The sequence below is a fragment of the Eschrichtius robustus genome, chromosome 1, assembly GCF_028021215.1.
Source record: "Eschrichtius robustus isolate mEscRob2 chromosome 1, mEscRob2.pri, whole genome shotgun sequence".
NCBI classification, from domain to species: Eukaryota; Metazoa; Chordata; class Mammalia; order Artiodactyla; family Eschrichtiidae; genus Eschrichtius; species Eschrichtius robustus.
In genome coordinates, this window is record NC_090824.1 from 131,051,506 (window position 1) to 131,338,020 (window position 286,515).

General features: G+C 51.1%; 1 protein-coding gene and 1 pseudogene across 8 annotated transcripts; one reads left to right on the forward strand and one right to left on the reverse strand.

Moving 5' to 3' along the window:
- Positions 1-17,934: 17,934 nt before the first annotated feature.
- Positions 17,935-66,195, reverse strand: TLE3 (TLE family member 3, transcriptional corepressor). 8 transcript variants are annotated; one of them, XM_068554759.1, is made up of 20 exons: positions 65,103-66,195; positions 64,460-64,560; positions 63,880-63,943; positions 62,841-62,885; positions 44,900-44,962; positions 43,267-43,341; positions 35,396-35,600; positions 33,814-33,830; positions 30,057-30,176; positions 29,082-29,132; positions 28,281-28,433; positions 27,734-27,866; positions 26,984-27,168; positions 26,047-26,123; positions 25,007-25,256; positions 24,369-24,616; positions 23,362-23,509; positions 22,389-22,539; positions 21,205-21,281; positions 17,935-20,117 (listed from the first exon to the last, which is right to left on the reverse strand). In XM_068554759.1, exons 1-20 carry the CDS (start codon positions 65,124-65,126, stop codon positions 20,010-20,012), a joined length of 2,295 nt encoding a protein of 764 aa, XP_068410860.1. In that variant the 5' UTR covers positions 65,127-66,195; the 3' UTR covers positions 17,935-20,009. The 8 variants fall into 8 exon arrangements, with proteins under 8 accessions (XP_068410860.1, XP_068410843.1, XP_068410852.1 ...); XM_068554742.1 differs by having other exon boundaries at positions 26,969-27,168; XM_068554751.1 differs by having other exon boundaries at positions 27,725-27,866.
- Positions 66,196-69,511: 3,316 nt separating this feature from the next.
- On the forward strand, positions 69,512-182,313 carry LOC137763033 (ras-related C3 botulinum toxin substrate 1 pseudogene; annotated as a pseudogene).
- Positions 182,314-286,515: the final 104,202 nt, after the last annotated feature.

Below are 286,515 nucleotides of genomic sequence, written 5' to 3' on the forward strand. Positions count from 1 at the left end.
GGGGCAATGCTTGGCTGTTCACAAAGCACATTTTTACGTACTCTCTTCTGAAACTTCGCAACCTGGAGAGGTAGGTCTATTTAGACCCATGTCACAGATGAGGAAGCCAAGGACCGGAGATATGGACTCCTCCAATATCACCAGCATATCAGGGGCAGATCCAGGGTAGACGCAGTTCTGGCTCCAAGCCCAGCGCTCTGCCCACTGCACTGCCACCTGAAGCACCAGCAAGAAGCCGTGGTCAGCAGCCCAACCCTAGCGCCCCTGCATCCCCCATGGGGAAAGCTTAAGGCGGTTCAAAGACTCTAGGCCAGCAAGCATTTGGCTAAGTCACAGTACTTAGGATTCTGACAGGTCCCGGTAAAAGCCCTCATCCCTGGGGGAAGTCTTTGGTGCCAAAAGGGAAGGAGGAAAGTCCCCGGGGTGGGGGGACTAAGGGAGGACAGGCTGGGCCCTCACAGAGCAGAACCCACCCACAGCACTGGAGCAAGCAGCAGAGCCTCCAGAGGGTAGGTCCCAGGCTGGGGTGGCAGGTGGCCCGTCAAGCACTTTGACTGCAGAGGGAGGTCTGTGCAGGCCCTGCTTAGATGCAGCTTCAGAGCAGCTGCCGGCTGAGCAGCAGTGGCTCCTATGAGTCGCCTGCATTATGGGGGTGTCTTAGTCTCCAGGAGCCCCATAGCTCAGGGATCTACATGGTCTTCCTAATGAGACAGGAGAATCCCTTCCCTTCATCTCGGAGGGATCGCCAGCGAGGTCCAGGTCAGCAAGCCCAGCACCAGACAGTGGGCATGGAGAGGGGGCCGCCACGCTGCAGGGTCAGGGGTGTACTCACTTGTGTGTGCGCGTGCGAGGGTGTATGTCTGCGGGGGTGATGAGTGGAGAGAGTGCAGCTGTCAGTGGGAGCCCTGAGGTGTGTCAAGGGTCCGGGCCTGTGGCTGTTTCTGAAAGACAGAAACGGTGCGTGCGTCTTGCTCACCCCACCCACCACTCCCTCCATGCCTATCACAGGGCACCATCACCCAGCTGTGTGGCCCCAGGCAAGGTACTTAACCTCTCTGTGCTTCAGCTTCCTCTTCTGTAAAATGGAGCTGGCACTGGGCTTGTGGGAAGGAGTTGATGCGACAGCGAAAGGACCTGGTGTGCTCTCTGTGCTTGGCGTCCCTTGTGCCCCCAGAGCATCCGAAAACATGAAGCCTGGCACCTGAGGTCCTCCTGGCTCACCGGCCATTGGGAGAAGGAACTTTTGATCCTAGAAACCGGAACCATCGTCAAAAGACGTGAAAGGAGCTGGAAAACGTGACCCCCGGGGAATGTTGTTTACGGAGCACACTTCACGAAAGTAATCATTGTTTTCTCTGAGAAGCAGTTCTCTAAAGGGCCCTTGAAATACCTTACCAGGAAATACTCCAAGAAGAACAATCCCTGTGACCTGCTTTGAGGGATGCCTCCGACATGGGGACTCACAAACCTCGTTCATCCAGATCCAAAGGGGAAGGTGGATCCAAGGCCAAGGACTGGGCGGGCTCCTTTTGTAGAGCTCAGCTTTAAAGCACAGGGTTTAAGGCACCTAAGCAGCTCTTTGTGAATGAATTTTATTATCTTGGTGTAGAAATGTGCCCTACTCAGTCACAAAAGAAAAAAAAAACTGAGCACAGAAGCACAGTGCTGAGCACATACCAAGTCTCCACAAATGGCAGCTAGAGTCATTTTTATTATTATGTATGTACTATAAATATTATTTATAGTATACATAGATACTATAAATACATAGATATTAAATACATAGATATAAATAATATGTTTATTTTAATATTATTATTAATATGTATTATCATGCAGGCAAAAAATGATGTTACCTGGAAGAGTGGAAGAAGCAATCAGGTGACCCCCAAATTCATCACTTTGGACAAGAGAACAGGGGCTCAGAGGGGAAATTTGTCAAGGTCAGACCGGCCAAAGTCATGCAGAAAGTCAGGGACGGGGCTGGGATAAGCTCCCTACCTCCTGACTTCCAGGGGCCTGTCACACTCTAGCCCTGCCCCCCTCCCCACTGCGGGTCAGAGCCCTCTGTGGCCCAGCAGGGGGACCAGTACCCCCCCTCCCCTGACCTACTCGGTCTTTGGGCTGGTGACTCCTGGCAGTCTCACCCTGGCTCAGGGAGGTCCACTCGTATCAGCTCAGCGCTGGGAGCCAGGAGACCCCAGGGCCACATCAGCTGCCCACCCACCCTGCTGCGAGGGACCCTGAGGCCACCCAGCAGAATCAGAACACCCTGGGAAGTCTCCCTTCACCCCTCACTCTCACTTACACACGGGGGTCTTGACTCACCTACGGCCTCGGCCTCCAACTCAGAAGGGGCAGTAGCCCACAGGGCCATGTGAGCCTGGGAGGTCACAGGTCCCCACAGACCCCACCAGGGTCTTGGTGGCTGCTTTCCCAGAAGAGGCCTGGTCCCAGCACTCACTTTCCCTGGCTGAACACTACCATGTTGGGATGAGAAAAAACTTTGAAGTTCTGGAGCCAGTTTTGCTTTTCTCTTGGGCACCAGGGGCTAGGGCAAGTGTAGAGGGATATTTAGAATCTATCCATTTTATTTGCATACTTAGCAGGGGGGCCAACAGACTCAGACACACCTGGGTTTGAAACAAGGCGACCCACTTACTAGCTGCCTGAGCTCGGGAGGTTCTTCAAGTTCTCGGAGCCTCAGTTGCCCCCTCTGTGCAATGGGGTAATAAGGCGCTATCTCCTGGAGTTGCTGGTAGAGGCGAGCGAGACCAGGCTTGTAACAAAACACCACAGACGTCAACGCACTGTGATGGGGGAGTGGGGCCCGAAGCTGTAACTATTTGCCCGTAAGAGTCTGAAAGAATCTTCACCAAAATTTAAGCGGGGGTGGGAGTGGGAGTGGGTATCACTGAGGGGCAGGATCTCAGCTATTCCAATTCCTTTTCTTCTTTTCCTTTTCTTTTGACCTGAGTTTTCCAAATATTCCACAATGCTCCTGAATTCGTCATTTGAAAACGATAACAGAGTGAAAAATCAACCCGGCCGCCCGCTGCGATGCGTGGCCGCTCCCGTACTGGGGGTGGGGGCGGGGATGGGGGTGGGGAGGGAGCCCGGGGGGCGGGGGGCAGGGCTAGGTACCCTCCCCCGGCGGGCGGGCCCAGCGCGCCTGCTCGCTGGGGTGGCGTCTGGCTCAGACAATGCGAACACACATTCATTATAACTCAATTACAGTGATTAAAGCTGGTGGCATGCAGAGGCAGGAGGGAGTGTTGCCAACAAAATTTACACTCCGTGTCATCAGCGAGAGATAACAGCAGCTGACGCGGCCGCTCGCCTCCCCTGCCATCTGCTCGGCGCGGGGGTCGCCCGAGGGGCGAGGTGCTGCGCGAGGACCACGCAGCGGCGGAGAGCTGCTGACTCGGGCTGCCCCCCGGCCGGGCTGGGGCCGGGACAGGGCAGCGATCGCTGGGGAAGCTGCCCCTCCCTGCGGACAGGGCGGCCCAGAAACCCGATGTCTGGAACGCGGGTTTGGGGGGGCAATGGCGCCGGCTCTTCTGGGTTTGTGCCCACCGTGGCGGAGGGTGGGACGGGAAGATCTGGGTTTTGCCCCCATGCTGCAGATGAGGAAACTGAGGCACAGACCCATGAGAGACGGCGCACAGTAAGCATAAACTCACACCTGCTCTAGCTCTCCTAGGGACGATGCAGAGAGGGAGGCTGGGAGGTTGGGGGCCACTCTGGACTGCGGGGAGTTGGAGGGGCCAGGCGGAGGCCTGAGACCCAGAATGAGTCAGAATGAGTCAACGGTGGTGACAGGAGGGCCTATGGGGGCAATGTGGGGGACACCAGCCACAGGGCAGGGCTGCTGGGGGAGTGAGGTGGGGCGTGAGATGGCCATCAATCAGCAGGCAGCGGATCAGACACCCGTGGGCTCTGGGCAGGGTGACTCAGAGGGGCTAGGGGGATGAGACAGGCAGAAGACCATGACCTGGGTCTGTGACACCATGAGGCAGAGGGACGAGGAGGACGCAGCTGCCTTTCAAGGGGCAGCAATGTCACCCCAGAACACCAGGCCTCCAGCTTTGTCAGCCACAGGGAATAGGAACCTGTCTATTGGACCAGCAGATGAGTTGGTCCCCTATCTGGAAAAGTCTCCATTCTGAGACCCTGTTGACTTGGGGTGGGGTGGGGGAAAGGAGGTGCTTCGGGCTCTCTTCTCCTGGTTATTCTGTTACTTGTTTACCCAGAGCATTTTTCCAGCGGTGCCAGCCTCTAAGGCCACAGTCACCATGGTAGCATAATGCTACAGCTAGAGCTCGTTTCCTAGTGCCCAAATCCCACCACAAGTCTCATTTGCTAAACTGTCAGCGGCCCCTTGGTTCCCCCAGGATACATCTGAGCCCCCAAGGTGTTCTCCTTTGAGCCTCATCTTTCCCCTTTGCCCCAGGGCCTTTGTACATGCCTGTCCACAGACTGAAGCTCTGCCCCTCCTCCTTTGGCCCTCCTCATCCCGCTTGTCCTTCAGAGCCCAGCTTAGGCATTTCCTCCTCTAGGAAGCCATCCTGACCTCAAGGCCAGCTGGGTGCCCCTCCTCTGGGCTCTCATACCTGCATGATAGTCCCCTTGAAGCACTGACCAAAGAATACAGGGGTCATCTGGGGACAGGTCTGTCCCCAGATGGTAGCAACTTGGGGGCAATGGCTAGGTCCTGCGCATCACTGAAGTCTCAGCGCTGACTGGACAGATGCGTGAATGTGGGTGGGTGGCCCAGACAGAAGCCGACAAAATGGCTACCTCACGCAGACTGGCTCAGGAGAGCATGGAACCCAGCCCACAGGTCAGGGCAGAGATCAGTGTTAGAGTGAAGAGCGAGGGAGGGGAAGTGAAGGGATAGGAACCATCCCCCTTCCCCAGCCTCTCCCACATCCACCAGGGCCCCTCGGTCCATGCCTGACAAGCCCACTCTGTGCTCCACCTTTGGCTCCCGGGCAGGTCAGACCAGGCAGGGCTGATGGCGTAGGGTGGGGCTCGGAGCTGCGGACTGCTGAGGCCTTCTCTCTCCTGCACATCCCACGTCAGGCCACCTAGACACTGGACTGTCAGCAGCTGGGGACACTTGGAGACATGGTACAAGAGTGAGGTCCAGGCAGGACCACACCACCCAGCCCGAGAAGCACAGTCCCTGGAATTCCCCAAGTAGAACCGAAAGAGGAAGCTGAGGAGAGGTGTTGAAGTCCGGGGACGAGGTGGGAGAGTCTGCAGTGCAAAAGGCACTCAAGAGTCAAGAAACCTGGGTTTTTGTTTCAGTCTTGACTCAGGGCTGCGTGAGGTTATTCATTCGTTCATTATGCAAGCCGAGCTACGGACACAGTGCAATGCTAACGGTGGTCCTGCCTCCATGGAACTTCCATTCCAAGTCACTTGTGCTCTCTGGGCCTCAGTTTTCCCATCTGTCATGAGGGTAATGGCCTTGACCTGGTCTCCCGAAGTGTGGTATGGGGGAGGATTTTTTTTAAGGAAGATGAAGACTCATTGAAAATCATTGCCATCTATATCCAATCTTCTGGGATAAACCATAATGGAAAAGAATATTAAAAAGAATGCATCTATGTATATAACTGGCTCACTTTGCTGTGCAGCAGAAATTAGCACAACTTTGTAAATCAACTATACTTCGATTAAAAAAAAAAAAGAAGAAGAAGAAAGAAAAAGAAAATCACTGCCCACAGAGCAGGAAAGTTTTTCCCTTTCCAATTCTCAGTGATTCTGATTAGGTCAAGGAGCAAACTCCATCTGGATGCTGATGGGTCCTCAACGCCTCTCAGTCAGGAGGATTTGAGGCCTAGTTAGATGTGTTAAAATTGCATTTACTAGTGTGAAGAATTTTTTAAAAGATGAGTGATAACCCATTGAGGATAATGATACACAGTTTCCCTTTTAAATGCTTATATTTAAGCTTAAAAAGTGAATTTATTTAAAGAAAAACTATTAAGTAACTCGGAGGCTGGTGGGTTTTAGTAAACCAGGGCACATATCACCAGATGATAATTTACAAATGACCACAATTCCTTGATCCTTGGGTCCAGGGGCTGCTGAATCACCAGGGTAGCTCTGCTCATGTTGGGGGCAGGGCTCAGGGGCCTGACAGCTGTAGCTCCTAGAACTGGGCCAGCAGGGTCAGAGGAGGGTACTGCACCCTGATAAAAAGGTGTTGGTGAGCCAGTTGGTAACATCGGTCCTTGGGGCTTCCCAGGGACTAGGGAGTATGTCCCTAAACAAGCTTGAATGCAAATTACTTTCATTGACAGACAAGCTGATCTACAGCGCATGCACAGCACTTGGCATTAGTTTCCAAACAGTGCTCTGCAGAGAGGGGCAGCGTCTCTGTGCAGTGCTTTACAAAGTGACTCAGGCCTGGGGGCTCCCTCCCTTCTCCCTTCCTCCCTCACTCTTTGTGCCTGCCCTCCTACAGCCCCCCCGGGGGAGGGGTCCTCCTAGGGGTAGCCTCCAGCCCCAGCACAAGGGATCTGTAAAACCTTTAGCCACCCAGGAGCAAAGTAGCTCAGCACTACAGAGGGGCAGGCAAATCAGGGACCAGTGTGTCTAAAATGCCTTTCCTTCTCTCAACCCATATGTCCTATTCACCCTTAAATACCTAGGAGAAATGTGATCTCCTTTGAAAAGGCTTCATGTATTCCTCCCCTTCTGACCCTCCTAAGAGTTGCATGATCCTCCTGACCCCCATAATATGCTGTCCATACCACTATTTATTAGTAACACTGTTTTATAATTGTTCTAATCGTTCAAGTTTGTTTTCCCCACTAATGTGTACACTGCTTGAAGCATGGACCATTCATTTCTATACCCCGTGTCCCTAGCTTCTGACACTGGGTAGCATAGATATAGAGCATCTGTCTATATCTATTGAATCAGTGGGTGGGTGGATGGGTGCATTGGCTTGGCTTAAAGTTCTGAGCTAGTTTTCCATTCACTCTACTTCTCTGTTTAAGGAGAGGAAAATTTTTGTTGAAGGCATCGTTCTTTCAGGCATTCAGTAACTATTTACTAAGCACCTATCATGTGACAGTTACTTTGTTAGGGGCCAGGAGTACAGAGTGAACCAAATTTGATCTGTGCTCTCAGGAAGTTCACAGGCTGGAGAGTGAGGCAAGCAGCAAATGGGAAACAAGGGAAGGATTTCAACGTCATCATCACTTATATGTAAAACCACTCAGAATTTAATCAATTTTGAAAGGAAATTCAGATAGAAGATCAATGAGGTTAAGTAAAAACCTGCAACCCTGAATTTGAATTAGAAGTATCAGCAGATGTATAGCACAGGGAACTATACTCAATATCCTGTAATAACCTATAATGGAAAAGAATCTGAAAAAGAATATACATAATATATATATATAGCTGAATCACTTTGCTGTACACTTGAAACTGGCACAACTTCAATAAAAAAAGAGGTATCAGTAGACTTCATGATGTATTTTATCTTTAACAACTATATAAAAACACGTACCTCCTAGCTCTGCTACTGAAAGGATCTAAAAGCAATGACCAATCCATTAGCATCAAGCACCCTAGCCCCCAGATTATGGCCTCTTAAATACTACTTCCCACTAAAAGGAACTAGGGGTCCTTGGGGAAATGGCTGACTCCAGATTTAGGACAGAAAATGTACAAGATGAGAACATTGTCTTGTACCAGAAAGCAATGAAGCTATCAAAGACTACCAGAGTCGTATCAAAAAGACTCAGAAGGCATCTTCAAGAAGTTTCCTAAAATAGGATGATTTGAGAAGCAATAAGAATAACTCCACTTGACTGAAACATATCAAATATATATAAACCCACATGGTTAGACTGATACTTTAAAAGAAGAAAATCTTTGAGGTTGCTAAGGAACTAACTTATTACTTTGAAAACTGAAAAATAAAGCAAATAAGTATTTATCCTGCATTTAAACTCTACCTCAAGATAACCAAATGGTTCATGAGGGGCAGTTTCTCTTTATAGAAGTACCCAAGCAAATAGATGAAAAAGGAGTGATAGAATTTAAGTATCACCATTTTGCAGCCTCCTAATGAATTCATGCATCTAAGACAGTGATCAACCATGACTGCTAACATACAAAAGGAGAAACATATAGATAGTTATGTGCTTCCGAATGGATCAATGAAATAGTTTTGCCCGCCCCCCCCCCCCCGTCTCCCCGCCCCAAATCAAGCCGGGATCTAATCAAGCTCCAAGATCTAACTACAATTTAGCAATCAGCAAAATTCAGACTGTGAGAAGCTGTGAGGACAAATAATTTTGTTTCTTCAATAAATGTGTGTGTGTGTGTGTGTGTGTGTGTGTCAGAGAGAGAGAGGGAGACTGAGATATGAAGAAGGAACCTAAAAGACATTTATCAATTATAGTCGCTTTGTACTTTATTTGGGATCCTAATTCAAATATACAAATTTTTTTTCAAAATCACGAGACAATTGAGGAAATTCAAATACGAAGTGGGTATTTTATGACTTTGAACATTGCTGTTAATTTTTGGGGTGGGTTACTAGTATTATGGTTATATTTTTAAAATAGATTTCACTTTTTGGAGATATTGAAATATTTGCTAATTAAATGATGAGATGTCTGGGGTTTGCTGCATAATACTCCAGTGGTGGTAGCCAGGTGGAAATAGGAGGGGTGTAGATAAAACAAGGTTAACCCTGAGCTGACAACTGTTGAAACTGGATGGTGAGTACATGGAGAGTCACGATACTGTTCTCTCTACTTTTGTTTGTTTCCCATGTTTCTTAATAAAAAGCTAAACAAATTTAATCCATGATGTCTATGCATGAGATAGTTGCCCATGAAATCTACAGAATCATTAGAATCACAAAATATCTAGGCTGGAGAGGGCCCAGGGATTGCTCACCCAGCCTTCAAGCATGACTCCATAGATAAGACCAAGACCTGGAGAGGTCCGGTGACATAGATAAGATGACATGGTGAGCTTTGCTCCTCTGCCACTGGGCATGTGCACCTGTCCCCCCCTTCCCCCCGCCATGCCCAAAGCTCCTCTCTTAGTCACCAGAAATTATGATGATTCCTTATCAAGTCCTGATTTTTCTAGCTTTTCTTTATTTAATTTTCAATTATGAAATATTTCAACCATACAGAAGATAATATGATACTACTAAGGCTACCACACAGATTTTAAAAATGTGAACATTTTAAGATTTTCTTCAGTTTTTTTTAAAGGTAACAAAACGTGATAGGTAGAACTAACTGAACTCCCACATTCTTCTCCCTTCCCTCCTCACAGATACAATTATCCTGGTGGCATGCTGTGTTCTTTCCACTTGTGTTTTTATTGTTTGTTGTGTATACTCAAATTTATAATTGTTTTGTGTGGATTTATATTTGCCATAAATAGTATCATATCGTATATTTCCTTTTGCAACTTGCTCTTTTCACACAACATTGTGTTTTTGAGATTTATCCAAGTTGATACATGAAGATCTAGCTCATGCATTTTAAAGCCTCTATACAATTTCATTATACAAAAATGTATAGATTTTTCTTTATGTGTTCCTCCAATAATGCATTATTGCATTATTGGTTATTTACAGTTATTTTTTGCTGCTTCAAACAGTGCGGCAATGAAAAATCTCTGTATGTATCTCTTCGTGTGTTTGTGTAGGAGTTTCTCTAGTGTATATACTTGGAAGTAGAATTACCAGGTCATAGGGTTGTGTTGCTTCTACTTTACTATTGCCAAATGCTCAACAAAGTGGATGGGTGACCCAATCATGCTCCAGCAAAGCAGGGTTTGATGATACTAGTCATTCCCCATCCTCCTGGAAGCTGCATGTTATTAAACTCAAAAAGTTGCCAATCCAATGGGAATGAGTTGTTCTGTTTTGCTTTTGTTTTTTGAATTTGCATTTTCCTGATGACTAGTGAGAATGGGGCATTTTCACCTGTTTCCTGGCCATTTGTGCTTCCTCTCCTGTGAATCACCTGTTTCTACATTCTGCCCATTTTTCTGTGTTGCTTACTTCCACATACTGACTTGGAAGAATTCATTACATGTTCCAGATACCACTTCTGCGTCCGTTATAGGTGATGTGTTTATTTTTTTCATGCTTTTTTATGGCATCTCTTGTCGTACAGGTGTTTTAAATTTTAATGTAGTCAAATTGACCTCTTCTATTTTTTTCATTATAGCTCTCCCTTTCTGTGTCTTGTTCAATGATCCTTTCCCTACTCAAAGTCCTAAGGTTGCTCCCTAATATTTTATCCTAAAAGTTTAAGGATTTTAGTCCGGCTGGAATTATTTTTGTATGTTGTGTGAGGTAGAGATCCATTTTCCCCTCCATAAAGATGGTCTGTTGCTCCAGAACTATTGCTAATAATGCTTTTCTTCAATGATACATAATGGCACTAGGTCATAGAGTTCATCTCTATGGAGATTTATTTATGGACTCTGTTCTGGTCCACTTGTCTATACACGCACCAAGAGCACACTTTCCTGCTGACTGTGGCTTTACAATAAGTCTTGATATCTGGAGGACAAATTCTCCTTTCTTACTCCTCTTCAAAATTATATTTGCTGTTATCGGTCCTTTATTCTTCAGATAAATGTGAGTATTAGCTTTTAAAATTACATAGAAAGCATCCTTTTTGGGTTTTGTTTAACACTGCATTACTGTATAGATTGCTGGGAAAGACAGCTTTTAAAATGAAACCGAATTTTCTCATCAGTGAATATGGTATAGCTTAATGAGACAGGCTGGGTGGGACCAGGGCCCCTTTGCTGCAAGTGCTGCAGTGCTTGCACCTAGACACCTCTCCTCAAGCAACAGAATACAAAGAAACTGTACGGGACTAAAAATAACTGTGTGCATGGTGCAGTTGGGGCAAATTCTGGACCCAAATGATACAAAGAGACCAAAAAAACCCAACTGCCACTTTTGAAGAACCTGGAGCAAAAACAGGGCGTAGGGAGCAAAAGCAGGGCACTCGGCATGCCCCCTGCACACACCACCACCTAAGGGGTGGGCAAAACACCTAAGCCGCCCCTCTGACCTGACCCCTGGACACGCCCCTACCCTCACACCATATAAGAAGCAAGGTTGCCCACCCCCCTTGGGGAGCGAGCAAGCAAGGGAACCTGTTGTTTGTTCTCGCTGACCCCTGCTGCAGCAGGGGCCCCAATAAAGCCTTGCCTGAATTTCTTGTCTGGCCTCTAGTCAATCTCTATCGATGGGGGAAGGCCAAGAATCCTGGTCGGTAACATTATGATCTGCATATACGTCTTTTTTTTTTTTTTTTTGGCTGCATTGGGTCTTAGTTGTGGCATGCGGGATCTTCACTGAGGCATGTGGGATCTTTCGTTGAGGCACACGGGCTTTCTCTAGTTGTGGCTCTCGGGCTCCAGAGCGCGTGGCCTCTGTAGTTTGTGGCACATGGGCTCAGTAGTTGTGGCATGAGGGCTTAGCTGCCCCGTGGCATGTGGGATCTTAGTTCCCCGAACAGGGATCGAACCCGTGTCCCCTGCATTGGAAGGCAGATTTTTACCACTGGACCACCAGGGAAGTCCCCTGCATAAGTCTTTTTAAAAATTATTTCCTTCTATAACGCTTAATATTTTTCTTCATAAAAGTCTTATGTAGCTTTACTTAGATTTCTTCATAGGTCATTTTTGTTGCTATTGTAAATGGGTTTTATTTCTTTAAATTACATTTTGTAATTGATTGCTGCTTGTGAATAGGAATGCTATTGATTAATAAATATTGATTTCAGATCTAGCAACTTGATTAAACTCTCTTACTTGTTTTAATTGTTTGTATATTTTCTAAGTATATAGTCATATTATTTGCAAATAATCATGATGTTCTTTCATTTCAATCATCATATTTGTTATTTTTTATTCTTTTATTTTGTCCTATTGCATTGGCTAGAGCCTTCAGCACTATGTTGAACAGAAGCAGTAATAATGAGCATTCTTGTTTTGTTGCTGACTTTGAAATCATGCTTCTAAAACTTAACCTTTACCTATTATTGGGTTGCTGCTGGTCTGATTTAGCTATCTATTGTCAGATTAAAGATATTTTCTTTTATTCCTACTTTGGTACTTTAAGGAAAGTCATGAATGGGTGTTGAATTTTACAAAATGCCTTATCTGTTTCTTTTGATTGATAAAACTAAGACTTCCAGCTGTGCTGAAAAATAAGCTGTGTTCTTCAATAATTGGTTGTAGGGTTCTATGTCTCAATTATGTTGTTCAAATCTTCTATATCCTTATCAATTTCTCTCAGCTTGATCTACCAATTTGTTAGTGGATATGTTAAAATCTCCCATTCCTCCTTATAAAATTCTGTCCATTTTTGATTTATGTAGTTTTTATGTAGTTTTCTTAGCTTGGGAGCTCCCACTCTACATTTAAAGTCTTTTATCTATGACATTAAAGGATTCCCCTTTCTTTCAAGGTAGGCTATCAAAATTGTTTTACTTTTTTTTTTTTTTTTTTGGCTGTGATGCATGGCATGCAGGATCTTACTTCCCCAACCAGGGACTGAACCCAGGCCCTGGCAGTGAAAGCACCGAGTGCTAACCACTGGACCGCCAGGGAATTCCTTGTTTTACTTTAATTTTATCCAACATGTCTGTCCACACGGCTAAAGGGAACCCTAATTAGCTTGCTGTTAGATTTGCCAGAATTGGACATGCCAGACGTGCTTTTTTTTCAAGTCTTGTCACCTATTGTCAGCAAACACTTGCATCTGTGATATTCACAAGAGACAAGACCACAGCTCCATCTCACTCTCGCTTCTGGCCTCAGCAGAGCGGGAGGCCCCAAGGGCCCGCTTCTGAGCCATCAGCCCTGCGCTGTCTGATCTGCCTGGGAGGGGAGTTCAGAGTCAGGGTCAGGGTGAGCACACTGTGGAGTTTTCTGGGCATTGACAGATGTGCCCTAAGAGATGTGAGGCAGGCCTAAGCTGGGCAGTGGACACTTCTGTCCTCCTTTGCCTTACCTTCCTATGGTCTTCATCTTGAGATCGCTGATCTCCTCTTCTATCTGTGGGATCGATTCTTTCCAAGCTTCTGAGCCAATCCTAACGATGCAGCTGGTGCACCACCCACCCACTCATTCATCCATCTACTCATTCATCTATCCAGCCAGCCAGCCAGCAGCAACATCGTACAAACACTACAAATTTTGTGATCTTGGAACTTCAGTTACATCGTCTATAAAATGAATATAATAATAGCATTGACTTTATAGGACACTTACGAGTTTAGAATTAGACAATGCTTATGAAGCACTGGCAGACACATACTAAGTACTCTATTAATAATGGTTATTATCTTCATCACACACTCACTGATTCATTCAACTAACATTTCCTGATCACGCACTGCGCATTAAGTACCAGAGGTACGAGACACAGTCCCTGCTCTCGGAGCTCACTGCCTGGTGGGAGGGCCAGGTGGACATCAGGAGAGAGGAGGATATCATTAAACTAAGAGCCACAATACACCATGCATAGCATGTGCCACAGAGAGCTGGCAGAGGTTGCTCCAACAGCACAAAGGAGACACAGCCAGTTTAGAGTAGAGAAGCTGGGGCTCAGGGAAGGGCTTCCTAGAAGAAGTGAAACTGAAACTGAGTCCTAAGGAATGAGCAGGGGTTCGAAGAAGGATGTAGGGCATTCCTGGCTGGAAGAGAAACACATACGAAACTTAAAATCAGAGCATGGCTTCTCAGGGCATTGGAGGCATGTGTGACTAGTGTGCAAGGTCAAACAGGAGAAAAGGTGAGACATGACTCTAGAGATGCATGGCTGGGCCTGGGGACAAGTTAAAAGTTCAGACACTGCGCTTGCCCAGGGCCACCGAGGGGCTCCGAACAGGGGAGTGGCGAGGACAGGTGTGCAGTTTATAAAGGTCCCGCGTGAGTGTATCAGCCAGGCAAGGGACCCGGATCACGTCCAGTGATCCGGTGCACGGAACCCCAAGTCTTTGGATGTTAATTGAGGTGGAGACCTAGAGCCTGGGGCCCATCACGGGCCGTCTTGAACTGCAGCTCACCCCCTTTATTTCCTCCTCGTCCCCCTGCCCCTCCTGGCTCAGGCCGGAACTCTGGCCTCTGCAGCTCCCTCCTCCTGAGTTTCACCAGCCTGCTTGACCCGAATCTGAGCCTGGCTTCTGCGCGGGAGGAGACTGGCCAGGGAGAGGCAGCAGGAACTGGGACGTCAACAAGCTGGCATGGAGCTAGAACAAGGCAGAGGGGAGAACTAGGTGGGGCGGGGGAGGGGCATGGGGCAGGACATGCCCTCTTACCCCAGGCCTTAGCACATGCTGTTCCTTCTGCCTGGAACACTCTCCCCCCCACCTCCCTTGGGCATGGTACCTCTGCATTCTTCCAGCCTCAGTTCAGCTCACTCCTTCCAAGACCCCCTTGCTCTGACTCCACGCCCTGGGTAATGTCTCAGCTATGTGAAGTGACATCTTCTGGTTTGTGCCTTCACATAGCTCATGGAGTGGCAGTTGTCAGCTTATGTGACTGTTTCTCCCAGCTGGCTGAGAGCTCTGTGGGGAGGGCAGGTATTGTGTCTTACTGATCTTTGCATCCCAGCACCCAGAACCATGCCCGGCACACGTTAGGTTCTCACTATAGAAATGTTGGTTGGATGGATGGGTGGATAGAAGGATGGCTGAAGAAATGAGTAGATGAGTGAGTGGGTGGGTGATGGATGGATGGATGGAAGCATGGGCAAGATGGGTGGGTGAGTTCTAGAATGTTCTCAAGGCAGGATGACTTGACTTCCATGACTACTGTGGGCCATCTCCCTTCCATGAGGAATTTCCTCACCAGTCCTCTTGAAGAGGAGGCAGGGGGCCTCATCCCCTGGATACTAATCCTCCAAACAGTATCATTCAGTCCTGCCCACCAGGCAGCTCCTTCACTAAGGGTGGGCTACTGAGTTTAGGGGAGGGGGAGGTATGAGTCACAATCTCAGCTCAGGCTGTGTGACTCATGGTGGGTTACTTACCCTTTCTGGGCCTTAACTGTCCCATCTATCAAACCAAGGTCTCAGGATAGATGTCTCTTCAAATACAAAAGGCTCAATTTTGGTGTAATGTTTAAAAATACTTGATGAGTACGGTACATTTTATAGAGTACGGTACATTTTATAGAGTACATTTTCTATTGTTGTCACAAAAGAATCAAATGATGCCTAACCGTGTAAATAAAAAAAGGTTCATCAGGTTTGTTTGCTATACTTTATATAAAAAATAGCTCATTCTCAAACACTGCGTTCTCGAAAAAAAAATTTACACTCCAGCATCGCGGGAGAGTCCGTGGCCAGTTCATAACATTTAAGAGTCTTGCCGATAACACTTCCAGCTCCAGCATCCAGATCTCTGTATCTGTTCTTTCCCGTAGACCCTGTTAAGTTAGGACACTCACTGCCCCTGCTGGGGTCTGGGCTGCCTAGGGGTGGGGAACAGGGATGGCAGTGACTCAGAGAGAGGCCTGAGGGTGACTTGGTCTTAGGAGAGTCACTGCCCCTGCTTGGTCTGGCCTGGACCCTTGTACATAACCTGATGTGACCTAAAACCGTGAAAGCTGGCTTCTGATGACCACGCCCTCTCCATGTGTTTCAAACAGATCTCCTTGCTTTGAGCAAAGGCAGCACAACAGAACTTGAAGAACTGCAGAAGCCAGTCCCTTCTCTGGGCTTCAGTGGTGAGCACTGGGACAGCCCACTTGCCCTGAGAAACAGGATAATCTCAAGCCAGTGAAAGCTCATCCTTTATTCACTAGTACTGCCCTGGGCCTATGAAGTCCTGGGCGCTGCCCTCCAGGGAAACTAGTCTAGCTGTGCAAACAGGTGTGAGAAACGCTGCAGTTAGTATGAGCCTGGATTTTTGCAGCAATAGTTAGGGGGTGACTTTGAAAAGGGCTAAAAAAATGATATCAGGGCTTCCCTGGTGGCGCACTGGTTGAGAGTCTGCCTGCTAAGGCAGGGGACATGGGTTCGAGCACTGGTCTGGGAAGATCCCACATGCCGCGGAGCGGCTGGGCCCGTGAGCCACAACTACTGAGCCTGCGCGTCTGGAGCCTGGGCTCCGCAACAAGAGAGGCCGCGATAGTGAGAGGCCCGCGCACCGCGATGAAGAGTGGCCCCCGCTTGCCGCAACTAGAGAAAGCCCTCGCACAGAAACGAAGACCCAACACAGCCATAAATAAATAAATAAAATTAAAAAAAAAAATGATATCAAGGTTTTCTACCATCCTGTGGAGGAGAAGGCGTGGGCAAGCTCGGGGGATTAAGGATGGAAGTCAGATTGTTTACAATACTTGGGTCTCTCCCCGAAGACTCCAAGAGGCCTCACAAACCTCAGAGTGCAGATGAATCACCTGCAGAGCAGTAAGACGCAGCTTTGGGCTTCAGTAGGAGGGGGAGATGCGGTTCTGCAAGGTGGGAAGCGTGGGAGGGCAGCGGTGGGTGGGGGAGAGAGGAAGAGAGGAAGCAGGTGCAGCGTGAGGCTCGGCGTGGAGAGGCTTGGTGAGCTCCTTGTAGGACAGCGGCCGTGATGACAGGAAGGGGTCAAGGCACCAGCAGCCGATGCCCAAGGATGTGTCCCCAACCGCACTTTCACAGGTCAAATGTCTCTCCCCACCCTCGACTGTGAGCTTCTAGCGCTCGGCCTGAAACTTGGTCATCTCTCCATCCTCGACCGTGCCCAGGAAATCTTGGTAGGACAGCCTTTCGGAGGTAGGTCGCTTCCCCTTCTCAGAAATGGACCTGGTATTGGCCTTCACTCCCAGCAGCACAAGACTGGAGGTGAGCATTATGAGAGACGCTTTTCTACCTGCTGGGGCATGCAAGCCTCAACTCCAACCCTATCTCGGCACCGATGGGCAACCCACTGGGCAAACACAGAACTTTCTGGCCAGGGCCTGCCATCTGGCCCCTCTGGCCCTCTGCTGTGACGATCAGACCTGGACAAACAAGGAAACTGTGGTTCAAAGGGGTGACGCTTTCACTCAAGTTTGTGCAACCAGTACAAGACAGAGCTGTCAGCCAAACTGTAGCCCCAGATGGGCATTCTTGCTACCTGCTGGAAGCTTCTCCGCTGTAAGCCTGAGAGGACAACCGGCTCCAGATAAATGACCCATGTGTGCAGTCCAGCTGTCCATTCTAGGCTTAGAATAGACTGCTTTATCCTGATCGTCACTCCTTTTTTCAAATGTTCAACTCCCTTTCTTGTATGAAATAACAGTAGGCAATTGTTTGTGCTGATTTACAATGACTGACAAAATAAGGAGTTGGAAACCGCGTTAGTCCCTAGTTCTAGAGAGATTTTGCCCATGGCTGCATGACAGCCAGGAGCCTGGGAACCATCCCAGGCCAGCCCTGCCTCCCTGAGGGCACTGCCCTACATTTCCTATCCTGCCCCTTCTGTAAATAAATCCCTCCTCCTTCAGAAACGCACCCTTAGTGAGCTAGAGAGCGGGATCAGCCCACAACATCTGAATTTAAGCTTAAAAAAGACGGTGGAGGTTTTCAGGGTCCAGAAGTGACGTCACAGACACTTTGCAATCTCACTGGAAGTTCATCACACTTCATTTTTTCCCCAAAAAGTTTTGCAGTGACGGCTGTATTAGGACTTCGGTGTTAACCTGTGGGCTTCCCCTCAGGGGAAGTTAAGCACTCCCCTTAACTGTCCTGCGCGATCACTTTTTAGGGGCGGGGGCAGCATGGCAGTGCTCTGAAGAGAGAAGAGCTCACGTTTATGGATGACAAAGGAAGCTGCCCAGGACCCAGGACATGGGGGTGACAGCGCCCCGCTCTCTTCTTGGGGGGAGTGGGGTGGGGAGGGGGGGAGGCAATTAAAACGCAACAATCAAACCAACCTTTAAATAGTAACTTTTAAAAATATAAAAACAGCTCATTACAATGACTTTTCATTTTCTCTTTTCTTCAGGAATCAACTTGTCTTCCACCCTCGCCCTCCCTTGTGGGGAGAGCCTTAACAAGAGGTGGCAGCTGAGCATCTGAGACCCAGAGAGAGAGGAGGGAGAGAGGGAGGCGGGGGGTGGGGGGGGGGGGAGAGAGAGAGAGAGAGAGAGAGAGAGAGACAGACTCTGGATACGCCTCCCCAGCCTTAGAAAGGGAAGGGCGCCTTGCCCGTCTCTGCAGCCATGCCAGGTTGGGGGAGGGGCTCACCCAGGAACAAGAGTGGGGTAGGGGGGTGGTTCACCAGAGCCCCTCCCTCCTTCTCACCAGACAGAATCACGCATTATAAAATAATCCATAAAAATGCAGTATAAAAATTATCTTCCATATGCTACATCCATGGAGAGCCCACCACCAGGACTCACGACGGCCTTTAGCTTTTCCTTAGAAGAAGAAAAAATAAGACCAAAAGGAAAAAAAAAAACCCAAAAGACCAAAAACCCACCAAAATCCTAATACCTCAGAACATTTTGGTACCAAAAAGTGGCACCTGCAGGAGACGATATTCTACCTGTAAGCTGTCTGGGCTCCTAAGAGAGACGGGAAACTACAAGAAGTCAGCCCCGTGTGCCCCCAGCCCAACCCCAAGTCCCCTCTCCCCAGGCAGGGGGGAGATAAACCTCAGACTCACAGCTCTGCAGGTTAAATACACACTTTCCCTCTAAGGAGAGAGGAGGAGGTCAGAGGCAGGAAAGGGGAGAGAAGGCATTTTATGAAAGGACATCACTTCTAATTCCTTTTATTCAAATTTAAAAAAAAAAAAAAAAAAAGCACCCACATCAGTTACTATTTTTCCTCTGGTAGCTCCCTGAGCTGAGTTGCTATGCTTTCCTCTAACTTTGTGTCCTTTTTAGGTTGTGTCCGAAGATTAAGAAGGGCTGGAGACAGAGTGGCTTCGAGTTTCCATTTCTCATCAGGATAACCAAGTGTGCACCAAAGAGAGATGGAGGCAGGAGGGGGAGGGAGGGGGGGGGGAGAGAGGGGGAGGGAGTGGGAGGGAGAAAGAGAGGAGAGAGAGAGAGAGAGAGAGAGAGAGAGGAGAGAGGGAGAGAGAGAGAGGGACAGGGGGTCAGACACCTGAAAGGGGAGCATGGAGCTCAGGAGACTACAGAAAAACCCACCATTGCTGCTGCAGTCAGCCCGGGCTGTCACCCATCTCAGGCTCTGTCAGTCCGTCAGTCTGTCTGGAGCTTGGTCCTGACACGTCTCAAACGATTCCCAGGTCCACATGGAGATACACTTGTCCAGGGGGGTACCTGAGAGCCAACCTGGCTGCCAGCCGTAGTGCCTCTCCTCCACCCCAGGAGTTTTCTCCCCGTTCTACTCCCTCTCCATTCTGCACCCCGCTCCCTGCCTCCCCTTCCCAGATGGGAACTTTCGTTGTTTTTTTTTTTTAAAAAAAAAAAGAAAAAAAAGAAAAAAGCCACCACCACGAGTGGATTACAAATACAGCAGGCGAAATACACGGCTGGCGCTGCCGGTGGGAAGGGGCCTCCTCCCCCCGCTGACCAGTCCGAGATAGGAGTCTGTTATTTACACTTTTCACAAACCTTGTGCGCTGCACAGTCAGGGACGTGAAACCCCCCCTCCCCTGGCACAAACATGTGGTCCACGCTCCAGTGTCCCCGAGCCAGGGCAGGGGAACACATCAAAAAAAAAAGGGGAAGGAAAGATTCATGAGGGTGTCTGTGGGGAGCCGGAGCCACGAGCCTCCGAATCAATCTATGTGTAGCATCTGCCAGGATCGTTAAGGGGAGGAGGAGAGGAGAAATCCATCAGAGTCCGTGAGTCCCATCAATCCACGCCTGGGAGTCCCGACTGTGACGGGGGCACCTTCTCAGCCGCGGGAGCACAGCGCTGGCCCGCTCGCTGCCCATCCTCCACGGTGCACAGAGCCCCTCGCCGGGGTCTCCCTGGCACAGCTGTGTCTGTTTCTCCCAGAGTTTGACAGCCCTGTTACAGTCCTTGTTTAGTAGATGACCTCATAAACCGTGGCCTTCTTGTCACCAGAGCCTGTTACAATATATTTGTCATCCGCCGAAATGTCACAACTCAAGACAGACGAGGATTCCTTAGACTGGAGGAGGAGAGGAAAGAGAGGGCGGCGAGAGAAAGGACAGAAATTCACTTTGTGGGTACTGGACGCCCTTTCAGTGCTCTCCGAATTCAACCGCCCTCTGCCTGCCCTGGAGCCTACACTGCAAGGCCTTCAAACACAGCCCTTCCCGTTAGAGGGGCCCCTTCCACCTGCTGCCCCACAAGGAAAAGCTCGTTAACAGGGCCCAACGTGATCTTTACAGTCAGCTCTGAGAAGCAAAACAGAACACTTGAGCGTGAGCTTTGATCCTGAGTTTACAAACAGGAAGAAGCTTTTCTGAGCTGGGAGCAGGTGTCAACAGGCCAGACTCTCAGCCTGGCGAGCTAAGAAAAAGGATTTGCACCTGAGTTTTGAAGCATCCAGTGTAACTGGAGACTTGAAAGTTACGTGTATGACACACTAGGTGCCAGACTTCTAGCCTGAATCCAGAAAGTGGCTTGTTGGCTCTGAGAGCAAAAGTGTGACTCTGTGTGTGTGTGTGTGTGTGTGTGGCATGTCTCTGTATGTGTGCGTGTCTGTGTGTGTGGCAGCGTGTGAGTGACCAAGTGAGAGGGTGCAGCATCAGGCCCCAGGTCCTGAAAACTCACAGAAAGCCTCTTCCTTCTCTCCCATTTCCTTCTGGATCCTTCTCCTGCCCCACCTCTCTCCCTACTTTGAAGTATTGAGATGAAATACGAACTTACTTGAATATCAGACAACACTGCTCAGAAAAAAAGCTGCCCAGTTTGCTCAAATGCCCAGCACACCTCCTGCGAGGGCTCAGCGTGCAGGCCAAAGCCAAGAGCATGTTTTCACTTCTCCTTGCTCTAGAAATCCTACAAGAGCCCCTGCTTAAAAGCCCTCACCCTGAGGGGTCAGATGCCATTAGCAGCAGAGTGTGCGGCCCACTGATGTGCCCAAGTCCAAGCCCTTGCCTCTGGAGAACCCATCCTGGACCCCTGGCAGGTAGGGGCTGGAAGAGGCCGGGGCAAGTTCTGCTTTACCTCCCCCACCCCTGCCCCCATCGCCGCGGACAGGCCCTGACTCTGGGCAGAATCAGGAGGGGTGCTCGGATGGCGGGTGGTACCTGGAATATGCTGGCTCCATACGGTGTCCTCCAGGCGTTGAGAAGGTTATCTTTCCCAGTGCTCACAAACCACTTGCCTGCAGGCGGGAGGCAAAGGGAACATCAGGTTGTGGGCTGCTGCCCTCTAAAGTGAGACCCGCCCCATGCGTGGCCGGCTGCCATGGAAACACAGTGTGAACCGCTAACCAGTGCTGGGCCAACTCTTCACTTGTGAGAGGCATCTTGTAACTGAGACACAGTAACACAAACATCGACACCCAGAGAATGCCTTTCTGTGCAATCAAGGGGAGGGGAGGGCAGGCTGGGACGGAGAAAGGGAGGATCTGCAGTTAATCACAGGGATTACACTGCCCAAAAGATCCTTTTTAAAGCCTCTAAGGTCGACTGATCCATCTCGATTCTACTACTGGAGATGGCAGGAAGTACTAGGAATGACAAAGCTCTGAGTGGCTGGAGACCCAGCTGAAGGCGGCGGATCTCTGCAGGTGCGCTGCCAGGGCTCTGCCTGCGTTAATGTCCCAGAGCTCCCAAAGCCACGTGGGGCGCCTGCAATTCCTGGTCCACAGAAAGACCCGTTGGGGTTTAGAGAGGACGGGACGCATCAGAGCCGCACAGCCACAACTACAGAGTCCGCGTGCCACAACTACTGAAGCCCGCGCGCCTAGAGCCCGTGCTCCGCAACAAGAGAAGCCACCGCAATGAGAAGCCCGCCCACTGCAACAAAAAGTAGCCCCCACTCGCTGCAACTAGAGAAAGCCTGCACGCAGCAACGAAGACCCAACGGCAGCCAAAAGGAAATGACTAAATTTAAAAAAAAGAAATAAATTTATATATATACAAAAAAAGTGGGCCGGCAGATATTCCAATCCAGGGCTATGGCCACCAAAGCCTGGGGTCTGAACCACCTGGAAGCACTGCTGGCAGGGCTGTGAGTACTGTTCCTCTGCCCCAAGCCAGCAAGGTCTGGCTCTGGCCTGGTCTCACAAGTGCTTGGTACCCTGTGGCAGTATCTGCATCCGAGGATGCAGAGGGGGATGCCAGATGGGGGGTACTGGTCAGGGTCAGGGGGCCTGGTTCTGGGACCGTGCTCACTTTGGGGCTCTGGCCCTTCTCTAAGCTTTGGGCCGCATCTATGCACAGAGGGCAGGCCAGGCCTCCCGGGGCTCCCACTCCCCCGGGCTCACCGCAGTAGGCAAATTTGAGGGACAGCACGCAGCTCTCGTGCAGGTGCAGCTGATACTTGTCGGGCTTGGTGTGGTGCAGCACCTCCACGTTGCTGCTCTCCATGCCCACGGCCAGCCACTCCCCGGTGGGGCAGTAACCCAGCGAGAAGATCTGCGGGGGAGGGGCATAAAGAGATCAGCAGCCTCCAGAGCCACAGGGGTGGGGGTTCCTCGAAGGCCCTGCTCTGGGACCCTGAAGACTCAGCGTCCCACCACTCCTTCCCCCAGCACCTCCCCACCTGCCATTTGCAAAGCCAAGCCCACCCCCCACCCCCAGCCCGATAACCCGGGGGAATGGGATCTCATGTTTCATCCCCATTTGATGGGTGAGGAAGTTGAGGCCCAGAGAGGTTGCTGACTCTAGAAAGTGGCAGAGCAAACTCAGAGATGGCACAGATATTTCACTTTCACAGTTATTCTCTCTGCCTCCGTGACTTCTGCCTTTCCTTAAGAAAAATGTGAGTAAATAAAACACTAACGTATTGAATAGCAAGATTAAAATATTAAAACGAGTAATAAAATAACAACAAAAAATAGCAATACGTGGCACTTATAGAATGCTTTCTATGAGCGAGGCTTACAGCTAAGGCTTTTCGAGGGACCATTTCAGGTGCTCACACCAGACCCGTGAGGTAGCTATGACTATTCCCATCCCATGTGAGAAAACCAAGGCCAAAGTGCTCAACGGTAGAGGAGCTGGGAATCAAATCCAAGCCGTTGGGTCAAGTGTGTCCAACTCCAAAGCCTTGTCGATTCTGTTTCATTGCCACTTCCTCCAGGAAGCCTTCCCAGATGGCTCAGGTTGGTCTCAGGTCCATTTGCAACGACCAGGTGTGAGGGCCCCTTTGACCCCTGACCCAGCCACTGGGACCTGGGGAGGGAAGGCCCCACGCTGCTCCAATGGAGGGAAGGGGGGTGGGTCTCGGGGGCACACCTGGGAGGTGAAGTCGTGCTGCTGCAGCTGCCGGCCCTCCCGCAGGTCCCAGGAGCGCACGGTGTTGTCCAGGCCTCCGGTCCACAGCTTGGTGCCGTCGTGGGAGATGTCTATGCAGCTGGCCCCATCCGTGTGGCCCTGGAACTGCCTAGGAAGGCCACGCAGGGATGGCGGTGAGCTCCGGGGAAGAACCGATGCCAAGCGGACAGCCATCCCAGGGGGCAGGCCAGCTCCGCCTGAGCAGAACAGGAAACTGAGGTCCATCATCCCCCGGGGAGCTTGCAGCAGAGCCAGGCCTGGGCCCCTCTCCTACTCTGCTCAAGGGTCTTGGGCAGGGGCAGTTCTGGGGGAGCAGGTACGTGACAGGGGAACCCCCCTTAGCCCGACACCCCATGCCTCCTCAGTCTGCATTCTTGATCCATCCTTGTCACCCCGCATGAACCACGTGGCTGAGGCCATAAACCAGCTGCATGGTGCTATGACTAACGCAGACGGCCACACTGCACTGAGGGCCGATGCTGGGCCCGGCGCTGGGGTTCGACTCTAAGGAAGGGGCTTCACTCTGCCCGTTGCATGCAGGGGAAACCGAGGCACGGAGGTTAAGTGACTTGCACAAGGTCACACGGCGGCAAGACTGAAACCCTGCAGCTTTGCTCCTGAGGCCCCACACTTAACCACCAAGAGGTACTGCTCCTCTACTCTGGTCTCAGCGCCTCTCCTTCTCCTGCCCCGTCTGTGTGTCTCCACTCATCCGAGTCCCACACTCCCAGGCCTGCTCCAGCTCCCCTTCTCCCCAGAGCCTTGTGCAAGCTCCTGGGCCAAGGAGTCCTCCATCCTCTACCTATGCCGGGCATCTGGCACAAGCTGTTTTCTCACCTGGGTGCCCTCGCCTGCGCTGTTCCGGCCGGCCCACAGCACCTCGGACAGGCCAGTCGCAGCAAAGATACCAGGCACGGCCAGCGAGGACTTCCCAAGGACGAGGACCCCCGCTCCCTCCCGTGCCTAACCTGACCAGCGTCTGGTTGTGCAGGTCCCACACGGCAATGTTCCCGTCGCTACAGCAGGAGAAGCAGACTTTGGCGTCTGGGCTGATGGCCAGGGCGTAGCAGGCCGGAGCCGAGGATGTCAGCTCGGCCTTGATGCGGGGCGTGGGTGAGGCCAGGTCCCAGATGGTAAGCGTGCTGGCCTCGCCGCCCACGATCAGCGTGCGCCCGTCGGGGAGCAGCTTGCAGGAGCGGATGTAGTTGTCCCTGTTCTGGAGGGGGAAGGGGCAGTGTTCAGCACCACCCACCTCCCCGCCTGGGGACCAGGAGGGTCCACAGCACTGAGCACCCTGGCCGCTTCTGCTCACTTCCTACCCTTACTGAAGGCAGCTGCCAGTCCGACCCCGCTCCTCACTCACCCCACTCCTCATTCACCCCACTTTCAAACTTTCACTCCCTTCATCACAAACCCCTGGAGGTCAGCATCATCTCCCCTTACAGACGATGAAAGTGGGGCTCAGGGAGGTTTGCCAGCTTGCCCAAAGTCGCCCAGCCAATACAGGGCTGCACCTGGCCGGGGGGATGGGGCTCTCCCCCTGACCCAGGCTGCCTCGCTCTCCTAGACCGGGTGGAAGGGATGCCCGCAGCCCTGGGGTCCTCACCAGGCAGTCCAGCTGGGAGATGGGGCTCTTGCTGCCCGGCTGGCTGATGTCCCAGATCTTCACGCAGCCCTTGCCACCTGTGTAGACGTGCCGCGTGGGGTTGCTGATGGTCACCGCACACACCACCTCCCCGTGGCTGAGTGTGTTGATCTGCCGGGCGTGCCTGGGGATGCCGGGGCCTGCCAGGGCATCGTGGGGGAAGGGCACGGGCTGCATCTGCCCGTCAGCACTCACGTGGAAAGAGTAGGCTCTGGGAGGGGAGAACCACACTTCTGCCATCTCCAATCCTCTAACAGTTTGCACAACTCCTGCCCAGTTTGACCGGCACCCGCCCCTGCCTGGCCTCCCTGCCTCCAGGTGTCCCCTCTCCCCAGATCTGAGGGCAGCTGGTAACCCCAACCTCCTTGGCCTGGCTGCACCGGGCCGGAAGCTGCTGCAGAGTCCAACCTTGGCTTCTGCCCCCGCTTACAGATCCTTGCTCCAAACCAGGTTGCTGACCCCAAACTGGCCGTGGAACACCCTTCCCCACCATCTACAGAATCCCGAACACGCTGACTCCAGAAAGGACCCAGCTTGAATGCCACCCCTCCTCTAGGAGCCAGTGGCATTAGGGAGGAAAGCCTGTTTGCGACCCTCCAAATGAATCAACAGGGTGCACATGAGAGCCAGGGGTGAGCCAGCGTGGTCGGCCTGCTGTTTTAGGTGCCAGCTGTGGGCAGAACCCACAGGAGCCCCCAAGGCCAGGGCAGCTCCACGGCATTTGGTTGGGAGACCGCAGTGTCCGAAGTGTTCCTTCCCTCTCAGAGCCTAGGGACCACATCCTCAACCCCAGCCCTGTCTCGTTTGCCTTTCAGAGGGAGCCTGGGGGCCGTTCAGGAGTGTGGCCAGGCAGCTTTGCTGGGGTTGCAACCTGGCCTATGGGTACCCCAAGAGGGGCAGACACCTTTCCTCAGGGGAGGTCCACCAGGGCAGGGGATGGGTGGGTGGGTGGTGTGCTCTCCCCTGCCCTCCCCAAGAAGCAGAAAATAGCCAAAGCTTACGGTTTTCCACCAGGAATGGAGGCGAGGCTGGAGGGCAGGCCCGTGGCCCGCATCGGGGGGTGAGGGTCAAACCCAACCTGCAAGGCAAGGCCAGGCCAGCCCTTAGTGAGGGGTGCCGCCATACGTCCCCCCACTATACATCCTCCCCCCACCGGCTTCCTCCTCCCACCACCTCCTGTCCCACCCGCACGGCGCTGCCTCTTCAGAACCCGAGACAGCTGGGCAGAGCACAGCCCCTTGTTCCAGAGAGCACACGGGCCCAGGAGGGCCAAGTGCCTTGTCCAGGACAATGGCAGGAAAAGGATGATGGTCCAGACCCCGAACTCTGAACCGGTTCTCTTCCACTCCCACCCCCAGCTCATTCTCCCTGCTCTGCAAGGCCGAGCAGGCCCCTCCTCACTTTGTCCCCTCCCCTGGTGTCCCAGAGGGCTTGTCATGTGGAGAGGAGGCCAACCTGGGTTCAGGAGATCAAGAGAAAAACCGTCTCCTGGAAGAGGACCCCCCCTCTCCAGTCTGAACTGCTCTCAATAAACGGCAGACAAATCTTGGTATAACGGGCTGCCCCATTTGCCAAGCCCCTGCCTCGTGGAAATCGCCCGACTCACCGTGGGATTCCCACCCCTCCAGAGCCCAGAAAGAGAGGTGTCAGCCCCGCTTCCCAGATGGAAAGGGGCAGCCCAGGGAGGCTGTGTTGTGTGAGGTCACATGGCGACTGACGGGCAGGCGGGGTGGGACCCAAGTCTGCTGACCCCCAGGTGTGTTCCACTCTCATTCCTAATAAACACTCTGCCCCAAAGGCAGCTGCCTGGTCGCCGGGCCCGGAAGGTCCCCTTTGGTGTGCAGGAAGGGCCACCCTCACCCTCTCCAACTCCCCCATTCCTTACCCAGTCCCCCCAAAAAAGGAGCCAAAAGGTCTACGTACAGCTCCAAAGCTCACCATTGGCGATCGGCCATAGGCGGCGGCAGCGGCGGCGGCAGCCGCGCTCATCTGGGGTGGGATGTTGTGGAGGCCGGCATAGGCGCTGGGGCTGGTGAGGGAGCCGTTCATCTCATGGTGGCTCATCATGGCAAAGGGCGCAGCGTAGGAGCTGGTGATGGAGATGGGCGTGCGCAGGGCCGAGGCTGCAAGGAGGCAGGCGTCAGCCGGGAGAGGCCACCAAGGGGAGTGGGCCCCCCACGCCTCCATCAAGGGCAAAGCTCAGGCCACCAGGCTGCCTCCCCGCCCAGCAGCAATCCTTCCTGTGTTCTAAAGCTGCCTACTCCAGGCAGTCCTCCTGGACTGAACCCACCGACCAGAGAACCCCATCTTCACAGCCTGAGAAGGTTCGAGCTGAGAGATGTGCCCACCACTTTTTATAGAGCAGGACTCGGAGGCCCAGAGGAGGGGGTTGTTCAGGGCCTCACAGAACAGCAAAGGCAGACAGATCACTGGTGTCCTGACCGGTCTGAAGCTCCTTCCACACACCTAGTGCACAGTGGCTCCAGTAAGCCCTGACATCGGTGTTGAAGCACCAGGCACTCACCTCCTTCTCAAACCTGACCAAGTCCCCCAGAGACGGGCCCTGGGAGAGCCCTGACTCTGACCCCCCTCCCTGGCCCCCATCTGTGAGGCTCCAGCCCTGGCCTGGGGCAGACCCCCTCCCCTCAAACATGGTCAGCCCAGCCCCATCGTGCCTACCCATTATACCTATCGGGTCCATGCCTGGAGGTTTGCCCGGCATCGACCGGAGTCCCGGGGTCGTGCTGGTGCCCGGAGTTGGGGCATCGTTCCTTGGGGTTGGTGTGTTGGACTTGAGCCCAGGGGTGGAGGATTTGTCATTCTGAAAAGGGCAGATGCAGAGACCAAGGGAAGCCATGAAGATTCCTTTCTCCCAAGAGCTGGGCACCACATGAAGCCCAGTGCTGGACCCAGCTCTGAATCTTCTGCCCCACAGCTCCTCAATTCTTGCCCAATCTTGTTTGGCAGGGACTGTGGTAATTGTTCCCATTTAATAGACGCAGCAACCAAGGCTTAGAAACGTTAACTAATAATAAGCACAGGGCTCAGCCTGTAAGTGGTAAAGCCAGGATTTGAACCCGGGCCAAGCCCCAATCCGTGTGCTTTCTACTCCAGCCCTCTGCCTTCCACTTAGCACCACTCCAGATCCAGACCCTTTTCCAGAACCTTTTCCCTCTGCCCCCACGTTCCCCACCCTCTCCTAGCCTCTGCGGCGCCAGGGGCAGACCCCACATACATGACCAAGGTCTTTGGTCTTGGAGGAGGGCGTGCTGCTGGAGGAGGCCACCGAGGCAGGGCTGGTGGGGGCGTCCTTCTTCAGGCCACGGGCCTTGTCCAGCCCATTTTCAGGAGGGGAGTGTGCGGGGCTGGCCCGGGGCGTCGCTGGGTCCTAAAAACACAAGCGATGTGGGGATGTGCTGAGCAGTGACGAGCCTGGAGTCTTCTCTGCTCTGGGGATGGGAAGGGAGTGGGCACGGGGCACGGGAAAAGAACCTGGTCCCAAGTGGGGACAACCGGTTTTTCATGACCTAGTCTGACCCCTTCATCCCACAGATGGGGAGACTGAGGCCTGGGTGGGTGGAGGTGAGCTGCCCAAGATCAAAGCCAAGTTCAGGACTCCAAGCTGGGCAGCTGGGCCTTGGCCCTGGGTAGATCCTTTCCAGCTCCCCCTCCCTCGCTAAGGCTGACCCAGGGGGCTCACAACCCTAAGATCCCAGGGGTGGTGGGGAGAACAGAGCTGACCTGGAGGACCATGGGGACTGGGAGCCGGCTCTCCCCTGGGATCTTCAGGGGCCTCTCTCTGGAGACCCATCCTAGGAACCCAGCAGCGTGCACGAACGCCCAGCCACCAGGCAGCCAAGCCCTGCCCTCCTCCTCCTGACCAGCTGGATGCCCCAACCCCAAAGGCCTCGTCACCCAGCTGGGGCTGCTGGTAACGGTGCAACAGCCGAGACACGACAGCTCCCACCCAGGACAGGAGCAATCGCCAACCACCCTGCACAGGGACAGCCGTCCTGCGACCTGGGCCGGCCCTTACCTCATTGGAAACGTCCACCACCAGATCGTCACTCTTGTCCCCGTCACTGTCCTGCACGGAGAGGGAAGCCAGTGAGAGGCCACGCCCACCCCAGACTGAGCCCAAACCACGCCCCTGCTTCCACCAGCCAGGATCTGAACCCCGGCCAAACCCCGAAGTCCACACTCTCCCCACTCAGCCCCACCAAAGCTGACCTCTTCTCCTTGCTGTTTGCTAGCCCAGACCCCAGCCCTAGGGTCACTCTGCTCCCACGCCCACAGGCAGCCTCACCAACACCTGCCCAGTTATAATATTTCTAAGCCTGCTTTAACGTGTCACTCTGGAGCCAGACACCTCTCTCCAGCTGGCCTGATATCCACCACCATTTGCAAGTGAGTGCGCTGGTCTCGTTCCATCATTCCCGTCACTGTGTGGGAGGGGTGATTAGCCTCGTCTCCCAGAAACGCAGCTGAGGCTTTGGCTGTGCAACGTGTCCAAAGCCCCAGAACAGCCAAGTGGCTGAACACGGAGGGCCGGGCCCAAGGGCACCGGGTCCCACACCGCATCGCCCCCTGCCCTCTGCCCCAGCTCTCAACCCTGCTCGGCCTGGCACAGAGCAGACACCATGACCACCTGTAGGGTCGAAGTGTGGGGATGCCAGGGACGGCCCCCAGAGCAGACCGGAGGTTCTGAGGGGGCCGTGATGGCAGCAGTGGGTTGTTGGCCCATCGGGGGAGGTGCCTCTAGCTCTCCCCAGGCCCCGTGGAGGCCGGGATGACTTCCCTGTCCACTGCCTCCTGGCCGTGGTCCGCAGGCTCACAGGACATCGGTCTGTGGACGCTTCCCCTGCCCGGGCCACCTGCCCTCCTCGGTGGGGCAGCGTTTCCTGCCCCCACGTCTTCCTGACGCTCCCACGACTCAGGCCCCGTGGGGTCTCCCCCAGCCCAGCCCACCCAATCCAAACCCCGGCGGAACCCGCCGCGCTCTCAGACGTACGTATCGGCTCAAACTGTCCTTCTCCTCCGCTTTCCGCTTCTTGGCTTCCATGCTGTAGTCCGCGGAGCCCCGGTGCTTCTCACTGGCCCGTAGGCTTTCCGAGGGCGACACCGAGTTATTCTGCAAGCAAGAAGGAGAGTTAGTATGAACATTTCATGCACATATTGACATAGCTAAGTGACTCAGAAGGTGAGCTGAGGTGTCATGTGTGTCCTGCAGGTCTCAGCTCCATCGGAGGTTCCCCAGGGACGCCTTCCCAACTCCCCAGACTCGGTTCCCCTGGGAGCGACCCCGGGAGCACGTCAATTCTCTTCTGTAGCTGCTGTTAGATAATTAACCCAGCACGGGCCATTTGCCTCTGGCCTATGAGACCGTATGCCTCATGAGGGCGGGGGTCACGCCTGTGTCCTCCACCGCCCATCTGTGCCTGCCACACATATTTGCTCAAAGAATGGAGAAGCTGAATCTGCTCTGGGTCTCGAAAGATGGATCTGAGCCGACAAACTGGAGCCAAGCGCAATACCTCATCAGCTGAACCCGACAGGAGCGCGGAGACTGATGGGGACGGGGATCGCCGGGGTGCCAACAGGCCTCCTAAGTGTAGGAGGGCAATGGGGCATTTTGTGTGAACACCTTACAACTACAGCATGGCCTCCTACAACTTTAGAGAAATGCCAGGGTTATAAAGAAACAGAAGATGCAATGTCATGAAGCCTTTCCCCTCTTAAGACAGGAAAAGGTATAGAGGACAGGGAGACTCCCCCCCTTTGTAATGACGGGAAAGGAGGGGCCCCAAGACAATGGGCAACGTGCCCAAGGTCCCCCAGCAGCAGGCAACATGAAGGAAACCCAAGTTTTTTAGGCCTGGAAGAGACTTAACGAGTTCTCCCTTCAACTACAAAGCAAGTGAGGACGAGAAGAGTTTGGAATTTCGGGCCTGAGAAGAGGGAAGGTGGGCCAACAGGCGAGGCAGGAGAAGCACCCGCCAGCGGGCCCGGGGACGGAGTGGTGCTGGAAGGGGAGAGCTGCCCACAGAGGAGGACCCTGGCTGGTGGTGTGATGGGTAACCAGGAACGGCAGGCATCATGTGGCCACCGGCACCGGGCTGGGAGCAGGGAGGAAGGAGCTGGGTACCTGCCAGCCAACCTCTGTGCCAAGAGAAAAATATCACAACCCCCTCTAGGGGGCTGCTGAGGTTTGCCCCTTCCTAAGAGACCACGCGACACCGTCCCTGCTTCGCTCAGCACCCTCTTCAGGGCACCTGCCCTGGATCAGGCCTGGGGCTGGATGCCAGGTGTGGAGGAAAGAACAAGACACATTCCCTGCCCTCCAGGAGCTTCAATCCAGCTGGAGGGAAGGCCAAGTCCACTTCATCCCCATCCCCATCCCCAGGGGTGTGTGACGAGGCCACGTGGGGACCCAGAGGGACGTCTGCTCAGAGGAGAAGGGCGTCAAGAGGCAGGTGGAAGGTCTCCCCACTTCCCCAGAGGCTGGGGACGGCATTCTGGGTCGGGGGCGGGTGGGAGTGGTGCGGGAACCAGCCGCAGAACTTTATTTCCTCCCCGAAGCCGGTTTCTGGGCAGCCCTTCCCTGCCAAGCTTCTGCCTGAAGCAAATTAAAATGGCAGAGTTATCAAGCCTTGAAGAAAATATGGAGGTTATAATGGAAGCGCAGCTCAACCTTCCCCGCAGCCGGGCAGGCGCGGCGGCGATACACGCACAGGCGTGATTCAATTAGCCGCGGCGAGCGCCGGCAGAAAAATCGCCGTCATTTCATTTCAGTTCCTCTGACGGTGGCCGCCCCGTGCTAAGCAGCGGCGCTCCCAGCCCCTCTGCTCTCGGGTGGGGCAGGCGGGGAGGAAAGGGGGGCGCGCGGCTGCTCGCGTTTCTCCCCGCGACCAGGGCCACGGCTCAGAGAACAGCGGGCTCTTTCTTCTCCTGCAGTCAGGCTGAAAACCCTCGCTGCTACCGGAGGAGAGTCCTGTCAGGCGTTTAGCGGCATCAATCCAGCCCGCCTCTGGCTGGCAGGCGGCCAAAAAACTAAGTATTTTTTATTGCTTCGGCTAGGCAAGGAAATATGAATGAAGCTACCTCTAATTGGACTCCAGACTAACCCCTCTGGGACAGCTTCCAGCCCATTCCACTCCGACACGGCCCTGTCTTTCCTGCCGGGGCCTCATCTGTTGACAACCTGGTTTCCAAAGGGCTGATTACGTTTGTCTACGCTCCCTCCAACACCATGGCCGCGTGCACACATGTGAGCCCCTACTGCCTCTCCCCGGGACGCCCCACACCCCCTCCCGGCCCAGGACGGCATCCCGATTCGTTTCCACGGAATTCTCCAGTGGCCCAAGGATGGCCCCTCTGCCCTGAGTCTGGATGTCGGCGAGCACTGCGGAGCGAAGAGCCCAGCTCTTAGGGGTTCCCCGTGGGTTCCTTTTAGCAGAAAGCGTTCACAGACGGGGGCACAAAGCCAGAGCCAAGAGCGACGAGGATGAGCATGAGAATGTGTGAAGGCAGGGAAGGGGCCGAGCACCCACTTTTCTCAGCGGCAGGTCCCTGTTCAGCAGGTAAGCTCCGGGATCCTGGGTCCTGTTCTGAGCAGGGGGTCTTCCTAGCTAAGCGGGGAGGCTGACTGGGCAGGAATATTGCCATGTTACAGACAGAGAAACTGAGGCTCAGCGAGGCCAAGAGGACTACCCAACGTCCCACGAATCTGGGACCAGACTGAGCCTTGAGGTGTCCAGCCCAGCCCTCCAACAAGGCCACCTACTGGGATCAACACTGAAGCAATCAAAATGGATTTACAGTTTCAGCTGTTCCTTTCTTATGCACCTAGCCATTCCTGGGCCCAAATGACCTGGATTTCTGAGCACACAGGCAAGTCGAGAGGGGACGTGAGCACTGCTGCTAATGGGAGGTTTAAAGTCAGCCCGGGTAGGGGGCTGGCCAGGGGAGGTGGGTCGGGATGGAGGAGCCGCCCAAGGAAGCTGCTGTCTAGATGGTTAGTTAACTGCCTGACCTTCCAAGTCCTACTTAACACGAGGTAATAACCAAAGCCATCCTAACAGATTAGATGGCCCCAGATACAAGGACGGCGATGAGGAATAAAATAGCTGTGTTAATCGCTGGAGGATTTTTTTTATCCAGACTCCACTGTGCTTATTCAGAAGGCTTATTCACTTGAAACAGAACCTCTGAGCCTCAGTGTGATCAGAAAGATTTACAACAAATCTCAGAGCTGACAGACACGCAGGCAGCCTGCCCTTAACGCTCTCTTGCTAGCACTTTCCCAAACCGAGTTAAAGCCTAGAACAGGGAGAAACCTCAGGTGCTGGGAGGAAATGAGGAGGATATAGGATCACACAGGGGTCAGCCAATCTGGGGGGCAGGGAGGCACTCTGGCCCCAAACGAGGCAGGGACCAGGGTCCCGAGCTCTGGGTTCAGCCCTGTGACTCCACAGCCCCCCTTGGAGGGCCCAGGGCTGGCTGGCTGACCTCTCCAGTAATCACCTCTCGTATAAAAGGCGGTTGGTTAGTAGAGCCCACTTAGGCCAGCTCTTCATTTAACAAATGATGGCCCTGAAGCCTGGAGAGATGAAGGCTTCCCCAAGTGCAGGTCACTCAACAGGGGACAGCAGCGCCTCTTTCACATGACACCCTTCTCCCAGGAGCCCACACAGGGTTAGGGCTGACCCTCCCCCAGCACCCACATCCCGCCCCCACCCCCCCACAGGTTCCAGAGTGCTGGCACTTACCGTGCTGGATTCTCTCTCTTTGGGGACAGAAGGCCAGGACAGGAGGAGGGGCAGGTCCCCCAAGACAGAGAAACAAAAAAGAAAGCAAGGTCAGTCTCGTCCAGTTGGCTTTTCTGCTTTGCTAGTTCACGGGTTCTAAAACGGGCAGCGGCCTGGCTCTCTGAGTCACCACGGGTCAGCCAAGGTAGGGCCATTAGGTGACGTCTCTCAGTTTGGAAATTAACCGCCCCAATTCCAATGCTTCACCCGGCCACCAGGCCCCGGTGGGGCAGCGGGGGGGATCTGTGGCCTAGCTCTCCCTGACATGCCGAGAAGGGCACCAAGATTACTGGTCAGCAGTTTTTAAAGCCATAAACTTGGGAAGGATCGTGCTATGCAAAATATCCATAGGACCTGGGAGTTGAGAACATTATTGTTATTTAAAAAAAAAAAAAAGGAATTATGGGAGTGGTATTTTGGTGGTGGTGTTTTTTAATTAACACTCTTCTCTGTTTCTTTACCAAGACGCCCCTGGAAGCTGAGGCCTCTGATTATTTGCCCGGCCAAGCACTAGCTCCCTGATCCTCCTGTCTGTTGTGGGGAGGCCCTCTTCCTCTGCCAGGAGGACCATCCTACTGCAGGGGCAAAAAAACTTAGTCTCTGGTTCCCATGACCTGCTACTACCGCCCCATGGCCCCGGTCCCGGGCAGGATGGTAACACTCCAAGCCCCCTGTGCCCAGGGTCAGCTCATAAGGCATTGGCCATGTGCCCCAGTAAATATGTAAGGGCAAATCAAACCATCATGTGGTGCACCTTAAACAGTATGTGTCGATTATCTCTCAATAAAGCTAGAAAAATAATATCTAAGGGCAGACCACACAAGGTGGCAATCTTTGCAAAGGGTCTGCTAGGAAGCCAGGCCCTCTCCTTTCCCGATCAAACTAGGCCCTCCCAAGGCCCTTCTCGGGCCCTTCAAGGGTCTTCACGGGACAGGCTGGGTTAAGGGTAGAGGACGTTCTCATTCCCAGTCTTCCCAATCATCTCCCTGCAGCAGTGTCACCACCACCTCTACTTAAAGACAGTCCCCTAACGAGTCTTTACTTGAGCGCCAACTGGGTATCTTTTCCAAAGAACTCGGTCTCTGTCCAAGGACTAATGATCCTGGTGAGGATAAAACTCTTTCCAGGGTAGGAAACAACGGCAACAAAGGGCTCCGTCTTGGGACCCCCAACTCTTGAACTCTTATGGGAATTTGAAAAGAGACCCTCAGTTTGGCCAGGAGGGCATCCTGAAGGAGTGGGACTGGGGCTGGCCCTTGGAGGGTGCACAGGGTGTGGCTAGGAAGATGGGAAGGTACTCCAGGAAGAAAGGACAACATGTCTTCCAGGGCAAAGAGGAGCAGGTACGCATCAGGGATTGGGGGGTGGCCTGGGGGATGGGGGTCCGGTTTCCGTGTACCAGGAACTTAATAGATGGCGCCAAGCCTTTTGCTAACTCCTGGTCCTCGGGTGACAGCATTTGCTGTGTCTGTTCACAGAGGGGCCTCCAAAACCTCTGCCCCCCGCCCTGCACTCTGCCCCCCACCCCCGCCCCGGGCCGCACCTCTGTGGTCCAGCTCATGGTGGTTCTTCTCGTCCTTCACCGACAGGTGGGCCTGGCTGCCCAGGGCACCAAGCGCCAGCAGCCCTGAGCTGCTCCCCGTCACTGGGGGGATCCCTGGAGGCTGGAGGCCTGACGGGTGGGGTGGCAGCTGCACCGGGGGGCCGTGTGTGGCGTGGGAGAGGTGCTGCGCCTGGAGCTGCTGTTGCTGCAATGAAGTTGGTGGTGAGTGCGGCTGAGTGGGGAGGGCCGGGATGCCCGGGCCAGCCCCCTTGCTCCTCCAGGAAGTGCCGGGGGAACATGCCCCCCAAACCTCTGCCCCCAGCTCAGGCCACACATGCTGTCATGCTGGAGGAAGTCTGGTAATGGACCACAATTGAGACACAAGATTTATGATGGCAAACACTCCATCTCCTCTCCAACCCCAGTCTCAAGACAGAACTTCTCAACGCATGTTTCCAAGCCCAAGATAAATACAGCATGCATTTAAAAGCCAGTCATCGGGGTTCCCTCTCCATTGAGGGCGATCCACTTTTAAGCTCCTCGCGGTCACAGTTTTGCTCATGCTTACATGCCTGCAAACGTCAGCAGCCAGCAGCCAGCGTTTCCCACCCTGAGCCCGTACCCTGGGGCAGACTCCTTAATTCTGAGGAACTCCACGCCTGTCTTACAGAGCGGGGGCAGGACACAGCAGAGGAGTCCCGAGATCAAGAGGAGTTTGGGGCCAGTGGAATGAGAGCCAACGTCACTGGACATCAGAGTAGAGAACAGGGTAACAGGAAGAGTGGGGGCTTTGGAATCAAGACAGACCAGGATTCAAATCCCAGCTCTGGCACGTACTAGCTGGGTGACCTCAGGCAGGTTACTCACTAAGTGATCTCATAACAATAGCTAAACGTTTCCCAGAGGCCTTTCCATGGCTCCCTCCCCTTCCAAAATCTAGTCGTGCATTAAGTCACTTATTATCAATAGCAAGGATTAACAATCCCTAATCAAGGATTCCGCTCAGCACTAGCCTCAGAGCCTTCTTTTCCCCCTTCCCCTTGTGCTCCCCCAGCAGCCAAGACAAAGCGCCCTTTATCATTCCCAAGATTGCGTCAAGAACCACGGGCACTGTGGCGCAAGCTACACCACAGCTGAATATTTCATAGGGACTGAAATATTTCTTAGGAATGGCTGGGCCCTTGGGTACACATACATCTTTCTTCTCAACGAGCACAAAAGGAGGGAACAGAAATTTACTGAATGCCTGCATGAATGCCTGGGCCCTTTCCAAATATTTTCTCTGACCCTTCCAACTACCTGGCAGAAGGGTTCTGCCCATTTTACAGATGGCAAACTGGCACTTAGGGGCTGGAGTGGGCAGCCAGTAACTAAGCCAAGCCTCACCACTAGTGTGGTATCTGGACTCAAATCTGTCAACCACCGACGTCATCCAAAGAATGTTCCTAAAGAGACCCTCCTCCCCAAAGCAAGAAGAGTTGGTGGGGGTGACAAAGAGCCAAGACGTGACAAGCTCGCCTGTCAGTGTGAACTGTGGCTCTCAGGCCACTGATGACAGACAACAAAACACAATGAAGGCCCACAGTTCTGGACAGACGTGAGGCTCCAAGAGGCAGTTGAGCGTGTTTGAGGTCAGGGATTAAGAGCCCCGCTCTTCCCCAACTCAGCTGCCAACCGCCAACCTGGTGCACCCCCAAATTTAACGGCACCCCCAGTCACACCACACCCCTGGCCTCAGAGAGCTCATTTCTCAGTTTGGGGAGAAAGGCTGGGACCCACGGCCATTGCTCCAGACCTAGGACATCTCTTGGTGGGCAGTTTACGGAAGCTGCCGGTGGGCACTGGTCCAGGTTGCAGCCTGACCCCAGATCTGCCTCGAGACGCCAGAGCAGAAACGAAGCCGAAGGGCCCCCTGGAAGCCCTCCCCATCCTCCGGGTCACAACAGGTTCCTCCTTTCTGAGAGTGATGACAGCTCAGACTCTGGAGCCAGAAAGACTAAGGAAGATGTCCCGCTCTATCTTTTATCAGTTATAAGAACTTAGACAACAGTGGACCTCTCTCAGCCTCAGTTTCCTCATCTGCAAAGTGGGGATCAGAGTGCAGCCCACCTCTTCAGGTTGTACAAGGATCACGTGCGTTACTACACGTGAAGGCAAAGTAGGCATTCAACAAACATTAGCAAAAACTATGAGTGGACCACAAAGAGAACTGCATCTTTCATCTTTCTCTGATCTTGGCAACTCGTGAGCTCCAGAAAGAAGGGACCTTGTTTTATCCATCCCAGCACCTCGAGTGGGGCCTGGCATGTTTGCCCAATACACATTTGCTGGGTGAAGAGATGAAAATGTTGGAAAAGGGTTTACACAGAGAGGCTGGGAAGTAAGTCAGCAGAGTGGCTCTGTCCAAAAGCCATCCACCTTCCCAGATCCAAGCCTCCTCTTGGTTGGGACGACGAGCATCAGTGATGCATCCTGCTTCCCAAAACATGAACCAGTGAACTAGCATCAGAAGCTTGGAACAAAGGCTGTGGTTGCAGTGGCTGTTTGGAAGACAGTGGCTTTCGAAGCTGCTGAGCTTCCCAGACGGAGAGGGTGGTTTTCAGCCGTGGCCCGTCAAGCAGGAGTGTGTCTCCTTTGCAACAGAAGAAAGGCAGCTTCCGTGTACTTCTCATCTTCAAATACAAGAGCACCCCCTGCACAGCCAGAAATTCCCCTGAGGTCTGCTCTGGGTGGTTGGAAGGCATAGTCGGGAGCGGCCCAGCAGGCTCCAGGAAGCAGGGACTGAGAGCCGACCTCCTCCCAGGCTGCTCTCCTGGGGCGAGGACAGATGCCAGGCCTTGTCGGGCCAAGGGTCTGCTAACAACAGTCCTGGTTGCGATAAAAGAGTGAGATAAAGCCTTTGCCGCAGCGGGGCAGGGGGAGCTGGCTGGCAGTGATTCACCCGTCTCTCCGTCCCCGTGTCGCAGGCAGGGCACAGCCATCCTCAGGCTGCATTTCTATCCCTGTGACATATCTCTGACTTCAGAGGACGATGTGCAGAAACACAGTGACATCCGAGTGGGAGGGTGACAGCGTTTTCAACTGGGGACAAATGGGGTCGAGTCCACCGTCCGAGGAGGGCACTGGGCTCACCACTCTGCAGCAGCCTGTCCCTGGCTTCCACCATTCCCTCCAAGACCACGATTTCTCCGTCCACCATAGGAAAGGACGTCAACAACCCACCCCCCAACCCCAAAAGAGGGGTGAGGCGTGTGGAAGCAAGCCCCCTCGTGAGCACGCCCTCCTCCCACCTTTAACATTTCATGCTGGAGCAGCAACCTGTCAAGAGAACATGTCCCGTGGGGCAGACGTGTGTCCCTGTCCTCACGTGCGCCGAATGCCCAGGTCCCGGGCTCCGAAGGTATGGCCACTTACATGGGAGGCTGCCGGGGAGGCCCGCGCTGGCCGAGTCTGTGTAACTGGATTATGCACGTCGCGCTTCATGCCTCTGCTACCTGATTTAATGCTTCGCTTCTCAGGTTCATGATCTGGGTTAAACCTAGTGAAGTTGTCTAAGCATTTCCAGGGCTGAGACCCACCAAAGACACCCAGACAGAGTCCTAACTGCATAAGATGCAGACGCCCTGCCCTCCCAGGAGAGGGAGAGCAGCCCCGGCCTCTACTTCCTGCCCACGGAGGTGGCCCCCCAGCTCCAGGCTGAATTGTGCCTTCATGCTCTGTTATAGTTTGGAGAGCTCACAACAACCCCGTTATCCCCATTTCAGAGAGGGGAACAGGCTCAGGGGGAGGCGAAGGAACCCTGCTAAGCCAAAGTAACCAGAGCCAGGACGCAAACCCAGCATGACTTCTCTCTACCACGGCCCCCGGCTGAGAGAAACAGATGCGTTCATTCTAAGGCACGCTCTCTGCACCATCCTTCTCCCGGTCAACTGAACCCAGCTCATCAGCAACCTGGAGGGAATGCGAGAACCTCAGGACTGGCTTCAAAATACCCAGTGTAGTTTGTAACAAGCTAAAACCTCCCCCGTCCTCACCCCGCTCACCCAATTTAAAAAAAAAGAAGAAGCACCAACAAGGACCTACTGTACAGCACAGGGAACTCTGCTCAATATTCTGTAATAACCTAAATGGGAAAAGAATTTGAAAAAGAATGGATACATGTGTATGTACAACTGAATCACTTTGCTGTATGCCTGAAATTAACACAACATTGTTAATCAACTATACTCCAATATAAAATAAAAAATGAAAAAAAAAGTAATCAAGCCAACACCTACATCTTCCACTAATAATTTCCAAGGGAATGCAGGCCAAATTGTCAGTGGGGCCAGTGAGGTACGTGCCCCTCCTCCTGCCGGGTTCAGTGACCTTGGACCAGCACGGAGCAAAGTAAAACGTGAGTTCTGAAAACGGTGGGTAGCATCAGTTCACAGGTCTTTAATCTGCTTGGGGAGGCCTTGTGCAAGCTGCTGACCAAGGGACAGTATTTCACCCCTCATGCTCAGGAATCTTTTGACCCTCGAATGATCCCCCAATAACTTGGATCCAAGAAAAAAGGGTGTGTAACAGGTCTGCAGTAATTGGGTCCTGGCAGGCCCCGGCGAACAGACACACACCTTCAGGCCTGCCTTCCCCAGACAGTCACTTGAGTTCCCAGTGGCCCTGTGTGGGGTGGGCAGGCTGGGCCAGCAAGCCTGGGCTTCCGTCAGCCCCTCTGTCCCCTCTCCCCTCACACCAAGCTGACGCTGGATTCTGGCCTCTCTCACCTGGAGGGGAGGCCCTGGAAATACTCTAACTCATGTGATAAATACACACCACTAGCTGCAGGTATGCCCACGCCAGATGTGTCTACCTGACCTCTCATCTCTCTCTGAAATGAGCCAAGATGTGAACCCAGAATCCTTCCACCCCACGCCCAAGAGAGCCCCAGATGACTGACTGAAGAGGGCACGTCAAAGGAAACTTGCCCAGCCCTTCTCCATCTTTTCGCAAATGGGGAAAACAGGCCAGAGGAATGAAGTGACTTGCCCAAAGCCCCCCTAACTCCCAGACCAGGGGGCTGGGCTACTTCTCCCCCAAGAGGGGCAAATCGGACAGTACCACGTGGGTAGCCACAAGGCTTTTGGGCCCTTCCCTTCACCGCCCTTCCCTGCTGGGGCAGGACTCCTGCCCTTTGGCCACCAGCGCCCCCGGCCCCCTGCCACCCTCCTCCCATCACTCTCTCGAGTCAGCCCGGCCGCAAGCCCGCTGTCCCTCTCCTTCCTCCTTCACAGGATGCCCCGGCTCAGCGAGCCATCCTCAGCCCATCCTCAGCCATCCGTAATTCCTGCCTTGTGAGGCTCTGTCAGGCGCAGTGATTAGATGGCTGCCTTCTTAATGACAGGGAGACGGCCGCATTCACTCAGAGCCGGAGAAGCAATTACCTCGAAAATGGGGGTCACAGGCCCCACTCGTTGGCTTTAATTGAATTCCAATATCTGCCTCGAGCTGCCTTGACCTAACGTGTAGCTTCCTAAATACTCCTTGAAGGAAGTGGGGCTAATCCAAGCAGCGCTTCTTCCCCCAATTCCACTCTTTTCTTAGAACTTAAAAAAAAATTTTTTTTCATAAGAGGATTTTAATTCCAAAGGGGTGGGGGGGGAGACAGTGGGGGAGAAGGGACTCCACTGTGGCCATGGCAGGGATGGGAAGGCGGGGCCTGGAAAGCGGATAGGGACGAGGAGCTGAGAGAGGAGAAGTATCAGAGAACCCCGATGTGCCACTCATGTGCCACTCTCAGCAAAGCCACCACGCTGTGAATTAGCCACTGAAGAGGACACCGGTGCCACACCAGGGCTGGACGGGAGGTAGGGGGGGAAGAGCCCTAAGCCGAAAGCCAGCCTGGGGCCTCTGGCCTGGCATTGCTCCTGAACCGTGTGTGACCGTCTGTGAATCACTCCCCGTCTCTGTAAAGCAAGGGCATCGGCTGGATCAGTGGTTCTCTACCACGGGCCATTTCATGCACTGCCCCTGCCGGGACATCTGGCAATGTCTGGAGACGTTTTGGGGTGTCACACCTGTGTGGGGGAGGGTGCCACTGGCAGCCAGTGGGGGGAGGCCAGGGCTGCTGCTGAACACCCTACCGTGCCTCCTCACAAAGCATCTGGCCTCAAAGTCCACGAGTCTTGAGGCTGAAGAACCCTGGGCTAAGATGGTTTCCAAGGAGACTTCAAACTTTACCGTATTATGATTTCCCTGCTGGGGGCTCTGCCTCCCAAGCTCACTGGCTAAAAGCAGTGACCAGTCACTCTTGTTGCCCTTTCTGGCCTCCTCTCTGCTCCTGCCACACAGTAGGTGAGCGTCTGCTCCTCCCGCCTCAACATTGTCAGGACTCAGTCGAGGCTAACGCTCCCCTGGCCAGCCCCCAGCAGCACTCAGCAGCTGCCAGGGGACTCAGACCAGCAGGACAGAACCCCGTAACCATCACGGGTCCCAGTAATGTGTTGGAGGATCAAGATCCACCAGCATCACTCTGTCACTCCAAGCCCACCCCTCCCGGCATGCCTGGCCCAAAGAGATGAACTGGTCCACCCCCTCCTGTCACAGATGCAGAAACTAAGGCCTGAGGAAGAGATGGGACTGCCTGAGGTCACAGGGGGAAGAGGCTTCACTAGAACACAGGTCTCCAGGTTTCTGCCCCAGAATGAAGAGCCCAGAGTCATCATTCATCCCACCAAGCAGAACATTCTAGGCCTTCAGTTCCACCTTGAAATAATGACCGTACTTAAGAACAAGAGGAGGAATGAAGACCAATCAGAGGGCAAGAGGGACCTCAGCCAACCAGTCTACTGCTTCCCAAGCCTGACTACCCTTCCAAATGATCTAGAAAACTTCAAAACCACAGATTTCCGGTTCCACCCCAAACCTATGGAAAAGAACTCTGGGGTGAGTGCCCTAGAATTTATTGTTCAGAAGCTCCGCTGGGGACCTGGACTTAGCCATCTGTGGATGGGAAGCAGTGATCTCACCCACCCTGTTCATTTTAGGGACCAAAGGAGGACAGGTGCATCCTGAGGCTAAGAGCCTTGCCCAAAGTCCCCTTGAAAAACCTGTTTCTCCTCAGATGCTTGTCTTAAATATCCTTTAGCAGCCTCATGCCAAAGCAGCAAGCAGGAGAAAGATGCTGTGTCAATCCCAGAAATGCACTAAAGATGTAAGCCCGGTAGGAGCACTAAAGGGGAGAGATCTGGCTTCCTCCTTTCACTGAGGGGCCAGACCAGAAGTGGGCCTCACGAAGCGCTCTGCATTATCTTTTCCTGTTCCCGGGTGAGATGGGACTCCTAGAACATCAGGGAGACCTAGCCAGGGGCCCTGGCTGGACTTGACATGGGCCCATGATGAAGACTTCGCCAGGCAGCTCAGCGCATGGGACAGCAAGGCCCAGACCCAAATGCCACAGCACGTTTCACATCACAGTACAGCAGAGACAGTTCTGATCCCAGGTGGCCAAAGAAGGGCAGACCTTTGCCAGTGAGGGGACAGGCCCCTGGGGAGGTGGGAGAAATCAGGTTGGCCTCCAAGGTGATCCCAGAGTCCACGCCCCCCTGCAATGTTGGAGACACCGAAAGCCGGGAAAGGATGGGGCTGATGAATTTCGAGGTGGCTCAGGGCGTGTTGGGCACCCCTTTAACTTGGGGACTGAGAGGCAACCGGGGAGCCACAGGGGGAGACCTCCAGGTGGGTCCAAGCCCATGAGATGCTGGGAGAGGCCGGAGCCCTGGGGCTGCCATTCTTTGGGGCCAGCTAAGGTCAGGGTCCATCTCTGTTATGGTAAATGAGAGGAATAAAAGGGCTATACACACGGTGAGAGGCAGATTGGGGAGTCCACGTACCCCGATGATGGCGTTCAGCTCCGTCATGGTGACCTGCTTGGCTCGCTCCACTGCCTGCGCCACTTGCTGCTGGTGCTGGAGGGACCGGGTGTGGGTTAGAGGCGGCCGCCGTCCCCGACCGACCACGGAGGCGCGGGGGTAGGGGACAGGCGGTGACACAGGAGGCAGAGGAGGTCCACTGACCAAAGCAGGACACAGGGAGGACGGGGGACCCTTTAAACCCTTCTCAACGTGTGCCTATTACTTCTGTAATCCACACTTCCCAGAGTTTTAAGTTAAAACATAAAAGAGCCAAAAGAGGGCTGTTTGTCGACCGTCTCCCTCCCTCCGCCACGCAGACAAAAAAACTGCCTTCCAGGCATTTGAGAATGGGCTGGATGTTAGAAGATGCTACTGAATGATTATTCGTTTTCTAAATGTGGTGACAATAGTGCAGGCACGTAGGAGGGTGTCCTGTTTTTAGGAGAGGCAGCTGGAGCAGTGAGTGCTGTGAGTTGACAGGATGTTTGCAACTTACACCCAAAGGGTTCAGAGGAAAAGTACGTGTATCTACAGATACTCGACCTTTATCTATCTAAATAGAAAACGAACAACAACAACAAAAAAATGGCACAACGTTATAAGCTAGGAATTGGGTGATAACGTGTCGATGTAGGTTCATCAGTTACTCTGGTGTGGGATGTTGATGGTGGGGAAGGCTAGGGGACATCTCTGTACCTTCCACTCAGTTTTGCTGTGAACCTCAAACTATAAAAAATAGTCTATTTAAAAAAAAAATTTTTTTTTTGGTGCATTCATTCCCTTCAGCCTTGAGGTGAAACCCGCTTCATAGGCAGCTGTCTCCCCTAGTGGGTTGCAAGCTCCTAGGACATCACTATATCCTGTTTTTACATGAATTCAATCATGTATGGGTCACTACTGCGACTCAGAGACCCAGGAATCCCGGAGGGAGCGAGGGTGGTCTCAGCCACTGAGGGGGGCCTGGAGGGCAGGCGTGCCCCAGGCTGGAGTGAGCTCTGCTGGATGGAAAGGGGCCCCTCTCGGGCAGCCCACCCATCTGTCCTGCACCACGGGGCCTCCTTGGAGATGCTTTTCTCCTACTGCCCACTGGTCCAGCCCTGCCTCAGGCGGGGGTCTCTTGCAAAAGTGTGCTTCGAAGATGATGTGACTGACTTGGTCATGCCTCTGATGAGGACACTCTGTCCTGGGGGCCGGGGTCCCCTTTGGGTAGTGCTTCTCCTCGCAGGGTCTAGCCCTTGGTGCTAACTGGCCAGGCTTCCTTGCTCTTAGATGTCTCCAGGTGTGGAAGCTGGGGCACGGGGAAGCAGAGGCTGGGAATGCTGGTTGGGATGGGGTAGGGGCGGGGCGGGGAGGGGAGGCAAAGAGGTACCCACTGCCCACTGTTAGCCCCGCCGCAGGCCAGGACCCTCCTCTCAGGGCTCAGGCAGGGGCAGAGAACAGGTTCCGCTGAAGGAGCAAGTGGCCCCTCTGATGTGCCAGAGGAGCTTCTGTAAAGCCCCAGGTGGTCAACTTCAGTCCACATGAACGGACAGGGGCCGGGGCTCCGGTGAGACCTAGGCAGCCACTGGGCTGCTCTGCAAGAAACGGAGGGCACAGTAAAAGAAGGGCTTACCTCTTGTGACAGGAAAGGCATGATCTGTGCTAAAATGGTGTTCAGTCTCTTCGCAATCTCTGTCTGCAAAGGAAAAGAGACCGCGTGAGGCTCAGGCCAATAAATCAAGTCGCCAAAATGTCAGACCGTGGAAGGACAAGCTCCCCCCAAAACCGCAGACCCCCGACGGGCTCCATCCTTCCTCCCTCGGTGGGCCTCCTGCCAGGAGGCCTCGCTAAATCCACAGCGTGAAGCAATCTCTTCCAACTCCCTCCAACCAGGCTGCCTACATTTCAGGGAGCTCCAATTTCCTATCAGAGGTGGTCTCTGTGTTTGGTTCAGAGTATCCAGTTCGCCTCCTCTGGATGGAAGCCCTAATCAAAACAACGCAAAACTAAACAAGAACAAGCTCCACACCGCCCACTGCGGTGAAACCCATCACAAACAAGAGTGAAACGCAGTGTGGTGAGAAGAAATTGTTATGCCCAGCGGCCCCAAGGGCAACAGCAAGTCAGGCTCTCAGGCTCCCAGACAAATCAGGAGGTGATGGAAGACGCCCGGCTGCATGTGCCAAAGTGCTCCCTGGGGCCAGCCTCACACCCGGCGGTATCTGCCTTAAAGGGTCTCCCTCGCCCTCCACTTTTCACTGCCGCCTCTCCCCCACCAGACCGATCCCTCACCCTTCTATGTGCTGCCCAGCCTGAAATCCCACCGTTGACGCTTCCTTTTGGGGGGCATAAAGCACTGCCTTCTCTAAGATGATGCTTGGGATGTAACTGATTGGATCCCTAGCCCTTCATCTAAGTTGACCACAGAAAGGCAGATCAGTTCTGTGCCCCACCGCTAACCCTCCAGAAAAGATCACATTCAGAAAAACGTCAACTGATTTTGCCACCCGTGTTCCATGTGAAACCATCTCCGATGAAGAATGGTTTAAAAAAAAAAAGAAAAAGAAAAAAGAAAAAAACAGTGGGGCTAAATGGTTAACTGAATCCAGACAGGAAGGCCGAGGACCACTGACAGACAAGTCTCAGAATTGCTTCTCTTATCTCCTTCTGAATCCCGAGGCCACCAGGACTGAGGTCCCAGAGCTGGCTTCAAGGCTCTCATCAGCACATAGCAATCTTTCAGAGACAAAACCATGACAACAGCCTTTAAAAATCTGTGATCATCTGCATGTCAAATGACTCTGGATGAGAAATCCTTGTGCACTTAAAATAAAAGCAACGTTGTCTGAAGGCTTACAAACAGACCCTGGCCCTCAGGAGAATTCCTGGGGCCAGCACCCCCTCCTCCCCCCAGCCCCCAGCCACTGATGAGGATACCCCTGGCTTGTGAAGAGACAGGCCACGGACCAGGAATCTGATGGGCTTTGGTGGTCCCACGTCCTGGGGCTGCTGGCTGCAGTGCAGGCTCCAACTCAGACCGCCTGTCCAGGGCATCAGGGGCTCCTGGGTGGGGATCAGAGATCACCACTCTCTCCTGGAACACTCTAGATTCTCAGGAACAGGCCCAGTCTTGCCCACTGTGGGCATCTGGGATAAAACAAGTCTTTGGTGCGAAAGACAGTCCCCCATATCCTAGACCAACTGAGTGCCAATAATGGTCCCCACATTTCTAAACTTCCAGGGTGGAGAGGGTATATCATCCCGGCTAAGCCCCATGGGACTCACAGCCACATCTGCACATTCGGGGTATATTCCAGCAAGGGCACTGTACAACAGTGTGTCATACAAACTGGGTTTGTGAGCAGCAGTGCTATTGACATTTGGGGCCAGATAATTCTTTGTTTCATGCAGCTGCTCTGGGCATTGTAGTGTTTTTAGCAGCAAGCATCCCTGGCCTCCGCCCACTGGATGCCCGTCATTCACACTGTAAGGAACCTGGGACGATTACTAATTATTGTATAAATTATTAATCTAGGTAAGTGGGAAGAGTTCTACTCCAAAACAAGGTCCTTTCTCCCTTATGTTCACTTCTCTTTCCCCAAATTGATTGATAGTGGGCAAGTGGGGATAAAATATAAGAGTCAGGGTTGTACAGGTCAGGAGTTCTAGAAACAATCAACTCAGTCCAAACCTGTAAGAGCAACATACTCACTCAACTGTCACATGTTTATGTGCCAAATAAGAATACAAAGTGTTATTTAAAACAAAAAGCAAAGAGAAATAAACAAAATAAACCATCCTCACTGCTAGGGAGCTCATTGGTCCAAGGCTTCTTACCTCAAATGACTGGCATAGCAGAGGCTGGTACATAATAGGCGCTCAGTAAATGTTGAGCCAAAAGAATCTCGCTGGCCTCCCCGCATTTATTTTTCGAGACTTCAGATTGCGGTGGCCCCTGGCCAGGGATCTGGGCCTGCCCCACTGCGGGGGGCATCTGGGGCAGGGGCAGTGGTGGACGGAGTGCTGACCTACAACCAGGAGGTAGGGTGGACAGCAGCACAAGTCCTTCATCGACAGGGTGAGGCAGTGGTCAAGCCAGACCAGCCACAAGCCGCCCGTTGGGCTCTGGCTGCTGCCCCCTCCCCAGCCAGGAAGGCAGGCGCAGGCTCTGAACCTTCCCCATCACTTTGGCCTGCTCAGCAACTACAGCTCTCACCGTTTTTGGGGTGGGTGGTTATAAAGGAGTCCCAGCTGTTGCTTACTTCCTCTAGCAAACAGGTCAAGTGTCAAGATCTTGGTAGGTGAAGGAACAAAACAAAAAGTAGCTGACCTTCCCTCTCCCCGCATCTTTTTGCAAATGTGCGGCCACAGGCTGCCCCCAGGTGGGATCTTCCCCTGCAGGGCCTGGTCCAGAGCCCAGCATCCTCTGGTTATGAGGAAAAATCTGCCGGGATTTCATGTAGCTCTGCCTGGTTCAAGACTTGGCATCCAGGCTACTAGGTGACCACGGCTGGGTCGCTCAGAAGCCCTGAGGGTGGCTCAGACCAGGTCCCCTCTTATCTCACCCTTCCACCCACAGGGAGCAGTTCTTGCCTCCCAACCCCACACATCAACCAAGGGCCAGCAGAACAGCTCCACACAGATATGGAATATTCCAGAGGCCTGGGCTATCAGCCTTCAGGCTCTCTCCCGGGGCCCAGACTTAATGAAAATCGGCCTCCCCGAGTGGCAGGAAGGACTCTGGCCCGCCATGAGTTAGGACTGTACAGTGCTGGGGGAGGGCAGAGGGAAGGGGGTGGTGTCACACTTGGTCCCTGTCCTCGTGTCTGGGTTTTTTTTTTTCTGGGAGGAAGCGGGGGTGGAGAAAGCATGCAATCCCATCCCTCCCAGCTGGGACCGTCCCCTGCCGGGGAGCAGCTCTCCCCTCCTGGTCTCCCCACCACGTGGAAGCAGGAATTGAGCCTCGGTCTTCTCTACGTAGACCATCCAACCCTGAGAATGGGCTCAGCGCACGCTGGTGCGTCAAAGAATGAACAGGAAAACTGTTCCCTAAACGATTTTTTTTCATGTTTATTTTTTTGAGGGTGGTGACGGCAGGAGCGGAAGCTCCTGCAAATAGAAAGTTGACCGGACAGAACCACTCTTAACAACAACGATAATAATAATGGCTAACATCCGCCGACCCAGCTGTTCCAAGCATTTTGCATGTGTGAGCTCACAAGAACCCTACAGGGAAGGCATTTCTTATAAATCTCCAGTTTTCAGATGGGGAAACTGACGCTTGGCAATTAAGCGACGTCTCTAAACGTCTTCCTACCAAGCAGCCAAATTTTGACATTTTGAGAGAGCTCAGAGAAGTATTTTTGAAAGAAAAACTACTGTCAGGGTTAATAATTGACAGCATTTCCGATTAGGGCAGCTGTTAAAACAGCATTTGATCCAACTCAAACAAGCTCTAAACATCACTTCCAAGAAAGGAAAGAAAAAAAATCAAGACGTGTGACTTTAACAATTGGGACAGGTCACAAATCACAAATCGGAACTAGATCCTACGCTGGAAAGCTCCTTTTGGCCTTCAGGGCACCCTGTTATCAATAAGGCAGCTGGGGCTCACGGGGTGGACCTTCATCCTTCCTCCATCCTGGTCCCAAAAGGCCACTGCCTTTGAGTCAGAGCCTCGGAGGAGAACCTGGGAGGCGGCGGGTGCCAGGCAGCGGGAGGACGGCTTCCTTTGGAAAAAGGTGTTTGGGGAGTCTGGTGCTGCCTTTGAAAGTTTCTTTTCAAGTGTGGTTCAAAGAAGGCCGCTTTGCTGGTGGAAAAACATGGGTCCTCAGAAGGAACTAATCTACTCAACGCAGACAGAGAAGCCGCTCAGAGAGAAAAGCATGCACAGAGATCCTGCGAAATCCGGAATCTGCGCTCTCAACTAGGCGCAGGAGGTACACCTGCCCTGTGTCTCCGTCCAGGCTGTTAGGCAATAAATGACGGAACACAAGATGGGGTGGGGGGGTGGGGGGGCGAGTGTAGTCTCCCAAAGAGTAGTCTGCTCCACGCGCCTTAGTGACTCCCATTCACGCGATCATCTCATTAGAGCAGAACCTCTAACCAACCTGCTGTAAATGGAGGGCACCAGAGCTTCTCAAAGTACACTGCTCCAGCCACACCCTTGCATTCACATTTGCTGCTGTTCCCATCCGTTGGGCCTTTGACCCACGACACTGAATGAAGGGAGATGGAATCTGCCCTTGGTCCACACCCCGAGCAACCTCTTGCTCCTGATCGGCAGCACCCAGCCTGTCTTCGGTTTTTGTTTTTTTTTTTAATTTAACGGCCTGCTCAAGCCGACAGCCACTTCCAGGAGACCGCCTCTCCGGTATTTAAACTGCCAGGTCGTCTGGACCGATCAGCTCTTGAAAATGCACACTTCATTCTAACCTCAGTGCAATAAAAACAAGGAGAGGGAGGAAACTGGCCGCTTTAAAGAACATGTTCTGACCCCGGAGCCACACCGAAATGACCTGGCATTGCCTCCCAGATCGGCCTCCAATCTAGCTGCATGGCTTTGGGCAAATCCCTTCCCTCCTCTGGGCTTCAATTCTGTTGTCTGCAAAACAGAGGGATGAACTGAATAACTTATAAGATCCAGGAGCCATCATTCAGAGTTTGAGAATGCTAAACATTCCTGAGTTGCTCTGTGACACGATTCCTCCAGAAAGCTCAGTAAAACAGAGCAGAACGTGAGTTTAAAGGATGAGCAGAGAAGAGGCAAGCCAACTCGAGACACGGATGGATGCCAGGTAGTGGGCTAGGCTGGGGCTGGCTGGGCTTGGTCCCCAGGACCAGTCTTCATGGCACAAACCATTCGAATGTGTCCATCAGCCATACTGCACACAACAGTCACAGAGCAGACAAGGAGCAGTGACGTCCTGTCTGTAAGTGTCAAGCAGCTCCTGTCCTGGTTCTTTCCGTGATTCACAAGGAGCTGAAGACAGCCAGCCAAGGGCTCTTCAAGGTGTCTCATTTAGTGGGAAGTAACAGCAATTAGGCAGCCAAAGGGCCGCTCCTATGTTCCCGGTTTCACTTCTAAAACAAGGATTGCTTCACGGGACAACCAGCGTCTTGGGAAGAACAGCATGCTGTGATTCTGGAGCCCCGTTTGTGGACGTGTGCGAGAAAAATGAGCTAAGGAAAAGATACCTATGTGAGACGTGAGTTACACCCCAAGTCACGTGGAAATGGTGCTTTCCCCCCCCCCAGCTCTGTGTCTGACAGGCCATGTGACCTCTGGACTGGTGGCTGGGCCTTGGGTTACTCCTCTTGAAGCATGTGTGTCTGGGGTGGACACTTGGTCTGCTCTGGGGTTCTTGAATTTGGATCGGGTTTTACCTGGTTCTCTGACTCAAGTCCTGGGGTGTTCAAAGTGAGTCTGCCTCGTCTTGAATTAACATCACAGGGGCACAGGGAGAGGCTGGGGGCCACACAGAAGCAGGAAGCTGCAGCAGCCAGGTGTCACAGTCACCCCGCAATCAAATACTGGGAGATTCCAGAACAATGCATCTGAGCAATTTTACCTTAAAGTATCCCACTGCATTTCCTAGGCAATTCTAAATTGATAGGCCCTCAATTATTGGACTACGAGATGAAATTCCTTGCCAAGCAGTTTCTCCTCGGACCAAGCTCAGAGAGCTCTGAAATAAAGCAAGTGGGTGTTTTATCACCAGAGAGAAGGAAGTCCAGGGACAGGGAGGTGTGAGGCCTCCAGCAAAAGCCAGTGCGGGGTTCCCAGGCCCTGCTCCATCCCTGCCAGGCACTGGCTCTAGGGGAGGGCAGCTCCACGATGTCTTTAAGAAGGGGGGAATAAATGACCCACTTAGCAGCCCGGGAGATAATGACCCCTGCTCCTGCAGGGGCTGGGGAGGTTTACATCACAGATCACTCAATGATAGGTGAACCTCCTTAAAAGCCCTTTTAGCACTGACACATTGATCAAATTATATATAACTACAACGCCATTAAATATTTATGCTTCCGAGGAAGCCTGCTGAATTCTTTATGTCGGGAGGGCTCGGAACAAAAAAAGGCCCAGCCCTGGTGTGACCCTGAGGATCTGTCTCCCGGGGGAAGGAAGGGGACGCTGGCTGGGGCCAGCCTGTGACACTGGTCCCCGTGCCCTTCACACAGAGTAAAGACGGCAGAGAGGATTTAACACACTTGCCCTTACCCAGCGAGGACAGATGAAAAGCAAGGGAGTCTGGGGGCCCCGAGTTGTGACATGACCTTCCCACGTGCTCCCCTGAAAGGAATCCCACCTTCCTTTTCTGCGCCCACCAGACATCTTGGACATTTTCTGCCAAGAGTCTAGGGAGTAAGGGAATTGGGAATGGTGACGCTGAGTGAGGAAGCGGGGGAGTGGCGTGGGTGGGAGAACAGAGGAAGCATCTAGGCCACTGACCCTGGAAAGAGTTGGCAACGCAAAGTCTGGAGACCTGCATTTCCGCCCCAGGTGTGTCCTGCGCTAGGACCTCAGCTTCCATTGCATGAAGGAGGCAGATTTGGGTCCAAGTTAAGAATCAGAGCTCTCAAAAACGAATTAGGTGCTCTGTGCAAGTGAGTACCCCGTCCTGGGGAGCATTCAATGGCAACCCTACAGGGACACGGGCGTGGACACCACTCCATGGGAGGGACTTGGAAAGATGACAGCCAAGTCCCTCCCTGGCTCTAAGACTCGAGACTTTCATTTCTCAGACTCTCAGTTTCCATCCACCGGGCTTCCTGTTAACAAGATCCAATAATCTTTAAATATTTGTTCACTTTAATTTCTTGGCTCCCAAACACATTAAACTCTGCTTGCCTCCCACCCCCACTCCAGGGAATGGCCCTCAAAGAGCTTGCTTGTGTAGATGGAACAGGGAAAGCCTTTTCAGATTACAGCTTCTCCCAACACTGCCCATTCATCCCAGGCACGGCAGACCCCACCAACCCCCCCATCCCTCCCTCCCTCCCCTCAGATAACCCCCTGGTCCCCTCCCCCACCTTCCCAGACTCCACTGGCCAACTCCCGCCAGGAGGGAAAATTCTCAATTCATCCCTGAGGCATTGCCATGGCAACCCCCAGCCACCTAATCCCCCTTGGAACATTATGCAAATCTCCCTTTGCCCCTCAACAGGCTGTAAAAGTCACATTACCCTTGCAGAGGCGGCTCGTTAAATTTGGGGAGTCTCCCTGTAAGGTCAGCGCTATGACTTTTTAAGGACAGGGGCTCTCTGGGAAACCTGGGTGGTGGGAAGGGGAAAATGAGGTGTCGGGGAAGGAACAGACTGACTGTGGGCAGAAACAGTCCCCTTTTACCCACCCCACCACTGAGTTCACAACCCAAGAGCATGGCCCTTCTTTAGATTAAAAGGGTCAGAGAGGCCTCTCTTCCCCAGACAAGGATGGCAGGAATGGTGGCATTTCATAAGCCATAAAAATCAAGATCGGTTATTTAGAAACTTGCTTAAAGGATCGGCTCCCTCTCAGACTGGCCTCCTCCCAAACCACCAGCACGTTCAACATCTCATTTCACAGATGGAGAAAATGAGGCCCAGAGAAGGCCCAGCTGCCCTAGGTCACACAGCAAGACAATGGCTCTGGAGCCAGAATTCCTCCCCCTAATCAAGGGTTCTAAACCAGGTCAGATTTTGCTCCCCCAGGGACGCTGGCAGTGTCTGGAGACATTTTTGGGTGTCACAACTGAAGCGGTGCTACTGGAAATTAGGAGGTAAAGGCGAGGGACGCTGCTCAATATCCCGGGACAGCCCCACCACAGAGAATTATCTGGCCCCCAAATGCCAACGGTGCCCAGGTTGAGAAACCCCAGTCTACACATCGCTGACACTCATGTTTCACTGAATTCTTAAAAAGCTTTGTCTGAGGACTTCCCAACACTGGAATCAAAGCCTTGATGTACAGGTGGGTCTGAGGGTGGGCCAGCGTGGAGACCACAGAAGACCACGCCTTGATGTGGCCTCTGGATAAAGATCACTGGTCCAAATGAAACAAGCCGAGTCTCCAGTTCTGAACCCGCCCCTGGTCCACCGTGAGACCGCAATTGGGTCACTTAACCTCTTGAAACATCAGTGTTCCTACTGTTAGGTGGGGCTCTTGGTGTCCACACTGTAGGGCTGGCATGTGGAGCCAACAAGTCACAAAGGAGAAAGGGCTCTGGGAAGTCTCACAACATGTGCAACACCAAGGAGCTGGGTCCTCGCTCTCTGAGGCCTTGGCAACTTTGGGGACTGTCCCGTTGTGAGAATCCCCTGTTGAGGTCTCCCCACACACAAGGGAGGTACTGTGCTAAGCGGTTAATATGCGTCATTTCACATTATCCTCAAAACACTCTCTATAACTGCACAGTCCAATATATGAAGCCACCGGCCATGCGCGGCTAGCTAACGTTAATTAAAGTTCAATTTGAAACTCAGTTCCTCGGTCACAATAGCCACATTCCAAGGCTCAACAGCCCCACGTGGCTGGTGGCTACCATACTGGACAATAAGATAGACACTTCCACGACTGCAGGAAGTTCTACCAGGCAGCACCACTCTAATAGGTAGGCATCCTCATCATTCCCATGACAAAGTCAGGTTCGCAGAGAGCAGATGGCCTGTCCCAAGTCACACAGCCAGTAGATCCTAACCTAGGACTCAAAACTAAGTTTGTATGACTTCAAAGCCTAGCCACCAGGACAGGCCGTCTCCCAGCCCCTGGTGCTCTGCACCTAACTTCCCAGGATACCCCTTCGAGAACCAACTGACTTCTGATAGACAAACTCTGATTCCACTGGCACCTTCATGAAAAAGGGTTTATCAAAGACCCACCACCTGGAGGCCTGGGAAATGCCCAATGTTCCTACAGCACCAGGGGGGGATTAAGACAGGGGCCTGGTCAGGGGGATAGCGAGGGAGAGCCAGGTGGAGATCCCTTGAGAAGTGGGGTGAGAACCAGGTTAAAAGATTAGAGAGAAACCGGAAGAGGCTAAGAGAGAAGACCATCCACGCACACACCCCACCACCACCACCACCTTAAGGAGTTCCTGCAGGCTAGGCTCCCCGGTGCCACACACAAGTGCCAGGTGACACAGAGACCAGCGTCAAGCCAACAGTGGGAGGACTGTGGCAGGGGGAGGGCAGCTCTTTGGGGGGCTCTAATGCTTCTCCTCGTTTCGGGCTGGCTTTATGGGGATACCGTTTCTCTGGGATAAAGTGTGAGGTCCTAGGAGATGGGGCCATCAACCTCAACTCTTCCGGAGTCTTGCCCTAGGACTTCTGCTCTTAGGCAGAGCAAGATGAGCACTGGACGGCAGCACTCTCCACGGGTAAGGGGTCTCTGAGGAAGGGCCCCCTTCTCTTCTCGGAGTAAGTAAGGGTTTAAGGAGAGGCTAAAGCACCCACTGACTGATCAGCCCTGGCCCGCTCACCACCTCCATCTGCCCGATCTCATGGGTACTCTTTTCCCACCAGGCCATTTAGCCCCTCATTCCACACCATTTGGTATCACCTGCAGCTTCTCCCAGGCCCATGAGCCTGCCTGACCTCTTCCTGGGCGGGAAGTCTGATAGTCTCCGTACCCCGCTCGCACCTCAGCTGGAGGACTGCCTCCCACCCCTTGCCCCCCAGACACACTAAACTGCCCCGCTCGGCCCCAGCAGAGATCACCACTGGTTCACAAAGCACGTCCCTGCCAGGGTGCTCAGTTTCAGACCAGGAGCAGGACGGACCTATTGAGGGCTCTCCCTTGAGAAGTGTTTGGGGACCGGGTAGGGGCCCTTCCTCCTCCAGCCCTTTGTCACATAGTCCTCACCTATCGGCTGGGTGGTGTAGGAGTCTAAAAGCAAAACCTCCCCAGCCAACCAGGCAGGAAGAGTCCCCTGCCCTGCCCCCAGGTTGCAGGACTGGTGGAAAGAACTCTTTCTGCCTTTGAGAGAAGATTTAGCCTCCCAGGACAAACTAAAAAGTTCTCATTCGGAATTAAAAAAAAAAAAGCCGAAGAGCTGTGAACAATGGTTATCAAGGATTTAAAAGGGCAATGAGATAAGGCCCCAACACTTGGAACTCCAGGCCCAAATAGATAGCTAAGGCATGACAAGCATCGTTTACTAATTTACCTCCAAGCCATTAACCCTTGCTTCCTTGCTACTCAGGTCCTCCTGTAATCCAAATTCAGCATGCTTTCCCTGGTTCTTCCCCATTCCTTATCCCCCCCCCCCCATATCTCTGCTTTATCATCTTTCCCCAACTATCTCGTTCCTCACCCCCCTCCCTTTCTTCCCCTCTCACACTTAAACTGTCCTGTCATGTGAGACGGGGGAAAAAAAAAATGGTTAAGCCTATCAGAGACATGTTATAATACAGGTTTATGACACATATTTCTTCCTACCAGCACGACTTTCGCAACCACAGGCCTCTCTCAGAAACCTGAGAAAGCCTGGTATCCTTCCCAGAAGGTCCGTGACGCTATACAGGGTCAGGGAGACCCCCAAACTGGAACATAACAGTCCCGGAGTCCCCCACAAAATGCACACTGTGCACTCGGTATGGGCTCAGGGGCCCCTGTGAATACAGAATGGTCTCGTCCCTCAGGGCGCTCAGAGCCTCCACACCGCCCTCCTCCCCTCCCACACCCAGCCCCGGTTTAAGAACACAGCCCTGTGGCACCCTGAAGTATACAGGTCATCTTCACACGCCAGGCCTTTCGTGCCAGGCTCTGCTGCTTTCCTCCTGGTGTGTGTGTGTCCTGGACCCAAATGCCTGTGAGTTTAGGCTTCTAAGATGAAAATGTCTAATCTGCTCTGCAAACAATCAAGTGCTACAGAAATACGAAAGGCTATATTATTATAATCTACAATATTTGGTAGATCAAATTTTCACTCTATCCTTGACAAAGGCTTTCTCTTGGGATTACCTGGAGATGGCGGCAGCTGCCCCAGCACCCCGCCTGTGTCACTCATGTGGCGGGTGAATGAAACGGGGCGCCTCTGAGAGGACAGGGCAATGGCCACAGCCAGACTCAACCCCAAAGGGGCTCCCCTGGAATCTCAGCCCCACTCCTGGGAACTTGGTTCTTCCTTCACCCTTCAAAGGACGCAATTGGTCAGGGGAAGTTCTGGTGATAGCAAGTGAAGGGAGCCTCTTCCTAAAAGGTTGTTGAACCTTCAAAGTCGTGACATCACTGGGGTGAAGGGGACGGAGGTCTTTGTTCTCAGGCAGAATCTTCAGGGCTGAGTAAATGGGTCCCCTGGCTCATCCCAAGCTGGGATGAACCTCCCCTGAAGAAGGCAAGTCCCTGACCTCCCCATCTTCACGATTCCCAGAGGGGCCTCTGCAGAAGAACGACCTCCTGGAATCTGATTTGAGGGACTTCGAGGTCCCTGATCTGACTCCCCAGAGGCTGACCCCTCCCCCATCAGATGGCCTCTGCCTGCACATCCACGGTGACAAGGTGACAGTCTGGAAGCCTGCTCGCTCCACCCACATGCTCACCGTGCAACATCCCTAGCAAACAAAAAGAACTCAACATCACTGCTGGGGAGAATTGCAACTCCCCCATTATCTCCTCCGGAAGACCCTCGGGGGCGGCACCAAACCTTACTTCTGTGGCAGCAGGAAATTCCCCCCCTTCCCTAAGTTTCTCCTTAGCCTCAACCTGAGAAGGAACATTTATTTTGAAAGGCAAGAGAAAAGCAAAAGCCAAGGGAGAAAAGCAAAGAGAGAAGGGGAGAGAAAGCATCTTGGCTGTGATCTTGAAAACAAGATATTGTCCCTTTAAGCATATAAAAACAAGGCCCTTGAGTGCGCAGTTCTCACTCTGGTACACAATTATGGGTGCTTTCAGCTGTCTAGCACTACTTCAAGTGCTCTCTTAAACCAGACTGTCAATGGCATGTTGAAAGCTATTTTGCTGGCTGCTATCATTAATAGCAAAGTGGAGAGCTGGGCTGATGAGAATTAAATATGGGGGAGGGGGCAGGTCATAACCAGTCATTACAGAATTACCAATATGAGCAAGAAGACAATGCCACTTTGGGGAGTAAAGTTCAAACCAGCAGATGACGGTGGGGAAGCAGGCCACAGACTGCAGGAAGCGCCCCCCCAACCCCCACCCCGCCGGCCCGGCAGATGGACTTGGGCCAGCCCTGGAGAGCCATCTGGGGACCAAAGAGCCACAGAGCGGCGAGTGTGAGAGCAGAGAGGCCTTGGAGATCACTTTGCTGCAACACGTCACCACCTCACCTCCTGCCCCAAGTGGAGTCCCCCCTCCCCGTCCCGTTCCCAAGACTTGTGGACTTTTGGCTTCCGGGACACACCTGGCTGCCTTTCCAAGCACTGCTGCTGCCACCCCCGGAGAAGCCTCCACTGGCAGCTCCTGCCTAACGAATGCGGCCCTCCCTTTAAGACGCGGCTCAAGTAACAGCCCTTCGGTGTAGTCTTCTCTGACCCGACTCCCCTTTCCCAGGAAGGATGAGCCCTTCTGTCCCCGGGGGCTCCTCCTGTGACACTGGCCCTGTTAGCACTTACTTCACTGCATTGCAATGACTTATTTAGATGCCCGACTCCCCCGTGGAGGGAAGGGTGTCTGTGGAACAAGCCCCAGACCACACCCGGCACATTCCCAGGCTCCTAATAATCGTTTTGGGAATCAGTCCAACCCCCTCATTTGACTGATGGAGAAACTGGATGGTGAGCGGTAGGAAGAAGCAGGAGGAAGCCTGCAGAGCCGGCGGCCAGCCCGCAACGAACAACCCCCATCTCCGACTCACACCCTCCGACAGCCCAGTAATCCTGAGCAAAGAAAAAGCAACGTGTTTACTGAGCACCCATTATGTGCTAAGTGCACGTAGGTGTCCAGAGCAGAGGGGCTTGCCCCCCAGCTATGGGGGTGTAGGAGGACCTCCTGCATGCAGATCGCAGCAGGGCACACCACTGAGGTCTAGCCTGGATCACCTTTTTGCCCCTGGCATCCCAGGATTTTGTACAAACGGGATGGAAAAACATTTTCCCCCTGAGCAGGAAGGAAAAGGGAATTCATCCCTTGGCTGACTCACTCCTACAACAAAAAAGAAAACAAAGGGCCTCTGACCTAGGCTAGACCCTTCCTGTCCGAGCTGGGGAAGGAGGAAGCCACAGACAGAAAGAAGAACTCCGTGCCCTCCAGGAGCTCCTGGTCCAGCAGGATTCATGGAGAGTCTTAAATAAGGAGCAAGGCAGGCACCCCAGGCCAGCATGACGAGAGGAGAGACTGTTCCGGAGAAAAGCGACAAGGCAAGAAAGTCAGAAGGAAATCAGTGGGTAGAGCGGTTCCTGGATGCCAGCATTCTGACCAAAATAAATGACACTCAAAGGTTTTGTTCTTAGCTCGACTCAGATGCCACACAAATAGGCACTGCCCTAGTATGAAGACCCAGGTCCCTTTCAATTTGAGTGTTCCACCTTCTCCTCACCAAGACAGACTTGATTCCGGGACAGGGTTTTGGTAACCTCACCACGTGCTGGCCCCCTCTGGCCACCCACACATTCACAGCGGCCACAAAACTTCAAGATGTTATCCCTAGAGGTCTTCCAGCCCAAGCCCCTTGTTATGTAGGTGTGAGGACCCAGAGAAGGGCAATGACGAATGAAGATGTCCCATCTCCCTCTTCAGCCATGTTCATGGCCACCCCCATCCTTAGGTGAAAGAGTCACAGGTTTTATCACTTTACCTTACCTGTGACCCTTACCTCCGGGATTGCTAGTTATGCATTGTGTTTATCACTAGGCGCGTTGAATCATTAGTTGTGCAAAAAGCTAGCGGTTCAGAAGAGGACCCTGGGCGGGCAAAGATGATTCATCCGATATGGTTATACAACCAGAAATGGGGGACTTTGGTGTTGCCAGGTTTGGGGCCTTAGCCTCCTGAGATAACGCAGAAAGAAGCAACAATAATTAAAGACACAGAGTGCTATTAGTTAGTACATAAGCGCTCTTCACTTCTTGAGTTTTGCTAAGAGACCTGGGGTCAGGAGGAAAAGTGGCAGCGGCAGTTCCTCTGCTAACATGGGACTGGATACCTTGGCTCCCCTGCCTGGGCCTCAGTTTCCTCATCTGTGACTTGAAAGGTCTGCAGGAGATGCCAAAGGGCTCTCCCAGTTAGAACAGAAAGTTAGAAGAAGTGTTGCTCGGTGACAGGAAAGTGGGGGCGCGACACTGTCCCCAAATCAAAAGGCCTCTGGTGCTCTTCCAAAACCTTAGCGCTCACCAGCAGGGGGGTGAAAAGACGGCCTGCCCCAGCTTCTCAGAGCATCAGTGCCTCAAACCCAATGCACTACGACTGCTCTGGAGTGCTTGTTTCTACGCTGGTGATTTGTGGCTGACAGTGGAGAGCGCCAGCCTCTGCGGGAACAAGAAGGGAACTGACGAGCTGGCCAGCCATCATCGCCTCCCTGGCCTTGCTGAATCACCCTTGACATCCTGCCTGGAAGTAGAGGCTTGGAGGAGGTGGGTGACCTCTTGAAATCTCGGGCCAGGCCCATGATGCTGTAACCTCTGCTTTGCCACAATTAGGGAGGGAGGGGAGGAGAAACCATTTACTGCCTCTCTGGGATCTGACAGCTTGGAAAAAGAACGGAGAGGGAGACAGAGAAACAGCCAGGAAAGGAGCCAGCCACAGTTGAGTTTAACCTCTCGGTAAAATAAAAACGGGCTGGACGCACCTCATCAGCTGCCCTCTGTCAATACTCAGGCCCATCTGGCAGAACCTGAGGTTCCCAACTAATAGGCATTTCCCATAGAGCCAGCAAAGGGCTTTTGAAAAAAATATGTGGCGGTGCTGGTAAGAGGTGTGTGTGTGTGTGTGTGAGAGAGAGAGAGAGAGAGAAAGAGAGAGACAGAAAGAGAGAGAGAGCGTGAGCGCGCAGGCTGAGGACTGCCACACTCCCCAAGGTGCTAGTTCTGGAGAGCGTCCATTATATAAAAGTACAGACAGTCCCCGCCCCCCCGCCCCCCCCCCCCCCAGCTTCAAGATGAAGAATCCAGCCTGTTTGTTCCAGGCAGATGTAATCACACGAACAGTCAAGTCTAGAGGGCAGGACACTGCATGAATAATTCAAGCACTCCAGTCACTTGATTGTGTGTGCAGATAAAACACCAGTCAACCGCTAAACAGGTCAGCTGATAAACTTGTTTGCTCAGGCCTAACCACCATCCGCCAAATGCACCCAAGACCCACACTACAATTAGTGGCTGGTTTTCTTCTGCAGAACCCTTGCACGCCTAGGGAGTGGCCAGCCCCAGGAGGTCAGGGCTGCATTTCTCAGTGCAGGGTTTCTTCACCTCCTTGCCTCTTTGTTCCTACACAGCCATCGGGCGATTTCACCCAACTCAGAGATTGCCATAAAACCGGCAAAGGCACTGAACTCAGAGCACGGAACACTCCTGCTGGGAAGCAAGTGGGAGCTGAGGCTGGAAGGCAAAGGTGAGTGGCAAACAGGGTAAAGTACTGTTTAGAAGCCAGAGGCCCAGATTTGAGTCCTAGCTCTGCCCTCCTCGCCTCCCTGAAGCCTCAGTTTCCTCGCCCACAAAAAGGGGGCAAAGAATACATCTATCTGCCTCTGGCAGCTGACAGGATTAAATGAGACCATGTCACCAAACCTCAGGCATTCTCCCCCTAAGAACCTGGTTTGGGGACTGGCCAGAAGTCCCAGATGCACACAGCTGCTCCTTATGCAAACCCCACCACTGAATGTGCTAGGAAGGCGAATAACTCTTCCTGGGTTCAGAGTGTCCCCAGGACTGCAGGAACAGCTTCGCTCCACCAGCCAAGGTGGATTCTTTGTGCCAAAGAACCATCCACTCACAGACACGGGGAGCGCCACCCACGCAGACCTCAACATGCAACGACATATTACACCTTAATTACGAAGCTCTTAGAAGAACGGCTGCTATAACTTTTAAACCTGGGTGCAATTACCCTGTTTAAACACACCCAAGATACCAAGCGCTGAGGACAAAAAAAAGAGGGAGTGGAGAAAGGGATGAGGTGGCATCCTGCATAACAGCCCAAGGTCCTTGTACACCTGGGACCCCGGCTGCACTTCACACACTCTTACTGGACCAGTCAGACCCAGTCAGTTCCACCTAAAGTTGGGCAGTCTCTAGCCCAGACTCCCGAGGAGGAGAAACATCTTTACTTACAAAGTGGTGTCTGTTTACAATTCCTGTGAGTCAAGAAGTAAAAACCTGGTAGCCTTCATGTGCCTCCCCAGATTCCTCAACAAACTCAGCTCCCTTTCGGGCTGCCCTTCACCCAACACTGGGGGGGGGTTCCCTCCAGGAGGGGAAAGGAAACTAGATTCCAAAGACTCTCTGCGAAGCCACTGGAGTGGGCAGACAGGAATCTACAAGCATTCCAGAGGTCACCTGCCCTTCTCACCTGCCCTGGGTCCTGCCCCCTTAAAGAGCGAAATTTAAACCTTGTAAACCACTGTTCATTTAGAGCAGAAAATCCATTCAAGGCACAGTCACCAAAGGCTAGAATGAGTCAACAGTCTTCTGAGATTTCAAGAACACCAATTGTTAAAGAGAACAACCGGCCTGCGCCATTTCTCCTTGCCAAGTCAATGCTAATCGCTGGCCAAGCCAAATTATAGGCGGCCTCTCCTCGGAACACAAATACACAAACAGGCCTCTCCCACAGCCCAGCCCAGCACCCAGGATGAATTACTGATATGCACCAAGATAAAGGTGTTTGTATTTGCCCAGTTTGAGGTATACTGTTATTAGAAGAGTGACAATACGGGGTAGTTTACATATCCATCACACACTACCACACTAGCTAAACTGGTTGGACTTCAGGCTTTCAAAGCTGAGCTCAACCCCCAGCCATCTCAAAAGTCCTGGCTAGGCTGCCCCAGGCTTGTTACTTCACCTCTCGGCTTCATCTTCCTTCTCTGAAAAATGGGAAAGACTGTGGCTGCCTTCACATTAAGATGGAGATGAAAAAGTCGCCTCATATACATAAGGCATTGGGTTGTATTTCATTCTGGCTTTATATTTTTAAGCGGTTGGTGGCTTGTTCCCTTAAATTTTGACAGCTCAGCCTGGCTTTTAAGACTCTTGAAGTTTAATCTCATCAAGGCAGAACATCGTATTTTTGTACACACACACACACACACACACACACACACACACACACAAACCCTCTTGCCTTTCCTCTTGAAAATTTTACATTAAAACAGGTAGCAGCCAGCCACCTCTGGGTTTCAGGAGGTTGTAAAGCAGATCCTGAAGGGACAACTTTTCTTTTGCTCCTTCCTCCTCCACCAAGATCCAACACCAGGACAAACTTCACAAGCTCGGACGCTAGAAGCTCAACATGTCCAAGAAATCAGCCAAGCCTCAAACCCTGCATGTCAAGGGCTGGATCCGTTCACTCTTCAAGGAGGAGGAGGAGGAGGAGGAAGAGAAGAATGAGGCTCATTTTCAAACAGGAGGGACCATTTAAAAAAATCTGTGTATTAGGTAAAGTTTTTAAAACTAGACATATATGTTAAAGCACTTACCTGCTTGTGCATTTCAATGTTCAAGCCATAGGACATCTCGTAGTACTATAAGTAAAAAGAACCGCCGTTAATGCACAACACCGATGTCTGTTTGTGTTCCACAATCAGCTTTGGGGAAGGTTTTGGCAAAATGGTACTTTTATGATACATTTGCTAAAGAAGTTTAAGTCAAAGCCCAAAGCCAGCTATAAAGGGGTTGCAGAGCTGAAGACCGGCTCATGAGTGTTGTTCTCATTGCAACAGAACATCCTATGTGCAACAGTATTATGAAGAGCGGGGCCCTCCCTCCCACCAGCCCTGCCTGTGCCATATATCCTGTTTATACAAGGTTCTGGTTCAACAGGGAATCATGTGTACACTGGGACCCTCTCGTCCTCTGAGAGTTATTTAGCAATGTGTCCAAGGCCTCTTATGTGGAAAGCAGTGCAGGGAGCCTCGCTTAAGGACCTCCGGTGCCTTCCTCACCAACAGATTTAAACTTGCTGGAACAGACACTGGGAAAAGGGCGGACGTCTACACACTGTCCCAGGGCCGATGAGATTCTCAGTTGGGGGATCCCTGAGCGTACAGTGGAGGCAAAAGCCTCTAAAAGGCTCCTCCACTGCCAGAAACCCCTGGGAAGAAAGGGGGTAGGCGGAGGGGCCTTATGTCCCACTCTGGCTAGATCCCAGGGCTGCAGAGCAGTGAAGTTTTCAAACACTCCCAGGAGATCTCTAAGAGAGATTTTTATCCAACCCTGACATAGGCTGATCCAACCGTATCTTACTAGCCAAGATAAGACAACCAGCCCTCTGGGAAACCTTCAAAACACAAATTAATGGGGCACAAAGGAAGTGCACAAGTGCCTGGCCTGGGGTTTGGGTTTCTCTTTCTGCCCCTCCTCTCACCCACCCTCCTCCAAGTGGCCGGGCTGAGGGAGGCTGGTGAAGGGTCAGAGGGCACACTCGGATTACACGCGCTCCGGGGCTGCCCAGCGGAGGCCGGGGAAGGGACCCGGCTCCAGGCTCCCCAGGCCCACGCCGCCCCGGCCACCTCTCACCATCACATAATGGCGCTGCATCTCCGTCTTCTCGTTCGCCAGCTTGTCGTATTCCACTTTGAGGCTGCGAGGGCAGAAGGAGCCGGCTCAGACTTGGCGCCTGCACAGCCTCCTCCGAGGCCCCAACCCAAGGGCCTCTGGGAGCCACTTTGTCACTTTCCTGACACCCTCCCCCCGGGGGGGATCCCCTTATCCCGCAGCCTCGGGCGGAGGGGGACTTGGGTACCCGACACGCGGAGATGGAGCGAAACAACTTGAAACTTCCCGCGGCCGACAGAGTGGACTTATCCGGGCCGCGGGGGGGGGCGGGACCCCGACGCTAGCTCGGGACCCCCAGAACCCGGAGCGAGCCGGCTCGCGCCCCGACCCCTCACCCTGGGGGCGGCGCAGGGAGCCGGGAGGCTGCCGGCAGCAAAGGGTTAAGGCGCCGCGCTCGGAAAGGGGAAACAAAAGGAGGAGGCCCGGACTGCCCCGCCGCCCCGGGGTCGGGAGCCCGCTCGGTCCCCTAGGGGTGGTGGCAGGAGCTGCGGCGGAGATGCCCCCGCCCCGCCAGCCCCGGGGCGGCCCCCACTGGCCTTACCTGTGATATTGAGCTTGCAGGAACTGGAATTCGTCTTTGATCCTGTCACAAGACTCAGCCACCGTGAATTTAAATCCCGGCTGCCCGGGTTGATGGGGAGCCTGAAGCCGGCGAGGACAAGACAGCGGAGGGGCGGGGGCGTCAGACCCGGCTCCAAGCTGCCCAGACCCCTCACTGGCTTTCCCCTTTCTCCCCCCGCACCTCCCCCCCCCCACCATAGGGGCCGCCCTCACAGCCCAGAACCTTTCCAGCAAGTTTCTCAGCTCCCCAACGGGGGAGGGGAGGGGGGGGCTAATCTCTCCCTATTGGCCGCGGGGCTCCCATTCCTTTCACGAAGGGGCTCCCATTCCCTTCTGGGGCGGGGGAGACACAACGAGTGAGTTGGGAGACTTAGGCGAGGGGGCGGGGGACAGCGTGAAAACAGTTCCCCAGGACCACTGGCAGCCCCCCAAGCCATTAGGGAGGAATTAACCTCCTCTCGTAACGGCGTCCCCCCATCCCCATCCCCTTTGTGTGTGCGCGCGCGCGCACACACACGCACACACTATAAAGGTAGCAACAAGCAAAATGGAGGTGCCAGATAAACTGCCTCGTTTACCCTGCCATGATAGATGCTTAAATAAACCGAGTTGCAATTACTCACCGGATGTCTGCCTTGCGGATACATGGCAGGGAGGGGTCGTGATTCCGAGAGCGTGGAAGCGCCGAGAGCCCGGGCAGGGGAGGTGCGGGGGAGGGGGGAGCCAAGCCCGAGCGGGGGGCGGCCGGGAAACCGAGAGCTCGCCCCCGGCCCCCCCAGCCCGCTCTCACACCGAAATCCCAGAGTCGGGCGCCCGCCCCAAGCGGAGACAAAGAGCCGCGGAGCAGGCGGCAAAGTCGTCGGCGGGCGCCGAGGCCGGGCGGCGGGCGCGGGCTTTGTGCACCTAGGGCTTGGCGGGCTGTGGCCGGCCGCCTTCCCCCCGCTGCGTGGAGCGCGTCAGAGCCGGGGGCTGAGCGGACATCGTCGTCTACCCGGCGGGTCCAGAGCGGGGTCCCGAGGTTAGGGGGCCCCTCCTGGGGCAAGCGCGGGCGCCCTCCGGTTCACTCAGCGCGTCGCGCCAGTAGGGAGGCGCGCCGGGGCAGCCCCAGCATCCGGGGCGCGCGGGTCCGATCCCAGCGGCGGCTCTCGGCGAGAAGAGGAAGGAGGCAGGCACCGGGGTGGCGGCTTGGGGCCGCAGGAGCGCCGGAGGGTGAGGGCGGGAGCCCGGCGCGGGCGCTTCGACGCCCCCCCTCGGAGAGGAGAGCCTGCTGTTCTGTCTGCTACTGCCGCCGCCGCTGCAAGCCCTTCCCAGGGCCGAGGAGGAAACTCCGGGCTCAGTAGGTGGGAATCAACCGCCCTGGCATCCTAACTCCAGCAGGCACAGGAAGCCGCAGCAAAGGGGTCCTCGCTGCTCGCAGCTCGAGCGCCGAGTCCCCAGCGAGGAGCGCTCGGTGCCGCCACCGCTGCCTCGGAGCGCGCAGGCAGGAGAGCGCTGGAGGGGAGAAGCAGCCCGAGACCGGGGAGCTCTGTGGCTTCCTTCCTTCCCCTCGGATCGGCTCTCCTCTCGCGCCCCGACAATCCCCCCAAACACACACACACACACACACACACACACACACACACACACACACTCGCACCAAAAAAAGTGCCCCGGACCTGCGGATACCACACACAGACAGGCGAGGGAGACGAGCACGAGGTCTGAACTGCCGCGAGAGCAGTTCCAAATAGGGACTGAAAAGTAACAAAATAATGTGGCAGCTTCGCCCGGCGCTGGCCAATGGGAGCGCGGGGCCCCCACGTGGGGCTGCCGGACTCGGCCTGCGACTGGGCGCCGCCGGGCGCGACGTCACAATGCCCTCTTGTGTCTAAAACTATGCATGAAAAGTAGCAATCAGGCCCTACCCGCTGGTGACTTTCGCATGGGAGTGAAAAACAGCGCTCCTCAGATCAGGAATTAACCGAAAGACATATAATAAATAGATATATATTATAGTCCTGTGCTGCTAGGGGTTTTTTCCCCTCCTCTCTTTTTTTTTTCCCACGATCTACTAGCAAATAATTATTTGGCGGGAGGGGGAAGGAGGGAAGACAGAGGAATAATAACAAAAGAAAAAAAGACAAGCTGTACAGTCCTCAAAACCTGTGGCTGGTAGTAATGTATCAGTTTATTCTGCAGTGGCGGAAAACGATTCCTCCCTCTAATCCCATTAGGTCTGCAAAGCAGCCCAATTAGATACTATAAAACAAACAAAATCACTTTGTCACTTTAATGTTTTCACAAGATTTAGGACTGATAAAATGGTGGCTCCCAAAGTTGCCTCCCACCTTAAAAAATTTGCTCGGAACTGAGGGTGTCCCTTTCTTTACCCCTTCTCCGGCCCACCCCCGACCCCACGGCCCCCAGCTTTTCTTCTTTGTTCATTTGTCCTTCTTTTCAGAAAGCCAAATAAACAGCATCTTTGATGTGCGGCGGCTGCCCCCGAGAAGTCGGAGGAACTCTTGCTTGGCGGGCACCGCAGACGGAAGAGCCCGACTCCCGCGGACACCCTGCTCAGTCCACGCTGTCCCCACCCGGGGCTCCTTCCCGGTGGAGACGGCTACGCCCTCGCCGCAGCTGCTCACTGAGAGCCGGGGCCAGGGAAGCGAAGTCGGGAATGCGGTGGCGGCCTGGCCTCACCGCGGCCCGGGAGCTCCGAGTTCCGACCCGGTTTCCTCAGCCCGCCCTCGGCAGTGTCACCGCGTCGGCGGAAACCTGCGGAGCGGCGCGTGTGCGAGCCTGTGGGCGTCTCGGCCGCCAGCCTCGACGCCCCGCGAGGCGCAGACGCTCATCCGCCCCCGCGCACTCCTCTCCCACCCCCGCCCCCGCGCCTCCGGGACTCCCCGCGCGGTCAAACAGGCCGCTCGACAACGGGGGCCAGTTTGCCCGCACACCGATAGCCTCCATCTCTGGTGCTCGGGGTTACGTCAGGGCAGACGGGCCTGGGGGACGCGGCCCTCGAGAGGCTGGGAAGCTGGAGAGGCAGCGTCCCAGAGCCCACGGGCACCGCCGGGTGGGCGGGCCCAGGTGGGCCCCCGGACCCTCCCCTCCAGCATCTCCGCGAACCCGCACGCACCCCGGGGCCGTCGGCGGGCCCCGGATCTATATTTTCTCCTCATTAGGAGCTGGAGTTTGCTTTTGCATCTTAATGAGGAGCTGAGAGCGAGCGGGCGCTCGGAGGCCGGTGCGATGGGAGTTACACGTGAACACCCGCCTCGGAGTTGAACCTCCCCGCGTCCGTTCCGGCCGCCAGCCCCGAACCGTGCTCCTCTCTTCATTTATTTATTTTCCTAAATAAAAACATAAATCGTGTGCGGCACGCACCGAAGGGCGGTGGGGGGGGGGAGAAGCCCGGCTCGACAGATGCGAGCATCTGGCCGCAGCATTCATTAGACACAAAATGGCTCCTCTTTGGAGCTTCCTTTCCCCCTCCCCCTTCTCTGCCCTCCCCCCTACGTCACGGGTGGGCGCACCCGCTTCCCACCCGCCCCGCCCCTTTCTCGCCCCTGCCCCCACGTGGGGGCCGCAGACCCCGCCCCCGATCAAGGCCCGGAAGGCCAATCAGAGACGGCTGATGGGACTCTCTGTTACCGATTGGTGAAGCTGCCGAGCGCTGTCAGTTCGAGACCAAGGCTGTCAGTCAAAACCACGCGGGGTGGGGGAGCGCTGACAAATGCCGAGGCTTCTGAGCCTCCCGCTTGCAAATAGTGCTTGGAATGGCTGCTTAATTAGCTTTGAATGGCTTTTCCTTCCAGCTCAAACAATCTGTCACTACCATGTGGTATAAAGGAGCCATGCATAAAAAAGTAAGCAGAGGCTAAATATCAATTTGATTTTGTGTATCAAAGGAATATTTTATTTTTCTCCCTAGTAATGAAACGTATCAATTTAAATAATAAAAGGTAAAAACACACACACACAAAAAGAAAGAAAAGAAAAAAAGAAAAAGGAAAAAAAGCCAAACTCCACGGTTCTCCGACTCCTGTGCAAGCCTGAAACAGGTAATTTCTACGGCCCACGTTCAGGAGGAAGCCTGAAGCCTTCCCCCCACTCTCCCCCCACTTTTAAACTTGCATTAAGTGTTCTGTTGTCGTCCAGAAGTCTAGAAGGAGTGATGGGGGAGGGGTGGCAATGTAAAAGGAGGTGGGGACGGGGAAGGGGGCAAACTTTAAAGGGAGCTCTTTGAAGCTGCTAATCAAAGTGGAGGGGGGGTTTAAGACCCCATAAACTGGGGCTCCCGCAGCAGGTCTCGATTTGGGAGCTGAGAGGAGGGGGGGAGAGCGAGTGTGCGTCTCGCCCGGATTTATTAAACACAATGCCTTCAAGATGCCCGGGACGCGGCCCCTGTTCCGGCTTTCTCCCTCTCCGCTCTCACTCGAGACTGGCTCCGACGGCGCCCGCCCGCAGTCGGCCGGGCCCTAGATCAGGTCTACGCAGACCGTGGCCAGAAGAGACGTCTCGGGTTTGGCGTCGCTCCTGCCCCGACGTCCACTCTCCTGGGGACCCCATGAGCAGAGCAGACTCACGGCGAGTTCACCTGTGAGCCCCAGCCCTACGGCCAGCGCCAGGCCTGCAAGCTTGGAGGAGCCCGCGGGGCGTGTCATCGACCTCGTTTTGCAGGGAGCCGCCTCCTCTGCAGGGCCCGACTGGACTGCTCCGCCACCCAGTCCGAAATGATAACGGCGCCCAAGCACTTTCTGTGTACAAGGCAGGACACTGCTACCCAGGCGAGAACTCTCTTCATCCTCACCTCACTCCTGAAGGAAGCGGCCTGGCTGGTAGTCCATTTTATAGAGTCAAAAAGAGAAGCCGACAAAGTTCAGTAACTTGCCCCAAGCTGGGCAGAGGTGTCAGGATTAATAGTCCAGGGCAGCGGTCTCAACAGCCAACTTCAGCGCCCCCTGTGCTAGCGCGAGCTGGACCGGCGCGAGCTTTTGCAAAAGGAAAGGCATTCATTCATTCATATTCACTCATTCATTCTGAGGGTCAGGCGATGAGGTCAGAGGCCCAGCTCCCCAGCCCCTGGCTTCCACTCGCTCTGCACCCAGCATCACTCCCAGCTCTGCTGGGCTGTCTGGGCCTCCTGCCGGAAGAGGAGCGGAAAGGTAAGCAACCAGGCCAGCTCCCCTTTCAGCTCGCCACCGCTCTACCCCCCACCTTGCCACCCCACAAATTAGGAAAAACAAGGAGAAAAATCATTTTTTTTATGCTCAAGAGAGAAAAGAAAAAACATGTATACAACACCCTGTCCAAAGCGCTTGACAATTATTTTTAAAGAAGGAGGGGAGTGGAGAGAGAGAGTTCAAACGTCTCTGTCTCCAGTTCTAATTGGAAACGTTTCAACTGTTTATGTTACAAGAAGTGTCAGGGTCATTTGCTACCGGAGAGCTGACTTTTCATTGGCTGCTTAATTGAGTACCTCGGAGTCCACCCCACGTGGGAGAGGAATTCCTGGCATAAAAAAAAAAAAAAAAAAAGTCACCCGGTGAGACAGAAAGTCCGGCCTGGATTTGCAGAGCGGAGGTTCCCCAGCCCCTCATTTGGGGTACAGGGTGGTTGGTGGGCAGCTGTTTGCCAGCTCCAAGAGCTGCTTTTCTGGTTTTTAAAAAATAATTGTCAAACACTTTAGATAAAGTGTTAGTATATGTTTTCTCCCTTTCCCAGCAATCAAAGGGTCTGACTCAGGTCAGCCACTGGGCTGTGACCTTCTATTTGAGGAAGAGCTCAGTAGTACTTTGGGTGGGTTTCAGATCTCTCCCTATCATCCCTCCTCCCCGCCCCCCCAGCCTCCACTGGCTTTGATTTTCTAAAGGTCTGTTGTTGGGACTGCCCAAAGGGAAGAGAAATCTTTCTCTCCCCTCTCCCCTTTGGTTGATTCTGTAAGGCTCCTCTGATGATTGGCCCTTGACTTGCTAGGGCAGTTCTGTCCCCCCACCTTCAACACCCCTACCCGCCCCCCCCCCAGTCATCCCCAGCCTTCTTCCACAAGTGAGCACCTCACCACAGAGTGAAAGGAAAGGGAATTTTTATTTATTTAACATACTCTTACATAGTGCTTAACTCTGTCCCAGACACTGTTCTAAGCACTTGACAAATATTAACACACTTAATCCTCTCACAGTGAATGAAGTGGGTACTATCAGTATCACCCCTATTTTACAGAGGGGGCAATTGACACGCAGTGGTACAATGACTTGCCCAGAGTCACTTCAGTGGCTGATGGACTTGAACCCAGGCAATCTGGCTCCGGAGTCTTCACCCCCCCCACACTCCACTGTGCAAGCTTGGCTTTCCTGGGAATAGAGATCAGGGCTGCAGGACAGATCACAGGAAACTGGAGGGCCCCAGGAAGTCCCAGAGGGAGCTCTTCCTGCAACCACCTCATTTCAGGGAAGGGAACTGAGTTCTGAGAGGCTGGGGAACTTCCCAGGGTCTCCCTACCCCTCTTCCAGTTCTCTGGCTGGTCCCAGCTATGTGACCTTGGGGGACTTATTTAATCTTGCTAAACCTCCATTTCCTCGTCTGTAAAGTGGAGATAACAATCCTGTCCACCTCAGAGGATTGTTTTGAGGACTGATGGAGCTAATGCATGCAATGTACTTAGTACAGAACCTGGCACATTAGGTGATCAATAACAGTTAGCCATGTTGGCCATGATGATGATGATGATGCAGAACCATCAGATGATTCAACTCCTTGCACATTTTGTGGGTGCCTGCAGAGATGAGGAAGGTCTAATGTCCCAGCCCTTGCAGGGAATAATCCAGGCAGTAGCCAAGCCCCGGTGGGAACACCCAGCTCGCTGAAGCCCCTCCTGAGGTCATCAGGCCTTCCCCTCCTTCTCTGGAATTCCCATTCTTTATCGTGGTCCTCAGATGACCTTGGACATCCATACTGCCCAAAGACCCTTGAGGTGTGTGTGGGAGGGGGAGGGCAGAAGGGAGGGGGCAATTCAAAGCTAAGTCTTGGAGGGCTTGGAGGGGTGAGGGGTTCTGGGGGCAGAGAAGTCCGACTAAACAGCAGTGGAGTCCATAGCATTTCTGAGAAGACAAGCCACAACAATGAAGTATATGAGTATGAAGTGGTCTGGCTCTGAGGGAGAACAGGAATTGTGACGGGGACGTTCTCTGAGGGCTCCCTGGAAGGGTGGAGCTTGAGCTCAGCCAAGAAGGATGGACAGAAGTGCCAGTGGGTAAAGGGGACCAGGCTGAACAAAGACTTCTAACAGAAACCTTTCCCCCTCAGCCTGCGCCAGGGTGCTTTCTGCTTCCTTGGGTCCTTTCTGTGTTTTGCCACCTGACAACGTGCTTTGGCTCCCTTCCTTAAGACCCCTGCCCTCATCCCAACTTCTATTTCAGACTCCAGTGAAATCTGTCTCTAAAGTCTCCTAAGGTCAGGAGAGAGGAATCCACTCATTAGTACTGTGTGGCAGCCCCAGCCTGGGCATCAGGTGGCCTGAGGATCTGCAAGATCCTGGGGAAGACCCTGAAACTCTCAGGGTCTCGGTTTCCAGATCTGTAGAATGGGAACAGTGACACTTGATTGCTTACCTGGCAAGAATTTACAGAAAGCCTACTCTGTGTAAGACCTCTTTGGAGGTACCAAAATCTAAGGGAAGCCTTTGCCTTTGGAACATACACAAGGCAGGACAACCCCTAATTCCAGGCTGTATGTAGGCCCTAAGAACCAAATAGAGTCTATGCAGGGAAGCAGTATTGGGTAGAAGGGTGGAGGTTGACAGTCAGGGAAGCTGCCTATAGAGGGTGGCCCTCGGTGTGGCTAAGTGGAGAGGAAGGGGAGGGTTCCAGACAGGGGCAAAGGTGCCCAGCCGGGACGTTCTAGAGAATGCTGGGGATGGTTTGCTTGCCTGGTGGCCCAACTGGCAGAGGAGGCCACCACCTCTCTCCGGAAAGCTAAGGAAGCCGGGCAGTAATTTAATGAGCCCCTTCTGTCCACCTGGGACTCTGTGCTGAGTAGGCATGGAATGTGTTTGTTCACCTGTCTTTAGCAGAAGCTTAAGTCTGGAAACATTCTCCCAGCATTCCATCCAAAGCCGAGCTCCACCACATCCCGCTGTTCCCAAGGCGCACTTTGCTGACCTCCACTGACTAAGGGCGCAGGGTTTCTATGCCTCATGCCGGAACCCGGTAAATATTTATCGAAGTGATCGGGCGTCCTAATTAAGAGATTTGTGCCATTTCTTTCTTTCCTTTTTAAGGATTCAAAGAGGAGGCTTAGGAGATTAAGAAATATTTTGCTGGTATTAATGCATCCAACTTCACAAGGGTGAGGCCCATGCCGCAAGAATTATCCAGGCCAGCAAGCAGAGGGGAGTGCTCTGGGTCAGGCTGGATGATTAAGGGGGGGACTGTCACCAAGCACACTTGGTCTTTGATGGTGGTTGCGGGTTCGGCGAGGAGAGAGGAGAGGATCTGTATTTGCCTCACAGCTTTGATTTTCACTTCCAAATCTGCTCTCAGCTTTATATCCTTTTAGTAAATGAATTGATAAAAGTCTGTTTGTCGCATACAGGCAATAACAGTGAAGAGTTTGTTTATCCAGTGTGCTTACGTATACTAGTGGTTCTCAGCCAGGAGGGATTTTGTTCCTAAGGGGATGTTGGCACTATCTGGGGACATTTTTGGTTGTCACAATTGTGGGTTGTGGTGCTGCTGGCATCTAGTGAGTACAGGCCAAGGATGCCTCTAAACATCCTACTGTGCACAGAACAACCCCACAGCAAAGAATGATCCAGTCCCAGATGTGCATAGCACTGAGGTCCAGGAGCCCTGACAAACCTGTCTCACCTAACCTTAACAAGCAGGGGATCTCTCTCTGTTCCTATTTTGCAGATGAGCAAACTGAGATACAGAAAGGTATCACTTGTCTAGGATGTGAAGAAGTGGTTGTTGAACTCAGACCCTCTATCTTCAAACACAGGATCAGGGTCTTTAGACCCGTTTTCTTCTCTTTTCTCTATTCTCAGAGAATAGAGCTCTACCAGAAGGTAATTAGAACCACCTAGCCCTGGCATCCTCCCTTGTGTAGACTTTAAGCCATTTTAAAGGTTGCCCTACAAATTAGCAATTATGTAGTTGTTCAAATAAAGTCTCTCTATGAAGGGCTGGCTCTAGACAAGGTCCTGGGATTTCCTGGTAGCTCCTCCAAGTGAGGACATTAAGCCTGGCCCCTCTGGGCATCTGTATTACACTGGGAAATAGTCAGGAAAGTAGCTGTTGGCCCAGCTCTGAAAGACATCCAGGTGGAAGGCTAAGTAGGATGAGGTAGTGTGGAGTTCGGTGGGGGAGGTGTGGCCCAGGAATGGCATATGTACACTTTGCCTTCTTTGGAGGTGCCTTTGCTGGAATGAAGGTCCTGCAGGAGGGAGCCTGGGGCAACTTGAGAAGGGTGGGCTGGGGCAAGGCTGGGGGTACAGAGGGAAGAGAGTGACGGAGACTGTGAAGGTCCAGGCTGCAGGTGGACCTGGAATTCTGGGAACATGGAGAGATGGGGGCAGTAGAAGAGGGAGGGGCTTCTGATGTAAGAAAGAAGGAAATAAGGCTGATAGACCATTTCAGATTTTCATGCTGGAGTAGAATTGCAAAAAAGACTCATTTTGAAAGTCTGGAGGACCAACGTGTTGTTTGACCGCTGACCCACTGCAGAACATCTGCAGAAGGAGGCAAGGTACAAACGAAACGAAAGCCGTGTGTTCAGCTTACGGCACTATCATATCTATGGACTGGTAAGCAAGACACAACATGTAGAGCAGGGAAATATCTCCATCTGATAGATGAAAAAACTGACGATCAAGGAGAGAAGGTGGTTTGTACACCACCGCACAAGTTGATAATGGTGAGTTTGACCAGAATTAGGCCTTCTGGCGTTGGAATAACCCAGTCAGGTTTTTAAACTGTGCTCTAAGGCGGTCCTGGGATCTGCAGAAGTTGATGGGGTGGGAAGAAGATGGGGAAGTGGAGAGGGTGGAGACAGGGATCCCCTCCCCCACTTCCGTTGGAAGCTCTCCAATTTTTATCTGTTTAATACATTAGGTTCTACAAAATACTTTGGGGAAATAAAGAGGAGGTTCCGGAGCTAAATAAGAAGTTTTAGAATCACTAAACTACATGATATCTGTCCAGACATTCTCAGCTGTGACTACAGAATTTTCTCCCGCTTAGTGAGAAGGGCTGTAGAAGCCCCACTCGCTGGGAGGGGCACTGCCGATGCCTCATTAGTAGAAGACCTTGCATTGTCTTCACACCTAGGGAGTCCTTAGTGCTAATCTGGCTTCCCATTTGCGCTTGTGAAATGGCCTAAGCGGAAAGGGAGACTCTGGGAGGCTGAGGGCCACTCTTACACCCTCAGAGCGGGCTGGATGGCTCAAAGCGGAGAGCTGTAGATAATTCTGGGCCATCTCCCTCCCTCCCCACCACCCACACCTGCCCTTTTATAGAGGACAGAAGGGAAACCCAGGGAGACCCAGTGATCTGCTCAAGTCACTCAGCTCAGGAGTGGGAGACCTGGGGTTCCACCCCAGCCCTGTCCAGCTGCAGAGTCAGTGCTCATGAGCATTGAACTGCTCTACCCAGTACCACCCTGCCTCATCAACCCACCATTCCTTTGTGCTTGGAAAGTCACAGTGAACTAATGCTCCACTGTCTGCTAAGCAAGGCCCTGGCACTTTCTGATACATCATCTTATGTGTTACCTTGGCCCCCAGCACTCATCATGCATTCCAACTTCCTTACTAGGCACCTTCCTATACTGCAGAGGCTGACAGCTAAGCATCACACTTCTAGACTCCTTCCTTGCAAGGGTCCTGAACAAAAATACAGTTCAACAATTAGATGCTCTCAAGCAAGATAGGAAAGCAGCAGTACGGCAGAGACCATCTCTGGCTACCCCAATCGTTTCTGAATGGTGATGTGTTTGTAAGGATGGTGGTTTTTTCTGCACCCCTGTTCCGGTATCTAATCACTAGTTTCATAAGTGTCAAGGGTAAGTTGTGATGGGTAGTGCAGCTTTCTAAGCTCTGACTCTTGGTAACACCAGGTATTCGTCAAGTCAGAGATGCTAGAGGTGGCCATCTATCCCCCCATCCTCCTGACTGTGCCAGGCAGCCCTCCCGCCAAGGGTCCTAGAGGAAAGCATGGGGCAAAAACCTTCATGACATTGGATTTGGCAGTGATTTATTGGACGCGACACCAAAAGCACAGGCAATAAACACAAAAATAGGCAAATGGGACTATATCAAACTTAAAACTTCTGTGTGTCAAAGGAAGCAACCAACAGAGTGAAAGGCTACAGAGTGGCAGAAAATATTTGCAAATCATATACCTGATGAGGGGCTAATATCCAGATTATATAAAGAACTCCCACAGGTAAACAACAAAAAAATAGATAACTGGATTTAAAAACGGGCAAAGGACTTGAATAGGAGTTCCTCCAAAGAGGATATACAGATGGCCCACAAGCACAGGACAAGATGTTCAACATCACTAGTCATTAGAGAAATGCAAACCAAAACCACAATGATATATCACCTCAACCTCATTAGGATGACCATTATATTAAAAAAAGGAAATAACAAGTGTTAGGGATGATGTGGTAAAATTCGAACCCTTGTGCACTGACTGTTGGGAGTGTTAAATAGTATGGAGGCTCTTCAAAAAGTTAAAAATAGGCTTCCCTGGTGGCGCAGTGGTTGAGAATCCGCCTGCCAATGCAGGGGACACGGGTTCGCGCCCTGGTCTGGGAAGATCCCACATGCCGCGGACCGACTAGGCCCGTGAGCCGCAATTACTGAGCCTGCGCGTCTGGAGCCTGTGCTCCGCGACAAGAGAGGCCGCGATCGTGAGAGGGCCGCGCACCGCGATGAAGAGTGGCCCCCGCTCGCCGCAACTACAGAAAGCCCTAGCACAGAAACGAAGACCCAACATAGCAATCAATCAATCAATCAATCAATCAATCAATCTTAAAAAAAAAAAAAAAAGTTAAAAATAGAATTACCATAGGATCCAGCAGTTCCACTTCTGGGTATACACCTAAAAACCACTGAAAGCAGGATCTTGAAGAGGTATTTGCACACCTGTGTTCATTGCAGCATTATTCACAATAGCCAAGAGGTGCATGCAACCCAAGTGTCTATCTATGGATGAATGGATAAACAGAATGTGATATATACATACAATGGAATATTACTCAATTTTAAGAAAGAAGGAAATTCTGTCATGTGCTACAATATGGGTAAAACTTGAGGACATTATGCTGAACGGAACAAGCCAGTCACGAAAAGACAAACACTGTATGATCCCACTTACTTCATGTATGTAAAGTAGTCAAATTCATAGAAACAGAAAGTAAAATGGTGGTTGCCAGGAGCTGGGGGGAGGGGAAATGGGTACTGAGTTTCAGTTTTGCAAGATGAAAAAAATTCTAGAGATCTGTTGCACAACAATGAGCTAATTTAGTTAACACTGTTGAACTGTACACTTAAAAATGATTAAGATGGTAAATTTTATGTTATGTGCTTTTTACCGTAATTGAAAGAAAAAAAACAGAGGCAGCCCCTCTGGCAGACAAGTTCTGTGGAGTTCTAGGTATGATTCCCAGAGGCCCAGCCCCAGCCCTCTGCTCTAGCCCTTCCAGTGGTATCTCAGATACCAATTCCTTCCACTGAACGCTGTCTGTGTCACATCGCTAAAGTGGCTTCTGTTTCCCGCACCCGACTCCTGGCTGGTACCCTCCTACTTCTTCCGGCCAACCTCCTGACTGTGCCAATCTCAGCCTGACTTGGGCTTTTGGGGTGTTCTGTCTTTCCTTGCTGTTTAACTGTTTCACAAGAATAATGATATTGAAAATAACAATGACTCAGGGCCATCAAGCCTGAGCATAAACAGATGAATTCATGCAACCTAGTGCAGGGTACATTCTTCTATTCAGAGCCCAAGTGCTCTTGGAAGACAGATGTGGGTTGATATTCTGATTCTTCTGCTTTTCTTTTTTTTTTTTTTTGCTGTGGAACCTTGGGCAAAACACTTGTTTTTGCTAAGCCTCAGTTTCCTCATCGGTAGAATGGGGATATTAATGGTGCCTTCCTGACAGGGTGGTTGTGAGAATTAAGTGGGATAACGTGGGCTGGCAGCAAGCTTTCAATGACTGTTAGTGATTCTGAATGAATGAGGACATGTCAACTGCTTTGTCTCAATGTGTTCAGACCCCTTAACCTCTTTATCTAAATCCAAACTTAGATGCTTTTCTCCTAGAGCTAGATCCTCTGCTTCCGGAACTTAAATATGTCTCACATTAGTGGGAGACATGAAAAGAGGGGAAGCTGGGGACTCAGAGCCCCAAATGCTGGAGGTCAATGTTAATCAGAGGGCCCCTGGAGTCCTTGCAATGGGAAAATGCAAGTGAGGGTGGGTTTTCAGTGGGTAACAGATGTGTGTGTGTGGGTGGGTGAGATGGGATTGGGGACTTGCTCATCTGGAGCTAGCGAGAGCCTGACGTGGATGCAGCCCCTGCCCACCTGCCTGCAGCCTCCCACCCTACAAAGGCCAAATCCAGACAGACACTGGGAACCAGAGCCAGGCGGCCTCCACAGTTGGCAGTGCAGGGAGCCCCTTTTAGCCAATGAGGAGCATGCCCTCTCCAACCCAATTAACTGCAGCCTCATAACGCCTAACTAAGACGAGAACGAGGCCAGACCAAGGCAGAGGAAGACCAAAGCCTCCACAACTGTGACTAGGGGATCTGGGCTGGAGAGAGTCTTTAGAAGCCCCGCGTTATGCTGTTGGTTGGGACCTGCAGAATTGAAGGCTAGAGCAGATTTGGCCGTCAACACAGAGGGGGAGCTGTGAACAGAATCCCCCTCCCAGATGGTAAATCAACAGGACTGACTTTGGAAAGGGCTCTCAAAAAGGAGCCGAAGGGGCTTCCCTGGTGGCGCAGTGGTTGAGAATCCGCCTGCCAACGCAGGGGACACGGGTTGGAGCCCCGGTCTGGGAAGATCCCACATGCCGCGGAGCAACTGGGCCCGTGAGCCACGATTACTGAGCCTGCGCGTCTGGAGCCTGTGCCACAACTAGAGAAAGCCCTCGCACAGAAACGAAGACCCAACACAGCCATAAATAAATCAAAATAAATAAATTAAAAAAAAAAAAAAAAAAAGGAGCCAAGGGAGATTGGAAGAGCAGGTAACTCGGAGCTGGATGGTTGATGGCCTTGGAGGCCAGGCTAAGTGACCCGGCCTTTGTATGGGGGATGCTAAAATCATCGACTACTAGGTGTCAGGCCCACACTAAGCTGTTCACACAATCGTCTCCTCAAACTGTACAACCATCGGGTCACGCACGGTTGCAGGGGTGGGCTACGGCCCAGACTCCCCCGAGGACGGAGGCCCCAGGCCCCAGCTGCGGGGAGTATTGGGAGCTCCCAGAACTGCCCTCAGCAGAGGAAAGCCCCCTTGCCCAAGGTCACACTCCTGCACCACCTGGGAAAGCCAGAATCCAATGACGGGTGGGCTGTGGGAGTGTAGAAGCCCAGGGCCCCAGCCTCAGGTTGGGTAGCTCTGAAAGGCCACCCAGCTCCAGAGCATTCCTGCAGGTTGCCTGAGACCTCTGTGTGACAGTGTCGCAGCCCTCTGCCTTCTCCCTCTGCCCCTTCCTGCTGCCCTCGCTGCTCGTATCGACCCCGAGAACTCCCCTCAGTAAAACCCCTGCATTCGAACACTCCACTTTACAGTTGTCGGACGTAGCAAGTAAAAATGCAAGATACCCACTGAAATCTGAATTTTGGTTAAACGCATTTTTTTTTTTTTTTTTTTTTTTTTTTAGTATAAGTATATCCCCAGTATTACACAGGACATACGCTAAACAAAAACCCTTCGTTTATCTGAAATTCACATTTAACTGGGCATCCTGTGTTTGATCTGGCAAGCCTGCTCCATCTCAGAGTCCCTTCTTGGGCGAATCTGACCTATAACAAAGGCCCATGAAGTGGTACTCTCATTGCCCCTTTGTAGAAACAACACGAAGCCTGAAAGGAATTACAGTCACACACTGTAACCCTGGTTATTGCCCTAGGGTGACCACAAAAGCAGTGCACCTGGGAGCTGGAGCCAGCCGCTGGATTGGGTGGGGGGGGGGGGGGGGGGGGGGGGGGGTGCAGAAACTCCTCGGCCCTTTTCAAAGCACCACCTCTACCTGGGCCTGCAGCTCTGGAGGAGATGGTTCCTCCCCGGCTTTTCCAGCGAGCCTTCCCAGGGCAGAGCTGAACAACCCGGGGAAGAACATTTTAATCAGCCACCCTGTCTCAGCCTCTCTTGGCCTTTGCTTTCATTGTCAGAATCTGTGTCGATAGCTGGAAATCCAGGCAGCAGCACAAGTGGGCTCTGCTCTGCTCTTTCCTAAGCAGAAATCTCACAAAGGGCAGGGCTCCCCTCTTTACAAGGAAAACAAACAGGTCTCCAGGCTCCCAGGGGGTGGGGGTGGGCTTGGGGGAGGGGCTGTGGGCAGGCAGCTGGCTCAGCCCGGCCCCCGTGCTCCCACCCTCTTAGCTTCCCACTTCCATCTGGCAGATCCTGCGGCCTGGCCTGCGGCGGGGGGGGGGGGGGGGGGGGGGGGGGGGGGGGGGTGGGGGGGGGGGTGGGGGGAGCCTCGGCAGGCTTCCCCTCTCCTCTAGAGAGTGCGGCTGGCTCAAGCCTCTGAATCGCTCAGCTGGGCCACTGGGCTCGGCAGTTCCACTCCATCCCTCCCTAGGAGCCAGTGTAACCTCAAAACCCTCCCATGGCTCCCTTAGGTGGTGTAGATCACACCTCTAGCCTTTGCTCTTGGGTTCCTTCTACCTGAATGCCCTTTCTTCTCTGTTTGAGCTCGTGGAATCCCACCCACTCTTTAAGGCCTTTTCTTTACTGTTTCCCCCCCCCCTTGCCGAACCCCCTTGGTCAGAACGAGTCACTCCCCCTGCCCTGTGGTTAGTTGGGCAAGTGTGGGTCTCTGCACTTAGGCTGTGAGCATCACCTGACCTTTGTACGGTGATGTCCAGCGTATAAGGTCATTTTCACATTCTTGCTCCCTTGCAGCTCTCTTGGATAGAGATCACCGTCCCCGTTCTAAAGATGATGCAATAGAAGCCTGGAAGGTTTCCTGGTGTGCCCATGGCCAGGGAGCTAATAATTGCAGAGCAGGACTCAACTACCCAGATCTTCTTGGTCACATGCCAGTGCTATTTACATTAAAGGCTGGACTTATGAACTTACGTGCCAACAACGCTTAGCTCCGTGGGGAGGCACATAGCAGGAGCTCATTAAATGCTGAATTAAATGCCACGAATCAGAGAGTTTGCAAAAATATCCGGGGTCGGGGGGGTCATTTGGAGATGTCTAACGGCTTTCAATAATGCTGAGAAAAATCCCTTCCTCTGCTATCTCTCCCCATCCCCATGCCTGCCAGGCTCCCAGTAGAGTGTGGGGTTGCTAGGGCAGGAGTCCCACTTCCTGTTCTGCCCCCTTCCTCTTTAACTGGAATGCTGGGGCCGGTGACGGGGAGGTCAGCCTCCGGGGCGTACAGTAGGAAGCTACCATCGTTGTGCCACTGATGGTAACACCAAGAGGAACTGGGATTGGGGCCCCTGCAGGCCGGGGAAGGGGGGGTGTGGAGGTACTTTCCACTCCTGGGGTGGCCCCAGCATCACCAGCCTACCTGGGAAAAAGCAGGTCTGGAATCTCCCACCCCACCTCCCATGGACCACTCGCACGGCGGCCCCTGAGGACAGGGTCTGGGGAAGGGCTTCCGCCCTGAATCTTTCCTGTGAACAGCTCCCTCAGGGAATCACGACGGTGCCACCTCCCAAGTACATCCTCCGCTGCCATCTCTGCCTCTTCCGGGCTTAGGTGGAGTCAGGGGCAAAGGAGGAGAGAAGGTGTACCAGGCAGAAGAGCAGGACTTGTGTAGCAAGTCCTGGAGGCTCGAGAAAGAGTAGATGCAGGTGGTCTGGCTCAGCTGAGAAGGCCGCGGGCAAGGGTACAGAGGCAGGAGAGAGAGGATGCTGGCAGCCTGGGGTGCCGTGCCACGGAGTTTGGGAATCCTCCTGAGGATGGAAGGAAGCCACAGGATGACCATTACCGGGGAGGGCCATGATTAGGTTGGCAGTTTAGAAGGATCCCTCTAGAAGTCACACAGGGATGGGTGGGGGGAGGGAGGAAAGCAAGATAGGCAGTGACGGCAACAGTCTAGCCCCGGGGTGATTTTTCTGGGGCCACTCCAAGTAGTGGGAAGAGTTGAACTGCGGGGTCTGGCGGCACAGGGTGTGAATCCTCGGGAAGTGGCTCATCCGAGCTCGCACACCAGCTGGCTGTGTGACTTTGGGCAAGTCACTTAACCTCTCAGAGTCTCAGTTTGTTCTTCTGTGAGGACGCCTATCTCCCAGGGAGATCCTAAAGTTGAAAAAAAAAGGCGATAAAAATTAAGAGGGTCTGGGGGCAGGAGAGGCATGAACTGTACTTAAGCTTCCAACTAGGGGAGGTTCCAGATGAAAATGGCACAGTCTGAAATTGCCCGGTTCAGAACAAGGACTCTGGCACTGACGGTGCTGGATTTGAATACTGGCTCCATTACTTAGTAGTATGCAGTTGGGGTCTAGCCGCTTCATTTCTCTGAGCTTCTTCTTTAGCACCTGTAAAATGGGCGTAATAATATCTGCCTGACAAGGTTCTGGGGCAGGATCATGTGAGATGATTCCCAGCACCCAGAACACTGCGAGTGTTCCAAAGATGGGAATGGTTGTCACTATCATCATTATTATTATCATCCTTAGAGGAATAGAATCAAAAATATTTTTTCTTTTGATTTTCGTTATCGGCATGCTGTATATGCAGTAATTATTTTAATAGTGAAGAAAATTAACTCATCAAGAAAATGAGAAGACAAGCCACAGACTAGGAGAAATCGTTTGCAAGAGACATATCTGATAATGGAATGTTATCCAAAATATACAAAGAATTCTTAAAACTCAACAATAAGAAAATAAACAACCCAAGTTAAAAAATAGACAAAAGGTCTGAACAGACATTTCACCAAAGAAGATACTCAAATGGCAAGTAAGCATATAAAAAGATCCTCCACATTATATGTCACTAGGGAAATGCAAATTAAAACAATAAGACCACTATATACCTATTAAGAATGGCCAAATTACAAACAACACTGACAACACCAAATGCTGGTGAGGATGAGAAGGATTAGGAACTCTCATTCGTTGCTGGCGGGAATGCAAAATGGTACAGCCACTATGGAAAACAGTTTAGTTTGGAAAACTGAACATATTCTTACCGTACAATCCAGCAGTTGCACTCCATGTTATTTACCCAACGGAGACGAAAACTTATGTCCGTACAAAAACCTTCACGTGGATGTTTGTAGCAGCCTTATTCATAATTGCCAAAACTTGGAAGCAACCAAGACGTCCTTCAGCAAGTGAAAGGATAAAGAAACTGTGGTACATCCAGACAATGGGATATTTTTCAGCACTAAAAAGAAATGAGCTATCAAGCCAGGAAAAGGCATGGAGGAACCTTACATGCTTACTACTAAGTGAAGGAAGCCAATCTGAAAAGGCTACGTACTATATGATTCCAACTACATGACATTCTAGGAAAGGCAAAAAAGGACACAGCAAAAAGATCACTGGTTGCCAGGGGGAAGGAAGGATGAATAGGTGGTGCACAGAGGATTTCTAGGGCAGATTCAGACTGGGAAAATTAGGATGGCCTAGATGCAGGGTGCCTGGTGCAGGGTGATGGGTGGAGTGGGAAGTGAAGGTCCCCTGTCCTCAAGGCCCCATCACTCAGTCCTACCCTTTCCAAGCCTCCTCCCCCTGCTTCCTGTGAGTGGCTGATCCTCCTGGGTGCCTGAAGCTGGGGAGGCTCTCTACCTACATGTCAGCACTTGGTCCCCCTCTGCCCTGCTCTAGCCTTCTCTAAAATGGGAATGGAGAGACGCCCCATAATCCAACAGCTCTTGAGGCCAGGCCTTTCGAGGGGCACAAGTTGGGTCTCTACCTTACCTTTCCGCCCTGCCCCCCAGCCTGGCTGCCCAGCTGGATCTCCTCATGCAGAAGGGATGCTGAACCCACAGCTTGTATGTGATCTGGGTCCTGTCAGTGACACGAAGACAGGGGCACTTCCAGGGGCATCCCATCCACGGCTGCAGAGAGCCTGCCCCTCTTACCAGACGAAAAGCTCCTGTGAGGAGCTAATTAATTACCTCTCCCTTTGTTACTTAACATCAGGGACTCTGGGCCCAGGGAGAGCGCTGAGGGGCACGGGAACATGATACAGAGACCTGTGGTCACAATCTACACATGCCACTTGATGGCTAAAGGCCACACCCCCTCCAAGGCCAGCAACCTCCTTGGGTCCCACGGCTGGGCTCCCCTTCTTTAACCAGCCGAGTACCTGCCCGCCTGCCTGAGGACACCCACGCCAGTCATGGGCTAGAGCCAGCTCCCCCTGGCTTGTGATTGCCCACATCTTGCCGTGAGAAGAGTATTTACACCGTGGAAATCGGCAAACGCTGCCAGTCAACTGCACCCTCCAGTTGTTATTATTATTACTAGCCAGTTGTTAGAAATTCACCAGCACACACCACACATAACTGCTCCTTTTGCCAGATACAAGCTCCCCTCCTCGTTCGTACCTCAGTGCAAATGGGGCTTCCCCAGAGAGGCCTTCTCAGCTCCCCAACTAGAGTGTGGGTCGCATAGTAGGGACTCTTTAAGGATGTGGGGCGGAGCATGGGACCAGCTAAGTCAGGACAGCTGTGAGAAGGGAAGGACCTGCCCTGTAGGCTCTCTCTGTCCACTCGGGTTAGGAATGATGTCTTCGTTCTGCACCCCGCCTCCCAGGAACAGATGATTTTCGTTTTTCTGCCTTGAGAGCCTTAAATTGCCACCTGTCTCTGGGAGGGCTCAGGCATGCATCCTTCCTTCTCACTGATGAGAGTTTCTCCCCAAGCCTCCAAGCCTGCCTTTCTGTTTAGCAAAGCCCTCGAAAGTTGCAACTCACATCCTTACCTTTGCAAGGCCCCTCGGCTTCTCCAAACCCTCTCCTTCTCTACGCCATCCTTCCTCTCCTCTCCCAGGGCCTCCACACTGCCCTCGGATTCCCTCTGCCCTTCCACTTACACATCTCGCTTCCAGGCTCAGTCCTATAGTTAATCAAGTACACTTTAGCGAGAATTAGAGGTAAGGCAGCTGGGAGCAACGGAAAGGCACTGGCTTCCTTTCACTTGTCATCTTCCAGGGCTCAGCCCAGACCTCAGAGGAGTCTTCTCTGAACGAATTCCTCTTTAGTCTTGATCATAGCACCCTGCTTATTATCTTTATAGCCCTGATCACAGGCTGTGATCTTTATTCATTTACTCACCTTTCTCTGGCTCGTTGTCTAAGAAGTGTTACCTCTAGGAGAGCAGGGACCGAGTTTGTCGTCCGTCTGTCTCTCTCTCTCGCATCCCTGGGGCCTGGCCCACCCGTGCTCAGTACACATTTCTTGACTGCACAAATGATTTCTCATTCATATTCAAATCTATGCTCTGCCCTGCCCAGCTGGGTCACCTAGACGACTCCCTTGTTCTTTGTGACTCAGTGTTCTCATCTGTAAGTGGGGAGAACAGTACTCGCCTTTCTGGATTTTGGGTTTGTTGTAAGGATCAAATGCGATGCTGATTGGGAGTTCTGAACACCTGCAATGCGCTGTTGAGCTGCAAGGGCTTATTATTAAGTCACAATGGCCGTCCAAATTCGTCTGCCTTCCCAGTCTCACCTCCCTTGTGTGGTGAAAGGGTTAAAGGAATTCCAGGAGGCAGCAAACAGGTGAAGAGAAAAATAACTATCTAACTAATGATAATAGTAATTAATAACTAATTAATAATAATAAACGTAATAATAAATGACTAAATACTATATGTCAGATGCTGTCCTCAGCTGTTTATAGGAATTAACTCATATAACTTAAGAACAACCTTATGGGGTAAATCCTTTCACTATCCCTATTTTACAGATGAGGAAACTGAGTCAGTAATTGGTTTTGAATTGGAGAGGTTCAGTAATTGGTCCAGATAGTGGAGATGGGTGAGACTTTTAATTTTTGGTGAGACTTCTCTAAAATCTCTTCGATCTAATAAGTTGACGGTTTCAATTTCATGACAGTTTACTGGATCGCCAACACCAAGAGTTTGTGTTTGAGCATGGCTTTGCCCCTGTGGCAGACACTGGGGTTCCAGAGCTGAATGGGGCCAACCGCTGCCTTCATGGAACCCACTAGAAAGGAGCTGGCAGAGAGTGCAGGTCCTGCTTCTGAGGGGGCTTCCTTCAGAGCTCCAGCTGCCCCCAGGGCATTGCCAGTCAGGGAATGACTGCAGGGTACAGCCGTGGTAACTTGGGACCGACGGAACACCTCAAGTTTGAGAACCGCAGAAAATCAGCACCAGAAGGGCCCGCAGAGTCAGCAGTTACTGATGACTTGCCCTGCGCCGGGCTCGGGGCTCCACGTTGCGGGCTGTGCGGTGCCACCCTCAAGGGCCACGTATGTGGGGTGGGGTAGGGATCGTGCAGGTCACTTCGTAAGGCACACCTTAGGGCAGGACCCACCTGGGTCAGGAACCCCAGGCGGTGCAGAGCCAGGCCCAGGGACCGGGACTGCTCACTCCCACCCTGACCCCCTCAACGCTACTGTTGGCCTCAGGATCCTCAGATCCTGGCCAGGGGCCCCTCAGGGGAGGCCTGGCTCTCCCTTCCTCCAGAGTCTCAGGTTGCTGGCAGGGACAGCTGCCTGCGGTGATGAAAAAGGCCTCCCAGCCTGAGGCTGACCCAGGTCACACACTTAGTTTAAGGCGGCTGGGGTCTGCTGGGGTCTGCACGTTGGAAATTCGAGGGACCCGCCCCGTGTCCTGCACCCCCGCCTCCCTTTATCGCCTTGTTAAAAGATTTTTACCCTCCATTTGGAACCTGGAATTTCGTTATTCCGCCTCTGAAGCTTAGGGGTAATAGGCTGCCCCTGGAAGGCAGCCTTTCAACTTCAAAGCCCCTGGCAGACTGTTAATTAGTCCTCTCTGGCCTGCCTGCCCCGGTGATGGAGGTTAAGTGTTCTTGGGCCAGGAGGGAAACCCAGAGAAGGCTGAGGGACTTCCCTGAGGGGTGTGGGGCTGAGCAAAAGTCTGAGAAGGAAAAGGAGGAGCCCTGACTTCCAGAATCTTCTGCCAGTGGATTCCAAGTTCTTGGGCTCCTCCTGCCCTGTTAGAACAGCAGCATAACTGAGGGCAGAGCCCCCCGCTGGAATGTGGCACCAAGAGGCTTCAGAGCCAGACAGCCCTGAGTTGGAATCCCAGCCCCATCAACAGCAGACCTTGGGTCATTAATGCCTCTAAGCCTCTGGTTTCTTCTCTGTGAAATGGGGATAATAATAAAGCCCTAGTTGGGACTGAGTGAGTTATCTGTCTGAGTGAGGGGTGCTGCTCATTATGGGAGTGAATGAGTGAGTGAATGTGGATCTTGGTGGGTTGGGGTGGGGGAAGATTAGAGGTCCAGAGAGACGGGTTGGGGGGTCTAGATGGGAGGGAGGGGCTCTTTTCCTTCCTTTGCCCCTCCTTTTCCTTACTCCATGGCCGAGGGCTCTGCCCAGAGGGCAATTGCTATCCCTGGCCTCGCATGGCTGGTCAAAGAGGAAGTCAATTTCGTCCACCTTTGTGGGGACCCTTGCCATTCACAGCAATGGCGAGCTCCACCTAGGAGCTGCCAGGTGGGGATGCTCCCACCCGCTTGGCCTCCCCAACCTGGCTGCTATGAGGGCCAGACCAGGCAACTGGTACCACAGCCCCGGCTTTAGGGTTTCCCGGACCTGAGCTCAAATAGCCGTTCCACTCTGCTGGACAAAGATTCCAGCTAAAGTGGGGAAATCATCCCCACCTCTCAGGACAGTTGAGTGAAGGTCAGCAGGCTGTACGTGAGTGCCAAGCAGCTCAGTGCTGGATAAGTGATAGCCAGAGTCATCACTCACATTGTGGGACCGGGGGTGTGAAGCATGAATGCACCGACAGGTGGTGGCCTCATGGGACAGGGAGTGGGGCTGCCCCAGCCAACTGGTCACCTGCTCCATCCTCTCCATGGTTGGGCACAGGGCGAGACAGGAGGGCTGAGAGATGTGTGCAGTCTGGAAAAACCATTCCTTAGCATTTTGGTGCCAGGGACCCCTGTGCACCCCTTGCTCACCCTACTTAGGGCTGCTATGGAAGTTACTTACTGATGGTTTTATCCTTCCTGCCCTCTCTCCAAAGCCATCAAAAGCAGGGACTATGTTTGGGGTGTGTCTGGGCCCCCAGAGTTGTTGTTGGTGACAATGTTAAGAGATGGGGTTTGGCATGTGAGGGATCAGAAGGACATCATCTCACGAGGACTCAGAAGCACTGATCCTGCTTCCTGCCTGGGGTCAGAGGGTGAAAGCGTATTGAAAGAGGACCAGGAAAGACACCCACGGGAGAAGCTGGTACAACCTGGCTGATGCTGCCACCGCTTGCTCAGCCCTCTTGACGTGGAGGAGGGGGTGCGGGGGAGGAGGAGCACAGAGGGGCTGCCAAACAGATCACAACTGTGGCTGGAAAAGGCCTGCCCCTCCCTTGGTCAAAATCCCCACTGGCTCCCCAGTGCCTGTGCCAGGAGCCCCTGGTCTGGTAGCTGTGGGGGTGTTTATGTGGGTAATCTGTAGGTTCTTTCCATTCCTTCAAAATGCTTGATGGGGGTGAATGGTCCCTTTTCCTGTGACATGGCTCTATGGGTTAACCTGAAATGACGCATCTGATTCACTCTCTCACCCGCTGGCTTGCTCAGCACTCAACCTCTAATGAACACTACCGTCTTCCACGGTGCTGACCACCGGGGGGTTGGATATGAAATCCCTGTCCCCAGGGGTTCGCAGCCTTCCCGGGGAGATAGACAAGCAAACAGACATGCCCACGCAGTGTGATCCGAGCTCAGCACCTAACCTAGATGTGGGGTCAGGCAACTCTGCTTGGAGGAAGCATTAAGGTTTGAGAAACCAGAAAATAGGAAGGTGGGAAAGAGTGAGAGGTTTCCACGTAGACGAGCAGCATACTCAGAAGTCCGAGGGGGAAATATGCAGGTCTGAAGAACCACAAGTCATTTGGCAAAGCCCCGCCGAGAGGTGAGGGGCCAGGAGGTCAGCGACTTTGCCTGCTGGACTTTGTCCTGAGGGCAATGGGGAGCCATGGAAGAGTCTAGAGCACCAGAGCGAGATGTTCAGAAACATTTTCTTTTTCCTTTTGCGAGAGTAATCTCAACTGAGCCAACATTGGTTATACTGTGGGAAAACACATGGGTTATTTGTTAACAGGTGGGGTGTACTCAGTAGAGCAGGCCTGCTGAAGGTGGGATCCTTTGAGAAAACTGAACAAAAGGTCTTTGGTGGTGACTTTGGTGACTTCAGGCCAGCAGGGTCAAGTCTAACCTCACCCCACCACCCTGCCTTTGCTTCCACTGCTTCAGACAGACCCTCGCTCGAGCTGCGACACGTGTGTGTGTGTGTTGTCGTGCCTGTGACTTGGCTCTTTGGTCACCCTGGCTATTTGTGGTCACCCTCCCTATCCTCCTCCCTACCACTCCATCTCTCCAAAACGCAGTCCTGCCACCTCCTCCAGGAAGCCTGCCCGGGCATCTGCCAGTCCCTGGGACTATTTTGCTCTTTCCACTTTGGAAGGATTGTAGTAGGGTTTTCTAAGGCAATGTGAATCCTCCTGTTGGGCTGGGTGGTAGAGTCACCTGCACCAAAGCTGAATCTCCACAGCTGGAGCATAAGCAATCCGAGGGCAGGGATGATGCCTCGTTCCTCTCTGGATTCCCCCAATCATCTAGCTCTGTGCCTGGCAAGCAGCCCATCCATGTTAAAATGTCTGTTCAGTGGAATCATGTTGAATTGTGTGCATCCCAGACTTGTCCAGAAATGTTGGGGGGTAAGTGTAGGACCCCCGCCAAGTTTCTGCAGGTCCTGGTAGTTGTGGTTTCCCCTTTCGGAGCCTTCTTGCCTTGTCCAGGTACAATTAGCCACCCCTTTGCTGGGCTCCCATAGTCCTTTGCGCCTACCTCTATTATGCTCCTTATTATAGTATTGAGTCAAAGTCATTTTTCAAAGTGTCCACTCTCCCCACCTTCCTGTCCCCACACCCAGCCCAGTGCCGAATGCGCAGCAGGAGATCAATAAGTGTTTGTCGAATGAAAAAAAAAAAAATGCCCTGGCAAGAGTACAAGATCACTCCTTAGGCATATTAATGGGAACACAATCACCAATTGAATTTGTTTCCTTCAAAAGAGCCATATATCCTGGAAGCTCCATTCCAGACACCCAGATGGCAAGGCTTGGGAGAATTCAGAGTTATTCCTATTGAAACTGTTTCCTCCAGAAGGTCCAGAGTTCAAAAGGGAGGCATTTGCCATGAACAATTGGGCCAGTGTGAGAGGATGTGGGTGGCACATTTCCAAGGCCTCGGTGGGACTTTGAGCAGTTACCAATGCAAATATAAGAGAGAGACTTTCCCCCGGGGGCAAATGTGATCACCCAGAAATGGAGCCCTTGGCAACAAGGAGAAGGAGAAAAAACCAGGTCAGCCACTGCGTGGGGCTGTGGAGAGGCCGATGGACTTGGAGCCAGGAGGCCTAGGTTCTCAGTTGGGATCTGGGTTTCAGATCGAGGTTTCTGATAATCTAGCCCCAACCTCATTCCCCCGGGACAGTTTCCAAGCCAAGAATGAGATGCAGGACACATCAAAGGAATTTTTCTGATTTGTGAAGTGTTCCTGTTAACTCAGGCTTTGGAATGAGGCCCCCTTTCTTATTCTTTGAGGACGTGCCCCTGTTGAATGTGGGACTATCTCTGCAAAACTCTGCTCCCGTGAAGTTCACCTCAGCCTTCTCCATGTACCTCTTACTTTCCAGCCTCGCTGCGTCTGTTCATGCCTCTCCTCCTCTCAGGGTGTCATCTCTTCACATTGCAGCATCCCCCACACTGGGTTTGATTGTTGCCTTTTATTTGACGGCTTTCTCTGATCACCACAACTTACAGGGATCCAGAGAGAGAACTGGTTCTAAGAGACTACAGAGGGTTCTGCTGGAATGTCCCTCCAATTAGCATGTATTGACAACCTATTTCGTAGTTAACATCGGCTGACCACTGACCACGAGCCAGGCACTGTGCTAAGCTCTCTACAAGCACGATCGCTCTTAGCTCTCCCAACAACCCTAGGAGGGAGATCATTCTTGTACCATGTTTTAAATCTACCTTTGTGGTAGTCATTAGTGTCGTTATCATACATTTCTGGCTCTCCTCCTTCTGAGTACCAAGAAGAATTTCACTTCCTGAGCCCCTCGTGGTAGGGTGAGGCCATGTGAACAGTCTGAGCAATGCCATGTGAGAGGAAGGGACCCCTCATTCCAGGTTGGAGAACATTTCATTTTCCCTCCTGTCTGGTGATAGGTCAGCAACATCTGAGAAGGTGATGGTTTCCTCAACTTGCTTTTTGTTGAGTGAGGACAGTGGGCAGACACTCAGGCTGACCCAGGATGGCATGTAGCATGAGTAAAAACTAAATGTGGATTGTTTTAAGCCACTGAGATTTTGGACTTGCTTGCTACTGCTGCATAACCTAGCCCATGCTGACCAAGACACTGTTCTACAGATGGAGCAATCAAGCTTGCATGGATGGGGAGGCCTGGAAGAGCCTGGAGAAGAAGTAGCTGGAGCCCTCACTGTGCCCAGTGCCCTGACTGATTGATTGTGAAAGGCCTGGAGGGCCAGGCAAACAGCTGGACTTTACAGTGTTATCTTTGGAGTGCGAGGGAAGGGTTTGAAAGACAGAGGAACAACACAGCTGTCATACTTGGGCTTCAGAAGGATCATGTGGCAGCTGCTCCTGGCTGAGAGGTCACTCTTTATTTATCCACCTGGGGAGATCAGTCCTGAGTCCCATCGAAAGCCAAACTCCCAGCATCTATAAAGACACCCAGGGCAAGTCTGTGGAGTGCCTGCGATCCCCCCAGCACCCAGAGTGGAACGTTCATGCCTCTCCATAAAGAGCCAGCCTGGGTGGAGGAGAGAAGTCCCAGGAGGGCCTTCTTCCCACTGAGGGAGGCCTGTCGACTCCGCTGTCTTTTTAAATGACCATAAAACAGCACGGAAATGAATGCCAACTAACAAGTTTAAAGGATCCTTAAAAAACAAATGACGCCATTTTTTTTTTCCCCCAACTCACTGCTGAGTAAAAATTTGTCACTTCAGTAAGCATTTTATTGGTAATTACAGAGTTACTTTATTTGCATATTACAGAGCTGCTAGCGGCCTTGGCGAAAATGCTTAATGTCATTGAGCATCTTGGAAGGAATTACTCAACCCAGGGAGGGAGAATTCAGTAATTATTTCCTTAAAACTGGAATTTGCTAATAACTTTGCAGTCGATCAATTTGTGCTCCCCAATACAGCAATTAAATAATAAGCAATTAAGTGCCAAAGTGACTCAGGCGTAGGACCTACCCGCCCCACAGGGCCTCTGCTTCATTTCCTTTGAAAGGGGAATCGAGTTAAAGTTGACCCTTTGACTCCAGAACCACAAGGGAACACTGAGTCCTCTTGGAGCCAGTTAGAGAGGGCTGGGGCCCAGTCGCCTCCTCATCCTCCGAGTGATATCTGGGAATCCAAAGAGAGGGCTGGGGCCCCAGTCTGCAGCAAGGGGAGGCTGGCTCTCTCGCCCAGAAGCTGGGATGGGGTGGGGGGGGCAGATGTGAAGCGTGGGGATGCCGGAATCAAACGGGCTGGGTTTGTACATCGGGCCCAGCACTTACCATCCGGGTGTCTTGGACAGATTACTCACCCTCCCTCCGTCTCAGTTTCTCATCAATAAAGGGGTTCATAATGGTATCTACTTGATTGGAGGTTGTGACAGTTGAATGATACGTGCAGCAGAACAATGTAAACTCAGAACACGGTCAACACGCAGTGCGTGTGAGCTGCCTTGGCTTTGCCCCAGAGCCCAGGGCTCTGTCAGCTCTGTCAGGGAATGGGATTTGAAAGTAAGGTCAAATGTGGTGGCAGACCTGGTCTCCCTAAATCCCTCTGCCTGCACTTGTGAGGTGCAATAATGGGGGTGGGGTCGGCACTCATCATCTAGATGATATCCTGGTCCCCCATGGGCACACTCAGTAGCCGCGTGACCTCAGGGCACGGGCACAGCCTCTGAGAGCCCCGGGCTCCTGCCTGTAAACCAAGGAGAGCGATACCCATCGGAGTGGCGAGGGCACCAGGTGTCCCATGTTTAACCACATGCTTTAGTCATTTAGCTTCCTGCCAGGCACATTGAGAAAAAAAAAAAAAAAATCAAGTGGACATGGCCTGTCCTTAAAAAGGATCATTACAATTTCAGACTTGCTCTGTCTTAATTCCTGATTGATACTTAATCAGCAGTAGCTTGGAACACTTTGGCTTTTAGTCTCTCCCTCTGTTAAGTATTTAATGATCTGAAAACAAACACTGGAGGAGATGCTACCTACAGAGGCTCTTGATCTTTCTGCAACGCAAGGGATCCTTCAAGATGGGGCTGAGTTTACTCTCTATTTCATCTGTCTGCAAGGTCTGCTCAGGTGTGGTTTTCTATTGAATAATGTAAAATGCTATTCCGTGGAGGGGAGAGGGCAGAAATGTATATTTTTAAAGATTCACCTCTGCACTTCCATATCAGGCCTGTCTCTGCTACCAGGTAGGTTTACAGGAAATATCTAGTGACCTCCTGAGAAGGAAGATTAAATGAGCTAGCAAAGTCCAGGTCCCAGCACAGGACCTGGCACTGAGATCTGTAATTTCTAGCTCCCATGTCCAGCTTGGCAGTGCCTGACATTACACCTTGTAAGTTTTCTCTTTAGCTTCAGCCATTGGTCCATGTTAACACCCCTTCCCAGCCCAAGATGCTGAGAGGGTCTCACTGCTATTGGTCATTTACATCTCAGCCAGCCTTTTTTGAGACCATGCTTCAGAGATGTCTTGCATCTCAGGGCTGGGAGGAAGAAGCATGGCCAGGTTCTAACATCAGAGGAGGTAAACACATGGGAAGTGCCACCTTTTGACTCCTTCCTGGAGCCTTTAGCCCCTGTGGAGGTAGAGTGGTGTGTGGTATGGGAGGCTCTGCCCCATGTGTTGGCAGTGGTTATTTTATTTTATTTTATTTTATTTTATTTTATTTTATTTTATTTTATTCTATTCTATTCTATTCTATTCTATTCTATTCTATTCTATTCTATTCTATTCTATTCTATTCTATTCTATTCTATTCTATTCTATTCTAATCTATTCTATTCTATTCTATTCCATTCCATTCCATTTCATTTCATTTGCCTCGCCACGCGGCTTGTAGGATCTTAGTTCCCTGATCAGGGATTCCCTGGCAGTGGTAATTTTAAAACATGGCTCTCTTTGACCAGTCTGACCCTTGCTTTTGCCAACTTCAGAGGCTTGTACCAGCAGTAGTCTGGGCAGCTCTGAAAGCCAGAGCACCTTGCAAAAATAAGTTGTGTCTGCCTTGTGGATACTCCTGCTCTGGCCAAGGTCTGCCCTCCCTTGCCACGTAGAAGATGAATTCCATGTCCACGTAGTGACTCTGTCAACTTCCAGAGTACACTCTTGGGGTCAGAACCTCACCAGACCTAAGGATACCCAGTCCCCAGGCCTCCACCCTCCGTCTTGTGACCCGGCTTTGGTGTGTAGCTGGTTCACTGCTCTTGGACCCACTCCAGTTGATTAACGCTTCCCCTGAAGATTGGACCAAGCTTATTTTCTCCTGTGTAAGAGCTTCAGATGCACGCAAGTGGAAGCTGGCTGGAGCCAACCAGGTGAGCTCATCCACCGCTGCCTGGACTGGGGTTTGCAAGGAGAGAGGCTCGCTGGTCAGAGGGGTGGGAGAGAGAGAGGGGAGGTCTGGGTAGGGCTCTTCGAGGAGGATGGCTCTCTGCTCGGTCTCTCTCACAACCATGTCCCCGAGGGTCCAGCAGGGGCTTCTGGCCAGGGATCCAGGGAAACGCAAAAAAGGCCCAGAGGATAAGAAGTACAGGTCCACGTAGAAATGTCTTTAGGGCCATAAAATAATGTGGAGACCAGTCCTCCCCTTGCGAGATGACCGTGGGTGACAGGCAGCTGACACCTTGCTACCCGCCTGCCAACACTACACTGCCCTCAGCGGAGCCCAATGTGTACAGTGTGTGTTGTTGACACACCCATAGCACAACCTGGGCTCTGAGGTTCCCTCATTTCTGTTCACCTGTCACCCCCGTCTTTCGTGGTCATCTAGCTCTCTGCCCTTGGCTTCTCTCCAGCGAGCTGTGGTCCTCCGGGGCTGACACCTGCTTTTATAGCCTCTGTGATCCCTCCAGGGCCCCAGAGAGCAGGGGCTGGCCAGGGTGGGCTGCTCTGGGCTGCTGTGGGTGGCAGGTGATGGAGGCAGGAAAGCCGCTCGGATGGACGGAGAGCCAAGGCCTGGGGTGAAGCGTACAGAGAGCACCTCTCCAGCGTGGGAGCTAGGAGCCCTCAGGGTGGAGCCTGTCCTGGAAGGGAAGATACATGGATGAAAACTCTGACCTCAGATGGCAGCCAAACCTGAAGACGGTGGTGTGCTGGTGAACGTCAAACAGCTGGCTCTGGTGGGGGTGAGGGAACTGATTTATATCTTTTTCTTTTAATAAATTTATTTTATTTATTTATTTATTTTTGGATGCGTTGGGTCTTTGTTGCTGCATGCAGCGTGCGGGGGCTACTCTTGGTTGCGGTGCACGGGTTTCTCATTGCGGTGGCTTCTGTTGTTGAGGAGCACGGGCTCTAGGCATGCGGGCTTCAGTAGTTGTGGCACATGGGCTCAGTAGTTGTGGCTCGCAGGCTCTAGAGCACAGGCACCAGTGCTGGTTCCCACTCCAGCCCAGTCAAATCAGGCTCGTCCAGAAGGGGCCTTGGCTCATTTTTGTGACATCCAAGCTCTTCAGACGAAGCCCATGTGTTGCTGTCACAGAGGACCCGGGCACAGGGCACAGCTTCTTCCTCATAGCCCTCAGAAGGAACCAACCCCGCCAACACCTTGATTTCAAGACTTCTAGATAAAACTGTGAGACAATAAATTTCTGCTGTTTAGAACCAATCAGTTTGTGGTACAGTAAGTCCCCCGCATACGAATGAGTTCCCTTCTGAGAGCGTGTTCGTTAAGTCCAATTTGTTTGTAAGTCCAACGAAGTTAGCCTAGGTACCCCACTAACACAACTGGCTATATAGTACTGTACTGTAATAGGTTTATAATACTTTTCACACAAATAATACATAAAAGACAAACACAAAAAATAAAGAAAACACTTTCAATCTTACAGTACAGTACCTTGCAAAGTACAGTAGTACAGTACAGCAGCTGGCATACGGGGGCTGGCATCGAGTGAACAGGCAAGAAGCGTTACTGACTGGAGGAGGGAGAGGAGGTGGGAGATGGTAGAGCTGAAGGATCGTCAGCAATAGGAGACGGAGGGCAAGCTGCAATGTCACTCACGCCTGACGTTGATGGCACACGTTCTGGTTCCTTGCTGGATTCAATTCTATCTACCCTCTTGAAAAAAATGATTCAGTGATGTCTAGGTAGTAGCTCTTCTTTTCTCGTCATAGATGACACGGTGGCACTGGATTGCATTCTGAACGGCTACTGCAACCTTCGTGTACCGTTCTGTGTTCGGGTCCTGTGCCTCAGAAACTAACAGTCCCTCCTCAAATAAAGAAAATCCCCTTACATTTCCTGCGTCGTGAAACTCTTCAGTTCTTCAGTTACTCCTTCTTCCTCTTGTCTCTCTTTGTCCGTTCTCTGGGCCTCCAATTCCTGGCACTTCTTAGCAGTACCAGCTACATCACTGCTGCTTTTACGCCTGCTTCTGGACATCCTGGGCTTGAAATAAAGATACTGTACTACTGTACTCTATACAGTACTGTACAGTAAAGTACACAAAAGCACAACCACTTGTAGAGGATGCACGCACATGACAATGTACACCAGATAATGTGAACTAACTTACGCGATTGGACATGCAAACGCACGTTCACGTCTTTGAAAGTTTGCAACTGGAACGTTCATATGTAGGGGACCTACTGTACTTGGTTACAGGAGCTAGGGCCAACTAATACAGCAGGTAACTAGTGTATCCTAGTGGGATTCATCTTCCCACCCTGCTCTCCTTGAGCTTCTTTTCCAGTGGGGGAGACAGGCACTAAATAAACAAAGAAGTTAATATCTAATGACAAAAAACCGCAAAGGGTCCTGGGACGTGGACCCTTCTTTCCATCCTCTTCTCCTTATTTGGGTTGTGAAAACTCGTTGATAAATGTTCCATCTCTGGGTTTTGCTTGCATGGAGTCCTTAAGAACAAAATGAGATTTTAATAATCAAAGAATCTTTTGTTTTCTTCTCTGCCCTCTGGTTAAAAATGGGCTAATAAAACAAATGAAACAAATCCTTTCTTTTTATCCTTTGTAAAAGAAACCATTCAAAATGTTCATGTGGAGCCATGCGTTCTGCAGGATGTGTGGTGAGAGCGATTCTCCCAGCATATCAGGATGTGGTTATTGGATGTGGGAGAAGACAGTGCTCGCTGTCTCATGCGGAAATGGGCTAAATGGCCTCGGGAGCGAAGACAAATTGGCGCGGGCATGTCACTCTGGCTGGCTGGGGCTTGAAGCGAAAACCTTCCCACGAGGCCAGGGAGCCCTTCCCTCCCAGAAACAAGGTTTCAGCAGGGCCCAGCTGCCTAAGGAACCCGGGCAGCGAGGGTGTGCTTCAAATCCAAGCCTCCGGATAATTTTTTTTCTGGGTGAAGAATCACAGAGACTCTAATTTGAGAATCTATAGAATTGTAACACATCATTTAGCCAGTGCCATTAGGGAGTGGGGAGTTCCACATAAGTGAGTTTTCCAGATAATTGAACTTTACTCCCCTAAGAGCCAAAGCTTAAAAGAAATTAACCATTTTGACAGAAAGCTTTCTAAAATACGTTCCTCTGCTTTAAGACCCCGGGTACCCAGATATTTAGCCCCTTCTTGGCAACTCTGATGATGAGGACCCTCAGTGCCTATTTCTGGGTGGGGTTGGGTTATAGTTGCCTCCAGGGCAGGGGCTCTCAGCCCTGGCTCCGTGTTAGAATCATCTGGAGAGCTTAAGAAATCCTGCCACCCAGGTCCAACCTCAGGCCATTTAATTCAGAGTCTCTGTGAGGTGGAGCCAGGCGTGAGTGTCTATTAAAGCTCCCTGAATGATTCCAGTGTGTAGACAAGTTCGAGAACTACTGCTCTAGGATGGGTTGAGTTTCCCCCAGGAATAAAAAATGACATCAAGTACAGCAATCATGAAACAAGTGAGTCAGACACTCAGCTGGTGACCCACATACCTTGTGTCCTTTCATTCCTGTCGGTGGCCTTAGGCCTGCTTTTCCATGGGGAAACTGAGTCTCCGGGCAGCAGGAAGTTTTCCACCCTCACTTAGCTAAACAGCAGAGTCCAGAGGCCCAGGTCTCTCTCGTCCAAAGCCCTCCTCTGTGAGATGGCTCTCGCCAGCTCCGCGGCTGGAGCACTTTTGTCCCCTTTCTTTAGTGGTTCTGTACCCTTCTTCACAGTTGGTTTCAGCAACCCCTTCTCCTGTTGCCCGTGCTTGCCTCTAACCCATGCCACATCTGAGCCAGAGCTTCTAGTCTGCCTGGGGCTGGGAATCCAGATCACTCAGGGTCAACTGGCTCCGAGTGGAGGCCTGACAAGAGGACCCTTTCTGTGCGAAATGTATGTGAACTCTAGGACATCAGCTTTGAACTCTGTTTGCATTATGGAGGACCCAGGAGATGGCTGTAGAAATAAATCAGTTCCCTTCTCTGCCTTTCATCTGCTCCTTGGGGGATCCGCAGGCACTGGGCACACGCGAGGTGCTCGGACATTATTTGCTACCGTCTGCTCTGCAGACGGGGGCCCCTGGCAGGAGGGTTGGAGGCCCTTCTTCGGTCAGCTCCTGTCTCTGTTCTGTCCTCATCTCCCCCGTCTCCTTTCTCTCCTGCCGAACTGGGCTTCTCACAGCCTCTGAACTTGTCCCAAACATCTCGCCTTGATGCTCTTGGGCCGGCTTCTTCCATGTTCCCTTTTCTGTGAGCCCTGCCCCTACTTCCTTCCAGCGCATTCTTCCCAGAGCCTCTGCCTATAAGAGAGGTCACTGACCCCTGTCCTAGGAGCTTCCACCAGGGTCCTGGCCCTTAGACAAGGAAGGAGCCCAATCTGTTCTAGCATCAGTTTCTTCGCGTGTGAAATGGGATGGCACCACCCATCTCACTCACGAAGTTTAAAATAAACAAGGCGTGTAAAACATTTGGCCCAAATGACCACCCAGGACATGGCGGCTTGTCCCCCTAGAGGACCAGCTCCAACCCACGGGGTCCCCAGCAACTCAGCCCTGCCTCTCTCTCTGGCTCCTTCTAGCTCTGCTGCTGGGCTACATGATCATGGTTCCTTCTTAGAGCCCTGTGGCTCAAGTAAACGTCCAGTCTCCTCATACTGGCTCTTGGCAGGCCTAGAAGTTTATGTATTTGTGTGGGTCTGGAAGTAGGGGGGTGATGGAGGAGGGGAGGGGCTGGAGGAAGTAGGGGCGGGAGACCCGGCGGGCGTTTCTGCAGATAGGACTACAGGAGGCTCAGTTTTCGCTCCAACTCTTGGTCTGAACCTAAGCCTTAGTCTGTCCTTGCACTTGGCTCACCTCACATACTGCCTTGGTCTCCGTGTGCCTTTGTCTGCTCTCCCCACGCAGGATGTGGACTCCTGGAGGCTGGGGGTCCCCTGTTCCACCTCCAGCAGGCCCATTCCAGGGAGCTGGGGGCTGCTGCCTTTCCCCCACTGTGTCCCCTGATTCTGTAACCGCACAGAGCCTCCGGCCTCTTGAGAGACCCGAGCGTGTACGGGCTTCCAAAGGCAAACAAGCAGTGAAGTATTTCAAAACCTGGTATTTCACCAGAAACGGCCCTTCAGAGGGGCCCAAAATACACAGCTCAGTGTTTGCACTTAAAAGAGTGGGAGGCCCAGCCCTAGGCTCCGTGGCCAGGTCTTCCCCGTGTCAACAAGGGAAAGGAAAACAGCTTGGCTGTGTCTGGGGCGACCTGACAAAGGGGTTTTCCGACTGGGGCTGGAGGAGAAGGGAGGGCAGGGGATGCGGCTACCAACTCCCCTGGGCTCTTCCTGCAAATAGTGTAGAGACCCTGGGGCTTTCTTGTGAGCTCAGGGGAGAACCTCCCAGGGAATTCCCTAATAATAATAATAATAATGATAGTTCCCAGTTCCTGTGGTGTGCTAAGCACTTTCCATGGTTTATCCCCTGTAATCCTGATGAGGTCTGTCATATCATCTTCCCCATTTTGTAGATTAGAAAACTGAGGCTTGGAGAGGCTCACGTGTTGGTGAATGGTGGAGCTGATTGCAGTGAAGGTGAGCCTGGCATCCAGACCTGTGCTCCTAGCAGTTTGTAAAGTTTGCCCTCCCTCCCTCCAAGGTCACTGAGCCCCGCCATGGTCCAGGCACTGAAAATACCGAGAGGAATAAAATACAGCCTCAGGGAGCTGCCAGTTAAAAGGACAGCCCTGTAGACAGGGGATGGCCATGTGAGAGCATGAGGGGTCACCGAGGTTTATTCAAAGTGTCATGGGAATGTGCGAAGGGAGTGTTCGCCTCTGCAGGGCCATGTCTGGAACTGGGGCCAGCTGACTAAGGGCTAAGAAGAGAGTCAGTATTGCCAGGCCGACAGGAGGCAGCAGGGGCTGCAGGCCGGTGGCCGGGGGACGCTGCAGGCTGTGCCTGTCTGTTTAGCAGGGTAGGTGTGGGGTGGAGATGGAGAGAACCACTTCCCACTGGGTCTGGAAGAGGATGAGTAGGGTGGGGCTGGGCCTTGGCAGAAATCGGAGGACTTGGACGAGCCCAGAGGATGAGCCGGGCTGCTGCGGTCCTGGACGGCCAGGGAGACGTTGAGGGTGACAGGGCACTGACCATCCTGTCATGAGCTCTCTTAACACATCAGCCCCCAAGAAGAGGCCAGTGACAGTTTCTCAAGGCCCCATGCAGACAGTGTGGGTAGTGATGACACAGTGGTGTGGCCCAAATGTGCCCAGAACTCAACAGTGTCACCTTTTGACAGACCCATCCTTAGCACAGGCCTGGGATGCAGGTGTTCTCACCCCTGTGGTACCCATGAGGAGAAGAGTTGGGTGGGATGGCCCTGGGTTAGGTGTCAGGAGACGGGGGCACTCTGCGGTGTGATCTTGGGAAGGTCCTTTCACTTACCCCTGTGGGTCTCAGTTTTTCCAACGGAAAATTAAGTGGATGGGATGACCCCTGAATTCTGGCTTGAATGGAAGCTCCTGTGTGGCGATGAAGGGGGAGGGTGGTTTGCATCACAGAGTCCGCCGTGTCTGCACCAGGAGGTGGGACAAGTCTGGACCAGGAGACCAAACATGAAGGAGGCTCGGCTCCGTCCCACGCAGGATGCGTAACCCGGGGCAAGTCATTTCCCGGGTATAACATGGAGATAATAATCCCTCTCCCGGCTCACTCATGGGATTCTTGTGAACTTCAAATGAGGTAACAAGCATGAAAGTGTTTAAGCTGTAAGGTATGATATAAAGTTGAGTCACCTTCTGGTTTGGGAACCTTAGGGACCATTTAACCCAATTCTCCTATATTCCAGAAGAGGAAACAGAAGTTCAGAGTGGCTGTGACTTGTCCAAGTTTCTCTGGGCAGAACTGAGACCAGCTCCTAGATACAGTCTCTTCCCTTTAACCACTGCTGTTGCTGCTATGATTCACTTTGTCATAGAAAAAAGTTTAACCACCACCCAGCTGACCCTTGGCGTGGAGCATTTCTTTGCCTTCAAAAGAGAAGAAGGAAAAAAAAATTCCAAAGCCCAGCAACCACAGAGCAGTTGCTTCTCAGGACAAGCCTCTGTCCACTGCCACTAGGTATGTGACACAGCCGAAACTGGCCTCACTGCCTGCCACCAAACAGACGTGCCCTGTTCTGATGGCTCTGTGGCCGATGTCTTGCTGTCACCAAGCTCCTCCACATCGCTGGGGGAGGTTGTTTGGATATTTGATTAGCCACAGAGAGTAACTTGTGAGTGCTTGAGTGAGCCAACTCCAAAGCCATCACAGCGTTGAGTGCTTTAGGCTGTTAGCGATACCATCGTATCAGGGAAAGTAATGGTGGGCAGGGCTCCAAGAGGAAAGATAAGTGGGCTGCTGGGAGAAATTAATATGAAGAAAGGAAGTGGTGAATGAAGTCAAATGAAAACAGGGTCCTGTGATATCCATGACTCATAAATTTCACTGATACCCGGGATGTGAATTCCCCGCTCTCCCTTGAGTTAGCAAACTGCTTGTCCTCAGGGCGACCCTTCGGGAAGATTCACGGTGGGGACGGACTGGGAGGTGGGAAGGGGTGGGCCCTGAAAAACCTGTGTAACTTCGAGGCAGAACTCCCATAAAGTTCCTCTGCTCCCACAGGGGAGATCCCACCTGGGAAGGTCAGCCCTACGTAGGAAGGTAGGTCAGCCCAGGACAGGATTCAGGGGGGAGGAAGTGATGGTAAGAGATGAAGGGAGGTGATGATGGGGGGCGGTGAGAAGGGAGGTGGGAGAAAGCACAGCCGAATCCTAATTTCTTAGCGAGTTTGTTCAGACCAACCTACTGCAAGCTGTTCATTGCAAAGAGCCCCTTTTATTATTTTGAGCTACCATGAACCCCTGAATGTGAAAGATTGTGTCTGCCCAATGAATTCATTTTCCCATCTTTTTTTTTTTTTCAGTCAGCAATCTCTCTAAGCCCCTGCTCACAGAATCGGACCAGGTCCCAGAGTGCTCGGTTGCCTGTGGAACTGAGATGGTTTCAGCCAAGGTTCAGTCCCTGGAGTTCAGTGAGCATTACTGTCATGTTTAGGTCAATGTGGGATTCCCATTAGGGGTTTTGAAATGTTGGAAATCACTTGGGGACTCCATAGCTTTCTGCAAGGCTTAAGTCAGATTGGCAGCTATGGATCCTGTGCCATCATCTCCACTCCTACAGCCCAATATCACGTGCCTCTGGAGCCATGCTGGAGAGGGCCTGGCTCCAGGATGGAGGAAGGACCATGAAGTAGATGGGAAAAGGTGAGGCCTGGCCTTGGAGACTGGGAGAGGTCCCAGGACATAAGGGTGGGAGGAGTGGCCTGGGTGTGTCACATCAGGGGGCTTCCTGGAACCCCGGATTTGCTAATGCTGTCCTGTGGTCCTCTGAGGCCAGGTCTGCGGCATATTGTGACCTCCCTATGTTAGTCAGGCTCTTGTGTACAGAAAGCCTGTTCCCCTGCAGCCAAGGAAAACCCCTGTTTCAGCGTGTAGGCACCCACGTCAGAGTTCCCAGGCATGTAGCCCCAATAAGGCCAATGAAGGAACCAGGACCAGATTGGGAGATCCAAGGGATTCTGGAAAATGAGGCCTTTCATGTACCTCAGAGGCAGGAGCTACCGTTGCATTGCTCAAGCCCAGCTTCAAACCACAACTCGGCAGGGCGACACCTCCCATCTCTCCACCTCAGAGCTGGACTTCCAGGAATGTCTGAGCTGGGAGTCTTAGCTCCAGTTTAGAGCTGAGGAAACTGAGGTTCCCAGAGGTGAAGTCATTTGTCCAGCATTACACTCGGGGCCTGAGTCCAGGCTTGTCCGACTCCAAGCCAGGCTTGTCACTGCCGCCCCACGTGCTGTATGGGGTTTTAGCGCCCTTCAGGCTGTCTTCCCAGTGAGACGGTGAGCACTTAGAAGGCAGAGCAATATCTTATTTATGATTTGGTTTGCTTCATTTTGACACACATTGATCGAGGGCTCACTTCCTGTAGGTGCCGTGTTAGGCAGGACCTGCTACATCAGACGTGGGGCCAGTGCTCAAGAATGTCAAGACGGTGACAGCAGAGCCTTACCCCAAGTGCAGGCCTTCCTGAGGGCAGCCCATGAAGCGGGGCCAGACACTGGGAGAGCAGAGAGGAAACAACAAAACCAGAAGCCACCGCAGCGCCCTCGGAGAACGGGGACAGCCGTGGGCACGCGGCTGAGGGAGAGCAAGGGAGGGCGCTGAGCCCATCGGGGCACCTGGCTCAGGGCCTATACTGCATATTTGTAGATTCTCCACAAAGGTTGGGAGAAAAGCCCCTCAGTGCACATTATCCCACAGTGATGCCATGAGGCAGACATTATTTACGTAACAGACCATCATGCGTGTAGTGTGTGCAGACGTCTTCCTAAGCACTTTGCTCTTTTTTAAAAATTTAATTTAATTTAATTTATTTATGGCTGTGTTGGGTCTTCGTTTCCATGTGAGGGCTTTTTTCTCTAGTTGCAGCAAGCAGGGGCCACTCTTCATCGTGGTGCGCGGGCCTCTCACTATCGCGGCCTCTCTTGTTGCGGAGCACAGGCTCCAGACGCACAGGCTCAGTAGTTGTGGCTCACGGGCCCAGTTGCTCCGCGGCATGTGGGATCTTCCCAGACCAGGGATCGAACCCGTGTCCCCTGCATTGGCAGGCGGATTCTTAACCACTGCACCACCAGGGAAGCCCAGCACTTTGCTCTTAACAACCTTGTAGGGACTTCCCTGGAGGTCCAGTGGTTAAGACTCCACCCTTCCACTGCAGGGGGCACAGGTTCGATCCCTGGCTGGGGAGCTAAGATCCTGCCTGCCTGCCCCATGACGTGGCCAAAAACCAAAACAAAAGAATCTTGTGATGCAGTTGCTTTGTTCTCCCCATTTTACAGATAAGGAAGCCAAGGTTCAGAGATGTTAAGTGACTTGGCAAAGCTCAGCTAGGAAATAGGAGTCAAGCCCAGATCCGTCTGCTTCTAAAATTAGAAGTTTCCCCCAGGGCACCATATGCTTTCCATGCGGGTAACCTTGATGACGTGCGGACCTGTGTTCAGGTCCTGGAGGGTCCCCAGCTTTCTGGAATGGGATGACAGGTCCATGAAGGGTCGGAGCAGCTGGGAAGGGCTGAACAGTGAGCCCCAGGGCCTGAAGGCTGCCGAGAATCTGTACCTGAGGATCAGCGCAGGTGGGCCTGGGACTGAGGCTGGTTAAAATAGATGTATTGCAACTTTCCTCTTTTTAAAGGAGAAGACATTGGGAAATAAATTAGGAGAAAAGCGAGAAAAACACCCAAGGTCCCAAGGTCCAAATACTACCCTTATTAATATTTTGAAATACTCCCTGCCAGTCTTGGAGAAATATGAGAAAGATGTACCCTCCTAGGTTTTAGGGGAAAGGTGAAGTGGTATAACCTTTGTGGAAAGCAATCTGGTGACATCTATTAAAATAAAAAAAAAATGCATACACCCTTCAACCCAGCAGTCTCACTCCTGGGAATCTAGCCCACAGAAATAAAAGCTCCATTAGGTAAAAATGTAAGTGCAAAGATGTTTATTGCAGCATTATTTGAATGACGTGTACGCGCGCACACACACACGGAGCGCAGCGGATGCCCATCAGCCAGGAGAATGACAGAATAAAAATGGTAAAGACACTGTGGATACAGCCAGTAAAAAGAATGAATCAGCACAGGACTCACCAGACTGGAGGTGGTGAGGGGGGCTATTAAGAGGGAAAAGCAAGATGCAGAAAGCAAGATGATCCACCCTTTGTAAATTAGTGACAAATAGTACCCGCCTGTGTATTTGTATGTATGTGTGTGTGTGTGTGTGTGTGTGTGTGTGTGTAGACACAGGTCTGTATCGGATTAGACCAGCATGCATCTGAACACAGAAGGGGACACATACTGAGTTACGGGCATAGCTCACCTGAGTACAGGGAGAGGAGACAGGGGAGGTGGTCACTGAGATGGCAGTACAGGCTAGGAAAGGGAGAGGGGAATTCTTAGAAGCAAAAGGAGAACAACAAAGACTGCTCATTTCTCCCCAGCCTTTTTTCACTGTATAATCTTCTTCCAGCCAACTCCCTCGCTGTGTAATCCCTGCTTTGCAGGCCACACCAGCCTGGCGGTGAAAACCGGATCATGATCACATAGTATACAGTAAACCTCCAATGCCAGCCCCCGCCAGAGCTCAGCCTGGGAGTCAGCCTGTCAGTCATTCTCTTCCTCTGCTTCTAAAACCTCCGCTGCCTGCCCAGCCAAAGAGTCCCTCGTGCCACCACTGCTGAAACGGAGGGCACCGACTCCAGTCGTCCCCAAAGAGGAGGGAGCCTGCTGGAGCTGTCAGGGTCCACACCCAGCCGTCCAGTCTCAACTTGGTCTCCCCTCCCTGCATAGGTCATGCAACGGAAGGCAAATTGGGCTACCTTAAATAAAAGAGGGGGTTTGATGGAAGAATGTTGGGGAGGCCACAGGATAGAAAGAAGGATGAAAATAGCCCAGAGCTAACTGATGGAAGCAGGGGGGCCCCAGAATACCTCAGGAGCAGAAACTCCTGCCCATCTCCCTGGCTGGCCATTGCTGATGGGCTGAATGAATGCGTGCCAACCTGGCCTCATTCTTTGCCTCTGCTCGGGGTTCAGAGACCCAGGAGAAAGTCTCATTGGTCAGCTGTCCATCGTCGGGCTGAGCCAGGGCACTGGGAGGAAGGTTCCAGCAAAGGAGCCTCCGGGGTCCCATCCCCCCTCCACCCCAGAGAAACACAGCCCTCCTGTGTTTCCTATAAACTGAGGCCACGTGCTGTGACCTAGAGTGGGGAGGTGGGGGAGGGAAACGTCCCCTAAAGTAAATTGGGGACGGTTGAGGGAGGGGAATAGATGCTGGAGTCTGAAAAAAATCAAATGTCTTCTTCTCACCTGCCCTCCCCATTCAGAATTTAGTGAGACGGGTTGGTTTTACTTAAGATTCTTTTGGTTGTAAGTGACAGAAACCAACTTAAGCTAGCCTCATCAGAAAAGGAGGCTTTCTCCTAAGGAAACCAAGGAGCGGGAAGAATTCAAGGCTTTAGGGAGGACCATTCGAGGATCCAGCCTCTCTCTTGGCCTATCTTTCTACCTGAGGATATGTGCTCTCTTGAGTTGGCTTCTTCCTGCTTGTCTGGGCTTTTCTCTCTCTTTCTCACTCCAGACTGACTGTCTGCCCTTCATGCCCATGGAGTTGGAAGTCTTCCGGCCCACAGCTCCTACGTTTACATTTCCGTGATTCAAGAAATCATCCAGCTGTCTGGCTCTCAGCCTCAATTACGAATTTCCCAGGGAGAACTGGATTGGCTCTGCTTGGGTCAGGTGGTCACCCTTGCTCCAATCAGCTGGGGCCAGTGAGCCGGGTTGCATGGTGTAGATACAATGCTGGGAGCCTCACCCAGGCGATGGAAACCAAGGGAAGACATGGAAGGAAAAACCTTAATAGAAGCACTGAATCCAGCAAACCAAGAGCATCTCTAAATCCACAGAAAGTCAGAGTCAAAAACACAAAACAAAACCCAGCAAACAGCCGTCCTATGTGGAGCTGGGGGTCTGGGGTGAGGGACAAAAAGTGGGAGAATCAGGTTGGGAGCAAAAAGGGAGCCACAGTCTTGGAAATGGCCTGAAATTACCCATGGTCTTTGCCACTTGCTTTGAGGAGTCATAGTGAGCATGATTTGGGATTGGGTCAGCTTGGCTTCAAGAACTGACAGTTGCGATCTAGTTGGGGATAAGTTTTTGAAAAAAATAGTTTTTACTTTTTCCAAACTAATATATGCACATAGCTCTAAAAAAACCAAATAACTAAAAGGCTTCATGTGCAAAGCAGCTGTCTCCCCGCGTGCTCCTCACCCCTCCCCCACTCCCGAGAGGAAGTGCTTCTATTATATGTCTCCATATACTTCTAAATAATTTGTTACGCTGCTGCTTCCCCCCCCTCCCCCGATTATCTATTGACTTCTTGTTCTGGCAATTGAGGATTTAGCTACTTTACAAGCCCTACCCTCCCACCCCCATTTCTTCTTCTCTCTTTACCCTGCTATGTTATATCACAGTTTTGGTCAGTGCTGACATTATCACGGCTGCGAAAATACTGTTCCCCATGACTCAAGTCAGGCACTATGATTACATTCCCCTTTTTGTACATCATTTTGTTTTTCTTGGTATTAATTTCTTTGCTTTTCATTGGCTCAGTTCTCTACGCTCCAAGAGAGCTATCAAATGTCTATCGTTATTGTTTTCTAAAAGTTTGAAACAACCATTTCATCTCCACGCCCCTCCCACTCTCACCCCTCATTTGGACTGGCTGCGGTCTGGGGCCCTCTGGGGGCTCTGGGCCCCGTGCAAGGTAGTTACCGGAAATTGTGCCAGTTTCTTGGGTGGGATCTCCTGTTTCCTATCTCCCACGTGTTCCCATTTCTTGGTTTATTCTCTTGTTTGACTGAAGCACGTGCTATAGTAACTTCCAAAGAAAAGATTAGGTTAAAGGGAGGTTAATTTTTTCATGTCTGAAATGTATTTATTGCATCGTCACACATGAATTATGATCAGGTTGCGTATAGAATTGTGTCAGAAATAGCGTCCCTTTCTGCATTCTGGGGACACGTGTTTCCATTGCTTTCTACTTTCTCGAGTTCTGGTTGAGGTCTGACACCATGTGGATGCCTTGGAGAGTGGGGAGGGGTCTGGGAGCGCAACTGCCCCAGACTCACCACGGCCTTTTACAGACTTGGACCGGCAAGCGCGGAGCCTCTCAGGAATTCGAGACAAATCAGTTTGCTTCTCATTGGTCTCCTTCTGCAAGTGCTTCATTTTGTAGCTTTCTCCACTCTGCCAAGTCATCACCACTCAGAACGACTTTCCAGAGTCAGGACATTTGTTGAAATCTCTTACCTTCTGATGTCTCAGACCACTTTGGACTTGGGATTTTATACACTTCCCCCGTTATGTCAGTTTAATGAGATGCTGAATATGAGAGAGGGCCAAGGTGCGTTTAATCCACCATGTTCAATCAGACTCAAATCCTGATTTTTTTTTTTCCTACACCTAGAACATACATAGTTTTCCATGTTACTGTAAGGGTTACGGACTTGTTTTGTAATTGCTGTATAATATTTTGTATCCCATCAAGAAGATGTGAGATGGTTTATTTAACCTATCCCTTATTGCTGGATGTTTAATTTGCTTTACATTCACGTCATGAATATGCTTATGGCTCTTTCTGTACTTGGGGTTATTTCCTTAGGATATATTCCAAAAGGTACAGATCTTTAAAAAAATCCAGATCAATTTTGCCAAAACTTCCAGAATGTTTGTTGCCGTTTCGCCTGCGGTCAAGAGTGAGGGGCAGGCTGGTAACCGCCTGGCTGGTCTTCTACAGCTGTGAGGATCTTATTGAAGCTCAGGTCTCTGCAGGTTTCCCCAACACCACGTTCTGGTGAATCTGTGGAAGCTGACAAAGGCATTCGTTCTTGCTAAGAAATGTCCACATGCTTGTCTCAACCAGTTTAAAAAAGAAAAACAATGCTGGTGAGGGAAGAAAGGAATGTAGATTCCTTTATTTTCTTCCTTCGTCTTTCCTCTAAGGAAGGGAGGGAAAGTACAGGAAAAGAAAAAATAAATGTTCGAAAAGCTATTTGAAAAAATAGCGTGAGTTGAAATCAGCCAGGATGGTCAGTAACTGTAAATCGAGAATCTTACTGCTTCACCTCATTCCTTCTGGAACAAAGGTGTTTCAGTATTCCAGTAGGGTCACCTTCTGAAATCTGCTAATAGAGACCTGTGGACCTTCCACGATGGAGGAACTGGCAAGGCCCTTAATTCAGGGCCCCGTTTTACAGATGAGGAGACAGAGCCCAGAGAGGGAAAGGGGCTGGTTCATGACCACAGAGCAAGCCAGTGGCAAAGGCCTCAGAAAGAGCTGGGGCTACCCAGACTAAGATGTCTCCTCTGAACTGGGCATGCCTGAATCATGGCTGGTGTTGTCAGTATCATGTCTGTGACAAATAAGATCTCGGTGGTGGCACAAGGCGGTCCGGGGGCTTTCCCTCAGAGCAGCTCTGGAGGAACCATGGCATTAGCAGTCAAATCAATATCACACTTTGCAGGGGCTGTTGGTGGCTGGATGTGCAGTGAATTGTGACTCTTGGCTCATGGCTGTCTGGGGCCTTCCAGTGGAGAGGGCAGCCATCTGAGGGGCTGGCTAAGCATCAGAGTGTGAACTTTGAGTCCTGGGGTCCCCAAGGAGCCAAGCAACCCTCCGGACTTGCTGTGCAGAGTCCTGAATGCCCCCCTGGGCCCTCCCCCCACACAGAGCCTCGCTTTGACCCTTACACTGGGTCTTTCCAGATCTCTAACTGGGTGTGACCAAGTGTTTCTAGTGCCATTAGGCTTGAATTAAGGATCATCCTGTGAAAGCAAGACTGGTGGCCGTTGTCCTCTATTCCCAGGGCCGGGCTAAGCTGATGGGCTCCGGTGTCGACTGCCAGGAGCCCATCTCGGCTCCACCACTGGTCGATGTGCCTGATCTGACTGCATCGACATCCCTGAGCCCAGCTGTCTCATCGATAGAATGGAAGATGTTAGGCTGAGCAGATGATATTGCTGATCTTCAACCATTTTTGACCTACGAAACCAGCAAATTTCATATGGCTCAATCTACTAATAGTATCTAACTTACAACATTTTGAGGATGAAAATGAGATCATTCATATCCAATGCTTGGCACGCATCTGAAATGTAATAACTACCAAGGTTGGTACTTATTTTCTAGACTCAGGGCCTGGGCAAGGAAGAAGTGAGCTAACGTGGGTTAAGCATGTACTATATGCTAGGTACTCTGTGTGTCATACCATTTCATCCTCTCAACGGTCCTAGGGAGGGTTGGCATGGCTGTCTCCATCTTATAGATGAGGAATCTGAGACACAGGGAGGTTAAACAAATTGCCAAAATCACAAGGCTAGTTAGTGGCTAAGGTGGCATTGGAGCCCAGAGGCGTCTCACTGGAGACCACATGCCTTCCCTGCGGCACTCTGCCACTTTCCGAGTCTTACTGAAGAAACCTTGAGTGTCTTAACGGTCTTTGCCTAATTTGAAATTTGGAAAAGAGAGAGGTTATTATGAGTTATCTCCAATGAATTAATAAGTCTCATGTGTATAATGTTTTGTTTGAGTTCATGAAACATCATTCACTCCATGAAAGAACTCTTGTTTCCATTTACAGATAAGAAAACAGGCTCAGAGAGGTTATAGGATTTGCCTAAAGTCACACAGCAGGAAGAATAGCCGAGATCCACCTCCAAGTCCGCTGGACTCCCAAACCTTTGCTTTCTCTACACTTGGGCGAGAACCACAGCTTCCGATGTCCTGAAGAAAGGGCCACAGCCTGGTCGGTTGCTGGAATCTTCTCATCCAGCGGCTGAGGCGGTTCCTTCTCCCCGCTCTCCCTGTGCTGTCTGTACTTCACTCGCCTGCAATGGTGCGGGACCCAGATGCGTGGGAAACGATCACTTCACTGAGATCACTGTGAACTGCAGCCTCACACCCCCCCCCCCCAACACCACACACACATCAGAGCTCTGGGGGGAGGGGGCAGAGGGCTCTGCACGCTCGAAATAGCTCTGTGTTATTAGCTGCATTTAATTGAAGGTGTTTCGAGGGCAGCCTCCACCAGGCCCAAACCAAATGGAAAATGACACACTGTCAAATTAATGTCCCCAGACCATGATAAATGCCCGGGGTGGTGAGTAATGCTTCCATTTCTTGTCTTAAAGGAGAAGGATGCAGCCCGGCTCCGTGCGTCTGTCCCTGTTGTGTGGGGGAAAGGTCAGGGGCATCCTCGGATTAAACAGCCTTCCTCACTAGCCCGCCCATGGGGATGGGCTTCTCCGGCTTCTGCGGAGCTGTGCTTTCCCTCCCTTCCTGTCTCTGGAGGCTGGCGAGGTTGCGGAAGAGCTTGTGAGTCTCCAGGCCAATGTCCAGGGAGGAAGGAGCAGGAGATAAAACTAATCTGTCACCGTCCGCCTGTACTTTATACCTTCCAAAGCAGCCACCTTGGTTATCTCATTGATTAGCTGGCATTCGAAGCCTGCTCCTGACCTCCAGCTGCACCCCCCCAACCCCGCCATGCCCTTGGTTTCAGCCACGCTAATTCCTCAAACCCGCCCTGTACACCTACCCTCTCGTATGATGTAGGACACAGTTGCTGAGTGCCAGGCCCTGGGCTCGGTGCTGGAGAGGCAGGAAGGGGGCAGAGAGCCCCTGACAGCCGGAGCTGGCCTGGCACCCCAGCCGGGCTGCTGTGCTCCCCGGTGGAACATAAACAATTCCCCAGCATATAAACATCAGACAAGGCCACAAGCAAGACAAAAACAAGACCACTCCGTAATCGTGTCTGAACGCAGACAAAAACAGGAACGTTGTCCAAGCCATAAAAATCACCAAACATCCCCCTACTCTGGCTAATATCAGGGACTACAGCTTTTTAAGCAATTACAGTCTTCGCTTTGCTCTCCTCTTTCCTCCTCGATAAGATTCATTAAGTTACTCAGGCGTAGAGTTACTCCCCCTCCTCACTTCCTGACAGCATTCACACCAGAACAAGACTCTGCTTCCTTGAATTCCTCCAAATCGCCTATCACCAGCCCAAGTCCTAGAACTCATTTCTCGTACCCTCTCGCTGATGTCCCGCTGTCCCCCATGGTTCAACCTTGTTGCAACAGGTAATACATTCACTTTTGTTCAAATACAGGTGTGTTCTTCGTGGTCTTTGGCTGGATGGCAATGGCACCATCTACCTTGGGCACAGGGCAGGCAGAATTGTGGAAGAGCTAAATTGTCCCACAAATGATCTGTCACAGGAGCCAGGATGCTGGGAGCATTCATTCTGGATGGGGAGGCTTCATGGAGGAAGTGGCATAGCTGGTTGTCGGAGGAGGAGAAACGTGAGCAAGTGGGGCACAGGACCCTCCAGGCGACAGGACCCTGAGCAGAGCCCCAGAAGTGGGAACTGGCCTGGGGCGATGTAGCTATTCCTTCCTCCTCTCATTGCCTGTCAACCGACACGGGAAATTCTGCGTATCCTTCAAGGCTCAGTGCACGTCACCTCCTCTGAGGAGCCCTCCTAGGCTGCCTTGGAGTCCCTTCACTACTCTGGGTTTCAGTTTCCCTGCTAGTAAAATGAGAGGATTGGACTGAATCAGTGCTTTTCAAACTTTTCTTTTTAAAGGAAGGCAGCCTTTTGCTCAAAGGTGACCTTACACAGAAGCCCAACAAATAAAAGGCATAAAAGATGTAAGTGGAGCTATAATGGTTGAACTGGGGGCTCGGGGCCTGCTCCTCAGTTTGGCAACTCCTGGGCAAGGCAAGGGGGCACTCCTGGAGACTCCTAGGGCTCCTCAGCACCAACTGGAAAGGCACGAGAGGGGAGGGCATCTGTGGTCCCCTCCGACCTTTTAACTTGGCCTCCCCCACTCTCCCGGAGCTCCCCAAGGACTGGAGCCATGTCCTAAATGGCTCCCTTTCTCCATGCCTTGCGCATGCAGGACACTGAGCAGATGCCACTTGAGTCCATGTGGGCCTCACAGCAGCCCTGCCAGGTTCTTGCTCTCCCATTCTTCCGAAGTGGCTGGTGAGGACCCTGAGGACCCTAGGTTAGGCAGAGGCAGTGCCAGCCAGAGATTACCTGATCTCTCCTCTGCATCCAGCACTTCCCCCACTGTGCAGGATCTGAGACTCAAGGCACGCTCTGTCCATCTGTCTGTCCATCTGCCTCTGTGGGCCCAGGCTCCTTTCCTTCCCCGTGACAGCCTGAGACAGTATTGAGGGCACACCATGGCTCTCCCGGCTCCATTATCACCAACTCCCCTGCTGCACGAATGGACCATCAGTCCCTGAGGATACATCGCAGAAAATTGGTTGTCAGGCCAATAAATGTATCCGATTGGATTTTTGACATCCGGGCGAACCCATTCGTAAGGCATTTGATTACAGTGCTAAAAGGCAGTGCAGCGAAATCTGGGCAGAGCTGCCCTCCGTCTGGCCTAAATAGGGTGCTGTCTTTCCTCTGGGCAAGATGCTATCTCCTTCCCCGTCTGCTCCTTCTCCTCCTTTCCCATTTTCATCCTTCACTGCTCTGAAAGTGCCGCACTCAATCAGGGCTCCCGGGGGTGGGAGGGACAGCCTGGCCAAGTGGGAGAGGGATTGCCTTCCCTTGGCTGCCCGTTTGGGAGGCTCAGGCCTCCAGGAGCTGGCTGATGTGCCGGCTGGAGCCCTGCGTGCACCTGCCCTTCCTCCTGGGCTGTCAGCGGGTATCAGTCACTGAGTCATCACAGCCGTTCCCCTTCCTGGGATTTAGGGAGGGAGTGGAAATAGCTCTCGCTGGACAGACCGGGTTCACATCGTTGTGAACCCTGGTAAGTGAGTTCATATCCACGAGTCCGTGTCCCCATCTGTAAAATGGGGGTGATAAACACAGACATTGTTCCATGTGCACATTCCCATAGCTTGAGGTGAAAATGGCATGGCTGGCCTATCAGGGGACACGATGCCTGTTACTGGGCAGCTATTGGTGATGATGAAATCCCAGTGGGACACTGTGCCCCACATGTGGGACACATGCTGTTCATTACTTTTAGCTCGCAATCACAAACTACAGGTTTGGCTATAGGGCGTTGTAATTATTGGAATCATTGCAGAGAAAATAACTTTGTGAGTCCATTTTATTCATTCTGCAATCTCTCTTTTTCCTATCGACCACATGATGTTTCTTAGGAAGCCGGTCGTCCCGTGGTGTCGGCAGATGAGACGGGATGGAGAATGAGATGTAGTGTGCCTGGTGTCTGGCCCAGAATGGATGTTCAGTGAGTCTTTATCCGTTTCTCCATCTCTCCCTCTTATGTTCTTTTCTTTCCAGTCCCAGAGCCACCACCCTTGTTCAAGCTCTCGTTATCCTTCCAGGGTCTGGACAATGGCCTCCCGACTAGTCACTTTGTCCTGTTCTCTCTTGCTCCCAAATCTGTTTTACTAGTGGCCCCTAAATTGATATTCCTGAAATCCAGCCCAATATTGTCACTCCCAAGCTCCAAGACTGGGTGGTTCCTGGGCCCCATAATACCCAATTCCATCCTTATCCTCCAAAGCCAATCTCCCTTCGCAAACCTTTTTCCAGTTGTCCCCAAGCCGCCAGAATGCTTTCTTGCCCACACCATTGTCCCCTGATTGTCACCCTCCAGGCCACACTCTGTACTTCCCTTTGCGTGCACAATTTCTACTCAGTTTGTAGCCCCCTGACCACTGGGACAACGCCCCGTGCCTTTCTTCCCCCACGCTGTTTCTTTCAGAGCTGGGCCACAGCACTCAGTAAACTAGCTGCCTCGCTGAGAGCTCACCTCCAATGGTCTGGAGCGAGAATGGCCTTATGTATTCACTGAAGAATTTCCAAGACCCCAGATCCAAAGGCATGCTTGGCAAGGACTCTGATGACATAACAGGCGCCCAACTGGGACAGATCTGCCGAACCTGGGCCTGTGCTTGGGCTGGGAAGAAAAGATGGTGCCCCTGGACTGTGTTTGAGCTGCGCTGGGAGGCTCTGCCACGTGTCCTGCTGCTGCGCCCGAATCCCACTAGCAGGCCTCCACCTGCTCCCTGCCCTCCCTGCCCTTGGGTTCAGAAGGAAGTAGTTCGATGGCCTTCAGTCCCTTTCAGACTTGGTCGTTCCAGTCAATGGAGTTGTATTAGCTGGCTCATTTGTCTCCGAGCTGGAAGACAGGCTTGCAGGAGCTGCTGCTGCCCCAGAGTTGCAGCCACCTTTGCAGAAAAGCCTCCTTCCCTCCCGGGACTGTCTCTGCTCTCAGCCTTTCTGCCTCGGGCTGGGCCAAGCAGGTGGGCAGGAAGCAGGCTGCACCTCACTTGGGACTCCCCACCCGGCTGGGCTGAGCTGCCAGAAGCCTTTCAGACACCAAGAGCCAGCAAGTGTGGGGCCAAGATCCTGCTACAGCGGGTTGAATGGTGCGCCACCCCACCCCCATCCCCACCCCCACCCCATCCCCACCCGCATCCCCACCCCCACCCCCACCCCCGTCCTCACCCCATCCCCACCCCCATCCCCACCCCCACCCCCACCCCCATCCGCATCCCCACCCCCACCCCCATCCTCATCCCCACCCCTACCCCCATCCCCACCCCCACCCCCATGCCGATCCCCATCCCCACCCCCATCCCCACACCTACCCCCATCCCCAACCCCATCCCCACCCCCACCCCCACACCCATCCCCACCCCCAACCCCACCCCCATCCACACCCCCATCCCCATCCCCCGGCGGAAGACATGTCCACGTTCTAATTCCCAGAAACTGGGAACGTTTCCTTATGTGGAAATAAGGTCTTTGCAGATGTTATTAAGTTAAGGATTTTGAGACGAAGAGATCCTCCTGGATTATTCAGCTGGGCCCTAAATTCAATGACAAGGGTCCTTAGAAGAGACACACAGCGGGGATTTGACAGGCAGAGAGGAGACAGCCATTGAAGGCAGAGGCAGAGATTGGAGTGAGGCAGCCACAAGTCAAGGAACATTTGGAGCCGCCAGAAGCTGGAAGAGTCAGGAACAGAACCTCTCCTAGAGTCCCCAGAGGCAGGGCCTGCTGGCAACTTGACCTAGGACTCTGGCCTCCAGAACTGTGAGAGAATCCATTTCTTTGCTTTAAGCCACCCAGTTTGTGGTAATGGGTTACAGCGATCACAGGACGCTCATACACCTGCCCTCTGGCACCCGCCTCGCTCCAGTACCCTCTCCACTGCAGCCGTCTCTGCAGGAGGGTTGAAAGGCTGTTTGCCTCACAACTGTCAGGGCTCCTGCTTTTTTCCACCAGCAGCCTTCCAGGGGGAGTTAAGAGGGTACTTTTTTCTTCAGGCACCCTTCCTGGCAGAAGCAGCCTCTCACTCTCACCCCTGCTCCCTGCCTGAGCCCAGAGTTCTCTTAACTGCTCCCCACAACCTGTGGATGCTACAGACCTTTGGCCATTTTCCTGTGGGTTCCCACATGGGCCCTTGTCACTGGTGTCCCTTTGTCCCGCTAACAGGATGGCAGGCCTTATCTACCACTTTACAGAGCTAAGTAGAAACTCGAGAGACCCCTTGGTCATCTTCCCCCTCTCTACAGATGGGAAGGAGGCCCAGAGAGGTCAAGGACCCCAGCCCCTGCCACCAAGGCCCTATAGGGACTCAGAGGTTCAGGGCCTGGTCTTCTGGCTGCCAATCCCAGCTCTTCTTTTGCACCACACTCTCTACCCTGGCCCCAGCAGGGCTTTCCACTGACCTTGCTTCCTGATGAAAAGCTTGAGTTCTGTGTGTTCCAAAATCTACATCCCTTCCTGATGCTGGAGTTTTTTAACCTCTCCATGAGCTGGAACCCTACCCAGGGTTTCTGGCTTCCTGTGAGATCAAATATACAGGGCTATAAGGACACCCCCACCTTGTGACTGTGTCCTGGACCACTCAGGCTCAAGGCCAAGGGCTTCTGTCTAAAGCTGAGGGCAAATGGGGTGTAGGTGGAAGCAGGCACAGTCCTGTCTGTCACTGTGCAACGTGCAGAAAGTTCTGTCCCCTCTCTGGGCTTTGCCTTTCCCATCGGCAAAAGGGACAGAGTTAAATGACTGTAACCTGCCTCAAGGTCAATATAAAATGAGGGATTAGGGGACAAAACCAGAGGGGGTCCCTAAGATCCCTCAGGCCCTCAGCATTCCATGTAGTTACAAGTCACCTGATGGGAACAAGGCAGGAAACGTTTAAACAGCTAATGCACGTGTAATAGGGTCCCTAAACCACGAGATCTCAAAGCCCTGGGCAAATGAGAGTTAATCTCTCCAGCCCTTATTTTCCTTATCTGCAAAATGGAGATAATAGCGCTGCAGCCCAGGGTCACCATGAGGATTAAATAGAAGAATAGAGGTAAAGCTCAGAGCACAGAGGTCTGAGTGGATTAAGTGCCCCAGTGATTAATCCCAAAGGGATTCACAGAGCCTAGTGCCTAGTATATAGTAGATACTTAATAAATGCTTAAATTCCCCAGTGAGAGCCATATGCCAGGGCTGACTCATCCTGAGGTCCCCAAGGTTCAGTGGAAGGTCAGGCCTGAAGGTCACACGGAGGAATGAAGATGTGGCCAGAGTCTCATCCAGAAATCAGGAAGAGGACATGCTTCCAAGAGCCACCATGGAGTGGAAAGAGGGCAGGGTTTGACATCATGCATTCCTGGGTTTAAATACTAGCTTGGCCATTCACGAGTTGTGTGACCCCCATGGAAGTTACTTAGCCTCTCTGAGTGCCAGTTTTTTCCTCTGTAAAATGAGAATGAGTAATGCCCACCTCTCAGGAGGCCTGAGAGAATTAAATAAGGGGATGTGCTGAAGGCACCTGGCACAGAGGGGGCATTTGACATGCAATAGTAACTCCCTTGCCCTCCCCTGCGTCCCTGTCTACAAAATTGAGAATAAAGGGTCATTGGCAGATTGCAAGAACCAGGGAAGTCTCCCTGGAGGAGGTGGGCTTGCCCAGGCTCTGAGGAGGACAGGAGAAGCTGAGTGTTGGATGGCAAAGCTCCTGTCCTTCTCCAGAGGGCACCTCCATGTCATCGTGCAGTGGGACAGACGGCTGCCCCAACAGGCTGCCTCTAAAAATAACCTCCCATCTTGCTCTCCGCGTTAGCACATGCTCAGGGCTTCCTCCTGGCACTGGCCGTGCCCTGGCCAGGTTCTGCTTATGGCTCCGTCTCCGTGCAGGGCTTCTGCACAGCGAGACCAGCAGAACAAGAGACCTGGGGGAGGCAGGGGTGCTTCTCAGAGCAGCAAGCCCCTGGGCATTGAGGGCACAGGTTGAGGTGGGATCTGGACCCAGCCCGAGGGTCCTCTGCTGATTTAATTTCAATCTTATACCTGAGTGTCAGGGAGGATTGAAGGAGGAGATCCTGAGTGGTCTCGTAGGGGTCGGCCAGCCACCTCTGGCCTCTCTGCCCACCCAGGCCTCTCTGACTGGCTGAGCAGAGGCAGGTCTGCAGGGGATGATAGGTTGGTGCTTTCCCACCCACCATCTCCTCTGGCCCTTGACACCTGCCCAGTCACTTGGGAGAGCAGGGCTGTGCCTTAAAATGTCTTGCTAAGGTGCCTGACACACAGTAGGTACTCAGGGAAGACACATGCTGAGTGAGAGGATGAACACGGGTTTTGTCCTTGGATGGAGCTCGTTCAAATTCAAACCCAAATTCTTACTAGCTTTGGAGCATTTAGGCAAGCGACTTCATCTCTCTGAACCTTATTTTCCTCATTTAAAAAACGGACATAGGGACTTTCCTGGAGGTCCAGTGGTTAAGATTCTGCTCTTCCACTGCAGGGGGCAAGGGTTCGATCCCTGGTCGGGGAACTAAGGTCCCGTATGCTGCAAGACACAGCCCTGCCCACCACCAAAAAAAAAAAAAAGGGGGGGGGTACATAGTCCAGGTCCCTACTTCTAGGTGGACCCCTTTCCAGCCCATGTGGGAGGCTGCAAGGGGGGAAGTAGGCAGAGCGACCCCTAAGGAGCCCCAGGCACAGAGTAGGCACCCCCAAATGTTTGCTGGCCCCTTCCTCCCGTAGCCCCGAGGCCCTACCTGGCTTGTTAACTTCATTCTGAGGATAAGTGATTTGTCCAAGGTCACCCAGCCATGGGTGAGTGGGAATTGACATTGGGCCTTGAGCCTCCAGAGCCTGAGAGCTGTACCCTTTCCCTTTCTGGGTGAGGAGGAGGAAAGCTGAGAGAGAGGGGGAGGGAGCAGAGGGGGTGGCATGGTGGGGAAGGGTGTGGAGGCAGCAGGAAGGGAGGGAGAAGCGCCTGAGAGAGTGAGCTGGCTGCAAGGGCCCCAGCTGCAGGCTTGACCAGAGAGGAGCGGGTTTCGCTGACAGCACTCGAAGGTCAAGATGTAACTGGACCCTCGCCCTCATGCCACACGCCTCAGATGGGCAATGGGTGGCCGTGAAGTGGGGAGCACTAGATGGGCCAGTGTGGTGTGTCAGCAGCTTAGGGGAGGGCGGGTCGGGAGGCAGGGAGGAGCAGCTACAAGCACAGCCTGGGTCTGGAAGGGAATCAGCCCCAGTGGGGTCCCGGTCGGGTGAGAGCCACACTCAGAAGCACTGAAGCCCCGGGCCAGCTCCTGTCTCTGGTGAGTGAGATGTCGCACCCACCCTCTGCTGGCTCAGGGGTCAAAGGACCTGGGCGTGGCTCCAGACACAGCCACCTACTAACTGGGAGGGGTCACTTAGCTCCTCTGGGAGCTAAGCGTGAGGTTGGGACAACACGGGGGTGGGGGTGGGGGACCCCAGAGGGCTCTCTCAGGGGTGTCACATGAACAGGAAGTGAGACCACACTTGGAAGGCGTTCAACACAGTCAGGGCACATAGTGAGGATTACTGATGACGTTGATTGTGTGAACGCCGCAAGGATGCTATGAGATACAGCCGTGAACATCAGAGCACAGAGACCAGCACCTAGGGCTGCTCAGTTTATTAATCCAACAAATCCTTATTGAGGAGCATGGATTCAGCCACACGTGAAGCCAGTGGGAGCCCCTGCCTTCCTGGAGCGGGCCCTGTAGCCTCGTTCTCGGCACCCCCGCCTCCCTCACCAGCTCTGAGGCGCAGCCCTGCTTTGCAGGCTGAGTTTGCATCACTTGATGAGGGTATCAGAAACATCCAAGGAGGGAAAGGAAAAAGTGAAGCCAGTAATTAGCTGCTGAGGATGCTGGGAGCATCTCTCCCCAGATCCTCCCGGGGCTCAGGCTGATGAGGAACCAACCCTGGGGGCCTGGCCTGGCTCACTCTCTCCTTTCGTTAACGCAGTTTCCACTCGCTGTTTCCATAGTGGAATTTCTGTGCCGGGCTCCCAGCCTCCCCTGGGAGAGGACAGGTGGTGTGATGGAAATGGCGTGGCTCTGAGGGCAGAGGGTCTGGATTCAAATCCCAGCTCTGACATCTACTAAAGGTGTCTTCTTGGGCAAGTCACTTAGCCCCTCGGGGCCCCTGTTCCCTCATTTGTGACAGTGGGGTAACCATGCCTCCCTTGTGGGGCTGTTGTGTCAATTAAAAGGGGGATGTTTATACTGTACCAGGCACATGTTGGGTATTCAGAAAGTCTTAGGTTTTGTTTCCTGCGTGCTTGGTGCTCAGCCCATTGGAAAAGTAAAAGGGAGGGTTATCCTCGTAGAGATCGAAGGAGAGGGGATGCTGGCTGAACAGGAACAGAGGACCAAGGAAAAAGAAATACGGAGAAAAAGAGAGAAACTAAAAGATGGCAGAAGAGCTCCCTTATAAGATGAGCTTTGGGGCTCTGTTGTCTTGTTGCCTCTGGCCCACCCTCCTTCCTGTGTGTTTCTGGTTACAGGAGGCCTGGGAGGGGGGCTGGCCCTGCCACGAGCATCCCCCCACCTCATCCCAAAGAGGGCTGGATAACTGAACCCCGGAGAGTCTGCCTCTGCCCCACTCTTGAGGCTGGGGAACGGCTCCGTGGGGGACCCCCATCACTGCATCAGCACCAGGACGAAAAGGCCAGGTGGGCTGGAGGGATAAGCCCTGGACTAGGAATTAGGATACTGGCTAAGGGCTAGTTCTTTCTCTGGGTCTTGGTTTTGCCATCTGGGAAAAGTAGGACTAATAGCATCTATTTGCAGGGCCACCATGTAAGCGTACATTTTATATAATTCTTGAGGGGTCATTCACCTGGATGTTCCTTCTGGGACTTCTTGTTCTACCTCTCTCTCTCTCTCTCTCTGAGGGACTGAGGATGTAAGAGGCAGCAGATGGGCAGGATTACTGCCACAGTCCCCAGGAGCCCTGAATGTCCGTGAGCCTGAGAATTTCCTTTCTTTAGGAAGAAAAAAAGTGAACACTCTGTGCCAGACACTATTCTGGGCACTTTACATATATTTATAGTAACTCAATCATCACATAACCTAATAAAGTAGCTATGCTGTTATTGTCACCCCCATTTCACAGAGGGAGAAATGGAGGCACAAAAAGCTGAAGTGACTTGCCTGAGATTGCACAGCTAGTAAAAGGCAGAGCTGGGATTTTGAAGCCAGCCTGTCTTCCTCCAGAGACACACTCTTACCCACTACTCTGGATTGCCTCTTGTGAGGTATACCAGCAACACTCAAGAGTGTGGCTCTGGGGTAAGATTGTGTATCAGTCAGCTATTGCTCCATAACAAGCACCTTTTGCCTGGGTTTGACCGTTGGGACACTTACTAGTTGTACACGTGGGCTTATTTACTTCATCTGTCTGAACCTCAATTTCCTCCCCCATAAAATGGAACAATAGTAATCCCTTCTTATCAGGTATTACAATGATTATGTGAGAAAATGCCCTAAAGTGTTTGCATGGTGCCTGATGCATGAATGGCCACTGCTATTATAATTAAAAGACTCTGCTCTTACTGATCCATGAACTCGGAGCAGGAAAGGACTTTGAGGAAACTCCGAGAGGCCTGGTGTCCTACCCAAGGGAGCTGACAGCAGAGCCATGACAGCCGGGTCTCCTGACTCCCAGCCCAGAGCTCTTTCCATCACACAAGCTGCCACTCTTAGACTAAAGCAGAGAAGACAAAGATTCCAGTTCGAGGACGGCAAATCGCGTTTCTCACACTTGCTGGCTGGGAGTGAGTGGTGGCGGCTGCCTTGAATCCTGCACCGAGAAAGCCTGTGAGGCTTGTCCCCGCTCCTGGCCAGGAAAGCCAGGATCCACCAGCGAGGTTGGCCCTGGGCGAGGGATGGGGAGTGGCCACTCGTGCGGATTACTTGTCACCCCTCTCTGGCCTTAGCTTTGACCTCATCTGCCCTGGTACAGAGAACTGAGTGAATCATGTGCTCTGGGTCTTTCATTTCACAGAGGCGGACACAAGGTCCAGAGTGGTCAGGTGACTGGCCCAAGGTCACACAGCAGGACCATTCCCTTGTCAGTGACTTTCCCGTGTTTCCCTTCCTCCCACATCCTTGGGGAGTCTGGACAGGTTTGTGTCCGGCTCCTGCTGCCTGAGTTTCCAATCTCCAACCAAGAGAGGATGTGGTCCAGAGCTTCCTGCTTAGGCCTCAGGGGTCCCGCCAGATGCAAGGCAGGCAGCGTCAGGGAGAAGGCTTCTCGGCTCTTTGTTTGGATTCAGATAAGGGCATTTTCAAGTTTCTTGAGATCACCTCGGAGGCCAGCCAATTCTATTTTCACCCAAGGATCCATCATCTCTTTCTCTGGTCTTATGTACACGTCAGCTGGAGTGAGCTCAGACGGGGCAAGCGCACAATTAAGAGTGGGGGAGGAGTGGTTCTTTAGGTGCTGGGGGCCAGCAGGTTTAGAGCTCCCTTTCTGAGGCAAAGACGTGACACAAATCTTCCCACCACCCAGCCAACCCCTCCTCGTGTATCTGCCGGGGGTGACACTCAGACAATGTCTGCACACAGGGCCCAACCATTAAGGAATTCATTAATCAGAATCCTGTTTACAGCTCTCTGGCAAGCGACCATAATTTACTGGCTCACGCCAGACCCTGGGCCTTCCTGCAAACTGCTGTGACATTTGGTAAAAATATCAGCTGGGGACGGGGCCAGGCCAGGAGGTGTGTGTGCAATCCAGGCTGACTTGTGAAATGCAGGCGCAGTGTGGGTCACAGGCATCGGGGAAGGCTGGAAGACAGCCTGTCACTGGCTCAAGGTGTCACCTTGGACCAGTCACTTCTCTGTCATCTCACATCTGTTTCCTGAGGGGTTTGGAGTAGTCGAATGGCAAAATCTTTTGGCCCACTGACTTGTCGGTGTGGTCTGCACAGAATCAGCCTCCATTGTATTGTTTTTTTTTTTTTAAAGGAATTCCTTGCCAACATTTAGAAACTACAGATCTCCAGAATCCAGATTTCCAGTATGACACTGCGCATGCACTCCTCCCTGGCAATGATGACCTGTGAGTTGAGTTGTCCCTGACATCTCCACATGGGTCTGTGATCTGGGGTTTGCCAAGCTTAACACCAATCCCTGCTACTAGGCATGGGCCCAGGACCTCCATGTAAGGCTGTGCATGTTGTCCACTGCACAAGGCACCCAGCTGTGAGGCCAAATGGGGTCTGCATTCCTAGAATCTGCTTGCAGTGCCATGGGTGCTGGTGTGGGGCTCTGTTTGGCTGGAGGAAAGGATACTTTTTTAATAATTCTTACCAAGAATTATATTGTTTGGGCCAGTACTGCATTACATAGAGATTGAAGGTGGGGCTTCCTCAGAGGCAGAGACACAGGCAGGGCACAGGCTGTCAGGCAGGACAGCTATCTGTGATCTTGGGGAAATCCCTTTCTGTCTCTGGGCCACAGTTTCCTCATTTGAAAAACGAGGGGGTTAACTAGGTGATCTTGAAGGCCCTTCTGGCTATGGGAGAATATGACGCATAAAAGCGAAAGAAGCTGCAGATGCAGTCAAGGGTATAGGAGGGGTGAACTGGATTGCGTGCCTTAGCTCTGGGGAAGAGGCTGGGGAGGCCAGGAGGAAGGAGGGAGGGATGGGGGCACAGCACAGAGTTGGCACAGATCTGTCCCCAGTTGCATCTTGTGATGCCTCACAAGGCAAATTCTGGCTTGTAGGGGAGGTCCCTACAGCTGCCTCTCTGTCCCCACACATAAGGTCACACAACAAGTTCATGGCAGAGATGGGCCTAGAACCCAACCCCCTCCAGGCCCTGGGACTGTGCTTCTACCCACACTTCCCATCCAGGCAGCTTACCCTGGTCCCTACCCTCGTCAAGGGTGTGGATGAAATGGGAGAGACCCCCAGGAGTTGGAATGTGGAAACTGGACTGGGAAAAGGGGAGGCATTCTAGGCCAGGAGATGACCAGCGCTCAGGCCACCAGCATGGTAGAGGGGGAGCCCACCAGTTCTTTGTGCCCCCTCCATCATCCTTCCCTGTGCTCAGAACCTTTTCCGTTATCCCCTTCTGTTGACCTGGTTCTGTCTGTTCTCACTGTTGCTTCCCTTATTCTGCTCTGACATTCTCTAGACCAGGGGTTGGCAATCTACAGTTTCTGGGCCAATGACTGCCTGTTTTTGTAAAGTTTTATTAGAACAAAGTCACACTTGTTTGTGTACATGTTGGCCATGGCTGCTTTTGTGCTATGAGAGCAGAATCAAGTAGGTGTGACAGAAACTGTAGGTATGGCCCCCAATGCTGAAAAAATTTACTATCTGGCCTTTTACAGAAAAAGTTTGCCAGCCCCTGCCCTAGACCCATCAGTACCCGTGAAACTGGAGTCCTGATAAAATGATCAGCCCGTTTTCCTTATTTTACAAATGAGGGAAATGAGGTACAGAGAGTTTAAGCAACTGGCCCAAGGTTACACAGCTAATGAGAAACAGAGCCAACCTCTGAACCCAGAGAGGCTGACCCAGGAGCCGGTGCTCCCTTCCTGAGGAAGGTCACTCTGCCAAGGTGATAAACACAAACCAGTGCCCAGAGTACAGGTCAGAAAGTGGACATGTTATGGCCTCTGCATTGACCATTTTCTTCCAAATCCACTCCTCTTCCCAGAATATAATGGACTACATATTTTTGGTTGAACATTGGAAGAAGGCTTATACAGGAGCGCCTGTGTATAATTAATCTCTTTCTTTACACCTTAAAAGTCAAACCATGAGACAGTACTTGTCTGTTCGGCTTATTTGGAATGTGGTCATTTGCACATGGCAGCTCTGATGTTTGCTGTTGCTCTAGCCAAGGAGAGAAGGGTTTGCTAAGCGACTGCCCAGGGTGTGATATCGCAGGAGGAATATTTAAGCAACTTAGGAGAATGAATGGGACACAAGCATTTCTGAAACCTTTGTTTGTACAATTTCCCCACAGTGCACGTCCTTATAAAATATTGTTTGTTTCATGTTGACTGAGACTTCGTTACTATCAAATAGCAAGATGAATATATAAGTCAAGGCATGGATTGGAAATATAAAGACAAACTTGTAACTTATAAATAATCTTGGGGCATTCTGGAATCTTCTGGAAAAATCTGGCTCTCTGCACAATTGTTTGTGTTCTGGTTTAGCCAGAATTTACTCATATGTTATGTCATAATGCACGAACCAAGTGTGGTGGGCACGACTATGCCCACTTCACTGCTGAAGACACTGAGGTCCAGAGAGTCGGGGGGCTTCACACAGCAGAGCTGCCCTCAACCAGCTTGCCTAACTCCTCAAGTCTGCTCTTTGGATTGTGCCATCTCTTTGCTTGAACTTAACAATCATTGTACTTTTTGTTTTGTCTCCAGTTGTTCATTCTGAGGGCTTCTTCCAATAGATCCAAAAGAATGCACAGCCCATGGGCCGTATACCACATGGGCTCTTTTTAGGGGATGGGCCAGGGGGCAGGAAGGGCCCTCCTCAGGAAGGCATCAGAGAGGATCAGGAAAGATGCTTGGTTTGGGAGCCAGGGTGAGAAGCTTATTCCAAATCCTAGCTCTGCCACTGGCCAATCAGGTAACCTTGGGGGTTATCGAATTTCTCTGTGCCTATATTATGGATATACCTATCCCATCACCATACTGGGAACTGGTGGCTATTGGAAGGTTGAAATGACAAAACATACATAAGGCTCCTGCCACTTAAGCCACTCAGGGACGGCGATTGCCATGAGCTAGGCCAGTTCATTTGCTCCTCTGCCTCCAGATCAGAATCACACACCTTTCCTTTGTTTAATGACTAGAATTTGTTCCTGAAAACTTTGCTGCTAAATGAAAAGCCGTTAAATGAAAAACCACTTCCATAAATTTTAATGGGAAAAATTATGATACCTTTCATCCCAATGCACTGTTTCAGGGCTGCCCCTTCGAGCAGCCTCTCCAAGGATACAGTCAGGATTTATGCCTCTAAGGGGCTCCACACACATGCCCAGGCCTGAGAACTCCTTCTCACCCTTTCCTTTCCCCGTGGAAAAGCCTGAGTCTCCCCCTCTGCCCCCCACTTCTGGGAATGTGCTCCGGTTGGGGGGTTACACTGACATGGCACTTTACCATCACACGCATTAGCTCCCTGGGCCCAGTTTTACAGATGGAGAAACTGAGCAGGAGACCCACTCAGGGCCACCCAGGGAGTGAACAGCAGTGCTCTCAGCTGAGTCCCAGGCCCGTCCTTTCTGAGGCTCCGAGCTCTCTGGCCTGATTTGGAAGAGAGTGGCCTTGCTAGTCCAGGCTTTCCTGAAGTTAGACCCAGGGTCTCAGATAATCATCTGCCAAGGATTAGAGGCTCCTGGCGGGGCTAGACCTCACTTCATCTCCGACTTACACAGCCCGGTGCCCCAAGCACGTTGACTTGGGGTCCAGCTCATGGTTTCCCATGAGTTCTCCCAGTTAGTGAGTCCCAGGCCTTCTTGGTGTAAATGCGGAGGCAGCAGTGCCCCAGGAGCACTGGCATGGTGGCAGGGGGGTGGGGGTGATTCAGGGCATCTGGGTAGAAGTGGGGTCTCTCCTTCCCAGCCAGCCAGGCCTCTGCCAGGACATCAAAGGCAATGAGAGCTTATAACACGGCTGGAGGGGTGGGGTTGGGGAGGGCTGGGTTTCTGCTCTGAGGGGCTGTGCCGGTCTTGTGTATCAAAGAGGTGAGAGACACCCCTGTCCCTACAGGGTCCGCAATCTCCCTGGGGAGACTAGAACGTGTGCTGGAAAGGGGGTGGAGGACGGTTGTGCGTATGGGTGCAGAAAGTGTCTGTATGCATCCAGCTGTGAGCCAGGAGGGGAAAGACTAGGGAGAAGGAGAGAAACGAATGGAGGGGGAGGGGAGGAGGGGGAGGAGATAGAAGAGGGGAGGGAGGAGGGGGAGAGAGGAGGAAGAGGAGGCAGAAGGTGCAGGGAGCAGGAGCCTGGCGGCGTCTCCTGCCTTTATTCTCCAGCTTGCCCTGTGGCTGGACACAGGGTCAGGAATATTCCCCCAGGCCAGGGGTCATAGGGGCAGCAGGGCCTGGAGGGGCCCAGCAGGTGTGCAGGAGCCAGGTGGCGAGTTGGAGAGGAACCTGGCTCACTAGAGAGGCTTCTCCAAAGGTCTGGGCGTCTACGCAGCTCTGGCACATCACTGCCACGTGGAACGAGAGCTCTGTGTGGCCAGATTTCCCAATTTTCCAATCCAGAAGCCGGATTTCTGCTAACATTTCCAATTTTTAAAGCCAAATGACGTGTATCCCTGGGCCAGATTCAGCCTGGTCAGTCTCTGACCTGGTCAGTTTGCTCAGAAAAGAGCATGGCCTTTGGGGTCAGATGAACTGAGTTTGCATCTCATCTGTGGATTTCTGCCTGGGGTGTCCAGGACAAGTGATTTAATCTCTGAGTTTGTTTTCTTATCTTCAAGACGTGGGTAACATGGCTGTCTTTTAGCGTTGTGGTGGGATTAAAGATAGCACTTGCCAGAATCTTCCTACAGGGAACTAGCACATAATAAGTGATCAACGATTATCAGGCCCTTTTATCTGCAGCCTGCTCTCCCCAGGCCAGATTTCTTAGAAACGTCCTCTTTGACATCTTTCCTCTTAGAAACCATCTCCCTGGGTTTAGGATGAAGACATGGACAGTCTGCTACTTTGGCTCTGAGACTGACTGGACCGTAGTTTACTGGCCTGATGTGTGAGGACCTGACTTTCTTCCCCAAAGGGGAGAGCAAAAAGTATTAGACGCGTGCATACAAGTATCCCACCTCCCCACTCTGTCCGAAACTGAAGCTCAGAGGAAGGGAAGGGTTTGCCAAGGCCAACTAGCAAGTTAGTGGCAGAGCTAAGGTTAGAACTGCAGTTTCATGGCTCCATACCCCTTCTCTCAGCTGTGGATGGTTCTCTAGATTAGGGAGGAGTTCAGGGAAGGTCCAGTTTCTCTCCCAGAGGGGGGCTGTCAGGCAGCATCTTGGTGAGCTGGAGGCTGGGAAGCGAAGCCCTTTGGATGTGGATTTGGGAGACTCTCATGCAAGCCGGAGCTAAGCAGGAGAGCCTATGAGCAGAGTCCGGCCTAAGCCACGGCTGGCCTCTGCGCTCCCAGCCTTGCCTGTTCCCATCCTGACATTTCGCATCGTCACCCTCCCCAGGCACATTCTTTCCCTCCAGCTGCTCAGCTGGCGTGCACACCAGTTCAGAGCGAGGACCCTGCCTTAATTAACCAGCTCAGTACTTCCCGGGACAAACCAAGCGCCTGAGACCTACCTAGTGGGTGTGCTTTGAAAGCTGGCTGAACGGAATCAAGTTGGAGGAAGAGGAAGTGACTTCCTGTCTACCAAACTAGCTAAAACAATTTTAAAACAATACCACCGAATGCTGGCAAGATAGCAGTCAGGCTGGTATACTCAACCACGGTGGGTAGCATTACAATTGCATATTTTTAGGAAGCAATTGCACAATATATACTTTACAGACACTTATGCCTTTTGACCTAGTAATTCTACTTCTGGGAATATGCAAACGACGTCTGTTTCCTTTCTTCTCCCTGGCTCTACCTCTTTGAAGAACCTTTTCCTTTTTTCTCCCTTCTCGAATAAGAGACTTCTTGAAGCACTTCTGCTGTTCTTGTCCAAGCTTCTTTTAAAGGAACATTCACTCATGAGCGCATTAACATTGGAAGCACATGGCTGCAGCCCTGGCTGTCCTGGAAGCCACGCCGGGCCAGCAGGGCTGGTTTTTCCCTTTTGTTCCGGGGACGCCCCTGAACTCATAGAGAAATCAGCCATGTTTGCCTGTGTGGCACCCCCTGCCACCCCCTCTCTGCCCTCTCTCCCTTCTGCCTTCTGACATCTCGTCCCTCTCCCAGCAGGTGGGAGCCTTGAAGGTCTCAGCTGAGGGGGGTCCCCCCGAGGTGTTCGCTCCTTAGGGAACTGGTCTCCGGGGATGGCTCTCTGGGGTGGAGAGGGGAAGGCATGCCGTGTAAGTATCAGGGATCATGCAGGAGGCAGGTGTAACCGGAAGGACAAGAGGTACATTTACAAGCAGTTCCAAAAGGAGCGCAGAACAAAGTCGGCCCTGAAACAGACGAGCCCAGCCAGATAAGAACCCAGTGTGAGAGTCACAGAGTAGTTCAAAAGATTTCTGTCCAGTATCGTGTTGTCACCTCAGATTCTCATGTGGAACCCAGAACAGCTTCTGACCAGATTTGTGTCTTGCAAACAAACAAACACGTTTCTTAGACCCAAAGGAGTGCTTCTGTGGGGCCGGATTTTACAGTGAGGCAGTCTGGGGACTCTCCAGTTCCACGCCCTGTGCATCACGAAAGCGTCAGCCTTCTTTCTCCACACAGACACTGCTCAGGTGCATTTACATACGCGGCTATTGATTTCATTCTCTTTCTTACTTTTCATAAAATGCTGTTTCTTTTTCTGTGTACATCTAGCCTTTGCTTCCAATTGCTACACAGTCTTCTAAAATAGGCAACGGGCTTCCCTGGTGGCGCAGTGGTTGAGAGTCTGCCTGCTAATGCAGGGGACACGGGTTCGAGCCCTGGTCTGGGAAGATCCCACATGCCGCGGAGTGACTGGGCCCGTGAGCCACAACTACTGAGCCTGCGCGTCTGGAGCCTGTGCTCCGCAACAAAAGAGGCTGCGATAGTGAGAGGCCCGCGCACCGCGATGAAGAGTGGCCCCCGCTCGCCGCAACTAGAGAAAGCCCTCGCACAGAAACGAAGACCCAACACCGACAAAAATAAATAAAAATAAATAAATAAATAAATAAATAAATAAACCAAAAAAAACCCCACCTTGCTTAAAATATGCACCTACCACATTCTCCTTTTCTCAAATGAGGGATGTTAAGGTCACCTACACACCCCGTACCACAGCCATCACTGTGATGGACGTCCTTGGACATGTACCTTTGTGAATCCCTTGTTCAGCTACCAAGGAGATCCAGAATCTCTGTCCTCCCCTGAGAAATTTACCCATCTGCATGTAGGTGTTGGAGAGAGCCTCAGAGATGGTTTCCTCCTACTAGCCCATTTTCCAGATGAGAATTCTGAGGGTCTGAGAGGGGAAGTGACTTGCCTCTAGTTATCCACCAAATTGAAAGCAGAACCAGAGCTATTGATACAATCTTGGTGTACCTGGTCCTCCTTCCAAATTTGGAAAATTTTAGAGGTGGCAGCCAGGTGAAGGGGGAGTAAAGGCGGGGATGCACGGATTCCAGGGCCGGGCAGGAGCTCAGCTGGATAGCAGGAGGGGGCACAGATGAAGGTCATTTTCCATCCAGGTTCCTCTGTCTTATTAAGGAAATGGGAATCTGGCTGGTGTTGCTCGTTCATTGAAGGCAAAGAAGTGTGTGTGTGTGTGTGTGCGTGTGTGTGTGTGTGTGTGTCCTCTGTATTTCTTCTTGAAAAGACAGTGATGTTGCCTCTACAAAGAAGAGCAAAAAGTGTGGAGCAGGGCAGAAGGCAGACAGCGAGGAACAGCCAAGTAAAGCCAGGTGTCCCCCGAGCAGCGAACGCGGTTTCCGATCCCTGTGCTGCGGCCTGATCTTGAAGCCAGAATTGATTGGGTGTGAGTGACAACTCAGAAGGGTCTCTCGTAGACACTTGTTATGTCACCAGGAGATCTGTAGTAAAAATAACCACGCAAACCATAGAGGACTCTGGACTTGTCCAAGGGCCTTCTTATCTCTTATCACCTGATTTCAGGCTAGGGTGTCATCTTATACACTTAAAAAAAATCATAAAGAGATTATGTGCTTATAGTTCAAAATCTGAAAAACAGACAGGAACAATGATAAAAATAAAAATCCATAATCCTTAAAGTATTTGTTTTGCACTAAATATTAGAATATTTGAATCCTACTATATTATAATCCTACTATACATACAAATGTAATTTTTCACCAAATACTTTATTGTCACATTTCCTCGTTACGATTTTTGTGGCTTTCCTTTTTTGTTTCTCTCTGTAGGTGAAGATCTGAATTCATTTAATTTTCTAAGTAGTTAACCAATTGCCCCAGCACCGGTGAGTAATTTTTCCTTCCCCTGCTGATATGAATTATCACTGGATCATCTACTGACTTTATGTACCTAGCACGTTTATATCCTAAGGTCTGCTTTTAAGGATATTTTTTTTTCTTCCACTGGCCTATCTAGTGCTATTCTTAGGTGATGACAATATTGTTTCATAATAATTATAAATATGTATTACATTGCAATTTTTGTAGGGAAAGTCTCCCTTCATTATACCTAATTCCCAAAATCTTTTTGACTAGCCTTGCCTTTTCATTTTCCTAGATGAAACTGAAAATAATTTAGAAATTTAGATAACTTGATTCAGGCATAGATGCCATAGTTTTTTAAAAATTGCATTAAACAGGTATCAATTTGGGGAAAACAAACATCATTATAGAAGTTGTCTTCTTTTTTTTTTTATATTTTATTTTTGGCTGCTTTGGGTCTTCATTGCTGCGCGTGGGCTTTCTCTAGTTGCGGCGAGCGGGGGCTACCCTTCGTTGCGGTGTGCGGGATTCTCATTGCAGTGGCTTCTCTTGTTGTGGAGCACGGGCTCTAGGCACACGGGCTACAGTAGTTGTGGTGCATGGGCTCAGTAGCTGTGGCTCGCAGGCTCTAGAGCGCAGGCTCAGTAGTTGTGGCGCACGGGCTTAGTTGCTCCGCAGCATGTGGGATCTTCCCGGATCAGGGCTCAAACCCTTGCCCCCTGCATTGGCAGGCGGATTCTTAACCACTGCGCCACCAGGGAAGTCCTATAGTAGTTGTCTTCTACACTGGGAATATGCTGTATCTCTCATTTAGTCAAATTTTTATATCTCTGAAATGTTTTCTCTATTTCTTCATGTTGTCGTGCACATTTATGGTTAAGGTAATTCACATTTACGATATTTTTGGCTATTGTGAATGGGATCTTGTTTTCCAAATGTAATAGTCTTGCTAGTTCTTGTTGGTACATATAAAAACTGATTTTAAAATATACATTTATCTTGCATTAGTTATTTGAGTATTACTAGTTCTAACAGATTTTTAGTTTTTTTTTTTTTAGAAGTTTTTTAGGTAGGCAATTACACCATTTAATAATTGCATCTCCTCCCTTCCAATAGCTACACCTCATATCTTTTCCTGTCTTACTGTATCTGTGAAAGCTCACAGACAGTGGTAAACAATGGGAGTGTTTCAGGAATCATTGCCTTTTTCCTAATTTTGATGGAATCCTTTTAGTTTTTCACACAGTTATCATGTTGGCTGTTTGATTTGAGAAAGCTTTAAAAAAATCAAGGTAGGACAATGTCTTATTTCTAGTTTACTTAAAATTTATTTTTAAATGAGATCTTTATGTGGCATTTTATTGTCCCCTTTCTACTTCTTTTAAAATAATCCTGTGGCTATATACAATGGAATATTACTCAGCCATAGAAAGAAATGAAATTGAGTTATTTGTAGTGTGAGGTGGATGGACCTAGAGACTGTCATACAGAGTGATGTAAGTCAGAAAGAGAAAAACAAATACCGTATGCTAACACATATATATGGAATCTAAAAAAAAAAAAAAAAAAGGTTCTGAAGAACCTAGGGGCAGGACAGGTATAAAAGACACAGACGTAGAGACTGGACTTGAGGACACGGGGAGGGGGAAGGGTAAGCTGGGATGAAGTGAGAGAGTGGCATGGACATATATACACTACGAAATGTAAAATAGATAGCTAGTGGGAAGCAGCCGCATAGCACAGGGAGATCAGCTGGGTGCTTTGTGACCACCTAGAGGGGTGGGATAGGGAGGATGGGAGGGAGACGCAAGAGGGAGGGGATATGGGGATATATGTATATGTATAGCTGATTCACTTTGTTATAAAGCAGAAACTAACACACCATTGTAAAGCAATTATACTCCAATAAAGATGTTTAAAAAAATAAATAAAAATAAAATATTAAAGAGCTAGAAAAAAAAAATCCTGTGGCTTTTCTCCTTTAACCTATTGATACAATGTCTTATATTAACAGATTTCCTAGTATTGAATCATATTCACATTCCTAGAATAAAAATTACTTCCTCATGGCCCATTAATATTTTCATTCAAAGCTGGTTTCGGTTTGCTAATATTTTATTTAGGATTTTTGTGTCAATATAACAGGTTGTTAAGAAGGCAATATCTGCAATGAGGCTGGCTGTATGTCCTTGGGCAATTTCCTTCCTTCTCTGATCCTTCGCAAAAATGGGAGAGTGCCGGCATCCAGCTCAGCTCACAAGCTTGTAAGGATTAAGTGAGAACAATGTATGTAAATTTCTCCCTCATTTATCTCATCTAAACCTAACAACCCTCTAAGTTAGGCATTATTGGCTTCATTTAACAGAATAGGAGACTGAGGCTCAGAAAGGTTATGTAACTTGCTCAAAGTCACGCACAGTTGTGGCCCTGTCTCTTGGTAACTGAGACGCATTTGCAGTTCCTCCAAGTGGTCAGTAGTTTGACATCTGCCTGCCTTATATATGCAACTCCCCTTGTTCTGAAGAACCTTCTTTTCTTTATCTGGAAAACTACGTATTCTTCAAAACCCAGGTCAAGTACCTCCTCCTCTGTGAGGCCTTATGGTACTTCCTCCTTTAAGTTACCACGGCATCTAATACTCATATTATTGTATTCTCATTCCATTTTGCAGTGGCATCATTTCCCCCATCCTCTGAGTCCCAGCACCCAGCACACGCTGCCTCCCAGTGAGGGTTCACCCCAGTCTGTTGGTGGACACCAAGTAAGAAGCAGTGTGCCCCGGCAGAAAGGGCCATGCTTTGGAGATGGACCGGAGCCTAAATCTTAGCTCCGCCAATACTGGCAACTTGTTTTTCTTCCCTGAGCCTCGCCTTCCTCTTCTGTAAATAGGAATAACATCCCCACGCTCACAAGGCTGTTGGGAAAATTACATGAGAGTAAAGCCCTTAGCCTAGGGCTCAACACATAGTAAGTGCTCAATAAACACTCTTTCCCCCCCCCCTCCTCTCCTCTCTTCTGACACCCCCTTCCCTGTACATGGACAGAACAGGGGGGATTTCTCATACCTGTCTCTCCCCACTAGCACCTAGCACTAGCCAGACAAGCCTGAGTCTCCCCACAACCCTGTAAGAGAGGCAGGGATTTGTGTGTACCCATTTTACAGATGCAGAACCAAGGCCATGGGGAAGAAATGACCTGCCCGAGATCTGAGAGCTCAGAAGCCACAGAACTAGCCCCAGAACTCAAATTCCTTGACCTGATTTCAATTCTATGACGTTGTTTCTCTGGCCTCACAGCAGATACACTGCCAGAACAGCATTCCTCAACTTGCACCCTCTGGAAACGTATCGATCTGGAGAATTTGAAAGAAAGTTCTGAGGTTAAAAAAGAATGGGCCGAATAAACTCTTCCATCATTTGGTGTTTAATTATGTTACCCTTAACATAGCATGGGGGGTTCTTGTGTCAGCCAGCCCTGGCATTGAACCCCAGTTCTGCCACTAGCTGGGGGATGAATATACAGGAATAAGTGACAGAGTTGGGAGTTTTCCAAACTTAGCAACGTAATCAGCAAGAACAAGAACAGCCATGGCGGCACCAACAGTGGTACTAGTCTAAGAGCTTAGTGGGAAGCACTTTTACTCTCATTTTACAGGTGACGAAACCGAGGCACAAAGACGACAGGGAAACTGTCCAGATTTACAGTTGTGGCAAACGCAGGCTGCCCGGCTGCAGAAGCTGCTTTGATTTTTTTGAGGGGAGGACTAGAGTTCCGAGGAAGAATCAAACCCTCGCTGGATGAATAGGGCCCCTCCTTAGTCCAGAGTTATCACCGGACTCTTCGGAGGTACAAGAATCAAAGAGCAGTGGGGCCTCATGGAGCCGGCAGCCTGGAGGCTCTGTCCCCAGGGGTGGCCCGAAAACAACAGGCTCTGGCCTGCAGGCCTGGGCTTTGATCCCAGGTCTTGGACTGGCTCTGAGGCCTGGATATTTCACTCTCAGACCTCAGTCTCTCCATCAATGAAATGGGGATGATCAGAAGGTGCTGGAGCTAGGCTGGGCCTCCCTCTCTCATTGAGGCCCCACAGCCCATCATGACTCCGGTCTTGGCAATTTTGCTTTAGGAGGTGATCTCCTCTCCCCGCACCCCTTCCTTTTCAAGCCCTCTGTCACCGCTTTGCTCTTGCGGGCTTCCCAGTGCTCCTTCCTCCTCTGTCTGATCTCTGGGCTGCCCGCCTCCTCTCCCAGGGCCTCCTCCTCCACCAGTGCCATTCCAGGCCCTGGAAGTCAGCATCCCCACCCCATCCTGGCCCTGACACCATGTGAGTGCTCGTGTGCACATGCGTGTGCCATCTTGGCTCCCCCAGAAGGAGAGCCAAGGGCTCTAGTGGCAGTGCTTCATTTGGGCTGTGTCCCAGAGAACACCAGTAGGAGTGGAGAAGTCAGACTTGGAGGGAAGGCGCCCCACACAGGCAGGGGCTGTTACCGAAGTGACCGCCGTGACCGCCGTGACCGCTGTGGGATGGAGTGTGAAACCCCATCTCAGCCACACCATCTGAGGGGCCACGGAGCCGGGGATACTGCACCAACTCCTGTCAACCATTGGGTGACAGCTGCTCCCCTGGGACACTAATTCCTGGCACTCCCAGTCTTTTCGTGCCTGGGCAGGGCAGGATTCAGTGGCTGTAGAAAGCCCATCTTCAGAGGGATGCTGATGGTGGTGGATGGAAGCTGGCAGGGCTGGGTGCTGGCAGGGCTGGGTGCTGGCAGGGCTGGGTGCTGACAGCACCCGCTGCATCAGAGGGTCTCCCACTTGAGGGAGCTTTAGCATCCTCTGGAGGGCTTGATAAAACCCAGATTCCTGGCCCACCCCCGAGTTTCTCCTTCAGGAGGCCTGGGGTGAGGCCTGAAAACGTGCATTTCTAACACGTTCCCGAGCGCATGCACACGCAACTCTACCAAATAAAGTCCAAATGCGTCTGCCTAGTGTTCAAGGCACTCTGTCACCTCCCCAGATGATACACTTACAATGTTATCTCCCAAGGACCCCCTACAAATATCGATGGCGCTTTGTACTGTCTCTGCAAACTGCTCTATTATTTCTAGCCTCTATACCTTTGCTTACCCTGTTCTCTGCTGGGATATCCTTTGTCTGCCTTTTCTGCCTGTTGGGATTATACTCATCCTTTAACTTTTCAATGCCTTCCCTCTTTTCTTTAGCCTTCTCCATCTCCCAGCTGCCCCCCACCCTTCTCTCATAACCCCTTATCTACACCTCCCTAACTGCATTTATGACTGTCTACCTTGTATCCCAAGGAACTAAGACCTTATTTTATCTTCTTAATAACAACCTGCCACCCACTTTGTCAACAAAGGTCTCTTTTGATTTTCGAAACCACTAGGAGATAGGGAAGTGGAGGGGTATTATTAGCTCTGTTTAGAAAATGAGGTTCAGAGAGGCCAAGTAACCAGCCCGAGGCCAGTTGGGCTCGATTTCAGGTCTTCTAGGTGGAAAGTCTGCATTCTGCTCTCCCTGCTGTCTCCTCCCTCCTCTTGAGGACAAGCATGGGGAGTATCTTCAGCCAGTATTTGTTGGATGAGCGGATGGGATGGGTTGGGAGGGACTGGACTCCTCCGTGAGTTGTTCCTAGAGCGGGCTCTTGTAGAAGAGATTGGCCCCTGGCTGACAAAATACCATAAGTCCTTGGTGTCAGAGAACAATCACCGCTTTTTCCCTTTAGAAACCAGAAATCACCAAGAATCTAAACTCTCTTTGGGGCTTCCCTGGTGGCGCAGTGCTTAAGAATCTGCCTGCCAATGCAGGGGACACGGGTTCGAGCCCTGGTCTGGGAAGATCCCACATGCCGCGGAGCAACTGGGCCCGTGAGCCACAACTACTGAGCCTGCGCGTCTGGAGTCTGTGCTCCGCAACAAGAGAGGCCGCGATAGTGAGAGGCCCGCGCACCGCGATGAAGAGTGGCCCCCGCTTGCTGCAACTAGAGAAAGCCCTCACACAGAAACGAAGACCCAACACAGCCAAAATAAATAAATAAATAAATAAATAAATAAATAAATAAATAAATAAATAAAACTCCTCTTTGGGCCGGGACCACCCTTACCCAGGCTGTGCTTGATCTTGGACCAACATCTCCAATTCTGACACCAATTCTGATGTGTGGGTTTTTCCCCCACAATAAGCAATTCTGATACCAGCTGGGTGCCCTACAAGTCAACTCAATTTTGACACTATCTGCCTGGAGTTAGGGTCAGATCCTACAGGTTAAGTTCTCAGTCCTACAAAACTGCCCCCCTCCCCAAGTTCATATACCAATCACAAGTCCAGGTTGTCAGCTGGACTCCTGACCTACTGGCTATAAATCAGAGGTTTCTGTAACTCCCTCACTGGGTTCAATTAATTGCTAGAGCGGCTCACAGAATTCAGAGAAATACTTTACTTACTAGATTACTGGTTTATAATAAAAGGATAGAACTCAGGAGCAGCCAGATGGAAGCAAATATACAGGGCAAGGTATGGGGAAAGGACGTGGAGCTCTCCCCAAATCTCCACGTGTTCACCAACCTAGAAGCTCTCCGAAACCCCTCCTGTTGGGTTTTTATGGAGGCTTCGTTACCTAGGCACGTTTGATGAAAATATTGACCACTGGTGATTGACTGAACCTCCAGCCCCTCTCCCCTCCCCAGAGGTCTGGGGGTAGGACCAAAAGTTCTAACCCACTAATCTTTGGTTTTCCGGGCAACCAGTCCTCAGACTGAGCTTACCTAGGTCCAAAAAAAGTCACCTCATTAACATAACAAAAGACACCTTGATCGCACAACGTTTGGGAAATTCCAAGGATTTTGGAAGCTGTGAGCCCAGAACCATGGACTAAGACCGAACGTATATGAGATGACCAAATATACATTTTTCTTATAAACTATCATATTGTAAAGTTGCAACGTGGGTTGGGTAGCCCTCTTCGCCTTGTTATGCACCAACCAAAATACAGATCATCCAAGATCACCAGGACAGGGGAAGAGAGAGATGGAGAAAGGATGTTTATTCTTCACTTGACCTGGAAGCCACAGTCCAAGGGCCAGAACTAGTCACATGGCCCCCACCCTTTCATAAGGGAGGCTGGGACACGCAGGGCAGCATAAAGATCATCAGTGAGCATTTAACTACCCCTGCCAAAGGTACTGACCTACACGTGCCAGGGGAGACCAAAACCATTTGGAGAAAATACCTCTCCTCTCAAAAGGTCAACACACCCAGGCAAGGCCAGATCTGCAGTGGGGTTTGACTAAGAAAGGGGCCACTCCAGGGAGGTGGCGGAGGGGGAGTTTCTGAGGGAACCCTTCCTGAGAAGCCTGGGGCCACAGCTGGTAGCCAGGGCCGTGGAGAGCCCGCTGCAGAGGTAGCAAAGCAGCGGCGGGGAGGTGATGGGGAGGAGTGGAGAAGGAAGGAGAGCTTCCTTGGAGACTTGGCCTAACTAGGCCACTTCAAACCCCATAGGCCTGTCACAGTGGGATGGGCTGGGGGTGGGTGGCGCTGGAAGGCAGGCCCCACCCCCGCCCCAAGCTCTGCAGGAGGCCTCTGGGCTCTGTGGTATCTCAAGGGCTGGGCCTGGGAGGCAGAAACTGATGGGCCTGTTAGATGCATTACAGGCCCAGTGCGGGAAGCTGTTTTGATTAAATTTGGGAGCATAATTGCAGGGTTTGTGCTGTGGTCTCATTATGGCTTTTTTAATCTTGTTAACCTCTCCTCCCCATCTCCCAGCACCCCCCTCCACTTCCTTCCACAATCGTAGGCTGTGGCCTTAGAACAATACCAGGAATATTTTCCATCTCTCTGTCATGGCTTTCTCTTACTCCCCCCGAACGGGATCTCAGAGGGAGGACGGAGTGGGGAAGGAAGGGAAGCCCGGGATGGGGGATGTTGTGTGTGGCTCAGGCGCCTGCAGTGCCTCTCAGTTCAGTTCCCACACGTGCAGCACGGTATTGGGTTCTCTGAGGGACACAAAGGGCACTCAGGCCTGCGTTTCGCTCTCAGGGGCCCACAGTTCAGCTGGGGAGGTGGAAAGGTCAGGGGACATGACAGTGTGAGGGAGTGTAGGGAGGGCTGCTGGAGTTTGGGGCAGTAGAGGAGAGGGCAGCTTGGAAAGGTTGGGGTAGGGAGGAGGGGGTGATGGTCCCCACTGTCCAGGCTGGGGGAAGCAGAGAATAAGTGGCTTGCTTGGCATGGTGCCACCACAGCACAGGGATTGTATTAGTCAGGATAGGCTGGGCGATGGTGCAGTAACAAATAAGGCTCAACACCTCAGTGACCTAACACGAGAATGGGGGGGGTGGGTTCTTGTTTGTGTGAGGTCTGCCCTGGGTTGGACACAGAGGGATGGCTGAGGGTGGTTGTTGGGGAGAAGGGACAGATTAGGGAGATGTTTGTTGGTGCCCAGGGAGAGCATGCTGGCACAGGAGGCCAGCAGGGTGGGATGAGGTGAGCTGGTGAGCCTCCTGGTCTCGGCCATGGCTGCAGTGGCCTGGCCAGCCACTGGGCTTCGGGCTCCCCTGCGGGATTGGACAACCACCCCACCCAACCCCGGCTGAGGGGGAGGGGTGTTGCCATGGGAACAGGGTTGGGGGTGGGGTGCATTCATAAATAAGCAGACAGTTTCTGAGAGGCAGAGGCCTGAGCTGAAGGGAGTGAGACAGGCTGGCACCTGGGCCCCTTTGCTGCAGTGCTTGCAATGCTTGCACCTGGGGAGGTGTGTACCTCTCCTCAAGCAACAAAATACAAAGAAACTGTACGGGACTAAAAATAACTGTATGCATGCAGTTGGGGCAAATTCTGGACCCCAAAGATACAAAGAGACCAAAAAAACCCAACCGCCACTTCTGAAGAGTCTGGAGCAAAGACAGGGTGTGGGGAGCAAAAACAGGGTATTGCACATGCCCCCTGCACACACCACCACCAGAGGGGTGGGCAAAAGACCTAAGCCACCCCTCTGACCCAACCCTGGACACACCCCTACCCTCACCCCATATAGGGAACAAGCTTGCCCCCACCTCAGGGAGCGAGCAAGCAAGGGAAACCGTTCTCGCTCCCCTCTGCTGCAGCAGGGGCCCCAATAAAGTCTTGCCTGAATTTCTTATCTGGACTCTGGTCAATTTCTATTGATGAAGGAGGCCAAGAACCCTGGTCGGTAGCAGGAGTAGAGAGAAGGCTGGGGTTGGGCGTGGGGAGGCTGGGTCCGTCATACGCAGGTCCCGCCCCTTCTGCTGTCATTCCCCCGGCCACCACTCTAGGCCCCTCATCTTCTCTCTGGGTCTCCTTCTGTCTCATGACTCCCAGTCACCATCTCCAGAGCCGACCTCCCTCCTGAGCTCCCCAGCCTGCTTCTCTCCCTGTTGCCCCCCTCCAGGGTCACACACTTCCAGCCAGCCAGACACCCCAGCAAGAAAGGTAGGCCCGACAGCACTCCTACCTTTGTAATCTTGCCCTTTCCTGCCCCCAACCCCGCCCTCCTGTCACTGATTTTGTCACTCCCACCCACCTTCTACCTACCCCCGGTCTCTGCTTCCTTCCCTGTACCCTTCTAACCATCGCCTGGGCCCTCTCTCTCTACCCTGGGCCCTTGCAGTCCCCTCCTCACTGGTCTCCAGGCAGCTGCCCTTTACCCACCCCCCTGTCCCCACCTCCACCCCTCAATTCTTGACCCTGTAGCCATAGTGGTTTATTTCCCCAAATCTGGTGGTATGACTTCCCTGCCTCTTGCCCCTCTCCGGCTCCCCACCAGGCCACCCGAGGTCCTTCATCCCCGGTTTCACTTCTCTCATCTCCAGGCCCCTCAGACAGATTTCTTGCACAGCCAAGACCTTCCGAATATATCATGCTCTCACGTGGTGCTGAGCCCCGTGCATGTGTCTCTAGGACACATGTGCCACTTCTTTCAGGAAGCCGAGCTGGGGGTCACCTCGGAAAGCCATCTCCCCCATCCCTTAGCACTTTGCGGGAGCGCCCGCTTTCTAGCATACGTTGCAGTGAGTTACATCCACGTTTTCCCTGCTCCATCGACTGCCGGCTCCTTAAGAGCGGGACCTGTCTCATTCGTGGTCAGCGTCCCTGCCCAGGCTCCGCAGGGCTTACTGAAGGAGGGAGTGATGGAAGCAGGGCTGGGCTGGGCTTTCTGAAGTTGCTGGGGGGGAAGGCATCTGGGCAATGCAGCGAACGCGTGCTCTGCGGACATGGCGATCTTTCCATCAGAGGGTGGAGAAGGCCCACGCAGAGGAGGAGAGCCAGGTGATGGCGTGCAAACGGAAGCGCACCTCCCCGAGGCCTGGCTCCCAGAGTGGGAGGAGACTGAGCTCCTCAGGTCAGGCGAGGTGGGGTCAGGTGGGGTCTGGGAAAAGTGCTCTCTCCCAGGGCTGTCCTGGCGGGGTGGGGCAGTGTCTCAACAGCCATCTTGGGAAACACTGGCTTGGATTGCCACCAGAGCACCGGGGACATCCCCCGGAGCACAGGGACAAGGGGCAGCCAAGCCTCTGTAGCCCCCATCCTGTGGCAGAGTGTTCGGAGCACCCCTGGGGTCCTCTCTGTCCTTTGAGCTCCCTGAGCCCTACCGCTCGGCCTGTCTCTCTCCTCAGCCTGGAAAGCCCTCTTCCTTCCTGGCTTCAGCCAACGTCTCTGGAGGCCTGTGTGATGAGCCAGCCCTTACCCGCCTCACGGCCTTTCCTCCAGGAAAATTTACTGCACTCACCAACCTCCCCCTGCAGCGCTCCCGGCCAGTGCCTGGGGGCCAAGCTGCTCTGTCCCTGTGCCGCGTGCTCCCCTGCAGAGTGGATCTTCCTGAAGGAAGCGGAGAGGGAGCCAGGCTTCTCTCTGTGTGGCCCCAGAGCACCCAGTTCTGCTGTCCTCTCTGCACGTTTGTGAAACTGAGCTGGGAGTGGCAGGACGAGCCCTGAACTGGGCTGATATCAGGGCACCTGGTCCCAGGCCCTGCTTTGCTGGAGTCCTGAGCAAGCCGCCTCCCTCCCTTGGTTTCAGTTTCCCCACCAGTAGAGTGAAGGGGTGGTGCCGGTGATATCGCTGAACAGAGAAGCCCGCTGCGGCAGCAGCCATTTGCACCCAGGTGATGACCACGCATGGGACTGGTTACCCCAGGCAGGGTCACAAGCTCCGTGGGCCTCAGGCCTGGCGGTTGGCAGTGCCTGTGCCCCCACCAGTGTCCCAGATAACAGGGTGGCCTGGGCCTCCCCAGGAGTGCAGATATCCAGCTCTAGCCCCAAGGGACTGGCCAGGAAGGAAGGACCAAAGGCCACCAGGGCTCCAGAGGCCAACAGCAGAGCACTGGGTTGAGCCAACTGGACAGCATTTGCCAACCCAGGCCAGAGGGAGAGGGCACAGAACTCTGAGCAACTGGGCCAACCAGAGGGGCCTTAAACTCTGGAGGCAGGCAGGTCTGGTGTAGGCTGGGTCCCACCACTCTGTAGCTGTATAACCTTGGGTTGGTTGTTTAAGCTCCCCCAGGCTCAGATCCCCACCGTAAAATGGAGAAGAACAACATCTCCTTTACAAGGCTGTCATGAGCATGAAATGACAGCATGGGCTTGGAAGGCCTTACTACTAGCATCTGTGCCCGGCACCTAGTGGCTGCTCAAGGCACTCTTGTTCCGTCTCACCCCTACATTCTCCAGGCTCCACTGAACACATTTGCTGACCTGGCACCAGCGAGTCGCGTGAAGATGTACATCAGGTCATCCAATCAATCCCCCAACGTGCTGGCTTGGCATGCCACGGCCCCAGCACTGTGCTGTGCTTGGTGCTCTCGGGGGTCTGGTGTGGTCCTCTCCTTCAAGGTGCTTACAGTCTGCTAGAGAAATAGGACCACACTCACACCTACTCAGACCATTGAGAGATACAAATTGTGACCAATGGAGAATTCCGAGCTTGGTGGTCTCACGTGAACCGTAAGCATCAGGGAGGTGAGGGTTTGCAGGGAACAGGGCTCCGTCTGGATGGAAGCAATCAGAGCTGGGAAGAGGCTAGGCTGCTCGCAGCCAGCTGGAGTGAAGGTAGCAGGACTGGAGGGGACTGGGATGGGATAGACGGACCGAGGCTGAAGCCTGAGGATCTCCAGAACACAGTGAGTGAGGCAGGCTGTGTGGGGTGTCAGGGCGAGCCTTGGTGGGTGAGCCCTGGGGTGATGGGTTCTAGAGTCCAGTTCTCGTGGTTGAGTCTCCTGAATTCAGGCCGGTGAAGGGTGATCACCTTCTTCCAGTTAGCGGGTGGAAGATACCTTTCAACTTCTGTAAGGATTGGCTGGGATAGGATGGAGCCGCTGGGAGCAACTGTGGCGACCGTGTACTGAGAGAGGCTAGGAGGACAGGGCAGGGACGCAAGGTGGGGACTGCACACTGGACAGAAATCCAGCTCCACCTCCATCCAGCACGGATCCACCCCTGGCCCCTGGGATCACGAAGGCAAAGAAAAACGCGAGTGACAGTCACTGGAACACCTGTATTGTGCCCAGCACTTTGCAGCCAGAGGCTCCTTTTCACCGTGCTGGCCCTGTTAACATCAGTTCCCAGATGGGGAAACTGAGGCTCGGAGGGTCAAGGCCTAAAGTCTCCCAGGGGGTGGGTGTACTGGAGCCCTGTTCTCTTTCTTCTGCCCCAGCCGCCTCTCCGGGACTGGAGACTGTACACTGTGGTTTAGGATGGGCTCAAGTCCTCTGCCATTTACTTCCAACATTTGAACTCAGCCTGTTCAAGTTGAAAGACTAGACCAGGTCCTTGGGTAGGTCCTCATTTCATCACCTGCTGCCTGGAGGGTCATGCATGGGGACTCCTGTTACACAAGCAGGGCTTGGTTCCTCAGCCCCATGGTCACCTCCTTGAGGGCAGAGGCTGGGTCTCACTCCTGGCCCAGCACAGCCCTCGGGCCCCTCACTTCCCAGAATGATGCTGACGATTAGGGTGAGTGGTGGGCGGAGCCACCGCACCCAGACTGTGTTCCTGGGATCCACTGATGGGGTGGATGCTGACAAAGCCTCCTCTTCGAGGCTGCCTGCCTCCCTAAACCGGAATTGCTCCTCACGGACCCGGTTCTCAGCGGATGAGAGAGATGTTCTCCAGGAACCTGACAAGAGAAGGCTGTAGATGCAGCACTGGGTGAGTAATTAGACGCTAATTAATTTGCATTTCACAAGAGAGTCAGGGATGTTGCAGGAAAAAAAGCTGCCAAGATTAAAGGCCTCGTGGAGAAGGGAGATCTGGGGGGAAGGAGAGATGATGGTGCAGACAGAGCCGAGAAGAGAATGCCAGAAGCCGTGGGCATTCGTGGAGCAGGTGTGGACGTGGCAGGACTGAGGATAGAAAGGCCTGGGGGTTGCCTGCAGCGCCCACAACTGCTCCAAACAGCAGCCCAAGCTGATTACCCCGGGTGCGGCGTGAGGATGCTTCTTTTGATCTGTAGCTGGAGTGTGGGGGAGGGATGCAGGGCGAGACAGACAGAGATGCGCAGACACAAAGCCGGTCTCAGAGATGAGAGCAAGAGAGAGTTTCAGACACACACGTTCCAACAGGGAGAGACTCACACGCACGCCCCAGAGAGAGAAAGAGAAGCGAGGGGTCAGGAGGGGAGACGAGGAAATCAAAGAAGAAAGTGGGGTAAAGAGAAGAGAAGGAGGCGGGCAAAGAAGGAGACAAGTCAGGATGCAGGAGGAAGGGGCGGAGGGCTGGCCGCAAACACTAGGAGGGCTCCGGGGAAAGATCTCAGCCCCCTGGGTCTCCCCTGCTGGATGGCCTTTCTGGAGCAGAGGTTGGGGACAGTTTTCTGCAAAAGGCCACGTCATAAATAAACAGGCTTTGGGGGCCACACAGTTTCTGTTACCTGTTCGTCCTCATAAAAGAGGCAAAAATCATCTCTACCTCGAAGGCCCTACGAAAACAGACAGCTACTGGATTTGGTCCCTGGAGTCATCCAACCCCTGGGGTAGAGCATGCATCTCAGATGGACCATGGGGCCCAAAACGGAGTCTGCATTTCTCACAATTTCCCAGGTGGTGTCGGGGCTCCTGGTCCACACATCCCACTTTGAGTGGGGAGGGTCTTGGTCACTGTGTAGGGTGGCGCTGCTGTTTGGCAAGCCGTCCAGGCCCCGCTGAGACGCAGCTCTTGTTTGCAGAGTGCGTGGTAGCACTGGGCTGTGGTCCGCCTGTGCCCGGCCCTCCTTCGAGGAAGGTTTTACTGCCCAGCTGCAGGGAGTGCGGTCAGCAGGTGACCTCCAGCTGTCAGCCCCGTCAGGGTCGGCCTCACTGCAGAAACCCACCTCGCCGGAGGCCAGGCCCTCCCCAGGGCAGCCGGCACCTGGTGACTGAGCCAGATGCGGGTATGAGGTCCTGGCTGCCTCAGCTGGACTCGGGACACCTCCCTGTGGGGTCGGCTGGGGCTTTGTCAGGCCGGCATGGCAATTCGACTTCAATCTCCTTCCTCCCGATCCAACTTCCTCCCCCTTCCTTCACTGGTGTAGATCCTTAATAAAGCTCTGGCACCCCAAACTCCCTCTCCAAAGAACCCAACCTGTGACACAGGCGACAGGTGGACATTCAGGCTGGGGGCAGTCGTGACCACAGGGACAGCATTTGGTATGGTACTAGCTGGGCTCACCTTGGGGCAGTGGGTGAGTAAAGATAAAATAACTATGGCAACCAAGGATTTCCCAGGGCAGGGGTCTAAGGTCTCCCGGGGAAGAAAGCTGGGCGGAGGCAAGAGGGAGCACAGTGGTGCAGGGATCTGGAGACCTTGGTCTGGTCCTGGCCTTGAGGCTAACATGCTGTGTGGCTTTGGGTGAGTTACTACTGCTCTCTGAGTCTATGTTTCCTCAGCCTAGAATCTATGATCCTGGATGTATTAGCTTCCTAGGGCTGCTGTAACAAATCACCGCACACTTGGTGGCTTAAAACAACAGAAATCTTTTCTCTCGTAGTTCTGGAGACCAGAAGTCTGAAATCAGCATCAACTGGGCCCAAATTAAGGAGTCAGCAGGGCCACACTCCCTCTGGAGGCTCTAGGGGAGAATCTGTTCCCTGCTTCTTCCAGCTTTTGGTGGCTGCTGGCATTCCTTGGCTTATGGTCCCATCACTCCAATCTTCAAGGTCAGCATCTTCAAATCTCTCTGTTCTGTCTTCATATCACCTTCCCCTCTGTGTCTGTGTATCAAATCTCCTCCTGCCTGTCTCTTAAAAACACACTTCTGATTGCATTAAGACCTATCTGATAATCCATGGTAATCTCCTCATCTCCAAGTCCTTAATTTAATCACATCTCCAGCTATGCTTTTTCCAAAGAAGGTCACATTGACAGGCTCCAGGGATTAGGACCTGATCTCTTTGGGGACCATTATTCAGCCCACTGCACCTGCCACTTGCCCCCATAGGCTTTGGCTCTATTGAGTTCTCCCTTCCTGAGCTGCAGTTCTAGGTGGGTGGCCTATACCATTTGTTTCCATAGCCCAAGATGGTCTCATTCTGCCAAAAATTATTTTCAACAGGTATTGATATAGCTCTTCTGCTCACGTTGGTGGTTTCATTGGCAATCACCACCACCACAAGGACTGTTTACTGAGCACATCCTCTGTGCTTAATTTGCATGATATCATTTACTCCCACCCAAGGAGGTAAGTACATTATGATCCCCACCGTGTCCCGAGGACACCCGGGATGGTGAAATTCAGCAGTTAGCCCAGGTCCACAGAGGTAGCTGTGGGAGTCCCCCTCACCCTGTCTGACTTAAAGGCTGTCTCATCTCCTATGGTATATCTCCTCCCCAGCATAAATAGGGCTTCTCTTTGAAACTATTTACAAAGCGTGGTCCCTTTTGAACTTTTAAGCAAGTCTCTTATCAGATCCTACAAACTGCAGACATAACACAAGAAGTGTTGTTCTAGAAAGTTGAAAGTCCAGTTATGAGAGCCCAGGAATGAGGCTCGTTTGGGCTGTGTTTTTGTGAGGTCTGCCATCAGGCTCAGCCCAGGCAGGGCCTGGGGAAGGGGGGCGGTGTCCCAAGCTCCCATCTCAGCTGCGCTTTTATTATTCTTCCAACTGAACTGTCTGGGACTTTGAATATCAGCCCTTGTTCCTGTTGAATTCATGGGCTGAACTTCTTGATTACGCTATTTATTCATCAGCCAATGGGTCACTGCACACTGCTAGACACTGATGCTCATAATGACCCTTTCTCTTGACTTTCATTTCAATCCCCAGAAATACCCCTAACATAAAAAAAAAGTTGTGCTAGCCTATGGAAGGAAACCGCCATGGAAGGATGTTTACAAATGATTCTCTTGTGTGTGAGGGTTTTCCAAAGTCCTGAAGCGGGAAAGTGGATTGGGCCCTTTGAGAACATTTCTGTCAAAAGGGAACTGAATTTAAAAACCAAGCATGCGAGCCAACCTTGAGGTCAAAGGGTATTCAGCTGGCCCAAGCACATCTTATTCCTCTGGACAGAAAGATCAGTGGTAACAAATGGTCTAGAGGCAACTGGGAGCCTTTGCCCAGCCGCGGCCTAGGTGGGAGTGGGCGTGAGGCAGGAGGGGACAGATGCGGCCGGCCACAGGGGGCTCTGCAGACCATACCGAGAGATTGCACTTAACTTTCAAGGCCACTGGGTAGCTCTGCAAGATTTTAAGCAGAAAAGTCACCTGTTTGTGTGCTTTAGAAATATTTTTCTGGCGGTGGTAATAGCCCCAGCAGGAGATGAGGAGGGCCTGGACCCTTGGCGATAAAGAGAGAAGACTGGATTGGAGTGAGAGTCAAATCCAGACAGCGGTGGCTGTGGAGGATGAGCGGGGGGAGGAGGGGAAGAGGATGCCTGCGTACAGCCTGGGTCATTGGGTGGACGGCGGGACCTGCCGCAGGGATGCAGCAAACCGGCAGGGCTGTGCACGGGGGGACCCGAGAGAGAAGTTTTCACTAAGAGAGGAGTCTCGGGCTGGAAGCAGGCTTTTCCTGGGAGTGCTGGAAAGTGCATGCGCCCCTCCATCATGAGATAGAACCCTGAGGACTGCAGCTGGGCAGGGACACATATTTAGAAAGCGACAGCAGCCGGGTGCCCGTGGGAGAACCCTCGCACAGAAGCCAGGAGTGTAGGCCCGGTTCTGCCCTGACTCATGTGGACCTTTGGCAAGTCACATTTTTTCTCTGTTTCAGTTTCCTCATCTGCGGAACGCAGGAGTTGGATATATCGGGGCTTCCTTGATGGTGGGGGGGGATATCTGTGAGTCCCTGGAAACAGTGTGCAAAACTGTGTACGTGCGTGTGCTTGCCGAGGGCTCGGCAGGGTCACCCGAGGAGTGAAGTGACCGCAGACGTCTTGGGCCACACCCACAGTTGGAGGCCTGCTGGCCAGCGCTGCTCTCGAAATATACCAGGGGCGAGCCTCGTCTCGCCCAACCAGCTCCTGGAGGGCCTAGGCCGGGTCACAGGTTGCTCACCTGTCCCTCGGTGGGTGTGTCTTGATGTCCCCCAGGGGTCTCCCCACACCTGCAAAGTCACCCGAGAGAAGCAGCGAGGTCCCTCCCTGCCCCTGAAGGCTCTGGAAGAGCCTCCTAACCCTCTGGTCAGCCCAGGTACGGGGACTCCATGCCCTTTCTCTCACTTCTCCACCCTGCAAATGCTTGCTCTTCCTTCAGAAGCCCAAAGGCCATTCTCCAGGAAGCCCGAGCCGCGCTGATTTCTCAACGAAACAGGAGCCTGTAGGTGAGGTGTCCACACCTCTTTACAGCCTGTTTTCCGCTTGTCTGGGAGGTAGGCGCATCCCCACCTCTGCCCCTTGGGACTTTTCCGCAGGTACTGTGTCCTCTGCATCTCAGTGTCCTCAAGTGCCGCCCCCAGTGGTTGGCACTCACTTAGTGCTCAACAAAGTTAGTTTCTTTAGCCGTCCTAACTTGTGGACCGATCGTCAGCAAGGTATTTCCTGTTTGTGATCTCCAGCTCCTCGCTGCGTCAAGTGTGTGTATTGGCGGGGAGATACGGGGGGTGGGGTAAGGCCTGCCTGCTCCCCTGGGAGTTGCTGGGAGGACAGTAGCACAGCCAACGCCGGCGGTGCCCGTCACTGTTTGCGAAGTGCCTCGTACATCCCTTCCCACAGGCTCCCAGGATGATGAACGTGAAACGAGGCCCATAAAAGATTGCACAAAGCCCGCTGGGCTCACACACGGAATGGAAAGAAATATCCGTGTCTGGAGCATTTTGGAGCGGGCCTCCTGCCAGCCAGACCCTTTATGAACAGGGTTGTATGTGTTGCGTCGTACAGCCCTGGCCAGCAGGCGTTGTCTTGCCCATTTTACAGATGTGGGAAGAGGATGTGAGCCTAACCAGCCTCGCTCAAGGCCACAGTGCAGCTCGCTCCAGCACGCCGCCTCCTGGGGTGGGAGCCGCAGCGTGTGGTGTGGCGTTTCCCTTGGGCCCAGCAGGTGGTCCTGTGCCCTACCTGCACAAGCTAACTGTATCTTGCCCTCCCACACATCCCGTTTGAAAGTGCAGCCAAGATCCACTTCCCTCCCTGGCTTCCATGCCCCGGTTGGGCTCCGATCCCTCTTTTCGCAGGGCACAGGACTGGCTCTAAACCAGCGGGGGGTTGGGGGGGCCCGGGGCCTGGCAAGCAAGCTGTTTGCTCTGGGAGCTGAGCTCCTCTAGGGGGCAGGACGGGGGCTCTGGGATGGGAGCCAAGGAAATCACCACAGCCTGGCCGACGGGAGGGCTGAGGTGGCCAGAGGAATTTAGAAGTGGCCTCTGATCTCAGGGGAGAGGCCAGCGGGCTGAGAAAAGAGGGCAAACCCTGTGATTGAGCTGTGGGAAGGCTGGCCTGAGCCCCAGGGCCGTGCTGATGGGGGGAGGGGGGGCTGGCTGCCGGGGCACCCCCAGACGGGCCGATGGAGCCAAACCGACAGCCGTGGGAGGGCGCTCACCCGCCCGTCTTGTGGGAATGAGGGCTGCTGAGTCACCTGCCGGCTGGACACCATCACCGCCACCACCGAGGGCCAGAGGGTGTTCCCAGCCAGGGCCTCAGGATGCCCTGAGTGATCTGGGCTGTCAACCCCCCTGTTCTAGACTTGGCTGCCCCTTGCATCACTGAGCTGAGGCATATTTGTCAAACATTTGTCATATTTAAGGCTGTCAGCTCTTTTTTTAAAAAAAGTTAATTAATTAATTAATTTTTGGCTGAGTTGGGTCTTCGTTGCTGCGTGCGGGCTTTCTCTAGTTGTGGCACGCGGGCTCAGTAGTTGTGGTTTGCGGGCTCTAGAGCGCAGGCTCAGTAGTTGTGGCACACGGGCTTAGTTGCTCTGTGGCATGTGGGAATCTTCCCGGACCAGGGCTTGAACCCGTGTCCCCTGCATTGGCAGGCAGATTCTTAAGCACTGCACCACCAGGGAAGCCCCAAGGCTGTCAGCTCTTGAGGGAGTTCGGGCCAGGCACGTGCCCCTGTGGACGGGACGTTGTACCAGAGGTCGGAGCCCTGGACGTTGGCAAAAGACAGGCATGGTTCTAATGTAGGGCGAGTCACTTCATTTTACCTTTCCTCTCAGTTACATGGTGGGGATGAAAGGGAATATGGGAAAACTCTTCACATACTGCCCAACACACAGTAGGGCCCCAGGTAGGAGCTGCCCTGCTCCAGGCCTTCCCCCGAGGAAGGGACGACAGCCTGGTCTGGGTCCGTGTCATCCTTGGCCAGGGCCCCTCCGCAGAGGGTCAGGGGAGGGGCCCAGATCACATCACAACCTCCTAGGGCCCACCAGGGATCCTCCTGCCTTCACCTCGGGCGGTGGGCAGGGGGCAGGCGAAGGCCTGGACCTGCGGGCACGGAGGCCTCCCCTCCCCGTGGGCACTAGGAGCTCCTGAAGAGTCAACCTGCCCAGGTGTTGTATAACCTGAGAACCGAAACTGGGACCCTCTCACCAGGACAAGTGTCAACAAGAAATCTCCCGGCTCATCTCGTTCACATTCCAGGGCTGCAGCGACCAGCTCCGAGACTCGAGACTCGGTAACAAGACACCGTTCCGGCTGGGCCTGCCAGAGAAGCCAGCAGGTCTTTTATCTGCCATCGAAGCCTCCTGATTTGCACCCTAGTGACGCACCTTCTCCTGCAGGGGCTCTCCAAACCATCTAAGGAGGACGGTCCTCCCAAGCTCTTTGCACACTTGGCTAATCATCGTTAGCCATTGGCCAATCAGGGGAGGAACCTCTTTGTGGGAAATTGGACTCAGCAGAGGACCCAACACCCGGTGGGTGCCTGGGGAAGACTCGAGGTGGTTCATTGAGCAGGTCACATCTCCGGGGATTAAAGAGAAGAACGTGAAGCAGAATCTGGTTAGATGGGCCTGATATGCGCTTGGGGGAATCACACACATGTGCACACACAGCCCACCAAGTTAGTTCCCATGACTGGAGGAGAGTGCTGCAGCAGTAGAAAACCCAAGCCTTTTATCTGACAGGCCCGGACTGGGCAAGGGACTCATGCAAAGGCACACATCTGGTTAATGGCAGGGCCTGATTTTTGTTGTCTTTTATTTTCCCATGCCATTTCACTGGACAGGTGTCCTGCATTCCCCATCCCACTCCCGGCCAACTCCCTGCATCTGCTACTCCAGCCCCTAGCTCCCGGTGTTGTGCTTGAAATGCTTCAGGGGGAAGGAGGATCACGTCAGAGGGAAGAGCACATGGGAGGGCCCTGAGGCACAGGGAGCTGATGACGTGAGTGCCACCTGGGTGAATGGAGTTCCGGAGAGGGAAGCGTTCCCGCAGGCGGGGGTGGGGAGGCAGGGCTGCTGCGGGGGTTGGAATGGGATTCCAGCTTTATGACATTTTTTTCAGGATGTGGAACTGGCCAGGCCATCTGGGGCAACTTGCTAGTCCTCAGGCAGGTAAGTCTCAATCCCATGTGACTCTGAGGTCCTGAAGCACCAAGAATAGGAGCTTGCTGGGGTGTGGGAAGGGGACACATGAGAGAACACACCTCTCCTGCCTCCTAGGTCAGGTCACCAAGGAAGGCTTCCTGGAGGAGGTGGACCTAGTTTGGGGCCTGGAGGTGACCAGGCTTCCCGGGGCACGGCAGGCCCCCCTTTCCCAAACTGCTTGGTCACTTCTCGCAGAGGGGAGGAGCCCTTCCCCTCCCCCAGAGAGCTGGCTTGTGAGCCCTGGACGAGCTCTCCCAATCTAGGTCAGGAGTAATGTAGAAGGTCGCCACAGGCATTTTCCTAGGCTGAGCTAAGCCGCCACCAGGCATGACTAATATGTTAGGCCCAAGCCTGATATGTCTCAACAGGGTGGTCTTGGCCAGAGGCAGGCGTAGGTGGGCACTGCGGGAAGCAGCGGAGGAGAGGTGAGCTCCCCTGTGTGACCTGAGAGATCACCTTGGGGCCAGCCCTCAGAAGCCCCAGGGAAAAAGTGTGAAGAAAGCCTCGCTGGCTGTAAAATGATGCAGTCTCCTTGTGGGTCTAGAACAACCATGTAATTTGCCACAGAGCCGGCTCCTTGGGGACCCAGTGGTCAGTGCAGTTAGACTTCAGTCCACACACACGCACACATGCAGTGCATACCTACTGTGTGCCGGGCATAACGGGGAGCCGCAGAGCCTGCAGGTGAGCCAGCAACTCAGGGTCCAGCAGGGGAGACAACAGAACAGAAGGCAGCAGGTTTTGCACTTGAAGAGCATTATTCTTAAAATGCTACAGAAGACGTGAGGTGGGGAAAAGTAATTCTGTTGAGGACGGTAAGGAAAAGCTGTGGCTAGGTGTGAATGTCTGAGTTGGGCCTGAACCATCACCGTGCGGGTGAACCGCAAGGACTCTCCATCTGGGAAGGATCTCCAGGGATGGGCTGATCTGGACCCACCATTCTCAAACTTACACTGAAACACAATGGGCCTGTTGAAACACAGTACCCACCCCACCCGGCAACTCCGAGATTCTGATTCAGTAGGGCTGGCTGGGGCCTGGGGATCTGTACTTCAAACAAGTTTCCAGGGGCTGCTGCTGAGGTCTGTGGACCACACTCCGAAGGTAGTGATCCGGTTCACTCCCGTGCCGTGCCCTGGGCGGTGGCCTGCTCAGAGCTCAGCCTGCTCAGCCCTTTCGTTTCTGGGACTGTCTTTGGTGCCCAGAGCCCCTGTGCGGGGGCAGTGAAGGAGTATGGAGTCCTCATCTCCACCAGCTGGGCCCGGCTCTGATGCCCAGAGATAGAGGGGAGGCTCAGGGTAGATCACCCATGGGTCAGGGGCCATGATGGAGCCTCCTGAAAACTAAGTTTTCTAACTCCTTGGGGCCTGGGGACACTATAGGGACAGGGCTGGGAAGGCTAAGCCTGGTCCCCAATTTATTGCCTAAAATGCTGGCAGGGAGTGCTTCTTCAGAATGGGATAAAGGAGCTCGGAGACCCAGTTAATAAATGGAGAGATGGGAGTGAGGGGGGATGTGTAGCATGTGTGTGTGTGTGTGTGTGTGTGTGTGTGTGCGTGTGTGTGCGTGTGTGTGTGTGCATGCACGCAGCTCAACAGGCAACACAAAAAAGAACTTGGGATGTACTTATACCTTGGGTCTCTTCCCCTTTCTGAGTGTCAGTTTCCTCATCTGGAAAAATTAAACAGGTTGGATTAGATGGTTCCTTTTGAGAGAAAGAGGGTCGGGGGAGAGAGGGAGGGAGACCTGAAGGAGCGTCCTGGTAACAAGGCCATCATCTGATTAGCGCCCAATTCAAAGCAGCTAATAGACATCTGAAACTTAGCAAGGCTGTGCAATTACTGGGCACAGCCGGAGCGGCGCTCGGCCTGTGGGGAGCAGCCCATCTATCAGGGTGTCATCAGCCTACTCACTACACTCTGGAGACCTTGAGCTTGAATAACATTGCCCAGAGGAAGCTGGTAACACAAAACAAAAGAAGCCCTTTTCCCAGCGCTCCTTGGGGGTCTTCAGAGGCAATTTCCTTGAGCCTCCACCAGGCTTGGGAGAGAGTTGTCCCCAGGGAATCTGCGGAGGCTGGCAGAAGGCTGGCCCCTCTTCTCTCCACCTGCCCCCAGGGCTCTGCCTGCTGACACCAGCCCAATTACAGCATCCTTCTGAGAGGCTGGCAAAGAAAACAAAGCCTCTCAAAGAGGAAGGAAAGACCTGGGCTGTGGAGGCTTCGGAAAGAACACACACGGGTGTGGGACCCGGCCTGGCTTTGAATCCCAGTTCTACCTTCACCAGCTGTGTGACTCTGGACAGTGTACTTAACCTTTCAGAGTCTCAGTTTTGTTATCTATAAAGACCTCTTCGGTTGGTCCTGGAGATTAGCTAAAATGACAGAAATGAAAGCATCCTAGAGGAACAAAAAATAGAATCCACTGAAGCCTTCAACTGTGCCGTGTCATAGATGAAAGCTGCTTAACTGAGAGCACCGTATGGAATTTCAGACATGCATTTGAGTCTCAGCTATTTACTGTGTGACCCTTGGATACTCACTTAACCTCTCTGAGCCTTGGTATCATCTGTAAAATGGGAGTATTTATGGTATTTCCCCTAGAAGTTTAATGGAATGAAAATTAAAAGAGCGCATGTGCGAAGTGCCAGGCTCATAATAGGCCTCAAAAAGTTGTGCTTCTCATATTCCCCAGGCGTCCTCATTCCAGAGCCAGGGTGGCACTGCCATTATCCACAGGTGTGTGTGTCGCTACGCCACCCTGGGCAGGACGGGCCAGGCTGCAGGGCATGACCAAGCCCTTGATGACCCACAGCAGCCTACCCGCCCAGTGGTTAGCTCAGGAAAGCCTCAAATTATACAATTTATGAAACCCAATCCAGTTTTCCGACTGGAACGTGTGATTAGAGAGATTACACATTCACTGTTGCAATTATGGTAATGTTGATGTGTGGACAGATAACTGGCAGCCGGGCTGTTCTGAACCATCTATTTATAGGCTGAAGATTCTTGCTATCTCAAGGCAGACATATGGGCCATAAAGGCAGGCGACAAAAACAGGAGGGGAGAGCAAACCTCCCTCGAAATGAAAAGACACGAAAGGAAGCGGTAATTAGGGCTGGGACCAGCTTATGTAAATCAGGTAATACTTTCAAAACAGAGATGAGATCTGGTTTTAATAAAGCGCATTGGAACAAATGGTGGAATAATGACTTAATAAATCTAAATACAAATATTTTGTTCCGTCTCCAAAATGAACAGCCCTGGCATCTGCTGAGCCCGGGCCGGGCGAGGGGGTGGTGCCGTAGTGTTACTGTATTCTTTCACTCCCTCAGCAGGCTCGAAGATTTTAATTTTTAGCCTTCTGCTAAATTACATGGGCTGTCAGTCAACTGTGGGAGATATTTTGAGTAGGGAGATTTATACAAACACACAGAGCATACTCGGAAGGCTCAGCACAATATCTTTTACACCGGCCGGGATGTAAATCATAGGTTGTTCAGAGCCCGAATTATAGCTCTTTCGGAAATAGACTGCAGAGAAATTATTCACCCGGAGGAATCCGGTGGCTTTTTTTTGGTGCCCCTCCTCGACCCTCCTATTAATCAGAGAAGCTCTTTGGTTGTCCTTTTTGGTGCTTTTTTCCATCACCACCCACCCCAACTCCGGTATCTAAACCAGAGGTTGCAAATCCATGGCCCACGGGCCAAACTGGATCCCCACAGGTGTGTGTGTGCGTTTTGATTGGCTCAAGGGTGATGACCCCAAAACAGATCTAGTTTTAAAAATTAGTTGCAAATACTTTTAAATCAAGAGATTCATCATAAAAGTCATATGTCCAGCTTCTCTCAGTAGGTCAGAAAATCTAGCTGGCCGCATTGGGTTTGCCTTCCTGCGTGGTGACGGTCAGCTGGGGCTGAGGCTGCCTTGCCTCACACTCAGAGACGAGTGTGGCTTCTCCAGGCTTTCACTGTCCCATCCCCACAGTCCGCACTGCACCCGCTTCAACCTGCCTGGTCTCAAAGGCAATGAATTTTTGACCCTTTGACCCTTTTCAGGGTCCTTAGAGTCTGTGGCTCAGGAAATGTAGTTGAAAATAATGTGGCTATTAAATAAGAAAAATATGGACAATATAATATCTAAAAATACTAGTGTAAAATGAGTGTCATACCAGCACACACATATATGTGTGTGTGTGAGAGAGAGAGAGAGAGAGAGAAGAAGAGAGAGATGATCAATGATCCCTACTTGGGAAGGACTGCTCTTTATTTCATTCTGTTTCATCTGTTCCAATAGATGGTAGTTATTATACTGATGTTCTTAACGTGACAAAATGAGAAGCTGGTAACTTTATGTCAATCCCCTGTATTGTATTGGTCTGTGAAATCCCAAGGACTAGGTAACCCTTGCCCAAATTACCATGTAACTGTAAAACCTCGGAAGATATCCATCTATCACCCATACATCCTTATATATATCCATTTGTATGTCTTTCCCTCCATCCATCCTTTCATACATGTTTATCCATCCTACCACACATTTGTTCAATTCTCCAAATATACATACATACATCTGCTTGTCTATCCATCCATCATCCATCCATCCATCCATCCAACTACCCAATCCACAGAGCCCTCACTTCTGCTAGTCCACACTCTCCAAGTGGAGAGTGCAGCAAGACCTCCTGTTCTTTGGTCAGGTCTGCCTGACAGAGAGTGCTTCCTGTAAAAATCTGTGTCCTTATGAAAGCACGTGTCTCTGTGATTTCTACCCATTGGTGTATATGACGGCTCTGCAAATATTTGAACCTCACTCTCTTGTCAACTCATTTACAAAACTCTCTCCTCCCTCCCCAAGCTTCGTCCCTCCCCAAAGACCAGCGGTCTTGTCTTCTCCTGGAAAAATTCCCTGGATTCCTTCCATGAATCCTCCTGAAGTAGGTATTGCAGACCTTCTTTTTGGTCAGGCTCCCTGTTTCTCCTCAATACGGTGTTCCATTGTAGGTCCTGAGCAGCTCAGAGTTAGGTGGGGCTCTCATTCACAGTGGATGCTATTCTATTACTGTGGCCTCATTTGGGGTCTGATGGCCTCATCTCACTGGTCATATAATGGGTGGCCAGGTCTCCCAAACCTACAAATTATTTTCACATGTGCCACTAATTCCCCATGTGAACCTTAACAGTGACCATGGATCCAGCTGAAAAAGTGCTTTTTGAGGTTTTCTTTTCCTGCTAGAAAAGATTAAAAGTGTCTTCTTCTGCTAAGCATTACTTCCAATCACTCACCAGTGTTAAGTGGTTGATTTTCCTACTTGGAGGGATTTCTCGGGTCTAAGAAGGCTTCCCTCCATCCTCTCTTGTCTGCAAGATGATGCCTGATATCTCTCCATTGGGACGTCATTGATTTTGTAAAGCTTTAATCCTGGTTAGAACATTCATGACCCTAGGAATGGAGGAGGGAGGATGTCACACTATGTCACACTGTTCCTGGTCATTTATGCCACATATGGAGAAATTGAGGTTTTTAAGATCAAGGTTCAGTAGGAGGTAAAAGGGAGGCTCCGGTCCTGAGCTGGGGTGGGGAAATGGACAAAATAGAGGGCACAAAGTTAGACTTCACTCTTTTGCCTTAAATGAGCTCCAGTGTGGCTCCCTCAGTGTTCAGTAAATCTTATGCCTTTAGGTGCCTACTGTACAACCCAATGGCTTCCTGTAGGTTTTGCTTTCCTTATAGTATTCTAAGTTCCGTAGCTTCTCCTGCGTTCCTCTCTGTGCCTCACCCAGGCCTGGACACATAGGTGCTTCTCTCTCAAGTAGTCCCTGTCTGGGTGCAGATGTTCCACAGAGCTTGTAAAACAGACGTAGCCCTTGTCCTACTAGAGGCTACACTCTGAGATGGGATGACATTTGGCAACAATGGTGGGAAGGCCTTTTGTGCAATGGGAGAGGCAAGTGGGAGTCGGCAGAAGGGCCAGGGCGTATGTGCCTGGGCCAAAAACACTGAAAGGTTGGTAGAGGAGCCAAGATGTCACTGAGGAGGAAGCGACAGGGGCTGTTCCAGGCACAGGCATGGCTATGACCTGTGAGCTGATTGAAAGTCAGTGACGGGAGTGAGGGAGATGGTCAGACGGAAGAGGGAGATGGGAGGGAGGGCTTTGTGGTGGCAGCAGTGGGATAAGTCTTCATGAAAAAGCAGGTTTACAAAAACAACAACACTAATGGCTCTCATATTTCCAGCACTTCCTACATGTCAGGTGCTGAACTGACTGCTTAATACAAATAATCTAATTTCAGCCTTCCCACAGCCACTTATGAATGACAGAACAAAACTTACTTATGTATTTCCTTGGGAATATTCACAGCCCCCACTGACCCCACCTGCTCCCGATGAAGAGAACTCTGTCTGTGCTCTCTGAGTTTTCTTCCTCCAGTCCTCTCCTAAAAAGGATGGATTCTTATGGGAAGGAAGATGGGGGTGGCCAAGAGGAGGGAAAAAACCCTGTGTAGCTGAGGCTGGTGGGAGTATCTCATGGTTGTGCTCTGTAAGATGCTCCAGAGCAACTAGGGAGATGACAAGAGGTTTGGGGAGTGGAAACGGGGTGGGGATTTGAAAAAATATTACTGTGAACTATTTGAGAGTTTCTAGTGCAAATGGAATTCCTTGTAAATTATTTTTGACTGCTAAATAGGACATGGGCCTTTGGATTTATAAAGCTTGTATGGGGATTATTTTCCTTTGCAGGTGAAGTGAATAGAGCTAAGAACAGTTAAATAATTTGCTCGAAGCCACGCTGCCAGAAGTGGTTGGTACCAAGCTTTGTTGCCTGCCTCTGATGACACTCTTGTTTGCCATGCTGTGTATTCCCTGGGCCTGACTCATAGACATTTAGAAGTGGAAGGGACAAGGGACCATCTCAGTCAGTTGTTTGGTTAGTATAGAAACTGAGGACCAGAGAAGGGGGGCAGTGGCCCAAAGAGAGACGTGGAGGAGCCAACAGATGGGAACCTCAGCTTCCCACCTCCAACAAACCTTATCCTCTCTCTTTACTGAGTGCTCACTGTGAGATAGACCGTGCTTAGAGCTTTACGACTGACATCCTTTTAATCCCTAACAATCCCCAGAGGCAAGCATTATTATCCCCATTTTACAGAGGAAGAAACAGAGTGACTTTCTGGTATTCATACACTTTAGAAAGAGTGAGACTGGAATTTGAAACCAGGCCTGTTTGATTTAAACTCATGCCCTCAACAGCTCTTTCCTCACAATTTGGTTTCATGCTTAGGTTACTAAGATACTAGAATGCTTTGGTTCTCTAATTTTGACTTCTTAAACAAAATTATATTCTATTTATAGTTGGGTCAAACATCTAGGTACAAGAGAAGCATTTTTCATGCAAAATTTGACAGTGTTTACAATTGATGTCGGAGAGGAAAGATGGGGGGGAGGTTCGGGTGTAGACACGACAGGGAATCACCTGTTGGGTGAGGTTTCTGAACCAACGGTGCAGAACTGAACAGAGAGAGGCCTCTGGGGGTTTATTTGTTCCTTCTTCTCCCACTGGAATGAAGCTGACAGAAATATTCCACCTCTGAGGTGGGGTTATTTACAGCTGCTTTACTCTGGGGACACTGGACACCAATCCTCACCCACGTGTGTGCACATTGTGCACACACACACACATTTTATTTATTAAACAGTAAGTATTATGTGCAAAATACCCCACAGGCCTGTACCTACCACACATAAACAATTCATTGCCTCATCTCTGAAAGATGTTACAATCCAGCAGAACAGATGGGATGAGCTCACTAGGAACTTCAAGGTAATGTGTGAACAGTATGTGCCTCCACAGAGGGATAGATGGGTGGGGGTGGGGAGGGAGGGCTCAGAGGACCAAGTCATCCGGTCTGGCTTAGAAATCTGGAGAGCTTCCTGGAGGAGGTGAGGTTTCAGCAGGGCTTTAGAAGAATGGGAATTTCTTGCCCGTCAGAGATGCAAGGAAGTGATTCTATGTTTACGTGTATATTTCTTCCTACAAAATATTCCCTTTTCTATCTTCTAGTTAAAAACCCATCAACCGAATTCCTTCAAGTGCTTTTGTTATCCTAAGTTCTCTGATTTTTTTCCCCCTCTGCCTAACTTTATTGTTGATTCCTTGTGAAATAAATCATAATTGCCTACTGTCACAACATGAGAACCACTTGACAGGCCTCTATCCTGAGATACTGTCACCGCCCGTCAGCCGGCTGGCTCTGGGGTTGGGAGAGGGGAGGGAAAGAGCCCAGCAGCCAGACTCAGGGTCCCAAGGCCCCAGATCATCTCCCATAATCAGGCAGGATTGTCCCTTTCCACACATGCCCAGCAGCAGGAGAAGGTACATGTGCTACAATGGGGGCATTTAAGAACTCCCACTCCTTAAAAAAAAAGATATTTGAACAGCCCCAATTTTCATCCTCCTTCTGGCCAATTGGCAGTTTGTAAGTCACCACCACCAGATGACAAATTGTTACAGGGAATGATCAATATATTTTTCAGTGGAGCTGGCATTTGGGAAAAACAGACTGACATACAAAGAGACAGTCTTGGAAGCGTTAATGCTCAGAGGCTACCAATTAATCAATAAGTAAATATTTCTTGAGTGCTTCTATAGATAAAAGACAGCATAGTGCAGCGATTAGCAGGGCCAGCTATGGAGTCAGATGGATCTGGGTTTGAATCTTTGATCCACTGCTCGCAAGATGTGATATTGGGCAGGTTCCTTAACTACCGTGCACCTCGGTTTCCTTGTCTCTAACATGTGGGCTGGCGGCCAGGATTAAACAAGACAATACGCTTAACACTTAACATGCTTCTGACAGTTCCTAGTATGTGATGTGTGCTCAAGAAATGCTGTTGCTGAGACTGATGTCATGGTACCTAGGCTCCGAGAGGAGTTTAAGAGATGACAAGGTTCCTGGTTTGCAAAAGTCTAAAACTGAGCTGAAGAGACCAGACACCAGCATCACAGAAAATGGGCAAAAGCTTCAGGTTGGAGGTGGCTGATTCTGATTGTGGGAGCAACAGAAGGTTTGAAAGCAATTGCTCATTCCACGTGGCTGGATTGATCAGGGAAGATTCCAGAGAAAATGGAGACTCACCAAATGGACCTTAAAAGAAAACGTCATCTGAGCATCTGCTACAGGTTGGGTGTTTCCAGGATACCTTCAAGGGAGGTGTGTTTTATCTCCACATTACCCACAAGGGATCTGAGACTTAGAAAAGTCAAGCCAGACAGTTAAAAAAATAGTGGGGTGCTGGTCAGCAAGTTTATGGGGTTTGCAGGATACACGTGGCTATGTGTGCAGTGTGGGGCTACAAGGTGCTCTGGAAGCCAGAGGGCAAAGGAGCACTCATGATACAGTCAAAGGCCACCTTAGGACAATGCTAAGGAAGCTTGAGCCCTGAGGGCTGGCTCTCACTTGCGTGGGCCCCTTCCCAGGTCACATGTTTATAACTTTGTGTCATTTTTCTTGAACAAGACTCCCCGGTTGTTTAAGCTTCAGTCCCCACAAAATCTGGATCTGTCTCTGCATAACCATCAGCCTTGTGGGACTCAAAGCAAGGTGGAGAGGTCTGAGCGGTCAATGGAGAATTTCCAGTACAGGCATTCATTGAAAAAACTGAGTCATAGCTTGTTGGTTCTCTGCCTAAAACCGTCTATTCATTACTCAGCAAAGGCCAAGGACCTTACTGTTCCTACCGGGCCCTACGCTGGGTGGCCGTACTGCCCCAGCCTCCACTTCCTCCTGCTCACCTCCTTCTCAGATGGCCCCAGCTGCAGCGGCCTCCTTGCTGGTCCCTGAGTGACCCGGACACACTCCTTGGCCCTTGCTCTCCACGGGCCTGGAACTCTCATCCCCGGCGGTGCCCATGGCTCCTTCAAGTCCTGGTTCCAGTGTCATCTCCCCAGGTGCGCTTCCCTGACCTTCGTATTTCAATTGCCCTTTGCTTGCTTTATTTTTCTCCAGAGCACTCATGATCTTCTAACTATTCTCTAGTTTACTTATTTACTTGATTTCGTATCTCTCTCCCCTCACTGCACTGTCACCTCCATGACGGTGGGGATTTGTCCATTTGGCTCACAGCTGCATCCCCGGGGCCTGGAAAAATACCTGGCACATGGGTAGAGGAACTAGTAGGTGCTCAATAAATGTGAGTTGAGTAAATGGGGGCTGGATGAAGGAAGGGCAACCAGACAAAGTTCTGAGTGTGACGAGCAAGGCAGATGCACAGAAGTAAAATTCCGACTCAGGAGGGTCCGTGCCGTTCAAGGGAACGCCTCAGAGCGTGCAGGTGGGATATCAGGGCTGGAGCCCAGGATTTTCAACACCAAAGCCCAGTTCTTTCTATCACACCCATGTTTTCCAGACTCCCTCGCTTTTCAGGGATAGTACTTCAGGGATAAAGAGCGTGTCCATTTGCTCCAGGCAGAGTGGATCTGCTGGATTTGTTTTACACATAAGGTTTCTGAGGACTGTTTTATTTGAAGAATGAGACCTTGGTTTGAAAAAGATGGAACCTTCTACCACACCTCGCCATTTTTTGAAGACGGCACCTCACGGTGGGGACTTGGCATGAATGAAAGCCCGAGGGTCAGGAGGGGGAGGCAAGTAAAGCTGCCAGGTGTGGAAAGGCCCTGGGAGAACCCAGCGGGATGGGGATGCAGGCTGTGCAAGGACCTCGGGTGCTGAAGAGTCTGGACCAGGTGCAGAAGGCACCAAGGAGTCGGGGCATCTCGAGGAGAGACAGGTGATGAGAGCAGCTGTTGGGAGAATGTGGCTTGGTCTGGATATCCAGGAGGGACTGGGGCAGAGAGGGCAGGGAAGGGAGCCCAGAGGCAGTGAGGGATGTGGAGGTGGCCAAGGTGATGGAGAAGAAAGGGCCCCGGTCAACATTTCCCAGGACTCCAGTAAGTGGACTTCAAGCCCGCAGTGCCAGCCTGTGCTGGGACCACATCTTCTGGCGTCTGCTCTCCGCTTGGCTCTCACCTGGCTTCTCCCAGCTCCTGGGTCTCAAGCCAAACAGAGGTAAGAGCGGGGCTGGGACTTGGGTGAGAAGAGTCAGGCACTCACCCCAGCAGAACATTGAAAGGGCACCCAAAACTCAGTAATCAAGATAAATACAATTTTAATGAAGTATTTTTTTTAAAAAGTCAAAATTAATGCAAAAATTCTGTAATGAAGAGAATATTGAAATTTCAAATACAGACAGGGATTGGAGGCATTCACTAAGTGAATGGATAAAGAAACTGTGGTACATCCAGGCAATGGAATATTATTCAGGGCTAAAAAGAAATGGCTCTCAAGCCAGGAAAAGACATGGAGGAACCTTAAATTCATATCACCAACTGAAAAAGTGAGCCTGAAAAGGCTACGTACTGTATGATTCCAAATATATGACTTCTAGAAAAGGCAAAACTATGGAGACAGTAAAAAAATCAGTGGTTGCCGGGGGGTCGGGGGAGAATGAACGGATGAACACGTGGAACACAGAGGATTTTTAGGGCAGTGAAACTACACTTATATGACACTACAAGGGTGGATACATGTCGTTATTCCTTTGTCAAAACCCACAGAAGGTAAAACATCAAGAGTGAACGGTATGGTAAACTAGGGACTTTAATGCTAAAGTTTCAGTACCGATTCATGAGTTGTAACATACACACCACATTAATGTAAGATTAATATACTGGGGAAACTGCAGAGGAAGAGGGGAGTACATGGGAATTCTATACTTTCCACTGAATTTTTCTGTAAATCTGAAACTGTTCTAAAAAATGAAGTCTATTAATTGAACAAAATCAAAATCGAAGCAAAAACAATCTATAATGAACAAAATTTCAAATACAGACAGGACCTTTAGGCAGGGATTAGGGTGAGGTGAGTGAGGCATCATTTTCAGGGCTGTGCAAGTTCAGGGTCAGATTCTGCACTCTCTGAGCTGGAAGAGTCTTTAGAAGTCACCTAGTGCGATCCTTGTGGCATTCTGATGGGGGAACTAAGAATCATTCTGGGAGGTTGCGGTGGTCGTTTGGGGGTGGGGTGTACAGTGTTGAGCCTGCAAGCAGAGCGCTGGGCACACTCTCAGCCCAGCGCTCTTTCAGGGAGCTGCACTCCTTGCTGCAGGCGGGGTGACTCACTGTCCCATGCGTGCCATGTGGCCGGGAAAAGGAAGGAGGTGACTGGAGCCTAAAGGATTCCCTGGTCACGTGTGAGCTGACCTTTGGATCTCACCGAGGGCTGGGAGTTTGTTTTATGAGAAGGCCGTCTTTGCGTCTCTCTAGGATTATCACATCATTAACCAAGAAATGGGATCAGTTCCCATGTAAAGCACATGTGGTGGGTGGTTCCTGACTTCTTCCTGGGCTCTGCCCAAGCCAGACGTTCCACGCTCCCGGGAAAAGCACCAAAAATACTGCTTCTTTCCCTCAGACTCCCCGAAATCCCTGTCCCTTCCCCGTGGGGAGCGCTCCTACTCTCAGATGGGCCGGACGTGCAGAGGACACGCTCCTCCTCTTGAAGCTCACTTAGGGCGCTCTTAGAGCAGCTGCCTCACCTCAAGTGGGCCTCCGGACTTTCCCTGGACTCGTGTGGGTTTCCTTTCCCCTCCCCTGGCCTGTCCGAGCTGGCCTCCAGTGCCAGGACTCTCTCCACTCTTCACACGCAGCTGCGGAAGTGGGTGGGACTAGGGGAGGGGGACACCTCCCTAGGTCTGAACTTGACCTCTGAGGGTCAGGAAGCCGAGACAGGAGGGCATGTGTGATTGGGGGCACATCAGCCTGCCCCTCGACCAGAGTCCCCCGGGAGCTGGTGAAGTTGGGCCTGGGGCTGAGGGCTGGTTCAGCATGACGGTCTGCAAGCATTCAGGCCTCTGCTCCCTCCTCCGAGGTGAAGGTTAGCTTGCAGGGCATCACAGGGAGAGCTCAGCCAACGGCCACAGCTGCTGAGGTGGGGGGCGGCAGGAGGGCAAGAAAGCTCAGGGACAGTGCTGCAGCTAGACTCCGATAGCATGGTTGGGACAGGAGAAGTCCAATCTGGGGCGGAATGACGCTAAATCTGCAAAGCCTGTGTGGATTCACAGAGATGTCCGAGGAGGGGAGGGCCCAGAGCCAGGGGGAGGGGGAGGGAGTGGATCGGGGCCTCCCCTTGAGAGAGGACGATGGATGCTCTCTGGCTTTGGAGATAACTGATGATTCTGGAGGTAAAGAGCCAAATATGAAAACGAGTGTAAAACAGGAGGTGGGAGGGGCAGAGGAAGAAGGATGTCTGTAAGGCGTTGAAGGACGGAGCAGGATTCTTGCTCGAGACCAAGCTCTGCGCCACCCAGTTTCCCAGCTGTGAGGCGTCAGCTGCTCGGGTATTGCTGCCTCCCTGAAGCCCCCTCTCTTATATTTGCTCAAGTCTACCTTCTTGCTGACTCAGGGGGGTAAGGGGTGGCCCAGCCCTCGGAGGAGGTGTGATTCCAGCACCGTTTGCTCAACAGCTCCCAGTGTGGGTACCACTGCAATGGCCAGTGAGTGGGATGGCTCAGAATCTGTAGGAGGCGGGATTGTCCCCATCGTTAGGACAGAGAAGTAGAGGCAGTGGGGTGTGCTGAGAGGGGGGGCTTGAGGTCAGAGACATCTGGGTCAAGTGCCAGATTGCCCCTGCGTGATCTAAGCCCCGTCCCCACCCTATCTGGGTTTCCAGGAAGGGGTTGAAGCAGATCCTGTTTTACAATATAAAATCTATGGAGAATAAGATTACTGGGGACGTCACAAACAGCTAGGCCCTACCACACTGGACCATATCTGGTCCAGCGCTTTCTCCTTTCTCCCTCCCCTTCCAGATGGGGTTGAGGGTCCCCGTGCAAACACCACCCCGCCCCGCCCCCGCCCCCGCCCCAGTTAAAGTCCCTACATGCCTCCTTGCAGATGGCTATTAGGTTGATGTTGTGTGAACCCCCCTCGGCTCTGACAGCAAAAGATCCTCTGAAGATTGACATCTTATCAACACCCTTTTAGAGGCCCTGGGGGCTCCCGTGGGAAGCCTCCAGCCCAGAAGTTCTTCCATCATTCCTGGGCTTCCCCCTGAGGACGGAGACCGCATCCCCTGGGTCTTGTATCCCCAACCCTGCTCCACTGAGGCCTAGCGAGTGCATAGACTGCACCTCATGGCTTGTGGCTGAATGATTTTGGCTGACAACCCCTCCTCCCTCCCACTCCCCAGAGCCTGGCCCTGGGCTGGACGCAGAGGGGAAAACAACTAATAAATCAGCCTCAGTGCCATCAGGTAGCAGCTCCTAAATGCCAGCGGCTCCTCTCAGACCTACCTCAGGACTCCCAGGTGACTGATGACAGAGGTGCCACCCTCCAGGTTTATCTCCCCTCCTTCCCAGAGGGGGTGTGGCTTTACTCCCCTAGAGCCCTTGCGTGTCTTAATACAGTGTGTGACTTGTAAAATTCACACAACCAGTGATCTCACACACTTGGAACCTGGCTCTCAACCCAGCTGTGATCCGGGGTGGAAGTGCCCATGGGTGATGTGGGCTGGGAGAGCCTGACGGGACCAGAGGCAGGGCAACTGAGAAGGACCCAGGGTTATTGTCAAGAAGAGCCGAGTCCCAGGCAAAGATCTCCAGTACTCCTGGATGCCTCCTTAGGTGGGACGCTGATCCATTTTACAGAAGGGGAAAGTGACGTTCAGAGAGGCTGTACTCTCTGCTCATGGCTTTGCTTAGATAGTAAGTCAAGGACTGATTTCCCTCCCTAAACCATCTATCTCCCTGGTCACCTTTCTCCCTTCCCATTCCTTGTCCTTGGGTCATGAGGACAGGAGTCGCTGAGGCAGGAAGGCTGGGGTCTGAGGCCCGACTGTGCCAAGTGGCTGTGATACTGAGGGCGATGGCCAAGCCTCCCTTTCTGTGGTGCAAGGGGACAATGACCCTTGTCCTGTCTTGTCCCACCCGGGGTGGTCAGGAGGCTCACGGGAGATGAGGTGTGTCACCCTAGAGGTGCTGTCTAGGCTGGAGGGGATGAGGACTATTGCCACCAGGCTGGCAGGGCGACAGATGCCTGGGCAAGAATGATGTGAGCCCAAAGGGCACAGTGAGCAGACCAGCCTGGCCAGAGCAGTGAGGCCTGGGAGCCGTGCTGGACAGCGGCTTCCTGGGTACCACCCAGGGAAGGCCTGTGGGCTGGGAGCTGAGCAGGGTCTACATTGCCCAGGTTTCCAGGGATCAGTCAGAAGCCACGATGGGCCACTCTGGGAGGACCGGGCTCTCGAAGCCTGGGCTGGCCCGGTCCAGCAGCCGACCTAGACTACCCTTGGAGGGCTGGGAACCGCTGGGCAGAAAACCTCTGGTGAGAGCTTGCTCATGGGGGGTCCTTAGAACGTTACGGGACTTCTTGGGATGACTGACTGCTCTGGCTTGCCTGGGATGTAGGACTTCTCGTGCTAAAACTGAGACAGTCCTGGGCAAATTGGAATGGTCGGTCTTTCTAGGACCACCGTTGTCTGGCCATTGTTTCCTTGGAGAGTGAGCACATGCCAGATTGGGGAGTTGCAGAGTTTGGAAGGGAAATGTACATCCCCGGCTGGCCCCTTCCGGCCCTGGCTTCCAGCCCGGCCTGTCTGTGGGGAGGGGCCTGTGATCTGATCTCCTTAGTTGGGCTGGGGCTGTCTCTGCAGCAGGGCACAGGGGCTGAAGTTTTTTAGGGGGTTCATTCAGAAGGAAGTATTAGGGAACACTGTGGCCACCCCTCTAAGCCACAACCAGCTTTGCCATTTGAGACATTTTGGTCTCCATCACTTGCCTCCTGGGCCCTCTCTGATGGATTCCGGACTTGAAAGGGGATGGGGGAGTGTTATTTATTAGCCTCCTTGACCCCCCAAATGAACACTGAGTGGTAGGGGTGTGGAACAAAGCACTAAGGCCTTAAAAAGTGGTTAGTGACAGCGGACAACAGTGACAGAGTCACAGTGACAGAGTCACACTTCAGAGGCACGCAGGGCAGCCTGGGCCAGGCGCACAGCAAAGACGTGCAAGTCACTGTTATTGTTCTTGCTTTGCCATTAGACCCCATGACTTTTAACTTTAATATTTCCTTCCTTCTGCTGCCTTTAGGTTTTGTTTGTTCTTCTTTTTCTAATTCTTTCAGGTGGTAGGTTAGGTTGTTTAGATGCCATGGCTTTTAAAGTGCTGCCACGCCCACTACCCCCATGGCCCTCAGACAACCCCAGGGAGTAGGTGGGATGGGGTTGCCTGCATTTAGCAGGTGAAGAAACAGGTTCAGAGAAGGCAGAATAGTGCCTGGAGGGCATGTGCACAATTAGTGGTGGCCCTGGGTCCCGGCTTGGGTCTCCTGACTCCTAGGCCATGACACGCTGTACCCTGTCTGGGTTCTCACTGGCTGGGGGATGTCAGGGTGGAGTGTGTGTGTGTGTGTGTGTGTGTGTGTGTGTGTGTGTGTGTGTGCGTGTGCGCGCGCACACATGCACTGGGAGGAGAAGGGAGACCGGAGGGAGGGAGCTGTTCTTTGAGTCCACAATTAGCATCATAGGGAATTCGGAAGAAGCCACACCCTCGCTTGGAAGGGGCGTGGCTAACCCCTGAGCTGGCTGGGTACCTGAGGAAGAGGCTGTGTATTGATCTGTGCAAGGAGCAGTCCCTCTCCCCAAGGGAGCCTATGCGGAACAGAAGACTGAGCATGGCCTTTGGTGTCAGAGGGACCTGGGTTGGAACCCTAGATTCTGTCACTGAGTAGCTCTGTGACCTTGGGGAAGAGACTCCATCCTGTAGGGCCTGTTTCCTTACCTGTAAACTAGGGATAATCACATCTACCTCCTGGCGCTGTTGTGAATATTAAAGTATCCGGCACATAGTAGGTGCTCAACACAATGGCTCCTTTTCACCTGCTTCCGGTGTTGCCTCGTGGGCTGCAACAATCCCTGCTGGTTCTGGGGAGGTAACAGGATCCCACCCCTGGACGGTGGGAGGAAGGCAGTTCATCACAAGTGCTCACTCTTCCGTTGGGCTTTAATTTTCAGTAGAGTCCCCGTGAATGTTCTGGTCTATCACTTAGCTTAGCCAAGGAGACTTGAGGGAGGGGATATGGAGGCTCTTTGAGTTGGAACCTCAAAAACAAAAGTTGCTATAGCCTATTCCTGGGGCTGGGCTGGGGTGTCCTCAGCAGGAAGATAGTCGGTATCCCTTGGTCCAGAGTCCCTCCTTCCTGCAAGGCTCTGGGTTTATCAGCTGAAGGGATGTAGAGTCTCCCTTTCCACTGTCTGCTCCCTGTACTTGATACACGACCCCTCTGCCCAAAGGAGAGAAGCTTGGATTTTGAAGCAGGGAAGTCCAACTGGAGGAACGATCCATTAGGCAGATGAAAAGACATTTTTCTTCACTGCCGTTACACTGCCCACCCCAGACAACACACTCACTACAGTTCTATCTCATTCAGCTCACCTAGAGAATAAAATTAGAAATCAAGTCAACTCCCTAGAGTCTTGTTATATCAATCTGACTTACACAAAACAGGCCAGACAGAGTGCGAGGTTTCCATAAAATTAGGCTGTGTCCCCAGGGGCTGCCTTGAAGCTACCCAACATTTCAGAAAACTGCCAGGTGCCCTTTTGCATAATTTATCAGTTACATACAATTCAATTCATTGCAGGCAGGAGGCGATGGCTAGGGACAGAAGGGGCACCCTGGAAGTAGCATGTGTTGGAGAGAGGAAACCCCGATTCTAACCTCCTCCCCACTGCTGACTGGATGAACGAGCTAAGACAAGTCCTTCACCCTCATGGGGCCCCACTTTCCCCAAACATTTAGACGAAGGCAACTAACTGTCCTTCAGGCAATTCTCGAATTGGTTTGAATGCTGAAATTCTACATTGGTGGTATCTGAACACTGGGGTGGGCGGAGAAAGAGGTGTTCAGAGCTTGGGACCTGCTTGGCAGTGTCGGAACAATGAGAGGCCAAGGTTGGCACAAGGGCTGTGGGTGCCCAGATGGCCAGAAGGAGGTCTGCTTCTCAAATTTGCCTAGTGACTTTCTCGCTTGTAACACCGGTGGCCCCTTGTTAACTTCACCTCTACTCTATTTCAGTGGATACTGGCAACACCCTAGGGGAGAAGGAGGGGCTGCCGTGAGCAATCCTGCTTTCCTGACGGCTGCCCAGGGAGTGGGAGTGATGGTGCCCAGGGCCGCTGAGATCAAGTGTCATGGATCCAGTGCCCTCTCCCCACCCCCGGTGCCTAATCCCTCCCTCTCTCCCCTCTGCTCCCAGTGCCCCCTCTGCCCCCGGAGCGTGTTTTTTTTTTTATGGTATTACTTATATGGCATTTGTTATACTTGTCTACCTGCCTCCCCGAAAGCAGACAACGGGGCTATTTCTCTCGATTTCCCAGGCACTCGATCAAAGGCCTACCCCCACCATGGATGCTCAGGTCAAGTTGTTGAATGAAGGAATAAAGGAGTATTGAAGACCAGAGAGAGACGGCTCAGTAATGCCGTTTCCTTACTCCTGTCCAGTGCTCCTTGCTCTGGGGTCTGACAAGCCATTTACTAGTCCCTGATGACTACGCCATGACTGAAGGCCACTCTGCAGGGTCAGCTGGACCCCACTGCTGAGCCATCACAGAAGGGACAGGATGTCTTTTTCCAGCCTCAGCCCCAATGCCATCTCCAATGCCTGCACCTGGCCACGACGTATGTAGTAACAGGACTGTCGCCCGCGCGGGGCATCCTGCCTTGAAGAAACTGATCGAAACCCCCTGATGGGGCAGGTACACTTACCCTCAGTTTAAGGAGAGGGGGTCAGGTAGGCCACACACCTAGTCTCAGGTTCCCAGCTGAGGTGGAGGAGCCCCGGGATTTGAACCTACTCCTGGCTGATGCCACAGTCTACATTCATTCTATGAAGCCATGATTTCACTACATTGTCTTATATATTTACAAAGTGCTATCTTACCCCCAATCTCTCTTTCATCCTTGTAGGACTGTAGGTATAAAGGTAGGTAGGGCAGGGGTCGTCAGCCCACTTTAAGGAGGAGGGGTTTTACGCTCAGAGAAGCAGAGTGACTGACATGAGACCACGCAGGCTGTGGCAGAGCTGGGATCCAACCGCACTCCAGACGAGGGACAGAGGTTCAGACAGGCTCAGGTACTTGCCCACGGCTCAGAACTAGCGAGACACTCTTTTTTTGTTTGTTTCCTTTTGTTTTTGTTTTTGTAAAAGGGCCGAAAAGAATATGCAAGTATCCCCCCTTAGAGTGGCGTTCCCCACTGCAGAGAGATCACCAGAAGGAGATTTCCTAATGGAGCAGGGGGCTGCCGGGCCACTGAGGCTGACCCGAAGGCAGTTTGGCCCTGCTGAAATATCAATACTAAATTATCTGCCTGACGAACATCGTCTCAAATGTGGGGGAAAGGATGAGGTCACAGGGGTCTATCTGTGGTCCCCAAACAGGAGCGTCAGAAAGGGCAGGAGTGAGTTCTGGGAGGAGGGGAGCTGGGGAAGCCCCCAGCCTTTTGCTGAGATGTCTTCCTGAGAAGACTCTGGAATCACCCGCAGAGCTGCTTTTGTTCCCAAGTCTCTGGAGCTTGCTGGCCGGTTTCCGGGGCAGTGTGTGCAGCCCTCACTCAGCCCGGCCCCTTAAGCGGGCGTGTGCAGGAGCCGTAAGCCTGGACCATGTGGGGCAGTGCCAGCCCTGCTTCGAGATGTCTGTGGGGTAAATGTTTGCTGCTTTTGTCTGGAAGCAAAACCCTTAGCCACTGTTTCTCCAGCCTCCATGGAAATTAAAGCCAGGAAGCTAAGCAGTGGGTGATTATGGGGTTCAACTTGCTTATTAACAGCCCACAAAGGATTATCATGGGGCTTCTAGGAGAAGCCCACAGAGGTTTGGAAGAGGGTTGCTTCCTGGCTCCGGGCACTGCTCTCTGAAAACTCAATCTTCTCCAGGCCGAACGGCTCTGCCTGGCCAGCTGGGGGGGTCCCGGGGGCGCCCCCCCACTGCCACCAACACACAGGATGTTCAAAGGAGCCAACGGGAGGGGTTGGTGGTGAGTATGGGGTAGGAGGGGGCCCAGCCCTTTGTGATCTGTGCCTGCAGGGGGGCCTGGAATGAGTAGGGTGAGAAAATTGCCTACCCCTTTAGTACAGAGTTCAGGTATTTACAACTGTCTCCTTGGAGAGGGAGACCATTTAGGTAAGTTGTAAGAACAGTGTTGGGCAGGGGTCAGCAAACCTGCCTGTTGCCCATTTTTATAAATAAAGTTTTATCGGACACAGTCACACCTATTCCTTTGCAGATTGCCTGGGGCTGCTTTCAAGCTACGACAGCAGAGTTGAGTAGTTGAGCAGAGACTCTCTGGCCCACAAAGCCTAAAATATTTTCTGTCTAGCCCCTCACAAAGTTTGCTCACCCCTAGGTAGGGGAAAGGGTATGAATTTCAGAGTTGACTAGATGTGGGTTGAAATGCCACTTTTACTTTTGTTCTGTATAACTTTGGACATGTTGCTTCCCCTCTGAACCTCGTGCTTTCCATTTGTAAAATAGGGATGACCATCTATTTAACACATGCTTACAATATCGTGTTTACTGTGCATCCGGCACTGTTCTAAGCGCTTTGCGAGCATTAACTCATTTAATGTTCACAACAACCCTGTGATGTTGGTGCTCTTATGACTGTACCACTCTACAGAAAGGGAAGTGGAGAGCTGGAGGGGTTAAGTAACTAACCCAGGACCCCACAATGCTGGGATTTTGAACACAGGCGATATGGCCCCAGAAGCTGTGTTCTCAAATGGCCATTGTGAAGACCAAGAAGTCGTGGATGAGCAGAACTGAGCCACAGGAGCTGGGATGCAGTAGGGACTCAATATCTGTTGGTTCACTCTTCCCCTCGTCCTCTTTGCCAGATTGTTTGGCTTCCCACCTCTGTCCAGGATAAGGGTCCCGGCCCCTTTGGATTGCAGTTTCTGAGGTCATCACATCCCTCGTGCCTTTGCCAAAGCCCAGCATCACAAACGCTGCTCTGGTTTCCTCGACACGCTCCCCCTCTCCCTTCCTGCCGCTGTCTCCCTCCCACTGTTTAGTTAATAATAACATATCATGTTCTGTCTCAGATGCATATCAGTTGCATGTAATTATTTATGGAGAAATAGACAGATGATTCCCTGCTTGGACCGTTTTCACAGGCAGCCATACCTATCGCTTAGCATTCCTCTCTCCCCTCGACTAATAACACTGTCCACTTTAGATCCTGGGGTCTTGATTTATTAGGTAATTTGTTTCTTCTCTGTGGCTTGGGCCTGCCTGTCATCAATATAATAGAATGATGGAAGTGCAAGCTATAGACACCAGACATTAAAAACTAGGCAAATATCACCCATTTCAGCTCCTTGTCCAGAGCCAGAGCCAATCCTCTGCCCGCTGGGGGAGAGGAAAAAGATTACAGGGGGACACCTGGAGCCTGATTCTCACAAAATGACTCTTTGAAAATTGGGCTGGTGGCGCTGCTGTTATGTGCTTTGGGGAAAATGTCCAGGAAAACACATCCACACACACACGTATACGTGTGCACCCACGCATGCGTGCATACACCCACACGGTAGAGGAATCTAAGCTCCCTTCCAAAGAGACTGAATATGCCGGGGTGGGGGAAAAGGACTGAACTGGCTGCCAGGAGGCCTGGCTTCCCACCCCAGCTTTGCCACACTATCCAGCTGGGGGAGCAAGGGCAAGTCACCTCATCTCTCTGGGCCTGAATTGCCTCATTTGTCAGATGAGGAGGTGGCCTTCCAGCCTTAACCTGCTGAGATGCAGCCAAGGTTACATGGAATGTCAGAGGCGGAGTTGGAAACTGAACCTTTGCTGTTTGATTCCAAGATCGGTGCTTTGAACACTTCACCATGCCGTTCCCATCAATCATAATTGTAATCCCAAACGATCAGTCTCTTCACCATCAATAGCCTTATCACAAATCACTGAAATAATATCACCAATAAATGATCTTTAATTGCACCATCAAGAGACTCATCAACGCCATTATGTCCAGGAGCTTCTCACCACCACCGTCCTCATCATCATGCTCATTTCACTGACGGTTTTCTATATGCCACATTTCATATGCAGGATGTGAGTTCATCCTCACAGCAATCCTAGAAAATAGGCACCGTTATAATTATCCTCATTTAATAGATGAGGCAACTGAGGCCCAAAGCGGCACACAGTAGTAAATGCCAGACTTTGGATTTGAACTAGGGTAGGTTTGGCTCCAAAATAAGCTTTCAGCCACCATTCTGTGAATCAACAGCATCGTTATCACAAGTATTCTCGTCACTGTCAGCATGACCATTATCTTCTACATCAGCATCACTGAGCCACCCGGCATCATCTTTCTAATCACTCCCAATATCATCACCAGAGTCAACATTATTGCTAATGTTGATATCACCAATATCAGCATCGATATTGCCAACCTCACTATTGCCAATGTTGTTTTAATATAGACGCCGTCATCAATCATTAGCAATACTGTCACCGTCACCGTCAATATAGTCCATACTGCTGTCATAAATGATACGTATCAGTACCGTCAAAATTGTCTTTTAGGAGTCATTGCTAATACAGACGTCACTGCTAACCTCATTATGGTCACTAGTAATATTATGGTCACTGTCACCAAGCCAGTCCACATCCACATCATAATCAATATTGTAAAAAGCAGAATTATCTGAGCCATCGCTAACCTCACCATCCACAGAGAATTACTGATACTGCCAACATTTTCAATAGCATCATCACGATCGTCACCATCCTCAGTTCACCCTCACTGTCTCAATACAACTAAAATAAAAAGTACACGTCTCCAATTAAGTGGACATCACGGATGTCAATCTACTTACCGTTGTGTTCACCATCATCTACTGAGTTCCGACTTGTGAGTTGAACTGTGTTAGGTCTTCTCTCCCCTGGAACTCTTCAGCTATCCTGTGAGAGATGTGGAATGCATAAATATTTGACTCGCTGTCACACTGCCCATGCAGATGTTGCCAGGGTCATCAGGAATGTGAAACTTCTGCGTCTCTGGAGTGAGGTGATTGCTGTTTCAGAAGTTTTAGGCCATTGAGTATCCTTAAATTCCACCCATCCTTCCCAGCCAAGTTACTTCCCAGTTCCCCAGTGGGTTTCCATCTCCTGCTTCCTTGCGCCTCAACTGACCATCGTTTTAATCTCAGTTATAACATTCATAGCCCACCTCTTGTCCCAGTTGTTTGTATGTCTGTCGCCTTCCCTAGCATATAAGTTCCTGGAGGTGGGGCCCGGTTTTCTTCATATCCCTTACAGGGTTTACACCAAACGTTTGGGGATTTAAAGGGGAATGTTGACTGGTCCACAAGAATCACGTGATGAGGGGTAAAGAACATCAGACTGAAAACCAAGATATCTGGAATTCAGCCTGGATTATCCCTAACTAACTGTGCAACCTTGGATTATCCATTTCCCCTCCCTCCCTCTCTACCTTTCTCCATCTCCAAACCTAAGGGTCATCCCTTTTCCACATCCAAGTTCTGCGGCTCTGCCTTCCAAACCGCCCATTTCTCACCCCTCCTCTGCTGCCCCTCTAATGCAGGCCCACATCTCCAGCTTGAACCACTGCGGTTATCTCTTAACTGGTCTTTCTGCTTCCACTCTATCCCATGTGGGACAAGAGTGCTCTTTTAAAATTAGTTCATATTAGTCCCTTACTCCACCCCATGGCTTCGTCCTTCACTTACAGTAACATGCACACTGCTTCTGTGGTCTGCAGTGGACACGGTCTGGCCCCTGCCCCCCTCTCCTCCCTCACCTCATGCGTCATTACCTCCCCCCCACCATTCCTAGACACATCGTTCTTCTCGTGGCATCCTGAAAACCCTGACCTTGTTTCTGATGCGAGGCCTTCACACTGGCTGGCTCCTCTGCCTGGAAAGTGCTTTCCCTGGACCCCTACATGGCTGGCCCCATCACCTCATTCAGTTCTCCAACCAGTTCTCCTCTGCATCTCAGAGGGGCTTCCCATGAGCACCCCCTGTGAAACAGATCCCCTCTAGCAGGTATTCTCTTCTCACTGAAGCCTCCCACCCAACATATATTTATTGATTGTCTGCTACAGGGTTTCTCAGCTTCAGCATTATCGGCGCTTTGGACGGGGGTGTTCTGTGTTGTGGAGTGGGAGGGACTGCCTTGTACAGTGGGAGGTGTTGAGCAACACCCCTGGCCCCTGTTCACCCGATGCCAGTAGCACCCCTTCCCAATTGTGACAACTAAAATTGCCTGCAGACACTGTCAAGTGTCCCCTGGGGGCAAACTTACCCCCCGTTGGGAACCACACTCTTCTGAAAGCTTGGGACACATCAGTGGATAAAACAGATCCCACCACTGGCATTCCCCTCTCCCAATCCCCTGGCCTTCTTGGGAGGAGACAGACTATGAATGGGAAGCTAGAAAGTGACAAGCGCTATGGGAAAAAAAATACAGCAGGTCAAGGGCGCTGGGGATGGGGTGTAGGTTGGGGCCCTGGAGAAAAATGAACAGGCTGGTGGAGGGTATCAGGCGTGGGCTGTCTCCATCCTTCTGGTCCCACTCTCTCTCCCTCCCACCTTGCCTCATCCAAGGAGGCAGCACCCAGCAGCATCAACCCGCAGGGACTCGGGAAGTGTTGTTAGCCTAGATAATTTCTCCAGAGCCACTGATCCCTTCTGCCGAGTGTGATAAACCCTATTTCATAAAGAAGACATGAATGGCTGTAATCAGATACAATGTTTGCAATGCTGAACAAAATGAGCAAAAGAAAAAAATATGCAGCCAGGCTATAATTATGGGTGTAATATTTCAGCCCATTAGCAAAAAATATCTCAGAAACCTGCTGCCCGCCTTCTCAGCTAAAAAATTGGATACTAAGCTGGTGAATGCAAACAGAGAGAACAGAGCACTGAAGCAGAGGCCTAATTAATTGCATATACAATTTTTTTTTTTTTTTTTGGCTGACAGCGGCTTCTGACAATTCTGGGTCTTTTACTGCATCAAATAAAAAGAGAGATTGTCATTTTCCAGCAGGGCTGCTCTGAGGGCTTCTAGACACTGGTCCCTCTTCCTCAGCCCAGTACTAGTCAAGGACATGCCCCTCACTAAACACTTGGTAAATTTATGGGTTTTTGTATAATAATAGTTATACTTTGTTGCTTGCTATGTGCCAGGTACAGTGATAAAGCTTTACAACTTTCATCTCATTTTTCCCTATGGGAGCGAGGTGAAGTGAGGCAATGAACTTTGTTGATGACCTTCAGGTTCCTTGTCACTATTTTTTTTTTTTTTTTTTTTGAGTGGCAGCACCTGTGACTATCTTTGGAGAACTACTTGTGAGCTACTGAAGTCACCTCGCCTGGGTGCAGAGAGCCCCTAATCCCTGGCGGGGGTGGGTTGTGGCCCTGTGCCCCCAGCTCACACCTCCTCTGTGGGACTTTGCTGGAACTCACCACCCTGCCTGCCTTCCTCCCTCCCCACCCTGACCCCCATGCCCTCTGGTCTTCCCTGGAGTTCTTTCTTGATAAATCACTTGTACATTATTCCTTGGCTCCCAGTATGCTTCTGGGGAGCTGGCTTCAGACAGGTAGGATTAATTACCACCCTTTTTCCAGAAGGGAAACTGAAGTTTGGAGGGTATAGTAACTCAACTCAGGGAACTCAGTAAGAAATTGGGGACCGGGATTTGACCCATGTCATCTCATCCTATTTGGTCTCCATGTGTAAATGTGGCACTTGCCCGCACACCCTAGTTCCTAGTCCCTAGGATCTGTATGAGACTGGGGCAAGTTGGTGGTTCATTAGCCACCATCGTAGGTTCTGAAACACAGCACTGTCTGGGTAAATCTAACAATTAGATCCACGCCTTTGTTCATGGGCCTCTCTAGTTACCTGTCATTTACCTCAGGCTCACCAAGCTCTGCGGGGGTCTGACTAGTTCCTGGGTATACATTCATTCATTAAGTCATTCATTCACACGTGCAGTCACCTACCCATCTAACCTCAACCATTCAGCTAACCCCACCCATTCATCTAATACCACCCATCCATCCATTCACCCATCCACTCATCCACTCACCCATCCATCCAACAGAGCGCTCATGAAGGCTGCCCCCAGTAACAGTCTAGCGTGGGATATGGATGTACTAAGAAGTCAGCCATCATACCTTGTGATCTGTGCACCAGGGGAAAATGTATAAGGTACTATGGGCTCATAGGAGGGACACCTGATCCAGCCAAGCTTCCCGAGGCACCTGAACGGGGATCTGGCAGGTGAATAGTGAAGAGAAGAGAGGAAAGGGGTAGACTGTCCCAGGCAGAGAGAACAGCAGATAGGATACAATCCAAAGGCCAGAGGTGAGTGAGTGTGTGGAAGGTTCAAAAGAATGAAGGACATTCACCTGGCTGATCTCATGTGAGGGGAGGCGGTAAGAGATGAGGCTGGAGTAGCTGGCTGGGGCCAGACATGCGGGACCTTTGCTTGTCGAGCCAAGGAGAGAACTGGGAACTGAGAGCTGCGGGGTGCCTTCAAAGGGCCTGTGAGCAGGAGACCATCAGGGGCAGATCTGCCTGATTCAGCAGGGTGCTCTGGAAAGAAGAGGTGGGAGGAAGGGAGCCAGTGATGGGACTGCAGTTGGGGTGGGCGTGGAAGGACCGTGTGCCAGGTTGGCAGTTGCCCCGTGACGCTGTTGGAGGAAGCGGGGGGGGGAAGTGAGTTTGTGCCAGGACGAGAGAGAATTAGAAGTGGGAGACTGGGTGTGGGAGGCAGGGAGAGGGAGAGGGAGAGGGAGAGGATGACTGCCAGTTTCTGGCCTGTGCAGTGGGGGGACGGAGGTGGCACTGACCAAGTCACAGAGGGAGAGGATGGGCCTGGGCCATGGAGGCTGGAGGCTGTGCTCAGTTTAGGGCAGGTTGAGTCTGAGATGCCTTGTGGGGATTTCAGGTGGGGTCGTTCAGAAGATACTTTGATATCTAGGTCTGAAGGCCCAGAGAGAGACGACAAGCGCTGAGGATAAAGATGTAGGTATGACCACCAACCCCTCGGAGTAGATGGGAAGACCCAGGGAGGGTGTGCAGACTGCGAAAGAGTGAGCCTGCTATCTTCTGACAGATGCCCCATCGCTGACTGCCTACCTGAACAGCGGGCATCTCCCTTCCGGATTCCAGTTCACACGTGGACCACATTCCCAGGCTGACTCCCGTCTCTGGCCAAGCACGTGGGTGCATCTTCTGTCTGCATCAGGTCTTCCTGCCATGGGTCCCCTCGCCCAGAGCCCACTGGGCAGCAGTTATGTGGGTCAAGCCTGGATGTGTTTCTCTGTCTACCATGGAACGGCCTCTCCTTCTGGAGGGTTCTTTGGCCTGGAGGAAGAAAGAGAGATTGTTCTTCCCAGCATGGCTGCTCACCAGAGCGGGAGGGGAATGAGCATTCTTGTGTACTTGGAAGCTCAGGGGCTGGCCTCCCTCCACCACTGCTTTTAGAAATGTCTTTAATTATTAGATTACTATGTGCACACTGTAAAAAAGATATACAGCTCAGAACAAAAACTAAATAAATATGATAGACCCCCTGCCCCTCATCCTGCCAGCGCCTATACCCCACTCCCTAGTGACAACAATTATCTTTCCAGATTTCATACATGCACACACACACACACACACACACGCACACACACACTACGTCACGCTCATCAGTTGATTTTTTTGGTTTATAAATATATACTAGACATATTTCTACATCAAAATGTATATAGCTCTACTTCCCATTTTTCTTTCTCTTTTATTTTTTACTATAAAAATCATACAAGTTTATGGTAGATTCTGAATGTGGAAATTCAGAAAAATATAAAAAAAGAAAACCAAATCTGCCAGTATCCTAAAATCTCATTATCCAGAGATGATGATTAACATTGAGGAAAACATATAAAATTTACTTTCACTGGACAATAACAGAAGACACTAAAATTAGAAAGCACTACGGAACTTCAAGTAGATTTTTCTTCAAAATAAGAGACATTAATCCTTGTATAATTTTCTCTCTTTTTTTAACTTGGATTGAGAGGTTGACGCTGTGATGTTTTCTTTTAACTATCTGCTTCTTAATGGTTGTTAGTTTAGGTAGAACTTAGTCATTTCTCTTGGAAAAACCAAAAGGTACAACTTATCTCTAAACAAACAGACTAAACTCATCTGTCTACATACATATTTTTAAATTAAAAATAATTTTTAAAGAAGAGATAAGCCTACTGTTAGGATAGTTTGTCAAGAGAAATTACTGAAGTATTCAATCACTTTCAAAAAGAACAAACACAACGTGAGGAAATAATTATCACTTACTCCTGACGCAAACCCAAACAGATGATGTGTGAGCCCCAAGCATTCAATAGTTACCGGCTTCTTCCCACATTACCTGACCAATGGCAGGTTGGCTCTGTGGGATCAGAGAGCACAATTTCCTATACCTCTTTGGTGGCTCAGAATCATGCCACAACTTAGCTCACATTTTATCTGGGCCGTGACTTTCATGCACCGTTCACTGCTTTTCCCAGAGTCACTAATTACCTTTCTTATCCTTGTTGCTCAGATCCTTGTTGCTCAGAAGAGCTGCACGCCTTAATTCCACGACAGCACTTAGCGTCCTAGCGTCTTCCTCAGAGGACTGGGTAATGCAGTTTTCTTCGAGGTTGTTCTTCACAGGCTCTTCTGATTTCTCGTTCTGATTGGGGCTAATTTCTCATTAGGCCAGCTACACAGCTGTGCTACTGGTATTTCTTTCCATTGTTCTCCTGGGTTTGTTCTATTAGTTCTATGGCTTCTTGAAGCTGTTGTCTTTTTCTTGGATTCTGTTTTCCTTCTGCTGGGGCACATACTCAAGGAATTTTTTCAGAAAATGTGGAGCCCCACCCTGGAACCTGGGAGCAGTGGGCGCCAGCATGGGGGAGGGGAGGCTGGCTGTGAGTGCTCCGCATTTCCTGTTTCTCTGCAGTTTTCCCCAACTTTGGGTGGTGACCCCTGCCGGGCTCCAGCTTTTGGTCGGCAGAGGGAGGGTGAGGCTGCGTGGCCAGCGGTACCGGGCACCCTGCGCCCCGCCGCCTGCAGTCCCACGCCCCGAGCTTGCTACTTCTGGCCTCAGCGCGGCTGCCACCCAGCTCGGCGAGCAGCCCAGGTGCAGGCCATCGGGTGTGTGGCGGTGGGAGACCGAGCTACAGGGAAAACTTGCCTACGGATCGCTTATCAGTTACCATTGCACTTCTTGGAGAATATATGCCCACTATCTTTGACAACTATTCTGCCAATGTCATGGTAGATGGAAAACTAGTGAATCTGGGCTTATGGGATACAGTTGGACGAGAAGATTCTGACAGATGACGTCCCCTGTCCTATCCGCAAACAGATGTATTCTCCATTTGCTTTTCTCTTGTGAGTCCTGCATCACGGGAAAATGTGCAAAGTGGTATCCTGAAGTGGGACACCATTGTCCCATCGTGTGACTCCTATCATCCTGGTGGGGATGAAACTTGATATTAGGAATGATAAAGACACAATTGAGAAACTGAAGGAGAAGACGCTGATTCCCATCACCTACCTGCAGGGCTTAGCCATGGCGAAGGAGATCAGGGCTGTAGGATACCCTGGAGTGCTCGGCGCTCACGCAGCAAGGCCACAAGACAGTGTTTGATGAGGCTATTGGAGTGGTTCTCTGCTCACCTCCTGTCAAGAAGAGGAAGAGAAAATGCCTGCTGTTGTAAACGTCCGGGGCCTCTCCTGCCCTGTCCCGTTCCCCTGGGAAACTGTTTATGCTTTGCTCAAACCGTGGAGCCTTCGCACTCAATGCCAGGTTTTTGTTACCGATTAGTTTTTCCATAAAACCATTTTGAACCAATCAGTAATTTCTAGGTTTTTTTTGTTTAAAGTGTAAGGGTTCAAACTTTCACATTCTACTAAAGTTTAGCCCTAAAATGACAAGCTTTCTTAAAGCCTTATTTTTCAAAAGCCTCAATGCTTGCTCAGATTCAGAGTTGCCAAAAAACCTTGCGGAACTTCCCTGGTGGCTCAGTGGTTAAGAATCCGCCTGCCAATGCAGGGGACACGGGTTCGAGCCCTGGTCCGGGAAGATCCCACATGCCGTGGAGCACCTAAGCCCACGAGCCACAACTACTGAGCCCGCGAGCCACAACTACTGAAGCCCTCGCGCCTAGAGCCCGTGCTCCGCAACAAGAGAAGCCACCACAATGAGAAGCCCGCGCACCGCAATGAAGAGTAGCCCCCGCTCACGGCAGCTAGAGAAAGCCCACGCGCAGCAATGAAGACCCAGTGCAGCCAAAAATAAAAAAAACCAAAAAACCAAAACCAAAAAAACCTTGTGAATTAAGTTGCATTGTTGGGCTAAGAACACTGAGCACTAAACTGTTGAGAGGACTTTGTCTTTAAGAAGACTGCAGCTTCTGAGGTTAGGAAATGCAGACACTTGCCAACTGGTTTCAGATATGAAGAGGGTACAGCCTCCTTCATGAAACGTTGCCATTGAATGCGTCATAATTTATCTACCCATGTTCATTACTTAACATTGTACTGTATATCATAATGCATGAGTGTAACAGTTCAACTTTTTGGATCAGTCTTTTTGATTTCGTGGTGAGATTTTTTTTTTTTTTTTTTAAATTAGTGTATTAGCTTTTGTGAGATTTTGAACAGAACTCTTATGTCTTCCCTCTTTTGAAATATTCTGCTCTGGCCATGGGCACTGGGGTAGAGTGTGTGGAACACTTGTGACGAAAGATGAAGGCAGTCTTTTGACATTGTACATGTGTACAAAGCAATTAAACTACTGAAAGTGTCATGGGTAAAAATTTTAAAAGGTTAATTTCTGTCAAATGCAGTAGATGATGAAGAAAGGTCGGTATTATCAGTAAGTGTTTTCTCAAGCTTTTCCTTTTTTAAACCTGCCCATCCCTCCTGAAATCGGGCATTTAATTCATCTTTGACCTGGTCATTCTCAGAGTTGCTAACTTAGGAAGCTCTTTTCTTATAGAACCCCTTGTTAGTGAGCAATATGCCTCCTTGTATTATAACACCTTTCTGGATATGCATTAGAAAAAATTTTTTTTGTAGATTAGTAGAAGTGCATTCCTGTTTTCATGTTAAAAAAGAAGAAAATGTGTATAACATAGGTGGAGTTAGAAAGCTAGTAAATCCGAGTCCTTGAATATTTAAAAATGTCTTTACTGTGACTTTGCACATAAATAAGAGATTCCACATGATTTCCTTTCAGAATGCTGTAGACACTGTTCTGTTGCCTTCTAGAAAGTTCTATTGTGTATGAAAAAATCTAATGCTAGTTTGACTGCTATTTCTTTTTAGATATTTTGCATTCCTTCCTGAAGAAGTTTTAAGATTTCCTCTTGATGGTTGGACTTCAGAAACTTTCCCAGTTTGTTGCAAATTGTGTGTCTTTTTTCACTGCACCTGCTCTGTACTTGGTGAGAATAGTAGATGGCTACTGCTTTTCTGTCTGGCCTGCTTCCTTTTCCCTTGGGAACTGCCACTGAGTCACTCACTCCATGTAACTTCTGTTAATGAAGGGGCCCTCCTTTCCTGACCTGGGGCGGCCAATCAGAGAGTTCCTTCTCTCCAGCCAGGAGGTTGGTTCAGGGATGGACATATGACCCTTGGGCCAATCACAGGCCAATCAGAGTACCTTTTAGAGATGATTTAGATGCTGAGAAAGAGAGAATTATGATCTTTTCTCTGGGTTTGGTACAAGGATGAAGTAAGACTGGAGCTTCTGGAGTCTTTCTTAGCTACTATACCTAGAGAGCCTGTCTGGGCGTGAACCCAAGCCAGGGAAGTCAGAGAGGAGGGTGGAGAGTCAAAGAGAGAAAGGGAGAGAGAGAATGAGTGAATGAATGATTTTCGAATTGTGAACCTCTGGATACAGGTGAGACTGAAGTCATATCAGACAACACACTCAGTTTTTTTTTCTTTACACAATTTGATTTGAGTTTCCATCATAGGTAAACAAAGGAATCTTGATAATATAGTGATCCCTTTTAACCAAAAAAATCCCTGTCTTTCATGAGCTATTTGATTCGTCCTTGCCTTTCATGGCTTCAGTTCTCTCCTGAAATTCCTATTAGTTGGGCACTGGATTTCTGGGATCTAGACTCCATCTTCTTTTATCTTTCCTTACATTAAAAACCACTCTGACATTTTAATATATATTCTGAGACATTTCCTAGACTTTATTGTTTGATTTGTTTTTTCATTCTATTATCCAGCCCTTTTACTTTTTATTTTATTTTTTTAAATTCTTCTCACAAATTTACTGTTTTTTAAAAAATTAATTAATTAATTAATTTTTATTTTTGGCTGTGTTGGGTCTTCGTTTCTGCGCGAGGGCTTTCTCTAATTGTGGCAAGCGGGGGCCACTCTTCATCGCGGTGCGCAGGCCTCTCACTATCGTGGCCCCTCTTGTTGCGGAGCACAGGCTCCAGACGCGCAGGCTCAGTAGTTTGTGGCTCACGGGCCTAGTTGCTCCGAGGCATGTGGGATCTTCCCAGACCAGGGCTCGAACCCGTGTCCCCTGCATTGGCAGGCAGATTCTCAACCACTGCGCCACCAGGGAAGCCCTAGCCCTTTTATTTTTATTAAGCTTTTCATTTCAGCCAACGTGTTTCTCATTCTAAGAACTTTTTAATTCTCTGCTTGTCTCCCCCCACTTTTTTTTCATAGCAAGCTGCTTTTGTTTTATGGATGCAACAGCCTCCCATTTCTTTTCTGTTTGCTGCATCATCTCTGTTTTTCCTTTTCAGTTGCTCTGCTCACCTTGATCCTTCTCTTTTCTGTGGTTTGTTTTCCTCAAAACTTGGTAATTCTCAGGTATCCATTAGAGTGTGTGAATAAAAAACCAGATTGATCAGTCCTGGCTCAGATGGGACTTTCCTCTGTGCGGGTATATGGTTACATAGACCTTCTGGAATAGGCCTCTTTCCTAAATGGGTCTGGGGTCCTGGTAGTGTCTGGGTGAGGCTTGCTGACGGGGAGCAGAAATGCAAGCTCATGACTTGCCACCATTGCTGAAGTAAGATGACTTCCCTCTGAGCAGGGAGAGCCTTAGTTAGAGGGATTTCGATATATGAGATCCTGAAAATCCTTAAATTCTTCAAAATTGCACATCAAAAAGAATAGGACTAGTGGGTAAAATAGGGGTAGGGATAAGCTACTCAAAAGTCATGCCACATTATCATCAGACCATTCACAAAAGTAATAGCAACCCTAATTGTTAAAATGCAGGTGTTTAAAAAAATACATGTTCAACTTCTAATAAATAAAAAATTTTACAGTAAATATAGGGCTTGGCTTAAAAAAAAAAAAAAAAGCAAGAGTACCATGACAGAAGGAGGTATGAGGTAGGTTGTAGGCTTCTGAGTTATGAAAACGAGAGCAAATTACCCAGAGAACATGGAGTACCGTGTAATAAACCCTCCCAAGACAACGCAGTGACCGTGAAGAGTGTGGGTACATGTGACTGCGTCTTGAGCTGTGTGCTTCTGGGTTCAGCTTGCATTGCATTCAGCTGCTGTTACTTGGTGGCACAAAACATAGTATGCAGGGAAAAATCTCGTATGAACCAATGCAACCTCCACTTTGTACTGACATCGTGATCCCATGTATCAATCATGGATGTGCTAATGCAGATATAGAGATACACATCGTAGTAGAACAGACCATGTCTTTTTCCCTCTCTGGAATCTCTGTCCTTCCTTTTTTTCCTCTGAGTCTGTGGAGGAGGTCAGGAAGGGCAAGTCTACAGAAATGCCTGCAGAACCCCCATTTTGAGAGTGTCCTTGACTTTTTCCTGGGGTTGAATGCCAAGGCCAGTGGTTCTGTACTTTTAAGAAGGGGCTGGAACAACTGGCCCAGGTATGCATCCAGCAGTTTCAATTGCCCCAAGGCCTCCTTGTTTTTGTTGCTATTTCCCTGAGGCTCTGGCTTCAGGGACAAGTCTCTCCTCGGCCTACAATGAGGGATGGTTTCCTTCCTCTAGTTTCTCATCAGTTGGATCCCATATTCCTGTTACCTTTCAGAAATTCTTCCACATTTCTGGTCCACTGACAGCATCTTTTCTTATTTTCTAACATGGATTTACTCTTTCTCTTAATATCTTTTCTTCCTGACTTTTTTTTTCCCGATAGGATTTTGGTATGGAGAGAAGTTAAATTCTGTATACTCAGTCTACATGTCAAATTGGGAATTCTCTCCACCACTTTTTGTCCTTTTGACTTTGGCCAAGGCTTTTCACAATTTTGAGCTTCAGTTTATTTTTCGGAAAATGGGAATGATAGTAATATCAGTCCTGCCTACCTTCCAGGGATTGGGAAAAGATGAAGGGACACAGGAGTCATCTATGAACAAAAGAAGCGGCATAAATTTAAGTTGTTATTAGCTCATGGAAGAGAACCCCTTAATTTGGCAGATGAGAAAATGAAGCCAAGAGATCGGAAGTAATTTTGGCTCAAGGTTACCCAGAAACCTCCAGCCTCTTGGCTATGGGGCCCCATTTTCTTTCCAGGCCCTGTTACTCTGCAGCCTGCAAACGGCCAGGGCTGCAGTGCTGGGGGCAGAGCCATTGAGACTTCTGAAGAGGCAGAGATGGCATAAATAATTCAATGATTGCCAACCACGGGCCATTAAATTTTCCATGATCTGTTTTATTGTATCTGCTCTGCAGCGTTACTCACTTGCAGTTCAGGCATTTCACTGTGCCTACAGCTGGCCACTGCTCCCTCTCAGGGATCCAAGACCACGGAAGCGTTATCCCTGGGCCCAGCTGGGCCTCTATCCCGAAAGGCGGCCAAACAGAAGTTCACATCACTGAGGCCTGAGCGTCGAGCTTCTCTCCTCCAGTTCCTGGTAGTCACTGAGCCACCAGTAGAAGGTGGCTCTCACCTTCAATTTCAGGATCCACTCACAAATGACCTCAACTTAAGATTCTTTACTGTTGTCACTGGTGGTTAGCAAAAATGTAGTGGGTTGGGTGGGGTGAGAGGTTTAAAGGATGAATTTGTTCCATGTAAGCATTAAAGGGCACCATCATTTTTGTAACTGTTTTGGCATTTTTACCTTTCTTTATATACCGTGAGCCTCAAAATCTGGCAGTGGTTTTGGCCTCATGTAACTTCTGTGAAACCTCGTGGATCTTCAACTCCAGGATCATGCTATGCAGAATCCTAAACGTGGTGGGGACTCCCTTACACATGAAGAAACAGGCTCAGAGAAGGAGGTGGACTTGGTCAGAGACTCAGCCAGCTGGTGGCGGGGGGAGCCTCAGACCAGAACCCTTCCCTGGGTATGGGTCTTGGGAGGGAGAACTTCCTCCACCCCGACCATTGGGTCATCATCTCTGTTCCTCAGGGTCACTGTGGCTTCTCAGATTTTTCCATAGAACCGCTCACTTTCCCTAGTGTCCTGAGAACCACACACTTTCCTCAGATGGTATTTCCAAGCATGCCTCCCACCCACAGCAAGGCAGAGAGCAAAGAGGAAGAACCAGGCACTGCAGGTGAGATTCTCCCCACTGTCTGTGGTTCAGGACTTTTGGCCAACAGACATGGCCTCATCTTTGCCATTCCATTCACTGACATGATAACAGGGGGCAGGACAGTGCATGAAGCCAGACAGAAGCTAGAAGGAAGAGACCTTGGGTCGCCTAAGAATCCCCAGTGTTCAGTGAAGTGTGGTAGAAAGAACACAGGATGTGTGTCCCGTGGGCCGGCTCCAAATTCCAGATTTAGTTATGGGCATAAGAGAAATCACATCCCCTCTCTGAATCTCAGTGTCCTCACACTTGAAGTGGGGATGCCAAATCTGAATCCATGGGATTCTTGTGAGGCTCTATGGTAATGACAGTTTTGAGCTGCCAAAGTCCTTTTGGCATCTCCATCAATTAACCATTGCTATCTAACAAACCGCTCCAAACAAAACCTGATGGCTTAAAGCAATCATTCATTATCACTCAAGACTCTACAGGTTCACAGGCACTCATCTCATCTCACCTGTGGTCAGCTGCAGTTGGGTAGCTCTGCTGATGTAGGCTGGACACCCTCACGTGTGGGACCACTTGGTTATGAGCTGGTCTAGGGTGGGACACCTCAGCTCTCTCGCCCTCCAGCAGGCTAGCTCGGGTTAGTTCATGTGGCAAGTGTCTGGTACTAAGAGAAAGCACGGAAGCACATAAGGCCTATTGAGGGTTGTACTTGAAACCCACACACTGTCACTTCTGCCACATCCTGTTGGCCAAAACAAGTCACAAGGCCAGCCCAGATTCAAGGTGGGGTGGGGGCTGGATCCACTTCTTGGAGGGAGGAGCTGCAAGGTCATGTTGCAAAGAATGTGGATACAGGGAAGGGTGCAGTATTGTGGGCAACCGTCAATCAAATCTACACGATCCTCAGGGCCACATTCTTCTTTTTTTTTTTTTTTTAAAGGTTTCACGTTATTTATGTGAAATGAACACAGACTCCACCGCTTACTGAAAGGAATGTCCAAGTCCTGCTGTAAGTGGAACCTGTAGGATGGGAGATTTTGCTTTGGCCATCTTTGGAAAGTATACTCTGCCACACCAATCTAGTGAAGTGCTTTGTGACCAGGAGAGGTGGGAAAGGGAAGGTTATAAGCGTGGACTCTGGAACCAAGCTGCCTGGCATGCCATCCTGGGCCCTCCACTGCCTGCCTGTGTAACTGGGCAAGTTCATTTACTGTGCTGTTGCCTCAGTTTCCTTCTCTGTAGAATGAGGACCACAGCAGTCCCTACCTCCTGGGGTAGTTGTGAGGATCAAGTGAGTTAATGTAGGAAAAGCACCTAGAAGTGCCATATCACTGTCTGCTGTTACCATGACTGATGTTGTTAGTACTGTCAATTACAATCAATATTTAGTGATTGGTTAGAGAAACCTTTCAAGGCGAGGAAGAGTAAAACATCACCACTTATATAGTCCTGAATAATTGTGGCATTGTTCAATGTTCTATGGGGCCCCGGGGGAGACTGACTATCTACTCATAGATCCAATTCCTCCGTTATAGCCCAAGATGTTGACTCTGGAAATCCAAAGTCAGGAAAACACATAAGGAGCCTGGGACATTGGGCAAATTAAACACCAACACACTTCTTCCTCCTCTTCATCATCATATCATCAAACCTGCGGGGTTTTAGGCCCCAGCAAGTATTTTTACTGCTCATCAAAGCCAAGTGGACTTCCAAAACCCTGGACAGAAGTACGGGGTACCACATACAGCCCCACACTGCACTTCAGAAACAACCCTTGAGCTCTGAAAACACAGCTTGCACAAGCAGTACTTGCAGTCTATGAAAACACTGTTGCTTCCTTTTCCTCAGAACAGTGCGCCAGGACACTCTGTAGAACAGCAAGATGCTGGGGTTTCAGTGGGATCCCTCACATCCCTTTTTTTCCATATTTGGCAAGCCTTTGCATTCATCCTCCAGCAGCTCTTTTTTCAGAGGTTAGCAGAGAGCCAGAAGTGCCTGGGAATTTAAGTCCCCCACTGGTGGCTCTTGATTGATGATGGATGGTGGGGATGTATGGAAACCGAGCTCTCTTGTCTGGGTTGGAATAACTCTGAGGAGCGACTCACATGGCGGAGTTCCCTGCGGGATCAGCCTGAGGCTCCCCTCTGCAGGGCTCTGCCAAGGTCATGCTCCACTCTGGTTTGGTTTCCTCCCCACCCTGTGCTGCTTCCCCCAATCCTTGACTGATTTCTCCTGTGAGGGCTGCCCTAATCAATTGCCTTCCCATGACTCCTCATCTCAGGGACTGCTTCTGGAGAACGTGAGCCGAGAGAGAGGATGCACAGGGCCCTGGGGGAGGGAGACAGTCGTGGGCTGCACCTGGTGTGGGAGGCTGCTCGCCCTTGGCCCTGGTGTTTCTGTAGGGTCTTAGCACCTGCAGCCTCTCTGTTCTCCAGGAACGATGCCTTCCCAGGTATTGGGTGGTGACCTGTTTTCACACCAGATCTAGTTTGTATGCTTCTCAGAGCTGCTTAGTCCTGCCGTGCCTCCCGGCCTTGGCATGTGCTCAGTGGAAAATCCCAGCATCTTATTCTTCAGACCACCTGCCGTCTCAGCCTCCCCCGGGGTGACGGTCTGGCTTTGACATGAACCCCGTCATGCCCACTGTGGCGGGAGCCGTGGTGGCTCTGGTGTCCACTGAGTGGACCCACCCTCTGGTGGAACAGGTCCCGTCACTCTGCGCTCAGATGAAGTGCTGTGCCATGGGGTGTAGGATCTGGCTTTCCCAGAGGCTGCTTGGAAAACTCCAATGCAACCCAAATTTGCAGGGGAGTGTTAGCTTCCTGTAGAGCTAACCTTGGCCTTCGGGAGACAGGAGATGGGTAGGAGCCAGAAGATAAATCCCTCCTGTCTTGCCCCCAATGGCCTGTTCCCAGGTTCAGTGATTCCACACGTGGAAGACATACGACATGGCTGAGAAACACTGTGAAGGGCTGTGGCCAGCTCAGCTACACCCCACCTTGCATTGCTTTTCCTCTTTCCCTGCCTCATTTCCATGCTTTCTTCACTCTTGCTCCCTGGGGGTTGCATCTCTCAAGAAAGCCTTAGCTCACTCCCATGGCTGCCATTTGATGTTGGCTCTCGGCTGAGACCTTGGCTGGGGCTGTGCACCCGAGTGGTCACACGGGGCCTCTCCATGTGCTTGGGCTTCTCACAGAATGGGGTTCTGAGAGGCTGCACCCTGAGACCAAGAAACCCAGGCAGAACCCGCAAGGCCTCTCATGGCTTAGCCGCAGGGGTCCTGACAACGTCACTTCCATTGCATTCTAGTGATCTGTTATTTGGTGAAGCAAGTCACTAAGGCCAGCCTAGATTGAAGGATTACATTTCACCTTTTGATGGAAGAAGAAGCAAAAAATTGTAGCCATCTTTAGTCCACCACAATGAGATTCTGCACAGATAGCACAGTATCTGGCATGTGATGTGTGTTCGGCAAATGTTAGTTTTGGGTTTGGCCCCTTCCTGCATTCATTCAACACGTGTCCAGCTCAGGAGAGGCCAGTTCCATCTGTCCATCAGCTTCTCCTCAGCCTTCCCAGGCGGTTGTCAGTGTGCACAAGCGACAGGCGGGCAGGGTGACAGTTCTGAGCCATCCAAATTGGAACGTAGTTGGATGCGGCGGATAAATCTAGGAGACTGGGTTTCTGGCTCTAATTACGCCACTAAGTTTTTTAGTTGTCTTGAGCAAGTCCGTTGCCCTCTCCGGACTCAGTTTCCCCATTTATCAAATGGGGGATTGGACTAGATGAGTTCTAAGGCCCTTTCTGGCCCTGCTGTTTGAAGATTTTGCTGATGCGCTGGATTGTTCCTCAGTGCTCAGAAAATGATGGCCAGGATGTGGGGCTTGATATTTTCTCTATCCTCACTGCAGGGACTGTCCCGATTCTCATCTTTGGTGTCACACCTGGGCCCTAAACGTTGCCTAAGTTCTCAGAGGCCTCAGAGGTGCTTGACTTCTAAGCCAGTCCCAGCCTGACTTCCCCTCATGAGCTCAGCCTCTGAAAGTCCCTTCTGTAAATGAGGTGTTGGTATCATTAAGGTGCTGGGAAGTCCACGCCTCTCCCTGCTCCTCCAGGGAACCTCCAGGGCTTGGCTTAGTTCGGATCATACTGGGTAGCTTCCCCCGCCCCCAGCCAGGGCCCAGCCTCCCCCGTTCATGCTTGGTGAGTTTTCCAGTTGATTTCCTGAGAGCTTTTTGGTGAAGTGAGATGTGATTCTCAGCAGGGCTGACAGCATTTGGAGATTTCTTAGACCTCACCCCCACTGCGAGTGGGAAAGTTTCTGCCTCTGGAAATATGACCAAAGCATATGTTTTTATCACTCAGGTTCGGTCTACCAGGGATCACCAGGCTGGAGGGAATTGAGTCAATTTTCAACATGGGTAGAAAAAACATTTTAACACACAATGTCCCCCCCCCCCCCCAGCCATCCTCCTGGTGACCGTCTCATGATTGTTTCTTGGAATGTAACATGAGCCCAGACTTGAGAGGGGTGAATTTAGCTAGGTGCTGGGAAGAGGGCAGGGGTTGACAGGATGGGGGGGGGGGGGGGATGAGCGAAGCCCAGGAAGTGGGACTGAGGAAGCTGTCTCGTGGGTAGTAAGGAGGCCAGCCTGGCTGTAGTAAGACCCTCACATTTGTGGAAGGGGCACGTGTTCAGACACAAGCCCTCTTTGCTCGCTTGCATTCATTCATTCACTCATTCATTCATTAATCACTGAGCCCCTTCTGTGTAAGTTACAGGGCTGGCTCCAGGGAATAAGATGGTGAATGAAAGCAGAAACCTCCCCAGCTTCACAGTCTAGAGGAGGAGACAGATGCTAATCAAATGGTCATGCCAACAAAGGCAAGATTCCAGCTGGGGCCAGTGACGTGAGCGACAGACAGTGTGACAAGGCCTTTATTAGCGGCGCCTGACCTGATCGGGAGGTCAAGGCAGCCTTCCCTGATGTTGGAGGCACGACCTGAAGGATGAATAGAAGCTAATTCCAGGAAGGGGAGTGGGAAGAGCATTCCAGGTAGAGGGGACAGCATGTGCAAAGGTCCTGGGCAGGACAGAAGGGAGCATGTCAGGGACTAGGGACCCAGAGGGGGCAGTTGGAAAGGGTAAGTGAGATTTTTTTCTGCATATTAATGAGCAGGGCTTTTTACCCCAAATCAGTGAGAAACAACTGTTGGTTTTAAGGCCATGGACTATTGATATGATCTGATTTGCATTTGGCAATATCACTCCGGCAGCATTGTGGAACACAGATTGGAAGTGGCAACAGTGGGTGTAGGAAGAGAGTTAGGAGCTACTGTATTTTTCCAGACAAAAGACGACTCAGGCTGTCAGGATGGAGATGAGTAGGGGGATCCAAGAGATTTCTAGAAGGTAAAATTACCAGTTTGGAGGTGGCTTGACTGTGGAGGGGGAAGGAGCAGGAGATGTCTGGCTTGTCCGTTTGTGGCTTGCGCACCTTGGTGGACGCTGTTGCTGATTACTGAGATGGGGAGGGCTGGAGGAGGAGTTACCTAATAGATTCACTTTAGGAAATTTTAACTTTGAGGGTGCCTGCGAAGCACACAGTTGGGTGGCTCTCTGGGTTGCAGTCTTGGGGTGGCTGTGGAGTCCGAGAGAGCTCCCTCTGAGTCGTCTGGTCCGGGTGGTCACTGAGCCATTGTCATGGAAGCAATTGATGAGGGGCTTGCCCTTCCCCCACCAGGAGGAAGTGAATGGGATGAACTTGGAGAAGTAGGCGGGGGAGAGGCTCCCAGCCCTGGAGGGAGGCCAGCATTCACCGCCCAGGGGGAGGCCTGGCCTGCAAAGGAGACTGAGAAGGAAGCACAGACCCCAGAGCTCAGCGGTTGACCAGGAGGAAGTGGTCACCTCTGCCGGGTTCTGCGAGGTCAAGGAAGTGGACACCAAGAATGTCTGGCTTGCGTCATGGCGGCCTCTCAGCCTGCACACTTGTCATTCACTCACAGGATGCCAACAACCTTCTCCTTGCCCATCACACCCCAATGTCCTTCTGCAGGTCCCACTTTGTCCCTGAGCTAGAGCTTAGCCATCGGACATTGCCAGTACTCACGGATGCCACCTGCAATCAGAACAAAGGAAGAACCTGCACATAGCTTCTATTTAGCTGCTGGGCATGAGCCTTTCTGGCATCTTTCAGCTTGAATTGGAAAGAGTATGTGGGAGGGTATTGCTGGAAGGTGATGTTTTCCAAAGGAAGCCATCACTGAACCCCACTTCCTCTGTCTGCCACCTCCCTCCTTCACCCCTTCACTTCCTCCCAAGAAGGAAATGGATACAAGGGGTCAAAACTGGCCTTTTGGATCTATGGACCAGCATTTAGAAAAAACAAATTCCTACAGGCTCTGATGAAGCCTGCAATCTGGCCTCAAAGTCAATTCACTTCAATTAGGTTCAGCATTACTTAGGTATTTATTGAATTATTGAGGAATGGATTTGTTCATGGCCTCACAACCAAGAAGGGGAAAATCAGGGTCTAAACCTGCTCTCCTTCTTCCCCCTCCCCTGAGGGACATGCCCATGCACCCCGTGGGGCACAGACAAGGCAACCAGAAGTGAAGTGAACCAGATCTCCTAAGCGTGAGATAGCAGAGGCACTACCTAGGCCATTTCACAGATGAACAAATCGAGACCCAAGAGACCCAGTGACTCACACACAGTCACATGGGGAGTTTAGTGGCAGGGAAATGACAGCTTCATGGACAGAACCTAATCTTTCCAGATGGCAAACCTGGGGTCTGCCTTACCTCTGCCTTTTATGAGCTGTTGGAATTTGAGCAAATGACACAGCCATGAGCTCCAGTCTTCTGATCCGGGAAACTGAGACAATAATCCCCATCTCATGGAGTTGGCAGGGAGGTAAAATGGCTTGCCTAGGCCCTGTCACAGGGTGGGCACCTGACCCACGGAATGGCAGAAGATATCAGAGAAGGCCAAGACTCATACAAATAGCTCGCGACGAGAGCTTCACGTGTGTTCATTCATCTATGAAATGGAAACTATCATGGTTATCTCCATTTTACATGAGGGAACTAAGCCACCGAGGTTAAGTCACGTGCCCAAGGCTACTCAGCCCGGAAACAGCAGAGATGGGATTCCCCCAGTGCTGTCTGGCTCCGAGGCCGGATTTCCAGGCTAGTGCCTCCTGCTGTCTGCCTCCAGCTGTTGCCTAGCCCATGACGCTTACCCGCTTCTAATCTTCCTTCCCCAGTAGACAGGAGACGAAGGAAACCCACCAGAAAAGCCTGCCAGCCGTGGTAGACTCTGAGCAGCCAGGACCAGACTTGGGAGTGGAGGCCTGCCTCCCCTTCTCCCTCATCCCCAGCTGGCACGAGGCCAGCTCTGCCCACCTAGCCTCCCCGAGTGAGCGTTCTGGAGAGGGTTAAAGCAGGTAAGGACTCCCTCCCTGCCGAGTAACCTGGTAGACACAGGCAGGGAGCTGCTGACTTTGCAGGAGCAGGGCATCTGCTCAGGCACAGAGGCCGGGAGCTGGGGAGGGAGGTAGCCTGCGAGCCGTTCAGCTCATAAGACTGTCTCTCTGCCCGCTTCCACCCACTCCCACTCGCTCCCCACCCTCTACCAAGCCTGGCCTCCTCTCTGGGGCGTGAAGTGTAAATGTTTCTGCTCAGGGAAGAATCCATGGGTGAGCCTGAAGCAGGGAAGGTGTTGCTCTGGGGACGGGCACAGATCAGCACGACTGCATTCCCTATTGGCTGTCCGGATGTGGCCTGTGGCAGAGCAGTGAAGTTCATCTTCCTTGCTGAGCAATCCTCCCCTCTCTAGAGCCTCTGACCCCCTCACAGAGGGGACAACCTGCACGTCCCCCATCACCTGTTATCAAAGAGGCACTGGGTCACAGTGAGCCATTTCAGAGCGGTGTCATGTACACTCGTTCATTCATTCAACAGACATCTACGCGTGTGTGCTGGGTGATGGAACTCAGAGCTAAACAGGACCCGCCTGGTCACTGCCCTCCTGGACCTCACAGAGTAACCAGCGCCCGTGGACCAGGGTGAGATGAAGGGGTGTCGGGTGCTCTGGGAGGGGGCCTCGCTTCCAGGATATGGCACCGCTCTGACCCGCAAGGACCATACGCCTGATCTGGCCCAACTCCTTCCATGAGCAGCCAAGGCCGGAGGGGAAGGTTGTCCAAGGGGCCTCCTCAAGTCCCCAGCCAGAGTTCTGCTCCTTTCTGCAGTGCTGTCCCCCCCACTCCATGATTTCTGGGCCAGAAGACTTCTCTGATTCACGTGACAAAAGTAACAGAGCAGCAGCCGGGGCCAGGCCTTCGGCTGGGTGCGGGGATGAGGAAGACAGAGCTGTGATCAGAGTTTATTCAAGGACACGTCAGGGACCAGCCTGGGAAGGAAGGCCCAGGCCCCTGTGCTCAGCCTACAGGGGGTCTGCGCCGCAAGCAGTGCCCTCGTGGGGGCCCCCGGGGCTCAGACTGGGCTTCTCTGTTGAGCAACAGCTGATGTTTCCTCCTGCCCCGCTTCCCCTGGGTGTGTCCGTTTCCTCATCTGTCAGAAAGCAGCACAACGGAGCCCCCAGAGACCTGCTGGAGAGAATGAGGTGGAGGGTAAGGGTCAAGTGCCTGCACGGAGCTGGACACAAGGGAGAGCTCTGTGAACAGGAGCTCTTCCTATCGTTGGCAGGCACGCTGCTTTCCTTCTAGAGCCTTCCAGGGCCTTGGCCCAGGTGCGGAACAGGACGCTGACCCCTGGGAACCCTGGGTTCACGTGGTGCAGCTGCCCTGCTGGTTGGGGGCCTCGGGCTAATCCCTTGGGCGTCTGGGCCTCAGCCTCCCTCTCCCAGGATGATGCCTGGGCCTGGGTCCCTGGAGCTTGGCCAGGCCAGAATGGCGTCTCCCAGGCCACCTGCCAGGAGCAGGAGCTCACCTGCCCCATCCCAGCTGGACTCTTGAAGCCCAGGATTGGCGGAGGCCTCCACGGTAACAGCCCAGAGATCCGGGCCCCTTTGGACCTTGGCTGGGTGCTCTGGGCCCCCTGCCCCTGCGCACTGGGAAAAGGAGGCTTCGCAAGCCTGCCCACGGCAGCACTGAAGCCAGCCGCTCGTCTCCGCCCTCCCGCTTCCTCTTTCCAGCCCTGTCCTGTTCTAGCCCATTCCCACCGCTCTCTCAGCACTCAGAGCCCCTTGGTTCCCTGTCTGATCGTTCAGAGCTTAGACCTCTATCTCAGACCAGTGGGACCGGGAGGGCCTTTAGAGACTGGTGAAGCCCCATTCATTTCATAGATGAGAACATGAGCCTGGGAAGGCCCCCAGCCCCTAGCCCAGAGTCACGCTGGGGATTAGGAACTGAACTTGCTCCCCCTCCCAAAGGCCTTTGCACTTTAAAGGGGGACACGAAGGATAGGAAGTGGGTGACCCCAAGCATAATGACAAACAATCAACTGAGGAAAAAACCCTGCAGCTCAGATTGCAAAGATACGACTGATGTCTTTAAGGGACCAGGAGCTCCTGCCTAGCAAGGACCAAACGTCAATGCCCCAATTCTACAAATGGGCCCAGGATAGGAAGACAGTTTTTGAAAGAATATATGGATGGCTCTTAAATACATGAGAAGTTAGCCTTCCTCGTAAGAGAAATGCAAATGAAAACTTCAAGGAGAGACCCTCTTTCAACCATCAGATGGGAAAGATCAAAGTCTGCAGCTCTGTGCGGATGGAGCGAGTAGGCGCAGGCGGAGAGTGCGGGCGGGAACAGGGGTCAAGGCCGCCTCTGGGGAGGGCAAGTGGCAACCCTGTCAACAGCTGCACACGCTCTTCCCTTGACCCAGTGAACCCAACTCCAGGACGACATGCTGCAGATAAATGTGTGAAGTGTGTACTCTGCCATTCACTGTGGCGTTATTTATAAAAGGAAAAGGTTGAATATCAGCTGAATGATCAATTAGGCCCATTAAATAAACAGCGTTGTCCACACAACAGAATTCTACACAGAACCAGCACAGGAGGGACCTAGGCCACACCACGTGGAACCAGGCGCCCTCCCAATGTTACCAGATCTCAACCCACAGAACAAAATGTAACAAAATAATTACTCTTCTTTAAACTGCAAGAAAAGGGTGGCTTCTACGTGTTCCTATAAGGAAAGGGCTGCAATATCTGCTACTATTTGAATGAAAAGAGAGGAAAAGACTATGCACACGCACGCGCGCGCGCACACACACACACACACACATACACGCACATGCATGTGCACTTGTGTTTGCAAAAGCACACAGTATCTGGAAGGCTTTAGAGAAACTAGTCTAGGTGGAGGCCTCCGAGGAGGGGAGCTGGTGGAGAGGGCCAGGGGAGGGAAGGAACTTGGTTTTCATGGCACGTCCTTCTGTACTTCTTTTAAAAAAAAAAAATTTATTTATTTATTATTTGGTTGCACTGGGTCTTAGTTGTGGCAGGCGGGCTCCTTAGTTGCGGCTCGCCAGCTCCTTAGTTGTGGCATGCAAACTCTTAGTGGCAGCATGCATGTGGGATCTAATTCCCTGACTAGGGATGGAACCTGGGCCCCCTGCATTGCGAGCGTGGAGTCTTATCCGCTGCACCACCAGAGAAGTCCCCTTCTGTACCTTTTGATACTTTACAGCAGGTCTGTATCATCTATTCTAAAGATATACATACTTGCACTAATTAACGGATCAAATGGGCTCTTGGCAGAGCTGCTGAGGGTAAGGCAGAGACACACTGGATAGGAACTCCAGGCTGCAGTCCTCCCTTTGTGGAGTCATGGGGTCAAGGGTGTGGCCTGGGGTCTGGACTCCAGGCCTGGGATGGTTCCCATCCAGCCCCCAGGCCTTGCCCACACAGGGTGGAGTTTCGGTTCGGTTCCTGTGGTCTTTGTGATGTCATCTGGCCTCCTCCCTTGGGGAGCACCAACTCCTCTGGCTGGTGTTGGCTGGAACACCAACTCCTCTCAGCTCCCCACCAGGCCTGTTCTGTCAGCATCTGGGTGTCTTTAGATCCTTCCTCTGACTTGACCTGCAGGATTCAGACTCTTAGAATGCCATAGCAGAGGGTCCCCAGCCCTCTCAAGTACCGTTATTTGTCCTCAGTGTCTGGCCCACCATGGCCTCGTGGTCCCTGCCACAGACACTGCCTTCAAGGGATACTTTGGCGACTGCTCAGAGCAGCCCCTGCCAGGCTAGGAGCTGATGCTGGAAGGGAGGGCCGAGTGAGAAGCCTGGGTAAGCCATTTCCTGTCTTCCTGGCAGTCCTGGGAAGGGACAGTTGGCTGTGTGGTCCAGCTGTGGGCTAGAATCCCTGCCCTCCTCCACCTCCTTTGCCTGGCGCAGGATGGATGCTGCAAGCCCATTCTGCAGATGAGGCAGCCGTGCCCAGAGCTGTTCAGCCTTAGGTGTGGTGGAAGTTGTCTGGGGAGACCTGTTCTCCTAAACCAGCTCCTCGGCTGAGTGACATTGGGCAAGTCACATCCCCATTCTGAGTCTCAGTTTTCTCATCTGTGAAGTGGGATCAGTAATATCTTGTTTCAGGATCTCTGAGTCGTGAAGGCCTTGGATGGCAGGTAGTTCTGTGTAGATTATTGCCATATGCCGCCTCCTCCCAAACTTCGATGTGCCTGCTTCCTAGGGAGTATGAGCTTCCAGAGGGCCACACTCCTGGTCCAGGAGGCGCCAGCATGCGCTTGGGCCAGTCAGACCTACTGAAGAAGCCGGTGATCAGGTTAGTTCACGGGCAAGAGGATGTCAGCCCTAGGGGAGCACAAAACCACTTCCTGGCCTACCTCCTTCCTCTTTAAATGGTATTAATTTGGGCCCAATCCTTGGCTGCCACTGACTTAGACCTGACTTAACCTGCAGCGATCCCTGGGAGAAGGAAGGGTGCTAGGGGCTGAGCTTTCCCCAGGGGCCTGTCTGCATGAGAATCGCCAACTTACCACACCATCAGGTCCCGTTTGGGTACCATCTGGCTGCTTTACATGGATTAACTTATTTTCTCCTTGTAGCCACCCTAAAGGAGAAAGGCTCGTTGGTCCCATTTCATAGATGAGGAAGCTGAGGCACTGAGAGGTATGGAATTTGAAAGCAGGTGGCCCGGCTCAGAGTGGACGGGAGTGGGAGGTACAGTCAGCCGGAGGTGGAGGCCCCAGCAGGCGGGCAGAAGCCCAGCATCCTCACCGCTCGCTCCACGGAAAGCAAGCCGAGGGGAAAGTGTTCTGTACGCCCAGGGCTTTTGCCTTCTCAAAGCCCACCAGATTTCCCTCGGAACCTCCCAAGCGTGGAAGCAGGGGCTTCTGCCAGCGGCCCCGGGCTGGGACGTGCCTGCGTTCTGTCTGCTTGGCCCACACGGGTTAGAGTTTTTAGAGTTTTTAGAGTCAGAGGAACCAGGCTCGGTTAGGTTTGGTCTCCAAATCAGGTGGCCTCACGCCCACTGTCCTGTGTGCCCTCCGTCACCTGCTGGGGACTGCGGGCATGCGAGTTCATGACCCCGCTGTGGAAATGTCAGGTCTCATGGGTCAGAGCAGAAAGTCCGTCCAGTACATAAGGAGGACCGCTGAGGCTTCCCCTCTCTCTCTACAGGTTTTGAGGAAACTGGGGTCCAGAGAGGGGTAACTTGCCCAGGTGGCTTGGTGTGTGGGATCCAGGCCCCGAAGACACAGCCTTTGCTTCTCTGCGTGCATGACGTGAAGGGGCTGAACTCGGCCATGTTCAAACTAACCCCCAGCCTCTGCTGGCTTCCCGCCGCCTATGTCCCACCAGGGGCCTGGGAAAGGAAGCCTTACTCCCAGGTGCCCTTGTCACTTTTTCCGTGCTCATTTGCATGGGCCGCTCTCTGTGCTGAGGCCACCTTTGCTTGGGGTCACTGTGGGGATGACCTTGGGTGGAGCTTCCTGTGGCTGGCTCTGTCTTCTGCTGCAAGGCAGACCACGAAAGCCACACCAGGTGGGGCTCTGGGGGTCACATGGCCGCCTCCGTGACCTGCAGCACCTGGTACTTGTGGGGGTAGAAAAGCCCTGGGGCCCCTCTGCCTCCCCTCCAGGCCCCCCTTATGCCGCAGTAACAGAGCAGTCTCTGGCAGGACGGCCGGATCCCCTCCTTTCGCCCCTCACCTGCCCGAGAGCCTGAGGCTGGCTCCTCACTTCCTCCCGGGACCAGCCTAAGTTCAGCCTTGATTTCCCCATCTCTCATGATCTGCCATCGCCCTTTGACCCTTTAGGCCAAGTTCGTTCCTCCATCCTCTCGCCTCATTGCCACATCTCCACCTTTGCTTCCGCCATTGCTCCTGCCTGCAATTTCAGTCCCTGCCTCCCCTCCCATCTGCTCAAGTCAACACTTTCAGGATTCCTTTCAGGCGAGCAGAAGCTCCCCCTTCTCCCGGGCTGGCTTTTCAGTGGTAATGCCACCCTCTGCCACTACCACGTGCCACTTCTCCAGTCTCCTCCCATACCCCGTGCCTCTGCTACACTCCCTGCCCTGGGTGACAGCTGCTGCAAGCAGGGCTTGGAACGGCTTCAGGAAAGGTCCGAGTGACAGGCCACCCCAGGTGGAACAGCTCTGTCCTGTAAATGCCACCCACAGATTCCCTGAGAGAGTGGAGGCAGGTCACAGGCACAGCGGAAGGGAGCGTGTGGGCTCCTGACCATGAAGGCTGTGAGACTCACCCGACAGGTGCCTCTCTGAGATCTTGACCATGGTCTCTGGTCCCAATGCCCTGGCTGGCCAAGGTGCAGCCCCCCTGGGCAGAGAAATCATTGCAACCATCTCTAAACGACTTCAGCAGCCGGGTCCTTATTCTAATAATTATGATTACCATGCACAGCTTTAGGTGCAAGCTTAAGATGTAAGTTAATGCTTACCATAGCCCATGAGGCAGAGCAGATGCCAATACCACTCTTCCCTCTTTCTGATGGGGAACTCCGAGTCGTCTGGTTGGGTAGCTCCCGAAGGCTGGTCTCCAGGTGGATCCTCAACTCCCAGAATCCCATTCTCTGTCTATTATATACGCCTCCCCCTCGGAGCCTTAGCATCGCATAGGGTTGTGGCCCCCGAAGCAGAAGGGCCTTGGCTGAAGTTCCTGTCCCTGCACTCACTACCAGTTGGACGATCGTCAGCAAGTCCTGTCACCTCTCTGGGTCCCGGATGGTTCATCTGAAAAGGGATGTAAGGAAAGCCATCTTGAAGGGTCATAAATAGTCCACGGAGTGAAGTGACCCTCTCGGCACACTCTGCACCCGGCAGCCCTCTGTCAATGCTGGCCGTTAGTGTGGCCTCTCTGTTAAAACACCCTTTCTTGCGGGGACAAATCCCGGTCCCTTCTCTGAGACCAGACTCCTCCTGCCTTGTGTGTGTATCAGCAGTAACAGCTTCTGCTGTTTGTGGGGCTTCTAATTGTCTGATTGTTTCCGTGTGCTGGACCTTCTGTCGTTCCCTTGGGAAGTTGATGCAATGGGATTATTTTCTGCACTTGACAGATAAAGGAGACAGAGAAGCTTGCAAGGGCATCAAGTCACCCAGCGAGAGCGGGCCAGCCAGGACCAGAACCAGAGCGTCAGGTGGCAGCTCGGCGGGGATTTTCTTGCAATACTTCCGCGGTTCCCTATTCATGCTTCACTTGAGCTCTTTTCAAAAACTGAAATCAAATTCCTGAAACCTCTCAAAAACCACACCAAATGGACAGTTGCCCACCTGCCTGGGGCCCAGGCTGTTGGCCCCAGACACCAGCGCTGGGTGCTTATTGAAGGCATCCACGCCTCCCCGTGCTGGCCCGTCTTTCTCACTTTGCATTTGTGGTCTGTGCAGGTCTCACTCCCCGAGCCAGCTGGTCCTCTCTGTAATCTAATGCTCCACCTTTCCTCTCTGGGCCTCACGTTTCCCCTGTTCTAGAAGGTCTCCGAGGTCTCACCGCCTCTGCTCCTCCATGGTACCCAGGGTGCAAGGTGGCCTGTTGTCACGAGGGAGCAGAGTCATGATTTCCACAGCCTGCGGGGCTCCCCAGAGGGGGAAACCACACTGAAGCCGGCTTGCTCGGAGGCCCCGACCAAGCCACTTTCCTCTCGGTGGGGGCCGGTTGGCTGGAACCAGCCTCTAATCAGAGAATACCCCTGAGGGCCTCCTCTGCTCTCCCTGCCCTCCTCAAGGAGCAGGGGAGAGGGTGAGGGAGGGGCAGAGAAATGCCCTTCCAAATTCCAGAGCTGCCCTCTTCACCAGGACAGTTTCTCTCATAGGCAAGAGACCCAGGCTCTGCTGGGGCCGGACCCGCCACCCCACTTTCCAGAAGCCTTTAGAAGTGGGCGCTATGGACACCTGGTCCTCTCTGGCTTGCCCCAGTACAGGTAGCTGGAAACGGCTACCCACACCTTTCTCAGGGGGCCTCCCTCAGCCTCCTGCTCTTCTAGGAAAAAATCAGCCTAATCAAGTCCCAGGAGTCCCAGCCAGGGCCGGGGTGCTGTGGCAGAGGTTTCTGGGCCTGCTTCGTGGCTCCTGGCCTTTGACCCCCTTGGCTTCTCTTTCTCAGTGCATCCAAGGCACTGAGACCCCTGGATGTGGGCCAGGCAGGCCCGAGTTCTACAGGACCCCGCTCTGCAACTTGCTGTGTGACGTTGGGCGAGTTGCTCAGCTGTCCTGAGCCTGTGTCTCCTTGCCTGAAACATAAGGTTCTGAGGCTAGAATGAGAAAAGAGAGCCTAGGGCTTGGCATAGGGCAAGTCCCCATAACTAGCAGCTACCGTGTCACCTCCATTTCACAGGTGGGGCACGTGGGGCCAGAATCTGTGACCTAATAAGTTTCATCTCCTGGCTTGTTTACAGAAGGCTTCCGTCCCCCTGTGTCGGGTGAGCTCATGATCACCCAAGAAGGGTGGGTCAGCCGTCTGGCCGGGATGCTGGCAGGTAGAGCCCTGATCTCAATGAGAGGCTGGTCAAGGCCTGGAAAGAAGGAAACTACTAGTCAGGGAGAAACTGGGGGCTCCGATGAAGTGCCCTTGCAGTGAGAGAGAGGAGGTGCCAGTGTGAGCCTGAGGGCCTGTGGACGGCTTCCTGGAGGCTATGAACCTGGCTCTGGGGTCAGGACATCATTTGGGGACCAGAGGGGGGAGGGCGCTTCAGTGGGGTGGCAACAGCACAAGCCAAGGTTTGTTTGAAATACATGATACAGAGAGAAGGAGACCCAAGCGACAGCCAGGACCCTGTCGTTCTTGCCCTGAATTCTTGCCTTCTCTGGGCCTCAGAGGGAATAGGCCTAGATGGCCCTAGCTTACATTCACTGAGTTTTTCTTTTGTGTGGGCACAGAGGTGACTTTATTTAACCCTCATCACACCTCTCTGAGGGATCCACGCTTTATGCGCAGGGAGCTAAGGTGTGGAAGGGCATGGGAAGCTTGCCCAAGCTCGCATAGTTTTCAAGGATGCAGGCAGCCGGGGCAGGCTGACGCTCTTCCCTGTTGTTCGGGGCCCTCCTGGGGTGTGGAGGGCAGAGGGTGGGGGGCAGCAAGTTGCCCTGCAGGAGTGGACCACTGGCGGCAGGAGCTCTGGGGTCCTGTAACCTGTGCTGCCAGCCGCACAGAGCTGCCATTAGCGCTGTTAACAATGGCGTCTCCATGGCAACCCGCTGGGCCTGTCCTTGAGACCGCACCGGGCAAACAGCTCCCGGTCAGGCGCACAGCCCCACCTGGTTCTCCACAGGGACACGCAGGGACATGCAGGAGACATGCCGGGATCTTCTGTCCAGCGTCTGAGGGAACTGGTGCCACTTAGGCCTCAACTGTCCCCATCCGCAAAGGGACACGGCATGCCCTCTCCGCCGGTGACGCAGGCTGGGAAATGTTGGGGCCGACAGAAGGGCCAGCTTTGCCTTGTGAGAAGAGTGGAGATGCCCGTTAGGCAGGCGCTGGTGTCACACTCAACGTAGACGCCGGCACCGTGAGGAAACCGAAGCTCTGGGGGTGCACTGGGCCCCCCCAAGGCCACACCCGTAGGAGGCAGCATAGCTGGACTGACTCTGAGCAGTGCTCTTCCCAGCTGCCTCCCGGGAGGGGAAGCTGCCCTCAGCTTCTGCCTTCAAGAAGCCACATGGACCTCCAGCATGGACCTTGCTTTCCAGCGCGTGTGGGGCCTGAGGTGCCCCGCGACGGCTTCCCGGTGGGCTTGGGCTGCGGAGAGAAAGGGGAGACACACGATGGATCGAGGGGTCAGAGGTGACCCCAGCCACTGCTGGGGTGTCAGGGGCTCAGGGGGCCTGCAAAGGCAGGGACCTGGGCTGGGCGCGTCTATCTGCTAATTAATTCGTTTCATCCTCAAGGTGGAAAACAGCCTTACAGCTGGCCCTGAAATTCCTCTCGGGAAGAGAACAATCTCTGTTGAGAAGACCGTGTGGATGAGCCCCTGGAACAGGAGGGGAGCCCTTCAGAGCAGGGGAAGCTGCTCGTGGTGGAGGAGGGAGGGGGTCTGGAGCTGTCCGAGCCAGCAGTGAGGGCGGGGAGAGAGGCGGCTGGTGAGAGGGCAGGACGCGCTGGGACAACGCCCAGACGCCCCATCACCCGCGGCCAGGTCCGCCGTGCAGCCAGGAGAGGAGCCGTGGCCATGGGGAGCCAGAGGCGGAGGGCCTGGCCCCTGGCCCCCAGCTAGCACCCAGGAGTCGGCTGGGATTTGGAGGAGGGCTCCGAGCTCCTTCTGGTCGTGGTATTTATTGGGCACTAAGCCTGGATCTCACAGGGCAGAGAGGCAGGTTACGCTTAACCCTACTCTGCAGGTGGGGCCTGGCCCAAGACCATCTCCCAGCTGGTAAGTGGTAGAGTCAGGAGTCAAGGCCAAGGTTCCCTGACCCTAAACTCACTGGCCAGTTTGGTTTGGCCAATGGCAAACGGTGGCAACTGTCCATGTTCATCTTCAAATCCACCTGCTCGCTCCTTTCCTTCCTCTGGCTCCTCAATAACTCCCCATCCCCACCCCGGTCTCCCAGTCAGAGAGGAAAGGATGCTACAAACATTTCCAGTGAGGCCCTGGGGACATCCCCCTCCGCCCCCAGGAGGGGGTCTACTCTCAAACTGGCCCCCGAAGAGGACAACGCTGATCCCCGAGGCAGGACTCTCTCTGGGGGTATTGCAGCTCTGGGCACCGGGAGGAAGAGGACGGAGGACGGGGGCAGACGTTCTGACACTGAGAAGCAAAGCGCAGGCACGCCAGGATGCCATAAAGCTCAGTCTAGCACAGCAAAGTGGCAAAAAGGAAGAATAAAACACCCGTCTATTTAAAAGAGTAACGACAGGGAAAAATACATTTTCATCAGCTCGTCTTCTCACGGCTGAGTCCCTGCAGCAAGCTCCAAATTCCGACGTTGGGAAATAAATCAAAATAACTTTGCTGTGTTTAGCCTCATTTTGCGCATCGCTCAGCTCTGAGTTAAAAAGCAACAGGTACCGTGGTGTCGCTCCCAGAAACACAGGAACGGTTTTAAAATGCAATTACGGGGGCTGGTGGAAGGGAAGGGGGAAAATGTTTTTCTTCGATTGATGTATGATTGCCCCCATGCTGTTTGGAATCGTATTTTCGCTGAGCTCTGCTAAGAAGTGCTATTTGCAGGGAGCCTGACAGACGGAAGCGATTGGGTTTGGCAGGTCTAAATGTATTATTTTAGCAGGTCTCCAAGGAAAGATTCCGGGAGGGGCGCTGGCCTTTTGAAGTGCAGAGGACATGGGGCTGCTCAGCCTTCATCCTGCTTGTCAAGACCAATCAGCCAGCCTGGAAACAGCCCCTGAGCCTTCTGGAGAGGCCTGCCTTCCCTCCTCCCCCTGCAGCAGCCTCTTCCCTCCCCTGCTGCCCTCGGCTCCCACTTGACAAGTCCCATCAGTCATTCGTTCAGCCAGCAAGGACTTCCCGAGTGAATCGAAGAGGGCTGGCTCTCTGCTAGGCACCGCGGGGCTGATGAGGGGGCTTGGGTCAGACGGGGGCGTGGAGAGCTGGGCCTGCGGGAGCCCAAGGAGAGAGAAGGGGGGCAGCACAGCCTAGAAGCCTGGAGCATTTGGCACATTTGAATGTTCGGGAAGACATCGTGACAGGAACTAGGTGACAGCCACAGTGGAAGGCAGTCATGCTTCTGAGACAGAAACGTCTGTGAGGAAATGGGACAACCAGAGGGCACCCAAGGCAGGGTTATGACGGGACGTGAATAGGGTGGTCATCTAACGATCGGTGTGAACTCTGTTTGAGCCCCTACTATGTAACAGGCACTGCTCTAGACACTTTACATGTATTAATGGACTTCATCACGACAACCATTGGTACGTTTGATTATTATCCTCATTTTACAGACGGAACGGAGACACAGGGAGATGAAGCATCTTGCCAAAGGTCACTCGGCCTGTGAGGAGCAGAGGCCGGATCTGAACCCACTCTCTTGCCCACTCTGCTGTGGGAAATCCAACAGGGACCAGCCAGCCCTGGGGTCACACCCAGGCAAGATGGGACATGCAGCCCGGCAGCCGCCTTTACTGGGCTCTTACAGTGTACCAGTCACTGGGCTCAGCTAGGATTAAGGAAATGAATAAAGCCCAGTCCCTTCTTTCAAGAAGTCCGTGGTCATAGGATGAAAGTGGTCATTTAAATAAGCAGTTTTAAATACAATGGAGGATGATGATACAACAGCAAAGCATTTTGTCAAACACAGAAGTAGTGCAGAGGGGTAGCCGATTACATCACTGTAGTCCCCTTGGAGGGTGAGGCAGGGAGGGCTTCCTGGAGGAGACGATGTCTACTCTGAGTTTTAAAGGTTGAATAGAAGTTGCTATATGAATAGAAGGGGGTGGTGCAGAGAATGGCAAGTGGAGACACTTCGGTGAGAGCTGAGGCCGGGTGGAGGGAGATGCTGAAAGGATTTGTGAGCCGTGCCGAGGGGGTAAGGTGGGGTCAGTGATGGGAGAGGTTGTGAGAAGGAGGGAATAGCTGATTCTCGCTTGGAAGTTTAGGGGTGCTGGGGTAGGAGCCCAACAGATCAACCTAGTGGGGGCAAGAAAGCCGAGTGTTCTCTAGACCTGGATTTCTCAGCCTTAGCACTGTTGACAACTTCGACCAGATGATTCTTTGCTGTGGGAGCTGTCCTGTGCGTTGTAGGATGCCTAACGACATCCCTGGCTTCCACCGACTAGAGGCCAACAGCGCCGACCCTCTCCACCTCTCCCCACCCTCCTGCATTTTGACAACCAGAAACGTCTCCCGACCTTGCCAGATGTCTCCTGGGTGGCAAAATTGCCCCCAGTTGAGATCCACTGCTCTAGACCCTCATCATTTCGGAGAAAAGGAGGAAGGCACAAGAAACAAAACAACCATACCCTGGTTGAAGGCCATGGGAGAGTTTTGTTTGAACAGTGACAGATCGCGTGTTCCAGGGAACTTTCAGGGAAAGGAGACTAGGGGGAGACAGGGGAGGGAAGTCAGTAGGTCTGGGCCTCATGGGCAGACATTCCGATCCAGAATGACAAATACAGGCTACGTGTGTCTTTCGCCCACACCCAAGGCAGACGATGCTAATCCGTCACAGGGTTCTTACCCACCAAGTCAGGAATTCTTCCAGAATTCTCAACACAGGGCTCCAGGTAGCCACCACAGCTCAGTACGGAAAGCCAAGAGCAAAATCGGTTACCCTCTCAGAGTAAGAATCTTCTCTTGAGAATTATTTTCTCTGACTCAAGGGGAATTCTCTCTTCAAAGTGCTCCCGGCCCCCTTTAAACATTCTTGATTCCAACAGGAGAGAGGCATTTTCCTGGTGAGGCTAAGCATTGCCTGCTTCCATCTTCCTCTCTTCAAAGGAAGCACTGGTCCTAGGACCATAGGGCCCGGGGTGGAGAGGGCACATGGCTGCTTCCTCAGAACAGGAGGGAGCTGGGTGATGAGGGGGCACAAGGCACATGGGGACAGAGGCCAGAGGTGGTCTCAGTGGGGTCCAGAGTGGGGTGACATGCATAATGCCGGGCAAGGACAGCTCCATGGAAGAGGAGGTTGGACTCCATCATCTCCCAACCCCCTCTGGGGGTCTAAGATTCTCCGAGGTATTGACGGGGGTGGGGGACTGCCAAGTTTGCTTATCCCAGGAGCCATCTGAGGGGCTCAGGCTGGAGTGCCCTTGGTCCTACATTTCCTGAGCTCTTGCCGTGCCCCAGGCACGAAGCACCCACCACTTACTGCTCCCACAGACTCCCTGTAGATAGACCTCATTGTCCCATATTGTGGGGGAGGAAGTTAAAGCTCAGAGATGTTAAGTAACTGCCCAAGGTCACACAGCCAAGAGAAAGCAGAGCAAGTGTCAAATCCTAACATCACCAACTATGAGCGGATTCCTCCACCACACCACATCCGTTGACCCCTTGGGGCCCATCTTTCAGAGGAAGAAGTAAGAGGGGCGGAGAGGATAAACAATCTGAGAGGCCATGTAACAAAGTGATTGAGGGCTCTGGAGCCAGACTGGATTCAAATCCTACTTCTGCCACTCAGTAGCTGGGTGGCCCCAGGTGAGTTATCTCTTTGCCTCGGTTTCCCCATCTGTCACCTGGGATAGCAGCTCCTAACTCATCAAGTTGCTGCGTGGGTTTTAAGAGCTGAGAGCTCGGCACAGCGCCTCGGCACGTCGCAAGGGCTCAGTAAGCGTGCGCCGCCACCGCCTTGGTGCTCAGCACACAGCAGGGTCCCCTTGCTCTGTCCTGGACCCTTCTGCTGCTCAGGTGCCTCCCCTCGGAGCCCTTCTTACAGAAGCTTGCTTGGTGGCGTGTGTTTCTGAATATGAGGTGTCGAGGCCGATCTCAGCCCCAGCCTGAGCCAAATGTCACCGGAAAGGCACAGTCTGTGGTTTATTGCCGTCCCCGCCCCCGTTCCCACAAGCCCTAGAAACCTGCCCCAAGGCAGAGGGCCCCCTGGGGCAGATCACGTGGGGCTGGGAAACCGGGAGGGAGGAGTGAAGGGTGGCGACAGGACTGGGTCCTCAATGAGGGGCTGGAGAGGCGGCTGGTAGAGCAGGTTTTGGGAGTGGCCCGTGCAGAGGGCTTGGGCGGGCGGAGTGTTGGGCCGTCTGTCCATCTTGGGTTAGCAGCAATTCCGCTCTGTCTAGGAATCCTGCTTCTTGGGTCCCTGCCTCCTCAGGGAAACATACTAGTTTTGCAGCCTCCTCTGCAACCAGGGTGCGGCCATGGCCCCGGCTCAGCCCAACAGGTGTTCCCACAGAAGATGCAAATCTACAGTGAGGCATGCGCAGAAGCAGGTGCGGCGAGGCCCTGTTTGGCAGAGATGCCAACGGACTGGTCTCCTTTCCAAGGGGGAGCTGTGGGCGGGGCTCAGGGGTGACATCAAGTGTGCTGGCTGAGAGAGGACTGCGGTGACTCCGTGGCCAGACCCGCAGGGTAGCCTTCAGATTCAGTCCCGGCTGTGTGGCCTCCATGTTTGGGTCTCTGGTCCCCCCAGAAACTGATTTTGGGATCCAGCTAAGATCCTGTAATAAATTCCTTTTCTCTTTAAAACAGACTGTTGTTTCTTCTGCCCTGTGTGCCTGACCCCAACTTCTAACAACTAATGGATTTTCCTTAGGGGAATCCAAACAGGGTTCTTTTTTTTTTTTCCTTCTAGTTTTACTGAGATATAATTGACATACAAGTTTTAAGTTTAAGGTACACAGCATAATTGTTTGACTTACCTACATCATGGAATTATTGCCAAAGTAAGTTTAGTGAACATCCCATCATCTAAAGTAAAAAAATAAAAAGAAAAAATGTTTTCCTTGTAATGAGAACTCTCAGGATTTACTCTCTTAACACCTTTCCTATATAACGCACAACAGTCAAACAGGGTTCTGAAGGACAGTTCCAAGCTCTGCTTTTTGTGCCTGTCATTTGTACAGGTGAGGTCAAGCTGAAATCATCACAGAGCGCAGCCTTGGCCTGTATGTGTGTGTGTGTGTGTGTGTGTGTGTGTGTGTGTGGAGCATGTCCAAGTGTGGCTGTGTAACCCCCTGTGTACTTGTACGTTTGGGTGTGAATGCATGTGAGTGTGAGTATGGTCGCCCTGTTAATCCACGTTACCTCTCTGAAAGCTTGTTTTGCTGTAAAACTGGATGGGGGTCCTGGGTTGGGTTTGAGCCTGGGGAATATGGGGCTGGAGGGCAGGGGGAATGCCCTTGCCTTCTCTTCCTCCCAGACCATGGAGCTTTCATGAAATAGGACGCCGGGAGATAACCCGTGCAGAGCTGAGGGTATGGGGACGTGGTGGGGACAGAGGTAGGGGCTTCAATCCCAAACTTCCAATGGTCCACTAAACATCTCCTCCTGGTGGCCCGCCTGCACGCAAACTGAATAAGTCCACATCCAAACACGGGGACCTGCCCATTCTTTTCAGCTCCTCCTCCATCCTCCCCATCCCAGTACTTGGTACCACCTTCCTGGTCTCTTGGGCTGGGCGGAGGGCAGTTTCTATGGGGGCCTTACCCTGGCATCCAAGCCTCACCCCCACTCCTCTAACAGTCTGTGCTGTCCTTGTGGCTATTTACATTTTAACCTAAAGTTAAATAAAATGAAAAGGCAGCTCTGGCCACGTCTCAAGTCCTCGCCAGCCACATGTGGCTGATGGCTACCGCATCGATGGTGCAGATATACAATATTTCCATCATGGCAGAATACCCTATTGGACAGCGCTGCATCTAGCCTCTCACAGTTCCCAGACTTCAGCTCTCTCACTTCAGGACCTTTGCTTGTGCTGGAACACTACTAGGACGCCCATCTCCCTTTGTCTGCGTGTGGAGACCCCCGTCCTTCTCCCATCCTCAGCTTCCCCAGGAAGCCCAGCAGACACAGCCAGCTTTCATTGTTCTTCCCTCTGTCTTCCTGCCACGCTCAGGGCTCATCCTCACTTCCTGGCCATCAGCTCTTCTAGGACGGGGGTCTCGGCTTACTGATTTAGTTTTCTAGGCACACACCCCTTTCCTCTCTCTAGCCATCCTCTCCTCGTCCACTTACTTTGTTCTCTTTCTTGCCATGCGCCGGGCTTCTCTCTCACAACCCCTGGTCTTCCTTGCGTGCTCTTCCGTTTCCTCTCTGTGATTCCCCTCTCCCTCTGTCTCCCTCCCTCTGCTTTGCTAGAGAGATGCTAATTGCACCTGCAATTACCTAATTGTCATGGCAATTAGCCAGTTGCACTCTATTTGGAAGGTGAAAATGGCAAATTGCAGGCATCAGGAGGTAATTTTAGGCACACAACTGTGCCCAGAGAACTTGGCCTCAGCCCTGGGGGCTGAGGGGAGCCAGGAGAACTGGAGACAGCAGGGTCCGGCACGTGAAGGCCTCTCCCAGCCCAGGGAAGGTCCCAAGGCGGTGGACTGGGGTGGGGTTTGGGGCCAGAGGGTGGGGAATTTCCCTCTTAGCCCTTTACAGAAGCTGCAGCACAGAGCAAAGCCAACCTGCCCGCTTTAATTGTAGTGATTTTCATAATATCACCAATGCTGATGAGGACTAATCATTGATACTCAGCAAGGTCGTTCAAGGTGCTGAAAGAGGGCAGACGCCTGACCCCATTCCCCGGCTGGCACAGAGGGCTGGACCTCGAGCCCGCTCTGAGAGGTCACCTTTGGGGTGCAGGATGGAGACCCGGAGGAGGATGAAGGCCGACCTCTATCCTGAGCGGTGGCACAGCATGGCCTGAGGAGTAGATGCTGCTGGAATTCTTGGGTGGAACCCGAGCCTAGCCCCCCCCAACCCCCCTCCTCTAGGAGTCGGCATTGCCGCGGGGAGAAAGAAGCACGGTGTCCCCCTCCCACAAGAGACGTGTCCAAAGAGCAGCCTCTCCCGTGTGACCAGTGCCCGGATCAGCCACCCGCTTTGAGATCAAGTGGGTGTAAATCTGGACAGCGGGTGTCTGGGGCCTCAGGCTTGCAAGGGGCTTGTGGGAGGTGACAGGCACTCACCCCCGTGTGTGCCCTTGTCCAGAAGGCTGCCCTGGGGTCTCTCTGGACCCTGGGTGTTTTGGAGATGGGGGAGGGAACTCTGGGATACAGGGGAGTCCATCTGGGGGGACTGGGCTGAGAGCATGTAGAGGACAGGCATCGATGCTGCACTGACAAGGCCAGGGTGCTCTTTCTACATCATTTGTGTGTTTGGGGGGGCCTTGGGTGTGCTCGTGGGGAGATGGCAAGATGGACGTGGCACTGGTTGTAGCCTGGTCCCCTGGAGTAACCTTGGACAAAGAAGTCCCCGAACGATAACTAACCCCCGCGATGTGCCAGACCCGGGCCAGGGGTAGCACGGTGGACACTGCACACGGGGCTCCCGGTTAGACAGGGGAACAGACAAAGGCGGCGGCGTGGGCACTGTGGGGACAGAATGGGGTAGCCTTCGTCCGCCAACTGGGGACTTAATAAATGTGTGTCGAAGGAAGGAACGGCTGGCTGGCTGAATGAATGATCAAGATGCTGTCTCTCTCTGGGCCTCAGTCTCGCCATCTGTGAAATAGGAGGCTGGGCTTGAGAATTCCATCCTAAGGGGTCCCTCATGCTCCCCTGTGCAGCCCTTCTCCCCACCTTTGCTCATGGGGCCCCTGGAGGGGTGCCTTCCATTCTCTGCACCACCCACCAGAATCCCCCCTCCCTGCCCCCATCCTCAGCCGGGTACTGCTCTGGGCCCAGAGAGTTTTGAAGCCTTGTGTCTTGGGCCCTTGCTTCCCTGCTGAGGGAAAGGGATGTATGGTAGACTTTTTTTTTTTCCTTAGTCTATTCTCAAACTCTGCAAATGGGGATAGATTGAGTGGCTTTTAAAACCCCAAACCGCTCAAGCCTCTAAGGAGTGAAGCTTGGGTACCAGAGACCCACCCCCCCCCCGCCCCCCCCCCGCCTCAGTCCCACTCCCTGGGGACAGGGATGGTTTGCGGAAGGGCTCAGAGCTGGAGTCAGGGAGGTTGGGCCGGGCTGGGCTGTGGCCAGGAGCCCCACCATCCTGCCCATTCCGGTCCCTCCACACTCTGGCCTCAAAGGGACACCAACTAAACACAACAGCGAGTGTCCGAGGCCCTGAGTACAAGTTAATTAATTCACCAGAGGGAAGGAAGGCTATAAATAAGCGATGGGAGTGGAAAGGACAGGAGGGGCAGGTTTATTCACCAGCCAGTTTCTCAGAGTCTCCACTCTCGGCAATACAGGTTAATGAGCGCAGGCCTCCTTGCCAAGATAATAGCAACTAAAAATAAAAAAAGAGAAACGAGTCACCCTCCCTGGTGAATCAGACACCTCCAATTGTAGTTTCCATGCTGATACTGTAATTTTCCTCTTCCTCTTTCTCCCCGGGGGCTGATGGAAACGGAACCCATTCCCCCCTAAAGGAGAGACAGGTCCTATTCTGGTTCATTCCCCACCAGGAAGGAGAGGTGGGTGGGTGGGAGAGAGGGAGGGCAACGGGAACGCAAGCCCAGGCCTGGGTGGCTGGCCAAGAAGCTGAGGACCAGTGGCCTTCTGTTGAGAAATGAAGTTCAGACGTGTCCAGTGACCTGGCTGAAGTCGCGGACCCCCATGCGTGGGTGGCAGAGCCAGAACTCTGTCTCTCGTGTCGCCAAATCCAAGTCATCGCTTTGGCCTACCTCCTCCCTCCCTCTGAGTTTATCAGATGGGGAAACTGAGGCACAGGGACAGAGAGTGATTTGCCGAGAGCCTCCCAGGAGAGCAACGGCAGAGCTGGGCTGGTAGCCAAACCCGGGGCTCCTCAGCCAGTGCCGTCACCTGCTAACCCCTTCCTTCCTGGAAGCATGAACCCGTCCTCCTGGACCCTCCCCGAGCCCATGCCTGCCTCACCCCGACTATACACGCCTCCCACTGACTATACACGCCTCCCACCACCTGCCCTTCCAAGGAACCTGTGAAATGAAAATCCTCCAATTCCCAGCTCTCCTCTGGGCCACTGGAGCAGCTGATCCAGATTGCCAGAAGGTTCTTATCACACGCCTCTGTCCGTGGAGGTCACCCTGGCTGGGGATCGGGGCAGGAAAGCTTCTCTGGGGCACTCAGCTAGCCTACACAGTGCCTTTGCGTGAACTGAAAAACGGCGCCCTCTCTCTGCAGACACAGCCCACGCAGGGCTTTAGGCCGGGCTAGTGGACCCAGGGTGGGTTTCAGGTCCCACTTAACCTCCCTACACCGCGGCCCCCCTCCTGCCGGGGTGCCTTTGAGCAGTGTATAACCTGCACGACCTTCTCCCATGGCCCTGCCTCTGTCTTTCTGGAGGCCAGCCAAAGCCCCCTCATCCCCCTGCCAAATTCTTTAAGACAGTAGAACTTTCAAGAAAACTAAAGGAGGCTCTCCTTTCTTCCCTCCCCCCAACCTCAGCCCCCTCTCCCTGGCATATGCTGGGAAAGGAAAAAGACTGAAATAAACACGAATCACGGCAACTCTTTCCTAGAGAAGGCAACGGGGCTTGGGGACCTGGCCCCCGGGCAGCCTTGGGGACCTGGCCCCCGGGCAGCCTTGGGAGGTGAACACAGAAAACAGCTACAGCCAGAAGGGCAGCTTCATCCCAGACTCCAGTCAGCTGACCCAGGTCAGGCCCTGCCCCCTGCACACAGGGATTGTTTTGTCCCACTGGGCCCCGTGTCTTGGTGGCATCTGTGGGAGGAGAGAGGCCTCGTTCTGGACAATGCGGAAGGGAGGGGGCAGGGGGAGGGTGTGACAGGCCAGCGCAGGACGACACCCATCTGGGTACTCGTTCTGCCACACAGTCATTCCCTGACATTTTGCATGGCAGATGTCAAGCACAGATTAAAAACCAGTCCGCCTTGCTATTATCGTTCCTAATTACTCACTCCCTCGCTAAAGGTTCCCTACAGAGGAAGCTGGCTCCATCTCAGAGCCTGGGCCTCATGGGCCCGGGGAGAAATTCCTTTTTCTGGGCTTTTGTGCTTTTTTTCAAACCTCTGCAGCAAAACTGCTCTCCTCCAGCCTACCCAAGTTTGCGTGCACGTGCGCACACACACACACACACACACACACACACAGACACACAGACACACCAGGCATCCCTGCTGCTCCTTGGGCCCTCGGCTCACCCAACTCCCCTCCCACAGTCTCCAACTCAGTTCCCACCACTTCATCCGGGGCCACGGCCCCCTCGGAGGCTTCCTTGCTGCCCCGTCCCGTGTCTGCTGGTCTTACCAGCACGGAAGATGGCCAAGGCCACAAGGTGACTGCCCTTTCGCATTCCCTCCCCTCGCTGGGATGGGGGCAGCGAGCAGGCTGTGGGGAGGGTGGAAGGGTGGGGCGAGGGTGCACTGAGAAAGGGGACCAAGGACCAGGGCTGTGCCGATGGCACGGGGTCCCCAGACTCCACATCCCCGCACAGCGGTACCCACGCCTCAAGTCCTCACCGCCAAACCTGCAGATGGGTGGGAATCCACGCCCATCCCTCTTCCCTTCTCCCTGCCTCCACCACAGCGGTTCCCCTGCCCAGCCTGGACCCGCACCTCCTCAGACGCCCGTTCAACCCATCAGCCCCTTATCTGCTGCGTCCTCAGCCTCATTCCTGGCGCCCGGCCAAGAGCCTCTTCTGTCTTGAAAACATCCTTTTCTTGACCTGCTGGCCCCTTCCAACTATTGCCCCACCCTGGCCTTTCTTTCACAGACAAACTTCTTAACCAGGGGTGTCTGCACAAGCGTTTCCCACTTCCTCACCTCCCACCTCCCTCAGTCTGGCTTTGGCCCCTCCAGGCCCCAGAGGCTGGCCTCTCACGGCCACCTCTGACCTCTTTGTTGCTAAATCCAGTGGACACTTCTAGCTCCACATCCCCCATGGTCTGTGGACGGGAGCTGATGCTGCCGACCACTTCCTCTTCCTGACGCACTTTCTTGCCTTGGCTGCCGGATGCCGCAGTCTCCCTGCTTTCCCCACCCCTTGCCGCTGGCAGCTCCGTCCAGATCACAGGCACACCATCCTCTCCCCCCGACACGTGGTGTTGCTAGAGGTCTGTTCTCGGCTGCCCTCCCACATGTGCTCCCACATCTTCACTTGCCACCTCTGAGCTGATGACTCCCACATCTTTGTCACCTGGACCTCTCTCCTGCCTCTCAGGTCAGCATTCCGCTGCCCTCCAGACATCTCACCAGGCGCTTCAAATTCAGCGGGTCCAAAACGGAGCACGTCATCCTTCCTCCCAAAACTCTTCTTCTTCTCCTGTCTGGGCCAGGAATCAGTACCGCTTCCTCCCAATTGCAAAGGCCAGAAGCCAGAGCACCATCCTGGACGCTGTCCCCCCTTTACATCCAGATCAGCAATTGCTTCCAACCCTTTCCCTGCCAGTCTGCTTACCCCAGCCCAGGTGGGGCTCCCTGTCCCTCCCCTGGCTGACGGCTCCCGCTGCCTCACCCGTCTCCCTCCCTCCCCATAGCACGGCTGGAGTGAGCTTTCAAAAAAGCCTCCTGGATTCTAACACTCTTCTGCCTGAAAGCTTTCACTAGCTCCCTGTCACCCTCAGGAATAAGTTCAAAGCTCCTAACATGTCCTGCAGGGCCCTGGGACAGGTGCACGCTCCCCTGTCCTGCCACACAGAAACACTGCCCACCCTGGGGGTTTCTTGCTCTCTCATGACTCATCTTCTCCCCTGCGACACCTGGGACCCTCTTCCCCATCTCTTGGCCTGGCTGGTGGGTGCTCTGTCCACCTTCAGCTCCCAGCTCAGCTGTCCCTCACCCCAGGGAATTCTTCAGGATCTGCCACCTTCCGCAGTTCTGTCCTGGTCCAGGCACCTCTCACAGCCCCCATACTGGCTCCCTCCAACCCTTTGCAGCCCAGATGGTTCGATGCCCTTTTCCCGTGGCCGTCTCCCCCAGTGACTGGCCAAGAGCCCTGAGCCCAGGCCGCATCAGTGTGCTGAAGGAACGTACCTCAAACGCCTGGGTGCTCGATGCGTCAGTGCCAGCGGGTGGCCACAGTGGAGACCTAGGACAGAATCCCCAACTCACCTTCATTTCCCCACTTGCTTCAGTGAGACAACTGAAGAACACTTATTCCAAAAGACCTTCCTGAGTGCTTGTAGCGTTGGGGCCACTGTGTGATCCTGAGGGCCACAGCCCTACCCTCAGGCAGCTCCTGGGCCACGTGGGTGGGCTGGCTCACAGAGCCGGCCACCCCAAGTCTGCAGCCAAGAAGGGGCCGAGCCGTCCTTACCTAGAGAGTTCCATCCGTCGCCACTGGGGCCTCGCTCTCCACCCAAATCTGCACCCACAGAGTGTCCAGATCTTCTCTTCTTGAAGGGCTTCTGGGTGGGCCCAGTCCCCGTGGGGGCAAAGACCCCTGGGGGTGGAGGCCGCATTCTCTTTCCCTCTAGTCACTCAAAGGGCCCGGAACAGTACGAGGCAAAGCATCAGGCCCAGTGCTGCTGGGAAAACAGGTCTCATGCAAATAAAAAACAACTCCAATGAGGGACTGACCAGAGGTACATATTCCAGCAGGGTAAGGGTCCCCTAGAACAGGCCATGACCCGCTGCCACCTTGCTCTGGTCTGTTCGTTATCCCATAGGGCTCACCATCCCGAATCGTAATCATGGTGCGGGTTCTCATCCTCAGACTGGAAGTAAGAGCACTGGCTCCTTCAGAGGCTGTGGTAAGGACTCAATGAGAAGGATGCACAAGGGCTTTGCGCGGTGCCTGGCACCCAGTAAACATCCAGCAGACAGCAGCTCTCAGAGTTTTTATTAATCATTACAGATATTCCCATTAAGAGGACAGAGAAGCTCAGGGTCTCAGAGTGTCTAGGCTTCTGTCCAAAGGAGAAGCACATCTTTTTCCCTCAGGGCACTTCTTTTGCCTCCCAACCTCAGCAGGCGGTGTGCACCTGCAGTGATCCCAGCCCAGGTAATCAAACCCCAAGCGTGTGTCCTGGGGGGCCAGGAGTACCACCCCTGCTCTCAGCTGCCTGGGGGGGGGGGTTGAGGCCCCGAGACCCCAACCTTCCTTCCCTGGCGTTCCTCTCTCCGCCCAGATCTGTATGAACCAGAGGTGGCTGAACAGTGCCTTGTAAATATGTACAAAGGAGATGGCTGGGGCCACTGAGAACTGCCACCCCCTCAATCAATACCCCTCTCCACCCTCAAGAGATCAATACAGCTAATGCAGCAATCTGGAGGGCCGTCAGCCTGGGCAGTGTTGCCTGTGGACCTGCTGTTTATTTTCCTCCCAATTTCCCCCGGACCCTCCAGTCCTCACGGCTACCTCCACCCACCACCCCAAGTGGCAGCCAGCATGACTGCTGGCCTCCCTGCAGCCGTGACCCTGGAGGGCGAGAGGGAGGAGGGCGGGCTGGGGCGCTGTCACCCTTTAGCTGGCTGATGTGGAGGTCTTAATGAAGATGAATCTCCTCCCCCTCCACGGAGCCGGCCCCATCAGATTCCTTCACACCTCGCCGAGCCCAGAAAGGTTACTCAGAATTAAATGTAAATCACATATTTACTGGTATGAATCAGATCACAGTGTCACTTTCTCACAACACAGAGTTTAATCACGCCACAGCCCCGAGGGTTTCTGCTCCCCCGTGGCCACACCTGGGCTTGCAGGAGATCAGCTCACAGCCCCTCTGATGTCGGGGGTGGGTGTGGATGCCCCCGGAGACTGGGAAAGGGCAGCGGGCACAGTGGGAGGCCCGACACCGGTGTGTCCGGCCCTTCGGTGCCCAAGTCACAGCTGCCTTTAATACCACATCAGTCGGAGGCAGTCACTACGGGCTAGGCAGCGCTTTACACGCTGTGGCTATTTAATAAATGTTGAAGGACCACAGGAACATCACTGCTCAAAGGCTGCTGGCAATGACCTCCCTGCCCAGGCTCATGTGTGTTTCAGGAGCCAGGGCAGAAAGGAGACACACATGAAAGGGTTTCACTGATGCGGCTCTGTGGTGGGAAGCAGCAGCATGGAAGGACCACTGGCTTTGGAGCCATGAGACCTGGCTCAGGGCCCGGCTGTTCCACTTGTTTAGCAGCGGGACTGGGGCAATTCACTCTACAGCAGGCTCTTTGTCTATAAAGTGGAGATACGATGCAGGTCCTGTGGCTCCATGGTTGCATTGCCTGTGGGGGCATTTGGCAACAGTAAAGTACTCTGCAGATGTGAGGAACGATGGCCACGAGCTCAGTGCAAAGGCTGCACAACAAAGAATAAGGGGGCCCAGGTTTCACCCTGGTTCTCCCACCTAATGGCTATGTGACCCTTAGAACAGCCTTCAGCTCCTCTCAGCTTCAAGTTCACATGAATAAAATGGAAATCATGAGTCTTTCTCGATGGAGAGACGCTCCAATGAATGCAAGAAGGGCAGGTCTTTGTGCAAACTCTAAAGTGCTGAGCACAGCGAGGGGGATCTGAGTGGGTCGTTCCCCTCAGCCACGGCCTCCTGCCAGGGAGACCTGCTTTCCGCAGGATGTCACAGTCCCCCCACTTCCCCAATCTGTTCCCTGAAAGGCTGGTCTCCAGGCTCACAGCTGTGCATTTGGAGAGCTCTTCACAGTTTGCAGAGCGCTGTGCAGGCCAGGAGCTTGCTGTTTACTTAAAAGGACACATCGGTGTTGGGGGCTCCTTGGTGGCTCCAGCTCATCACGAGGACGTTGGCTGGAAGAGTTGGCTCCCCTGCCAGCCTTTGTGCCAGAGTGCCCTCCCCTGAGCTAATGGCCACATTTCTTGACTGGAGAATTTCCTAACTGGATAACTGTTTCCCGGAAAACTGAGCCCACGTTGTCTGCACAGGAAGCAGTGCACAGTGTGTGCATGTGTGTGTGTGTGTGTGTGTGTGTGTGTGCTTAGCCCGAGAAACAGATGTCATTTTTTCATGTGTCAGGAAACCTCTTTTCACCAGTTTTAAGGAACAAAGCTCTCCTGGCCTTAAAGTCAAGGAACCTTCTTTTTATAGTCACTCCCAGTCTTGGAAGGGCTCTACTTTTGTTTATGGACTCAAGTTAAGGAAATAGCTACTGGATTTAGAATTCATCTGTTAACCCTTAGCTGGACATGAAAAGGAAGTGAAATCACGATTTTAGGGGAAAGAAATTCTGTTCCAGTCATCTATTTGTTACCTATTGTATTAAAAAAACTACCCCCAAACCTAGTGGGATGAAGCAAAGCCCAATAGTATTAAGCTCCTAGCTTCTGGAGCTTAGGAACTTGCTCAGGGCACTGTGGAGATGCTTGTTTCTGCACCATCATGTCTGGGGTCCCAGCCAGGAAGATTCAAATCCTTGAGAGTGACTTGAATTGCTGGGGGCTGCACTCAGCTGGAAGCTTCTTCACTCACCTGTCCAGTACCTGAGCTGGGATATCTCAAAGTTTGGGATCAGCTGAGCTGATCATCACAACCTCCACATGGCCTCTCCATGTGGCCGGGGCTTCTCATAGCCTGAGGGCTAGATTCTGAGGTGGGGGCAGGCATCACGAGAGTCAGTGTTCCAAGAGACCAAGCAAAAGCTTCAAGATTTCCAATGACGTAAGCTTGGAAGTCGTGCAGTATCATTTCTGCCATATTCTATTGGTCACAAGGGAGTTACCAAAGCCAACCCAAGTTTAAGGGAGATGAATTAGATCCCATCTCTTGATGGGGGAGTGGCAAGGTTGCATTGCCCAAGAGCATGTGGGATGGGAGTTACTGTTGCCACCATCTTTGGAAAATGCATTCTTTTTTTAAAAAAAATTAATTAATTAAATTTATTTATTTAACATAAAGCTGCACGTGGGCTTTCTCTAGTTGCGGTGAGCGGGGGCTACTCTTCGTTGCAGTGCGCGGGCTTCTCATTGTGGTGGCTTCTCTTGTTTCCTAGCAGGAGCTCTAGGGCACGCAGGCTTCAGTAGCGGTGGCACACGGGCTCAGCTGTTGTGGCTTGTGGGCTCTAGAGCGCAGGTGCAGTAGTTGCGGTGCACGGGCTTAGTTGCTCCGTGGAATGTGGGATCTTCCTGCTCGAACCCGTGTCCCCTGCACTGGCAGGTGGATTCTTAACCACTGCGCCACCAGGGAAGTCCCGGAAAATGCATTCTGCTAAGATTTGTTGTTGCTTTAAATCAAGCAACTGAGAAGTCAATCTACCAATCATGCAATTGCCAAATCTGAACTGACTACCCCCATGTGCAGGGCATTGAGCCCACTGACATGGCAGGCAGAGAACTTGGACTCCACTGCTCAGAGCCTCAGATCCCACATTGGCAAAATGGGAGCCAACTGGGGATCTTTTGATGGCAAGAGACAGAGACGCAATCCAGGCAACTCAAGCGAAGAAGCGTTTCTTGTCAGGTCACTCAGGGGTCTCATGGAATCTAAGGATAGAATCCTAAATTCATTTCTAGGAATCGTGAGACTCAATTGGAAAGCCGTCAGTAATGGACACAGCTCTCCTTTTGTCTCCCAGGACCACATGAGGAAATTCACTTCTCCTGGGAAATCTGTGGCCTTCCCTCTGCTGTCCAGCTTCCTTTGTTCATTCAGAGTTTCCCCAGTCCTCCCTCACAGCTCATGGCTTCTTTACGACCCATAATGGCCACCATGACTCAAATTTTACCTCTTGACCTTTCAGCTCTGAGTCCACTCCACTGAGTCCCATTCCCCAGTCCTGATTGGCCCAGCCCAGCTTTTCCAGCTATTTCTCATAGATCATAGGTTGCTGGCCAGTCTTTAAATAAGATACCTTTGCATCAGTTGCCTATCTCTTGGTCCAATCAGGCAAAGGACATTGGGGAAATCCTTGGAAGGAAACTTGGAGACGTGGCCTTGCTCTTTTAGCAGGGTCTCTTAGGGCTTTGTGCAGAGTAGGCTATCATCATCTTCTCTAGTGCCCCCTCACTAGACTTTAGGGAGGATGGAATTGATAAAATGGGGGAAAAGTACTCTTTCATCTACAAACTGCTGGGCAGATAGGGCCAGCATCACACCTGATCCATCCATTCGTTCATTCATTCTCTCAATAAATATTTATTGAACATCTGCTAGGTGCCACACACCGTGCTTGGAACCAGGGAGAGAGCCACAAACAAGTTAGACCTGGTTCTCGCTCTCCTCCTCATTTCTGTGATTATATATCAAGGCATAAAATACAGAGTCTGTGAAAGCCCAAGTAGCTTTAAATCTGACTAGAGACACAAGGTATAAACCGCCAGAGTTTAGTTAAATAACCTACAAATTAAAGTACATCAGAATAACATTTTTTTACTGATCAGATTGGCAAAGATTAAAACACCCACTGAGAATGGTGGGGCACAAAAATGAGCACACATCTATGTTACCTGGTGGGAGTGTGAACTGATACAAATCTCAAGTGGAGTCATTTGAAAATATCCCTTAAAGTTACACATGCGCTCCTCCTAGGAAGCTGTACCTCCATGTGTAGGGAGTTATGCACTGGGGTCCTCTCTGTGATTCCAAATGATTGGAAACAACCTACACGTCCATCAGTAGGAGAATGGTTAGACTGATGATGGCACGTCCACTGAAGGGGCTCCTGGACGGTTCTGAATTCAGTGAGGAACCTCTTTATGTGCTGCTATGTGAAGGTGGCTAGAGGATACTGTTGAGTTAAACAAGTCAGGGACAGAACTGTAAACTATCAATCGTGTTAATAAACGGTGGGAGACGGGAAGATACACACACACTCGCACACACGTGCTTCTATTTACTTTTGTAAGCGTAATACGTCTCTAGAAGAATTCACAAGAAGCTAACCACGGTGGTTCTTTGCTGGACAGGAAATTAATGGTACAAGGGAGGCTGTTTACTGTATACCTTTTTATACCCCCCTTTTAGTATTTTTAATTTTGGAACTATTTTAATGTCTTATTTATTAAAAAAAATAAATTTAAAAAAGCAACAAAAATAAAATTTAATATCCTACTAGATCTTATAAGTTGCACGTGATTAAAGCAAGGTAAATTTCTGAGATCAAAACAGGGCTTTGCCGTGCATCCAAACTGTCTTTTGAGCTGCCCGTCACTAGGTCCATCTGACCTAGAAGGTCCAATGGTGCCAGAAGTCTCTGTGGCAGACAAGGATGCCGGGTGGAAACTCTGGCAAGCACCCGTAGAAGAGCTATAGGACAGAAACCCTGGGGTTCCAGAGCAAGGCCACTATTCTCATTGCAGAGAACTCTTGCTCTGGATACCACCTGAAATTGGCATGGGACACTGAGTGACTATGGGACTGGACCTGACCGTATCATGAGCTGGTGTTAAATGTGCCAACTCATAGGGTTGGGTAGTTTGATTTTGACAGAAACAGTACATTTGGGATCAAGCCCAATCTTGTCCAGAAGACAAGAGTAAATTACAAGAACACGTGACCCAGGCTGTTGCACACAGTACATTGATGCGTCTCATTGAACACCTATGACTTCAAAGGGTAGGGCTTCTCTCTGCTCCCCTGATGGGGAAGGAGAAAACCTGGGCCTGGTTCGCAGGTGGGTCAGCGTCATGTGTCATCATTAGTTGAAAAGAGACTGTTTTCAGACCATTCTATAGACCCAATCTGGATGGCCCGAAGAGACAGAAGTGAAAGGAAACCCCCTGTGGGAAGAGCTGCAAGGAAACGTGACCTGAGGAAAGTACATACAAAGATGCAGTGGTAAATGGCTTGGCTGGTTGGTCAAGGGCTGGGAAAGAAGAAAATTGGAAGATTAGGGCTAAGAATGTCCGAGGAAAAGGTGTGTGAAAGGACTTACAGGAACAGACACACAGCGGGCTGGTCTTGGGGTCTCACATGAATGCCCACGATGGGGGAGGCGCTTAACAACCGGGAGGGCGAGACAACTCAGCCTGTGGGCGTCAGCCATCCTCTCCCCAGCCACCTCATCGTCCATGGTGGCAAGGATGGGAGCCATGAATAGTCCATACGGCAGTCAGTTGCATTTGACACCACTGGGTGGCCCACATCCTCTTGTATGCCTGTAGTCTCTTGGTCTCTCCTATCTCCAGCTTTGCTCATCACTGCCCTCACTCCCGTGTCCCTGGAGTTGCACTCCTTGAAAAAGCAGTGGGACACAAGCCTTTGCTTCAGGGTTTGCTTTCCAGCGGACTTAGGTTAAGGCAAAATGTCAGGTCCTTTTATTCTTTACCCTAGAGGTAGGCAGTCAGTACCGAGATCATTTCAGCCATTGATCCAGAACCATATAACGAGGAAGCAGCAAAGACAGAACTTGACAGAACTGGCTCTGATTCCAAGCCTGGGCTCATCCCAAGGCACTGAGATCGCTGCCCCTGAGCAAGGCTCCATGTGGAGGCAGGCCTGGGAATGGGGTGGGTTGGGAAGGAGAGATGTTCGCCTGTAGGAACCTGTTGGGCTGAGGGGAAGCAAGGGTTGGCCGGGCAGTGAGGCAGGGCCTGGTGAGCTTTGGTGTGGCCACCACAGGTTTTCTGGCCAATGAGTAGCAAAGTCAAAGCTCCGAGTAGAACACCAGGCTCATAGTCTGAGGGTGCCCCTAACAAGAGCATGATGACGATTGGGGGAAGTGAGTGGTCCAAGTCTTAAAGCTAAGAGGATGTCTCCAGAGTTGTCTCCTTTATTCCTTGTCTCTTAGAATCACAGAAGCCCCAGAGAGTGAGGGCAGAGTGGGACCTATCCTCGACAGGGCTTCCCATTCTATGCTCCTCGGAACTCTAGTGCTCCAAAAGACATTGACAAATGTGCCACAAAAAGATCACCTCCTCTAAGGGGGCCACAAGGTGCTGTGTTATCATTGTATAGGCACATGGTACACGTGCCTTCACAACAACAAACAAACAAACAAAAACAACTTGAACTTGAATCCAGCATTATCCAAACTTATTAGACCATGTAAACTCCCCCCAGTTTTTTTTCTTCTGAATAACAAATATTTACATCTTGTGGCATGCTCTGTTTTACAGAGTGGTTTACAGAATAGTGTTTGGAAAAACACTGAGATAACTCAATCCCCTCATTTGACTGTGGAGGAAAACCACAGACCAGAGAGGTGACTCAGCTTGTCCAGAGACACACAGCAAGAGCTAGCAGACACCCTGATTCCCTGGCTGAAGTTCTTGCTTCAACCTGGAAGAAATTTCCACTGCATGATTGTTGCCAAACTATTAATGAAAATGAGACCTAAATTAGCTTCAGAAAATGAGGTTTTCACATTGGAAAGTTTTTGACTATTGAAATTGGGAGTGCAAATGAGTATATGTGCTAGAAATCAATTAGCAAGTAAGGAAGGGGCCCCACAAATTCTAGTCATTGCAACTCATGCCCCCTCTTGGGCCTCAGTTTCCCCTTTTGTGAGGGGAGGTGGGCGGGGTCAGGCTAGCCAATTGCTAAGCTTCCTCCCGGATGTGATGGGAATCTGTGATTTCAGAGACAAGTGTCAAATAGCAGAAAGGGCTGGGAACTTGGGTGGGGGGACCCCTCAGGGCGGGGGAGACCAGCTGGCCCAGTGTCCAGCCCCTGGCAGGCTTCTCAGCTGCCCTCTGAGGAGGGTCCTTGTCCCCAGATGCAAAGTGCTTGTCTCACATTAGCTTGCAAGGCAGCACTGATTAGTAATTAAACGGCTTAAAAAAAAAAAAAAGGAAGCCATTAAAACTAATGCCATCAAAATCAGAACCTCAGACGCTGGCTCATAATTACGAGCGTACCTCAAGACCCACGGGAGAGGACATTTCCATTTTAACACGCACACTGCATAGCCATTACTATCTCCCCCACCCGCCCCTGCTCCCACCATTAGGGGACCTGCTGCTGAATTCATTCGTTTTCCAGTTTTACTCTGATCCTGGAGAAAGCAGGTCATCCTGCAGGAAGACAAGGGAGAGGAGTGAGAAGAGGCTTGGCATTAGGTTGGTGTTAGCCCTGCCATGCCTAGCCCTATCACTTTGGGCAAGTTACTGAATCACCTTGGCAAACCTCCCTTTGCTAATCTTTAAAATGGGGATAACAATGGGGATTAAATGAGTTGATGCATTTCTGAATAACACATAGTCGCCGCTTGATAGCTGGTAGTCATCGTTAGACCTGGTACCCAGCACTCAGCAAGCGCTTACTCAGTGTGTCCTGAATTGAACACCCACATGTGGCCAGCGCTATGCTGGACACGGCTGGGCACCCGGGAGCAGAATGTGGGGCTCTGGAGGAGGTTCATTCTCCCTGGGAGACGAGATGAGCAAACACAAAATCACTGGGCTCATCCAAACCAGAGGCTCTTGGAGGCTGGTCTGCAGCGAGGGATGGTCACAGCTGCAGCCCTGCAGACTGGGGAAGAAGAGCTGGCAGCCCTGGAAGGACAGATGGGATTCATGGCACCTGGTTCCTGCCTGGCCTCATCTTGGGCGCTGTATACACATTATCTCATTTAATTCTCACAGCCATCTCCATTCCCATTTGACAGATGAGGACATTGAGCCTAAGAGAAGCCGGCCAGCTTATTCAGCATCACAGAGCTAGGAAGTGGAGGAGCCAATGGCCAGTGGGATCTGTGAGACCCCACAGCCCATTGTCTCTCCCCAACACTGGCTGCACGCCAGGCAGGAGTGATGTGAATCTACACTAATCCTTGGCATTGAGGCTGCAGAAGCAGAAAGGACAGATTTACGAGGCTCCCGAATGCCAGGCTGAGATGCAGACTTGGCCCAGGTCTAAGCAAGAAAAATCAGCCCTGTGCTCACTGGACCTCGCAGTCTTGCATCTGAGCCAAGGCAACTCCCCTCGTCCAGGGCTTGGGCTGCCACTGGAAGCAAACTTCCTTGTCAATCATCCTGGCAATTTCTGTGGACGCCAGAATAGGGAATCCCCAGGCTCTCCCTTCAGCCTCTTGGAAGAGAGAGCCAGCTAACAGCCTGGTGATCTGACAGGCCTGCATTCTAGACTTCTAGAATGTAGTTCATTGCTGTGTGACTTTGGGCCAGTCACTTCACCTCTCTCGGCCTCTACTTCCTATTCTGTGAAATGAGAAGGGGGGAGGGGGGACAAGCCAAGTTCTGCTGCCCCTTCCAGCCTTCGTTCTCTGATTCTGTGTGAATTCTCCCAAGCTTTTTAAAAACAAAATACCTGCCCTTGGTACACGGGCTTCCTGTGACGTTCACTCTCATTATTTCCCTCAGAGACTGAACTCTCTAAGGGCTAAGAAACAAAAGTTTGGGCGTCTTTTTTAAAAAACATAAAATATCAGGACCAGACAGGCCATTTTCAGACAGTCCCTGGGGCCCAGTCAGCTATTAAGGATGGAAATTATATATTCATAACACAGGATATTGCTGCTTGCTTATTTATAACTTGCTCCATTTCAAGAATATTTATTCTAGATGAGGAGGCTTGATAATTTTCATCCAATCTACTCCTCATAGCTTAGGGCAAAAGAAGGAAACAGCTCAATTGAAGGAGAGGCTTTCTATTATCGACAGGTAAGAAAAGAACACTGCTCCGCTTCCTGCAGGCCAGGAACACAGCCGGATTGGTGCTGGCTGCCAGCACCTCGGTCTGCACTGGCTTCCCAGGGCCCCCAGCCAGGACCTCACCACCCCTGGGCAGAATCCTGTCCAATGAGGCAAAACATAACACAGAAGGGGGCAAACAGCATGGGCGCAGCCCTCTCCTTTGACTTGGGATGAGGTTGAGGCCTAGAAAATTGGTATGTGGGTGCTCAAGGTCACAGGGATGGAAGGACACACACGCACACACACACAAACACACACACACACACACACACACAGCTGGGCTGTAATTCCAGTCCCCCTGAGTCTCAGGCTAGCACTGTTTCAAGGAGGAAAAGGCAAGTATTGAGTACCTAGAGTACCTACTATGTGCCAGTCTCTGGGCTAGATGCTTAATCAAGCCATCAAGATTTTATTAAGCACTGGCCATATGTCCTGCCCCGTCAAGAGGAAAAGACAGACGTCTGAAGAAAGATCACCTTTGAGAAGGTGAGAGCAAAGCACGTTGCCTCACCAGCCAGTCTGTCCCTCCAACTAGAACCTCCCCTCCCACCCCCTTCCCCAGCTGGATGAGTCATGGGCATTACTCCCATTGGGCCCAGAAGGACAATGAGGAACTGGTCCAAGATCACAAAGCTGGCAAGGAAAGGGCGGGCACTGGATTTGAACCCACTCCGGTCAGACTCGGACCCATTCTCTTTCTGCTATCCCCAAACCCTACTCTGGTCCAACCCCAGACAACCAAGGCTCTCCCTCGCCCCTTTCCCGCGGGCACTCAGGCTCTGAGCACGGCTAAACCCTGCAGCGCCTGGAGGAGGGCTGTATTCCAGGGAGAAAAACCAGACCCCCAGGAGCCATTGCATCATTGTTGGGAAAAGCCTGTGGGTTCAACCTAAATGCAGCCTCTAAGTACCATACACCACATGCAGTCACACGCGCACGTGCACACGTATGCTCGCATACGCCTGCCTGTAGGCACGCACATGCACACACATACACACGCAAGATATGGGTGTCATTCTGCACTGGCTGAACATTCTCAATTACATTTTCCCTGCCTGCTCACTTGGTGAGGCTGGAAAACCTCTTCAGGTAAGAATCACTGAGACTGAAGAAGTGTGTGTGTGTGTGTGTGTGTGTGTGTGTGTGTGTTGTGTCATTTATTCATTCTGTAAATATTTACTGAACATCTATCACATGGCAGGCCCTGGGCAGACGTGTGGGTTCCACATAGAGTAGTGAGCAGATCTGACCCAGTCCTGCCCTCCTGAAGCCTGTGGCTTAGTGGAGGACTTGGGATTCATGCCTGGGGCTCTGGGAGCTGAGGGAAGGAGTTGACTGAGAGGTGAGCAGGAGGTTTAGGTCAGCCGGGTGGGGAGATGGGCGAGAGTGAGCTGAGCAGAGAGAACCGCACCTGCAGGGCCCTACAGCACGGGAGAGGCCTCCAGGTGTTGCCCCCGCAGGGACCGGCCCCACAGGTCTGCATGCGCTGCCTTAGGGATTAGGGTCTCAGCATCAGAGCCATTGAACTAAGGAAAGAACAAAATCAGATGGGCTTTCGAAGAATGCCTGAGAGTTTAGGAGGAGGGGCAGGGGGAAGCTAGGGTTTCCTACAGCTGACGTTCATTCTAATGCGTCCTGTGGTGTGCATGTGTGCTGGATGCTGCCCTGCCGCTGAAGCCTCCGCCGCTGGGCTCAAGCGGGACCCAGGACCACCCGTGTCAGCACCAGGGCCCTGGAAGCTGATTGAAGTGCCCATGTCCAGATCCAGGCTAGATCACCAGAAATTCTCGGGTGGTCTTGAAATCTGTACTTTATGAGCTCAACAGGAAACTTGGAAGCAGAGTGATGGCTGAAGACCTTTAATTCAGTAGTCTCTAGGAGGTTTAGTCTGTAGTGCCAGAGATCTTCTGGCTTCTAGGGTTGAGCCGTTCTCAACCTTCACTGTGCATTAGAGTGATGGGGAACGTTGAAAATGCAGATGGATGGACCTCATGCCCGAGATTCTGGTTCACTTTGTCTGGGGGGCCTGGGCACCATTATTTGTAAATGCTCCTCCGGTGATTCTGTGATGCAGCCAAGGTGAGAGAGAGAGAGAGGGCTCTGAGTCCTAAATCTGGGGCTGGGGAGGGTGGGGTCGGGTGGCTCCAGGAGCCTGGGTTCAGCTGATTCAGCCCTGCCTCTTCCTGCACGTGCTTCCACAGCCCCGCTCCGTGCCAAGCCCCACGCTGGCACTGGGACCCTGACATGCTTCTCCCTGCCCTGGAGGAGTGTCCAGTCTGGAAGGGGGCATGGTGTGTGTGAGAGTTCCCGGACCGTGTCCCGGCTCCCACCCACTTACCAGGGGCAGGAAGCTTGTGTGTCGAGAACGTCAAAGCTGGAGGTTCAGGGAGGAGCAGGGGCTGTCCCAAGGTCACCTGGTGTAAGGGTGAGAGATGGCTGAGCCCGCAACAGAGGCAAAGGGCTAGGCCTCCTGAGGGAGGCTGGAGCAGTGCGGGGACAGCAGGAAGGACAGCACAGGCATTTGGGGGCAGGGAGGATGAAAGGTCAGTGGGTAAACTTTCAGATCAGGAGGAAGACTGAACCTTCTTCAGTAGGAGCTCCAGCAGGATAGCTGAGTGCGCCAGTGGCCGTCGGGAACCAGGATTCATTTAGCCCTCACCCCTTGATTTATAATTGTGAGAACGCAGTCCAGGAGCAGGGGACATGTCCAAGGTCACACACCCACACTCACTCACATACACACAGACACAGACACATGAATACACATAGACATGCACACACTACACAGACTCACAGACACACAGACACACATATACAACATACATATACACACTGACACACATGAACACACAGCTACATTCACTCACACACAGAGACACACATACATGGACACAGAGACACACACGGCACACACACATACAGATGTACACACAATAGATGCATACATGCATATACACAGAGACACACATACAACATATATACATATATACACACAGAGATACACACAACATGCCCACACACAAACATACACACGCTCACATACACACACACACACACAGAGACACACAGCTTCTTAGTCATATGACCTCCAGAGCTCTTTCCACATATTGCGTTGTGTCTCAACCCAAGAGTAGTTCATTGATTCTTCGGTATTTCTTCGGTAATTCAGAAAAATTTATTTCTGCACTTTTTAAGCCACAGTTCTTGCTCAGGATATCCTAAACCTTAATATCAGGTAAATCACGGTGACATGAGGTTTTGGGCGGGGGGTGATTTTCTTTTCATGTCCTTTTAATCAATAAATCATTTGTAAATAGAGATAAATGAAAACCAACTTTACCTTATTATAAAATTGGTATTTTCAACCTTTAAATATGGGGTTTGTCAGCCTAGGAGTCTATAGATTCTCTAACAACAGGAAGCTCCCCTTCCAGGAACGTAAGATTGCTTTGGCCTCCTGTGGACCCCACCCAGGGCACAAGGTACCCTTTTGCTGTGAGTCAGGCAGTGTAAGCTCCCCTTTGCTCCTCACCTAGAAATGTGCTCCACCCCAGAGCCACCAGGGAGTCGCATTTGTTCTCCTTTACATCTAGAAGGAAACATACTCTTTTCTGACACCCTTCTGGTAATCGGAGCCGCAAAGAACATCGGACAAAGCATCAGTCCCTCTCGGGAACGGCCAGCAGCCAGCAGTGCTGGGCAGGGCCCTGGAGCAGAGCTTGGTCTTGAAATCACTGTGCAAACACAGCCTGCACTTACCGGTTGGACCTTAGCCCTCACCTCCCCACGGTCCTTCTGACAGCAGCGGGGTAGGGGGGCTATGACACAGGCACCGATGAGACTCCAGGGGTTCCCAAATGGCATGTGTCATAAAACATATGACACATAAGATTTTAAAGGTTATTATTAGCTGAGACTTGCCAATCAACTGAAAAGGAAAAGACCACTTCCTCAAATGGGGGGGGGAGGTGAATGGATTTACTGCTTGATATTTGCCTAAAACATTGGAGTTTACAAAGCTCTTTAAGACAAGGCTTTCCTCAAATGGGGGGGGGGGTGAATGGATTTACTGCTTGATATTTGCCTAAAACATTGGAGTTTACAAAGCTCTTTAAGACAAGGCTTTCCCTTTAGGCTCCCAACACCCCTGTGAAGAGCGCACAAGATATTTTTAATCCCAGCTCGGCGGATGAGAAAACTGAGGCCCCGGTGAAAGTGTGCCTTGGTCCAGGTCACACCGATGGTAAGTGGATGGGGCCAAGACTCAGACCCAGCGCAGGGTCTGTGATCTCCTGGCTCAGAACATTCCAAAGGGGGTCAGAATGGAGATGGTATCTTCCTAAGTCCAGCCTGGGTGGTGTGAGAAGACTGACTCTGAGCCTGAATGTGGTCATCCCTCCTTTGCCAACGGCGCCACGGCCCACCCAGGGCACGGAGAAGGCAGAACCCATCATCACTTTATTCTTGGCATCTGCACAGTGCCCGGCACAGGGCAGGGGATCAGATCATATTTGTAGAATGAATGGAGGAACAGACAGTGGCTGGTTGGCTGGCTGGTTGGACACATAAGTTGACAAAGGGTGGTTAAGGGCTTTTGAGTTGTACAATCTTAAATTTTAATCTGCCTCCATCTCCTTCAGTGTATGCCTCTGGACAGAACACTTAACCCCTCTGGGCCTCAGTTCCTTTGTCTGGAAACCACGTAATGGCATCCACCTCATAGGTGTGATGAAGATGATATTGGCAATCCATGCAAAGCCCATAGCATGGTACCCAGCGTGGAGACATGCTTCCACCATGGGAATTATTTCTACTTGTTCCTGAAGGGGCTGGGATTGCCCACCAAGCTGCCCACCTACTTCAAGTCCTGCCCACTCTTTGTCTCTGCCACACTGTGGGATCCCTGGCCAAGCCTGGCAGCTGGCCAGTCATTACTCTGGCCCTGTCTGACCTAAGTAACTCATGGGCCAGGCCCTGGCTCCCTTCTCCTTCTCCCCACAGCACAGCCAGACCTCTAGGGCCAGAACAAGAACAATTATTGGATTCAATCTTTTAGGGTCCAGGCAACTGGGAATATCTGTGCTCTAGGGGATACCTAACTCTGATTAGCATCAGGCATTGGAAGAGAAAAGGGAGGAAGATTCTTCCCTGTCTCTGCCCTTCTTCACCTCTAGTCCTCCAGAAAGCTGGTGGGTGATAAGAAGGACCCATTTTATCAGTCAGGATGCTTCCTGCTGCTTAAAACAGGGAACCCCAACTCAACTGGCTTAAACAATAAGAAAGCCATGACGCAGCGAAAGGTCCCAAGGTAGGGCAGGGCCAGTGAGGTCTCCACATGGTCACAAGATGGCTGCTGAAGCTCCATGAATCATACGTAGATGTGACAGACACAAGCAGTATGGAAGGTCATTTTGACTGTGAGAGAAAACTTCCACGGAAGAAACATCCTCTTCCGTTCACAAACTCAGGCTCACACCACCCAGGCTGGCTATATTTGGAGTCTCCTTGATTTGAAGGGTCCATGGCCCCAGCCTGACCTGGGCAGTGGGCCTTAGGTAAGGACCCTGGAACCCTACTCCTCATAAAGGCGATACAGCCACTTATTATCTGCTCAATATGTCCTTTGATGGGGACGGAACTGCTGGGTTGGCCTGGAATATTAGCTGGGTTAATTGTCCCTTCAAATGAACAACCAGTTTAATCAAGGACTTAATGCCCTCAGCCATTCAATTATGCCTGCCTCTGGACATGAGATCCCATTACCGCCCCAGAGCCTTCCATGCAGGGAGAATGAGATTGGCTGGACTGTGTGTGTGTGTGTGTGTGTGTGTGTGTGTGGTCATTGCCCACAGGCATTTGTTAAGAGCAAACTGTAAGCTCAGAGCCCAAGCTGGCAGGCAACACCTGACCTTGGCTGTTGGCTACATGGTCTCATCAGGTACTCTGCCCAGCTCTGCTCAAGAGGGTTTCGTAACCACATCTCACCTGCAAATGGTATGTGTGTGTGTGTGTGTGTGTGTGTGTGCGCGCGCGCGCGTGTGAGAGAGAGAGGGAGAGAAGGAGAAGAGGTTCAATAAGATCTCTGTTGGGTTAAGATTGTTTAAATTAAATGATTTAAATCAAAGTCAACCCACAAGGACCCACATTTACACACACACACACACACACACACACACACACATTCACACATCCAAATTCAGCCACTGTTCACTCTACAAAAACAAAACCAAACCAATAAACTTTACAAGTAAACTTTACTCAGAGTTTTTCATAGCACTATATTAGAATGTTCATTTTGCAACACAGAAACAAGATGTGGTTAGAAACAACCCGCAGTGTCCATCACCAGGAGAATGGCTACATGTTTTATGGCACATCTATGCAATACTGTGCAACCATTCTAAGACTGACGTGTATCTCTATTCACTGACATGTATATGACATATTATTGAACTGAAAAAAAGAAGATTGCAAAATTGCATGCTTACAGCATGATCTATTGTTGGAAAATTGTGCTTATTTGAATCTGTATGTATATTTCTGGACAGAGACTTGTCTGGAAGAACAGGCCCTCAAATTTTCCTACCGTTTATATCCAGATGGTGAGTTTTCAGGTTATTTTGCTCTATTTTCATCTTTCTGCATTTCCTGGCTATTCTACAAGAGCATATATAATCAAATTAAAACAATGCAGCAATTTTTATTTGGGGACATTTTTTCACACCTTTCCAGAGCCCCATCCTAGAGGTAAAGATGACACTTGTCTCACCTCTTGAGAGGTCTAAAGCCCCATGTGGGACTCGGGAGACAGGTGTGGCCCCAGTTCTGTCACTCATTCCCTTTGGATGCTCTTGGACTCAATTTGCTCCTCCAGAAAATGGCAAAGCTCTTTACTTCAACAACTTGAAAGGACTTTTATTTGCTCGTAATGATAAGCAGTATACATGCTCACTGATCAAGCAAACCCTGGAAAATGCAGAAAAGTATATGGAAGAAAACATTACTCATAATCAGACCAGCCAAAGATATCCATTGTTAACATTTTGGTGCATTTTCTTCTAGTCTCTCTTTCTAGGCATAATGGGGGTCAGGACTTGGAGGCAGGCATGAGCGTGTGTGCTGTGTGTGCAGTGAGACGCCTTGCCTCTGGACCCAGCACGGCCGCTGACCAGCTGGGTGGCCTTGAGGGCACTCCATCCCTCAGCCCATTTCCTCCTTCGTACCCGGGGAATGACAGCCCTCAAGATCTTCTCATACAGCATTCAATGAGATGACAGCTATAAAGCTCTAGCACTGTTCCTGGTACTGGGGAAGCATTATGGTTTTACTATAAAGACTATTCCATCACCGCCCACCCCCTAGCACCTTATCAGTTTCTCCCATTTCAGAGGATGATATTCAGGGTAGTCAGTGGTTCCTGGCCCTGACTTCACACTAGAATCATCTGGGGAGCTTGTAAAATACCATGCGTAGGCTCCACCCCAGAATAATTAAATAAGAACCATGGGGGTGGAGCTCTGACATTGATATTTCTGGAAAGGTCCCCAGAGGGTCCTAATGTGAGCAGGGCTGAGAACTACTGGTGTGCATCAAAGTGCTTTAGAAAGGCCAGAGCCACAGGAGCGGAAGGGGTTATTGTTATGAATTGAAAAGGTTTCTCTGGAGGTGGAAATGTGTTCCCTGACTCCTCACCCTCACCTGATCCTTCTAGTGAGGCATGTTGGCAGAATCATACTGTCTTGCTCGGAGTGGGGCTTCAGGGATCGCTGAGCATTTTCTTATGACTCCTGGAGTTGGGGGTTGCGTGGCTTTAATGAGCGTCGGCTCTGTGCTAGACATGGTGCTAAGCTGAATGCTTAGATGCAGACCAAGGGAACAGCCCTGCCCTGATGCCACAGCAGCCTCTGTGCAGGGCACTTTGGCAATATCCACCAAAATCAAAATGAACACAACCATTTCACTCCTAGACATGTAATCAATAGACATGAGTGTTTTTACCCACCTCCCAGCCCCCGGCCATGCCGCACAGCATGTGGGATCTTAGTTCCCCAACCAGGGATCAAACCCGTGACCCCCGCAGTGGAAGCACGGAGTCCTAACCACCGGACGGCCAGGGAATTCCCAAATGGACATGAGTTTTAAAATGTCTCCCCAAAGAATGTATAGAGCAGCATTGTTAGTAATAGCTTAACACTGGAAACAACCCAAATGCCCATCAAGAGTTGAATGGATAAATAAATTGTGGTATATTCATACAATGGAACACAAACAGCAATGAAAAAGAAAGAGCTGCAGCTAAACACAACAACATGCTTGAGCCTCAGACACACTGTTGAACCAAAGAAACCAAGCTCAAAACTACCGGAGAAAACTCTAATTCGAAAAGATACATGCACGCCAATGTTCACAGCAGCAATGTTTACAATAGTCAAGACATGGAAGCAACCTAAATGTCCATCGACAGATGAATGAAGAAGATGTGGTATATATATATATATATATATATATATATATATATATATATATATATATATATATATATATATATATATATACAATGCCATAAAAGAGAATGAAATAATGCCATTTGCAGCAAAATGGATGGACCCAGAGATTATCAAATTAAGTAAAGTAAGTCAGACAGAGAAAGACAAATATCGTATGATATCACTTATATGCAGAATCTAACAAAAATGATACAAATGAACTTACCGACAGAAATAGACTCATAGACATAGAAAATAAACTTACGGTTACCAAAGGGGAAAGGGAGAAAGATAAATTAGGAGTTTGGGATTAATATATACACACTACTATTTGTAAAATAGATAAACAAAAAGGACCTACTGTATAGCACAGGGAACTATATTCAATAATTTGTAGTAGCGTATAATGGAAAAGAATCTGAAAAAGAATGTATAACTGAATCACTTTGCTGTACATCTGAAACTAACATAATGTTGTGCATCAACTGTACTTCAATTAAAAAAAAAGAGTACATTCTTTATGATTCCATTTCTACAAAACTCAGAAACAGGCTAAACCAATCCACGGTGATAGATGTCAGACTAGTAAGTTACCTTGGAGGGTGGGATCAACTAGGACAAGTCATGAAGGGGTGCTGGAAATGTTCTATGATAACCTATCCCTTGATCTGGGTGGTGGTTACACAGATGCATACGTGTGCAAAATCTATTGAGCTCTACACTTTACCTTCTGTAAGCTAGACTTCAATTAAAAACATTTTTAATGCAAATAAAATTTATGTATCCTTTGCCTCATTCATTCCACTTCTGGCAATTTTTTTCTATAGATGTATTTGAACATGGAAGATATTACATATGCATAAGATTATTTATTGCAACATTTATTGTAAGAGCTAAAGATTAGAAAAAACAAAATGTCCATCAATAGGGGCTGGTTAAATAAAGTACAACTCCTCTTAACCATGCAACATGATGCAGCCATGCAAAAACAGAAAAGATTGCCAAGATACATTCTGAAAAAATATCGAGGTGCAGAGACGCATAAAGAGTGTGCTGTCTTTGGGGTTAAAAAATGTAAAAAGAGATAAAAAGGAAGAGAGAGAAGGTGGGGGAGAGATTAGTTTATATAAAAATAAAATAAAATATCTCTAGAAGGGCGTGTATGAAAGAAATGTGATTGGTTGACCGTGGGGAGGGGAACTGGGGGGCTGAATGCCAGCTGAAGGAAATTTTTTACTGTATACCTTTCATGCTTTTTGAATTTTGAACCTATTGCAAATTTTGAATAGAAAAATGAAAATAGCCAGCCCCTCACTCACCTCCTTCAAGGTCTGTTGCTACGGGGTAGAATTTGAACCTTCGCCTTGGCCTGTAATATAACCCCAAACCTAACCGCCTTGCCCTTCCTCTGTCACGTCTGCCACACTGCATCTCCTAGTGCCTCTCAAAGGTGACATGCTTCTCACACTTGCCCTGGAACCGTGCACTGGTCATTCTCACTTTGGGAAATGCCCCTTCTCTGCCTGGTGTCACCTCCTCCAGGAAGCCTTCCCAGGTTTCCCCATACTTCTAGGCTCCTGCAGTCCACGTTTCTCATGTAGCATTTCTCATGACCCATTTGTCATACTTCTCGTAATAATGGGTTTCCAGGCCTATGTGTCCTACTGTAATGTTGGCACACAGCCTGGTGCCTGGAAACAGGATTTGTGGAATGCATAGATGGATAATTTTTGCCAGAATGGGAACTGATGAGCAGCTTTTGTCTCTTACACACCTGTTTAGTTTCCAAATTCTGTGGAAGCATGGACTGTGCTTCAGTTTTCTCATCTGCAAAATGGGATTAAGCATGATACCTACCTCCTAGGATTACGCTGTGAGGATTAAATGAGTTAACACATGTAAAGTACCTAGAAGTGTATCTGGTATCACTAGTTATTATCACTTCCATATCACTGTATTGTGTTGAAGAAACTATATTCCAGTAAGTTCAGAAGGCCATAGGGCAGCAGGCCTATATCCAGACCTCCCAGGCTCCATGACTAACTGTTCTTCTCTGTGAGTGAGTGTGGGGTAGGAGTGGAGCTGAGGGGTATGGGGGTTGTCACAGCACCTGGCCGTGCATGCCCAGCCCCACTGCAGGACCCTCTGCATCCTTCTTCATGATGGGATGTGCTACACGGGTGGGAGGGAATTAGTACATGGGGGAGGGGGAGGAGGCACATTTCAAATGAGACTCCTGAGTCAGAGCAGAGCACCATTCTAATGGCTGGCTTGGATAGTCATATTTCAACCTCCAAACCTGATGATGGGTGATAAATTGGGGGCAGAGACCTCTCTTTGCATCTCTTCAAGCCACCGCCTGTAAATGACTGCCTGAAATGAGCCTAGGAGAACGTCTTAACCTTGTTAAGGTCCAGTTTTCTCATCTGCCAAGTGGGCATAATTACTGTAAGGAAGAAAGGAGATGATAATTCAGTGAAACCACGTGGAAGAGAGCTTTGGAACCTGTCATGCATTAGCAGAGGTTGGCAAACAGTCAGCCTGAGGGCCAGACATATTTTCCTTTGAATTATGTTGGGCATAGCAGGACTCTCCAGTTGCCCCAGTCCCCACCACTCCCTATTGCCTACTCTCGCTGTATTTACCTTGCCCCTGAAAGCATGTGAGTTTGCCACCCCTGCTATACAATATTAGTTACGAAGGTGCCTGCTTTTCTGCCAACTGCCAGCATGGAGAGCTGGCCAGCTGGGGAGAGATGGTGCAGTTCTTTGAATGCCTGGGATCTTTCTGCTTGGCCCAAGTCAACGGACTCCACTGAGGTCCAGGTCAGAGCCCCATCAATCAGTCCTAGTAGTTTTCCATGAGCTGAGAAAAAGCCAGACCCATATGAATCCTTGGACATGCCTTCCTTTAGCCTTTGGGTACGGAGAATAAATCTGCAGCCTCCTAAACATGCCAAATTCCTGGTCTGCTGGAGCCTGGAAGGCCAGATGCTGCTTACAAGTCTGACTCCTGGATGCCTGAAATTCCACCATTATCAACACATTCCTCCCTGTTAAGTGTGTTGCCCTATAAAGTTGAAAGATCTACTGGGAGGCATAGGAAAGTGAGTCCAAACTAGACTGGAGCAGATCTTTAAGGATAACCTTGGTGGGAAGGCAGATTTTGTAAGCTGAAGACAGAGCAGGTGAGAGAGGGGTTGAGGGGTGGCGGGAAGGAGAAGGAAAGAGGGGCGGAGAGGCGCGTGAAGATGAAGTTTCCTTTTAGAGGGTAGGAGTGACTGTGGAAGGGAAGGAGAAAGGGAGAAGAGGCTGGAAGCAGGATGGACACTCAGGCCAGCAGTGGCCCTGGAAAGAAGGCGTGGACAGCCAGCTCCACAGTGGTAGGCAGCAGTATCCTCTGTGAACAAACCTGCAGGGACAGAAGTGGATGAAACAGCCCCCCCAAACTACTCACCCCTTCTCCTGCTGTCTTTCATCCCAACGCCCATAAACACAAAGGAATGTCAACCTTCCCCCTGCTGGGAGGATTCTGCTCCCACTGGGACAGGAACAAGGATGAATCAGATCCCTGGATCAGAAAATAAAATCTGGTCCATCTCATCAAAGGCAGAGGACAGGTGTACAGGACCCAACTCCCACCCCCAGAAAGAGCCACCTCCTTTAGGGTCAGTTCTAGGAGGGATTAGAGAGGGGTGAGGTAAAGAGACTCTGATGCCTCCAGGTTCCTCAACTTCACTGTGTAACTGACTCTAGGCAAGACATTTATCCTCCATCCTCAGTTTCCTCATCTGTAAAATGGGGACAGTTATGATAACCGCTTCATAGGGCTGCTCTGAGGATTAAGTGAAGGGATTCTAGGGCTGGGCTTTGAGCTGAACCTTATGGGGTGTACCAGACTTTGACAGGTGCTCTAGGCAGGGAGCAAAGGCCAGGGAGTAGGGGTGGAGAATACAGGGCATATTTGGGTACTGGTAAAGAAGCTGGAGCATAGCCTCTGGTGGGGGAAACTCATTCTGGAAAGGCAGGCTATGGCTTGATAGTGGAAGGCCTTCACAGCCCAGCTAAGGACCCCGGGCTTTATGCTATAAGCAATGGAGAGCTACTGAGGGACCCTGGCATGTAAGAGAGACCTTCGATGGCCAGAGAAGTGATTTGTCCCAGGCTGCAGGGGATGCCTGGGTTACGTCCCATCTGGCCAAATCACACTCAGGAGGAGCCACCTCCTTTAGGTCAGCTCCTTATAGCTGATCCCGACCTCTTTTCTTCTGCCCTTAGACCCTTTCTTTTTCTACCTTGGGCGAGGACTTGACCGTGAAGTGAGATAGACCTGGTCTCAGACACTGGTTCCAGCGCTACTAGCTAGGTAACCAGGTGAGACCTCGAACTATACAAACCTCAGTTTCCTCATCTGAAATATGGGGAATGGCATCGATTTTCCAGAGTTATGAGGGTGAAATGAACCGTTGCACGTGTGTGCCGGGCCCAGCTGGCTCCCGGCAGGTGCTGGCTGGGACCAGGCGTGTCTTCCTCCACCGTGCAGGCAGGACCTTCTGCAGGGGGCTGTTTACTCAGCCGCCTCGGGCAGCTTCCAGATCTAACTGCTCACAGCCACTCCCCTCTACGGCTTGAGAGCAGCAAGGGGGAGAGCAATCTGTGCCTGGAAACCTCGAGGCCAGGCTCAGGCCTATTGGAAAAATATGAAACAACTATGAACCACGAGGAAACTGATTTTCTCTGTTTGCTTTGGCAGAGAGCAGAAAACCCACCTCAAGCCTAGACTTAAGGTGGGGAGAGGCAAGGAGGAGCCCGCTATGCGTGCCAAGGGTCCTGGGGAAAGAACGCAGGTTTTCTGTGGACCTACTGATGTGCTGGACACCTTCATCCATGCAACAGCGGTTCATCATACCTCCTGTGTGCAAGCGCTGATGTAGGAGCAGGGACACAGCTGTGAAAAGACAGACAGGGCCCCTGCCCAGGGTGGGGTGGGTAGCAGAGAAGAGGAAGTGAAAACAAAAGCATAAATCATCTCAGGGATGGATACTATGACAAAAGTAAAGCAGGACAAAGGTGTCATGGAAGGGGCATATTCAGAAAGGGCTCTGAACAAGGAGAAATGACCTGTCAAAGAGAGAAGAGCATTTCAGGGAGCAGGACCTCTGCAGAATGCTCACCTGCATCCTGTCTGCTCAGCCTCGCCACAAGTCTGTGCTCTGAACATTGTCCCCATAGTACAGGTGAAGAAACTGAGGCTTGGGGAGAGAAAGTGTCTCACCCAAGATCAGGGCGGTGGGAGGATTTGAGCCAGCCCTTCAAAGCCCGTGCTCTTCCCTGCGATCTGGTCCTCCTGCCCTGGACACAGGCCAAGGGACCCAGCATTTCACACCCTTCCCAGGCTCAGTGAGGTGAAAAAGTGAGTATGCCTTTCTCCAGATCCCCTACAGGGATGGCCCATAAGCCTGCAGGGACCCGTAGCCTGGCACACTGCAATGGCACTGCCCGAAGGTGCTGCCCCAGGAGCCGAGGTGGTTGATGTCAGATGTTCAGATGTTACCCTAAAAGGTTTTCCCTGGGACTTTCCCCGTGAGCCTGTGTGGCTGGAAGTCAGAGGCGAAAGGCAGCGGTGCCCCTGTGCTTGCGCAGCCGAACCCGGGAGACCTCCCAGTGTGTACAGCCCCGTCTGCTGAAGGGCTCCCAGGAGACCCGCCGGTGCTCAGTCCCTGTGGTCCGAGAGGGGCAGGAACACCATGGGACGAGTGAGCTGCCCTCCTCGTTGCAGGAGGTGACAGGCTGAACAGGAACCCTGCTGGAGCGAATAGCCATCTCTCCTCCCACTCCTCTACAGCCCCCTTCGTGGGGTTAGTCCAGGGTTGGGAGCATGTGCTCCCATGGGGTGGGGGAATGTACAGAGGGCCCTGCAGACCTGTGGGGTTCAAGTTGTGGGTGAGGTGGTGGGTTCCAAGGCCAGGGGTTGTGACCAATTTCTTCGACCTTGTTCATGCACTCACGCAAGGACAGTGGGTCCTATCACACAGCAATTTCATTTAAAAAACCTCTAACGCTCTTTATGGTAATGAATTAATCCTAAGGTGTAGGTAATAATGACCTCATTCACACACACATTCTCTCACGGGGGTATTTTAAAGTGGATCATCACAAGGGTAGTCTGACACCCAAGTGCATCCAAGGACCAGCAGCATGGGTGTCACCCAGAAGCACGTTAGAAATGCAGACCCTTAAGCCCCTCCCTAGACCTGGAATCAGAGTCTGCCCTTTAGCAAGATCCCCAGGTGATTTTTATGCACATGTGAAATCTTTAAAAGAAGGTATAATCACGACTCTCAAAAAACATAACATGAATCTGGGTCAAAGATTTTTTAAACTCATTGATTAATGAGGAAACCGCTAAGATGTTCTAATCATTTACAGGAGGACGCAAAGAGTAGACGCAAACACAGGTCATCAGGAGTCTGAATTAATTTACAAATAGATGCAAAACTGGCAAAAAATCCATAGAGCAATAATCAATTGCATTGCATTGCGTTGGATATAATCTGCACGTCTACGGACAAGAATCGTTTACATTTCTATCAGTTTTCAACAACTTCCAGAGTTGTAAAATAGCTGAGATAATGAAAGATTGAGAAAAAACAAAAGCCAGAAGGGTACTCTGGACAGCATACCCAGTAATCCCTGCCTTTCTTTCCCTTTCTTTTTCTTCCTCCCTCCCACCCCATCTTAGTCTTTCACAACTTTTCTTGACACACAGTAAAGTTTGATAAGCCCTGTCCTACACCACTTCTGTCTTCTGGCATGCCTGGACACAGATAGTCTCTGCAGATCATCACTAGAGGGAATTTTTGAGCAAATCTCAGTGTTTTCAGGGCTCTGCTGGGGAATTAGCAGATGGGCCAGACCAGGTCTCAGGCGTCAAACACTGGTTCAAATAACAGAGCAGAAATTCAGAGGCCTACAGGATCTGCGTTGCTGCCTACCGCTGGTGGGGTTACTTTATGTTCTCTAAAATACTTCATTTGGAAAGTTAAAAATGTGTGCACTTGTTAGTTTTAATCTCTACCCTAGGTCTGATCAATTGCACCAATTGGAAATTCATTTTCAGAGGCAGTGACTCCATGCTACGACTTCTCGGACCAGTATTAAGGTTTTGTTAATTAGTAGAATGAATGTTAAAAAGGGGTTTTCATTGTACATCGGTAATGGAGATACGTGAGTTAGCTAGAATCTGGTGGCAACGTTTCCAGCCTGAAGGAGATATGAGAATGCAGCGAGTCTGGGAAAGAAAGGCTCCCCACGCTTGGTTCCTAAATGGTCTGTGTGCAGCTACCTACCGACTGGGCAGATTCTTCTCTGGCTGTCTCTGACCGGAAGCATAGCAGACTTTTACTATTACCACCGTTAACTCAGGTGGACTTTCACTGGCGATGCTATCACAACACCTAAAAAGACAGAGACCCAGGTCTTCACTGAGCTCACGGGGGTTGTCTGGCTGTCTGGGTTACTTGCAGTAACTGCCCATAGGTGGGACTCCGTTTTGCCCATGCCTCATTTTCACCGAGCTTGGTGTTGAGGCCGAGGGAGAAGATCTAAGTTCTCACCTGCCCCTTAATTGTTTGCTATCAGTATTTACCAAAAAGAACTCCTCGTTGTGTATCAGCAGAGTGGCTTAGGGGCCTGGAGAATGGAGCAAATGGTTAGGATCCCCATGTCTGGATGGGTCCTCGCTCTTCTGGGGTAGTTCATCACAGAGGTTGAGAAGCAGAACGGCAGCATGCAGGTCTGGGGTTGAATCCTGGCTCCACTCCTCCGTGGTCCTGTAACTGAGCTGCTTGTTTATCCCCTGCAGGGCACCAGGATTGGGGCTAGGGGCTGTGAACAACTCAGTGGACATGACGGACAGGGGGTTCATGGAAGCAGGGAAGGGGCATGAAACAAAACATCACAAACATTGTTTTGTAAGTTACCATTACGATAGCACCATGGAAGGAAAGTCTATTGTGCAAAGGAGTGTATAGCGGAAGACCTTTCCTTGTCTGAAGCATTAAAAAGACTTCCCAGAGGAAGCTGAGACTTAAGAATCAGTTGGAGGGGACTTCCCTGGCAGTCCAGTGGTTAAGATGCCATGCTCCCAATGCAGGGGACACAGGTTTGATCCTGGTCGGGGAACTAAGATCCAGCGTGCTGCACGGTGTGGCCAAAAATTAAAAAATAAAACAAAACAAAACCCCCAAAATTGGAACCATCTAATTAAAAAAAAAAAAAAAAAAAAAGAAGAGTGAGTTGGAGGTAAGGGGTGTTAATCAAGCAGAAGAAACAGCAGGGACAAAGGTCCTGAGGTGGGAGGTGTTTGGTCCACTCTAGAGATGCAAAGAGGGCCCATGTGAGCAGTGGCTCTCAATTGTTTGCAGGTTGGCAAACTACCTGGCACACTGCTGAAAATGTGCCTTCCTGAATCTCACCTCCAGAAATTCTAATTCCAAAGGTATGGGGTGGGGGCCTATGGGTCTGTATTTTTAACAACCACCTCAGGAAATTTCAGAGAATAACATTGCTTTGGGCCACACTTTGAGATATATCGTGTTAGAGCCTCGTGAGAGTGACACGAGATAAAGGCAGGCCATTTCACTTCTCGAGGCAGCTTAGTTCAAGTCCGACATGGGGGTTGTAAGATGGCAGGAGGATTAAAGAAGAGAAGCGGCATCCAGTGCCCAGCACAGAGCCTAGCATGCGGCTGGTGCTCAGCAAACCACTGCACGTCTGCTACTGACCTTCTACGGTCAAGCTCGTGGATCTCCGATGCTCTGGAGCAGTGAACACTGGCTAGGAGTCGAATGATCTATGAGGAGTCGAATGATCTGTGCTCCAACCCCAACTGGACCACTGATGTGTCACCCCACCTTGGCAAGCCCCTCTCTCTCTGAGCCAGTAAACCACAGTTTCCCCACCTGCAAAAGAGGGAGTGTGACCAGGTGACACCTAGTCCTTACCCAGTCGGCAGCTCAATCACCATCTGCCATCTTGAATGGCTCACATCTAAGAGCTCAGGGCTCCCTCACCAAATTCAGTGATCCTTGACCTGGCTGCCCATTAGAACCATCAGGGATGCTTTAGAAATACCAGTTAGGAGCAGAAGCAAGAAGAACTACAATCCTGCAGCCTGTGGAATGAAAACCACATTCACAGAAAGATAGACAAAATGAAAAGGCAGAGGACTATGTACCAGATGAAGGAACAAGATAAAACCCCAGAAAACAACTAAATGAAGTGGAGATATGCAAACTTCCAGAAAAAGAATTCAGAATAATGATAGTGAAGATGATCCAGGACCTTGGAAAAAGAATGAGGCCGAGAAGAGGCAAGAATTGTTTAATAAAGACCTAGAAGAATTAAAGAACAAACAAACAGAGATGAGCAATACAATAACTGAAATGAAAAATATACTAGAAGCAATCAATAGCAGAATAACTGAGGCAGGAGAATGGATAAGTGAACTGGAAGACAGAATGGTGGAATTCACTGCCACGGAACAGAATAAAGAAAAAAGAATGAAAAGAAACGAAGACAGCCTAAGAGACCTCTGGGACAACATTAAATGCAACAACATTCGCATTATAGGGGTCCCAGAAGGAGAAGAGAGAGAGAAAGGACCAGAGAAAATATTTGAAGAGATTAGAGTTGAAAACTTCCTTAACATGGGAAAGGAAATAGCCACCCAAGTCCAGGAAGCACAGAGAGTTCCAGGCAGGATAAACCCAAGGAGAAACACGCCGAGACACATAGTAAATCAAATTGACAAAAATTAAAGACAAAGAAAAAATTATTAAAAGCAACAAGGGAAAAACGACAAATAACGTACAAGGGAACTCCCATAAGGTTAACAGCTGATTTATCAGCAGAAACTCTACAAGCCAGAAGGGAGTGGCACGATGTATTTAAAGCGATGAAAGGGAAGAACCTACAACCAAAATTACTCTACCCGCAAGGATCTCATTCAGATTCGATGGAGAAATCAAAAGCTTTACAGACAAGCAAAAGCTAAGAGAATTCAGCACCACCAAACCAGCTCCACAGTGAATGCTAAAGGAACTTCTCTAAGTGGGAAAAACAAGAGAAGAAAAGGACCTACAAAAACAAACCCAAAACAATTAAGAAAATGGTAATAGGAACATACATATCGGTAATTACCTTAAATGTGAATGGATTAAAGGCTCCAGCCAAAAGACACAGGCTCGCTGAATGGATACAAAAACAAGACCCATATATATGCTGTCTACAAGAGACCCACTTCAGACCTAGGGACACATACAGACTGAAAGTGAGGGTATGGAAAAAGATATTCCATGCAAATGGAAATGGAAAGAAAGCTGGAGTAGCAATACTCATATCAGATAAAATAGACTTTAAAATAAAGACTGTCACAAGAGACAAGGAAGGACACTACATAATGATCAAGGGATCAATCCAAGAAGAAGACATAACAATTATAAATATATATGCATCCAACATAGGAGCACCTCAATACATAAGGCAACTGCTAACAGCTATAAAAGAGGAAATTGGCAGTAACACAATAATAGTGGGGGACTTTAACACCTCACTTACACCAATGGACAGATCATCCAAACAGAAAATTAATAAGGAAACACAAGCTTTAAATGACACAATAGACCAGATAGACTTAATTGATATTTATAGGGCATTCCATCCAAAAACATCAGATTACACTTTCCTCTCAAGTGCACATGGAACATTCTCCAGGATAGAGCACATCTTTGGTCACAAATCAAGCCTCAGTATATTTAAGAAAATTGAAATCATATCAAGCATCTTTTCTGACCACAACTCTATGAGATTAGAAATAAATTACAGGGGGAAAAAAAAAATACCAGTTAGGGATTTCCCTGGCGGTCCAGTGGTTAGGACTCCGTGCTTCCAATGCAGGAGGCACGGATTCGATCCCTGGTCGGGGTAAGATCACGCATACCGCACAGCACAGCCAAAAACAACAACAACGACAACATAAAAAAATAAAAATACCAATTAAATCAGAATCTCTTGGGGATGAGCTCCAGGCACTGGTAACTTTTCAGCTCCCCCCAGCAAATCCGGTGAGAACCAGTGATCTAATTGCTTGAGTTCCCCTTTTTTTCCAGAAGAGTTAAAACAAAGGGGCCTCAGAGAAAACACTCTCTTCCCCGCTTCTGGTCTAAAGCCTCAGGGAGCAGCCCAGCCAGGAAGAGCCTTAGATATTATCCAGCACCCACCCCACAAACTCTGTTTTTTAAAAATAATTTTTGATAATAATTTTTAAGAATCTTGCCTGAGTAAAAATGCACATTGTTTAAACAAAATCAAATAATACAGAATGGCTTTTCACCTGCCATCCCCAAAGGTCACCGTATTTAGTTTAATCAGCTATACTGAGGTATAATTTACATACCATTAAATGCACACATTTAAACTGTATGGTTGGATGAATTTTGACAAATGTATTTTGCCTTCCCTTCACCCCACTTCCCACCAACTCCCATGAGACAACACTTTAAATAGTTTTCATTTTACTTTCTCTGGTAGTTTCCCTATGTCACATGTTTATACTGATACTTTTTGATTTATCTATTTTAGATAAGGTGACATATCATTAACCCTCAACCAGCAGACTGTTGAAAGCAAAAAGGAACAGAATTAGTAATCCCACAGGACAACAGGTGTAAAACAGGACTGTCCTAGGCCAATCAGGGTATCTGGTTGAGCGAATGTTCTCCATTTATGCCTAGCCTTGATGGATGAGGAGTGGATTTGTACAACCCATCACTAGCTCTCTTCCTCTTCCCAAGTGTTGCTAATTCTGTCCCTATTTTAGTTTGTCTGTTGCTTAACTTTGTAAGTTTAACTAATATTTGTAACCCCCTACTGCTAGGCCCATTTTGTAAGGATATCCCTATTTTCCCCTCCATTTCTGTTCTCTTCTACCTCCCAGTTTCTTATCTCTTTTGTCCTTGTGTTTATTTTGTCAAGGTTGATAGCATCTGCTTCTATTTTGTAGTCATTATTAAGCCGTTCCTATTTTGTCTATAAAAACCCCAAAGCCCAGTGTTTACATTATGTTGATGATGTGACTTTGTTTCCTGTGAGCCTACAGTGTATATTGTGAGTGATCATAGCTTCTCCATGTTTACACTATGATTATCCCTGGGGCTCTCACAGGAAAATGCTTCCAACATCAACATTAAATGAATTTTTCTTCCTTACTCTCTACCAGTTCTTCTAAATCATGTCAAAATTTAGTTTCTTTCATATTTGAGTCATTGATTTCTGGTTGGATTTTTTTTTCTTCCTCCCTGCCTATTGGTGTTTCCTACTGTTTTGTTTCAGTAGGAGAAATACATGTCACTTCACCATGTTCCTAAAATCTTCCAGCCTCCTTTTATATATCACTTGGAATCCATTCCTTTCTTATTTCTGATTTTATTCCACCTGGGTCCCTGAGTCTCTCCTCTTACTTGTTCTGAGGATTTCCTGGGTTGGCTGTCTACCAGTCATGCTGGAATTCTTTTACATTAGATCACTGGATTAATTCTACCAGTTTTTATCCTTCACAGTTTCCAAGTTGCTTTGCTGGAATACATGTTCAGATGACTTCTCAGAAAGGCAGCACGGGAGGTAATTTCTGAGTCCTTGACTATCTGAAAATGTATACTTTGCCTTCACTCTTGACTGATAGTTTAGCTGGGTACAGAATTCCAAGTTCAAAGCCGTTTATACTTAGCACTTAGAGAGGGAATATTAGCAAAAAGGTTAAAAACTCAGTCTCTGGCATGAGACAACCAGGGTCAAATATTAACTTTACCATCTACTGGATCCAGCAAGTCACTTAATCTCTCTGTGCCTCAGTTTTCTCATCCAGAAACAGAGATAAAAATAGTGCTACCTTATGGAGTTGTGATGAAGATTAAATTAATTTATGGAGGTAAAGTGCTTAAAATAGTGCCTGCACATAGTAAGCATTGATAGTAAGCTGCTATTCTTCTGTCTTCTACTGAAGCTGATGAGGATTACGATATCAGTCTGATCCTGCTTCATTGTCAGTCAGAGAACCAGATGTTCTGTTTTTTTGTAAGTCAGTGTTCTGGTCTCTGCAGAAATGTTCAGGATTTTTTCTAATCTTTGATATTTTTCAATTGCTCAATTCCATGTCTGCTTGGCATTCTCTCAGGCCTTTCAGTGTAAAGACTCAGTGTCCCTTTTTGTCTCTGGGGATTTTGTAAGTGTTATTATTTCTATGAAAATTTTCTCTCCTCCATCCATCTTTTCTTATTCTGGAACTCCTACTGGTAGCTGGATGTTGAACACTTGGAATTGATCCTGTTTGAATATTTTTTTCTCTCTGATATTTTACGCCATTTGCTCAATGTTCTGGAGAGTTTTCTTGACTTTGTATTTCAAACTTTCCATTGATTTTTTTTACAACTTTTGCAATAATAATTTTAATTTCCAGAGTTCTTTCTCATTCACTGATTGTTTCTTTTCCATGGCACCTTGTTCTGACTTTTGGAACTCCATTCCCTCCGCTTTTCCATCAGCCTCATGATCACCTCAGAGATATCTTTGTGGAATTCTTGGGCATTTGGAAACATAGTTTAAAACTCTCTGTCATATGCATTTGATCAATAAACTTTCTTTGAGCACATGACCAGCGCTAGGCACTGAGCTGGGTGCTGTGGATATTACAAAGAGGACATTATGAAGTTATGGTCCCAGTCTTCAAGAGCCCAATTGTTGCAGAGACAAATATGGAAATAAATAATGACAGTACGACAGGGGTACAAGAGGTCCTCCCGGGGGAAGGAATAACAAACAGCCTTCTGGAGATCAAGGAAGACCTCACAAGGGAGGTGGCACTTGAGTGCCTCTTAAGGGATGATTAGGTTTCCAGACAGAGAAGAAGTAAAAGAGCATCCCAGGCAGAGGACACAGCTGGGCAAGGTTAGGGAGGCTGAGGGAACATGTGAGGGAGAATCCATATATCTAGAGCTGAGGCTGTGAGGCTGGCAGGCACCAGACCATGAAGACCTTGTGTGCCTTCAAGGGGGTCTGGAATGGGCACTTTGGGCAGTAGAAAGTCATCAGAGGGGCATTAGCAAAAGAGTGGCATGGATGGGATAGTGTGTTAAAAGGTCCCTCTGGAAGTTCTGGGATAGGTGGATTGGAGGGCATCTTCTCATCCGAGAGCTCTCAGACAATCTCCCCCCAACTCCCACCCAATACTAACTTCCCCAGCACTGAGGAATATTCCTTATCCGTCCTCAGTGAAAGTCTTCTGGGTGCCCCCCTGGCAAGGTCTGAACTCCACATACACACTATACTTTAGCATTATCACTGCTGCTAGTAACAGTTATAGGCCCTTATGAACACAGGTTGCTTTTAGACGACAGTGTTCTTACATCTATCACCTCACTTGACTTTTCCAGTGGTTCTCTAGGAAGGAAGTCAGATTCTTTCTCTGACTTTTCAGAAACCCTCTGAGGCAGGTACTATAATTATCCCCATTTTACAGATGAGGAAGTAGAGGCACAGAGGGATAAAGAAACTTGCGCAAGATCCCAGCACTCATAAGAAGGAGAGCTAAGATGTGAGCCCAGGAAGCCAGGCTGGAGTCTGTGTGCTTACCCACCACACACACCCTGTCGCTTTGCTCTTCTGCATTTTCCTGCACACCTAGGAAAGATCTGGGCACGTAGTAGGTCCTCAGTGAAACGCACTGAGAAGGAGGCTGGAGGATGGAGAACAATGCAGGCAATGATTAAACGGGCACCTACTCATGCTAAGCATGTAACAGGGATTATTTCATTCAGCCCTCCTGCCAGTCGGGTTGGTCTTGTTTTATTTCCATTTTGTAAGAAGGACCCTACAGCAAGGAGGTGGCCAGAACCTGGACTCAGACAAGACTATCTAATGTCTTAATTCCCAGGTCTGACCCTCCTCTCTGATCTCTCCAAATGCCCCTGGAGGTGTATGTCTACAGGGGACACCCCGAAGGCATCCTGGACCCCTTCCTCCCATTGTCTTGTCTTGACTGCCCATGTGGGCATCGGGCTCCTCGGGGTCATTCTCTCCTGCCGTCTAGCCCACCCTCTACAAGCGTGGCACGGACCCAGCATGCTGGCTGCCCCCCAGGATGGTACATGGGAAAGACTCAGGTGCTGCCTTGGCCAGAACGAGTGTTCACTAAGTGTCAGGAACCACTGTTCTTGCTGTGACTGAAGTTTGCTTCCCAGGAACGGGGCGGCCGCGGCACAAGGAAGGGTCCGGGCCTGGGTGGGAAGATCTGGTGGAGCCCCAGCACATCACTGGCTGGTTGCGTAAACGGCTGCCTGAGGCCTCACATGGAGAAAGATTGGGAGACAGAAGAGGTGGGAAGGGAGCCCACAGCTCTGGGCCCCAACGGGAAGCCCAGCAGGCACATTCAGATGGAAACCAGCTATAATTGGGTGGTACCTCTGGGGGCCACCTGCAGGGTGGCTGGCTCAGTGGTGAGAGGCCCGTGGCAGGAAGACGAAGTGGTGACGAGGTGACAGACAGGAGGCCTTGCAGGCGGGTAGATGGGTGTGTGGTCACAGTGCATGCTTCGTCAGCTACTGACTGAGGATTTGCGTAACTTTCCTTTGCTGTCTCAGCCGGTAGCTAGGTTTAAAATAAATTCCAGGACATCAAGCTCAGATTTCCAAAGCAGCATCCCCAGGCCCCAGGCAGACGTCTGGCACAACGGTGTGATGAGCAAAGTTCATCTCTGGCAGCCTTACCTTCTATGCCCCCCTCCCCTCCCTCAGAGCTCTCACCACTAAGATCTCGGGCATTTCCTCGTATTCCCCCAGGAACCTCTGTCCCAGCAAATCCAAGTCCTTCTGGGCCCTGCTCCCAGCTGCCAGCTTTAGGTCTGTTCAGCATCTTACACCAAAGCAGCACAGGGCTGGGGGGGTGGGGGCAGCAGCCATGGAAGGGCCGTGTATAGAACAGAACTGATGTGTCAAAGCTCGTGGCTTAAGGTGTTACCATCCCCAAAGAGATCTCGGGACCCCGGAGGGCAGCACACCACAAGGAAGCAGTCAGATCACCTAACGGTGGGACATCCAGCAGCTGGGCCATCTCTGCAGGAGAAGACTCAGGGCACAAAGCATGCCAGTCCATGAGAGTGGGTCCCAGAGGTAGAGAATTCCAGAGCCAGGAAGAGCCTGCAGGCTGTCCTGTCTCACTCCTTCCTCTTTTACAGATCTGGGAGCCAAGGCTAGGGGAAGTGGGGTGACTTGCTCTCTCTCACACAGCTAGGAAGCTGCTGAGAAACTGAGCCAACACCCAGTTTCCTGAGGTGTGGCCCTGCCCCTCCACGGCCAGCAAACTGAGCAGGGGCGGCTTCCCCCAGGCGGGGAACCACCAAGAATCCCACGCAGGCCACCCCCGGATTCCTGGCTGCCGCCTTCCCCAGCCAGCTCCACCTCAGCCCCGACCTGGTGGCCTTGGCTGCTTCCCTGCCAACTCCACTTGGAGCTGAGCAGTCTGGGTCTCCAGTCATCCCAGACACAACAAGGGCTGAGCAGTTCCACTCTGGCTTGCCGGGAGGGTTTGCAGCCAAGCCGTGCTCCTCCAGGGGCAGAGGGCTGACCTGGGACGGCGATGCTGGGGACATCAGGCACAGCTTACCATGGCCGTCCCCAGGGACCTGTCTGCCTCCCCAGCTCAAACCCCCGCCCTCACCCCCGCCATAGTCTCCTCTCCACCTGGACCTACCCACCCCCCTCCAGGCCACGCTGTTGCTTTAACCATGCAGCCACTGCTCCCTTGCTCTGTAACTTATGCTTTTTGCCGTCCCCTCCAGCTTTTCTTTCTGGGTCACCAAATGTAGTAGTGCTGTCCCCCCCTCCTCCATTTCAACCTCCGCCTTCAAGTTCCACTAGCACCTTGTATATTCTTTATAGTAGCTTTAGTGCTTTGTCTTACTTCACACGCTCTGTTCTTTTTTTTTTTTTAATGATCTGCATTTACTATTTTTTTTTTTTTTAGTTTATTTATTTAATTTATTTATTTTTTGGCCGTGTTGGGTCTTCGTTGCTGTGCGCAGGCTTTCTCTAGTTGCGGCAAGCAGGGGCTACTCTTTGTTGAGGTGCACGGGCTTCTCATTGCAGTGACTTCTCTTGTTGCGGAGCACAGGCTCCAGGCGCACAGGCTTCAGTAGCTGTGGCATGTGGGCTCAGTAGTTGTGGCTTGTGGGCTCTATAGCACAGGCTCAGTAGCTGTGGCACACGGGCTTAGTTGCTCCGCGGCATGTGGGATCTTCCTGGACCAGGGCTTGAACCTGTGTCCCCTGCATTGGCAGGCGGATTCTTAACCACTGCGCCACCAGGGAAGCCCACACGCTCTGTTCTTGGCTGTGAGTTGTCACTGTGATCGGGCTTCAGCCATCATTTGCTCTTCAGAATCTAGCTCACTGTCTGAGCAAACCTACTGTTTGGTGAATGAGAAGATAGATGGACAGAGGGATGGATGAATGAATGTTGGATGGATGATGGATGGATGGATGGATAAGTGGATGTCAGCTGGCTGGCTGGCTGGATACAAGGATGACAGAATGAAAGGACAAATGGACGGATGCTAAATAGATAAATAGGTGCGTAGATGTTGGATGGATGGATGAATGGATGTTGGCTAGCTAGCTGGCTGGCTGGCTGGCTCAGTCGATAGATGGTTGGATAGAGGGAAGGAAGGATGACTGGATGAATAGATGGGTGAATGGAAGAAAGAAAGAATGAATGAATGCATCGATGGACGGATGGATAGAAGAAAGAAAGGAAGGACGAGTGGATGGTTGGGTAGTTCATCCATTTGATAGGACAGCCAAAGACCTCTTACCTCTTATATCTGTGGGATTTCTATTTTCCCAGTGCAGAGCCCTGACCACTGAAGGTCCAAAGTACAATGCATTATGTTGCCAGAGAATCTCTCTGTTCCTCAGGTCCTCCTCGGCCAATTCTGAGAGAAACAAAGCAAGAGTTTTTGGGCCCATTTGATGGATGAAGAAAGTGAGATCTAGAACTGTTTAGGATTTTGTTCATGGACACCCAGATAGTTTAAAGCAGAGTGGAAATCAGACCTCTGGCTTCTCGACTCTGAGTTCTGAGCTACGTGATAGGTAAAGAACACATCTCAGGCCTCAGTTGGCTCCCTCTAAGGAGTGGACTGAAGTTGGTCCCACAGACCAGTCCCAGCTCCTGCCCGGGTCCCCCCTTTGGCATCCCAGAGGGAAGGTGAACCCAGCCTTTCTACACAGGCCGTGTCTGACTGGGCTCTTCAGTTCCGCCAGGAAGGAAGTGGCATAGAGAGAAAAATTAGGAGAGATTAGGTCCCATAGAAAGATCTCTTTGCACCCCTGCTGGGCCAGGGCTGGTCTTGTAAGTCTATGTCTACACTGAAGAGGCAGGCTGGGGGCACCACTGCGACACCCCTAAACCTCCGCGAATCCCTAAACCCGAGTTGGCAACGCCCAGGCCTCCCCCGAGATCCTGGGGGAGGACAGCCGGAGGGAGATATTCTTGAGGAAATGAATACACAGTCATTTGGAATTACCAATTAGATGAGTAAGAGCAATTCCTGATACGGAAAAGTCCTACTAACTTTTTTCCCTAGTAATTTTTAAGTTTTAAAATTTTATAAAAATATTTTGGATTTTTAAAAATATTGCAAAACTAATATAAAGAAATCACCAGATGTTATTTTACTACATATGCTTGTTTGCTTTATAATTTCATTTATAATTTTCTTTCTACAAATATATGCATATAGTATGTATAGATATACATATATGCATGTATACGGATGTATGTATACATATATAGTTTTTCTGAAGCTTTTGAGAGTAAATTTAGAGACCTTTGCCTCTAAATAGTTCACCATGTTTTTACTTAAAAAGTCATTCTTTTATACAACCATGGTATAGTTATCGAAATCAGGAAATTAAAAATTCTACAATAGTATTTAGTCTACAGACCTTATTCAGACCAATTGACCCACTAATATCTTTTTCTATCCAGGGGCCAATCCAGGGTTCCACGTGCATTTGGTTGCCGAGTCCCTTTAATCTCCTTTAATTGGGAATAGTTTCTTGGCCTTTTAAAATTTTTCATGACCTTAACATTTTTGAAGAGATTCAGCCAGTTATTTTGCAGATGCCCCTCAATATGGGCTTGTCTGATGATTCCTCTTGATGAGATTTGGGTTATTCAATGTTGGCAGGCTGCCACAGAAATGATGCTCTCCGTCTCAGGGCGTCGTCTCAGGAAGGACGTGATGATTCGTCCCCTCACTGGTGATGTTAACCTTGGTCACCTGGTAAAGATGGTGTCTGCCAGTTTTCTCCAGTGCAAAGTTACTCTCTTTCCCTTTGTAAAGTGGTAAGTATCACATGAGAAGATATTTTGAGGTTACATAAATATTTTGTTTCCCATGATACTTTTGTCCACCAATTTTAGCATCCGTTGGTGTTTCTTGCCTGAAACAGTTATTGCTATGGTGGTTGCCAAAAGGTGATTTTCTAATTCTAACATTCCTTCTACATGCATTAGTTGTAAGAGCTTTTTCTTCTCCTCATTTATGTATTCATTTATCTATATCAGTATAGACTCAGGGATTCCTCCTTTACTGTGTGTTATAATCTATTACTATAATTAATTAACACTTTATTATGAAATTATTCTAGATTCCCAAGAAGTCGCAAAGATAGTACATAAAGGTCCTGTGTACGCTTCACCCAGTTTCTCTCAATGGTTGTGTCTTACATAACTGTAATGCAGTGTCAACACCAGGGAAATGGTGTTGGTGTGATGCATGTACATAATTCTGTCATTTTATCACATGTGTACATTCATGTAACCACTGCAATCAAGGTACAGCTCGATCATCTCAAAGATCTGCCTTGTGCTATTTTTCTACAGTCACACCTCTCCGTTCCCCCAACCATCCCTTGTTCCTGGGAATCATCAATTTGTTCTCCATCACTGTACTTATGTCATTTCAAGAATGTTACATAAAAGGAATAATACAGTGTGTGACCTTTGGAGACTGGATTTTTTTGCTCAGCATAATGTCCTTGAGATTCATTCAAGTTGTTATGCGTCTCAAAATTTCACTCACTTTTGTTGCTGAGTAGTAGCTCATGGTATGGATGTACCAAATTTGTTTAACCATTCACCTACTGAAGACATTTTGGTTGTTTCCAATTTGGGGCTAGTACAAATAAAGCTGCTATGAAGTCACATACAGTTCAGCTTTTTGTATGGAGATGTTTTCATTTCTCTGGGCCAAGTGCCCAGAAGTGCAATTGCTGGGTCATATGGTCAGTGTATGTTTAGACTTTTAAGAAACCACCAAACTTTTCCTGAGTGGCTGTGCTGTCTTACGTTTCCCTCAGCAGTGTATTAATCTTGTCACTCTTTTTTATTTTAGCCTTTCTGATAAGTGTGTAGTGATATCTCACTGTGCCTTTAATTTGCATTTCCTTGATGGCTAATGACGTTGAACATCTCTTTGCCATCTGTACCTCTTCTTTGGTGAAATGTCTCTTCTTGTCTTTTGCCCACTTTGTGCTTGGATTGTTTCCTTTCTTACTGTTGAGTTTTGAGAGTTTGTTACATCTGAGTAGGAGTCCTTTGTCAGATAGGTGGTTTGCAAATATTTCTCCCTCGTTATTTATTTTAGTGATGAAATTGCCCTTGTTGACTTTTAAAAGAAAGTTTTTGGGACTTCCCTGGTGGCGCAGTGGTTAAGAATCCGCCTGCCAGTGCAGGGGACGTGGGTTCGAGCCCTGGTCCAGGAAGATCCCACATGCCGCGGAGCAACAAAGCCCGTGCGCCACAACTGCTGAGCCTGCACTCTAGAGCCCACGAGCCACAACTACTGAAGCCCGCACGCCTAGAGCCCGTGCTCCGCAGCAAGAGAAGCCACTGCAGCGAGAAGCCCACGTACTGCAACGTAAAGTAGCCCCCCGCTTGCCGCAACTAGAGAAAGCCCACGCGCAACAACGAAGACCCAACGCCGCCAAACAATAAATAAATAAATAAATTTATAAAAAAAAAAAAAAGAAAGTTTTCATTTCCTCATCTGACAAGTTGTTTTCTAGACCCTACTGTGTGCTTGCTGGGCACTTGTCTAGGAGTTAGGAATAGATAAGACAGATAAGGCAGGGTCCTTGCCCATGAGGGGCTCACAGTACAGTGTCCAGGAGTAGAGTAGAGAAAAAAACCAGATCATTTCAACACAATGCAGTCAATGGCACAAAGAGACACGGATGGGGTGTGTGGGAACACCGTGGGCCAGGGAAGCCGGGCAAGTCGGAAGGACGAGTCTGGTCCTGTGGGCGGGCGAGGAGTCACGGGCATCCTGAGCAGAAGCAAGAGCTCACGCAGCTGTACTTGGGTAATTCAAAATTCACAGCAGCAGGGCTAGGAGGCCAGAGGGCACTGTGGGGCCAGTGCTTTGGGGAATTCCTTGGAATTGGGTTGGCACGTTGGAAGGCACTCTCCAGTCGTGTGACCCTGGACAAGGTCAGTTAACGTCTCTCAGGCTCAGTTTTCTCACGGGCAGAATGAGCTTGTAGTACCTACTTCCCAGAGGCTCTGGGAGGATGAGAAATAGTGAACATGACGCAACTAGACCAGTGCCAGGGAGGTAGGATTAGGTGCTTGATGAACACTGGCCTTGGAAAAGCCATTTGGAAAAGCTGAGCAGGATTGGCTCGCAGGAGGGAGCTCCACCAAGGTCCTGCCCCTTCCCGACGGTCTCTGCCTCGGGCCCGTCCCTACCGTGGCTCATCCTGCCCGAGGGAAGGAGGGAACTTCGTCCTGTCTCTGTCAGATGCCTCTCCCTGTGCCCGGGACCGCACCCTGGGCCCAGGGGCAGTCTCCACCGATTCACACACACTTCCTTTGGCTCCTCCCAGCAGCCCTGAAACCTCCCTGGGCCGCCAGCCGAGCACTCTCTTTCTTTCTCAGCAGCCTTTCTTGGAAGAGCTGTTTATTTTCAGTGTCGCTTCCCTGTCACCGTTTCACTCCGTGTGGTCTGGCTCCCTGCTGCCCGCACCCCAGGGACTTCCCTTGTCAAGGTCCTCGTGGCCTCCGTGACCCTGACAGCCTTCGCTGTCTCACCTGATTGCCCTGCAGCATCCGAGAAGGCTGACCACTTGCCTTCTGGAGCCACTCTTCTGGCCTGGCTCTCAAGGCTGTGCCCTTGCATGACTTCTCCCGTTGTCCCCGGGGGGAGCTTCTGCTGACGTCCTCAGCAGGTTCCTCTCTGTACCCACTTCTTTTTTTTTTTTTTTTTAAATAGACTGACTGACACCAAGCATTTGTACCCACTTCTGACGTGAGGCGTCTCCAAGGGTTGTCCCCCAGCTCTCTGTCGTCCCTCAACACGCTCACATCCCTTCCTGGTGCTTACCTGATCCCTATTCAACTCTTCCGTTAGTTTCTTCAGTCTGAAGCCTCTAGGGTCTCTATCGTGAACTCCAGACCACGGCATCCAACTGGTTAGTCAATATCTGTCTACACCTCAGACCCATACTGAGTACCATCGCGGTCACCCTCCTCCCCAGACCAGCTTCTCCTCCGCAGTATTCCATCTTTCACTGAGCACTCCACAGGCTTCCAGCTGTCAAGAACAGGATGCAGAAACACAGGGAAAGGGATGTTTGGAGAGGTGAGCGAAGAGTTTGGTGTCCACTTATGCACCAGGGGACGCTGGGGTAGGGAGGCCGGGGAACGGCTGTCGGTGTGCAGCTGGAGTTTGGGAGAAGGATCGGGCAGGAGACATGATCTGCTGAGGTTCCAGCTGAGCCAGGGGCAGACCTAAAGCCTAGCTGGAAGCCACGGCCCTTTCCCAGGCGTCCCTCAGCCAGGTCGCCCTTGTAGGCTCAGGTCTCCCACCTCTAGGCTTGTGGGTTGGAGGGTGTAATGATCTACAAGGGCAGAGAAGGAAGGAAGAAAGGAAGGGTTCCTCTTGGTTAAGCAAGGGGAAAGGAGATAGCCAAGAAAGAGGGAACCGGGAGGCTGGAAGTGACAGTGGCTCTGGGGGATTGGGGTCGGGAAGCACAGGGTTAGGGGCCCAAACAAGAGGTGAACTTGATGTGTTTTTATGAGGTTTGGAGAGGAAAGACTGAGCTACCCTGCACGCCACACCTCGTTGTCAATGTGTGAATTTGCACTTCCTGCCTTAATCTGAGAAAGGCGGGAGGGAGGGACCACTAATGACAATGGTAAGATAAACAACACAAAAGATGGTAAATGAAAACTACCTCTGACTGGTATAGAATGGAAGAGGGATATTTGTGAGGCAAAAAGAGAAAGCAGGCACTTGTCCTACCTTGATTGATACACCACAGACATTTATTGAGGGCACACTAGTGCTTAGCCCTTCAGATACTTGTCACATTCTACCTTCATTGCCATCGTGTGCAGCAAATGGGTTTATCCCCATTGTACAGATGACGAAACTGAGGCTCAGGAAGATTACTCAACTTCTTGTTGACCACACAGTTAAGAGGTGCTGATGTCTGATGCTGACCCCCGCGTTCTTTTGGTTGTAGTTTTGTTAAGTATTTATTTTATCTTTCAAAATAAAGTGATATGATCATGTAGTTTAAAAAGTCAACGAGTTCCACAAAATTTGTTAAGGAGAAGAGCATTCACCAGCCTCCCTCCCTCATACACAAGTACTTGCAACTTTTTTAATGGATTCAGCACGAAGCGTATAAATGCATATAAATGTTCTCTTATTCCTTGTTTTCAGTACAGACCTGCACCCTCAGCTGTGCCTCCTACCCCTCATCTCAGCGCAGAGATTCTGTCTTATCTCCAGGCTTTGGTCATGGGAAGAAATGGACGGTTGCCCAGCTGTGAGGAGCAGAGGCAAGGATCTGGAGTTCTTATTGACTCCGAGTGAATTGCTTTCACTCTGAAATCCTTATTTTTGCCCCTCCCTTCACTCACTTCCAGAAGTACCTGTTGCTTTCAGTTCCTGAGGCTTTTGAGGGTTCTGCTGTGTAAATCAAGTTGGCTTGCGGCTTTCCCCAATACCAGCTTAAGGATCCTTGATATTCTCCTGCTGAGATGGTTGTCACTTGTCCACCTGCTTTCCAGCTCCCCAAATTTTGTGACTCTTGTCTTCTCTCATTCTCCACATCCTTACGGGTTTGTGTCTTCTACCTTCAAGCTCTACCTTTACCTGGGAATCCAAGGCTGCTGCTCTCTCCCCAGACACAGGTGTCTTGTGCTGATTGTGGGCAGGTCCTGTAGACATGGGTTACTTCTCAGCCACAAGAGTCTCTCAGAGAGAAAGGAAATGAGCTTCCTGGTGTGAAATCAGCACATTTCCCACACAGGAGTCAAGACACCTAGACCTACACTGACTTGGTTACTATCTTCCTGGGCAACCTTGAGCAAGTCATTTTACCGTTTTTTTTCCCCTGGATCTCAGTGTTCCCATCAGTAAAACAATACAAATGTCACCTGCAACCCTGAATGAAGATAATGAGAATCAAATGAGACGCAGAAATACATGGGAGATACAGTTCTCTGCATAGTTTCAGGCAACACAGATATCTGAGATGAACATTTCCTGTCTTTAATTCAGGAGGCATTGAAGCTGTGCCAGGTCCTCCGGATTCAGAGATGGGAAAAGCAGGTCCTTTTCCCTGGAGAAGCTCATGGCACAGCAGAGGAGACAGAGGAATAAACAAAGGGTTGCTGTATTGTGAGCTAAGCAAGAATGCAGGTTGTAGATGAGTGCACAGCAGGGGAAGAAACCAACTCTGCCCACTGGGGTGGGGAGTAGAGAAGAACTTCATAGGAGCTGGGAAAGTCTGCACCATTCTGAGAAGAAGAGGAAGGTGTTCAAGACAGAAAGACTAGTACGAGGGAAGGAAAAGAGGCATGAATCCGCAGGGCAAGAGCAGAGAGCTGTAGTGTCTTGGGGTTGGGGCTATGTGGCTGGAGTGGGCCAGCTTGTGCCTGCCATCTATGCCGTGCTCTTTCTCTGTGAGCCAGAGCTGGGGTTTCACCTGGGCAGTGGCATGGTCGATTCTGCCTGAGGGAAGGTTGCCTCTGGCAGCGAGATGAAGGGGGGGCCCAGAGAAAGGCCAGTTGGAGCTCAGAGGTCTGTCAGGATGCTTGTTCCCACAGACCAGGGGAAGAGTGATGTGGCCTCAAGTAGGGCAGGAGCAGGGGAGATGGAGGGGAGACTATGAGCTTCAGGAGATCTGTAAGAGGCCGAATCATCAGGACTCGGTAATGAACTGGGTGTAGGGAAAGGCTGAAGAGTCTAGACTGACCCTTGGGCATCCAGCTCTGATGGCTGGCTGGCTAGTAGGGCTGTACCCCAAGCCAGGGGGGTACAGGAGGGAGAACAGGCTGGGCAGAGGAAAGCAAGAGAAGGCAAAGGGTTTCGAGGTGGGCACTGGGAGTGTGACAGGCCTGCAAGACACAAGAGGGGATGACAACGAGGGAGCTGAAAGTGTGATTCAGGAGACAGACTAGAGCGAGCAGCCGTCTGGGCACTAGTCATCCAAGCAGAACCAACACCATCATCATCACCAGTATCCCCATCGCCTTCGTTATTACCAACATCACCACCCTCATTGTGACCGTCAGTTCCACCACCATGACCATCACCACGATCACCACCTCCACCACCACCATATCCATCACCATCCTGTTCTTTGAAGATTAGTTCCCTTCCCCCAACTTCCCAGAAATTATTGTCTCTTCCAGGACAGAGATAAATCACCTGGGCCCATGCTTGCCCGTGGCGGACATACAGAAACTATGAATATTACAACCAGCTAGTGACAAGTGGACATCAGTGTCAGAAAAACAGACTCCCTGGCTCCTTGCCCACCTCATCCAGCCTGCCCAGGGTCTCATTTGAGTGGTTGGTGCATCTGCCCTCAGCCAGGCCCTGAGTCTGCAGAGGCTGCCATCTGCTGTCACCCCAGCCAAATATACTGGGCCAGGACCCACCTTCTCAAAGTGGCCAGACTATTGTGTCCCGTGCCTGTTTTAATCAGTCAGTACCCAGTGTAGAAGTCTCCCACTCTGCCATCTTTACCACAACTTCACCCGCCTCGGGCTCTGAAATTCTATCCCCTGCTCCCGCAACAGCTCTCTTGCACGTTCCTCCTATTCGAGGTACCTCAGCGGTGGTGTGTTTGTGTAGTGAGCTCCTGGGTCCTCCTTAAGCTTCTCTCAGATCCCTCTGGCCATAATCATACCTCGTCTTCTCAAAGAAGCATGTGCTCACTTCCCTTTTGGAGTCAGGTTTCAACATGCACTAGCTGTGTGACCATGGGAAAACCACTGACTTCTCTGAGTCTCAGTTTCTTCATCTGTAAAATGGGGGATAATACCTTCTCCTTTACAGGGTTGTCATCAACCTTGACTGACATAGCATAGATGAGTCGGCTGGGACCTTGCCTGACCCATCCTAAGTGTTGTGTCCATTTTCATTACCTCTTTATTTTTCTACCCCACAACCCATTGCCTCCAGATTTCGCTTTTGTCGTTGTTATTTATGGCCTTGATTAGCCTATCCTTATGTGGCATTAGTTACATAAGAGCAGAGTCTGCATCGTATATGTCTTTGAATCTCCTGCAACTCTGTGCCCGTCATTAGCGCTCCATAAATGTCGGTTGAGTGACTGAGTGAATTGATTTAGCAGCTATTCAGCAGCTGCAAATTAATGCTCATCTGGGAGTTCAGGCTTAAAGAAACGAGAAGGTACATCTTACATCCTTTTGTGCATTCTCCAGCCACACGACACTGGTTTGGGGGGATATGTGTACCCTGCTCCCATCCAGCTGTGTGGATACAGCAGGGCTGGCCAGATTTCAAACAGCATCAATTACTGAGACAACATGAGCTGTTTCCATTGGGTCCTTCAGTGGACCTGCACTAATCAGGGAAGGCTTCCTGGAGAAGTGATGATTAGACCAGAAGTTCTTTGAACCCAGCTGTACTTCAAAACCACTTGTGGGATTTAAAAACCCAACGTCCACAGGCCAGACCCCGGGCCAATTAAATAAAGGTCTCTGGGGATGGGAGCCAGATGTCAGCAATTGTTATAGCTCCCAAGTGACTCTTGTGCAGCTCAGTTTGAAAAGCTCTGGGTTAGAGGCTGTTTTTGAAAGACTCAGGTAACGGGAGGGGCAAGAAGCTGTTGGGCCTGGAGGTCTGATGACATGCCCAGGGGTGCCGTTGCCCTGCTCTCCTCTGCTGCCTGTGTTCTCTCTGCCTTTGTTTTTTTCCCCACTCACCTCCAGCTCACTTTCCCTGCTGACGTGATGGAACATTTCCTTCCAGGGCCTGCATTAATAACATCGTGTATTCCCGGGGAGATTATGAGTCTCTCTCTCTCTCTCTCTCTCTCTCTGTTCACAGCCCCCTTGCCCATCAAAGGCTGAGGGCGCAGGGAGGGGACAGGCGGGATTTACACTGGTAACTCCAATTAAGACAAATGTCAGCTCCCTCTCCGCAGGCTGCCGGTGCTGGCGCCCTGTCGGGTGGCATAGGCTCTGAGTGGGAGAGCAGGAATATTTTGCTGTAACTGTCAGGCGCTGACAGAAGCAGCCAGAAGGAAGCAAAAGGAGAGCACGAGCAGGAGGGCAGTCCTGGCCCGGGTATCCGCTGGGAGGCGGCTCACAAATCCCGTCCCCCCGCTTGGAAGCATCCCCGAAGGAGCCACTTTGGAAACACAGTGGGGCCCACAGGCCCTTGCTATGGGGGTGACACCTAGAAGCAGCTCCCAGCCCCAGGGACCCCAGGACTGGCTGTTCACTTGTCCGAGGCTGCGCCAGGGTCCCCTACCTGCTGAATGAAACAATCCCTCCTGTGCCAAGTGACGTCTCTGGACCAGCAGCGTCTACGTCACCTGGAGGACTGCAAGAGATGCAGAGTCTCAGGCCCACCCAGCCCTCCTGAGTCCGAACCTGCAGATTAACAAGAACCCTAGTGATTGGAACACACGTCAACATTTGAGAAGTGCTGGAAATGTGGACCTGGACTCGAGGGAAGACAGAGCAGTGGTGTGGTGTGGACGGGAAGACACTGTGGTGTCAGGGGTTCGAGGCCTGGCTCTGCCCAGGAGCTCCTGGAGCTCCCTGGACCGGTCATTTTGGCACCAGTTTCCCAGTCTGTACAATGGAGACAAGGAAACCTCCACAAAGGATGAGCAACTCGTGGAAATGCTTACAAATGTAGGTCATGATAGTGATGGAGGAACAAAAAATAATAGTGATAATAACAAGCATGTAGTAGGCACTTCAGATGTTCCTGGACTGTGCAAATAACTTTATGTAAATTATCTCACTTAACTCTCATATATCACTGAAGCATTATTATTATCCCCATTTACAAATGGGAAAATGGTGACTCAGGAAAGTAAAAGAATCTACCCAGGTGTACACAGGTAGTAAAGGCTGGAGCCACACTGGAACCTATATGCTTAACCATTATGCAATCACTGAAGCTTTCCTCCCAAAGCCACCCTCTACTCCCGCTTTCGCAAAAGCAAAGAAGTCTTCCCTCTCCTGGGCAACACTGGGCTGCCTCCAAACTGTAGGGACACCACCATCGGTATTACCGAGTTCTCCCAATTACAAGCCAGAGGGCAGCGTCCTAGTCCCTGCCTGGCCCCCTAGTAGCCTGTGACCCTGGTCACATTACTCCCCCTATCAATAGGCAGGGTTCTGTAATCTTGGCCTCTTATCTTCCTCACAAGCCTTCTTGGGTCAAAAGAGAGAATAAGAGTGTGAGTCCTTTGAAAGCTACAGAAGTAGAGCCATGGAAACAATGAACTTTGGAATCAGAGAGAACAGGGTTCATATTCCAGTTCTGCTATTTCTTGTGACCATAGGCAGTTTACTTTAGCTCCATGGGCCTCAGTTTACTCTTCTGTAAAATGGGAATAATAACAATCTGCTTCCTAAGGTTTTTGAAGAGATTAAAGATGGTTTGTTTTAAAGGCTCTAGCGCAATGCCTGGCATGTAGTAGGCACTCAAGAAGGAGTAACTGCTCTTCTTTACCATCTTCATCAAACTCTTCCTATAAAGGAATCCCGTGGGTAAAACGGGAAGGCTCTGGTATGAAGGACATCAAAGAGGGATTGAGTCTGCTGAGTCAGCCGACTGTCTTGGGGCTGGGGGCCCTCAGCCAGGTGCCTGCAGCTGTGTCTAGGTGTGAAGTGGGCATGGGGTTTTGGAAAGTCCTGCCACCAGTGGCCGCCTAGTTAGCACAATATCAGAGAGTCTTGTCTGGAGAAATTATCTAGAGAAAAAAAGAATCGTTGGCTTTTTTTTTTTTTTTTTTTTTTTTTGGTAATTTAAACCACTTCAGATGTAAATTACTTCTAGAATTTTTTTTCTCTTTTCTCTTTCTTGAACAGAGTGCCCCAAGCCTTTTCCTGGCGACTTGCAGTCACGCTTGTGAGCAGTGTCGGCTGCTGTGTGCTGTGATACGGGATGCCCTCGGGGCCCCGGACTGAGGACAGAGCCCCACACGGCCACAGGTGGCTAATAGCAGATCCTCCCCAGCTGTGGCCTTGTGGTTCAGACACAGAAGGCCCCTGTTAAAATGGAAACATCTGAGCGGGAAGCACATTAAGACATTGTGCTCCATGACCTCCTCCTCTGAGCGAGCAAGAATTGATTTCTTGGATTAACAGCAGGTATCTGGCAAGGCCCCAAGGTGAGGGTGGTCTCAGTTTGAGAAGCAATGAGACGGGAGAAGGACAGGACTTGGCCTTGGAGCTTCATCTGGTGCAGACAGGAAGGGATTCAGACCTGCCCAGGGGATCTGCTTGTTCAGAGGACGCCACAGTCAGGGTGGCTGAGGGGTGAACTCCCCTTGTCATCGCCGAGAACACTCGGGAGCCAGGGGCAAATACAAGTGCAGGTACAGCAAAGGCTTAACTGCTGATTAAGGGCTGTGAGCCCCCTGCTTCCCACAAGATAAAACCCCATTGCTCAGCCTTGCTCACAAGGTCCCCTCTTGCAAAGCAGCCTATATCTCTATTTTTATCCGTATAAATAGCTTTTTTAAGCCAGCGATTTGGCCGAAGACATGGAAAGCATGTGCACCAAATTTGCAGATGACTCAAAGCTGGAGGGGATGAGAGAATTAAGGTTCAAGATGATCTCGACAGTCGAGAATGCTGGGTCAAAAGCAACCAGATGAAATTTAACATCAATAAATCTAATGTCTTGAATGCAGTTTCCAAAAATCAATTGCACAAGAACAGGATGAGGTAGACCTGGCTTGACTGCAATTCACATAAAAAAGATCAGGAGGTTTTAGTCGGCCTCAAGTTCAACATGAGCCAGCTGAGAGAAGAGGCGGTTTGGGGAGGGAAAAGGAACACATCCTCGGGCTTAGGCGGCATTAACCCTTGGTGATGAGGGGAGAGGGCGCTGGATGACTACATCTGAGGGTGTCAGGCCCAGGAGGGATAGTAATGAGAGCTAATACTCAGCAGGTACTCAGGCCACAGCGCATTTGGTGCATTCGCTTCCTTAAGTTCACACAGCCAGTGGGTGGTGGATCCATGCTCTTGACCGCTCCACTCTGCTGCTTCTCCATCAGACAACAGCCTGTCTACTTTCTCTTCTGCATTTTACAGATGAGGAGACAGGACCGGAACCGAGAGCACGCCTTATCCACAGTCACCCAGGGAGTGAACTGCAGACTTAGGCTCTCCTGGGACCCTCTAGTCAATGCTCTTTCCCTCTGTCACGCTGGCTGACTGCCATGTCAGAGTGGCTGAATGCTTACCTTTAAAGCATGAAAGCCTGTGCCGCATTTCGTGTGGTACTTATTCCCCAGCGGACTCCACACCACCCTGCCTTATCAGGCGGGGTAATGCACAAGATTTAGCTTTTTCTTTGTCACCAGGAGTCGCATTCAAGGTTAACTGATTACCGTGCCTAATTCAACCACAGCGGGATATGTACACTGCATAGAACCTGAGATTTTGTATCAAGTGCCCCTGTTTATGTTCCCGTGTTTGTTTCTGCAATTGTTTTCCAGTTAAGCTGCTCAGGGCCTCACTTCTTTCTAATTTGCCACGATCAGCCAAGCTTTCACATTAACCAGACCTAAATTGAGTTTCTGCCCTGGGCCAGGCATATTGTTGGGTCTTTCACATATATTATCTCAGTTAAACATCATGACAACACTGTGAGCTAGGTTATTCCTCATCTCTCAGTGAGGAAACTGGCTTTACAGGGTGGCTCCCAGTTTGCCTGGGGCTGAGGGGTCTCCCAGGACATGGAACTTGGCATTTTGAAACAAGGACAGTCTGGGATAAATGGGGCCGATTTGGTCACCCTAGGCCCAGAGAAGTTAAATAACTTGTCTGAGGTCACACAGCTAGAAAGTGGCTGAGCCAGGATTCAAAATCAGTTCCCCTGATACCAAATAAATCTTGGTAGAAATGAATGTGAAGTAAGAGCGAATAAATTCTGGCCAACTCTCTGATGTCTGACTCAGACTCCTAGAAGAATTGCTTTGCTTCTGACCGGTTAGGATGTATGAGCATGGTAAGAGAAGGAGACCTCAGTGGTGAGAGGCCCACAGACGAGGTCCCCCGGAAATGAACGAGGGACCCGAGAAAAAAGAGATAGTGGAAGAGAGGCAGGGAGGCTGACTTTGAGCCATCAAAAAGCTCTCATGGGAAAGAAGATACTCAAGCCGTTGAGGTCCTGGAGGCCCATCCAAAACCAGGGAGCAAAGTCACTGGGAGGCAATTGTGGCCCCATGTCAGAACTTTCCAAAGATTGGGTCAATGGAAGGAGCTTTCTCAGAGGCTGATGATCTTCCTTCCCCGCGCTGGAGGCTTGTAAGGAGAGGCCAGGTGATCCTCTGCCAGTGACTCTGCAAAGGGTATTCCTCTAGCACATGTGAGCCTGGACTGCATAAGCTCTCAGCTCCCTTCCAACTCTGGGACCCTCTGGCAGACGCGGGCTCTCTTCCCTACAACTGTAAATATTTGTGCATTCCCAAGTTATAAAGTGGAGCTCTTGCCTTACAAAGGTCAAGACGACAGGCTCGTTTGGGGAACAGTGTGCTTAGTGTTTCTTTAGGCTGTGTTTCCAAGACTTCTTGTCATCTGTGTTTGGAGTGGACACAAGAGGCAGGATTTTTTTTTTTTTTTTTTCCCTTGGTGAAGGAGGATTGTTCGAGAGGAAGGGATGCAAATGGAGATCATTCAAGAATGCAGAAGCAAAGCCGAATGGCAAGGACACTTCCTATATGTGGCTACAGCAGAGACACGCTCCCACCCTGCCTCTCTCGGTGCAGGATCAGCCTGGGGGGTCTCTTGTCCCATTGCACAGGGCTTCCTGGGAGGGGAGCTGGAAGGGTTACCCCACCCACTGCAGTGAGTTTGGTCCATCACCTGTTCATGCGTGAGTGAGGAGGTGACTGGTCATCAGGTTTTGACGCTCATAGCTGGTGCGGCTGTTTCAGCTCCTTCCCCAGGAGCTGCAGAGGCAGAGATGGGGAGATACTAAGATCACGTGTTGGCTGAGAGTTGGAGGGGAGTCTTATTTTTCTGTGCGGGTCACAGCATGCTTTTTATTGCTGGTCTCCTATTCTTCACATTCTGGCTTCTCTGCCGCGTTGACATCCCCTTGAAAACACAGATCTGAGGTGACCGCCTTTCCACACCTTTCAGAGGAGCTCCTGCCTCTGTCCATAAACACGCCCCACTTTGTCACATGTGTGTCCTTTCCCACATGCTGTTCCCTTGGCCTGGACTATTCTTCCCCTCTCCATGCTTTAGTTTCCATCTGAGAAGGGGGGCAGAAATAGTATTTGTCTCATAAGATCGTTGTGGGGATTTGATGAGTTAATACATGCAGCGCCCTCAGAATAGTGCCTGACATTCCAGGGTAGCTGTTTCTGCTCTTATTTTATCTGATGGCCCACTTCTACTCATCCTAGGAGAGCCCGGGTCGCCTGCTCTGTGAAGTCTTCCTTGTCTTCCCCAGAGGTAGCTTTGTTTTTTTGTTGATTTTCAGGTTTGGGGTTCTGGGTTTATTTGGGGGCTCTGTGACTTTTTACTCATTGGGACATTTCATTGTAATGACCAGCCCACATGCTGGTCTCTCCCACTAGATGGGGGCGGGGGACCCCCCAGGCCGGTTGTTTCCAACTCTGTGCCTGGTACACAGTGTCTGACACATGGTAAGAGCTCCAAAATTGTTATTGCCCAAATGAATGGAAGGATGAGTAAATTAGGAAGAATGTCTGGTGGTCCTGAGAGCTGGCCCTGTTTGTTCCTATTAGGGTGATGTTGTCTTAACCCCAAGAGACCCTGTTCTCTGCATCCCCACTCCTGCCCCACTCTCCTCCCCGCAGTGTTGGACAGACATCTCATCTTCCCACTTCTCTAAAGCATTTTAGGTTAGGAAAATAGCAATCGTTTAGGAAAATGGGTAATGACTGAGGGCTCAATCACGGAAAGCATGTAACTCCTGGAGTCTTTAGTGAAATGTCAAGGACTTGATTAGAACAAGCCCAGTCCCTGGTGATCTGAAAAAAATATGATCTGTTTGTCCTAGAGGGGGAAGAAGGATCGCTCTTTATTTACAAACCAGTCTGGCTAATCCCTTCTGACAATATGGGAAGTCATTCTGCTCGGCTGAAGTATTATTTCAGGGCTCCCTTAAGGAAGAACTATCTTCTACTCAATTAAAGCAAAGCCTGAACTTGCTCTGACCCCGTCATTCCATGGACAGGAAAGCTGGCTTGGCTCCTTCCAGCGGGGCGGCTGCCCGGGCTCCAGGCCGAGTTCTTTTACATCAGGACGTCTCAAGCATTTATTGGGGTGAGAAACAGGGGAGGGGAAACCATCTCTCCCCAGTTCCCTTTAGCCCGGCCCGGGGTTGGGTGCTGGGAAAGAAAGAGGTTGCTGAAGAAGGAAAGAGACCAAGCCTCCCGGCACTTTGGTCCCTGGGGGCCACCCCTGCCGGCCCAGCTCCAGGTGAGGGCGCAGAAGTCAGAAGTGATGAGCAGCCCCCCAGTGGCAGGTGAGGGCTCCTCAAAGCCCTTTAAGCCCCCACCTGCCTTGCAGGAGAACCCAGCTTCCCCTATCCTGTTCTATGTAGGTCAGTGCCTCCAAATTAAAACCTGCCTGCCAAGCCCCGCCCCTGTCTGCAGGAATGAGCAGTCTCGTTATTTAGTGGAGACCAAACCAAGATGCATGATCTCACTGGAAAAGCACACAGTCAGAGAGTCTCACCTCCCCCTTCCCCACGCCTCACCAACCCCTGGGGAATCAGGAGGGAGAAGGCTTAGCAGGGCCAACTGCTGTAGGTAGGGGTATGTTAGAGGAGAAGATCGTCTATGTGGGAAAGTGTCGTTTTCTTCTTGCTCTTCTCAATTACCAAATAATAAGATTGTTAAAAATCCAATAGCGTGAATGTCAATGTTGGCAGGGGCACAGCCACAGGAGATTTAATTGCACGATGGGTGCCAGTTAAAGATGGTATGTGTTCTTCTTGGCTTTTCTTAATTCTAATTAAGGTAAAATGTACTGATCTTACAGACCCACAAACAGAGGCTTGTCACCAGGCCAGGCGTGGGTCCTAACAATGTTGGCTTCCTTTTCTGAGTCCCTGGCCTCTTCTTCCCCTTACGCACCGTCTTTGAATGGGGCTCTTCGCTGGTTGTGAACATCAGCTCTCCAGTTTCTTTGCCATGTCAGAGGACCAGATGTTTTTTATTTGAGAGCAAATTGACACATTAAATTACACTGTGCAAACATTAAAGCCAGCCGCGGGTAAACAGGCCGGGATTCATTGAATTTTACGGGTCACAATAATGTTTATGTAATTTAACAAATTCCTGCCCTGCTGCTGAGTCTCTCCAAGAGGTATTAATTGAAGAAAGATGGGGCCTGCCCAGAGGCTCCCCATGCCATCCACGCCTCTTGCTGAGGCCTAGCACATTTAGATCTGGGCATCAGAAGTCCCTGGGCAGAGTAAGGAACCACTGCTAGGTCTCACTTTGTCTTGAAGACATCTCCTATTTCCATGCACGTGGAGCCTTATGGAACCTCCTTGGTCTTGGACATCTGTCGGATTTGCCTGTCCAGGATCCACCTATTCTTTCTCTTGATAATAGCACTGTGATTTTTCTCTAGGAATCATCATTTCTATCTTATTATCAGTTTCTAAGATTCCTTTAGAGGCATTAGTCCTAGGGATGTGGGCACATGATGTACTCCATTCAAGGCCTGGCCAGTCAGAGCATTCCCTTAGCCCCTTGGCCTTGTGTGATTGGTTCAGAGAAGGGAATGTGGTCAAATCCAGGCCAGTGAACATCGGTCGGCCCCAGCATTTTTACAGAAACTGGCAGACTAAGGCGCTCTCTTTCCACTGGTTTCCTTAAGCGGCAAAATGTATGTTGAGAGCTGCTAGGCACCGTTTGCCACCAGTTGGGAAAAGGCTGCCTGGGAATGAGGCCAACACAGAAGAAGGCAAAAATGGAGAAAGGCAAATTCCTATGAAATTTTTTTGAGCCCCTGGATCCAGTTGTGGTTGAAGTCTACACCTGGGCTTTTGGGTTATGTGACTTAATAAATCCACTGTATCTTAATCCACTGGTTAAGCCAGGTTGAGCTGAAATTCTGTGACACTGCATATTCAGGGAAGCAAGAGATCACCCGGTACCTCTCTGTAGGGAATAGGACCTCTTCCCCACATTTCCTGCCACAGTGGCATCAGCTCCCGTGGGTCCCCCTCTCATCTCTGATTCTCCAGTACTCTCCTAGGATACCCGCCACCCTCCACTCCAGCCAGGTTCTGTTCCTAAACATGTCCTGCTTTTCTCTCCTCCCTCCCTTCTTTTATTTTCCTCCTATTGCCTTCAGTGCCATTCTCCCACCCCACCCCCGCCACCTGTCCATCCTTCGAGGCCAAGTTTAATTCTCCCCTCCACAAGGAAGCCACCCTACCTATTCAGAACTCCCTGCTCTGAGATCCCAGATGCCCTCAGTAGGCTCCACACCTTTGGGCCTTTATAGGAATTAAAAATTTATTGAATTTTTTTATTGCTTCTTGTATTATATGGTTGTTTTTTTTTTCTCTTCTGTTCTCTATAGCCTAAAAAATTCCTGGTACAGTGCTGGGCACGTGAAATCATAGATTATTCATATTTGAAGGTATATTAGAGATTATAAAGATCACCCGGTCCCCACAATTTACGGTTGAGGAAACTGAGGCCCAGAGAGGTAAATTGACTTGCCCAAGGTCACACAGTTAGTTTATGGCCAGGCCAGGATAAAATTCCAGCTGAATGTTCTTTTCACAACACCAAGCTCCATCATTCTGGTTGATTTATTTTCTGGTTAAGTGTATGTACACCTTGAATTGGCATCGTACCATCTGTTAATGGTACTGAGTCAGCACCTGCAGAAGGAAGAATGGTGGACTTGCCTGGATCAGAAGACCTGGTTTTAAATTCCAGCTGGGCTGTATGACCTTGGACAAGTCCTTTTGCCTCTTTGTTTTTCCTTTTCACAACTGCAAAATGAGAGTCTTGGCCTAGATCTGAGGACAAGTTTTATTTGTGGCCTTCTCCTGGTGATTGGTGGGACTGCCCACAGCGCTGTGTGGGAAGGATCTGAAGTGGCATCTAGCTCAGTAGGAAAGAGGGCCATGACCTGTTAGCACTGGTTCTCTCAAGTTTAGGAGCATGGGTGGAGGCATGTCAGCAGGCACACAGATATTTGTCCCACCTAGACGAGATGATTTCTGAGGTCCCTCCTACTCTGTTATCCTAGGTAGTTAAGTCCTGATGCAAACGCAAACATGGAGCTCATATCCATCTTTGGGGCCCCCGTCAGGTCCCATCAGCTGTGGGCTGCCTCTCTCTGTAGCCTTCCCATGCACATGGCACCATGAAACTTCTGGACTCCAGGATCCACAACTCCACCCAACAAAAGTTCACTTGGACCTTACCCTAGATCCACTGAGCAAGGAAATTTGGGGTGTGAGCTTGGTAGATCCAGTGGGTCAAGTGATGGAGAAGAGGCATGAGGTTGTGGAGAAAAGCTAATGATCAGGGAACTCTGGGGGTCTGAGGAATCTATTTCCATTTTTGCAGTGTTTTCCTTCTGGCAACAGACACCTTCCCAACCCCCAAGGGGAAAGAGGGGCCTGGAGTGATAAACCATACAACTCTGGTGTGGGTTCCCCTGGAGGGCCAGGGGCCAAGAAACAGGGGTCACCTGGGGGATCTTATCTGTCAGCCTGCTCCTGCTGGAAGAGACCTGCCTACGGTCCAACTTCTGAGATGTCAGAAAAGTGCCCAACTGGAAGGTTCATATGCTGTCCTGTATCTGAAGGGCTGGCTTTTCACTAGGACCCCTTTCTTCCTCACTTTCCCAATCTTTCTAGTGGAGATAGTAGTCCTAATACGCAAAATTGTGATGAAATAATCCACTGAAATAATTTATGTCAAGTGCCTGGCACACAGGGCCAGGTAGGTGCTCGGCAATGTACCTTCCTCCCCAACCTCAGCTCCATTCCCCACCAGTCTAAGGATGTGCAGACACTCATTTAACAAGCCTGCCCCTGTATGCTGGGTGCTAGCGGTGCAAAGACGAGCAAGACATATTACTTGGTTCTCTTTCAGTCACAGGTAACAGGAATAAAATCCAAAGTAGATACAGCAAAAAAACAAAAAGTGGGATGGCGATCTTCTGGCTCATAGAAGTAACTACCTTCAGGCATGGCTGCATCCAGAAACTCAGATGATGGCATTGGGGCTTGACCTCCCTCCCTCTTTATCTCTCAGCCTAGTTTTCTGCGTGTCACAGGCAAGATGGATATCGGAAGCCCCTGTCAGTTTAACAAACCCAGAGCAGGTGGAAGGAAGGCTTCTGATTGGCCTGACTTGAGTCATGTGCCCATTATAGATCCAATCACTGTGGTTAGGTAAGACGGGATATTCTGGTTGCTCAGGCCTGGGTCATGTGACCAGGGAGAAGGCAGGATCAGTCCCATCCAATCCTCATGGAAGGGGTTCCCTCTGGAAGGAAAAGTTCTTCTCTCAGGAGAAGCTGGATGGAATAAGACCACAGGTGTCTTTATAGCGTGGCTTTTGGACAGGGGTGGGGAAGGGGAGGGCATTTCCTCTTTTCCGAAGATGATTAGGATTCACCCTGGATTCTTTCTGGCCTTCCCTTGGGATTTCATACACAGTGGGCCCTCCTGTCCCCCTCGCTGAGCAGGGTTGATGACAACTCCTCATTGGCACCTCGTCCCCCGCCTGCTGCCCTGTCCAGAGACAGGGAGCCAGTGGCAGTGTAACCAGAGGTCTCTGGGTCTCTAGTTTTCTCCAGAGAACATAATGACATGATGCTGACCGCACAGGCCATGGACCGGGGCCTGGCGGCAGAGACTTCTGAGGATTGCGGTTTGGTTCCTGCCAATGTCAACTCCTTTCTGCCTAACTTTAGAAACCCATGGTTGGCTTCCCTTGCATCAAAGAAGTCAAAGTGTTCAACTCCAGAGGGTGTGTATTTTTAAAACAACAACAACAACAAAATCAAAACAAAACCAGAAAGGGAGGAAAAAAAAAAAATCCAATGATCTTTCAGAGCCAAAGAGACTCAGCACAGACAGCCCTGAGCTTCAGGGAAATGCCCGGTGACTGTGGTCAGCCCAACTTAAACATATCTACTCTGTTTTTAAAGCTAAAAAAAATTCTAAATGACCTTTAATTAGTAGACCCACTTCTTTGCTTCCCATCAAAGCCAAGTGTTTCACGCAGAACTACATTTCCTAAAAAGGCCTGGGGCTGGAGGCTAAGCTACCTCACCTTGCCCATGGTAATGACCTGCAGACAGCATTCCCTTCTGGTTTCATGGTTCACAGCTATGCTGAGTGGGTGCTGGTGCAGGAGCAGAGGGGTAGGAGAGTGCCCAGGCCATGAAACCTCAGTGAGGAGGCCTGGAGATCCCCAAATCTGCTAAATCCCCCCTCTGCTCTTTCATTAGCTGTGCAACCTTGAGCGAGTGTTCTAAACTCTCTCGTCTCTGTTTCCCCTTCTATAAAATGGGGGGTCCTGATACCTGGTAGCCCACCTTAGGACAAAAGACGTGGGCTTTATGAAAAGCCCCAGACCCTCTACAAAAGGATGAAATCGTTGCAAATCTATCAAATGCCTTGACTCCTCCTCCCCCTTTTCTTCATCCTCTTCTTTTTATTTAAACATCCCTCCCCTTTTATCTGTCATGGCCCCTCTCCCTGTATCTTCTCTTCTTTCTTGGTCGCCTCCTCCCTTGTCCCATGGGGACATCATCCGTCTTGTTTCCAAGCAACAGGAAGCTCAAAGGTGATGCCGGTACTAGGGAAGAGTGGGGTTTCCCGAAAGGGTCGAGCTGGATTTGTATAGGCGTCATCACCCGGACATTCTATTTGTCCATCCTTTCCAGGTCATCTGGCCTGCTCCAGCCCCTTGGACACAAAGCTGTGAGAAAGCGTTCGTCCTTTTAGACCCAACTGGTGGTGCAACCCTCCAGGAAATTTCCCTCTGCCGTCTGCCCAAGTTGGCCAGACAAATTATCCTCTGACTGGGGGTCACACATCATCCCAAGAGAATGATTATTTTTTTCTGAAGGCTGTGGCAGCAGAGGGAGAGGGAGGAGGCTTAAAATAAAACACACACACACACACACACACACACACAGAAGTCCAGTGTATAACACTGATGCACTCACACAGACTTCAGGATTAATTTATAGATGCTTCTTAAGCTGAAGTGACTCATTCAGGCAGCTGGGACAGGCCAGGCCACGCCCCCTGGGCTCTCCATCCGCTGAACCTTTCCCTCCTCAGCCCCAGCTAATGCAGAGGAAGAAAAGCACTGATGCCGGCCACACCCCCCCCATGCGATCAAGCCCCAGGTCTCTGCACTCAAGCCTCCTGGAATGGCAGAGTCCTAATGAGTTTTTAACTTCCTTAGTTGTTTTCTTTTTTTCAACTGAGGCAGTTTACAGAGAGTGCAATGTACCTATCTTTAGTGTGCAACACACTGACTTTTGATGAACGTATATACCATGTCAGTCACGTTATAGAACATTTCCATTGCCCCAGAAAGTTCTTTTGTGTCCCTTCCGGTTACACCCACCCCAAAGGTATCACTCTTCTGATTTCTATCACCATACCCGAATTCTGCCTTTTCTAGAATTGCATGTCAGAGGAATCACCCTGTATTTGTTCTCTAGTGTATCATTTTTTCACTCAACCTAACGTCTGTGAAATTCAGCCCTGTTGTTGTGTGCATTAGTACTTGAGTCCAATTTCCTCTGACTCCTATCCCAGTGCTTGAACACATCACTGTTTGTTTATCCAGTGCCTCTGTTCATGGACATTTCTGTTGTTTCCAGTTTGGGGCTATTGTGAATAAAGCTGCAACAAGCATCCACGTACAAGACATGGTGTGGACATATGTTTTCATTCCTCTTATAGATAAACACTGAGGAGTGGAATTACTGGCTCATAAGGAGGCAAATATTTAAATTTAGAAGAAATTTATAATTGAAGTGGTGGTGCTATTGACACTCTCACCAGAAATGTATGAGGGCTCCAATGTTCTTCAGCCTCACCAACGTTTCATGTTGCTAGTCTTTAATTTTAGCCACTGTTGTGTGTGTGGAATGGTAGCTGATCGCGGTCTTCATTTGCATTTCCCTGATGACTAATGATGTTGAGCACAGCTTCCTGTGTTTATTGGCTGTTCATATACCCCAAGGTCACAAATAGTTTCTCCTAGATCTTCTTCTAAGAAACTTTATAGTTTTAGCATTTACCGTGGTGTCGATGATTTAGCTCAAATTAATGTTTGTGTGTGGTGAGAGGTTGAAGCCTAAGTTTATTTTCACTATATATATCCAGTTGTTTAATATATTTGTTGCAAAAACTTTCTTTGTCCCATGCAATTGCTTCAGCACCTTGGTTGAAAACCAATTCACTGTATATATATGTCTATTTCTGGTCTTTCTAGTCTGTTCCATTTATGTCTTTCCTTGTGCCAATGCCACACCGTCTTGATTACGTAGCTTTACAATAAGTGCTGACTCAGGTAGTTTAAGTTCTCTTCTCTAAATTTGTCTTTCTTTTTCAATATTGTTTTGCTTATTCTATACCTTTGCTTTTCCATATGAATTCTTAATAACTTGTTTCTTGTCATTTTCTACAAAAACATCTGTTGCGATTGTAATTGGGGTTACTTTAAATTTGGAGAGAATTGACATCTTAACAATATTGAGTCTTTCAATTCATCAACATGGAAATCTCTTCATTTATAAGGTTTTTTAAAAATGTCTTTCACATGGAAGCAACCTAAATGTCCATCGACAGATGAATGGATAAAGAAGATGTGGCACATATATACAATGGAATATTACTCAGCCATAAAAAGAAATGAAATGGAGGTATTTGTAATGAGGTGGATGGAGTTAGAGTCTGTCATACAGAGTGAAGTAAGTCAGAAAGAGAAAAACAAATACAGTATGCTAACACATATATATGGAATCTAAGGAAAAAAAAAAAAGGCCATGAAGAACCTAGTGGCAAGACGGGAATAAAGACACAGACCTACTAGAGAATGGACTTGAGGATATGGGGAGGGGGTGGGGTGAGATATGACAGGGTAAGAGAGTGTCATGGACATATATACACTACCAAATGTAAAATAGATAGCTAGTGGGAAGCAGCCGTATAGCACAGGGAGATCAGCTCGGTGCTTTGTGACCACCTAGAGGGGTGGGATGGAGAGGGTGGGAGGGAGGGAGATGCAAGAGGGAAGAGAAATGGGAACATATTGTATATGTATAACTGATTCACTTTGTTATAAAGCAGAAGCTAACACACCATTGTAAGGCAATTATACTTCAATAAAGATGTTTTAAAAAAAAATGTCTTTCAGCAGTGTTTTGTCTTTTTTATGACAAATATTATTCATATTTTGTTAAATTTATTCCTACATATTTTGTGCATTGGGATATTAGTGTAAAAGAGCACTTAAAATTTCATTTTCCAATTTTTTGCTGCTAGTATATAGGAATACAATAGATTTTTGTATTTAGACCTTGTGTCCTATGATCTTGCTAAATTAACTTATTAGGAGTTTCTTTGTCGGTTCCTTAGAATTTTCTATGTAAAAAATCATGCTCTCTGTAAAGACAGTTTTAATTCTTTTGTTCACATTTTAATGCCTCTGTTTCTTTTTTGTTCAATTTTATTGCATTGTCTGGGATCTCCAACACAATGCTGGACGGAAGGGGCAAGAGCAGACATCATTGCCTTATTCCCATCTTAGGCAGAAGCATCTAATATTTTATATCTAATATTTTGGTTACATTTATGGTAGGGGTTAGTTTTGTATCGATACCCTGCATGAAACTGAGGAAGTGAACCTCTATTCCTAGGTTGCTGAGAATGTTTTATTATGAATAGATGTTGAGCTTTGTCAAATGCTCTTTTAGATCTACGGCCATATAGTTTTTCTTCTTTATTCTATTAATATGGTGAATTACATTGTTTGGTTTTTAAAATATTAAACCAACCTTGCATTCCTGGGATAAACCACAATTGGCCATGATTTATTACTTTTTTTATATGTTTCTAGCTTCAGTTTGTAAACATTTTATTAAGGAATTTTGTATCTGTGTTCATAAAGGATATTGGCCTGTATCTTAGTCCATTGAGGCTGATATAACAGAAATATCATAGTCTGAGTGACTTAAACAAAATCATTTATTTCCCATAGTCCTGGGGACTGGAAAGTCCAAAATCAAAGCACTGGCAGATTTGTGTCTGGTGAGAGCCTACTTCCTGGTTCACAGATGGCAGCTGTATTCTCTCTGTGTCCCCACATGACAGAAGAGAGCTCTTGGGGGTCTCTTTTATAAGGGCACTAATTCCATTCACGAGAGCTAATGAACTAATCACCTCCCAAAGCCCCCACCACCAAATACCATCACATTTGGGGTTAGGATTTCAACATATGAATTTTGAGAGGACACAAACACTCAGCCTCTAAGAGTCTGTAATTTTCTTTTCTTATGTCTTTGTCAATTTTGGTATCAGGATTATGCTGGCTACATAAAATAAGCTGGGAAGTATTCTCTCTGCCTCTATTTTCTGAAATAAGTTGTGTAAGATTTAATTATTTTTTCCTAAAATGTTTGGTGACATTTGAGTGAAACCATTAGAGACTGGAATTTTCTCTGTTGGGAGATTTCTTATAATTAAGTCAATCTCTTTAATAGATACAGAACTATTCAATTTTCTGTATTTTTTATATGTCAATTTTGGTAAGTTGTGTTTTTCAAATAATTTGTCTATTTCACCTAGGTTGTAAAATTTGATAGTAATAATGTTTTTCATAACATCCTCTTGTTAACCCTTTAATTTATACCAGACATTGTGGGTAAGACATTGCAGAATCTCTGGATTCTATTATCTTCTTCTGAAGAATGTTAATTTTTGTTATGGCTGGAAGTTAAGTTACCGGATGATCACTTTAAACTTGTAGAGGTTTGAGTTTGTACTTCCTTAGGGCATGTAGTATTTTCTTTCCCTTAGTTTTAGGGTAAATCCCTTGGTACTGGGACATAGATAGATTTTATTCTGCTAACTTGGTGAGACTCAAATCCAGATTCTCTCTCTGCATCTGTCGCTGAGCCACAGCTGAAATCTCTGCTCAGCTTTTCCAGCCTCCTAGTTAGTACTTCCACCGGGCTTCTTGGTGTCACCCCCATGCGTGCACAGTTCAGGGGTCGGTCAAGGATTTGAGGGCAGTTTACATGCAGATTTGGGGGCTCTCCTCTTAGAGGTTCTCCCCTTTCCAGGATTTCTCTCCTCAGTTCCAGCTCCTCTGGCAGACTTGAGCTCCAACCTCTGACACCTAAGATCAGAAATACTATGGTTTTCTAATTGAGTTCTGGCTATCCCATGCCATGCAGACAGGGGTACAGTACACTCGGGGGAAGATTCATATAAACGTGAATCACCCGGTAGTGTTGTCTTCTTTCAAGGGCCAATCCCACTCCAGTCTCTGCTTGGTTTTGGCAGCCTCCCAATACTTTCAAATACTTGTTTTGTATATTTTATTCATACATTAAAACTACATTATGTGGGAGAGTTAGTCCAACACAAGCTACTCTGACATTACCAGCACAGGAACTTAACCACTTTAATATTAAAGTTGGGGAAAGTGATGCCCAGAGAAGAATAGTGACCTGCCCAATATCACATAGTTGTTATTGGCTGGACCAGGTCTCAAAGCCAGGTTTGCTGGCCCCTCTTGCTGTATCTTGGTGCTAGGTAAGCTTTGACGCTTCACAAGGGGCTAGTGAATGAAATTCACGTAGCCTCAGGGAACCTCACTGCAGGCATCAGGTGGAAGACAAAAAGGAAAATGAGATATTATGAGGTCAAGAAATTATGAGATTATTCTGGGCCACCAGAGAGTCAAGTAGTAGGTCTTAGAGGCAAAGGCCCAGCCCACAGGCAGGCTGAGAGGACCAGGGATTTCACAACAGCTTCAAGTACAACCTGCCCAGTTTTACATCTGTAGTCCAGACCCACTGGCACCTTAGACTCAATCTGTCCAGAACTGAACCATCATGGTTCTCTCCATCCATGATGTATTTTCTCCTGTGTTCCCTAGCTCCGATCAAGGCCCTACCATCCATCTCCCTGGGTGTCCACCCCAGAATCTGAGAACTAGTCCTTGACTACGTCCTCATGCCTTGTAGAGATTCACGCAGATCCCACATCCTGAAAATCCCAGGAGTCCATCTCCTCCCTTTGACCTCTCTGGTTTTCGTTCAAGGTTTCTTCCCTTCTCCCTGGTTTGCTGCTGTGAAGTCCTGACAGGTCCCAGCTCTGGTGAACTCCTATACTCATCCTCCCCTCAATTCCTTTTCTTCCAGAGTTTTTGTTTGTTTTTTCCCCCTTAAACCAAAAATATGATCCTTCCCCTCCCTACCAGTCAGGGCACTCACAGCCTAGTGGGGAAAACAGGCAGATTAACATCTGGCTAGGATACAAAAGATAGATGTGAATAGTAATTGTGAACTTGGAGAGCGTCACATCCCTTGTATGGGCCGCCCTCCCCTCTGCCTGAAGAGGATTTCTGAGGAGACACTAAGGAAGAAAGAGGAGTGTTCTCGATCATCCTGGGCTCCACGCCGCTCCCACCCCACGCCCCACCTACGCAAAGTCAGGAGGTCTAATATTTAACATTTTGGCTTCAGTGGGGAAAAAAATCCCCAAGCTTGCATTTTCAGAAACATAACCAATAAAGAACAAAAGAAGCAAAACATAAACAAACATTTAAATGAGGTGTTTAAACATCTGTAATAACTGCTGCTTTATAATAAAATCAATTTCTCAAAACTAGGGGTAAGAATTCCTCCTAGACGCACTCTTCAAGATTCTCATTTTAGAACTAAGGGTAAGGATTGACTTAATGTTTCTCAAACTTCAGAAAGTGAAAAGGGCAGAAAGCGAGATGTCGGACAAGATAGAACTTCTCTGCACCCTCCTTCCCTCCTCTTTAGGGAAGAAAGTGATCATTATCATCCCAGACAGCTCCCAGGTTTGCTGCTTGTTGCATATTAGACAACAAACGTGAAGGCCCTTTGAGACATCAGACAGAAGGACAACAAACAGAAGGACATCAGACATCAGACAGAAGGACAACAAACGTGAAGGCCCTTTGAGAAATCAGAGTACCGTGACCCACACACATTTATGTTCATTTTGCCTTCCTTCCCTATGAGAAATCCCTTGCTTCAGTGCTCCCAGGCCAATTAATATTCCAGAGACACAAAATAACTTGAAGAATTATGGGTAGGGACAGGCCCAGAAGGTAGAACTCTGATATTTCCAGGAGACGATGGGAGTCGCTACTATTTCTAGGAGGCAACGGGACCATACAGGGATCCTCCTAACCTCATTTGACCATCCATGATGGCAAGTGCCAGGCAGACCATGAGAACTGGTGGGGGGTTGAGACCTGGGCCCTCGCCTAGTCCCAGTACAGAGCCCCGGGCAAGGACCACATGTGCATATCAGAGGGAAGTGTCTTGGCTCCACTAACTCTCCGCTGTGCCATGTTGGGAACATCACATCTCTCCTCTGAGTTCAGTTTCTGACCCTGCTCTCCACTCCTCCTGCCCTGTTCCAGAGTTGCTGGGAGGGCGAGATGAGATCAGGGATGCAGAAGCCTCCCTGGTAAACTACATGAGCTGCATACATTTACACTGCTGTTGTCAACAGCATCCGTGCGGCCTGTGCTTTGGTGGAATAAGTCCATCTGTGCAAGCAAGGCCTTTGAAGGTATCCTAAGTCTGGCAGCCTTCAACCTAAGCCAGCGATGGAGCGTGGTTTGCATCAGGAAAGCTGGCAGGAGACCAGACGCCACGTAGCCTGCAAAGCCTCAGGACGCAAACCCTGCCCTGCTGGGCGACCTGGTCCCCAGCCATCCCAGCCTCCCGTCCAGGCCTTTTCAGGGCCCAGTTTCCACGTGGCACTTACTCTTGGGTGGCCTGCGCAAGGAGGTATTTTTTTTCCTTTCTTTGGCTGGGGACTCTTAGGAAAGGCAGCGGGATTCAGATTCCCAACTGGAACCCCGGGCTGTCCCCTTAATTGATTTCTTTTGTTTCCTTCAAGTGCTCAAAAACGTGTCGACATCCATTTGGAGCTGCCTTCCGCCCGGCGCACGCTGGCCAACTTTCTTCAATTAATGAGCTGAGACTGGAATTGAGAGCCTCACTTTTCACAGCCACAGCGGGGACTGACCCTGCTGAGGTGATAAGATAAAAAAAAAATATGCTGTCAGTGCTACATCCGTGAAATACAAGTTATTAAAAAGCGGACACGCCAGCTCACATGGACAGGGCATTCTCACCGGCGACTATTGTTTTGGCTGTGGCTGGGCTTCCCCCTTGCCTCACCTCTGAACTTGGCTGGCTTGCTGCTTGTGCCTTTGCTCAAGCCTGTCCCCCACCTAGCACGCCCAGTCTGTGAACTTTTGGCTCATCAAAACTCAGCCAGCCTTCAAGGCCCAGTTCTTTGGAGTTTTCATTCACTCAGCTAACATTTGTTGAATGCCTACTGCGCACCAGACTCCTTTCTCATTTATTCATTCTATAAAATTTCTTAGATGAGAAAGATAGATGCTGCCCTTATCTTCATGGAGCTCACAGACTTGGAGGGACACAGAAAATGTAAAGGGTGACTCTAGTATGACATGTTGGGTGCAGGGCAGTGACAGATATGTGTACGGGGTGTTTTGGGGTACTGGGAAGGGGCACTGACTTCTGGAGAAAGTGCTGTAATTTTAAAACTTTTTCATAATTAAAAATTTCAAATTTAAACAAAATTGTGTTACAAACCCCTACGTACCCTGCTTTAACACCTATCATATCACAGCCAATCTTTTAACCTATACTCCTATCTACCTCCCCCACCGAAATCTTGTGCTGTTTCTAAGCAAGTCCCAGACAGCACAGTATTTTATTCACGAATCCACAGCCCTTCTTATCAGCACCTCTCATCGGCTTTACGGCAGCATTATAGGCATTATAGTTAGGGAGCCACCAAGATGTTGAAGGAACACTTACTGGCCTTCGCATTAAATACACCTGAGTTCAAATCCTGTCTCCCACATACCCACATGCTGTGTGATATTGGTCAAGTTACCTAACCTCTCTGGGTCTCACATTCTTCATCTATAAAATAAGGATAATATGACTAGCTCCTAGTGTTGTTCTGAAATTTAAATGAGATAAAGTATGTAAAGTGCCTAACACGATACCAGACACATAGTAGGTGTTCTGCAAATATTTCTTTCCTTGTCCTGGTTTGCCCTGGATGAATATGAAAGTGCAATAAAGCGGCTGAGTATGCTTGACAGTGACACTTCACCTATGATGTTCTAAGATGCTACTGGAAGCTCCCGGAGGGCAGACACCTGGCCATGCACAGTGCAGACCCAGTCCAGACAGCTGCTACAGGAAGAACTCCTCTCTGATGTCAGCCTCCCTCACCTACTCTTTCTATCACGTGAACCGTTCACCAGCCACACTTCCATCATTTTATGGTTTCACCGAAGGCAAACGTTGCGGTAGGTTTTGTACAGTTCAAGTCAGGAAGTTGGCCATTACCTTCACCTCTCTTAGAACGCTGGGGTGGAGGGGGCACTCGGCTAAGGGGAACGTGTGCACCCAAACCAAACCCCCTAAGCTTGCTTTTAAAAAGCTCGACCTGCTTCTGGCGACTGTTGCCAGCACCAGACTCCTCTCTACTCTGGGTGGCAGCCGGTGATAAAGCCCCAAGAACTCAGACAAATGTGGCTGTCGCCAGAGAGGAGTCAAGGGCCTGGCTGTGATGTCTGGGGCCAGCTTGGTCTTGGACCTCGCTGTGTGTTTACAAGTCTCCCTTTGACAATTCAGTTTTGAAGATGGGCTTCATTAAAGGGCAATTATAGGTTAAGTAACTTGTTGGCTCCCTGCCTAATGTGGAAAACTCGACTGTGACAATCAGATAATTCTGAGATTAAAAAAGACAGCAATTGCTACTGAAAGAAGAAGCTTAGCAAGAGCATAAAAGACTCTCCCCAGCCATGACCTCATTCCAGCTGCCCCATCTGAGCAGGAAGTCTGAGTCCAAGGAACCAGCAGGCTCTGGGAACCTCTGGCATTGAGGGTGAACTCTTCTGGGAAAGGGGACCACAGAAGGCAAAGTGCTTTCCCATCGGAGTGGCAAGATGCCCCCCTTCCTCTCAGGTTCAACTCTTCTAGAGGCTTCTCACTGGGTACTGAGGGCCAGCCTTCTGGTCTCTGCCATGGCCTCTTGCTCTTCCCCACCACACATCTCTGCTTATATTGTCCAGTCTCCCAACTCTACACCTAGAAGGCTGTCTCCTTTCACTTCTCTGACTATCCATGAAGCTTCCTAACCCAGAAAGGATGACGCACTTCAAAATTCCTGGAACACTTTGTATCAAATGGGAAGCTTTCTATTATATGTCAAAAAAAACCTCACCCCAAAATACAACTTATGCACAAAGGGGGGATTTATTGACTCATGTAGCTGACAAGCCCAAGGATTATTGGCTTCAGGCATGGCTGGATCCAGGGGCATTAAACAAAGCCCTCGCCTCTGCTTTTCTCTTCTAGGCTCCATTTTCAGAGGCTCTTTCCTCACTGTAGCAAGATGACCATGGGCCATTCTAGTCCATCAGAAAAAAGCCTTGCTTCCTAGTGGTTCTGGCAAAGGTCCTAAGATCAGACTTGACTGGACAATGTAAGTCACATGACTGGGTGGACTCAGTTCCCTGACTGGATGTTCCTGAGGCAC

Coding starts and splice junctions, on each gene's coding strand:
- TLE3 (XM_068554695.1), bottom strand. CDS start 65,126: ATGTATCCGCAAGGCAGACATCCG. Junction 28,434..29,081: donor TGGTGGACGTTTCCAATGAG/GTAAGGGCCGGC, acceptor TTGTGTTTTTAG/GACCCAGCGACGCCCCGGGC. Junction 25,257..26,046: donor TCCATTCCTGGTGGAAAACC/GTAAGCTTTGGC, acceptor CTCCCCTCCCAG/AGCCTACTCTTTCCACGTGA.